This window comes from Mytilus galloprovincialis, chromosome 4 (genome assembly GCF_965363235.1).
Source record: "Mytilus galloprovincialis chromosome 4, xbMytGall1.hap1.1, whole genome shotgun sequence".
Classification (NCBI taxonomy): domain Eukaryota; kingdom Metazoa; phylum Mollusca; class Bivalvia; order Mytilida; family Mytilidae; genus Mytilus; species Mytilus galloprovincialis.
Window position 1 is genome coordinate 79,867,751 of NC_134841.1, and position 213,013 is coordinate 80,080,763.

General features: G+C 32.5%; 5 protein-coding genes and 2 long non-coding RNA genes across 8 annotated transcripts; 2 read left to right on the forward strand and 5 right to left on the reverse strand.

The window, feature by feature from the left end:
• The first annotated feature begins 4,765 nt into the window (after positions 1-4,765).
• LOC143073756 (uncharacterized) lies at positions 4,766-29,783 on the forward strand. Its single transcript, XM_076249512.1, has 15 exons — positions 4,766-4,822; positions 7,635-7,705; positions 8,245-9,342; positions 10,561-10,735; positions 11,818-11,921; positions 19,850-20,035; positions 20,836-20,961; positions 22,021-22,206; positions 23,007-23,132; positions 24,193-24,378; positions 25,179-25,304; positions 26,365-26,550; positions 27,351-27,476; positions 28,534-28,719; positions 29,520-29,783. The coding sequence occupies exons 1-15, from the start codon at positions 4,812-4,814 to the stop codon at positions 29,672-29,674; spliced, it is 3,048 nt and encodes a 1,015-aa protein (XP_076105627.1). The 5' UTR covers positions 4,766-4,811; the 3' UTR covers positions 29,675-29,783.
• Positions 29,784-50,751: 20,968 nt separating this feature from the next.
• On the forward strand, positions 50,752-56,423 carry LOC143070776 (uncharacterized). Its single transcript, XR_012976693.1, has 3 exons — positions 50,752-52,006; positions 53,048-53,233; positions 56,334-56,423. It is a non-coding gene; the product is annotated as an uncharacterized LOC143070776 (long non-coding RNA).
• Positions 56,424-66,224: 9,801 nt separating this feature from the next.
• LOC143073071 (protein mono-ADP-ribosyltransferase PARP14-like) lies at positions 66,225-191,634 on the reverse strand. Of its 2 annotated transcripts, none has more exons than XM_076248322.1 (22): positions 191,413-191,634; positions 187,344-187,450; positions 185,237-186,227; positions 184,738-184,923; positions 183,914-184,216; positions 182,726-182,977; positions 181,151-181,387; positions 178,897-180,642; positions 176,336-176,824; positions 172,474-172,580; positions 171,789-172,016; positions 169,568-169,789; positions 168,332-168,422; positions 166,682-166,846; positions 165,786-165,857; positions 164,169-164,345; positions 73,445-73,663; positions 72,125-72,318; positions 70,657-71,071; positions 68,338-68,489; positions 67,315-67,492; positions 66,225-67,040 (listed from the first exon to the last, which is right to left on the reverse strand). In XM_076248322.1, exons 1-22 carry the CDS (start codon positions 191,591-191,593, stop codon positions 66,751-66,753), a joined length of 7,002 nt encoding a protein of 2,333 aa, XP_076104437.1. In that variant the 5' UTR covers positions 191,594-191,634; the 3' UTR covers positions 66,225-66,750. The 2 variants fall into 2 exon arrangements, with proteins under 2 accessions (XP_076104437.1, XP_076104436.1); XM_076248321.1 differs by lacking the exons at positions 66,225-67,040; positions 67,315-67,492; positions 68,338-68,489; ... (1 more) ...; positions 72,125-72,318; positions 73,445-73,663 and adding exons at positions 138,260-139,075; positions 139,350-139,527; positions 140,374-140,525; ... (1 more) ...; positions 161,820-162,013; positions 163,109-163,327.
• On the reverse strand, positions 113,722-131,557 carry LOC143073072 (protein mono-ADP-ribosyltransferase PARP15-like). The gene is made up of 3 exons (XM_076248323.1): positions 131,410-131,557; positions 115,105-115,282; positions 113,722-114,832 (listed from the first exon to the last, which is right to left on the reverse strand). The coding sequence occupies exons 1-3, from the start codon at positions 131,545-131,547 to the stop codon at positions 114,543-114,545; spliced, it is 606 nt and encodes a 201-aa protein (XP_076104438.1). The 5' UTR covers positions 131,548-131,557; the 3' UTR covers positions 113,722-114,542.
• Positions 116,573-126,112, reverse strand: LOC143070937 (protein mono-ADP-ribosyltransferase PARP14-like). The gene is made up of 5 exons (XM_076245038.1): positions 125,861-126,112; positions 120,165-120,350; positions 117,747-118,161; positions 116,906-117,065; positions 116,573-116,585 (listed from the first exon to the last, which is right to left on the reverse strand). The coding sequence occupies exons 1-5, from the start codon at positions 126,110-126,112 to the stop codon at positions 116,573-116,575; spliced, it is 1,026 nt and encodes a 341-aa protein (XP_076101153.1).
• Positions 132,098-134,775, reverse strand: LOC143073073 (uncharacterized). The gene is made up of 2 exons (XM_076248325.1): positions 134,597-134,775; positions 132,098-132,500 (listed from the first exon to the last, which is right to left on the reverse strand). The coding sequence occupies exons 1-2, from the start codon at positions 134,744-134,746 to the stop codon at positions 132,309-132,311; spliced, it is 342 nt and encodes a 113-aa protein (XP_076104440.1). The 5' UTR covers positions 134,747-134,775; the 3' UTR covers positions 132,098-132,308.
• On the reverse strand, positions 156,272-159,124 carry LOC143073074 (uncharacterized). Its single transcript, XR_012977386.1, has 2 exons — positions 158,735-159,124; positions 156,272-157,236 (listed from the first exon to the last, which is right to left on the reverse strand). It is a non-coding gene; the product is annotated as an uncharacterized LOC143073074 (long non-coding RNA).
• Positions 191,635-213,013: the final 21,379 nt, after the last annotated feature.

A 213,013-nucleotide genomic window follows, 5' to 3' on the forward strand; every position in this document is an offset into this window, starting at 1 on the left:
ATTAATGATATCAAAGCTTTCTTTCACTAACATACCACTAAATTGAATAGCGATGGTTGATACATTTTTGTTACTCCTGTAAAATCTCACCAGATTCCCTCGCCTAAAATTGAGCACCAAACCTTAATAAGAATATAAAGAACATTTTAGAACAAAAGACTCCTACAAAGAAAATTGTTTAGGAAAGCAGGGTCAATCTAAAAAAAGCGCTTAAACTGTACGACACTATATAAAAAATATCTAAGCGACATATTTCAAAACCACAAAAAACACAAGAACAAATGCAAGAACCATTTTTACCGAAGAAAATAAATTTTAGATCAGAACAAAAGCAAAAGATGTTTTAACGGAAAATTTGAAAGACTTAATTAAATTCACGATGGATTCCAGGATTAATATCTTGTACGCTAATTTGGATATAATAGGGACAAATCAAGTACAAGGTAGAATAGCATTTACATGAAGTTCAACCAAAAATGTGGAACTGGATCTTCCACCACTGTATTAGATACCTAAACTAAAGTGTACTTACAAACAACGATATATTGCTGTGTCTTCCAAGTGCTCCAAAAAACCTCTTTCTAAATTATGAACATCCATTTTATCAGCAATCAAAGACGGACTTTAAAGTTATTGTAAAACTGCCCATTCTAGAGGTGGCGTGAATCAGATGTGGATACTAAAAAAAGGATCTTCCAGAGTACATACAATCTAAAGCTCTTTCATCTTTCAACAGTATTAAAACATTTGACTTTTCTACACTTTACACAAATATTCCACATTCCAAACTAAAAGACAAATTGAAAGAGTTGGTATTGCTTTGTTTCATAAAAAATAATGGCCAACGTAGATACAAGTATCTTAATTAGGCCTTAATTGCCTTCACACTTATAAAGAAGAGATTTTCTTTGTGATTTGTGTTTTGTATTTTGGTTATAATTTTGTTTATAAAGGAGTTGGTTCGATAAGACCCTTTTTGGCCCCAAAATATAGCAGTTTTACAAAACTTTCATCTTTTAGCTATTTATTAACAAGTAGAATGCTTCTGCTACATGCATATAGGCCACTTTCATTTTTGCCAAAAACCATCTGAAAAGTGACGTTTGTTTGCATATTTGAGAGATTTTTCATATTTAAGCTTGAATCAGGGCGTTTTTAATGACTAAATCAGTCAAAATCTTTCACAAAAACTAATCAAATCAATTGAAATAGATTCTTAAGTGTGGAACAAGTGTCCAAAATCTTTCGTTAGATGAACCTGAAATTTGTGGCCAAAATCGGCTCTTACCGGACCTACTCCTTTGTTTATAAATTAGTTCACTATATATTATATTTATCATGTTTCAAATCAGTTCATTATCTATATGAAAGAAAAGTATTTGATTTGATTTGTTATTAAAAAACTCAACAAAGAAACCCTTGATTAAAATTTATCACACCAGACGTACATTTTATCTACAGAAGATATCAGCTACGCTCAATAAATTTCAAAAAGGCGAAATTCTGAGAGGTTTTACCAAATAAAGCTAAGGTAATCTATTAGTTGGATAGAAATTTTGCAGTAATTCAAGTTTTGCCAACATTTGATATATATTTTGACTATACCAACGAGAATTTAGTAACACTTGTCGCAATGGACTAATTGTGAGCAGCAACCCTCTCTTAAGATTCATCATAACATGTTGACTTATATGGCCGTATTTACACCACAAATGTTATTCTGAGTACAGATAAACCTATGCACCTGCAAAAGTTTTAAGGGAAGGCAGGAACTAGATATATCAATTTTATTTGATTTTTTTCCGTTCCTGCAGAAGGTGTCAAAATAAACTAAATTAGGAAACTCGAGTGTTTGTTTATTTTGTTGTCTTCTGCAGACTTGAAAAAAATGGACATCAAAATCCAGGTAAGTTTTAATTTTCTGAAACGTATACTTAATATAACGTTTATATATATAGTTCCTGTCATGCCTTAAAACTTTCCTAGATGTACCAGTTTGTCTGTACTCATAGTAAATTTTGAGGTGTAAATACGGCCATATTTTTCAATTCCTTATGATGAACATTAAGGTCATCAGGATACGAGCTTCTAATCCAGAAACCAACTGTTCCGGTGTCTAGCCCTGAATATCATATTAGCTACAAAATATATATTAATCTATGTGCAGGGATTAATTAAGTGTTGATTACCAGTCTCATTTATGAAACACATGTGCATGAAGAATACTTTGCAATTAATACAAGTCAAGTTTTCTTATTCTTTTGCACACATCACTTAGTTTGTATTTGTTTTGACTGATATTAACCATGGACAACACACATATTTATCACATCTGTATCTAGGTGGAATACTTTGACTATTTGTTTTTGTTCACTTCAAAGCAGAATTCCAAGAAAAAAACCCTGTCTTTCTTCATAACAATTGTAAAATAGGACGTCGTAACGTTGAAAATTATATTTTCTTCATTTATTTTTTGCAAAACATTCTTTGTTTGAAAATAGAAAAAATTGAGAATGGAAATGGAGAATGTGTCCGAGAGACAACAACCCGACCAAAGAGCAGAAAATAGTCGAAGGCCACCAATGGGTCTTCAACACAGCAAGAAAAGTTTGCAACCGCAGGGGGGCTTCAGGTGGCCTCTATACAAAAATGTGTACTAGGTCAGTGCAAATGGACGTCAAACTAAACATATTTTTGAACTAAAATTACTAATTAAGTCAGAGGCCAGAGGCCTTAATCGTTTTTATATATTCATGTCATGAATTTGTTAAAACAGTCACAAAAGAAACCCCGAACAGCACTACCGAATGTCGAAAATATAAATTTTTTCCTCTTATAGTTGATTTGTTTCCCTCAATTTTAGTTTGTAACCCGGTTTTGTTTTTGTCTAAATCTATTTATGACTTTCGAACAGCAGTATACAACTGATGCCTTTATTTGTATACCAGGATTGATCGCGACATTTTCATGATCTCGGTCATTTATTAAGATATTTGTCTATAAATTTGATTTTACCAGAATCACTTAGACAAAAAGTCCTAATGGTTCCAAGATTTCAAGCTCGTAAAGTAACCCATGTTTGTGAACAATTACAATGAACGTTCAGCAAAAGTAGTAAGGTAATTTCCTCGTAAAGGGGAAACAATGATAATACATGCAGTGTTCAATAAACGTTGTTCATGTTATATATCACATATAATAGTTTTAATAACAATTGTAAAATGTTATTAACATAACGATAATCAACACTGTGTTGTGACAAAGTTACATTAAATATTTCAAAAATTGGCCTATAAAATTATAGAGCTATATTAATTGAGATAGGTAGAATATGGCAATCATAGTTTGGATATTTATTAAGGATATATATGGTATGTTTGCCAATAATACACTAATCTAAAAGTTCAAAAAGAGCAAACTTACCAATTGAATTAGTTTACATTTTTTTAAATATTGGTGCCAGCAAACTATACGGTATGTTTTTGTTTCGTCATTGAATCCCTATTTTAGTTTACAAACACAAAAGAGACATTGTACAGAATTGAGATTTCTTGCGATCATTGAAAGGTTGTTCAAAGCAAACGATAACTAACATGCTGTATCTAAGACGTGATATCAATCAGTACAAGAACCTGTCGTTCATATATGACTCTTTACATACTTAAACTAACATTCTTACACTAAATCCAGAGAAGGGTTCAGAGCGCACAAATCTATAAATTGTAGTTAATTTTTTTTATCACTCGATAGCGACGCTGGTGTTCTCTCGTTGATATCATCAGTTTGATAGTCAGTGTTACCGTATGGATATGAGTTTTAACTTACAATTCTTGAAATCTCCGTGAATAAATACAACTAAAACTAGAGGTTTTCATAATCCTTTGTCGCTCACATGTACCTACTTTGCTTTTGGAAATCATGTAAACTAGAGTTAAAATCATAAAAAAAAAACATTAGATACCCTAAGTATGAGTATTTTTGCACAGTAGTTTAATTAGAAGCAGAATATTTTTGATTTTTTTTTAACATAAATTACTAAAAATAAGTACAGAAAATGACTTTAAAGGACTATAACTCCAAGTGGAAAGTAATTGAAAATATTGGTCATTTTTCCCTTTTTATAGACCGTACTTTTTGCGACTTGCGTACTAAATAACAATAATCTTCCCTTTGATAACTGTTGCTGACCCTTATCCCTGATTACAGTTTATCTCTATCTATGATAATATTCAAAATAATAACAAAAAATTGCAAAAACACTCAGCGGAGTTGGTCTTTTTATCACATTCTTTTTTTCACATTTGTAGCTGAACCTCTCGTCATTACCTGAACATACAGATATTCTACACCTGCGGTAAATAAAATGTTCGCATTCATATCAATCTCAATGAGGTCGAACTATTGTCTTGCATAAGTAAAGTGTTGGTTCCTATTTTACCATTTTGTACCAAACTGTATTCTTATAAACTTATTTTTAAAATAATTCTCGGTTTTGTTTATGTTCTAAAAGATGTATCATGCTTTAGAAACGTATATTATGCCCCTTAAAACATATTGTATGTATTGATTTTGTCACTGACTGACAAATGGAAAGATTAAATCTAACAAAATATCTCTTGAAAATAGAGGCAGAATATTAATATGAAACAATATTATATTTTGTATTAAAGTCAATCTGAACCTCGGAGTTGATAGAACAGATATCGTTTATCCAAACACGACACAAAATTATCTCAAACTAATAAGATATAAAACAACATTGTCAACAAAATTCTTTATTAATTATCTCCCTTTAATTGCATGTACGATATATGGTAAAAACGTGAGTATTGTTGAATTTTGAATGTTTAAAGTACTGTTTTAGTTATCGGGTTATCTGTTTTGTTCTTACATTTTTTGTATATTTTTTAACTGTCAGAAGAACACTGACCACAGTAACTATTGAAAACGGAGATAATAATAGTTTTACAAAATGTACTTTCGTTTTAGGTATATCACCAATCAAAGTTTTTGCTTATCCTTTGACTCTTCATTTCATAATTAATCAATATACATCACAGTGAAACAATTGATAAATATTGATATATGTAGGGTGTGGTGAGTTGCAACAAGAAGATGGTATTGTTGCTGTCTACTCTTGAGACTCAATTTATGGGAATTAAGAATAATTTAAGGTTCACATTGGGAATATTGTAATGATGTTTGAAATTTAACATCATCATGTTCTTTTTTGGCAACCTTAACTAAACATAAATTTTTACACAAAAAATAAACTCGTCACATATAACAGGCCTGAAATTTTGTATTTGCGCCAGATTCGTGTTTCGATTACAAAAGACTCATCAGTGACGCTCGAATTAGAAAATTGATAAGGCTAAACACAATACGAAGTTGAAGAGCATTGAGGACCAAACATTCCTAAACGTTTGCCAAATATAGATGAGGTAATAAATTCCTGAGGTAGAAAAACCTTAGTAATTAAAAAATTCAAAGATTTTGTAAAAACAGTTAGTTTATAATTATGAGAATATATCAATGATAATTCATTTCAAAACAGAAGTGCTGATTACTGGGTTGGTGATATCCTCAGGGAATTAAAACTCTATCAGTAGTGACAACTAGTAATTAGGTAAATAAACTCATGCACAATGTACAGTGCATCATAAGCCTATTTGGCTGGCTGAAAATTACTTGTATATATGAATTTAATTGTTTGTTATAATTCAGGTTGCACTTTAATATTAAAATATTCTATTCTATTCTATTCTATTCTATTCATAGATACCAGGTATGAAATTTTGTATTTCAGCGCTTTCGTATACAAAAGACTAATCAGTGACGCTCGTATATATATCAAAAAAGTTCTTAGGTACGAAGTTGAAGAGCATTGAGTACCGAAAATTCCTGAACATAATGCCAAATACAGCTAATGAAATTTACACCTGAGGTAGAAAAGCCTTACAATTTCAAAAGTTTTGTAAACAGTTGATTTATATAAATGATAATTAAAATCAACACATAAGTGCTGACTAGTCTACCTAGCGAGTGATACCCTCGGCGAATTAAAACTCCACCAGCAGTGACAACGATCCATTGGTTGTAAATAAACTCATCATAGATACCAGGATCAAAATTTTGTAATTGCGCTGAGGTAAAAAGCCTTAAGTCACACATCACAAAACTAAACCGAGGAAAACACATCAACTATAAGAGGAAAACAACAGTTTAACATTATGAAATTGAGGAGTTTAACATGGTTATATGTTTGCATATTTACCACAAACATTCGATGACAAAAAAACCAAAGAATCATTTGAAATTTTCATGTTTTTTATTGACTTTGTAAGATTCATAAGTTCTATTATACAACTGATATTGCATCATTTTTGGCACTTTGCCAAATGGGGTCATTTGATATATCAAATTGAGGATCTAAATAATCTCTACTCTAAACATAAATATCAAACCCCATTTTCATCGCAATGTGGAGGGTGGGGTCAATTAGTGCAAAAAAAATCTAACTTTTAGTTTGTCGCATATCTATAATACTAAAATAACGAGGTCCAATTTGTCAGCCGTCATCACGTAAAAACGATGAATCAAAGAATTCAACTTTATATATAACTAATATAGTATAATGGTGTTGATTAAAAATTACACCACCCCAGGCCCCTTTGTTTTCCACGTAATTAATGTTGCCAATAATTAAGAAGTTCCGGATCGAGTCCGACACCGATACCAATAGTATATTCACCTGTTACCTATTACCTTATCTGTACGTTCCGCATCTGACAGGCACACCACCAAGCGGTGTATTTAGACTTTTGCTGTATACTGTTGAGTCAAACATACTCCATTCCAGGGCCTTTTGTTTTCCAAATTACTGATATTACCAAAAATTGATAGGTTCCAGGTCGACGGGTTAAAACAGAAAGATTTTGAAAGCAGGGAAAACTGTGCATCTTATAATCGGCATGACTTTATCAAATGACAATACCAATACTAAAATAAGGCATACGCATAGTTATATATGGAGTAACCGTTTCACAAATTATATCGGATATGTTCCTTACGTCATAACTACAATCCCCTTCCCTTTCATGAATGTGACCTACCGAATTAGACTATTTACCGGATTTGTAATCACATAAGCAACACGACGGGTGCCACATGTGAAGCAGGATCTGCTTACCCTTCCGGAGCACCTGAGATGTGTCATGTGTACTATTGTTTTTCTGTTTGTCTTTTTCATTTTTAGCCATGGCGTTGTCAGTTTGTTTTAGATTTATGAGTTTGACTGTCCCTTTGGTATCTTTCGTCCCTCTTTTAATTCAGTCACGGACCCGCGATATCACGGGTATGTTCTAGTTAAATGAAAGATCATTATGCCTATATTACATGTATCATACTTCCGATCTTGAAAATGAAGGCGGATGGGCTCATTGAGGGTAAAAAGCTGAAAGTTACTGAAGGTGTGCTTGTCGTGTATCATATGAAAGGTCGTACAAATAACATTACAAAAACATCATTTTTACTGGAAAGACCCTTCAATTGTTGTATAATTGAAATACTCGTCTGTAACTGTTATCATATTAAAACATTTACTTTATGATTTATTTTTTTCTTCATAAAAGTATAATGTCAGGATCTGTCACCGACAGTGATGCATGTGGCACGGATTGGGAAAAATGGATTCCCCAGATAGGTAAGATAATATCTTAATCTCTTGTTCAGTATTAATGTAAGTACAATACATTTGAGACTAGTATTTAATAATCAGATAATCGAGAGTGCTTCTGTATAGAAGAGGTATCTCAACATGTAAAAATTCCGAACTATAATCTATGAATACTGTAAAATATGCGTCTTTATATTTATATATCATTAATAAAGAAAAACATCATATAAGTATATCTGCATTTTCAGACTTGCTGATAATAATATTTGAAACAGTCCTACATTTGAACGATAGACAAAAAATATACATAAGTCGTCCTAAAATACTGATTTATGACTTTTTACCTTATGGTTTAAGATAAAGTTCTATAATTTTGACAATTTACTAATACTCTAATGCATGACTGAAGAACAAAATCAGGATCAACAAATGATTTTATTAAAGCTAAAAATTGAAAGTAAAATTTGTTAATCAGGTAAAAACAAATTATATATGAAAATGAAAATACTTGTTTATAAATGCCATAAGTTATTTATAAAACCTTATCAATATTTTGAATATTATAGATTCTGCAAAAGGGGAGTGTAATTTTTCTTGGAGACCTCCATGGAAAAACTTCCGTATCAAGTTATGCTCCAAAGACAACAAAGTTTTGGATAATACTTCAGGATACCTTGTTCCATTAAAAATGCAATTTCTAATGACACACCATTTGGCAACTATACAGAAAATTATTAGGAATTTGGAGAGTTCTACAGTTGAAAGTATAAATGCGACAGAAGAACTTTTAGAAATAAAGGTTTCAAAGTCACTGGAATGTGAAGATATTTTTACTGAAATTGACAGAGTATTAGCTAGAGAAATTGATGACATTGTTATGAAACCTATTCAAAGACTCGAGTTTACATCAAACTTAGTAGAGGAGCTATTTGACCAGGAATTAAAGGAGAAAAGCATTGACCTTATGCGAGACGAAACCAATATATTCATTGTAGGGTTTGAAAAAATGAAGTCTTTCATCACTAAAAATATAGACGAGATCAATCGTATTACTGTCAGTAAAGTTGTAAAACTGGGAGATAAGTGGAAAATTGAAGCTGTCAGGTGTTTTGAAATTGTTGAAACACTCAGTAGAACATTTACTGATGTCGTTGTTCGTCTTCAAGAAGACAGTCACTGTGTTTATTTGAAAGGAAGAGATGTCACGATAAGCAAAGCAGAAAAAGAAATACACAAGTTGTTCTCAGATTTATTTAACGAGAAATTACGAGTTGACCCACTAATCCTCAAACTTTTAATCTGCAAGGAGGCGTCCGCACTTTTTAAAGAAGTTCTTCAAAAGGATAATCTCCAAGTCGTTTGGACAGTTGATCAAAGTCATCTTTATTTCGTCAGCAAAACAAAAATTGACACAGATGCATTAAAAGCAGTTGTCTACAAAACTTTTTTGACGACAGGGTTTTGCAAATCATCTCAATATTCAAATCAGTTTTGTGATAGCAATGTTTTTACGAAAATAACAAAGCAGCATAATGATAAGCTGCTATTTCTTGAAACAACTAAGACAGGTGTTAACATTGCAGGAACTAAGAGTCTTATATTTCGTCTTCTTCATCAAGAAAATTTATTCTACAACAATGTAAAAAACACGAAAGAAATTCAGGGTATGTCGTTTTCTATACGAACATAAAAATGAAGTTGTTGCATGTATTATATGTATTTTTTTTTATTGTCAAACAGTTATTAAGTAGGATACATGTACTATACGTGATACTATTTCAGGTTAAATATTACAATGGCGTAGACGTTGACACGGATAAGTAAAGTAGATTAGTGATGTCCGAATGGCATCAGTCGATTGTGAAGACACAAACAAAGTTAACAAACAAAAACTGAGGGAATAGCATTAACTCGGTGAGCACCTGAAGTATGTGAATTGACAGCGTACGTGTCTTCTGCTATGTATGCACCGACCGGATTGCGAACCACACTCAGTCAAAATGTCTCATTAAGTGAAAGGACTCAATCTGTAAAATTTCGGACTATACGACTACTTTTGTATCTTAATATCAAAAACCGCGAAAACATGTCGCGAATGAATTTAAAAGACATTGACCAATTGTATTGAACAAAACCATTTCATGATTGTGACTGTAAGTATTATCGATTTGTGCTTTTCTTTAACTCCGTTTGAGCAGCAAACCCCTGTTAATGCAGTCCGTATATTGTGATCATGCATGAGTGTTTTGGACTATAGCAAACTGTCAAATAAAAGGTATAATTGTTTAATTGAAAATATATATTCAAAATAGAAAAAGAAAAAAAAAGAAAAAATGCTTTAAAATATAAATATCAAGCTTAGCTTTGTTGACATTTGTGCCTATCAGCTGACAGAATTATAAAGCCTTTCCCATTGGTGGCATCGACCCTTTGGACGGGTTGTTGTCTCTGTGATATATTCCACATTTTAATTCTCAACTTTATTTCTCTAAAATTCCACACTCATCAATGATTCTTAAACTTAATGTTAAAATGCTTTGCAATGAATTTGCAGAAATCGGGGGAATTTGTCTTCAGTGTAGTTCAGTATAATACTATAACAAAAAAGTCATAAATAGGAAAATTTGACGATTTTGTCGAACCTCAATAAAAAGTTTCCGTACAGTTAAACAACAAGCAGCATATATCTATCTAAATATTTCTATGAGTAAATCTGCAATACACCGACACAATAATCCGCCGAAAAGAGCCGTTAAAAAGACTTTTCCCAAATAAAAACAGTTGTGACGAATAACTACATCAAAAATACTTCATACTTCCGACCGTCTATACATGCCATCTAATACTGTTTTCCCATTGTGTTTTTATTTTATTTATTTCAGTCGACACATTGAGTTACGAGGTAGCAGCAATTAAAAACGAGAAAATGAAAGTTAATTTGCTAAAGAGAGAACTTGAGGTAAAATTGGCCATAGAAACTCAGAAAAATAAGAAGGCAAACGATCAATACGAGTCTTTAGTAAGAAAATGCAAGGAAGAGGAAGACAGGTTTAAAAGGTTTGATTTTATCAGATATAGGAGCCTTCCAAATAAAATACATAATCGAATGACATCAATTTAAAAAAAAACATTATATATGTCGTTTGAAGAAATAATTAAAAAAAAATTTTAACACTGTTTTCGAAAACATTTATATGATATTATTTCTTGCAACTAAATCATTATTGCTAATTCTGAGGTTAATTCTAAGATTTCAATGCAGAGTTCGAACAACGGTATACTACTGTTGCCTTTAGTTATGTAACATTGCAATATTTTTGGTTGGCTGAAGTGAGAGATACTTTTACCATAGCTTTAAACACCGTCGAATATGATCGCCAAGGCGCGGGATCGAAACTAGTTTTAGGACTTGATAATTACTAAAGTAATACATGTTATTTGAAGAGGGGCCAAATGGGCCAGAGGGACATTCAATCTTTTAGATCGAACATAAACTGACAATGTCATGTCTAAAAAGAAATAGACAAACAGACAAATAATAGTACACAAGACACACCATAGAAAATCAGAGACTAAGCAAAACTGGGGGTGATCTCAGGTGCTCTGGAAGGGTAAGCAGATCTTACTCCACATGTGAAGGAGTTTATTGACGTTTTTAGTAGAATGGATGAAATCCAAAGACCTTAATGCTAAATTTTTGAGCGGAGGCCTCTCAATAATGTTCATGTTAACTGATTTCTTCTCGTGATGTTGTGAAACTGGCTTATGCATGTATGCACGTTTTTGTAGTCAAAAATTTTTTCAATGAAAATTAATTTACCCACGCCACATATTCATATATACGTGTGTCGGGAACATAATCAGTGATTGTCTTCAGTCATATTTCTTTCCAGAACATTGACATTTAATTATCAAGAGCCTCTTTACACTCCGACGATTCGGAGAAATTTACATGTTTATAGACACTTAACGCTTGTTTCTATTTCTATAATTCAAATTTATGGCGGATTAAAGTACGATGAAAACTAATATGCATTATTCAGACTATATAAATTCACTGGGTTGTATTCATGACATTACATTTCCCGTTTGTTGTTGTTGGTCTGAATCAAAATGTGTTTTATGAATCAATGTTTTAGAATTATTCATGAGAAAGAGTTGTTACTGAACGAAAGTAAAGAAAAAAAAGGAAATCTTACTAATCAGTTGACAGAAAATATTACAGAAGAAAAAATCCTTTCAGGTAAACTTAAAAAAAAGAACATGTGGTATGATTGCCAATGGGGCAACTCTCCACTAGAAACCAAATGACACAGAAATTAACAACTGTTGGTCACCATACGTGGACAAGTACCCGGCCACGTCCACTTGTATTTTTGTCTATCTGATGAGTTAAGCCTTTTTCAACTGATTTTTATATTCGTTCTTATGTTGTACTGTTAGACCACTGTCCCAGGTTAGGGTGAGAGTTGGGATCCCGCTAACATATTTAATCCCGCCACATTATGTATGTATGTGCCTGTCCCAAGTCAGGAGCCTGTAATTCAGTGGTTGTTTTTTGTTTATGTGTTACATATTTGTGTTTCGTTCATTTTCTGTACATAAATAATGCCGTTAGTTTTCTCGTTTGAATTGTTTTACATTGTCATTTCGGGGCCTTTTATAGCTGACTATGCGGTATGGGCTTTGCTCATTGTTGAAGAACGGATGGTGACCTATAGTTGTTAATTTCTGTCATTTTGATCTCTTGTGGAGAGTTGTCTAATTGGCAATCATACCACATCTTCTTTTTTCATATATAACACATAAACAAACGACAAAAACTAAATTGCAGGCTGTTGACTTATGACAGGCACATACATACAGAATGTGGCGGGGTTAAACATATTGGCGGGATCCCAACCCTCCCCTAACCTGGGACAGTGGTATAACAGTACAATATTAGAACGAACTATAAAAATCAGTTGAAAAGGGCTTAACTCATCAGATGGAAAAAATACTAATACAAGTGGACGTGGCCGTGTACTTGAACAACACAACAACAAAAATACATGAATAGGTACATATTTAATAGAACTCGCAGTTACCTACATCTATTTCAAAGCCACCAACAACTTATTAAAAGAATCATGCATTTAAGACTAAATGATCAATCAGTACACATCAAACATCCAATTGATTTAGGTAAAAGACTTCATAAACAGTCAAAGAAAAACCTGACCTTGTGCAATGCCAAGATACAGGCATCGACAGATTGTAGATCAATGAATATGCTTATGTTTAAAGAATAATAGTAATGTTTAGTTTGCTTTTAATTTACCATTCATATTTATTCATATAAAGGTCATATTTCTATAGATTTGTTTATAACGTTTTATAATTACAAATCATTACCCATTTACTAGTGTTTATTTGTTTTTATTGAATAAAATTGCAAGAAAAACATTCATGTATAACTTGTCTCTGTGATTCTTGTCGATCAGATTTCACAAACTATAGTCATTTCATACCCTAACCTTTTCGTACAACTCATTATGTATCCTACCACAAAACCATTTCGTTCCTTTACCTTTTTCGTACCTCCTGAAATATATTTATATGCATGTATTTGTAATTCGTACCTCATGGTACATATACATTCATGTAATTTTGTATCTCATAGAATATTTATATGGATATCATTTGCACCTCATGTAATATTTCTACGGATGCCTTTTCATACCTCATAGGATATTTTTTATTTGTATGTAATTTCGTACCTTACGGTTAATTTATATGTTTCCATTTCGTACTTCTCGAAAGATTTATATGTATACTATTTCGTATCTCTCGAAAGATTTACATGTATATATATGCCATTTTATACAATTTTCTCAATTGAAAAGTCATACGATGTCTTTGATTGGTTGCATAAGATGCAAATTTGTTATGCTAATATTTTTATTCGTGGTTTTCGTCTTGAGAGAATATCTCATTAAAGTTTATTTCACGACAAATCAACTGTTGATTACTATAAAAACAGTAGCAGGCAATTATATCATTGTTGCAAGTTAATAAACCTCAATTTTTTACAGTTGAAAACTGACCAAAGGCTAAACACTGAAAACGAAAAAGCGTAAATAAAACTATTAAAGTTTTCATGTATTGCTCAATTCTACCAATAATAGGTCTTTAAAAATTGCCACTGCTGGAAGCATTTTATTTTTTGTTGTACTCTATTGTTTTTAAAAAATTTAAATTATATCAAAAGATAACTTATTTTACCTTTTTATTAATAAGAATAATCACAATTTTAAATATTTTATGTAAAGGGAACAGAAAACATTAAATATTAAACTGCAACGGGACAGACTAAAGAATCTTTTGTGAATTATACGTCTTGTTTTACAAAATACCGATGTTTGTACAAAACTTCAATGATTTACAAATACATATGATAAGAAAAGTAAAAATATTTAGTCTATGAGGTACGAAATGGTCAATGCAGTTGGTCCATAGGGTACGAAATTGATTACGAAGTACGAAATTGATTCGATCATGGTTACGAAGTACGAAATGGTTTTTATCATGGATAAGAAATTGTGAATGTTGGGTACGAATGATTAATTTGGTACTAAATGGCCTAGCTACAAAGTTAGTTGCTATCGATTTGACAAACCCTTCCCAACTTATTCATAAAGTTTTTTTCTTATGTGTTGAAATCGTTTAATAACGATATCTAAATTGTGAAAGGTCTCAATTAATGTATCGAATCCAATCGATTTTCTAACAATATGTTTCCCATGTCAAAAATTACTTTTACTTTGTTTTTTATTTGTATTATTTAATCACAGATTAATACAACATGACATTAACAGTTTTCCAGTTAATGAAAAAATAGCAGAGACATGAATTTATGTTTAGATTATTTCTATTATAAATTTATATATGGAGTGATTTGCAATTTCTTTTTTATATATATATGTTGCAAGTAATTTTCTGAAAAAAAAACACTTACGGTTCTCAACGCTTTTAGTTAGTTCCAAAGCAAATAAAAACTGCACATATAGCGGAATGAAAATTTTTATATCTAGCTTATTTGATTCTACTATAATATCATATCAGTGACATCAGCAAAGCACCAAAACACTGTCTAATACCATCAACATCTTGCTCTTCGCCATCTAAGCCAACAAAGTAAAATTGATCACATATCTCACAAATGAGTTTACAGTCATCAATTTCAAGAGCACAAAGAAGAAAAGTGCTAAGGTATCCTAGTATCATCATGGGCATGGAAACATGGTTTGGGCCGTCAATATGCCTACTAAATTATGAGTTCATTCTCAACGATAGAAAAGATAAGTACGGTTGAGTCCCTTTTGCAAAAAGAAAGACAACATCACTACATCACTGCATGACTCCATATAAATCAAAACATCATCTGAGGCAGTCTTTGCTAAACTAAACCTTGGCAAAAATATGTCACTCATTATTGTATGTGTATATAGAACCCATCAAGCGACACCAACTATATGGATGAGCTTTGCGAAACCATTGAAAAATCATTTTTATTGATAAGGGTAGATTAAAACCTTCATTACATTAACTGGAACACATCATCAACCAAGGAAATAAAGTAAATAGGGTATCAACAAACGATTTCTAGACAGACCCTGCAGGCTTATTCCTAATAACCCGTCCTGATATGATCAATAGATGCACTCATTTACCTGGTTTATCAAACCATGGCACAGTCTATCTTAAATCACCAGCAGAAGCAAACCGAGGTAATCAAGGCAAACAAAAATAAATTTACTCCTATGTTAAAGAGCAGATACTAAAAAGATTAAAAAAAATAAAATTCCAATAATTCCTAGACAAATGCACAATTCAGCCCTGTATAGAAGAAATAAGTTTAGACTTCAGTACTGCACTAATTCAAATCATAGATTATCCAGTACGATCAAAGATGCTTAGTTTCCGCTTTTAACCAACCTTGGATCACAAAAGAGATTAAAAATACTACCGGTAAAATAGCCGTATCAGGGTCAGATCCTCAAATAAATCAAGGGAAAAAAACAACAAATACCAGTAACTTAAATCTGCAACAAAAACAGCATGCAAGGAAGCTTATAATGATTATTCACCAACATAATGACACCACATTGCACCACAAATACGGAACGCTACTGGAGCTTTATCAACAGCAAAAATAAGGAAACCATTGGAGTGGCAACACTTAAAGCAAGAACTATTCTTTACCGACTGCAAACGCTAAAATGTTTAACAACCAATCCTCATGCGTGTTTAATTACAATGAAACAGAAGACAATATCAAAACAATTGGGGAATCGACATTCTCGAATATGCTAAACATAATCATGACAGAAACCACCTTAGTATTTAGAATGACGATTATTTTCACTTCTGCACTCGTACTATGTACGACAAATCAATTAATTTAGTAAAACATATTTCCATACTCCATGTACTCCTTACAACAAAATAATTATATTTACCTGTGTATGTTGTTTTATTTAACGCTATTTTGTCGAAGGTTATAGTTGTCTTTCGGGTATTGTTTTACGTTTTACACCTTTTTTTATTTATATTGTATTTTCATTGTGTCATTCGTTCAGTGTATGTTTAATTGTTTTTGTTATTATTTCTTTTGATTGAGTTAAGTTATTTTGATTGGTATTTTATAGTGTGTCTTTCTATGGTGTAATGATATACTACTATTACAGGTTAGGGTTAGGGTTGACGCCTGTAAAAACGTTTAAACCCACTGCATTGGTTTTCACCTGTCCTTAGTCATGAACCTCTTTTTCAGTTGTTATCGATTTTTGATGTGGTTCGTAAGTGATTCTCGTTTTCTCGTTTTTCATATAGTTAAGATCGTCAGTTTTCCTGCTTGAATTACTTTACACTAGTCATTTTGGTGCCCTTAATAACTTGTTGTTCTTTGTGAGCCAAAGTTCCGTACTTTGATCTATAATAGTTTACTCTTTACACATTGTGACTTGGATGGAGAGTTGTCTCATTACCACTCGTGCCACATCTTCTTATTACTAAACTGAAGTTTCAGCGATCCAAAACAGCGCCTGTCTTTAATTTTTTTCCCGGGTATCTATTCACCAAGGAGCTATCTTAAAGATATGGAAGAAAGTATATGTAGTATCTATATTTTAAAACGTTTATCATAACCTCCCAGAAAACAAGAGACCAGTCACACTAAAACCCATCACCTGTAAAATGCTGGAATGTATCACCACGGGCGGCATCATGAGACACACTTAGAAAAAAAAACATTCTAACAGACACACTTTATGGCATTCATAAACACCGATCCTGTGAATCACAATTGATCACCGTTGTGCAGGATCTTGCCAAAACAGTCGATAACCGGACAAACAGATGTCATGTTTTTTTGGACTTCTCCATAGCATTCGACAAGGTACCACATAGAAGACTTATGCACAAATTGCATCACTATAGAAACGGGGTTTCACAGCTGGATTGAAGATTCTTTTTATACAAGAGTATTCAGCATGTATTCCTCTAAAATGGACAATCCAACACTGCACTGATCCAATCTGGAGTTCAGGACCTGGGTCCCACTCTTTTTCTACATTAACAACCTACCAAATTATGTTGTTGAAACATGACTTGTTAACCTTGTGTCTTCATATTTAAAACTGAACAAATTCCTACAATCCAATACCAACCTGGGTTTGCACGATTTGTTAAAAGCAACTGTGAAAGGATTAACTATACAAGGTGTTTCCTTTCCCTCTGAAATACAAAATTTTGAAAGTAAAGTTTCAATTTCTGTTTTAACAAAACTTTCAAAATCAAGAGATAATGTGTTTTTATAAAGAAAATTGTGTTCTGGTCCGGTTTTGAAATTTATATTATACCCGTTTTGTAAAACATCGAATAAAATGATCAACTTCAAATATTGTAAAATAATGTTTTAAATGCTCCAATTATTGTAACCATAAGTCCGTCATCTTTTACTCGATTGTAAAATCATTAATGAGACTTATCACCCGAATTATACTTTGATGAACAACAAAAAGGTTGTCACATGTGGAACAGGAACGGCTTACGCTTCCGTAGCACTTGCGCTCATCCTCGGGTTTTGATAGCGTTCGGGTTGGTAAGATTTTATTTTTTTCTGTAATATTAAAGGATCTTTGGGAACTTGTTCGTGTAATCGCTTTTTCTATGGCTTTATAATTTTTTCATCGACTTTACGTTTTTATGGTACCTATGGTATCTTCCGCCTTTTTTAAAATTCCGACTAACTGTTGTCTCTCTTTCATTGTGGTTGGTAAATAAGCTGGTGTAATGGATCTTTAGATGATAAAAACTGTATAATTGCATAAAATATCTGTTGGAATTGAAGTAGGTATCATCGAACTAAACCGAATGCACTTTTTTTTAAATGAAAATAAGAAATATCCGAAGGCTTTCATTTTTACATCGCGATGACCGTGAGGGCATGCCAATGTATTGTTGCCACAGAGATTTCTACTTACGTAACTTTCGTTTTTGACTGGTAACCGATCTATAAATACGCAGACATTGTCGACTACAAAATTACATTCCTTATCGCTTGTTGTAAAAATTTTTCTTCAATGAATACTCATAAAAATATTTGTGCTAAAAACATAAATTAATATTATGAAAATGTTTTGTCGTTAGAAATATATATATAAGTAAAAAATCATTAATATTATCTATGCACACGAACAGAAAAATTGTGTTAACGCATGTGGTAGAACATCTCAAGAACATTTTGCGGGAAAATATGAATGCCTACTCAAATCCAATCTATTAGAAAAATCGAATTATTACAGAAGAGTGTCCACCATGCACTTGCACTGTATTATTATTAGAATAGTAGAATAGAATGATATACAAATGGATGAAAATTATGTAGACATGTAACTGTTATATACTTATAGATTATTACATGGCATTTTCCATATGGCCCTGGTATCAGCCCTAGACTCCCATATCAAGCCAGAGGGCTTTAGCCCGAGGGCTTGATATGGGTCGTGGGCTGATACCACGGACCATATGGAAAATGACATGTCATAATCTATTTATCACATATTTTCAAGCAGGAGAAAACAAATAGCTTACACCTAATTATGTTTGATATTTCATCAAAAATCAAAAAGATATTTAACAAAAAAAAAAAAGATAAATGTATCACTGTGAGTTAAAAAAAAGTTCGTATCACAGTAGGTTAACAACGTTTTGTGAAAAGTTTCAGAAATAATTAACAATAAATATACTAATTCTAAGAATTGCAAATATTAAACGACTTTAAAGTGTTACATTACAAATGTTAAAAAATGCTTAGGAAGAATCCTATATCGCTACTCATTCCAATGTGGTGTCATATATTTTCTAAATTCCTCATGACGTCAAAATTTTACGGGAACTTTTGTGATTTTCACTGTTGATTTCTACTTTTTTCTTCTACAGCACATTTGTAACTTTTTAAATTTCTTTTCATTGTGTTCAACTTGTTTACAAATAGCCTTTGATTGACAGGTTACCGGAAGTTAAACTCGGGGGCTTGATATGGATTTCGAGGGCTGATATCGATATCGGCCCTGAGGGCTGATAACCAACCTTGACTTCCGGCTATTATTGGCCATGCAAAAACGTACATATCAGTACAAAATATGTGATAAAAATATTTATATGATATATAACAACAAACCAGAGTATACTGATTTGTAGCACTACACTATAATAGTTATCACGGTGAGGTTGAATTTCCTGTCGTCTTTTACCCATCATCTACGCACGAACTTGTTTCAGAAAAAATATATCTCTGTACATTAACCTCACTTTCAGGTATAGAAATGTGATTTTTTTTCGGAGACAAGTGCTTTTGACTATCCACAAGAACTTGCGGTCATCCGTTGTTCCTTACTTCAGTACTCTGATTTTAATTATGATATTAACCTTTAAGACATAAAAGAATAATTAGAAGTGTGATTTATTTCCCTGAGTTTAATTTCCACATTTTCAGTTCTGGAGGTTTTACTTCTGTGTTTTTGGAGTACCTTTAAATTCGAAATTCATAAAAGTGAACATAATATGCATTTAATCATATTTAATAATGTACATTTCCTAGTTCCTACAGTAAAACTATCCTTACAGATACTGTTGATGATGTTGAACAGAGCATCAAGATGATAAAAGTATCTAACATACCTACTGGTTCCTCAGAAGATTCCATCAGATTCTTCTTTGAAAACAGACGAAAGTCAGGAGGTGGTGACATTGAGGATCTTGATTATGATGAAGACAGTCATTCTGCTATTATTACATTTGAGGAGGAGGATGGTTAGTAAATATGTGTTTACAGATGATTAAAATGAGGCCTTGAGGCAAAGAATTATATTAAAAAAGCTTTTTAAATTATGGGTGTCGACTGCCAAAATTGAAAATTGCATTTTCATGAAGGAAGTATTTTTCAAAAGAAAATGTGCAATGCTATTTATCAAAATGATGGACACACAAGATGCTTGTTTTTGATACATAGCCATTTGAAAAACTAGAACTTTATGTGAGAAAACAATGTCTCTGGATTTTTCGTTTGCAATTTATAATCAGAAATGGTTGTTATATTGAGTGAAAAGTGTTTAGAATATCAATTAGATGAGCCCTATTTTTAAAATGCTAGTTCACAAGGTAACTGTCGATACACATACATGTCTTCCTACCAGGACTTAATAATCAGACTTAGAGCAAATCAACCCTTGCTTTTTCTCCTAGATATCAAAATAATACAGTAATTGAAATTGTGAGAAGAGAACAACATTCTACACATTTTGTTTTCAATTCCATTTTGTAAAATTGTATGAATAAAAAATAAATGGAGTTAAATCTTTCATAAGAAGACAATACATGACCTCTAGATGTAATCATGTTGCTCTCTGATTAACATAAATTGCACAATTTGTTTGAAGATGTACTGTATTATCAATCCACGAGTGGTTCTTAATTTTCTAATAAAACAACACTAAAAGACACTGATTTTTACCCCTTTCAATTAAGGCACTTTCTAAATAAAACATAGTATCAAATGCATGTATTTTTATAAACCCACATATATGTAATATAAACATTTGTAAAATTTCTAGTTGTTGAACGTGTTATAAGCAGAATACCATTGCTGTTTGAGAAATTGAAGATTGATGTTGAGGTATTTTCACCACGTCAACCCACACCTGACGTAGAGGAAGATGGACATCAAAATCAAACAAAAGGTGGACAGCATCCATATCAATCTCTCTGAAATTGACTTTTTCTGTAAAAGTTTTAGGAATCAAAACATAACAATAGCAATGATGGTGCTAAATTTCTTGTGACATCAAACAAAATAAAATGCATTACAAGGTTTTCAATACTGAATTGGTGTCATTACAATTGAGTGACCTTAGAATAATAATGATATTTATTAGCTTCCATCTTCTGACTAAAGAATCTTTCATAGAAAATAACAATATTTCGAATTTTGCATTTTTACTTAATACAATCAGACTAAAATATTTTAGTAAGTGATCAGTGTTACCAAACGGTTCTTAGTGATGTAATTCAGTGTTTACACTACATGTACATCTCTTGTTTTGTTAATTCATATTCAATAAAGTTATCAGTAGAACAGTGATAGAATAAAGCTTACAATAAATATAGGAAGATGTGGTGTGAGTGCTAATGAGACACCTCTCCATCCAAAAAAAAATTTAAAAAAAGAAAACCATTATATGTCAATGTACGGCCTTCAACACGGAGCCTTGGCTCACACCGAACAACAAGCTATAAAGGGCCCCAAAATTACTAGTGTAAGACCATTCAAACGGGAAAATCAACGGCCAATCTATATAAAATTTAAAAAAAAAGGAGAAACGAGAAACACGTATAAATTACATAAACAAACGACAACTACTGTACATCAGGTTCCTGATTTAGGACAGGTGCAAACATTTGCAGCGGGATTTAACGTTTTAATGCATCCAAACATTCTCCCTTTTTCTGAAACAATAGCATAACATCACAACATAGAAAAACATACAATAAAATATCAATTGGCAGGCTTAACTCAATCAAAAAACGTAATGTCTATTATCTGTGCATTGGAATGAATTATGATATCTAAGTCACTAGTGAAATACAAGGTGAGGAGGGTAAGGAATTAACTAACTTTTTCTTGTTCCTGCTTTTGATTATACATTATTATAGTTGAAATTAATGTGAGGGACAGTATTTGCATTTTATCTTTTCAAATCATGAAATCTCCTATTTAAAAGTAAACAATATTCTTGTAGATACTGTCGAGGAGAGTCAACAGAGCATCAAGATGATAAAAGTCTCTAACATACCCCCTGATTCCTCCGAAAATGCCATCAGATTTTTCTTTGAAAACAAACGAAAGTCAGGAGGTGGTGACATTGAGGATCTTGATTATGATGAAGACAGTCATTCTGCTATTATTACATTTGAAGAGGAGGATGGTTAGTAAATATGTGTTTACAGATGATTAAAATGAGGCCTTGAGGCAAAGAATTATATTAAAAAAGCTTTGTAAATTATGGGTGTCGACTGCCAAAATTGAAAATTGCATTTTCATGAAGGAAGTATTTTTCAAAAGAAAATGTGCAATGCTATTTATCAAAATGATGGACACACAAGATGCTTGTTTTTGATACATAGCCATTTGAAAAACTAGAACTTTATGTGAGAAAACAATGTCTCTGGATTTTTCGTTTGCAATTTATAATCAGAAATGGTTGTTATATTGAGTGAAAAGTGTTTAGAATATCAATTAGATGAGCCCTATTTTTAAAATGCTAGTTCACAAGGTAACTGTCGATACACATACATGTCTTCCTACCAGGACTTAATAATCAGACTTAGAGCAAATCAACCCTTGCTTTTTCACCTAGATATCAAAATAATACAGTAATTGAAATTGTGAGAAGAGAACAACATTCTACACATTTTGTTTTCAATTCCATTTTGTAAAATTGTATGAATAAAAAATAAATGGAGTTAAATCTTTCATAAGAAGACAATACATGACCTCTAGATGTAATCATGTTGCTCTCTGATTAACATAAATTGCACAATTTGTTTGAAGATGTACTGTATTATCAATCCACGAGTGGTTCTTAATTTTCTAATAAAACAACACTAAAAGACACTGATTTTTACCCCTTTCAATTAAGGCACTTTCTAAATAAAACATAGTATCAAATGCATGTATTTTTATAAACCCACATATATGTAATATAAACATTTGTAAAATTTCTAGTTGTTGAACGTGTTATAAGCAGAATACCATTGCTGTTTGAGAAATTGAAGATTGATGTTGAGGTATTTTCACCACGTCAACCCACACCTGACGTAGAGGAAGATGGACATCAAAATCAAACAAAAGGTGGACAGCATCCATATCAATCTCTCTGAAATTGACTTTTTCTGTAAAAGTTTTAGGAATCAAAACATAACAATAGCAATGATGGTGCTAAATTTCTTGTGACATCAAACAAAATAAAATGCATTACAAGGTTTTCAATACTGAATTGGTGTCATTACAATTGAGTGACCTTAGAATAATAATGATATTTATTAGCTTCCATCTTCTGACTAAAGAATCTTTCATAGAAAATAACAATATTTCGAATTTTGCATTTTTACTTAATACAATCAGACTAAAATATTTTAGTAAGTGATCAGTGTTACCAAACGGTTCTTAGTGATGTAATTCAGTGTTTACACTACATGTACATCTCTTGTTTTGTTAATTCATATTCAATAAAGTTATCAGTAGAACAGTGATAGAATAAAGCTTACAATAAATATAGGAAGATGTGGTGTGAGTGCTAATGAGACACCTCTCCATCCAAAAAAAAATTTAAAAAAAGAAAACCATTATATGTCAATGTACGGCCTTCAACACGGAGCCTTGGCTCACACCGAACAACAAGCTATAAAGGGCCCCAAAATTACTAGTGTAAGACCATTCAAACGGGAAAATCAACGGCCAATCTATATAAAATTTAAAAAAAAAAGGAGAAACGAGAAACACGTATAAATTACATAAACAAACGATAACTACTGTACATCAGGTTCCTGATTTAGGACAGGTGCAAACATTTGCAGCGGGATTTAACGTTTTAATGCATCCAAACATTCTCCCTTTTTCTGAAACAATAGCATAACATCACAACATAGAAAAACATACAATAAAATATCAATTGGCAGGCTTAACTCAATCAAAAAACGTAATGTCTATTATCTGTGCATTGGAATGAATTATGATATCTAAGTCACTAGTGAAATACAAGGTGAGGAGGGTAAGGAATTAACTAACTTTTTCTTGTTCCTGCTTTTGATTATACATTATTATAGTTGAAATTAATGTGAGGGACAGTATTTGCATTTTATCTTTTCAAATCATGAAATCTCCTATTTAAAAGTAAACAATATTCTTGTAGATACTGTCGAGGAGAGTCAACAGAGCATCAAGATGATAAAAGTCTCTAACATACCCCCTGATTCCTCCGAAAATGCCATCAGATTTTTCTTTGAAAACAAACGAAAGTCAGGAGGTGGTGACATTGAGGATCTTGATTATGATGAAGACAGTCATTCTGCTATTATTACATTTGAGGAGGAGGATGGTTAGTAAATATGTGTTTACAGATGATTAAAATGAGGCCTTGAGGCAAAGAATTATATTAAAAAAGCTTTGTAAATTATGGGTGTCGACTGCCAAAATTGAAAATTGCATTTTCATGAAGGAAGTATTTTTCAAAAGAAAATGTGCAATGCTATTTATCAAAATGATGGACACACAAGATGCTTGTTTTTGATACATAGCCATTTGAAAAACTAGAACTTTATGTGAGAAAACAATGTCTCTGGATTTTTCGTTTGCAATTTATAATCAGAAATGGTTGTTATATTGAGTGAAAAGTGTTTAGAATATCAATTAGATGAGCCCTATTTTTAAAATGCTAGTTCACAAGGTAACTGTCGATACACATACATGTCTTCCTACCAGGACTTAATAATCAGACTTAGAGCAAATCAACCCTTGCTTTTTCACCTAGATATCAAAATAATACAGTAATTGAAATTGTGAGAAGAGAACAACATTCTACACATTTTGTTTTCAATTCCATTTTGTAAAATTGTATGAATAAAAAATAAATGGAGTTAAATCTTTCATAAGAAGACAATACATGACCTCTAGATGTAATCATGTTGCTCTCTGATTAACATAAATTGCACAATTTGTTTGAAGATGTACTGTATTATCAATCCAAGAGTGGTTCTTAATTTTCTAATAAAACAACACTAAAAGACACTGATTTTTACCCCTTTTAATTAAGGCACTTTCTAAATAAAACATAGTATCAAATGCATGTATTTTTATAAACCCACATATATGTAATATAAACATTTGTAAAATTTCTAGTTGTTGAACGTGTTATAAGCAGAATACCATTGCTGTTTGAGAAAAAGAAGATTGATGTTGAGGTATTTTCACCACGTCAACCCACACCTGACGTAGAGGAAGATGGACATCAAAATCAAACAAAAGGTGGACAGCATCCATATCAATCTCTCTGAAATAGACTTTTTCTGTAAAAGTTTTAGGAATCAAAACATAACAATAGCAATGATGGTGCTAAATTTCTTGTGACATCAAACAAAATAAAATGCATTACAAGGTTTTCAATACTGAATTGGTGTCATTACAATTGAGTGACCTTAGAATAATAATGATATTTATTAGCTTCCATCTTCTGACTAAAGAATCTTTCATAGAAAATAACAATATTTCGAATTTTGCATTTTTACTTAATACAATCAGACTAAAATCTTTTAGTAAGTGATCAGTGTTACCAAACGGTTCTTAGTGATGTAACTCAGTGTTTACACTACATGTACATCTCTTGTTTTGTTAATTCATATTCAATTAAGTTATCAGTAGAACAGTGATAGAATAAAGCTTACAATAAATATAGGAAGATGTGGTGTAAGTGCCAATGAGACAACTCTCCATCCAAATAATAATTTAAAAAAAGAAAACCATTATATGTCAATGTACGGCCTTCAACACGAAGCCTTGGCTCACACCGAACAACAAGCTATAAAGGGCCCCAAAATTACTAGTGTAAGACCATTCAAACGGGAAAATCAACGGCCAATCTATATAAAATTTAAAAAAAAAAGGAGAAACGAGAAACACGTATAAATTACATAAACAAACGACAACTACTGTACATCAGGTTCCTGATTTAGGACAGGTGCAAACATTTGCAGCGGGATTTAACGTTTTAATGCATCCAAACATTCTCCCTTTTTCTGAAACAATAGCATAACATCACAACATAGAAAAACATACAATAAAATATCAATTGGCAGGCTTAACTCAATCAAAAAACGTAATGTCTATTATCTGTGCATTGGAATGAATTATGATATCTAAGTCACTAGTGAAATACAAGGTGAGGAGGGTAAGGAATTAACTAACTTTTTCTTGTTCCTGCTTTTGATTATACATTATTATAGTTGAAATTAATGTGAGGGACAGTATTTGCATTTTATCTTTTCAAATCATGAAATCTCCTATTTAAAAGTAAACAATATTCTTGTAGATACTGTCGAGGAGAGTCAACAGAGCATCAAGATGATAAAAGTCTCTAACATACCCCCTGATTCCTCCGAAAATGCCATCAGATTTTTCTTTGAAAACAAACGAAAGTCAGGAGGTGGTGACATTGAGGATCTTGATTATGATGAAGACAGTCATTCTGCTATTATTACATTTGAGGAGGAGGATGGTTAGTAAATATGTTTTTACAGATGATTAAAATGAGGCCTTGAGGCAAAGAATTATATTAAAAAAGCTTTGTAAATTATGGGTGTCGACTGCCAAAATTGAAAATTGCATTTTCATGAAGGAAGTATTTTTCAAAAGAAAATGTGCAATGCTATTTATCAAAATGATGGACACACAAGATGCTCGTTTTTGATACATAGCCATTTGAAAAACTAGAACTTTATGTGAGAAAACAATGTCTCTGGATTTTTCGTTTGCAATTTATAATCAGAAATGGTTGTTATATTGAGTGAAAAGTGTTTAGAATATCAATTAGATGAGCCCTATTTTTAAAATGCTAGTTCACAAGGTAACTGTCGATACACATACATGTCTTCCTACCAGGACTTAATAATCAGACTTAGAGCAAATCAACCCTTGCTTTTTCACCTAGATATCAAAATAATACAGTAATTGAAATTGTGAGAAGAGAACAACATTCTACACATTTTGTTTTCAATTCCATTTTGTAAAATTGTATGAATAAAAAATAAATGGAGTTAAATCTTTCATAAGAAGACAATACATGACCTCTAGATGTAATCATGTTGCTCTCTGATTAACATAAATTGCACAATTTGTTTGAAGATGTACTGTATTATCAATCCAAGAGTGGTTCTTAATTTTCTAATAAAACAACACTAAAAGACACTGATTTTTACCCCTTTTAATTAAGACACTTTCTAAATAAAACATAGTATCAAATGCATGTATTTTTATAAACCCACATATATGTAATATAAACATTTGTAAAATTTCTAGTTGTTGAACGTGTTATAAGCAGAATACCATTGCTGTTTGAGAAAAAGAAGATTGATGTTGAGGTATTTTCACCACGTCAACCCACACCTGACGTAGAGGAAGATGGACATCAAAATCAAACAAAAGGTGGACAGCATCCATATCAATCTCTCTGAAATTGACTTTTTCTGTAAAAGTTTTAGGAATCAAAACATAACAATAGCAATGATGGTGCTAAATTTCTTGTGACATCAAACAAAATAAAATGCATTACAAGGTTTTCAATACTGAATTGGTGTCATTACAATTGAGTGACCTTAGAATAATAATGATATTTATTAGCTTCCATCTTCTGACTAAAGAATCTTTCATAGAAAATAACAATATTTCGAATTTTGCATTTTTACTTAATACAATCAGACTAAAATATTTTAGTAAGTGATCAGTGTTACCAAACGGTTCTTAGTGATGTAATTCAGTGTTTACACTACATGTACATCTCTTGTTTTGTTAATTCATATTCAATAAAGTTATCAGTAGAACAGTGATAGAATAAAGCTTACAATAAATATAGGAAGATGTGATGTGAGTGCTAATGAGACACCTCTCCATCCAAAAAAAAATTTAAAAAAAGAAAACCATTATATGTCAATGTACGGCCTTCAACACGGAGCCTTGGCTCACACCGAACAACAAGCTATAAAGGGCCCCAAAATTACTAGTGTAAGACCATTCAAACGGGAAAATCAACGGCCAATCTATATAAAATTTAAAAAAAAGGAGAAACGAGAAACACGTATAAATTACATAAACAAACGACAACTACTGTACATCAGGTTCCTGATTTAGGACAGGTGCAAACATTTGCAGCGGGATTTAACGTTTTAATGCATCCAAACATTCTCCCTTTTTCTGAAACAATAGCATAACATCACAACATAGAAAAACATACAATAAAATATCAATTGGCAGGCTTAACTCAATCAAAAAACGTAATGTCTATTATCTGTGCATTGGAATGAATTATGATATCTAAGTCACTAGTGAAATACAAGGTGAGGAGGTAAGGAATTAACTAACTTTTTCTTGTTCCTGCTTTTGATTATACATTATTATAGTTGAAATTAATGTGAGGGACAGTATTTGCATTTTATCTTTTCAAATCATGAAATCTCCTATTTAAAAGTAAACAATATTCTTGTAGATACTGTCGAGGAGAGTCAACAGAGCATCAAGATGATAAAAGTCTCTAACATACCCCCTGGTTCCTCCGAAAATGCCATCAGATTTTTCTTTGAAAACAAACGAAAGTCAGGAGGTGGTGACATTGAGGATCTTGATTATGATGAAGACAGTCATTCTGCTATTATTACATTTGAGGAGGAGGATGGTTAGTAAATATGTGTTTACAGATGATTAAAATGAGGCCTTGAGGCAAAGAATTATATTAAAAAAGCTTTGTAAATTATGGGTGTCGACTGCCAAAATTGAAAATTGCATTTTCATGAAGGAAGTATTTTTCAAAAGAAAATGTGCAATGCTATTTATCAAAATGATGGACACACAAGATGCTTGTTTTTGATACATAGCCATTTGAAAAACTAGAACTTTATGTGAGAAAACAATGTCTCTGGATTTTTCGTTTGCAATTTATAATCAGAAATGGTTGTTATATTGAGTGAAAAGTGTTTAGAATATCAATTAGATGAGCCCTATTTTTAAAATGCTAGTTCACAAGGTAACTGTCGATACACATACATGTCTTCCTACCAGGACTTAATAATCAGACTTAGAGCAAATCAACCCTTGCTTTTTCACCTAGATATCAAAATAATATAGTAATTGAAATTGTGAGAAGAGAACAACATTCTACACATTTTGTTTTCAATTCCATTTTGTAAAATTGTATGAATAAAAAATAAATGGAGTTAAATCTTTCATAAGAAGACAATACATGACCTCTAGATGTAATCATGTTGCTCTCTGATTAACATAAATTGCACAATTTGTTTGAAGATGTACTGTATTATCAATCCAAGAGTGGTTCTTAATTTTCTAATAAAACAACACTAAAAGACACTGATTTTTACCCCTTTTAATTAAGGCACTTTCTAAATAAAACATAGTATCAAATGCATGTATTTTTATAAACCCACATATATGTAATATAAACATTTGTAAAATTTCTAGTTGTTGAACGTGTTATAAGCAGAATACCATTGCTGTTTGAGAAAAAGAAGATTGATGTTGAGGTATTTTCACCACGTCAACCCACACCTGACGTAGAGGAAGATGGACATCAAAATCAAACAAAAGGTGGACAGCATCCATATCAATCTCTCTGAAATTGACTTTTTCTGTAAAAGTTTTAGGAATCAAAACATAACAATAGCAATGATGGTGCTAAATTTCTTGTGACATCAAACAAAATAAAATGCATTACAAGGTTTTCAATACTGAATTGGTGTCATTACAATTGAGTGACCTTAGAATAATAATGATATTTATTAGCTTCCATCTTCTGACTAAAGAATCTTTCATAGAAAATAACAATATTTCGAATTTTGCATTTTTACTTAATACAATCAGACTAAAATCTTTTAGTAAGTAATCAGTGTTACCAAACGGTTCTTAGTGATGTAATTCAGTGTTTACACTACATGTACATCTCTTGTTTTGTTAATTCATATTCAATTAAGTTATCAGTAGAACAGTGATAGAATAAAGCTTACAATAAATATAGGAAGATGTGGTGTAAGTGCCAATGAGACAACTCTCCATCCAAATAATAATTTTAAAAAAGAAAACCATTATATGTCAATGTACGGCCTTCAACACGGAGCCTTGGCTCACACCGAACAACAAGCTATAAAGGGCCCCAAAATTACTAGTGTAAGACCATTCAAACGGGAAAATCAACGGTCTAATCTATATAAAATTTAAAAAAAGAGAAACGAGAAACACGTATAAATTATATAAACAAACGACAACTACTGTACATCAGATTCCTGATTTAGGACAGGTGCATACATTTGGAGCGGGATTAAAAGAGGAACGAAAGATACCAAAGGGACAGTCAAACTCATAAATCTAAAACAAACTGACAACGCCATGGCTAAAAATGAAAAAAGACAAACAGAAAAACAATAGTACACATGACACAACATAACTGAAAACTAAAGAATAAACAACACGAACTCCACCAAAAACTAGGGGTGATCTCAGGTGCTCCGGAAGGGTAAGCAGATCCTGCTCCACATGTGGCACGCGTCGTGTTGCTTATGTGATAACAAATCCGGTAAATTGTATAATTCGGTAGGTCACATTCATGAAAGGGAAGGGGATTGTAGTTACGACGTAAGGAAGATATCCGATATCATTTGTGAAACGGTTATTTCATAACGGTCAACCAACTCGTGATGGCGTCCGTAAAATTTACGAAAGGATGATTTCAACTTCACCATTTGGAACACTTGGTTTAATAGCTTCCTTGTGAGCAGCAACCCTCTATCTAGAAAATCATATAGTAAATGCAAGCACGGGAATATCGTATTAATTAGGAGATATATACCCCGTATTAGGTGCTGCTGGAATATTCACAAATGGAAAGTTCACAATTGGAAAGATGAAATCATCTCTTTTGTCGTAAGGTTTTGTTTTCAACCGACCCTCATTGTCAATTTCTAGATGTAATTCAAGATATGAGGCCGACTTAACTGTAGTATCCTTTATCTCTAGATGGGATAGATGCGTTCCACATAGTCACCAAATTTTAAATTATTGTGTGAAAAAACATCATCTATATAGCGGAAAGTAGAGTTAAAGGATATTGGTAACTTCTTGTCTTTCTTCTTAAGAAGTTCCAGCATGAAGTCAGCCTCATAATAATAAAGAAACAAGTTGGCAAGTAGAGGGGCACAGTCTGTTACCATTGGAATGTCGACAGTCTGTTGAAAAACACGTCCTCCGAACGTAACAAATATGTTGTCAATCAAGAAATCAAGCATCTTGATAATATCAGTTTCAGAGAATTTTTTGTTTGAATCAGAGTGATCCTTTACAAAGTAGGATTTATCCCTCCCTAAGACAAGATATTTGTATCTACGTTGGCCATTCTTTTTTATGAAGCAAAGCAATACGAACTCTTTCAATTTGTCTTTTAGTTTGGAATGTGGAATAGTTGTGTAAAGAGTAGAAAAGTCAAATGTTTTAATACTGTTACAAGATGAAAGAGAGTTAGATTGTATGTACTCTAAAAGATCTTTGGAATTTTTTAGTATCCACATCTGATTCACGCCACCTCTAGAATAGGCAGTTTCACAATAACTATGAAGCCCGTCTTTGATTGCTGATAAAATAGATGTTAATAATTTAGAAAGAGGTTTCGTGGAGCACTTGGAAGACCCAGCAATATACCGTTGTTTGTAAGGACACTTATGTAGTTTAGGTATCCAATACAGTGATGGAAGATCCAGTTCTTCATCTTTGGTTGAAATTCCAGAGGAACATAGAACAGACCTATGATTATCCAGGATTTCCTCTTTGGTAAGTGATATATGTTGAGTTTCCAAGTGAATTGTCAATACCTAATTCGTTTATCAAGCAGTTAATGTAATGAGTTTTACACACGAAAACGATGTTGTTGGGCCTTTATCTGCGGGGACAACAACATATTTTTCATGGAGGTAGGATATGTGTTATGCAACATTTGGGTCTTTAAAGATTGACGTAGCATGGGTTTTGATAGACCAATTCAGTTTCTTAATTTTTATTTGTATCAACGACCTCACTGCCTTAATCCATTCGGAAAGAGTGTCTACGTCTTCCTTCTCGCGTTAAGTAAACTCGGAACATGTAAGCAGCCATGATGCTTTGTTTAGAAAAAAATGGAGATGGCAAACCATGGCACAGTGGTAGGAAATGTGCTTTATAAACTCCTCCAGCGATATACTTCATGAATTTATAATTAACTGTTTTGCTATTCTCGGTTGAAAAACGAACGTAGATTATATATTGTAAATATTTAAATAGAAACTTGGAAGACAGTCAGATTTGAACAGTGTGTTTATTCATTAAATGTAGAGTTCCTTCTTGTACATGCATTAAGTCATCCTTAATTTCTTGATGTTTCGTTTATCCGTTTATCATACGATTTGATGATTTTGTATTACATTTCAAATACGCATTCATACTACATACCACTTTAGCGGATAGTTTAGCAATGTTATGCAAAGCTCTATTCTTACGGTATGAAATTAAAAGATAAATGTTCATCCAATTAAAATCGAAAACAGTACATTTATATTGTTCCTTATAAACTACGACATTTCTCAAAAGTCTTTATTTTTCATTTAGTTCCACACATGCAAAAGTAATAATCTTCGCCGATGTAACCTTGTCAGGATAAGAACCTAGCGTCAGTATGAAAGAAATTAAAGCGGCACATGTATTTTATTTTATCCTTATATTTTTAATAAGCGATACATTCTTTTTTACCAAAGACTTGTAAACTATTTACCAGCAATTTAGAAATATTTCTTATGTGTTAATCAATTTTTGTATGGACTACTTGTTGAGCGTGTTGTCAGTCGGATGCCATTGCTGTTTGAGAAGACAGCATTGATGTTGAGATATATTTGCTACGTTCACCAACACCAGATGTAAAGGATGGTGGACAAGCCGTAGGGAACGAAGACACAGGAGACATGCCCACTGAGTTTGTAATAGAAGTGAGGGGAATGAAACCAACGACAGATGAATATACCATAAGATTTTTATTTTGAAAGCTGCAAAGTTGCAAACGCTGAAATTGTAAAGATGAAATTTATTGAGGAAAAAGGAATGTACTTGATTTGGTTTGAAGAGGAAAGTGGTATGTTATACATTGGTTTTAAGATACAAAATTTCTGTGAACGACAAATAATTCGTTCTGTGCATACTTCAATAACGAAAATAAAGACGTCAATAATATTGAAATCTCACTTTGTCGATTATAAAGAAAATCTAACAAAGACACCCTACTGCTTTCAGAAGATAAGAAGATTTTTCTTGTGTTGACTGTTGTCAAAACACTTACCTAGTACACTATACAATGTAAACTATAATTTTGATTTATAATGCTTTGTAACTGATGATGCTCATTATTTTGAGCTGCATCTACGTTTTATTTTGTTACATTTCCTTATCACAAACTGTATAACAAATAAGACACGATGAAATACAAACTATCTTCAATTTTACATTTTAGCCATTGAAACAGTAATGAGAAAAAGCCTTCGAGTTAATGGAAGTACACTGAATGTAAAACGTTACATCCAACCTCCTCCACCAACATATGTTCATAAATATGACAATAAAGGATTTATTACTTACCACAACCACTCCTACAACCACTAAAGCTTGACTGAAAAACTTTCTTCAATTTAAATCTAAATGTATTCCAGAAGAGATTAAATTTGGGGAGGCAGAAGGTACAGCATTAGTTACATTTGAACAGCCACCAGGTAACGTTAATGTAAAGCAATACTATTTCATAGTATGATAATGTTAGCCTGATTTGACGACACAAAATGGCATCGCAATCTTTATAATATTGAAAATTTACACTTACTGTACAAGTAAATCATTAGAATGAAATGAATTGTTCCTTTGGTTTTTATAGTTTATTTGGACGAAGGATAATTATATTTGCATATACAGCGGCGCAAAAAAAAAATAGTGGTTTGAAAAAATAAATATGTTTAAAGGAACAGATTTTTACAATTAAAAGCAGTTTAAATTTTGGACTTTTATTGCATGAATAAAGGTGACAGTAGTATACCGGTGTTCAAAGGTCATAAATCGATTGAGAGAAAACAATCCGGGTGACAAACAAAAAACGAGGGAAACACGTCAACTATAAGAGGAAATCAAAGAAACAACAGGAACACTTAAGTGCAACAAAAACAAACGCCACCATATAAAGAAACGAACTATTTAATAACTGTCATATTCCGGACTTGGTACAGACATTTTGAGAACACAATAGTGAAGCAAGACAACAGAACACATTTCTGCTTTTGATTAATCACATCATAAATCAGATATATTGAATAGTTGCAGTTTTAAACGTATAACCACAAATATTACATACATTATCAGGACAAGAAGATATTAATGCAACAAAAATATTACCTGCATAGTACAGATCCACATACTATGTCCAATTTTAGATACTAGTTCAGAAGTTAAAATTCAACAGAAAAACCAATAATCATAATAAGTATAAGGCATATTAAGTATAAGGCATATTATTCTGACTTTGAGACAACAAGCCTTAAACGTTTGCTTATACACCTCAATACTAAGTTTTCTTGAATCAGATAACCAAATACCAATTTAAAAATAGACACTGATTTTAGTTTAAAATTGAATTTTTGTCCTTATATCGCTCGAACAGACCACACTTTTCATGCGTCTGTTTTCAGACACCATTTATAAAGAAATATTTTGTATTTTAACTGCTTTTGATTGATTGATTGTTGGTGTTTTAACGCCATTTTTAGCGCCATTTTTGGGCTATTTCGTGGCGGTTAGTTGGTATGGGCGGAGGAAGCCGAATTGCCCTGAGAAAACCACCGACCTTCGATAGGAAAACTGACAATCCTAATCATTTAAGATTGAAGTCGAGTGCACGCACGAGCGGGGTTCGAACTAACAACCTCAGTGTTTACTGGTTATTGATTACAGTATTTTTATTCTTCTCTAGAACTACTTAGACCACTTGGCCACCGTGGCCCCTATCTGCTTTTGAATACGTATTAAAGATATATAGAAGTTATCGTGTTTTAAAAATCGTTATAGATATGGCGAAATTACGGAAATTTTGTTTGAGGAGACTTTTGGATGGCAGCCATCTAAGTATACATAGAGTCCCGATAACAGACTTATTGTTGTCACTGGATACAAAGATAATACACCAGCAGACTCCATGGAGTTCTACTTTGACAATAAAAGGCGATTAGGGGTTGAATGTGTAAGAGATGTGATTTTAGATGAAGACGAAGAGAAATTTCTGGTGTACTTCACTGATCCTGACAGTAAGTGTGTTGTTTTAAAGTAAATAAAAAAGGCAACAGTAGTACACCGGTGTTCAAAAGTCATAAATCGATTGAGAGAAAACAAATCCGGGTTACAAACTAAAAACAAGGGAAACACATCAACTATAAGAGAAAAACAAAGGAACAACAGGAACACTGAAGTGCAGCAAAAACTTACGCCAACATACATTGAAACGAACTATTTGTAACAACTTCCATATTACTGACTTGGTACAGGACATTTTAAGAAAATATGGTAGGTTGAACCTGGTTTAATGGCCAGCCAAACCTCAAGCTTTATGACAATGTTAAAATATATCGACTACGTAGCATAAATACAACAAAAACACACGCAAGAACATTCATTACAGAGAAACACACAAACGAATAATATAATAGTCGATACAACATGCAAACCTTTCAATTAGGTCCAATGCTTAAAATAGGAGGATTGTTTATTTTTTCAATACTCAAGTTATTCACCACATACAAGGTTATTTATAAAGTACCTTCTTTTATAAAAAAAAATTGAAGGATATGGTAGTCTACGTGGAATTTCACTATTTTATCTTTATTTCTAGACTTTAAAAAAAAAACAATTTGCCGAAGATAAAACCAAAACATGTAGTGTAAAACTAATCTAAAATTATATTAAAAGCAAAGTTAGTACTTTCAACGTTTATTTGTTCCTCACCGAAGCTCCTCTTGAATTTTTGTTAAATATAAAGAAAGCTGTATCTGTTCGTGTTTGAACAAATATTCTGTACACTTAATTCCGTTTGAAAAAATACTGTTAAATTTCTTGAAGTATAAATAATTATGCAAAATATTACTGCCATTCGTAACCATAAAGAACTGATATTCCATGATAGCACAATATAGAAACGGAATTGATACATTAATGAACAAATTCATGAAAGGCATATATATATGTTGGAACTTTTTACGGCCATGGCCATGTAAAAATGACTACACATCTATTGTTTTCCCGATAAAGTTATTCTTTCAATACACTTTATGTTTATCTATATAATTCTCAACCCACACATTGAATTTTTTCAATGGCTATTGACATGAATTATCATTGATATTGTTATATTTATAAATTAACTGTTTACAAAATTTAGAATTTTTTGAAATTCTAAGGCTTTTCTACCTTAGACATAGATTACCTTAGCTGAATTTGGCAAAACTTTTAGGAATTTTGGTCCTCAATGCTTTTCAACTTCGTACTTTATTTGGCCTTTTTAACTTTTTTGGATTCGAGCGTCACTGATGAGTCTTTTGTAGACGAAACGCGCGTCTGGCGTATATATAAAATTTAGTCCTGGTATCTATGATGAGTTTATTTATAGTCAAATTGTCATGTTATAACTATGACGTGAACCGCCATATTGACTTGTTTTTTGTTTTTGTTTTAGGTGCAATTCGGGCATGTAACAGAGAACACAAACTTGAAGGTCGAATTCTTAAAGTACAGATGTACTATGAATGTCTTGATCATGATACATAGATGATGATTAGCTAGAACTCATATCCCTTAAACCATCTGCGATACAAATTATAAAGCCAAGAACAGTTTATTTCCTTCTTAATTCTGACACAAACGAAATTGCATTTGAGAAATACTCTTTCAAGTCACTATGCAGAAGTTTATTTGCCAAATATAATAGACAAAAAGATTAACTGTACTTTAACAGAGAATACAGACAATTTGCGAAGACCTTGGTTAAAACAACGGGAGCTGAGAGATTTTTCAACTGGTTGACTGAATGAAATTCAAACTTTGCAAGTAGCTTGTGAGGATGTATTAAAACATTTAAGATAAATCAACATGTCCAATACTGAAAGTGTTACCACCAGAGTTGTCAAAAAGGACTGTAAGATAGTAATCGTAGGTAATAATATGCCCGTTAATGAGATAGCAGACAAAGTTGACATTATCATCAAATTTGTTGCTGTGGAGCATGATAGAAGCAAACTTCATGTTACGGACAAAAGTCAGTCGTAAACACTTTTAGCTTATTGTATTACTGTTTTACATGTTTTTTTTTTCAAAAATGAAAAAAGAATTTGAAGTTAGAAAAAGTGGTTGATGTCTTTGGTCGTTATATAAGTTCATAGAAAACAAAGAAGTTCATTCGAAATTGAAGTAGTTAAGAAAACATAACTGTTGGAAAGACTGGCAGAGTTTGTCATCAAGAGACGACGACTGCTATATATTAAATTTCGGAGGGAGAAATTTTGGGAGAGAGATATAATAGGCAAAACAAATAAATCAGAATAGTCATTAAATATGCTACAAAAAAGGAAATGTGCAAATTTATTTCTATGTAATCTTATAAATTTTTTAATTTTATTTATCAAGTATTATTTATTCTGACACTGAAATCGTTGTATCTATAGGACTTCCAGTATCTTACTTCAAAAAGTCACATCTGATTTTGAACATTTCAATTGAATACGAAATTAATCCGTTGTTGGGACGTTTACTGATATACGGAGACTCCGCAAATATATTGGAAGACAAAATCCATTTCTTCCTAAATTACAGAAAAAGAGAAAATTTAGAAACCTACGAAGGAGTACAGAACAACCTAGAGGATTTTAAAATCAGCTGAACGTTTAAACAAATAATATCAGTGAAGAGAAATCAACTTCTCAATGATCATATTGGTATTTGCCAAACTGCTATATATCCAATGAAATCATTCCTGTAAATTGTCTTGTTCAAATTTCTTGATTTTTTTATGTTTTTTTTTGACAGGCAAAAGTAAATATTTCGTCAAATTTAATGAAAATTTAAGAAGCAAATCTTTTAAAGTAAAAGTTTTGGGTACCCCCTTAATATGATATAAATGATAAACAATGATTTCCTAAATTTTGTAATATAAATGAATCACAAGTAAAATTATTGCTTAACCTGACATCTCAAAGGCAAATAAAAACAACAGTTTCTTTAATAAAACAGTGTACGTGTACGTGTAAGTGTTATTTTATTTTATTTTATTGGATTGTTTGTAACAAACATTGTAATAGTTGGTATTGCTGAGTCCAAAAATATATGGTTTCTATATACTTTTGCCTGAAATAAGAATATATTTACTTCTTCCGGTTTAGAAAATGTCACTTCCGAATTCATATGATAGCTTTATTTACATGGATTCCTTTAAAAAAAAGCGTTTGTTTATACTTTGTCTGAAATTAGGGAGAACATTTCCAACTTCCGGTTTATGAAATGTCAAGTCGCATATGATTGCTGTATTTACACTAATTCCATTATATACTTTTGCCTATGAAGGAGATTGTAAGCTTCCTTCAGTTTTTAAAAGGTCACTTCCGGTCTATAATAACAGTAACAAGTATTTGGTTTCTGCGTACTTTTTCTTAAATAAAGTGCAAACATAGCTACTTCTTGTTTGCACAGGGTATATTCCTGTTAATATTTTCAAAGGTCATACATGATCATACATCATCATATCCTTTGCAAAAAAACATGGCTTTATTATGTATTATTATGAAGTAATAATTGATTAACCTAAAATTTAACCATTTCAGCATCAATAACTCGTATAAGATGTCATCAGATAGCTTTGGAAAAAATATACCATTTCTTTCTCTCTACAACCCAAAAGTTCCGCATCAGTTCTGCTGTATCTAGCTTTCATAGTTTTAGAGGAAATGCACAGACTAACAAAAAGGGCAAATTTTAGAATATGAACTTGACCTTTGACTTTGACCTCGTTTTCCATGTTATGGCTTAATGATCTCAAATCAAAAGATTAATGTTTAATGTTTGTGATCATCACATGATAAATTTTACCTTTGTAGTACAACATAAAAATTCACCAATTGAAAAAAAAATGAAATTGTAAGTGTATTGTACTATGTTGTTTACTGTAAAATATAATTCCTTTACATGGATTATTCTGAATTAACAGACTAATTAGAAATATATATTTTGCTTTTCTATGCTCTAAATGATTAAGTATTTTCCTTTATTTCCTGTTCTATTTTATAAAATCTTTCTAAATACTTCAAGTTGACAATGGTTTTCATTAGAATCACAAGAGGTATATTTTGTAACAAGTATCTTTAACTGAAATAAAACTCATTTCATGTTCTGATTTCTTCTTTTCACAGTCTTTTTGTTATAATGATTTACTGCTGCAGACACGTATTTCCTCTTTTTATTCATAGAAGATGTTTCACTCTGTCAATTTTCCCTGCTAACATAAGAAAAGTAGTAAGAACAAAGAAATTGTAAAAATAGCTTATTAATTTTGTCATTGAATTCTACTGGTACTGAACATGCTCTAAATAGAAGATATTCTTTAATCGCAAAACTAAGTCATATAAATGTTTTAGTTTATGATTATTTTATTCGATAGGATCAGACACAAGTTTTACTTCTGTATACAACAGGATAATAATATTACATTAAATTGAGTATGCATACATAAAAAAATTATTTAATTCTAACATGAGTATATGATCACCAATTAAGAAAATAAAATGCCAGACTCAGATTGATATGACTGACTGCAGAGGATAAAACCCCGAAGTTGGAACAAGAATGGACACAACATTCAAGCTTGATACAAACAATGACAGATCTGAATAAGGATTGTAATGAAATATACGACACAGCATAGGTTTTGGACAGTGATAATTTATGTGGTTTAACCAATAAAAAGTTTGAAATTGGATATTTATGGTAACCTATTATGGTCCAATTCCCAAAATCTAAATAGAGATTACATTTACATTACATTCAGCATATCAAAAGAATCAAAAGAATACATGTTTTTTTTTTAATCAGTCAAAGTTTAATTTTGGACCCTCTGGACCTCAGTATGGACCAATCTGATAACGAGGTCAAAAATCTAAATACACAGTTAGATTCAGCATATGAACATGATGAAAGAATCCCAATAAAGCAATTTTTGTTGAAATCAAAAAGTTTAATTTTGGACCTTTCGAACCTGATATAGACCAATTTGAAAATGGGGCCGAAAATCAGAAATCTAAGTAAACGATTAGATTCAGCATATCAAAGAACCGCAAAAATTTGATTTTTGTTGAAATCAAACAAAGTTTACTTTTGGACCCTTTGGATCTAAATGGGGACCAATTTAAAAAAGCGGAACACAATTAAAATTCCAACTTAACAGTTAGATATGTGATATCATAACATCAATAAATAATTAAATTTTATATGTCTTCAGACGACAACGTTTACCCTAGGGACCTCAATGTTGACCTACTTTAAAAAGGAGGTCAAAATTTATATACAAGGTTTGATTGAAAAAATAAAATAAAAACTTCGAATTAAACACAATTGAAATCGGTCAAGAAAAAAGAAGTTTATACATGTACATAGCATAAAAAAGTGTTATTGTTGGCCCCTTAAGTCTAAACTGTTAACATAATTAAAGGCCATAACCCCCAAAATCAATCCCAACCTTCCTTTTGAGGTATGGAACCTTGTGGTGTCATGCAGATCCATAAACTTGTACTTAAGTTATTGCCTGGAAATAACATATCTTAAGATGACGACGCTATACCATTATACAGCAGCAACAATTTGCGACTGTATAAATATATCATGTATATTATAAAAATAAAGGCTATATTTATGGGATTTGAAGGGAGAAGTGATGAAAAAGTTTTAATTGAAGTTTTGGGGGTTGAATCCAAGATATTTACCGTACCCAATGAAATAAGAAACTGCTTAGATATCTATATATTCAAATATATATGTACAATGACAAGACTCAATACATGCCTGATACAAAGTTTACAGTAACACTCAAGAGAATTTTGTGATGGTCAGATTGACAGGACAAAAACAATAATACTAGTACTCTTGGGTCTCCTTAGATAATGAGGCTGTATGGACAAGTTAATATATAGCCGTTATTTATATCTTGAAACCTTTAGTTCATTCAAGGATTTCTGCTAAAGACAGATCTTTGGTAATCTGAAATACATGTATATACTGTAAATTCAGAAATTATGGCGTGCATTTATTATTTCGATTTTTGAAGAATGGACAAAAATGCGAGATTAATTATTGCGATTTCAGGAAAATCTGCATACAGATATATGTATCAGATATCAAAATGCGAGTTTTTATTATTGCGATACTCACACAGTCGCTTTATTCGCATTAATAAAAAAGACTCGCAATAATTTCTAAATTTACAGTAATATTCACGAGTAGAGACGATCAAATTTGAATTGTTTTACATTTGTCATTTAGTAGTTTTTATAGCTGACTATGCAGTATAGGTTTTGCTCATTGTTGAAGGTCATACAGTGACCTATAGTTGTTAATGTCTGTATCATTTGGTCTCTTGGGGAGAGTGTCTCATTGGCAATCATACCACATCCTCTTTTCTTTTCTTTTTACATTTGTATTGACACTTATATTGAAGTCTTTGTTTTAACCAAATAAATTCATCATAGATACCGGGACTGAAATTTTATATTTACGCCAGAAGCGCGTTTCGTCTACAAAAGACAACGTCATGGCTAAAAATGAAAAAGACAACCAGACAAACAATAGTACACATGACCCAATATAGAAAACTAAAGAATAAACAATTGAACACCACCAAAAACATGGGATGATCTCAGGTACAATATGCACCTTTAAAGTCAAGGCCAAATACAGACAAACAAATAAATATCTAATATGTTCTATTACAAAATCACATAAATCACAGTATACATCAAATGATCTCAATGTTATTATGCGCACTTATTCTCGACTAGAGTTGAATGACACTGATTTAAGAAAGAAATAGTCAAAATAATATTATTACAAAATGTTCCTGCTAATAGCAAAGCGCACTGAACTGTCATTACACTGCTTCTAAATATTTCTATCTATTCCTGAGGTTTCGTCTTTCCGGTCCCCAAGGGTGACTGGGGTATAGAAATATGGTCACTTGGTCTTCTCCCGACCGGCAGTAAAACGCTTGCTGAAGTAGGGAGTCCGTTTGGCTGTGCGGGATGTATCAAGTTCGCAGTCACGTCCGTCAGAAGGGGACGTTAAATCCGATACCTCGTGTAAAGAGAGTGCCACGCTCTATGCACGTTAAGAATCCTTGCAACGACTCTTTGAGGGGTCCGTAGGTGGCCTGTTGCAAGGCAAAATTTCTGTCCCTATCCAATATACCCTCATTTTTCAGTGGCAGTCCAAATTTCCCCGACCATCATCCTAGATGGCCTCTATTACAACAACCTACCTATTGTATTTATTGTGAACTTGTTCTCGTCCTGAATATGCATGAAATATTTGCCACTGGACATTAAGCAACCATCAATCAATCAGTCAATCGTCTTTCCGGTTACAAGTCCTAGTCGGATCCATTGGTGGATCTTTCCGTGGATCACTTGGGCTCCGACTTAATCAGACGTCACAGGAGGGAGATGTGAATAAACTCATCATAGAAACCAGGATTAAAATTTTGTATTTGCTCAAGACACGCGTTTCGTCTATAAAAGACCTATCAGTAACGCTAGAATCAAAAAGAATTTAAAAAGTAAAAAAAAAGTACGGTGTTGAACAGCATTAAGATCCAAATTCTAAAGGTTTTGTCTAATAAGCTAAGGTAAACTATTCTTAAGGGTTAGTATTTCAAAAAATTCAAAGCTGTAAACAGTAAATTTATCATATGACCGTATCAATGATAATTCATGTCAACACAGAAGTGATGACTACTGGGCTGGGGATACACTCGGGGAATAAAAATTTCAAGAGCTGTGGCATCCATTAACGGGAAGGATTGTGCCTAATGTTCATATGATGAAATCATAATCTTTCAGTCAGTTTAATTTAAGTCTGGAGCTGGCATGTCAGTTAACTGCTAGTAGTCTGTTGTTATTTATGTATTATTGTCATTTTGTTTATTTTCTTTGGTTACATCTTCTGACATCAGACTCGGACTTCTCTAGAACTGAATTATAATGCGTATTGTTTTGCGTTTACTTTTCTACATTGGCTAGAGGTATAGGGGGAGGGTTTAGATCTCACAAACATGTATAACCCCGCCGCATTTTTGCGCCTGTCCCAAGTCAGGAGCCTCTGGCCTTTGCTAGTCTTGTATTATTTAAATTTTAGTTTCTTGTGTACAATTTGGAAATTAGTATGGCGTTCATTATCACTGAACTAGTATATATTTGTTTAGGGGCCAATTGAAGGACGCCTCCGGGTGCGGGAATTTCTCGCTACACTGAAGACCTGTTGGTGACCTTCTGCTGTTGTTTTTTTTTTCTATGGTCGGGTTGTTGTCTCTTTGGCACATTCCCCATTTCCATTCTCAATTTTATTATCAAAGATACCATGTTAGAAATTTTACATAATTATGCAAGATGCGCGTTTCGTCTACACAAGACTCATCGGTGACTGTTTCTGTTAAATTCATTAATTTTTTATACAATAGACGGTTAACTGAAAGATCGGTTTATGATAAAGCTATTTTTATTATTTATTGAGGACTGTATTTTGACAAATGTATGTCTTTTGATTAATTGTAGCATTGAATTGCTATTTCGATGACGTACGTAAATATTACTTTTATTCCTTCTTCAAAATGTATTTTATTCTCAGGTGCAAAGCCAATTGAATGAAGTGTAATACAAAAAACAATCATTGCAAAGCAAGACATTTGATTGTCAAAGAGTTCAAAAATCATCTATCTAGTGGAAATTTATAAAAGGTTAAGTTAAAAAAAAGTTGTATTATTTGAAGGAATTAATCAGTTATTTAAATTTACTGTAGTAAGGTATATTTATTTTGGTTACATGTTTTTAAATCATCGTATATTTCACAACATATGAGATCAGAAAGTTAGTTACTTGATAATCATCACAAAATATTATTACTTTATTTTAGGCACAATAGTTTGTTGCTAGCCATGGCAATTCAAATCATTGATATCCGTAATCATGTTTCTAACTTTACTGAAATAATATTATAGTTTTGAAGAGGTCTAAATATAAATGTCCTCTTACCACATAATGGATTGATGATACATTATGAGTCAGTTTTGGGTAGAATTTGTTTATAAAGATCTATTTTGTTGGTTACTTCGTTTAGTTGATATTTTAATGTGTGTTGGAATTGACACGTACAGAACTTTGAAGATGGCAAAGTAAGTATGATATAAAACAATTTGTTTAAGCTGCTATCACTTCATCAAATAAACGATATACCCATGTTTAATTATTTGTTCTTGCAAATACTTTCTTTGAATGAATTCTGAGGAGAATTATCTAGACTATTCAGTTTATAATGACAGTTTACGTTTTATTCTTGACCAAGTTCTAATCCATTCGGGTAAGTTTTGTTTTCGTTATCCTTACTTATAAAATAACCCATTTGTAATATCAGTCATCATTTTTATCCAGTCGCATGACGTAAATACAAAATTTAATCTTGGTACCTGTGATGAGTTTATTGATGTGTCGAATTAGAATATAACTGTTCAAATTCGAAAGACGTTTTCATTTTACAATACAGTCATTGAAATATTTACTAGTAACTCAATTTCAGTTTGAATTATCAAAACACTTATGAATTGATAGGATAGTTTAGCTGGTTGCATAATTGAAAGGCTGTCAGTGTGAAGTAAGTGCATAGCGAACATAGATTTATTCTCAAAATCCTGCTATTGAATCAGTTTTGACAAAAGTAATGGGTACTTGTTGGAACATAGTTTCGAGGAACACTACCTTCATTGTAAATTTACATAAATTGTATATGACATAAAGATAACTTATTATTGGTCCTGCTAAACATTATTCATATAATAAAATAGCTTCCATTGCTTATCACAACGTTTACAACCACAATAACTGATAACATTTGTTGTTAAACAATAAAACACTCATTCGTTATATTGACAAAAGTCGTAAACGAACAAATTAGATACATAATAGTTTTATTCTGACTAGCAATCAAACTTAACTGATATATCCATGTGTATATTTAGGACAGTAACCGTTTGCATTTAAACCGGCAATCTGGACCAAACATACCTGCCTACTTCTACCTTTAATTGTGATAATCATATTTTTTTATTAAAAACTATCAATCAATCATCATAATTTAAAGACTTCTTGTCTTTTTTATATACTAGTAGTACTTCATGCTATATATATTTAATTTTTGATTTCGTTATGTAAGCTCGATAATTAAAAAAACAATGATTGCACTGTGAATGAAATTATGAAGACAGATTTTTGTTTAATTTTATCTTTTACTTCCAATTTTAATTAACAAAACACAAACATTTTTATCTAAATTCTCATAATCGGTTCTGAAAAGTATAACATATGTCTTTGAATGACAATCAACGATCTATAGTCAATTATTGACCATGAACATTGTAAATATTTAAATTCATGTTTTTTTAATTTTGGTTTGAGGTCTTCTTTAACTTCAAATTAAACAAAAAGTTTAATGGGTTTTAAATACTTGAATGGCTAAGTTTTACCATATAACTATATAACAAGTGCACGTAAACTTGCCTGTAAAGAAAAATCCTTTATATTATTTAAATTCATGGTTTTTTTTTTAATTTTGGGCTGAGGTCATCTTAAACTTCAAATTAAAAAACAACGTTGAATGGGTGATACGGTGCTTTTTGTTCACAATTTGCCTTTTGTCCGCTTTTGCTTTTTGTCCGATAATTTTGCTTTTTGTCCGAAACTTTTGCTTTTTGTCCGTTGCTTTTTGTCCGTTTCGCTTTTTGTCCGATAATTTTGCTTTTTGTCCGAAACTTTTGCTTTTTGTCCGATGCCTTTTGTCCGTTTCGCTTTTTGTCCGATAATTTTGCTTTTTGTCCGACACTTTTGCTTTTTGTCCGTTGCTTTTTGTCCGTTTTGCTGGTTTAGCTCACCTGGACCAATGGGTATTAAATACTTGAATGGCTAAGTTTTACTATATAACAACTTTCCCTTTATATTATCGAATCGTTCAAAATATACTTCTGTTGAAATATTGTGTCCTTATACACTTATTATCAGATATTATAAGTTAGATGGTGTGCTAGCTACCGCATACAATATACCTTGAGTTGGTAAATTCCATAGGAAATAAGAGTAAGCTCGAATCCCGTATAGAATTTATTGACCCCATACATATCGTATTCGGTCACTAGCACACTGTGTCAATAACTTATCTTAATGACTGTCACAACATGTGTCATTAGACTAGTGGCCTATCGAATGATCAAGTCTTCAATATAAAGAAACGAATTCAATCTGTCTTTACAAAAACAAGTGCCAACAAATGCAATTTTTTTTACCTTTTAATGAGTTTTCTGCATTCATTTTAATCGTTCATCATCAATTAACCTTTCAGATTTTTCCAAGCTGTTTTACAAATGTTTTACAAACAACCCTGAACACAATATTATAATATTTAAAAATACCACGTATACAAACCACACATGCAATATATACGTAAATGTAAAAGTACTTATTATCCACATGCTCCAGATGCTGTATGTTTATTGTTTATTAATGTCACGAACCGGTCAAGTTCTGTGATAAACTCGAAAAATAATAACTAGCCTGCGATGAACAATGAACGAATAAAATATCATTTGTGGATGATACGTTACAGATTGCTAATACACATATAAAATAAACGTACATACAGGATCTAATTTAGTATATATATGCTTGGATTGGTTTAACAATTTCGACAATATTAAGATTACAAGAAACTCGTTTCATATGACTGTAAATTAATATACAATTGGTGTATTGCAGGCGTTTTCAGTTTGTTACATACTTGTTTTACATGTTTATTAAATACTCTGACCTCATTCAATGGTTAAAATATCTTGATATCGGTCATAAAATTGCCGACAACGTTTTGGAATTCTTTCATCTTTTATACAATTCGTAGCTTGCAAATATTCGACAGGAACTGTACTTTTCAGTTTATTTACCCCTCACCTTAACAGCTTAATATTGGTTTATCGAGAAAAATGATGGAGTAGGATGGAGTCAGGATGGTGTAGTGTTCCAACAGGGTCATGAAAAACAAAGGAATAATTGGTCCTCAATCCTCTTGAAGTTCGTATTTTTGAATTTGCGCTTTGCTGATGAGGCTTTTGTAGTCTGGTAAACATACAAAAGGAGGAGGTCCGGTAAGGACCTATTTTGGCCTCAAATTTCAGGTTCATCTGACGAAAGAGTTCGACCACTTTTTAAACACTTAAGATTCTATTTCAATTGATTCAATTAGTTTATGTGAAAGATGTTAACTGATTTAGTCATTAAAACAATCCGATTCAAGCTCAAATAGGAAAAATCTACCAAATATGCCGAAAAAAATCATTTTCAGATTGTTTTTGTCAAAAATGAAAGTGGCCGCATCCGTTTTCATCCTCAACCTTTATACATGTTATGTATTATCAGCAAATACAACTTACGTTTCAATATTCAGGATGAACCCGAATGCGGCCACTTTCGTTTTACACGGAAACCGTATAAAATTTAACAAAAATGCTAGAATTGTGACGATTTCAGTAATTTAGCATGACTAAATGGTGCTAGTACCCGATATATATTCATTGTATTTTCAAAAACAGCCCATATGTATGTAGGAGAAGAATTCTACTGTCCAATAAATAACTAAAAGTTCTCATTTTAACAATTTTGTAAAACTGCTATAGTTTGGGACCAAAAACTGGTCTTACTGGACCTACTCCTTTTAATCTTTAATTCTGATGTTGTTGTTTTTTTTCAGAGAAGACACATGCTTATATATAAGAAGTTACCTTTTGATTCTTATTTCGAATAGAAGAAATTGTCTGTATAGGGGTGTTTAAACCCTTGGTTTTACTTTTTACAGTTTGTCTTTTTTTTTTAATTATGATTTTTTTTATTATTCTTTTGTTGTCATCTGCAAGTTTTATCTTGACTTTGACGTCACCTTCGACGTTATAGACTGAGAATATCCTGTAACACATTGTGGATTTAAATGACTTATGGAAACACCACACCAATTCGGCTTATTGGAATAGTTATGGAGAAATATGATTGGTAAGACATCAAAAATATAAAGAACAAATTGATAAGTCATCTTGTCGTTTATTTATCTCAGATTCTGTTATATTTGTTATTTTATTATTTTTCCAATGGGGATAGGTGCTGTTATATTTTCGAGTATGTCTTTATAACAGATTGATTGAAATAAACGGTAGCACCATATGTAAATTTTGCAAGGAAAACCAGAGACCATAGAACATCTTTTTTAGCCGTCCTATGGTCTCAAGTCTATGGTATGCACTTAACACCTTGGTTTTTAAAATAAAAAATATTGAACTGCCTTGGAATATCAAAGTCATTCTATAAATTACAAAAATGTTAAAATTAATTTTGTTAAAAAGTAAGAATGTTCTGCTTACAAATACTATATTCACTAAACAAAATTACAAGAAATATGGCAAAAAATTACTTCTTTAAAGTGTTTTAAATTGAAGAAACAAATTAACTTAGAGAAATACTTTTCATCTAAAAACGTGTCAGTAAACGAATATAACTAACTATGGAGCACCTGATCTCCGTTACAGAATAATTAATACATAAATTAGACCGTTAGTTTTCTCGTTTGAATTGTTTTACATTGTCATTTCGGGTCTTTTATAACTGACTATGCGGTATGGGCTTCGCTCATTGTTGAAGGCTATACGGTGACCTATACGTGTTAATTTCTGTGTCATTTGGTCTCTTGTGGGGAGTTGTCTCATTGTCAATCATACCACATCTTCTTTTTTTATATGTCGGATTTTGGTTTATTGATAATAATTGATTTTCAACCAAATGTAGCATTATTGTATATTTAATTGTTGTTTTTTATTTTAAACTTCTTCATGTGAATATTCCATTCTGTATACCTTTGATCACACATGTTGTACTATCTATTTGTTACAATATCACAAATGCATTATAAAAAAGAAATTACCGGAATGTAAAAAAGAGACGAAGTGTATCACACTTATGTGTCAAAAACCAACCGACAAAACAACAGATAAGAGACGAAAGTCGACAAAAATACAAACGAATGTTCACAAAACGCCACATAGAAAACTAAAGACTCAAACAACAAAAACAGGAATGATATCATGTGTATTGCAAGGGTAAGCATATCCTACTCCACATGAGACATCTGTCGTGTTACTCATTTAAAGTACGTTGATAAGTAACGTATATCATATGTTATATCAAGTGACATCACACAGTAGCGGGTTGTCGATTGCCTCGCATGTTAACCTGAAAAATCGCATAATTAATCATCGGTAAATTAGATATTCCCACCCTTGAACTTGACCGATTTGGAAAATATGTAACAGGGACTTAAGTTTCAATACTAAGGAAAGGATGGAAGAAGCTGTTACAGGAATTAACTACAAAACCAGTGAAAAATTAAAGTTACAAAATGAACGATACGTTTATAATATGTAAGCAAGAGCAACATGGACCCCTTTTAAACAAAATTATGATTTAAAAATTTAGTTTCACAGAAAAGGTGAAATAAACACACATTACACAAAAAATACAGGCAACAATAAGTAATAAGTTCGATATATGTGTTTGAAAAAAGTAACGAGAAAGCATAACAGTCTGGTTTTTTTTCTATTTTTTACAACGTTTCAAAGTTGTTTAAAACATAGCAAATATCCCCAAATGTCTCTGTGCAAAGTATTTAAGTAAGTAATATATTAGTTCAACTAAACAAAGTACAGCTAGTTGACTTCCTGTACTTTCATGAAACATCTGTTTGCTGCATCAAGAGTATTAAATTATCGTTCTGTTTATTCGTTGAGCAGTCCGTCTGCATATTAGATCCCCCACCCTAAAAAAATAAAACCCACAAGTGATTGAATTTCAGATAATTCATCAAGTTATCTTTATAATTTAATTACAATATTTGCTTTACCTTTGATTAAATGTTTTTGGTTTTTTTTCTAAATTTGAAAAATGAACCGTAACTTAACTACGTATACAAAAGTTTGTTTTAGCTTAAACATATTTATTTATGGTAGATTAAGAAACAAGTTATTGCAACGAATTAATCACTATCCACTTTGCGGATGCGAGTACTGCCTTGCAACGGCATTAGCCTACTCTTTTACGAAATCCACAAGGGTGTCTTTTACGTGCAACAGTTATGGGTCTCTCTTAACACAGCCAGCAATTTACCTTCCCTCTCCGACGGACTATCATCGTTTTCTCTAGACCATACACGCAAATGGTTTCAAGGGAGAGCCGGAAATTCTGTCCCTGAAATTTTCTCCCCGAAGCGGGGATCGAACCAGGAACCTTTGTGTTAGTAGTCCGATGCACTAACCACTTAAAAGTTTGTTCATCTGTAAGTATCGTATACCATTAAATTTACGTTAACGTCTTATTCTTAAGTGAATCTTTCTCAACATCTATATTATAGTATGGCGTTTTCCTTTTTATAAATAATGTTTTCCTATATGTGGTAAAACGAAAGAATTTGGTGCAAGCTTCAACTCTTTGATTCTAACTGCAGAAATTTAAAAAGGACCTAGTGTCATCTAATTTTCTATACAAACAAGGAAATCAGGGTATGTATGAATGAGCCTTGTTTTAATTTTTCATATTGGATTTGTGTAAACCCCAATGAGAATACACGATAATGACGAAGGTACAAACAATTAAATGACTTCTAGATATCACGGAGAAGGGCGAAATATACGAGAGGGACAGTGAAACTCATAAATCGAAACGTCATCGCTAAAAAAGAAAAAGACAAACAAACAAATAATAGCACACATGACACAACATAGAAAACTAAAGACTTAGCAACACAAACCCCAGCGGGGTGATCTCAGGTGCTCCGGAAGGGTAAACAGATCCTGCTCAACATGTAGCACCCGTATGTATACTATGAATATTATGTCATTATTTCCTTTATTGTCCTTGTTTTTGTGATGTATTTGTTTTCTCGTTTTGATTTTGTATTTACTTTTATTTGTAGGCAATGCCAGACACTATGATATTTTGATACATGTATATGCTTAACTTCACAAACACTAATTAATCACAAGTTAGTTTGTGTATAAAAATGGAATAATTGTGCTGTTACATAATCTTAAAAACGAATTTTAGTATTCATGATTTTCTATGCTTAACCTTAATATCAGCCTGGTAAGAAAATAAAGTGAACATATAGCTATATGATCATAGAAGTTGTGGATACAAAGCGCAGTCAGATAAACGTTTAGCCTTTTATAATGAGTAGGCACACAATTTGTATCTATTTTACCATTGTACAAATATTTCATATATCTTCGTTTTGCCCTTATTTCAGTCTTTATTTTGATTTTAAATTCATAATTGTCATTTGTTATAGATGCCACATTGAACGAATAAATGTTGATTCAACTTATAATGATAAGATATTGATAACGGTATGAATCAATAAAATAAAAGATAGTCTTGATCAATATTTAGATTTTCAAAAACAGATCAAACAATTAGCAAAGAAAACTGTGTTTGGAAAGAGTGGTGTTGCATAAGAAATGTACGCAGAATCAAAAGGTTATTATTCTTTTATTTTTTATTCCATTTTAAAGAATACATGTGTTTTTTCGATTTCGTTTTTTTTAATAACTGATTGATAATCAGTTTTATTTCTGCTCAAACTTGAAATATATCTTTTGCAGATTTTTTTTTTAAATATGTCGATGTTTACGTTTATCTTTCATTTCATTCATGGATTATTGAAAAAAACATGCATGAATCTTTTGCTTAATTTGATGGCCTTCCTTATTCGTGATTGTAATAAATTCGTAAAACGACTTCGAAAAATTTCATTTTTTTAAATGTTTTCTTGTTACAGAAAGTTGATATCATTTTGTTTTTCTCCAGGACGTTTAAGTTAAGCTGATTTCAAACTATTGGGCTACAATGTTCACCAATCATTTCCAATTGAAGAAATCAACTTCAAAATTAAGGATTTTCATTTTTATTTTTTATTTGACGAACACTTCTGCAATATATTAAGAAGTTTGTGGCCAAATGAATTAAATGTTTACCTTTGTTTACTAGTTAATTTTGCTTATCATATTAGATTACAGCGTTAAAACCAGTTTTAGTCAGAAATATCTCAACTTTTCAACTCGTTTCGATGATTTTGTCAGTTTTACTCCATTCGAATTTACCTAGAAGTTCGGTATTTTTGTTATAGTTATATATATATATTTTTGTAAATCATTCATATGTTGATAATGAACAACATATATAGGTTAAAGAAATATTTCTGTAAATTTTCTATACATTGTGTTACATCTATCTTTATTTTTAAATGACAGCACAAATCAGATCTAAAATAGTTACTTGTTTTACATTTAACTGGGCTCGTGTTTCGGAATACAAAAAGACTCATAAGTGACGCACTAATCAACAGGTTAAAAATACCAAATAAATTACAAAATAAAAGACCATAGATTATCCAAAAAATCTATATAATTACTCAATGTAGAGAAGGTAAAAAGTCAAACTATGCAGCAATTCTTAATAAAAGACAAACAATTAACAAAAATAGATAAAAATACATTTAATTGTGTACATATTTGATAGATAAAAAGCTGGGTGGTGTCTCAGTAAGCGACTGTGTTATCGTAAGTGCTTTTAGTCATAAAACTACAGCTGATACCCTAGAATTGTACTTCGACAACAAGAAACGATGCGGAGCAGAAGGTGTAAGGGATGTGAAAATGGATAGACAACTAGGAAAATGTTGGATTTATTTTGAAGATCCTAAATGTAAGAATCCTACTATCTTGTATATTTAGTATTCAACTAAGCTCAAATATCGCAAGGCGGATGTATATCGATTGTCTATTAGTTTTGTAAGAAAAAAAGCAGTTTCATACTTACATAAGGATTATATTTGAATTATATTTCTTTTAATTACCAATAGAAAGCAAAGCATACTTACGATTAATGCAGTAGATCAATTAAGTTAAATAGTCATAGAAACAAAGTCGTGTTGATATTGTTATTGGTACCTTTTTTTCCCGATCACAATCAAAGTTTGAAATGTTAAATCATTTGAAGATTTTTTACTTACCTGTAAACTAAGGTCAATTAGTGTATTGAATTAATGTCATAACATTAGACTTACTAGAACAGATGCATAATAATAAAAACAGGGCAATTATTTTTCGATGCAACCACGAATAGAATGTTCCTCATTACGTGACATGGAATTAAACAATTACTGACTTGTTTCAGTAGATAGAATGAAATTCAAAACAGTGTGGCTGTGGCCATTGATTGACACATTAAATTCATCCATTGACTGGGACAATTTAGGTGAACGTTTGTATGTAACGACCACTGCTCACTATGTACTTTTCAAAGACACTTAAACTATGGGGTCACCAAAGGTTCTCAACACCTTAATAAAGTAATTCGAAAAATTAATCAGAAATAACACGATGCATGTTTGATTTATACCAATTATATAAATCAAAACATAAAGGTTATTCCTGATTAATTTTTAGAATTATTTTATAATGAAAGGCGTTAAGAAACCTTTGGTGACCCCACAGTTTAAATGTCTATCGTAGGTACGTCGTTAACAGTGGTCGTTACAGACAAACGTTCACGTAAATTGTCCCACTCAATGGATGAATTTAATGTGTCAATCAATGGCCATAGCCACACTGTTTTGAATTTCATTCTATGTATACTGCAAGTGACTTTTGAAATACTGATACAATAATTAAATTGAGAATGGAAATGGTGAATATGTCATAGAGAACCCAACCCGACCATAGAGCAGACAACAGTTTATCAAAAAGTAAAATCACAAAAATACTGAACTCAAAGGAAAATTCAAAAAGGAAAGTCCCCAATCAAATGGCAAAATCAAAAGTTCAAACGCATCAAACGAATGGATAACAACTGTCATATTCCTGACTTGGTACAGGCATTTTTTTATATAGAAAATGGTGGATTGAACCTGGTTTTATAGCTAGCTAATCTTCTCACTTGTACCAAAAGTCAATAAAACCTCATAAGATCTAATCAAAAACAGTAATTGTATATTATATTATGCTAATCAATATATGGGAACCATAACACTTATCTGATAAGATTGCTGTTAATATTTCTTTAATTTTTCGAGTGCAAACCTCCTGAATTCCAAATAGAACCAGAAGAAAATTATTCCCTTTAAAGAGTCATCGAAACAATTCTAATCCTTAAGGAATTTCCCATAATTGTAGCAAGTAAAGGGAAAAGAAAATAATGGTATTTTATATACAATGTTCTTATTCATGATTAACCGCTTTGCCAAGTGATGCAATAAAGAACAGCCAACGTTTTTGAACATCAGCAATCTATTGTAGATTGTTTCGTTGAAAATGAAAATAAAAGTTATTGCCTTCCGGGACTGGGTTGCACACATATCATTATGGTTATACAAAAATGAACGTTATTTAGAAGATAAATGATATTTAGTTTCTTAGACATTGATAAGTTAAACAACACAGCGAGTGAGTGTATTTTCTGTGTAATTTATAAAACTCTCTCCATCTATCATATTTTGTTTTTAAACTAAACAAATTAAGTAAATAACTGGACACTGCAATAATAGAGTAGATATAGCAAATCAACGATTTGCACATTAAGCTTTCCTTTCAATCGATGTCGCATACTTTTTAAAGTGCAGTAAGAATGTTTGATTCATGTCAGACGAACAAGATTTTATTGCTGAACAAAATGGATGACTTCCAACCTGGTCCTTGGAAAAATACCTTATATCGTTCAAATTTGCAAGTGTTGATAATAAACTATAATCTTTAAAAAATTAAAGCATAATGGATTTTTAAGAATTTTAACACATGTATTTTTAATTGGAATTTTTACAATTACTGGGAATTCTATGATTCTTCTTGGTATGGATGTTATACTCATTCTTATGTTGTTGCGTGTATTTGCCCCCATTACTGTTGCATTTTTGTGGGAGCTGGTCAAGGGTTTGAGCAGGTGGTTAACGATGCCCCACACTTTTATATAGTTAGTCCCATATTTGCCCAATAGGATTCCGGTTCAGGTGCTGGGAAGGGGAGGTCAAGTTAGCACATTGCTGTTAATCTGCTCAAGGCAGTCCATTGTTTAATTGTAACATGCAATGTTGTCGCAGTTGATTGCTGATTCTTCTCAATCCAAATTGCCGTGTTATTTGCAGCAACGGTTCGATTTCGTCTATGAAATACCCGGATGTAGCGTTCTTGTCAAAGACTCTTTAGACAGCCTGTTCTAAAATCGCAATTGTGCTCCGGTTAACATTTTCAGTTCTCGCTGCTTCTACTTGTGACAATCAGGCCAGTATACGGACAATATCCGATATTCGAATATCAGGGTTCGATCTTGGCATGGCTTCGTTTTAATGTTGGAATATTAAATCTTCAAACTTGGTTCTTATATGATCAAAAGTGTAACAGTTGAGTTAACCACTAAACTTTAGCAAAATTACTCCGCGATAAAGTTCAAATACACTTTAAGCGGGACGCAAATTGCATGTGGCAGCGAGCCAAATCAATTAAGCGGGAATTTAGTTTGAAACTTACCTGTAAAAATTGGAAGATATAATTGCATTTGAAAAATTCATCCGAGCTTTGCGTTTCTTTTTTTAACGGTACATGTATATTCATTAATTGTTTTTAACTTTAAGTATCGATTATTCCTAGTCCTATATTCAAAATATAGAGATACGCAATAGTATTGCAATCCACGGGCTCACTTGGAAAATGCATTTTTTTTCTAACGTCTAAAGGATTTGTCAGTTACATTGTTCGTAATATTAATACCTCATAACATGAAAATAGTAACTCAAGTTCATTTCTTTTTACAGCTGCTGTGGAAGTTTGCAGGCGTTCACATGTAGTTGATAGTCATGAGTTATGTGTTCTTATGCATCACAAAACATATCAGGGTAACAATCGTAAGCTTTATTGTCACTGTAGAGAATAAGCGGGATAAAATTGTTTAAGCACAAACAACTATGTTGCAGTTTCCTGAATTAATCACAAAAGGAGAAAAAATCTACTGTGTAATTATAGGCCTCACCTTCAAAGCCAAATAAACGAAAAGCTTGCACTACGTATTCTGTAATAAAAGCAGTTAGATTAAGTGCAAAGTTTTCTTTAAGCAATCTTTAAATCGCAAAAATTCATAAAAAAAGATTCAAGTCAAGTGAAATAACAAAAAATGAAGTATCAAATGAACTTCAAAAAAAATCTTTCTAGACAATCGGTTGAAATATCGTTCTTTATAAGGATTTTTGTGAAATTAAGATATCATGTATAAAGACAGAAAATGTGTATCGTCATCTCTAATGATAAATCAGAAGTAGAGAAGAATGAAACGTTCGAAAATCTTTCGTCGTTCGTCATTAATGTAGGGATTTTTTTTTATGAATCCAAGATTTTCAATAGCATTTATTTTGTTTATCAATACAAGTTATAGTGAGGGAAAAGGCCGGCCTGCGAGTGATTTGGCATCGGATTGTAACGAAATTTTGTTCAGAAGACGTATGCTATTGTTTTTATTTGAGTACAGTTGATTGAGTTTTCTTAACAAATCTTACAAAAAATACAATGAAAACGTTTATTGAAATGTTTTATCAGTAGAGTCGGTATCTGAGAAAAATTAGATGTAAAACGTTCATTGGTTTTTTATTCTAGAAAATCCATACTTTTCATCAACATTTAAAGAATTTTACAAAACGTAAACAATATTTTATTTTGTCCAGTTATGAATGGCAGAATTGTTTTTACGTTGGACACAATCCCATTCGATATTATTACGTCTCCTTGCAGTAGAGCTTTTACCACCAAGACGCATGACAAACTAACTTGTTTTTTGACTTATTGGTCATCAACTGCTGTAGTGTTTCTACAGTCATTAATTTTATTAAGGCAAAGCTATGCCGTAATATATCAAGGCACCACTATTACAATGATATGGTCAGAAAATAACATTTTACTTCCTGCATTATATCATGTTTCTAGCATGTCTTTAATTTATCCACAAATTTGACAATAAATCATCGAAAAGGGGATGTTAATTACATTGTTTGATTATTTTAGACTTTTAATAGTTTGGATAAATGTTTTACATTGTTATAAATCATTTAAAAGAATTTGATTAAAATCGGTAAACATCAATTTGACAGATAGTGCCCCTTAAATCCAAAAAGTACATTTATCTAATTAAAAAAGCTTTTTAAAACAGCTTAAAGATACATTTGTCTTTTTATATACAACTAGAACATAAGGCTCGTTATTATGCTAACTGAGAGGTCTAGCTAGCTATAAATTCAAGTTTAATCTCCCATTTTCTATATAAAAAAAACATCTGAGTGTTCCAATTCAGGAATATGACAGTTGTATTCTATTTGGTTGATGTGTCTAAGCTTTAGATTTTACCATTCGATTACTGAACTTCAATTTTGAATTGTCCTCAGAGTTCTCTTCATTTTTTTTTAAATTTTAAATTGTATTTTGTACGATTATTGTCATTAACCGTCAATTTTTATTTCATTTTCAAAAGAGACATGTCGTCCATAAACTTATAAATAGAAACAAGGCTTCATGTACATGAAATACCCTTTCAATCACGTTGTAGTAATAACCAATGAATAATTTTTTTTATAAATTTACTGTATGAAAATTATGAATTATTCGAAAGATTTAGGATTTGACATAAATTACCTAAGCTGTAAATGTTTGGCCTTCAATGCTCTTCAACTTTATACTAGTTTGGCTTTTTAAACATTTTAATCTGAGCGTCACTGATGAGTCTTAAGCAGACGAAACGCGCGTCTGGCGGATCAACTTATAAGCCTGGTACCTTTGATAACTATTTACATCATACGTAATATTTGCAATGATTTCCAATAATTTGAAATTTTTGCAATGCATATTTTCTAGTCCATAATCGACTCCATGGGAAAGAAAATGAATCTAACGAATATACAACCACCGAAGCACAGGTGGCTGTGGAAAAATTTCGTAATCCTGAGTCTGTTAAAATTTAGTCGATCGATCACAGGAAATTAGAGTTCTTAATGAACTTACCAACAGAAAAAGCAGTCTTTGAAAATGATTTACTTTCTAATCATGCTCGTGTGAAATGGCCAGTAGAAATTAAAATTAACTGTACAGTTGAAATCATCAGTGCTTTAACAAAACATACGGAGAACTGTTTTAGTTTATCAAAAATATGGGTAACAGCTATAACAAAACAAACTGAAAAATTCTTTGATAAGTTATGCGTCCATGAGTTGGATATTTCACAGGTTGTCTGGGACAAGGTAATGACATATTTACAAACTGAAAGGAAGCAGGTAATTGTCAAAGCAGACAAGAAGTTGCGCAAAGTATTTATCGTTGGTCAAAAAATCTCAGCAAATGAAATGACAAAGATAATTGAAGATATTATCGAAACAGACTTTCAGAAAAGAAAATACCACTGTATTGAAAAATTTAATATCAAGGATGTCCATACAAGTGTGTGCGTCTCTTGTGGAGCGTTTTCTGATCAATTTATACAATATATTTCAATGCCGGAAGTTAGCAATTTTGTTGAAAATAAGTTCGAAAAAAAAAATATTTTTGGCGTTTGGGAATTTCACGAAGGCAATGTCATTAAGATGTACTCTCATTCCGAAGATAAAGCCAAGTTGGCTGAAGATATATTAAGAAAATCGATATTCAATAGAGAAATTAACATTTCTGGAAGTAATTATTTTGCTCTTGAAAGCAAGCAGTGGTTGGAAGAACTTAAAGCCATTCAAAGGAACTATCAGAAAGCAATAATTACAGTTTTTACAGTTCACGAGATTTCTACTAAAAAAGTCTTCGTTTATTCTATTTCGTCGGAGGCAGTGAGTCACGTTCATCGTGAAATCAATAGGTTTCTTTCAAAATCTGATATCAGTCAACCTCCGTGTATAATTGAAGAAATGTTTAAGATAAAGAAAAGGCACATGAGAACAAATAAATGGATAGCACTGACAGGTCAGTCTATTTATACACGTATTGGAGACATTACATGATTAGATGTGGATGCCATTGTTAATCCTGTAAACAAAGAACTTCAACTAAGAAGAGGATTATCAAAAACTATACGTGATAAAGGTAAACTATATATTTAATGTAATGTCTTTTTACAGAATGATTTAAAAAAAAATGTCCTTATCAATATATCGGCCTAATTTGCTGAATGCTACATAAAATTGATTGATGTAATATACCTACATATTTTCAACTCTCCCTGGTCAAAAATCAGTAAAAAGTAATATCACAAAAATACTCAACTCAGAGCAGTTTTTAGTTTTAAAGTCTGTCGTTCGTTTCGGAAAACCTCGAAAATTATTCACTCATCTAAACTATCCCGGTAAATTGATGACTATATTTGTCACATTAGATGCGTACGTAGTACGTATTTGAACAAACTTATATATCATTTAGTTGCACTCAATTTACAACAAAGCTGTAGTTACTTTGACTAATTTAGAACTACACTCAAACTGCTGATGAAAACCTTATTGGCTAGTAATATATATATATATGAAAAAAATATTTTCTTAGAAGAAAAGATCTACACTGAATCTCTTAGGACATTAACAACTTTTGCCAATAACAAAAATAACAATTTATGTACCTAAGGATAATATTAATCCGTAAACATCCAATGGATTTAAGGCAGCCAAAGTCAACATGACCTTGAGCAATGACAACATAAAAATCGCAATACATACTCAGTTAAAATTTTAATTCATTGTAAGAACGTTACTGCTTGCACCGATAAAAAATAATCAATTACAACGTTAAATGCATTACCTTTGAGAATAAGTTATTTCGAAGAGTCGATGAATTTGCATGGATCGTATCTAATTTACGGGCTCTATGAATAACATCACCGTAAAATCTAGGATGCTAAAATACCACTAATAATACGTTTAGTACAGATAAAACCAAAACGTTAAGTCCTTAATCAAAAGCCCAAACACACAAAACGAATGGATAACAACTGCCATATTTATGACTTGGTACTGACATTTTCATAAGTAGAAAATGTTGGATCAAACCTGGTTTTATAGCTACCTAAACCTCTCACTTGTATGACACTCGTATCAAATTCCATTATATTGACAACGATGTTTGAACAAAACAAACAGACATAATAGGTAGGCATTTCAAAAATAGGGGTACAGCCTACGAAAACAAGCAAACATGCAACAGAGAAGCACAAAAATACAGACAGACAAAGCACAGTAATATTATTTGCTTTATTCAAAACTACCTCATACCTTTTTTATTGGGAAAATATGCGTTATTTTTATCAAATTGAGAAACTTAGAATAAACCTTGAATTTGGCTGAAACTTCAATTTGCAGACCCCCTTTCAAGGAACAAACCCTTCTTTGAAATAAGACCCCTTATCGTCAGTGATGATACATAGATAGCTCATCTAATCTACACATATAGTCATTTTAGTTTTCAAAAAATGTATAAATGAGTGTTTTTCATTTTGAATTCATGCACAATTGCTACTGAGACTGCACTGTTCGGGAAAAAAGTTGTCATTTGGGGAATAATTTTAAGCCAATTTTATTCAAATTGGGATTTTTCTCCAGGGCAAAATGTCTTTTCTCTCCGGCAATTTAAGGCAAACTATATCAGTGAAGCACAAAGCAAAAATGAAAGACAAGAATACGAAAATTTACAATAGCACAATAACACAATAAGAGGAACAATGCAGTGTTGTACTTTATTGTATCATATGTCAGAAAGAGCAGGAGTTAAAGAAATGTAAATCATTTATACCCTTTCCAAGTATATGAACAAACTAATTATATAAACGCATTTAACTCTTTGGTGGTCCAATAGTCCTGTTTCGTTTCGAAGTAAATATTTGAATACGAAACAAGTGTGTTACTTCACCAGGCGATATATCTTTATCTTTAGGAGACGAGAAAAAATACAGTTAATAGTAGAGAGTAATGAGTAGAGAGATATGAAGGAAGTTTGCTGCTCAGTTTCAAAATAAATAGCTTTCCATAACACTAGTATATATTAAAAGGGGGTTAGTTGATGAATGATGAATCAAAAAAGAAAAAAAAATAATTAAGGGATCAATGTGCTTGTTTTCGAGATATTAGCCATTGGAATTTTGGCGTGAAAATGTTCTCTCTTGATTTTTCATAGCTTTATCATTGACCAGTTAAAGTTCTCAAAAACTATACTTTAAAAATAAATAAGATTTTATGACTCTTACAAATGGCTTATAATATATATGTAAAAGATTTATCAAAAGAAAAATTGGGGTCCATAGGCAAATTTTTTTAAGGCATTCAAATGGATAAAACCAGAGGATTTCGAAAATCTGACAAACATTCCAAAACATGACAAGCATCCTTATAACTTCTTAAAATTGAGTTATCCATGTCCTTAACTTCAGGAGGAAATATACCAAGATCGCACAGTCCATACTATTAATTGGTAGATGACCGAGTTTTGGGGCCACCACAATAACAAAGTTCATAATTTATATCTTGTATATCAGTTGAAACACACGTGTCTGTAAATGATTGTTAAAAATCATACCTCCTGATAGAATTTAACTTGTCTCGTTGCATTTCAGGTGGTAAAAGTACTGAGAAGGAGTTTTATGATTTGACCAAACAACAAAGAATGTTACAAGAGGGAGATGTATTGTACACAACTGCAGGAAATCTTCCATGTAAATGGATAGTTCACGCTATACGTCCTCAATGGACGGAAGGAGATAATAAAATCATAAATCTTTATAAGTGTGTTAATAGGTCCTTTCAGACAGCAAACCGGCTAAAATGTGCTTCAATTGCGATCCCAGCACTAAGTGCTGGTATTTCTAGTTTTCCAGCAAACTTGTCAACAAAGACCATTGTAAATTCCATACGTGACTATATAAAAGAGAAAGGACGCGATTCTTCAATTCAACACGTGTATCTCTGTGACATAAACAATGATACTGTTGGTTACTTTGAGTCTGCTTTATATGCTTACTTTCCCCAACCAAGGCAGCATCTTAGACAGTTTGTAGAATTTTAAGCCTATCGTCATTCGAAAAGTAATCGATGAATTGTTCTAAAAAAACAGTAGTAGATGTGCGTTGAAGCTTTAGCTAACTCGGGTGTGTGTTTTTTGTTTGTGATGGATTATGTTGGTTTATGTAATGTAAAATGATAAACATAGATAAATATCTAGAAGCGATAAATATTAGTTGGGTAAAAAAACTCATCGATAATGAAGATCTATCACCCAATTGGAAAGTCTTACCAAAATTTTATTTTGATAAATTTGGACAAGAATTCCTTAGATTTAAAATGAATTTCAACAATATTAATTTGGTCTATAAACTGAAAGAACTAATTCCACAATTTTACTTAAGAATAATCATACCATGGATAAATTCAAAATCTGAAAAAAAATCAGATCATCTATCATATAAACAAATTAGACAGCAGCTTATATGGGGCAATACAAATATCAAATTAAACGGTAAATGTCTCATTTTCAAAAACTGGATAAACAGTAAAATTCTTTTTTTAAATGACATTATTGATAATAAAGGAAAATTTAATCAAAACATGATCTTAGATGAACTTTCCTGTCATGCTAACTGGTTTTCAGAATATTCTAAATTAATGAAAGCAATACCAAAACAGTGGTTACAAGAGCTAACTAAAGAAGAATCAATAAAAACAAAAGTTGCCATTGACTCCGAATATAAATTTAAAGATAAAAAAGGGAAAATGGTATCACTTAAAAACATTTCCTCTAAAGACATTTACATCTCCCTCTTAAATAGATATTATGAAAAACCAATAGGATTTCAAAAATGGGACAACATATTTATCTTGGAAAACAACACAAACAAAAGACAACAAATGCTAAATTATATCTTTTATTATTTACAAGATAATAAATTCAAAATGTTAAGATGAAAATTTCTGCACTACATTTTACCAACCAAACAATTACTTTTCTCTTGGAAAATAACTAAAACTCCGCTATGTAATATTTGTGATGTCATCGAAGATTATGAGCACTACTTTTTAACATGCAAATTTCTGAAATCATTTTGGGATCAAATAAAACTATTACTTGATAAACTTAAAATAGGACATCATATCATATCAATTAAATCACTTTTGTACGGATACAAAATAAACGATACAAGTTATTACAGTATTAATGATTTAATAACAATTATTCTTTTTACTGTATACAAAGGATACTATATATCCGAACAAAAAACAAAACAAATTAATATGTTTGAAATTTTCAAAAAAGAATTTCTCCAATATCACGAAATATTGATAAATAAATAAAAGCAAATATGAAAAATTCCATAATCTGGTTGCAGCAAAAATTAAATTAATTTCATAAATTAGAATTTATAATACATTATGTTATCATATTTCTATTCCGTTACATATATGTCATTATTACTATATATATATATTGTGCACTAACAAGTACTAACTTATCAATGAAATGCTATGTACTAACGTTAACGAGGCCGGGATAAGGTACCGGTACTTCATGTATCTCTAACAAATGTAAAATTCAAATAAAACATTATAATTTCAAAAAAAAAAAAAAATATATATCAAAGATAGTTTTTTAAGCTAACTAAAGCAGACAACTTAATATCAGAAGATGCTTTCTAATTCAAAGTCAGTGGACAATGACCTACGGGAAAGTAATGCAGGTTTAAGAATATTGGTTTGTTCAAACAGAAGTAGCAGTTATCAAATTCAAAATCACTGGACCACGACCGAGGGGACAGGGCCTCTAACAAAAATGAACAGATTGTTAAGCAGATAGTTCTTGTGGTTTTTAATTTGTAAATTTAACTGTATTTCGTAACGTAGAGTTGTCGTTTTAGTGGTTATTTTAACATTGCATTATGAATTAAAGGTTCATAAAAACAAATTCAATCCAACATTTTGTCTTAAAATGGCCTTTACCAGGTTAGGAATATGACAGCTGTAATTTGCAGTCGGTTTCTTTGTTTGTTGGTGTTTCCTTTCGTTGTAGTTTAGTGTTTCTGTTGTTCTGTTATTTTCCGACGTTACCCAAATGATTTTGTTGCTTAATATAATAATGACTATTGCAGCGGTATTCTAATGCTGCCTATGTTGGTAGCGTAGGTGTAAAATCAAGTTGTTCGGTGCTTATTTGTCATTCGGTTTGCGTGCCAGTTTATGAAATAAAGTTGACTTTAACATTTAACACATTTGGAGATTTATTTCCCCGAGGATATCACAAGCCCGGTAGTCAGCACTTCTGTGTTGACTTGAGTTAGCATTGATATGTTCATAATTATTGATTTACTGTTCACAAAACTTTGAATTTGTGCAATACTAAGTCTATTCTACCTAGGGAATAGATTACCTTAGCTGTATTAGGCAAAACGTTCAGGAATTTTTGTTCCTCAATGCTCTTCAAATTCGTACTTTATTTGACCTTTTAACATTTTTTTATTCTAGCGTCACTGATGAGTCTATTGTAGACGAAACGCACGTCTGGTGTAAATATAAAATTTTAATCCTGGTATCTATGATGATAGATTTACAACCACAGGGGCGATGCTACTGCTAGTGGAGATTTATTCCCCCGAGAGTATCACAAGCCCGGGAGTCAGCACTTTGTGTTGACTTCAGTTATCATTGATATGTTCATAATTATGAATTAACTGTTCACATAATTTAGAATTTTTAAAATACTAAGGCTTTTTTATCTCAAGAATAGATAACCTTAGCTGTATTTGGCAAAACGTGGTATCTATGATTGAGTTTATTTCTATAGTTCATTGAGAACGTTTTGTTTTGAGAATAAGCAATTGTTTTGAGTTATTGTTACCTGTTAACTTTGGGTATAATATTGAAAACAACACGTTTAATAATTTCTTGCGTCCGAATCGCTTTTCTGGATTTACATGTACCTTCACCAGGAACGCTCAAAGCCAAACATTAGAAATCCAAAGATGTACAAAAATAGATGTTTATGAAAACACATGTACAGTGACTTGTTTTGTAAAGACCAGAGTTTCTCTGGCCCTATAATACCTCCTTGTGTTCCTGACATACTGGAGCATTTTTATGATAACAGAAAATACAAAGGCTTATACCATTAACATAGTAACCTAGAATATGACATCCATACAGATTTCTGCTGCATTTCACAATTTTTTTTTGTAAATTATCTCCTAAAAGAACAATAAAGTACCAGAGAGATCTTTACACTTACACACAAGTTATTGTCCAGAAGCTACAAAAATGCTAGTTTCGGTCCCTAAGCCTAAACTGTTAATACCATAACCCCCAAAATCAATCCCAACCTTCCTTTTGTGGTCTTAAACCTGGTGTTCAAATTTCATAGATTTCTATCTACTTATACTAAAGTTATTGTCCGGAAACCAAATGTCTTTGGACGACACTTATGACTCTGACAATGTGATACCAATATATGACTAAAATGTTTTGCAGTTGTATAAAAAAACATTTGGAAAGAGTTTATTGGCCATGAATTGCTAGATTGACTCCCTGTCGTAAATACAGCTCAGCTGGGGCAGCTCTTAATATATCTGGATGGTAATATGAGATATAATATATGTTTGGTGCAATCAGGACTTATGCTGGATTGGGGCAAATGGGATGGGTTGGTTAATCAGTTTAAAGTTGGTGTTAAGATCAACATATTTTTATTTGAATAATTTCTTTCAAACAATGGCACATTAATGTTTCTTATACAAAATATGGTTGTTCACAGAAATAACATGGGACCTAGATAAAGCACATTAAAGTTACTTAAACAAATAATTTTTGCAAAGAAATTTCATGGAACCTAAATAATGAAATTACAACAGTCTTCATTGCATATCACAATCATGGCTATTGTCTAAATAATTAATGCATAAAAATCAAGAGAAAATCAGAAGTTATTATACATAATGACAATTTCATACTGTAGAGGGAAAGTCTATTTGAGTGCATGGAGGATAAGATTTGATCGTTTATATTATTTAGTTTTGTCAAGTTTTACCAACTTGTGATAAAACTTTAATGAAATTTCTAATACCTTATTAATGCAATTATCAAAATGTCAAAACTTCTTACAATTCGATTTCATCTAACTATAGTAAGCATCGAAATTTTGCTTTTGAATTCCAATATAATTTATGGAATTGGGCTTACACATAGTAATGCTGTATCATTTAAACACAATGAGATATTCAGGATAAGCCTGTGTATCATGGAATATAACGACGATACCAGGACTCTGAGGATTGTCAACGACACTGTCATATAAAATATGGCCACCAGCAGCTCCTGGTTTAGGTGGTGGTACTTTCATGCCACCCTGTCCTTTTGTGTATTCTCCTACAAGAACTTTACACATATACATCCTCTTGTTACCATTAGGGTCAGGACGAGCATATTGGGCTTGAGCAGAATATGTTGGATTGACAGCAAAGTATACGCCATTACCATATGCAACCGCTGAAAAAAAGTAATAAATTCTTTCACATTGTGGTTACTAATCTTATTGTATGTAGATTTGATATATGTATCTATTGTAGAGCATTTGAAAATAAATCAAACAAGGTAATGAGTGTTGAATATATACAAGAATGTTCATTGCAGATATTGATACAAAAAATTACAAAGAAATTTAGTTGAATAAATCAATAATAAATTAAAGAGAGAAAAATCACAATGCAATATGAAAAATTCAATTAAAAGATATTAATTTTCTTTTAATGTTTTTAATTACCATTCTTTCCACAATAACTTCTGTTGAATCCATATGTATTAATGCTATCAACTGCCTCCATGGCTGTACCATGCCAAAGTTTTAGTTCGTTATTATTCCCTTTAGCATTTGTAGAATCCATTGACTTTTTCTTAGCTACATATTGTTGCTGTAAAGTTCTGTTCTGTATTTTCTCCATCTAAATAGATAAAATACAATCTTAAATTTATCTCCATATTAAGGTAAATCAAAATTACAGATTCTTAAGAAAAAATACATGCAATGGGTCCAGTAAAATACCTTTCTAATAAGTAATAACAACAGAGTAGGTGAATTTGAATAACCAATTTTTACTGAAAGTACTCCACTTGATGATTTTTTTGTGCATTACTTCAGAAAATTAAATTTAATGTGCGTTATCTTGGATAATAAGTCATCAACCTCTGAGAATATTCAATCTGCCTTTCAACAAAATATTATATTTTAGTTTGTTATTTTTAGAACTTTTAAAAATCCCCCTTGACCACCAATCAGACAATAGTTTTAAGGATGTTTGCTATTCAATGTTTTTTAACCTTTTTGTAAGATATTTGGACTCTAGTTTAACCTATGTAGTGCCAATTAGAATTTTTCTTGCTAAAACTCCTACTTTTCTTTTTTTAATTTCCTTACAGCTAGTTTAAATAGCCATTTTTTCCCCAACAAATGTATACTTGACTTTATTTCAAATCACGTACCTGTCACTTTTATTTATTTTTAAGTTCCATAATCTTAAACTTTTAATTAATAACAGTCTTTTAAAAAGCTTGTTATTTTGAGGCAAAAAATCAAAGATCCTTTCTGTGACAACATTTCGATACATTTGTCTTTTAAAATGCAACTGTTCTATAACGATTTTAATGATAAAATGTAGATAAATGTATTGATTTAAAGAGAAAAAGTGACAATGCATCACTACAATAGCTTTCATTTTCACAATTGGAAAAAAAAAGTTAGCATAAAGGGGAGATAATTTGTAAAAACATAGTATCCTAACTGTATTACCTTAACAATGCTGTTATAGTTTCCTGCCATATTAGTCTTGAAATCTTTAACAACATCTTGGTATTCTTTATCAGCAGGTTGTAATGTAACAATCTTTATATTTTCATTTTGATCCATGGCTGCCCAGTTAGATGGCATATCAAAAGCAGAATCTGCAATCATACACAATAAAATTGAGAATGGAAATGGGGAATGTGCCAAAGAGACAACAACCCGACCATAGAAAAAAACAACAGCAGAAGGTCACCAACAAGACTTGTTATACACATTACTTTAAGTAATTATGTTTTTTGTTCACTTTAGAAAAATAATATATTTTTCATTTGATTCTTTAAATTTACTCCAAGGTCTTTGAAAGATAACTTAATTCATTCACAATTAGCAATGCTAAATGTTCATCTAGAAAATGAATGTGTTGTCATGGTTAGCATACCCTGACTTGTACATTAAAGTATTAGAAACAGGATGTAGGTGACTTAGATTCAAAAAGCCCTCCCACACCATAAATTGTCACTGTCAAGCTGCTGAACAAGACAATTCTTATTAGTAGAAATGTAGAAAAGCGTGACAAAAACAATTGTTTTTTTATTTAAAAAATTGATACCCCTGCCGCAAGTGGATAATTGTAAAATTGTAAAAATATGCTAATGTTCGGTAAACAAGAAGTTGTTGAGTGATGAATCTGAAAACACATCACACGGTATAGCTGACTTGTATAAATCCTGAAACCAAATTTCAGAAATCCTTGTATTGTAGTTCCTGAGAAAAATGGGAGAAATTTTTCAACTTGGCTATCATTTGTAAAATCATACAAGTGTTAGGTAAAAAGGAAGCTGTCAAGTGATGAATCTGAAAACGCATCACACAGTATAGCAGACGTATATAAACCTTGAAACTAAATTTCAAAAATCCTTGTATAGTAATTCCTGAGAAAAATGTGACAAAAATATTCATGGGACAGACGGATGGACTGACGGAAGGATGGATGGACAGACAGAGGTAAAACAGTATACCCCCCTTTTTCAAAGCAGGGGTATAACAAGTGAAACTGCAAGCTACTGCTCACTTATTTTATGATACCCTGCCTTTTTCAAAGCAGGGTATAATTAAAAATTTAAGTATACAGAAAGTACGTACTGAATATTTATAGGTTTCATAACGAGTGAGAATTAGATATCGATTGATATCAACTCGAGTTATTTAATTTCAATAATAATAAACGAGCCTATGTCGAGTTTATTATTATTGAAATTAAATAACGAGAGTTGATATCAAGCGATATCTAATTCTCACAAGTTGTTAAACCTATTTCTCTTATGGCAAAAAGATGTATGTGCGTGGACTATTTGTTGCGAGTTGTGTTGCTACGGCCGTTTTTCTTGGCAACGCGTACTGATCTTTCTCTTATGGTTGGGGCCTGTTATCTAATTTGTAACAAGTGTATTGACACGTTTTTCTACAATAATTAACAAATAACTCACTTGTTGGGCCTTAAAATCTTCTTTTTATCAAATTTTATTACATTCTGAAGCGGCACAGAATCCAGAAAACGCCCGGTGTTTATGTATGACACCGGAAGCATAACTATGACGTCACGTAGTGCAGGGACCAAAGAAGATAACATCTTTTCGCGGAATTTTCTTTAATGAAGATTTTTCACTGAAATTGTGATTGAAATTTAATTATGAACTTGTTTTGCATTAGAATAGAGATACAAATGTAACTGTATTGTATTTGAAGCTTTGCGGACGTCCATCGGTAAAGCAGACGAAAATCGCGAAAACCGGTATAAACAATCAGTTGTCAAGAAAAAAAGTAGTCCCGGCATGACCTTTTCCAGTGAATAATGACCTGATCAACGGCCAATGAAAATATTGGAAATTTACGAGATAAGCCAATCAAATTAACGTAATGTTGATATCACTTTTTCATATCACACTCCGTACGGTGTGATACGAAAAATATCTATTCACGTGGGAGTTAGATAACAGGCCCCAACCATAAGAGAATAATATATATAATTATTGTGTGCATTTATTTTTGAAAAATTGATAAAATTTTAGATCTATTATTTTAGATAAATCTGCATACAGATATATGTAACAGACATCAAAATACAAGTCCTTATTATTGCGATATTCATGCAGTCGCATTATTTGCATTTATAAAAACTACAAGAGGAAAATAGGATGGAAAGAGTAATTGCAGTATGGTTCTGAGACCTCACTCCTATAGATGGGACATAATAATCAATAGCAGTGTATAGAATATGCATCTATCCCCACATATACTCAAATATATACTGGAAACCATGTTTACCTGTCATTTTAGACTTTCTGAGGACAGCCACAGTATCAGATGGATCATCCTCAGGATATTCCTCATAATCAGTAAAATCCACAATATACTTATTTCCACTGTTATCCAGGAAGAATGCCTTTGGTTCATTGTTTTTTAATGCTTGTTCTAAAAGTAGATTAACTTCTGCCGGATACTCCTCCAGTTTTTGCCCAGTATCTTCTACCGAAATAAAATACCACTGCACCATGTCTGCTACTAATTTTGCATGTTGTTGTTTCTGTCTTTGTCTGTCAAAGTCTCGTAAAATTTTGTGGACATCATCCATAGCCTCGGAGAGATTTTCTATCAAACCTCTGACTTTGATACGACCTATTCTCCTGTTAAATTCTATCTCTACTTCACATGTTTCTTCTAACTTCATAATTTTAGCTTCCTATAAAAGAAAAGATTAAATATCTAAGTCCAATCCAAGTCCAAGTCCAAGCTTATCATACTCCATTTTTCATCAATTCTTTTACTGTGAATTCAGTGTTTTTCATGGGTACAAGTTTTCATGTTTTTTTTAATGTGGGTCTCATTGGAGTCTAAGCGTGACGCGGGATTACCGATTTTTTGTAAGCGTGACACTTGAAAGTCAAGTTATTGTGACGTGAAAACGGGAAATGAAGTCCAGCGGGACACGGAAAATTACAAAAAAATGAGAACCGCTTACGTACAAAGCATAAGCGGGATCGGGGATCAGAACCCCCCAATGAGACCCCCTTGAATGGTTTCAGCAAAGTCTACATACATTTCTTTTAAAGAAAGGAGTAAGCCCAGTAAGACCACTTTTTGGCCCCAAAATATAGCAGTTTTACAAAATTGTTAAAATGTAAACTTTAAGCCAGAATACTTTTGTTACATAAATATGGGCTGTTTTTACAATACAATGCACTTGTATTGGGTACTAGCATTATTAAGTCATGCTAATTACTGAAATCAACAAAATTTTAGCATTTTGATTAATTTTTAGATGGTTTCTGTCTGAAATGGAAATGTTTGCATATGTGTTCATTCTGAATATTTAAATGCAAGTTGTATTTGATGATAATACATAACATATATAAAGTTTGAGAATGAACACGCATGTAGCCACTTTCATTTTTGACAAAAAAACATCAGAAAGTGACATATTATGGCATATTTGATATGATTTTTCATATAAAGGCTTGAATTTGATCTTGGATAACTAAATCCATTCAATCTTTCTGATGAAGTAATTGAATCGACTGAAGTTGACACTTAAGTGTTTTAAAAGTGTCCAAAATCTTTCATCAGATGAACCTGAATTTTGAGGCCAAAATCGGCACTTACCAGACCTACTCAATGAGTTAAACATTTAAATTTTTGGTTCCCTTGTACCCATAAAATCCATGGAAATTGGTATTCAATTAATATTAATGATTCAACCTTTAACTAAGCCAGGTTCTTAATTAATAATCCTCACTTGTTCTTTAGTTAGATCTTTAACTACAGTATCCTCAATAAGTTTTTCTTTATAATCATTGATCAAGCTCTCTTCTAACGATCGTAGCGCTGAATCTGCATCATTCTGTTTCTTGGCATAAACAACAAGATTAAGAACAGAGCTTGGCATCTTACTGACTGTCCATTGCTTTGTTGATACTGCTTTCTTCTCTCCTAAAACACAAAGTTGAATGTTTGCCTTGGGTTTAGATTTGATATGGGCTATTTCAGGGAAGATGTAAGGGGATTAGACAACATTCTTTTTATCCTCTCTCTCCCCCCCCTTCCCCAATTTGTTTTTATTTTCATTCATTATAGAATTGTACTAACTTCTACCCCTATCACCCAAAGAAAAAATATCAAGTGATGTCCAAGCCTCCAATTTTTTTAAATAAGCCCTTATTTAAGTGCTTTAAAATAAGCACACTAGAAACCTTCTTTTCTTAGATAAATATGATAACAAAACTGAGTTTTGAGTTCTTATTGCTGAAGGCTGTAGGGGTGCCTATTTTTACTTACATTTAAGGTACTTCATTTAAACTCTTGTAGACACTTATCTCAATTGCAATCATACCCCATCTCCTTATATTTCATATTAGAAAAAGACATGAAGCACTGTAACCTTTGGTAAATCTCTATATATAAAAAGAGAAAATCGACAAGACTCTCTGTGAAATTCTGAAGGAGAATGATATTTGATCAGTAGTTTACATTGTGGCTCATTGGCACTCATTACACATCTTCTTATATCTATGGTAACCTGGTTCAGGCAGGTCTTGAGGTGCAATTCTGACACAGGTGGTTTTAACAGTGTTGTTTCCATTTTGTTTACATTGTATTTATACTTCACTAAATTCAAACTTTATTGAGAATATTTATACCATATACAGTAGGTACCATCTACTACAAAAACTTTTTTTATCAGCATCTTTGTCAAAATACAATATTTATGCAATCAACTACAAAACTAGTATGTTCCCCTCTTTGTTAATTTTTTTACCACCTACAACAACAGTTTTTTTGTTTGCATCTTTGTTAGATTTCTTTTTATAATTTTTAGATCTTTTCAGTCAGTTGTACATATTGCATGTCTGAAGAATTTTTACAATGTTTTGGCTTTTGGATAACAATTCATATCACATTAATCTACATGTATTATGTCTGTTTGGGTTGCTCACCCAATTTTGTTATGAACCATAAACAGCTATCATACAAGTGAGAGGTTAAGCAAATTCATACTTTTTTTTTACTAAAATGGGTTTTAAAATTTTTAAACTACATAACAGAGAATTGACATTACCATATCCAAGCATTCCTTTAAATCTACTGAACAGTCCTTGTGATTGGTTACTCTGTGACTGTATGCAGTTCTGCATGGCTGCTAGGAATTGAGATATTTTCTCCTTCTCATAAATTACTACATGAACTTCAGAAACATCTGTCTTCTTCTTCTGAAAACTTATCAAAGCTTCAAACAGACTCTCTGCAACCTTGTCTATGGCATAGCTTATTCCTGCTCCTATAAATCATCAACAAAAATTAATTTAGAAAACACTGAACCCCAAGACATTTAAAAAATCAAAATTCTTTACCTCACAATCTCTATTTATAAAGTATTCCAAACTGCAGTCTATATTCCTTCAACATAATGTTCACCCTTCATTGGATTCAATCTAATTTAAAAGCAATTATCCAGGTAGTCAATTAGTTGAACTAATTCTGGCTATGGTGGTAGAGGCTACTGTTTTCAGTGAACTGAAGGAACTGGAGTTCATAAACCAATTACATTTATTTAACCAAAGTTGAGCAACTAGTTCTTCCCTCCCATAATTTTCCAATTACCAGTTCTATTGAACATCTTATCCGTTAAAAAAAAATGGAAGTCATGCTTTATGGGACCATCAACCATCAATTATTTTGAATAAAAGAAGATTGTGTCTAAGTGACACTGATGAGCAAGCTTGTAAACATGCAAAAGAAGCAATAGCTGTTATAAAACATTTGACAACAATCATGCCTACCCATTATTAAATGAGCCGGGGCATGACATGAAAGAATCATTTCTTAAATATAAGAGAAAGGACAATAATATACAATTATGTCCTGTTGAAAGGTCAATATCCAAAATTGTCAATTTTCCGACAATGTACAGATATAGTATACCTCATCAAACTAAAAATAAAAATAATGAGATTTTAACTATTAATAACAGCACTAATGACATTAATTATAATTATTAGACTGATTTGTAATTATTTTATTGTTTGAATCAGAAAATTAATAAAATTTGAATATTTAATCTTGTCCTTGATACTCAAATAATTTTTTAAATTTGGTTTAAAGAAAAAAAAACTTTTATGAACATCTATCTCAATCTAATAAAATTCTAATTTATTTGTTAGAATATTTGCAATTTCATATTAATTACGTATTCCGTATGGAATTCTCTGACATTGGTGTCCATTCAAAAAACTTCCTGTTTACCGATAAACTTCCTGTTTGTCGATTTTGGAGCCGAAACTTTTCCGAAATGTCTAGGAGTATTATACAACCAATAAACTTTTTTTTCTTTCGTTTCTTGGACCATAAAGGGGTATGCACTATACATACCAAAAGACGGTATTTGTCATGCATGTGAGGTATAATAATAATACATATATACCAGTAACAACATCCCCTGTCCATCAAATCAAATTGGCCAAAAAATTTGAAGAAGCACTGAGTAAGTGAATTAATTATGCATTATGAAATTTACACATCTGCAATATTGAGATAACAAATTACTAATAGGGTTGATATCTTTAATGTCAATTACATTTTAATTGTGTTTCATTGTCTTCACCATGATAAAATAAAAGACTTTTGTGATAAGAGGACAACTCAGAAGTCGTATTATTGGTCACTATGCTTTATGCAGTTCAGTAACTACTAAATTTGTGGTTGCATGTTATCTTTTGGTAACTCCAGATTAATACTTTACCTAAAGCTGGTAATGCTACTGATTTCTTGTTCAATTCATCAACTTTTTCCAGGACAGTTTTAAATTTATCCTTTAAGTCCACATGACTGTCTTCCATATTGATATGTATGATAAAGTCACAAGAGAAATTTCTTCCCGCTGTTGTTGTGGCCACACCTTCCCGCTTCATTTCTTTCTCTGAAAAAGGAATAAAAAGCTAAATTATTGAAAAATAATTACACCATAAGCATTATTACACTTCGTAGTAATGGATTTCTGACTATACATATGTTGCTTCTGAAACAACTGAATAATGTCAAACAAAACAAAGCACCAGTGGAAATTGTTTAATACTTGGGCATCTGTCAAAGAATTAATTAGGTGATCAGATAATTTATCAAATATTCCGAAAATGAAAGAAGTAATATTTGTTCCAGGCTCAGTGTAACAGACTTAATATGCAATCCTGAACATATCTGGGCATAAAACGACTAGAAAGTATAATTTTCCATTGGTATAGTTGTAAGTTCTCTGAGAGGCAACTGAATTGTAACCAGTCTTAAGTTTATACCACACATATAAACAAAAAATTCAGATATCAAAGACCAATAACTTACTAGCTGCTGGTACTAACAATAGCTGTGATAGTTCATGTCCTCCTTTCTTGAGAATAGCTTGAGACACACCACCTATAAGATATGAAAATGGTCTTTTAAGGATGAAACATAAATATCATTTACCATTCTAAGCAGGCACTATATTTAGTCTTATTTTTAGTACTTTCTTGGTTACATACATATTCATAGTCTATGATTGCTTTAACATGTTGACAGCCTTTTAAAAGGATTCTCTGGGAATGTGGGATCATTTTTCCTATTGGAAAATTGGTCTATTTTGAAACAGAGAGTGGTTGCCACCAGTCTGAATCAGCAGTTTCTATGTTTTCTACAAGGAGTTTTCTCTATTCACAGGTTTCAAGCAAAGCCTGCTGAATTTACTAATGCATGTACAGAACAAGAATGTGTACCTAGTACATGGATGTTCAATGGACCTTGAAAATCTCTTATTTGGCATTAAAATTAGAAAGATCATATCATAAGGAACATGTGTACTAAGTTTCAAGTTGATAGGACTTCAACTTCATTAAAAACTACCTCGAACAAAAACTTTAACCTGAAGCAGGACAGACAAACTTAAGAAAAAACGAAGGGACGAACGAATGAACGGACACAATGACCAGAAAACATAATACCCATAAATGGGGCATAAAAAGCAGTTGATGATATGATTAGATTATTCATTCACTTTGTTGTACAGTAAATTCTCAAATTTGGCTTAAAATAAATTACAACTAATTTAACATCACACCAAATAAAAATTGCAAATTTGAAAAAAACACAAAGTAATGAATATCAATATGTATGTAGCATCATCAACATAGTTGAGAAGTTAAAAAATAATAAAAACAACAATATATAATGATTTTTTAAAGGCTAAAGATTCACCTCTTGTCAAGTCTAGGTCTCTGTTAGTCCCATTAACAATAACATCAACAGTGGCCTCAGTTAAGTCCCCTTGGTAAACTTTCAAGGTCAAATCTCCAATGTCAACACTAGCTTGTCTATTGTCAGCTAAAGCTCTCTGATGCCACCCACCTGGTGCTCCTTGATCTATAAATAGACATTAATGAAATGTTAAAAAAAGAGCTTATGACATATAGGGTTCACAAATAAATAAATCGTGTTTATATTTCAATAAAGTTTTGCTCGCTTTGAAAATGGTTGACAGACTATTCCAAGAACCTTTGTCTTTAGGATAAGGATAACTTTTGTAAAATCATTAAACAAATTATCGAAAAATTGTTTAATCATTTACTACCTTGATCTGTTGTGCCATCAGGACCAAGATTTCTTGTCTGTCTACTGACATATTCTCCACTCTGTCTTTTTCTTTGTTCTTCCTCAAATGCCTTTAAAAACAAAATAAATACTGAGAAATGGATAAAATGAGTAGGTTCGATAAGGCCCTAAAATGGCCCCCTTTTTAACCTGAATTAGCATTTATTGACCAATATAACAGTGAATCAAAGCTAATAAGGTGGAAATTTACGTTCCTGTCTTTTATTTATGACATCACAAATAGTACTCATTTTAATTTCCTTGAAAAAAATCAATAAAAATTGGTATATTTCTATTGGTAATTTGACAGGAAACATAGAGAAAATACATCCACAAAAAAGATCCTTGAAAATAATCTTTGTAATGACATTTTACATGTCTAACTTGAATATTTAGTTTGTTGATGCCTATGCTCTATGTTTCCTGAAAACTGGCAGATTTTGTCAAATTTCACCAAAATCTCTTATTTAGACCTATTTGGGATGTAAAAATCAAAGCTTCCTGAACGCATTTTCTTTGTTCCATTTTCAAAGTTTTCTTTTGAATCCAAAATTATTTATGGGTGTAATCCACTCAATGCAAGTGACAGCAATTAAAATTTATATGTTCATAAGTTAAGAATAACCTATGGATACTTAACACATACCTTGATAGTAGGGTAATCCTTTTCGTATACAACAAATCTAACATCACAAACAGATGATGTAGGATGATTGCTGGAGAATCTGTCTACACAGGAGAACATATTCTTAGCCACTTGGTTTTTAGGATATCCAAGATTTCCTGTTCCCAATGCAGGGAATGCAACAGAAACAAATCCATTGTCATCAGCAGTCTGTAAGCAAGTCTTCATAAAGGTTTCCATAATCTAAGGGTTAGAAAAAAATGCAATAAAAATAATGTTGGCAATAATAAGGAACAATACCACGCATTCTTTTCTTGACATACTGCGGATTCATTATTATTCGTTGGATACAAATTTTTTGGTTTTCGTTGGTATAGATATGAATCTCAACAGCAAGGATACATGAGAGTAAGTGCACTGCAAACTGTCCGTAAATGTTTTCATACTGACTGCAATCCTGGCTAACCAAGCTTAAAATATCAATGCACTATATAAGGGTTGCGATAGGGTTCTTTAACTCTTTATTCTTTATATTTAAAGACCGTTTTTCATTTATAGCTGGAATGTGGTGTACTAAGTGACTAAACAGATTGAAATATGGAAAAACCATTAAAAAAACATCCTTTTAAACGATTTTCCATTGTTGCAAAGCAATAAAAAGTTTGAACCTATAAAGTTCAGTGAAGCAAGATTCTGTAGTAGACATTGGGGTAAGAAAGCACAGACACATTTACTTCCGGATATCATTTACAACCACACATATCTGCACAATGTACAATACATTGTGTATTTACCTTCATAGCTGTTGCACCATTATATCCAGGCAGGGCACCATGACAGATCATTTTACACTCTATTTTCCCCCCTGAAGTTTCAGCTACATCTCCAGGCTGTATGCCAGTGGGATATTTCTGGCTGCACTCTGCCTGTATTCCTGTACCACCCATTTTCAGTAGGGACTGTGACACGGCACCTTGGTTCAATTGAAGACTTGTGGATGTTGTGTTAACTATTACGTCAACCTGATGGGAAATGCAAAAGTGTCATACAGCCAAAAAGATATCTTTTTACTATTAGCATTAGAATGCCAAACAAAATGTATTTTAACTGTTGCATTTAATTTTTAAATACTTTATCAATAAAAAATACTTTAAAAGAAATTTTATACTATACCATGCTATAATGCCATTGTTAGTCTTGAATTATTTTTAATTTTAGTTTCTTGTGTATAATTTGGAGTTTAGTATGATGTCCATTATTACTGAACTAGTATACATTTTTTTAAGGGGCCAGCTGAAGGACACCTCCCGGTGCGGTAGTTTCTCGCTACATTGAAGACCCATTGGTGGCCTTCAGCTGTTGTCTGCTCTACGGTCGGGTTGTTGTCACTTTGACACATTCCCCATTTCCTTTCCCAACTTTATTGAGGTAAGACAGACACTTTAACATTACTTCTCCATGTCATACTTTATTAATACCCTATATCTGGGAGGGTGATATAGTAAATTGCTTCTTCTTTAAAAAAAATATCAATAGAGATAAAGGCAATATTTTGTATCATACTCTTAAGAATTGAATCTAAATCCTGATCAAATTATTTACATTTCTGACTAAATCTGTCCAAGTGGCTTGTTGCTGTTTAATTAACATTTACTCTACATTTCTTTCAATTCATGGGTCAAAAAGAAAAGTGGGTCATTTAAAAGCTATATATAAACATGACAGATAAATTAGTTTAAAAGCTTATTGTGGTCTGTATATTTGTTGTGACCTGTACACGAGTTATGATCTGTATATACATAATTTGTGATCTGTACATTGGTCGGGTTGTTGTCTCTTTGACACATTCCCCATTTCCATTCTCAATTTTATTTTTTACAGAGTTTGTCTTTAGTGCCGTGTGGAGGCAGTAGAGTGCCTCCCCGTGCTTCAGGTTTATGCTCTTATAATATACTAGATTATGGAGTGTGTGTCCGAGCGAGAACTGCTTTAGTTCATTACTTTAGGAATATTTATCAAAAAGCAGTATTTCAATATTCAGCCCCATTCAACTATTTAGTCAGCCATCAGTCCTACCCTGATATACACTATCTTTTTCGGGTAATTTATACTGATAGCGTTTGACATTTTCAGCTAACAAATTTATCAATTTTACATAACTTAAATTATTGTATGCTGGTTCATATTCTGGACGCCAATCTTTGCTCCTTTATTATGTAATTCACTAACAAAACAATTATGAAGCTTAGAAATGGAAAAATACTAAATACTAAACTTGTTCAAAGGGTATCTACACGTCTCAATCTTCAAAATCGGTTATCTAAAAATACTACCATCGCTAACATTTTTAACAATAAAAATCGTGGCTACCCTTCTATTGATAAGTGTCATTCCAACAAATGACTTACATGTCCCCGTCTTTCCACCAACAATACGGTAAGGTCCACGTTTAATGGTCGCACATTTTCTTTAAATTTTGAAACTGATATAACTTGAAAAACAAACAGTATTATTTATTTACTCACATGAAACAAACCGGGGTGTGGTATTCAGTACGTAGGAGAAACTGGACGATATTTATCTAAACGCACTCAAGAACATCTGTATCGTTTTAAAAGACCAAATAATTTCAAAAGTATCATTTATCAACACCTTAAGAAGCACAACCATCCTTTTAAATATTTAGCAGTTCAACCTTTAGAAGTAGTAAATAAGCAGCCTGGTGAATCGCATTCAAAGTTTGTACGATCACGGAAAATAATTGAATTAAATTGGATTAAGAAATTACAGACAGTTTACCCTCTCGGTCTAAATGATAATATCATGGGAATTGGTAATATATCTAGAACCAATTCCGTTAACATTTTGGATATAGTTTCTAAAACTGTTCGTAAAAACCGTTCTCACGGTCGTAGAACAAATCGCAATCAAAGAAAATTTCGGGCCAATCATACCAATATTTCGGACCTAATTTCTATTTCAAAAAACAACGGCAGACATTATCTGTAAACAAAACTCTAATCTTTACCGGTTAATAAGTTAAATAAAATTTTGGAGGATTGCAACACAATTTCATATAGCAGTCCTAAGTATGAAATTGTTCAAATTATTATGGCATATTGTTATTCTAAATTATTTCCCAAAATTGATCGCCCTGAAGATCATAAAAAGCATTTTATTAAAATTAAGTATGTCAATAAAGGCTTTGATTTTGTAAATATTGCCGGTATATTTAACGACCATTCTGTTAAAGAACAAATTCCTGGATATATTGACAATACTGAGCTACCTCTTATTTGTTATATTTACAAGAAATCTACCCGGAAATTTGTGTTTAATTATAGTCAATTGTGTAAAGATGTTAATATCAGTGAAAATACACCTACTTCATGTAATTGCAGTAATTCCGAATATATTTATGGACCCATTTCCCATGTTATAACAGGAGATCTTAACATCGTTCAAGACCGAGAGTTAAAATCATTCCTCAGTAAAGGACCTAAATATCGTCCCCCGTCAATTATTAATTGGAATGAGTGTCGTAATATCATCCACGACTCACTCCATACTTACTGTATAAAATGGATAAAACGGGAAAAAGCTGACAAAAAATCTTTGGACTCTTTTTTTAATTCAGTAATGAAGATAGTTGATATACGTATTCAACATTTTAAAGAACATTTTACTATTAACAATAACCAAAATAAACCTATTTCTCGTATCAAACATAAACTAAAAGAATTAGCCAAGGAATTTGTTTTTGTCCCGGCCGATAAAGCTGCTAATAATATTATTATTGTTTGACGTAAATTTTACATTGAGGTTCTGAAAAAGGAAATCACCAATTCACCAACATTCCAACTGACTCCATTTTCAGAAAACGAAATCTGTAACAAACATAAACTTTTAGCCACCGCTTTACAAGCAGAGCCAAATACAATGAAAGTCCCAACAATGTATTGGCTTCCGAAGCTACACAAAACCCCTTACAAATATAGATTTATTTCGTCTTCAAGCCATTGTTCAACTACTAAATTGTCTATTCTTCTTACCAGCACACTTGGTACAATTAAAAACCTTATAATAAATTGTTCAAATAAGGCCTTCGAAAATAGTGGAATAAATTACTTTTGGAGTGTCAAGAACTCGTTGGAAGTACTTGATAAATTGCATGCTTATATTGGTGATTTTGAATCTATTCAAAGTTTTGATTTTTCTACCCTGTATACCACATTGCCTCACATTCTCATTAAGAAAAAATTCACACACCTAATTAAATGGGCATTCAAAAAATCAGAATGTGAATATATATGTTCAAACTCTTTTAGGTCATTTTTTAGTAGCAATAAACAAAAAAACTATGTTAATTGGACATGCTTTGATACTATATATGCCCTTGAATTTTTACTAGATAACATTTTTGTTCGCTTTGGGGATTCCGTATATCGTCAGATTATCGGAATTCCAATGGGGACTAACTGTGCACCACTTATTGCGGACCTCTTTTTGCATTGTTATGAGTTACAATTTATGACAAAAATAAGCAAAGACCCATCAAAACAACATCTGATAAACAAATTTAATAATACTTTTAGATATTTGGATGATATTTTGGCTCTCAATAATGACGACTTCAGTATGTATATTAATGAAATTTATCCTGCTGAACTTACTTTAAATAAAGCTAATACTATCAATGACCACTGCCCTTTCCTCGATCTTGATATCTATATCACTAACGGAAAGCTGAATACTAAAATTTATGATAAAAGGGATGATTTTTCATTTCCTATCGTTAATTATCCGTTTTTAGATGGTGACGTTCCCTTGTCACCATCTTACGGTGTTTATATATCTCAACTTGTACGATTCGCTCGTGTATGTAACAATGTTTTAGATTTTAACGAGAGAAATTTATGTATTACTGAAAAATTATTACACCAGGGTTTTCGATATCACAAACTAGTCAAAACATTTACTAAATTTTATCATCGGTATAAAGACATCATTCGTAAATATAGCTCAACATGCAGACTTCTTATACGTTCAGGTATTTCACATCCAATTTTTTATGGAAATATTCTTTATAAAGCACAAAGGTGTCAGTATTCATCTCAGAAACTTAAAAAACCTTTGAATAGACTTATTAAGAAGGGATATAATTACGATACTGTTGTCAAGTCATTAAAGATTGCATATTTTGGCGTTAATATTGAGTCACTGATAAGGTCTTTGCGTCGGAACTAAACACATTTATTCTAAAAACAGTTGTTGGCATGACACGGGTTATGTTCTTCTCATATATGTTATGATGGTATGATACTAAACCCCTAACGGGAAGGATTGTGCCTGATGTACATATGATGAAATCATAATCTTTCAGTCAGTTTAATTGAAGTCTGGAGCTGGCATGTCAGTTAACTGCTAGTAGTCTGTTGTTATTTATGTATTATTGTCATTTTGTTTATTTTCTTTGGTTACATCTTCTGACATCAGACTCGGACTTCTCTTGAACTGAATTTTAATGTGTGTATTGTTATGCGTTTACTTTTCTACATTGGTTAGAGGTATAGGGGGAGGGTTGAGATCTCACAAACATGTTTAACCCCGCCGCATTTTTGCGCCTGTCCCAAGTCAGGAGCCTCTGGCCTTTGTTAGTCTTGTATTATTTTAATTTTAGTTTCTTGCGTACAATTTGGAAATTAGTATGGCGTTCATTATCACTGAACTAGTATATATATTTGTTTAGGGGCCAGCTGAAGGACGCCTCCGGGTGCGGGAATTTCTCGCTACATTGAAGACCTGTTGGTGACCTTCTGCTGTTGTTTTTTATTTGGTCGGGCTGTTGTCTCTTTGACACATTCCCCATTTCCATTCTCAATTTTATAAGTTGAAATATGTATATGTGTTGTGATCTGTACTGATCAGCACATATAAAGTACATTGACCTATAATGGTTTACTTTTATAAATTGTTATTTGGATGGAGAGTTGTCTCATTGACACTCACACCACATCTTCCTAGATCTACATATGAAGTAATCAGTATATATGTTGTGATCTGTACATGAGTTGTAATCAGTACATGGGTTGTGATCTGCATATGTGTTGTGATCTGAACATATGTTGTGATCTGTTTATGTATTGTCTACTATACATGTGTTGTAATCAGTACATGTATTGTGATCTGTACATGTGTTGTGATGTGTACTGATCAGCACATACATTGTGATCTGTACTGTTCTGTACACATGTTGTGATCTGTACATGAGGTGTAATCAGTAAGAGTGTTGTGATCTGTTTATGTGTTGTCTACTATACATGTGTTGTGATCTGTACATGTATTGTAATCAGTACATGTGTTGTGATCTGTACATGTGATTTAATCAGTATAAGTGTTGTGATCTATTTATGTGTTGTCTACTATAGATGTGTTGTGATCTGTACATGTATTGTTATCAGTACATGAGGTGATCTGTAATTAGTTGTAATCAGTACATAAATTGTGATCTGTACATGTGTTGTCTACTATACATATATTATGAAATGTACATGTGTTGTGACCTTGTGCTCTGTTGTCACAGATAATTATTAAATCTAGACACTAGACAACATTAAACAGAACATGTACCAGAACAGGACATTATCATTTATCTGTTAATCTCTGTTTTTAATTATCAGCCAGAATGTTAATTATTGACATTACCTCCTGAGTAGCAATCTGGCCTTTGATGAGTGTGACTGATATATGACTGTCTGCACTAGACGGTCTCCTTGGTGATGGACTTGGTCCATAATCACTAGATCCTAAAAAGAAAAGACAAATCTTAAAAAATAAATTTTGTAATTTATTGTTCACTTATTTAGTGCAAGTAGTAAAGGATATATAATTAAGGGTTACAAATCTTGGGACTATTATCTAGTTTTACGTACATCAGTCAATGCACCACCAAAGGTAAAATGTGTATAAATGTGTTCCCATTTTGTAGAAATTTTGCAGAGCATGTACTTGAGTATTGTTCTTTAAATAATATGATTTATATAAAACCAAGATTTGGACGTCAATTAAATTATTGTTGCAAAAAAAAAAGTAGTGTGCATGTTAAGGTATCTGAGGGGTAAAAGTCATTAAGTTTTACAACTGTTATTTATCAAATAAACACATCTCTCAAATTAAGTCTCAATAATTTATTAATAAACAGTTGCGCCATGAGTGCATGATATGCATGTTGCATTTTTTACAAATAAAGTTCATTAACTTCTCAATGAAATTTGTGAAAAAGAAAAAGAAGATTATCTTTATTGATATAAACCAGTCACCAAAGTTTAATGAAAACTGATCAAAGCACTTTGAAGGTATTATCCCGAAAACTAGAAAATCCACCCTATTTTTAGAATAAAATCCCACAACTGGGAAGTGCAAAATCTAAAATTTATAAAAACTGAATGGGGGCTTACATCAATAGATATAAACAATTCTCCAAAGTTTCATGAGAACTGCTGAAAGTATTTTTGAATAATTGTCCGAAAATTGAAAAATACCTTTTTTTTAATGAATAAAACTCCATAACTCGGAAAAAATGAAATCTAAATATTTTACAAAAAACAAAAGGGGGCTCACATCAATAGATATGAACAATTCACCAAATTTTTATGCAAATTTGATGAAGCGCTTTTGAGTTAATGTCGGACATGTTGATGACGTACAGACAAACGGACAACAGTATACCATAATAGGTTTCATAAAAGGGCGTATAAAATTGCTACCTAGAAAAAATTAACTAAATGCCATACCATGTCTTGATCGAACTGGTGGACTACTAACAAAGCCAGATCTGCCTCTCTGCTTATTAACATTAGCTTTATCAAAAAATCTCTCCACAGCAGATTCAAAATGGTCAACAAGATCTTCTTTGACATCACATAAGTAGATCTGGTGTACTGATGATGAAGCTCCATTCTCTTTCATATAATCACGGATAGCCTCTACAATAACTTTTGTTGCTTTATTTGCAGGATAGCCAAAACAACCAGTACATAAAGCTGGAATTGCTATACTTCTATATTTCCTATCTTCCATTCTCTCTAAAGATTCCCGTATGCATTCACTTAAATATTCATCTTCTGAAGAGTGACCATTCTGCCAAAAAGGTACAACTGCATGTACAATCATTTTGCAGTTGAGGTTACCAGGAGCACTACAGAATATTTCTCCGTCATACATTTTCCTGGCTCTGTTTTTTGAACGAAGATAATCATCACATTCTTTCTGTATGCTTTTTCCACCTGGAAATATTTTTGATTGATATTCGAAATGCTTTTTTGTTCAGATGTCAATAATAATTCAAACCATAGTGTTTTTTGGAATTTCTGTTTAACCGTAGTTATTGTGTGAAACTTGCAGAAAGTGGAAAAAAAGATTTGCCAGTGAAATAAAACACTAAGACTACAAGGATTATTAAGTTCTCATCGGTCATGTTTGCAAATCTTGTATAGCTGATGATGTACATACTAAAATTTTGCTGATTTTATTGCCTCATCAGTTTTTTCCTTTGTAATGTAGATTTTGGGTTAATATGCAAAAACAGGAAGGTTTGCCAAAAATTATCATTTAAGGGTAATAACTCCTGAAGGAATCATTTGTTAATTTAGATGCAAACTTAAAGTATGAAGACAAGTGATTGACATTCTGAGGACTAACGCCGTATTGAGATTGTCTTATCTATTATGGTTCTGAACATGAAAGACAATTTATAGATTTTACCTTTATGTTCTTTATTTAAGCATAGTGCCCGTATTTGTTGCTGATAAGGCAGACTTTATATAACATACCACAAGGATCATCCACCCAATGTTTGGCTGACATTGATGCAGTAGCTTTAGAGGAGACAAGTTTTGAAATTGTTTACGACGGTGACAAATGACAACGGTGGCCGCACAACCTTTTAATGCGCTAAAAAGATATCAGACTGATAATATCAAGACGAGATTTATGTTTTCCTTGTCCGTAGTGCTGGATAGTTGGAAGTCAACAGAAATTCTTACTAGAGGGGCTCTCAAGAGCCTGTGTCGCTCACCTGTATTTAATTTTGTTTTGGAAATAATGTAGAATAAAGTAACAATCATAAATAGTACGAGATACAATAGATTATTAGATATTAACCAAAAACTGCATTTGCTCTAAATGCTTTAGTTTCAGATATATAAACCAACCAGATGCTCCACAGGGCGCATCTTTATACGACCGCAGAGGTCGAACCCTGAACAGTTTGGGCAAGTATGGACACATCGTTTAAGCTTGATACAGCTCTGAATTTAGATTGTGATTAAATAGTTGACACAACATAGGTTTCTGGCACAGAATGAATGTGGTCTAAGAACTTAAACTTAAAAACTTAAAATTTTTAAATTGGACACTTACCTATTATGGTCCAATATCCAAAACCTAAATACATGGTTAGATTCAGCATATCATGACATAGAACCCCAAGAATTCAATTTTTGATGAAATCAAACAAAGTTTAATTTTTGAACCTTTAGACCTTAATGTAGACCAATTTGAAAACGGGACAATACTGTGCAATTGAATATTTCTTGCTATTGCGCAATACTGTGCAATTGAAAATTTCTTGCTTTTGCGCAATATTGTGCAATTAGATATTTTTGCTATTGCGCAATACTGTGCAATTGAAGAATTCTTGCTATTGCACAATACTGTGCAATTAAAGATTTCTTGCTATTGCGCATAACTGTGCAATTGAAAATTTCTTGCTTTTGCGCAATATTGTGCAATTAGATATTTCTTGCTATTGCGCAATACTGTGCAATTAAAGATTTCTTGCTATGGCGCAATACTGTGCAATTGAAAATTTCTTGCTATTGCACAATACTGTGCAATTGAAGATTTCTTGCTATTGTGGAATACTGTGCAATTGAAAATTTCTTGCTATTGCACATTACTTAATATAATAATTTTGGACCCCGATTTGAACCAACTTGAAAACTGGGCCCCTAATCAAAAATCTAAGTACATGTTTATATTCAGCATATCAAAGAACCTCAAGAATTCAATTTTTGTTAAAATCAAGCTAAGTTTAATTTTGGACCCTTTGAATCTTAATGTAGACCAATTTGAAAACAGGACCAAAAAATAAGAATCTGAATACACGGTTAGATTTGGCATATCAAAGAACCCCAATAATTCATTTTTTGATGAAATGGACGTCGGACGCCAAGTGATGACAAAAGCTAACTCAGCGATCGAGCCAGGTGAGCTTAAAAACAGGGAAGGCCTTTAATAACAAAAAGGCAAACTACAGCCCAACGCACTAGATAGAAAATAATTAATTTGACACAGATGTCTAATTTTGACTGTATATGATTTGATAGTAAAATGCAAATGCTGAAATTAAAATAGCAAAACTTTAAAATGTGAGATATGTAAAATATTCGAAGTCAATAAATCATGACTGATAGTACAGAGGGGGTGGGCAAACTAACCTCATATGAAAAAGATTTGCTAATAATAAATGCTTATACAACTGCGTACCTTAGACTTACTTGATCACAAAATGAATTCATATTCAGATCGCATACAAGATAGTCCATAGAAAGCATAACGGACGCATGAAGTGTTGTTTTCAATATTTTCACGTCCTAAATATACATCTTACTTAGCACGTAACGTTAAACACCCATCCACTCATCATTATCATCATTCAATAAAAAAAGTTTTTTTTACAAAATGTTATTGTGATAGACGAAATGCTGAAGAGCTAAATACATCGTCATTTAAAGAGAGTTTCAATATTACTTTTGTAAATCTCATGCATTGCTTTTCAATTTCGCTCTTTACATGATACTTCTATTTTTGATGTATTCCAAGTAAAAAGGACAAAATCTAATTTTACAGTCAATATAGTTTTACGGCATAAATCCTGTTAGAAATCGTTTGACAATTTTGGCACACAAAGCTAGAAAGATTGATTTTTAAGATATGAGAACAATAACTCTTGCTTACATTAAGGTTTGTCTCCTTGTTATAAAGACCGTGTTCATTGATAAACAGGAATAAAACAAACAAACATAATTCATACAAAGTTTTATTTGAAGCGGTTCCGTATTTCAAAAGAACGATATCTTTGAAAAAAATGTACATGCCTGTCATTAGTAAGGAGCCTGTAATTCAGTTAGTGTCGTTTTTTACTGTATATAATTTTTTTTTTCGTGTTTATCAATTTATACATAAATCCCTCCATGGGTTTTCTCGTTTGAATTGCTATACATTCCGTAATTTAGAACATTTATGTTATTGGTTATGGCGTTTGCTTATTACATTTTGTTCTGTGACAGTTAGCAATATCCTTTAACTCTACTTTCCGCTATATAGATGACGTTCTTTCACTAAACAATTCAAAATTTGGTGACTATGTGGAATGCATCTATCCCATCGAATTGGAGATAAAGGATACTACAGATACAGTTAAGTCAGCTTCATATCTTGACTTACATCTAGAAATTGACAATGAGGGTCGGTTGAAGACAAAACTTTACGACAAAAGAGATGATTTCAGCTTTCCAATTGTGAACTTTCCATTTCTAAGTAGCAACATTCCAGCAGCACCTGCATACGGGGTATATATCTCTCAAATGATACGATATTCCCGTGCTTGCATTTCCTATCATGATTTTCTTGATAGAGGGTTACTGCTCACAAGGAAGCTATTAAATCAAGAGTTCCAAATGGTGAAGTTGAAATCATCCCTTCGTAAATTTTACGGACGCCATCACGAGTTGGTTGACCGTTATGGAATAACCATTTCACAAATGATATCGGATATGTTCCTCACGTCGTAACTACAATCCCCTTCCCTTTCATGAATTTGACCTACCGAATTAGACTATTTACCGGATTTGTAATCACATAAGCAACACGACGGGTGCCGCATGTGGAGCAGGATCTGCTTACCCTTCCGGAGCACCTGAGATCACCCCTAGTTTTTGGTGGGGTTCGTGTTGTTTATTCTTTAGTTTTCTATGTTGTGTCATGTGTACTATTGTTTTTCTGTTTGTCTTTTTCATTTTTAGCCATGGCGTTGTCAGTTTGTTTTAGATTTATGAGTTTGACTGTCCCTTTGGTATCTTTCGTCCCTCTTTTAGTATCTTACATTTTCGCCGTTTTGTGGATGGTTTTCTCATGAGCATATATACAACATCTTGCGTTTTTAAATAAATGACAGACGGACTAAAAAATCATAGTTTTGATCAAATACGATAAACGGGAAGGTAAACTCAAAGAATAATTGAAGGCTATCTTACTGTAAAACAAATCCCTGCTACGGTATTTAAAAGTATTACCTTTGTCAACAATAACTTTAGCCAGTCCTGCCACATGTTGCAGATCTTCATTGGCATCATTAACAATAACATCGACTTCAAGTTCTGTAATATCACCCACAACAGTAATAATGGTCTGCCCTGAAGGTGTGGTACACATAGCTGTCTCTGTGTATGTTTTTCTTGGTGAGATCGGCTGGGCTCTATCATCACTATCATCACCAGTTTGTAATTGTACTACAACTTTGTTCTTTCTTTCCACTTCACTGATTTTGGTTTGTACCTGTTTACATGTCATATGTCTCACAATGCCAACTTTTTTCAAGGTGTATTTCTTTTTATAAATAGATCTGACAATACTACCCATTTTCTTCTTTGCATCTTGGACTCCATCTAAATGTCCTTGAATTAAAACACGGATATTATTAATGTTTATTGTCACATGATTTTTTGAACACTGTTGTTGAAGTGTACTTATTTCTGTTTGGTACTGTTCTTGTAACAATCTCAACTCTGATCTTGGCAGCTGTATCTTTTCTTCATAACCTGCATGGCGATAAAAGATGTCACTGACGTTTTCTTCCACTTTTCCTCCGTCTTCTGCTGAAGTTTGATAAATGACAACAGTTTGTTTTAAATCAGCTTTATAATTACAGAAATACAAAATTGGTCTATGACTTCTTATAATATGTAATTGTCCAAGTTATAAAGACACATAATTCTAGAACAGTAAATGACGAACTGATAAATCAAACTCTGTCCCTCCGTGTTGCAGGTTTTTAGCTTTGTGAAGGAGATTGTCAAAATTTAGATGTAGCAAAATCGAGTAAGAGTGTGGAAATGAAAAGCTCTAGAACAGTAAGTGATTTGCTGACCAAATTCGAACTCTGTCTGCAAGTTTTGGTTCTTTACATTTGGCTATTAGTTTTAAAAGTTGGCATCAGGCAAAATGCAGTAAGAGAGCAGCAACAAACATGTGCTGGACGAGAAAACAGAATGAAAGATAGTCGCAAGCACGAAAGGGTGGATGGAAGAACGGACAAACCGAAAGACGGACAATCAAGGGTAACGCTTAACGCGCCTTGTTGCCTACGACAGGGCATTAAAATTGTGGAAATCTGACATTTTCGAAAAATTTCCTATCATATGATCCCAACTTCGATTAGACGGGTGCAAATAATGCTTTGAGAACAAAGGGGGAAATTGTAGTCCTCGTATTGGTCTGATATAGAGCAATTGTGACTATATTTTAATCTGTTGAACGAACGATTAATTTTGCAAGTTGCTTTACATTGAAAAGTCACTATTTTGATCAGAAATCCTTGCAGTCCGTAACAAACCATCGTCAAAGATATATCTCTATTAAAAAAAATATCAGAAAAGACATGGAGAACTTATACTCAAGTTAGTACTCGCAATACCATAGCTTGTAATGTTCTACACATATAAACTGCTGACGAAAAAATGTCATATCAAATTCAATCTTGCTTCTGAAGTTTATCTAACCAATCTATTAAACCACATTAAATCACTTCAATCAAAGGGTTTTTACTTAAGGTAGATCATAAGTAAAGGTTTTTTGAGACAGAATTTTCTTATAATTTGACAAAATGAAGATTTTCCTATGCTTTTTTCAAAAATATAATAAAAAGTATGGGTCACCGTGCTATTTTTCAAGCTATGAGTCGTTGAAAATTGCCTAAATTTGGTTAGTTTGTTCATGAAAAAACACATAACAGTGCATAAATAAAATTCTATGAGATAGAATTTTGAAATAAATTGTGAGAAGATAGGTTTTATAATATGTTTGAAGAAAGTAAAAAGAAAACATGGTGTCACCGAACTTGTTTTCTTGCCACAAGTAAAAATAAAAAATTTCCCTATTAGCTCAGTATAAATTTTGTGCTAAAAGAGTTATCTCCCCTTAAATGGCTCATTTGAAAAAATGATTTTAAAAACCAAAAAGGTTGATATTTGTTAAAATATTTTGAATAATACAATAGATTAGCAAGTTTAACCGTTAAATTGCAAATCTGTTTCAAAATTTGCTGATTTGGGCAAATAACTAGACCGATTTTGTACTGTGATTGTACAATCCAAGATGGCGGTATACCATGAATCTACCTTAAAGTGTTTTCAAAAAACATAAGAAATTTTTATTTACACGAAGACGCCCGCGATATTGCGGTAAAACTGGGCAAGTGTTGAAAGAAAGAGTGTGGACACAATAATAAGATAGACACAGTAAGGATTTGGACACGTTTAATGCATTTAGTTCTATTTCTTTTTTGAGATGAAAAGAAGGAAAATAATGCTAACATGATAATTCATCTCGGTTGAAATATAAAAGTATTAAATACCCTACGAAAAGAGTGGCAAAGAGATTTTCGGTAGGTTTTTACCCTTTAACTCAATAACCGTATGAGTTACGTAAAATCCGTTGAAATTAAAGGACAGGATTAAAACGTTTAACACGATAAAAAAATCCATATTTTTTGTTGTATTTTGTGTTGCAAAGCCTTTGGATTTTATATATTGTTTTATGGACTTTTTATCTTGTTTCTATCATAATTTGCCGGTTTGACCATGGGGTGATACTAATATGAGTCGTTTTCTCTAGGATTAACTTTGCTAAACTTGAACATCCATTGTCACCTATGGTGCAAAGATTTTTCAACTAGTTACGGCAGTCTGCTATTTACCATTCCAGGTCTCGTCATTCGATAGGAACGGTGCCCGCTATTAAATACAAATGGATGCAAATATACACGGACCGTTTACATTGGCAATTTTTACTATCAAAGACTATGAATCAAGGAAGGAAGACATTATACATTATAAAACGATAAATAATTAAAATTAAATACAGAACTCTTCTTAAGTGAAATCAAAACACTTTTGATTTTCATTTTGGTTTGAGAGAAATCCAAAATAAAAAATAAAAACAATTTCGTTTTCCGTTTTGGTATAGGAGAAATCAAAAACACAAAATGAAAACACTTTCGTTTTCCGTTTTGGTTTTAGAAAAACGAAAATGGAAAGCACTCTCGTTTTTTGCTTTTTGCTTTTACTATTTCAAAATGAAAAACGAATGGACGCAAGTATACACGAACTCTGTTGACAACTTGACACATCGATAGAGTAGAAGACCACACTTAACATTTTCTTTGTTTCAAATATGTCAAAACTGATATAAATTCTCTTACCTCCAAATACTACCAGTTTCAAAATGTACATTACATTATTTTGAATTACAGATAAATTCGTAGAAATGTTGTGATTAGAATAAACTACAATTTCAAGAGAAGTAAATAAACCAATTATAACGATATACGCACATAAATTGTTACTACTGTTCTGGTTGCAAAAATTAAAAGAAAAACAAGTAACTACAAAAAAAAATACAGTTTTTGTATAGCTTTGACCTTACGGTATCTTTTTATCCTCCTTTATAATAGCTTTTAATTGGTTAAGATTCTTGGTCAGTAAAGATACATTTTACCATATATAATAATGAGTTTAAGTCAAGAAACAAACAAAACAGTTTACAAATTTAAGCACTTAATCAGAGGTGTGTTCATACTAAGAAACTATAAAAACTAATAGTCAAATGCATCTACGGTCAATATTGCTTGAGGGAGTTACAAATGTCGAATCTCACTTCATTTTCCCTCTATAATTTTATCATACAACTTGAACAAAAAACTATTGCCGAAGAAGAAAATTATATAAAAGGATAGACAAGGACACATGATGTGTAGTTATGAATAAATGGTAAAAAAAATTACAAATAAAATTGAGAATGGAAATGGGGAATGTGTCAAAGAGACAACAACCCGGCCAAATAAAAAACAACAGCAGAGTACAAAACATTGTACAAAACATTGTACCTTTTTGGATTGTATCAAAATACCTGGACTGTTTTCTTATTGTTATTGGTGATGAGAATAAAGGTGAATCTACTATGAACACGACCTTAAATTTAACCTGTCATCTTACTTGCATTTAGAAAATCTGGCTGTTGACATCCGCATAGTTGTGTTCGGCGTGATTGGCAAATTATTCTTGGATTGGGAATAATCCTTGTATCAGAAAAAGCCATCAACTTTGGTTTCTGTAAAACAAATTAAAAACCGTGAAAAATGTGGGTGTTACATATCAATGGTCATAACGTTAAGTTACGGTTAGCTGAAAAAAGGGAGACAACTCTAGGGATAAGTTTTTCTTTTCCGATTTTCGTGCAGTAAAAGGTTCATTTGAGCCAAACCGCTTGTCTCCAACACACTAATCGTGAGTGCGTTGATATTAAAACCAAATTTGATACACAAAAACATTCCAATTTTCGTTAAAAAGTCATTAAAAAATTCGAGCTTGATGGTCGTAACATTTAATGTGTGTTGGTCGTAACTTCAACTATAGTATTTTGGATGATGGTCGTAACCGACACAATATGGTCGTAACTTTTGAAAGATGATCGTAACTCGAGTACTTAGACGAACTGTTATCAAATAATTTTAAACGAACTGTGCACATATAACCATGTTAATAAACTCAGATGTCATTTATGGTTTACTACAAACAATATTATTCGTTACTCTGATAACGATTTCCAGTAATTAAAAATTATAAAACACAGTTCTGATGTATTCTAAACGCCTATCATTTAGGAGTAACAGTGAAAACTGTTCCACTCGCAGTAAGCGAAATAGTTTGTTAGGGTTGAGTATTAATTTATTTTTTATTGTACGTTCAGACATACAATTGTTCAATACATGTGCATTCCCTCGTATTTGTTTTTAGATATTTGTTTTATTTACGACTTTTAATTATCTGCAATCATGTCGGCAGATGAAATATTTTAACGTACAATTTCTTAACTTTTAATCAACTATTATAATTGTAGTTCTTATAAACCATTGGCCTTCAACTATTCGGCTTTTGGTCGTTCCTGATGAAGGTAGATCTACAAATGCGCTTCGGAGTGCTCAAGGTCTTTACGTGTTGTTTATATGAGCGTCACTGGTGAGTCTTATGTAGACGAAACGCGCGTCTGGCATACTAAACTATAATCCTGGTACCTTTGATAACTATTATCGATTGCATGACGATCATTTATTACGGTACATCATTGATATCAGATCTAAATGTTCTAAGTATCGGTACAGAATGAACCCATGGTGTGGTAATGAACATTAATTGTGTTAACCTCGAAAGTAGGAATATTGTTGATATATATTTTATACTGCTATAGGCTCTGAATTTAGGAGTAAGATCAAATACTTGTAGCTTGTACATAGCCAGGATAATATTACAAGGTAGAACTTTTAATATACTGCGGCAAATATCACATACATATGCAGGTTAAAAATAATGTGTATGTTATATGTTTTAAAAGCATTAAAAGACCAGCACGCTGAGTTGAAGCATAAAGTTCTATCTTTTAAAATTATTCTGGGTAAGAGTTACTCATACATGTATTTGATTGTATTCTTAAGTTCAACCTCCTACGACCGAAGCTAATACAACGTTCTTTGCAACCCCATGGATTCAGTTTTCTCGCTCAAAACTACTGCGGACCTCCTACGGCACTCATCAATATTAAACAATTGATTTCATTCAACAAATAAATTTATAACCTGCATGTACGTGTCGCTAAAACACGGCTATGATATCAATCATCTGTGGTATTTGCTCCATAGGATGTTTGCATAATTTCAACGGAGGCAATTGATATAGTACTAATAAACTCATCATAGATACCAGGATTGAAATTTTATATTTACGCCAGACGCGCGTTTCGTCTACAAAAGACTCATCAGTGACGCTCGAAAAAAAAACACGTTAAAAAGGACAAATAAAGTACAAAGTTGAAGAGCATTGAGGACCACAAATTTCAAAATATTTTGCCAAATACAGCTAAGGGTAATTTATTCCTGAGGAAGAAAAACCATAGTATTTCAAAAATTCTAAGTTTTTTTTAGCAGTAAAGAGACGTATAGATTTGCTTTAACCACGGGTAATAATCATACTTGAACTTCGTCATTGTACAGGGGATAACTGTACCTTATAATCAGATTGACCTTACAAATTGACAAATACGATTTCTACAAATCTAGGCTAAAAATAAGGAGTATGTTCTTTGAATCAGTTAAGGACCCGCGATGTCACCGGTATTGGTCTAGTCTCGATAACGAACTCCATAACCTATCAATATGTTTAGCTTATTTGATTCCCTTCTTATGCTCTGTCGACTTAAAGTGTCAATTTTAAATTGCTTTTTTTTTTTTAATTTCACCTACTAAGTACATCCTCAAATAGTTTTTAAAAAGTGCATCTTTTCAATTAATGCAAAATTTAAAATAAGAAAACAGAATGCTGTTATTTCATGTAATGTTCAATAGATTTAAAACGCCTTTTTTAAAATCATTTATTTTGTACATTTTTGGTAAAAAATAGTTTGATACATTTCGTGCTTTTTTATTCCTAACAAAGAATGATAATAACCATAGCTGTGTTTTGTTCGATTCGTTCCACTTTTCTTCTGTTTAGCACTTTACAGATACCCTTTTTATCATTTGATGAAAATTTCAAAACATTAAAAAAATTTGGAATTTTGATATTTCAAAACTTAAATCAAAATTACAGAAAGCTTAAATTAAAAAAAAATAAATTTAGAGTTGATAAGTGTTAAACGGACCGAAATTGCTATATTATACGTTATATACTTCACAAATGTATCATATTCATATAATAAAAGACACATTTAAATATCTTGACTTGCCTTATTTGGTACTATTTATTAAAGAGTCACAACCATCACAGTTACGTTACGACAATCCTCAACATTTTTTTTTAGTAAGAACCATCATTCTCGAATTGTGGAATGAATATTTTACGAAAATTGGAATGTTTTTATGTATCATTTTTTTTTTAAAAATATCAACACACTGACGATTCGTATGTATGAGACAAGCAGTTTGGATCAAATAAACCTCTTACTGCACGAAAATTGGAAAAGAGAGGCTGAAATCCGGTGTTGTCTCCCATTTTCGTATATCCATAAATTTACGATACGACCATCCACTTACCACAAGTGCACATGAATCTTTAAAAAGATACGAAATTAAATTAAGCAAGCTGCCAGTAAATTAAACTTTATAAAATCTTATACAGAACCTCTCCTTAAACTAAATATTATTTTAAGCTTTTGATTCACTCCGTTTCTCCTCAATTTTTTCAGCTCACCTTATTTATATTATGATAAAGTATTAAGACTAACGTTGATACTTTAATGTCATACTTCTTTCTGCTTTAGTATATCAGATATCTATCAAATATAACTGTCTTGAGATTTGATCTGAAAGTCTATGTTTCATGTATTTCTCCTGTTACATATTTTACATCGATTTCTGACTTCTTAAGAACTGTGTTTGACTATGTGTTTTGTTGGGTGTTTGTTTAATGTACATTGGTTAGAGGTGTAGTTGAAGGAAAGAGATCTCACAATAAATATGTTTAAAATCGCTTGGCTCTTGTTCCAATAAATTCTACCCTTTGTTGGTCATGTGTGTTGTTTTTAAATTTTCATTTATTCATATGGTTTCGGATAACGTCCAATGCTTAGTTCGTTTCTGTGTGTGTTACATTTTAATGTTGTGTCGTTGTTCTCCTCTTATATCTAATATGCGTTTCCCTCAGTTTTAGTTTGTAACACGGATTTGTTGGGTTTTTTTTTTTCTATCGATTTATGAGTTTGAATAGCGGTATACTACTGTTACCTTTATTTAGCGTCGCTTAGATTTCAATAAACTAGTATACACGAAAGATATAATATCACAGAAGACACTTCCGCATGGAAACGTTTGTCGTTATATTGTCGTGAGTTAAAAAAAAATCAAATGTAGATTTATGACATTACTACAAAATCATGCAACCCTCTATATAAAACAAAGATAAATCACAATGTCATCAATCTCTTCAACTGTATGTGGTCCAGATATAATGAGTAATGGAATGTAATTGCCTTTTGGGTAGCAGTATAAATGAACACTTCGTCCCATGATTAAATGAGGATGGGCTAATCAATTTGTATTGTACGTAAAATTTAAATTTGCAATTGTTTGACATCTTTTTCAAGTTATCTTTCTAAATATAATTTCATATTTAATTTTCGTGGCAATACAACCGAGATATATTCTAAACTCCGCCTTGACTGGGGTCATTGTGGTCACATTAACTTGTATAGAAGAGTTAACAATCTTCTTCTACTATGGGTATTATAAAAAAAAACTATAACCATCATTTGGTCACTTTAAGCCATAAAAACACGAAATTTTATCTAAAAACTCACCTAGTTTTTTTCTTTAACAAATGAAAAATGTCGCATTTTAAAAAGTAAATTTGTATAATCAATGAATATAAGAATATAATTTGAAACATATATGGCACATGACTGATTTTTATTTTAAAGTTAAGTTAATTGAGCAAAATTGACATAACTTCCTTTCAATATTTGTTCCTAATATGAAGAAATTATAGGTACCTGTTTTTCATTCAGTTTTTTTAATTCTTCTAATTGTGTAATAAGTTTCACCTCTTTACTTCTGCTTTCCCTCAGTAATAACTCTTTCACAAAGGTAATTCTGAAATCAATTGATAACATTAATTATTATATCCTTACGTATGATTTGAAAGAAAAACAATAATCAATCAAAATTAAGTTTCTGGAAGATACTGAAACAAGTTAAGGTTAAAAGACTAGTCATAGAGAGGCAAAATGTACACACAAAAATCAATCAAAACTCATAAGTCGCAGATTGACCGACAAAATCATGGCAAATAACGAACCACAAGTTGTTAAAAGACAAACAAGTCCAAAAACCACTTCATGAAAAATTGGGACATTCTGATAATTAATGTTCTAGATCGTCAATGGAAATGATTACTGACTTGCTTCATTTTTTGTGTAATACAGGATGATAAAATAAATTCCTTTTAAAAATGTTCTATATATATTTTTTCAAAATTGGTGACTATGTTGATCGCATCTACCCTATCAAACTTGAAATAAAGTGTTTCACAGATACTTTTTATTGCTATTCAACATTCCAGCAGCGCCTGCAAATGTAGTGAATATTTCTCAGTTGATAAGTTGTTTCAATTATTTCATGATTTTTTTATTCAGATTTGCTGCTTACAAGGAAGATATTAAACAAAGAGTTCCAAATATTTAAGTTAAAATAATCTTTTCGAAAACTTTACGGACGCCTTCACGTGTTAATTGACCGTTACAAAAAAAAACTATCTCAGAGATGACGACGGACATGTTCCAATCGTCGTTACCCCAATTCTGCTCTCTTTTCCATCCAAATGTGACCTATCGAAATAGACTTAGACGGATACCACATACTCGGTGTTTTGGTAAGGTTTGTGTTGTTGAGTTATTTATTTTTCATGTTGTGTTTTTCATATACTGTCATTTGTCATTTTGGTCTTTTTCTCGTGTTGCTATGGCGTTGTAAGTTTATTTTCTACTGATGAGTTTAAATGCCTATTTGGTATCTTTCGCCTCTCTTTTGAATGTCTTTATACGATAAGTTTTCAGAATCGATTTATTTCAAATTTTTGAGTGATAATCACAAACCTTTTGAGCTTTTCTTCCCCTTCCTTGCATTTTCTTTCTAATTCATTAAATTTCACCTCAAGTTCTCTCTTACCACAATCAATTTTCATTTTCTCATCTGTAATGCTAGCTACCTCGAAGCTTAATGTGTCAACTAAGATTAAAGGAAAATATATATACATACATTTATATCAGAAAACTTATAAAGGGAGCCACTGTTACTTTCGGAATTTTGGGTCCTTAATCCTTTTGAATTTCCAACAGACAGAATTGTATCTTATTCGGCCTTTTTAAAATCATTTTAGTCAATCGTCCCTGATTTACCTTTTAAAGACGAAAAGCGCGTCTAACGCTCATGAATATAATCCTAGTATCTATGATTTTATTTACTTATATGCATAAGTATTTATTGTCAAAATATAATAGTTTTATTTATACTTTTATTCAAAATACAAAACAATTTGCAAATGAATGTGATGATATAAGTTTAATGATTTCGGTCTAGGATTAGAAGGTGGTGCGATAAATTTTTATGGGTATTTATGGGTATTCAAATCGCATATTCATTTGAATTTCTTTATGAATATAAAGCGACTAAATATCACATCTTTATTTTGTAGGCATTTTTTTTTGAAGGCACAAACATACATTTTATGCTTTTGATTTTTTTTTTTTTGCAATCTAACCCTTTCATGTTGTCACCCTTACACTGGCAAAACCGTGTAATTTATAAAGTTTTTCAATATTTTGAAGTTGATACGACTTCTTCTATATCCCTGATAAGGTTCCCCCCATATATTCTAGTTGAACCGAAATTGGTGCATAGGTTTCATCATGTTTATTAGTTGCAGCGTTCAAAACTTAAGACTGACTTTAAGTCAATAAACGACATAAATGTAAAAAAATAATGGGAAGGTATTTTCGTACAGAAAACACATACCCTGTATTTCTTTTGTGTTTCTAACATCGTTGTAGAATAACTTCTCTTGATGGAGAAGATAAAATATCAGGTTCTTTGTTCCAGCAATATTTACACTTGTCTTGGTTGTCTCAAGAAAAAGCAACTTATTGTTTTGTTTCTTTGTTATTTCATTAAAGACGTAACTGTCGCAAAACTGATTTCCATGATGGGGTGATTTAGAAAACCCTGCTGTCAAAAAGTTTTCGTAGACAATTGCTTTTAATGTTTCTGTGTCGATTGTTGTTTTACTAAAGAAATAGAAATGAGTACTGTCCACTGTCCAGACTACTGGTAGATGTTCCTTCTGAAGAATTTCGTTGAAAAATTCGGAAGTCTCTTTAGAGATCAACAGTTTTAGAGTCAGTGGATCAAAGAGTAATTTCTCGTTGAACAAATCTGATAACAACTTGTGTACTTCTTTTTCGGCTTTGTTTATCGTGACATCTCTCCCCTTTAAATACAAACTGGAAGTTTCTTCTTGCAGACGAACGACAACATCAGAGAATGTTTTACTGAGTGTTTCAATTATGCCAAAACACTTGACAGCTTTAATTTTCCACTTATCTCCTAGTTTCACAACTTTGGTGGAAGTAAGACGATTGATCTCGTCAATATGTTTAGTGATCAAAGACTTCATGTGTTCAAATCCTACTATGAATATATTGGTTTCGTCTCGCATAAGGTCAATGCATTTTTCTTTTAATTCCTTTTTGAAAAGCTCCTCTACTAAGCTTGATGTAAACTTTAATCTTTGAATAGGTTTCATAACAATATCATCAGTTTTCCTAGCTAAAGCTCTCTCAATTTCAGTAAATATATGGTCATTTTCTAGTGACTTTACCTTTATTTCTAGAAGTTCTTCGGTCGAGTTTATGCTTTCAACTATTGAACTCTCCAAATTACGAATTATTTTCTGTACTGTTGACAAATGATGTGTAATTAAAAACTGCATTTTTAATGGAATAAGGAATCCTGAAGTGTTGTCCAAAACTTTGTTGTTGGAACATATTTTGATACGAAAGTTCTTCCATGGAGATTTCCAAGTAAAGTAATACTTATCATCTGTGGAATCTATACAAATAAAGAATCTCGATAAAGTATTCAATGAAAGTCATGCAGAATTTTTTTGAAGTCATTGTTGTAAAAACAAAAGGAGGAGCTACCTACCTTATAAGAAAATAAGAACTTTTGTAAAGATAAATGAGTAAGTATTTCCTTTTATTTCATTATCTACTGTTCTGTTTTATTCTGATGATATTTATAGTGTCTTTGTAAACAATAAAGCGTTTAGTACCGAATCGTTTACTGTAACGATAAGCGAAATAACAACCTTTTTGTATAAATGTCGTGCGTCCGATGCGCTATTCACAGAATTAACTTTATCACAAACGCCCAAAATCTAAACATTTGATTTCCAGGGATTTGTAAATACGAAGCAAAATCGTGAGATTTTAAATTATTATGTTTGATAATGCACATATTGCCGTATAGCGGATAATTTTGACGGTGTAAAATCTACGCGATTTACCTTGAATAAGGTATCCGATATATTTAGCGGTTATTATTTTGGCGGATTGAAAACTTTTAACAATACCTTTGCATGTACACTTTTGAATTGGCGGAATTTATTTTGGAGATTTTATTCTATCCGCAAAAATAAGCGAAAATTAACACCCCGCGAAAATTACCCGCTATATGATATTGATATTTTTATCAATATACAGTTCTGTAAGGGCATACCTTTTACATTAGTGCATGGAATTTAAATCGGGTGAGCCACTTGTTTTTTTCTTTATTAATTCAGGTGACCAGGAACTTTATATCCCTGAAACATTTATATAATTTCTAAAAATAAAAATCACCTTTTATGATACCGATCTGAGGGATCCATGTTTCCCAATCTGTGCCACATGCATCATTGTCGGTGACAGATCCTGACATTATCTTTGTATGATTGTACTATGTTAAAAGAAAAATAAAGAATCTAATTATTCATAAACTTTTTGGAATTTTCTGTCCTCGATGCTCTTCACCTTTGTACTTGTTTGGCTTTATAACCATTTTGATCTGAGAGTCACTGATGAGTCTTATGTAAACGAAACGCGCGTCTGGCGTATTAAATTATAATCCTGGTACCTTTGATAACTCTTACACTAATTCAGTTATTGTATTTATCAGCTTGTTGTACTTAAATTCTTACAATTAAGTGTGTGCATGTTGGAAATATATGCTCGTCGTCACCCAATGCACGTAATTTGTTTAAATATTAGACTATTTACCGGATTTGTAATAACATAAGCAACACAACGGGCGCCACATCAGGATCTGTTTAACCTTCCGGAGCACCTGAGATCAACCCAGTTTTTGGTGGGGTTCGTGTTGCTTAGTCTTTAGTTTTCTATGTTTTGTCTTTTGTACTATTATGTGTCTGTTTGTCTTTTTATTTTTAGTTATGGTGTTGTCAGCTTATTTTCTATCTATGAGTTTGACACTCCCTCTGGTATATTTCGTTCCTCTTGTATAAAAAAAGTTTCCAATATAACCAATCCATCAAGAATAAGGACCATTTTTCCACTATACCTTTTATTCATATGGTCAAAATCATAAAGATATTAAAATCTTTCATAATTAGAATCGTAAATTGTCTGTAAATGATACTTCATGTGCATTGCTGTTTCAGCATATTTCCAAATATGTTTTCAAGTTTAGACATCAATCTTTTGAAACAATTTTTTAATGCAACAATTCAAGTGAAATGTGTGGTCTGTTGTACTAAAAGCATTATAATAAAATTATTCTAGTTATACACATTAGCGTCACTGGTGAGTCTTATGTAGACAAAACGCGCGTCTGGAGTACTAAATCATAATCTTTGTACCTTATGATTTATGGTGAACTTGGTATTTATCCCATGTCTTTATATATACAGCTGCGTATGGTTAATTTTTGGTCGAAAATGGTTAATGGGGATGATAACAGGATTGCTAAAATACTATACAAATACGTGTTCTTGAAAAATTCGGACAACCAATTTAGGTCAGATTGGTTGAAATGCATTAAAGATATATTAGATAAATGTGGATACAGCAATATATGGTTGTCACAAGGAAATTTTAATTCTAAGTGGTTGGGTATTAGTTTAAAACAAAAGTTATTTGATCAGTTTCAACAGAAATGGAGAGCTGATATTGACTGTTCGTCAAAAGATTTGGCCTACAAATTGTATAAACAAAATTTTGAATTTGAGGAATATCTGAATATTTTAAATGATAAAGATAGAATAACATATTGTAGATTTCGTACGGGTAACCATAAGTTACCCATCGAAACTGGTAGATGGAATAAGATTGAGCGAAACCTTAGATATTGTAACTTATGTCATTGTAACGAGATTGGTGATTAATTTCATTACACTTTGCAGTGTAGTTCTTTGGCACAATATTTGGATACTTTTTTCTTGCACAGATGTAACATACTAAAATTTGAAAAACTATTTCAGTTAAAAATTAAAAATAAGTTGAAAAAGCTGTGCAAATTTATCAGGGTTATAACTTTTCAAGTGAGTCTTCTTGGTTAATCACCACTCTTCTTTACTATACTGTTTATCATGTATTATTTGATATTTTCATCTCATCTTGTCATGTGTGTTTGTGTTATGTTATATGACTTTTGATGAACTTCTTTGTACCATTGTATCTTTATGGTGTTTAAGAAATAAAGAATCTTGAATCTTGATAACTAATTACAAAAAAAACTTACATTATTACACACGCTAAAATGAAAATATTCAAATATATTTTAATAGTACCGGAAGCGCATATGTCTGTGTTGTGTTACAACATGATTAACACAGGTTGCTGATATCATGGTTGCCAAACTGATTTTTTATTGTTTGTCGCAATGCAGGTATTCTATAAAATTGAGAATGGACATGGGGAATGTGTTAAACAGACAATAACCCGACCAATAGCAGAAAACAGCCGTTTACTTGGGGATAGTATCGTGATATCGTGATTATCGTGCATAGTCTTATTATAAATAAAAAATATTAAAATCACATGTCATTCTATTAATTGGTTTACTAAGTAGCAAACGTGTTGATTCATTATACATGTAACCCATGTTTTGTTTTTCATGGAGGAAAAATTCCGATATGGACTTTAGTGAAATGTTTGTGACATACAATTTTTTGAAATAGGAAGACTTTAAAGGAAAATGATGATATGATATAGTTTGATGTAAGAGGATATTATTTGAATAAATAATGTATTAAGGTGGGCTACCCAATAGGAGAGCCCAAGTTATTAAAATGCATATGTGTTGCATTTTCTTGACTAAAACATTATGTTTGGTTAAATTTGACAAATTAGAACATAATGTTTAGAAATAACAAACGAAATTACAATTATATTCCCCACTGTGTACCCAAAATTATTAAAAATTCCCATATCTAAAATGTAGCCGGCAACAAGTTTCGTCATCTTCATATTGTAACTCATCTCACTCTACATATATCAACATTTATCGATTGTTTAACTGGGATGTCCATTGATTAATTATGAAAGCATAACCCAAAAAAAACTATGTATGGTGATAAACGGTTTTATTCTCTTCGTCCTCAATAGTTACTGTGGTCAATGTGTTTTTGATAGTTACAAAAATATATAATGAAATACTAGAAAAACAAAATAACTAAAACAATACTTTTAGTACTTAAAATTCAATAGTGCAAACGTTACTTTATTTACCTTATATCGTACATGTCATTAAATGGTGATAATAAATATAGAGTTTTGCTTACAATCTAGTTTTGTTATCTTATCGGTTTAAGATAGATTTTGTGTCATGGGTTTCTTTTCTTTTTAGTATAAATTTTTGTTTGACTTTCATTAAACAAACTATTGTTTTTATCAACTTATTTGCTTCTATTTTAAAGAGATTTTTGGTTAGATGTAATCTTTATATTTGTCAGTCAATGACAATAACAAGATATATATCATTATTTTAAGGGGCATTATATACGATTCGAAAGCATGATGTATGTGTATCTAGTATAGAATACAAGAACCGAAAATTTAAAAATAAAAAATTCGCTATAAGCATTCAAAATGGTTAAAATAGGCACCAACTGTTTACTCATGTAAGACAATAGTTCGACCTTATTTAGATTCAAATGAGTTCGAGCGTATAATATACCTCAGTTGAAGATTAACTGTATGTTCATGTAATGACAAAAGGGTCAGCTGAAAATGTGAAACAAGGAATTGTGATAAAAAGACCGACGCCACTGAGATTTTTGCAGTTTTTGTTTATTATATTGTATATTATTATAGATAGATTTAAACTGTAAACAGGAATAATGTTCAGCAAAGCCAAATCTACAAATAAGTCAAACAGGACTAACATTTTCAATTACCTTCTAATTGGAGTTATTATCCTTTAAAGACATTTTCTGCACTTTTTTAGTAATCTATGTTAATTTTATTAAAAATCGTCTGTTTTTTTTAAATTAAACTAAAAAGCAAAATTAAACCAAACTTATACTTTGAATATCTAATGCTATTATATTATGATTTTCAAAAAACACAGTAGATACAGATTAGCGAGAGTCTCTAGTTTTATTTGTATATATCCACAGATATTTCAAGAATTGTAAGAAGTTAAAACTCATATCCATACGAAAACACTGACTATCAAACTGCTGATATGAACGGGATAACATCAGCAGCGGTAGCGTCCGAGTGGATTTAATGTCAGAATATTGTTTTAAATATGTGAAGAATCATATGAACCACAGGTTCTTGTAGTGAGTGATGTTACGTCTTAAATACAGCATGTTAGTTGCTGTTTGCTTTGAACAACCTTTCAGTGATTGCAAGAATTCTAAATTCTGTATAATGTCTTTTTTGCGTTGTAAACAGTTATAGGGTTTCAATGACGAAAAAAACATACTGTATAGCTGGTTTGCACCGAAATTTAAAAAATGTGAATTAATTCAATTGGTTAGTTTTTTTTATTTAAGTTATTGTCCATGATTGTCTTTTTCCTACAAAGATTCGAGAGATTGATATCCCGGGTGTTTTTGTTAAAGGATTATTCCCTAGGTGAGATCAGTAAACAAACTTGCTATAACAGGGTAAAAAGGCGTATATTGTCAAACAAAAAATGCAAAGTACTCGTGTGCACACAGTTCAAATACTATTTGGTGAAGCATAACAGTTTGAATGAAATACATTAAGCGAGATTCGCAAATGGGGGAAAATCCCCAAAACACCCACCCCTAATTCATACCAAAAATCCCCTCACACCCATTCCCTAATAGTAATATTATGGAAGTTACCTAATGACAATGGAAGGAATTAAAAACAAGTGTTAGTAGTTAATTCTAAATTTATTACTATTGATTTCACGTACTATAGTGTTTGGATTGACCTGCGGAACATTGTCAGTGACATTTGATTATCGACTTGTATTTTTTGTTCTTTTGTATTGAACGATTAAAAGAATAACTAGAGAATTCAATGATTAAGTTGTATTATAAATAAATTAGAGTATGTATTTAATAGTTTTAAAACAATTTACAACTTTTTCAATTTATGGTTATTTGTGAAAAGTTTATACCCACGGTTAGGGGTGTGTTTGTCATCAGCACACATATTTAAGCCAGCCAGATTTTTGACCTGCCTCTCCAAAGTTAGGAGTCTGTATTCAGTGGTTGTCGTTTGTTGTAGTGGTGAACATAAATCGGTACGTTAGTTTTTTTTTTAATTGTTTTATATTTGTCATTTCGAAGTTTTTGATAGCTTACAATGCGGTATTGGTTTGGCTCATTGGTGTAGGTCACATGGTGACTATATCATTAGGTGTCTGGTGGAGAGATGTCTCCTTGGCAATCATATCACATCTTCGTATTTTTACATTGTTTGTGATAATGTTTCCTCTTTTATAGAATAAATCAATATTGCTGCTCTCATAGAGTATTATCAAATGGAAATTGTATGATTTTCGTTTCAAATTGACATATTCTCAACATCAAAGTAAAACGATGCATTTGTTTTGACCTTTTATAATACGACATAGGACAGATACTATCCAATAAGCACACATTTGTTCAAATTTATGATAATTTTGTAGTTGATATTCTTTCTGAAATGTATTGACTCGGGTGCAACTGGTGATTCTTATAAAGACAATACGTGAGTATGGTGTACTGAATTATAAGCCTGTTATCTTTGAAGATTTTATACAGCAATTGATACACGACTGTTTTCTGTCAATTGGAAAATTGCTATTCACTAAATGTTGAAACGATTCGAAACTTTGCCTCTTATTTGAACATCTATAGTTATTATTTACAAAACATTTGAACTTAGACTTAGACTTGCCAGCTGTTATGATTTGAGCAAGACTGAATAGTTTTTGGTGCATGATAAACTTGTCATGAGTACTGAATTGTAAGCCTAGTATACAAGGTGAGATATTGCATGATCAACGTCTATTAAGTTTGTAAGGGTGATGGAACACTTTATGCATTATAGTTGCTCCCCTTTTACAAGGGAATTACCAAACTACTTTTGCTAAACGTTTATTATAATATTTTACTAAAATGGCTTACTTTGAGAGCTGACTTACTTTGAGAGCTGACAAACTTGCAGATAAGGGAAATATTTCAAAGTCTTTTAAGACTTAGATAATTAAGAATTAAATGGTTTTTTTTTTCTGTTTCAGAACATTACACTTTCCTAATAATTGTTGGGTGTTTTTCGTTGCAATAGAAAAAAATAATAAACCAACAATAGTTGAGATGTGTAGCTATGGTGACAAATATATTGTACTGAATTGGTTGATATGGACAATATGCAGATTTGAGTTCATTCGAGGTCAAAAGATGAAACTATATTCTCATTTTATTGAATATAAACTTATTAATAAAAAAAGATGTTTTAAAAGGACAAGTACAAATGTAAATAAATTGATTGATTGTTTTTTGGTGTTGAACGTCACTTTAAGAACTTTTAACTATTTCGCACGGGCCATTTATATATTGGTGTAGGAAGCTGGAAGAATTGTTTTATTAAACTTTGTGGAAGTAATGCACCTTGTCGTATTGCTTATTATATAATTAACGTATTTTATTGCATGTCATATACTGTATTTGTTGAATTTCTCACATAGTAATAATATGATTTATGAACTTCCATTATGGTTTTTTATTATTACTTCCTTCACCGGAGGCCAATAAAAGTAACAACGAGTATCCTGACAAGAAAACCCCGGAACTTTACAATATAAACCAAAACCACTGAACCATGAAAATGAGGTCAAGGTCAGATGACACCTGCCAGCTAGACATATACACCTTACAATCATTCCAAACACTAAATATAGTAGATCTACTGTATACAGTATAAGAATAAATTGCTTCGATGAGCGCAGCTGGATACGATCCCAGATGTTCAACCCTGACACAATATTCGCGCTTGATACATGTCTGAATTTGGATTGTAATTTTAAAAATATTTGACACATAACAAGTTTCGGACACAATACCTACCTTAAATACAGTGTATCCACTGCTCAGCTGGTTCTATCATCAGGTGGATGCTCGCCTCGACTGGTTCGGTGCTGTCCACGACAATCGCAAGGAGTGCGCCGACTGAGTTGATCAGTCTCAGCCAGGAACCAGCTAGCTCTTCCACTGCTTTTCTCTCTTCCTCCATACTCAACCAGAGGCTTCCTCTGCCTGTTTCCCAACTTTTCCAACCAAGCTGCTTCTTACTGGTCCAGTTAGTCCTAGGGATCCCAAGGTTCTTCACGATGTTTGAGAAACAAAGCCCTCTACAGCCTACCTCCACTTGAAAATACCGTGTCCTCCAATTCTTCTCTTGGATGTCTGTTACCAATTCCTGGTACTAGGCAAGCTTTCTCTCATGGGCTCCTTCCAGTCTTATTTCCCATAGCACTGTCAGCTCTACAAGAATGACATGTCTGCTGATTCTAGACCACAGCGCAAAGTTTAATCGGAGGGTTGTTGTTATAATCTCTCTTGGGAAGGTGGTCTTTCCCGCAACGTCGGCTTGCATCTCCCAGTCATTTGCTGTTGCTAGAATACCACTGGCTTTGCTGTATGTGTTTTTTGATGACTCCGCTTCCTTTGATGAAGTTGATGAACTTTGGCCCTTCTCAATCTTAGTTTTCTTCCTTCTCTGTGTGTCCAAGACTGCTGCTATTTCTCGAAGTACTTGATCATGACGTCATGTGTATCTACCATCCTTCAAAGCTGTCCTATAAGACGACAAAACATGTTCTGGGTTTGTTGGCTTACCGCACAACTTACAACTAGGGTTTTCACTCAGTTTCCACATTGTAAGGTTTGTGGGTGTTGGTAGTACGTCGTATACTGATCTTAGTAAGAAGCTTCTATTCTGGCCGTCCATTCTCCACATCTCATGCCAACTGATCTTTCTTTTTTACCTTGCCATTTCCCATTTCATATATTGCCCTTGTTGTTTCATACTGACGGCTTTTACTTGTAGATCTTCTTCTTTTCCACGACGAACTTCTTGCTGAACAAGTTCCCTTCTATGTCTTGTATCTGCTGACTGCCATAATGGTTGATGAATGTTGCCAAAACCAAGTCGCCCTGATGTTACCACTCCCACTATGTCTCTATGTTTTAATAAACTCTCTGCATCTTCAACGGCGCTCTTGGCCACCCATTTCCTTCCTGTTCTCACATCAACATTTGCCTCTTTCACCTTGTCATCTTTACTCTCTCTTAACAATATAACTCGTCTGGTTTCGGTGACTTTAAACGTCCTCTGTAATAGAAGACATTGGTAGTGGTAGTTGAAGTTTTGAACTGGTGCTGTACAAACCAATGCTGCTTAAACTCTTTGGAACCCCAAGCCATTTGCGTAAGTGTCTGTTGAACATCCTTTCTAAACTTTCAACCTTGGTTAGAGGTACTTCGTACATCAACAGAGGCCATGTTATCCTTGGTAATATTCCATGCTGGTAGCACCACGCTTTGTACTTCCCAGGTAAACAAAACTTGTCAATAATGTCCATCCAGTTTCCTGCCTGTGATACCATCTCATCTACGCTTTCTCTGTCGTTCAAATAGTCTCAAAACCAATTGCCCAAGCGTTTGACCGGTTTCTCCATGATTGTTGCAATGATGTCACCTCCAATCCCGATCTTTCCGTCTTGCACATTTCCTTTCTTTAATACCAGACTCCTTGACTTTGGTGGCTTGCACTTCATACGGTGCCCAGTCTATAAGCTCACCTAGATCTTGTAGCATCCACTTGCATTTCAGAACTGACTTTGCTGTTATTGTCATGTCATCAATTAATGTTCGTTTGCTCATCTTATCTGCTGATTTTGTTTGGCATATTCATTGCTGCTGAGAATAAAACTACTGATATGGTACATCCTGTAACGATTCCAACTTTAAGCCTTTGCCATGCTGTTGTGTAGTCTGCAACTGTAAACCTCATTATAAAGTTGTTAAAATAGTGCCGAAACATTTCTCTAATCTTGCCAGGTATGTGGTATTTCTCCAAGGTTAAGTCTACTAGCTTGTGTGGTATATGACAACGACGTGTTACCAATAAACATATAAAACAGACCAAAACTTAACTAGAAGCAATGACCCTTTAAAATGAGGTCAAGGTAAGTTGCACCTGCCAGTTGGACATGTTCACCTTACAGTCCTTCCATACACCGAATATACTAGACCTATTGCTTATAGTATCTGAGATATGGACTTGACCACCAAAACGGATCAAGTGAAAACTGTCTGACAGACATGAGAATCTTGTAAGGTATGCACATACCAAATCTAGTTATCCTTTTACTCATTATAAGAGAGAAATTAACATTACATAAAATCTTAACTTTTTTTCAAGTAGTCACTGAACCATGAAAATGAGGTCAAGGACAATAGACATGTGACAGAAGGAAACTTCGTAAAATGAGGAATCTATATACAAAGTATGTAGCTTCCAGGTCTTCCACCTTCTTAAATATAAAGCTTTTAAGAAGTAAGCTAATGCCGCTCCTGGACCACTATCCCTATGTCGTGCTTTTGTGCCAAAAATCATAATGGAAAATAATCTACCTTCTGCAAGGTCCTCCAGGAAACATTACTTTTGTTTTACTGTAACTGATGCTGATGTATAAAATTAATTATCGAGATTAAGCAACGGATGGCAAAGGGGATGTATGCTGAGATGCAGTGGCTGGTACACACACACCCAAGCAGAAAAATTAGTATTTTCAGTCTTTTTTTGTTTATTTTATTTGATTCATTTTCTTGCTCACAAATTATTAATGTCAGGCCAGGATTGCAAAAGCACAGTATCCTAATTTTTCAGACCTGAATTTATCTGGCAATATAATACCTCCTTGTGTTCCTGACCTACCTATGCATTTTTAGGATTATAAAAAATAAATTGGGCCTATAACATTAACGAACCACCCACTAAATGACAAATATCTAAGTTAGATTTCTATTACTTTTCACAGTTCTTTCATATTATTTCCTAAAAGAGCAATAAAGTTGTTATAATTTCTTAAAAACACATCTGGAAAAAGTTATTGGCCATGAATTGCTAGATTGAATTCACTGAGGTAAACACAGCTCAGATGGGGCAGTTTTTTAAAAAGTCCAGGTGCTAATATTAGATATAAAAATATGGTTGGTGCAATCGCGATTTCGGGCAGGATTGGGGCAAATGGGTTGGTTAATCAGTTTAAAGTTGGTGTAAAGATACACAGTTTTTGTATTGTATTGAAATAATTTATTGCAAAGAATGGCACATTTAAGTTTCTTATACATAAATATGGTTGTTCACAGAAACAAAATGGAAACTTAATGAGGCACAATAAAGTTACTCCCATACATTGCATTTTGCAAAGAAATTTCATTGAACCTAAATAATTCAGTTAAAACAGTCTTCCTTACATATCACAGTCATTTATAATGGCTATTGTCTGAATTATCTAAGCATAAACATCAAGAGAAAATCAGAAATAATTATACATCATGACAATTTCAAACTGTAGAAGGAAAGTCTATCTGTCTGCATAGAGCATACAATTAGATCGTTTAGACTTAGCTAGTTTTGTCTTATTTTACCAAGAAAAAAAATATCTATAATAATTATTGAATTTATAGATTACATTAAAATAATATAACTGTCAAAAAAGGAGTTTTTATTAAATCTAAAATCTAGGTACATGTTAAGTTTCAGCATATCAAAGAACCCCAAGAATTCAATTCTTGTTGAAATCAAAAAAAGTTTAATTTTGGACCCCGATTTGGACCAACTTGAAAACTGGGCCCATAATCAAAAATCTAAGTACATGTTTAGATTCAGCATATCAAAGAACACCAAGAATTCAATTTTTGTTAAAATCAAACTAAGTTTAACTTTGGACCCTTTGGACCTTAACAATATACACCAATTTGAAAACGGGACCAAAAATTAAGAATCTTCATACACAGTTAGATTCGATTCGGCATATCAAAGGACCCCAATAATTCAATTTTTGATGAAATCAAACAAAGTTTAATTTTGGACCCATGGGGGCCACTAATTCTTAAACTAATGGGACCAAAACTCCTAAAATCAATCCAAACCTTCCTTTTATGGTCATAAACCTTGTGTTAAATTTCATAGATTTCTATTTACTTAAACTAAAATTATGGTGCGAAAACCAAGAAAACTGCTTATTTGGGCCCTTTTTGGCCCCTAATTCCTAAACTGTTGGGACCTCAACTCCCAAAATCACTTCTAACTTTCCTTTTGTGTTCATAAACCTTTGTATTTTAATTTCATAGATTTCTATTTACTTATACTAAAGTTATTATGCGAAAACCAAGAAAAATGCTTATTTGGGCCCTTTTTTTGGCCCCTTATTCCTAAACTGTTGGGACCAAAACTCCCAAAATCAATCCCAACCTTCCTTTTGTGGTCATAAACCTTGTGTTTAAATTTCATAGATTTCTATTAACTTAAACTAAAGTTATAGTGTGAAAACCAATGTGTCTTGGGACAATGACGACAACAATGACGACAACGACGCCGACGTCATACCAATATACTGGACCTGTAAAATATTTTACTGAATGGTAAAATACACCTGAAAAAAATCACTGTATCATATGTTTACAACATACTTTTTATTGACTGAAAGGTAATTATTACAAATAAATATGAGTTTAACCACAAATTAAAATACACATAATTCATAGAAATTTCAAAGAAAGTAAAATTTTGTACATTGTTCCATGCTACAAATTTTAATGCAAACTGTCAGGGCTCTGACACCAATTAATAGATTGTCTATAATTAATATTTTTTACACACTTTTAACAGTGGAAAGAGTTCTGTTGTTGAAAGCTATGATTTGTTTGATTAGCCATTCAATTATAATGAAATTAGATAAGTATGAAACTGTCTTTGAATATACAGCAAATTAACACATTTCTTTAGCTGCTGCAAAAACTTAAAAAGTATAAATCAAGTACACCTAAACACAAAACCGAAATATGTTACTAGTTACAGAAGTAAGAACTGGTACATTTCATAGAGTAGAAAACATGATTTTAGTAAGGAAAGCAGCTTAAAAATGTACAAATATACAATCTGACCCTCTGCTGTTGTTTTTTATTTGGTCGGGTTGTTGTCTCTTTGACACATTCCCCATTTCCATTCTCAATTTTAATCACATGAGTACTGGTTAAATATTTCCACAAAAAATAAAGCAAATGCATGCATGATGATAAAGCTTTTATGAAATTGATGAAATTATCAAAATGTCAAAACTTCATTACAAATGGAATTCATCCAATTATAGCTATACAGTAAACATTCTTTAATGAAATTTCAAAAGGGTCCAATTATAGTAAATATAAACTTCATGAAATTTTGCTTTATACTTTCAAATATAATTTATGGAATTGGGCTTACACATAGTAACTCTATATCATTTAAACACAATGAGATATTCAGGATAAGCCTGTGTATCATGGAATATAACAAAGATGCCAGGACTCTGAGGATTGTCAACGACACTGTCATATAAAATATGGCCACCAGCAGCTCCTGGTTTAGGTGGTGGTACTTTCATGCCACCCTGTCCTTTGGTGAATTCTCCCACTAAAACTTTACACATGTACATCCTCCTGTTACCATTGGGATCTGGACGAGCATACTGGGCTTGTGCAGAATACGTTGGATTGACAGCAAAGTAAACGCCATTACCATATGCCACAGCTAAAAAAAAGTGATAAATTCTTTCATTTTACGTTATTTTAGCAATTGCAATGCAGGTAGATTTTTTAGTAGTAACAACTGTGGATCATTTGAAAACAAATTAAAAAAAAGTGCTGAGTATGAAAAAGGTAGATATTGGAACAAAAAAACCTATAATATTTCATTTGAATAAATCCAAAACAAATTTAAAGAGGAAATGCAGCAACAACAAAAAATAATTCAAAAGATTTGGATCTCTTCATGTAAATTTGCTTTTTGTTGTTTTTTATTACCATTCTTTCCACAATAGCTTCTGTTAAATCCATAAGTGTTGATGCTATCGACTGCTTCCATGGCTGTACCATGCCAAAGATTACGTTCATTATTAGTTCCTGTAGTATTTGTAGAATCCATCGACTTTTTCTTAGCTACATATTGTTGCTGTAAAGTTCTATTCTGTATTTTCTCCATCTAAAAAGATGTAATAAAATCTTACACTTATCTCCATAAGACAAATAAACATTCATTATTATTTGTTGATATTTAACTGCCTTTACTAGTTTATGTTAAAGGTTACTGTACATGTTTCAATAATATAAAGCTATATATGCCTTTATTTACATTTAATTAAATTGTATGTACGTTTCAGTTGAATCCTTATTTTTTATTGGCTGACATATATATGCATCAATCGCAAGACTTCATATTCGTACTTTATTTATGTATCAAATACACAGCTTTTACCACCATATAATTATAAAAAGAAACATTCAATTCTTATAATTTAATTTGTATGCCACATCAATGAAATTAAAAGTTATAATAAGCTTTTTGTTTGTTTTTCAAAGCATTCATAGCTGTTGTATTTTATACAGAAACATGAATATTGAATGCCTTGCAGTTGCTATTAGCCAAAAATTAACACAGAGGTATGTCTTGATTTTTTTTTAATTTCGATAATACAAATGACCATGACGGAGGGGACGGGTCCAAATAATGTCCATGGAAATGAAATGTCCCAATGCTAATACAACTGCATACTAAACATCATTGACCTACCACTAGTGGTTTCCCATAAACCAACCTAATCACAAACTAATACATGAAAACTTAAGCAAAAGTTTCAAAGTCAATAGACCATAACTGAGGGGATGGGTCCAAAAAATGTCCATGGAAATGAGATATGCCAATGCATGCTAATACAACTGCATACCAACTATCATTAACTTACCACTAGTGGTTCCCCATAAACTGACCTAATCACAAACTAATACGTGAAAACTAAGCAAAAGTTTCAAAGTCAATAGACTATAACTGAGGTTCAAGGGCCAAATAATGTCCACAGTAATGAGATGTGCCATACTAATACAACTACATCCCAAATATGTTTCACCATAAACTAGACCTTATCACAAACTAATACATTGTTGACACCACCATTTCAGCCACCGCCAGAAACAACATACCTATGTCTCACTTTTTGACTCCGTCAAACGAGATAAAAATTACAGATTCTAATCAATGAAACAATGGGTCAAGTAAAAACCTTTCTGATGAGTACTAGTGGTTACAACAGAGAAGGCGAAAATTAAATTTTTATTTTTTACTAAAAGCACTTGTGGATATTTTTGTGCATAACTTCAGATATTATTTTTTTGTGTGTGCTATCTAGGTTTATTAGTCAACCTCTGAAAATTTGTAGTCTACTCATCCACAAAATATTTAATTAAGATTTTTTGGTTATTTTTTGAACTTTGAAAATCACCCTTGACAACTTATCAGACAATAGTTAAAAGGATGTAAGCTGCTATTGTTTTAAACTTTTTATCAGATTTTTAACCATGTAGTGCCAATAAGAATTTTGCAATTTAGCCCACTTTCCCCTATTTTTCATTAAAAATTGTATTGCACTTTTAATAGGTGAAAAAGGCCTACAAGTACATTAAATAATGCTAGTAGATACATTTGTCATAAAATACAACTGTTATAGATTAAAATTGACATTGCGTCATCTCTGCAATGATTTTCTTTTTTCAAGATGAAAAAATTAGTTGGTATAAAGGGGAGATAATTTTGAAGATGTAGTATCCTAACAGTAATAACTTAACAATGCTGTTATAGTTTCCTGCCATATTAGTTTGGAAATCTTTTACCACATCTTGGTATTCTTTATCAGCAGGTTGTAATGTAACAATCTTTATATTCTCATTTTGATCCATGGCTGCCCAGTTAGATGGCATATCAAAACCAGAACCTGCAATCATACATAAAACTTATTACATGCAATACTTTTAATTATTCTGCTTTTACCTGTAAAATGATTTTGTTTTCTTTAATGTTTATTTTGAAAGAAAAAAAATAGTTCACTAGATTTTTTTTAATTTACCCTAAATTTGAAATATTTCTTCATTCATTCACAATACGCAATGCTAATATTAGTCAAGTGTTGAAAGAGGTATCATGGCAAGCCTACCACTACTTGTACTTCAATTACAGAAACAAGATGTAGGGGACTCAGATTTGAAAATCCCTGCCACATTATGAATTCTTGACGTCAAGCAGCTGAACAAATAGACATTCTTATGACAGTAGAAATGAAGAAAAGTGTAACAAAAATAATACATTTTTTTATTATTTAAATATTGAAAAATTAAAATTGTCAGTATACAGAAAGTAAGTATCTGACAAATCATAAGAGTACCATGTTATAAGTCACCAATTCCAAACTACTGACAAAACTGAAGAAGCCATTCTGTTCAATTGTTCCTAAGAACATTGTGTATGAAATATTTGTTGAACAAAAGGAAAACAGGATGGACAGAGTAATTGCAATATGGTCCTCACTCCTGAAGGTTGGTTAAATAATTATTAAAAGTGTACAGAATATGCATTTATCTCAATAAATTCCCATGTTTAAACTGATATCCATATTTACCTGTCATTTTAGACTTTCTGAGGACAGCCACAGTATCAGATGGATCATCCTCAAGATATTCCTCATAATTAGTAAAATCCACAATATACTTATTTCCACTGTTATCCAGGAAAAATGCCTGTGGTTCATTGTTTTTTAATGCTTGTTCTAAAAGTAGATTAACTTCTGGGGGATACTCCTCCAGTTTTTGCCCAGTATCTTCTACAGAAATAAAATACCACTGCACCATGTCTTTTACTAACTTAGCATGTTGTTGTTTCTGTTTCTGTCTTTCAATGTCACGTAAGATTTTGTGGACCTCATCCATTGCCTCTGACAGATTTTCTATTAAACCTCTGACTTTGATAAGACCTATTCTCTTATTAATATCTATCTCTACTTCACATGTTTCTTCTAACTTCATAATTTTAGCTTCCTACATATAAGAAAACATTACATATTTAAGTTTGATATTATACCACAGTGACAGTATTAGAAGGCTGTTTCAGAGTTAAGAGAAAATGGGGTTAGGAGGTCTTTCTTTTTTAACTTGAATGAAATGAGTATTCATGGATACATTCTACAAAATAAATGAATAATAAAAGGTAATGAAGATTTTCTTTATTTGAAAATTTTACAAAAAAATAAAAACAATTTTTAAATGGGTGCATGAACTTGAAATTTTTTTTCTATCATGCTTTGATTTAATCCACCATTTTCTACATAAGAAAATGCCTGTACCAAGTCAAGTATGGCAGTTGTTATCCTTTCGTTTGATATGTTTAAGTTTTTGATTCTGCCATTTGAATAGGGACTTTCTGTTTTGTATTTCCCTCCAAGATCAATCTTTTTTTATTTTACTTTTTTCGTATATAACCAATGTAAGTCACCAACTAGTTGGACAGATCAGATAAAGGATGAGATTAAAGATGTAATGCAATATAATTTGATGTAGAGAATTTTAAAACCATTTTTTCAAATCAAATAACATGACTGTGTTGATAAGTCTTTAGTTTTTTATGTTGTGTCTTGTGTACTATTATTAGTCTGTTTGTCTTTTTATTTTTTAGCCATGGCTCTGTCATTTTATTTTTTATCTATGAGTTTGACTCTCCTTCTTGTATCTTTTGTCCCTCTTATGCAACTATCATATGTATTTTGTCTAAGAGATATATGATCCAAAAACATTAGCCGAGTATATATATCATCAATTTACTGCATCAGCAAAATAGGCATGCAAAATTACATCTATCTTTTTAAAGTCTTGTATATTTATGACACTTAAAAACAGATAATTCTAAATAAATACTTTATAAGAATTAAAATTATTAAACTTTGTGAGTTTTAAAAATTAGTTTTTCAACAGAATTTAATTTGCTAATTTCTACATCTTTTCTCCTCTGCTGGAAAGTTGTCTCATTGGCAATCAAACCATATCTTCTTAATTGATTGTTAAGGCGGGAGTCAAAATCTCTCGCTTTTTAGACCCCTTCCGTCCCTCCCGTTAAAATTTGAAATCTTCCGCGTTTTGAAAATATCAACCTCGAAAAGTTTTCAGTAGAAATTTTTGTTTACAAAATTGATACTGACAGAGAAAAAGTCTGAGAAACTCGAAATTGATATTGGAAAAATTCAAGAAAAACGGAAGTTTCCTGTAACTGTTTTTGATGTCAAAAGGTAAATAGCCACGAGTTATCTATGAAGGGGTTAAGGATTAGACTGTATATATACAGCAATAAAAGAGTATTGGCAATCACCTGGTGATCAACTAGCAAGTTTAAGACACATGCCTGGATGATTAAAAGTGAAATACTGACAATGTATTAACTTATGTTGTACAAACAACGACTTCAATTTGATGCTGTTAAAAACATTGAACAGTTATATTACTTAACCTCAAAGACAAATGTCTTAATGAACTTAAATATGATATGTATGCCTACTACACTTGTTGCAAAGCTGACTATGGTGACCCTAATGACTTGACCAAACATATTTAGATAGCAAACCCACCAAAAAGCTCACAACTCTATCAATTCAACACCACTGTTCAGTAGTGGTACCAAAATTGACAATGTAGCTTAAGCAGAGATACTTTTTAACAACTATATATGATGGCTGATCACTTTATCTTGAACTTTATATATAATAAATAAATATTTGAAAACCCCTTATCTTCCATTTCTATCAAGTAAAAATGGCTATGGAGTTATAGAATCATTAACAAAAAAGGAAAAATATGCAGTTTAAACACCAAAAATCATTGTGTACGTCGATAAAAGTTCTCCAGTTATGAGGCACAAACTCCAGCTGAAATTTTTCAAATCTCCAGTTGTGGCTTGACAACTCTGTCACATGTCTGTAATTTTATATTTATCAAATTTGGTAAGCCTTAAGAAAATCTTGTACAAAGCCATTGTCCTAATTAATAAACCTCACCTGATCTTTTGAGAGATCTTTAATAACTGGATCATCTATAACTTTTTCTTTATAATCATCGATCAAGCTCTCTTCTAACGATCGTAGCGCTGAATCTGCATCATTCTGTTTCTTGGCATAAACAACAAGATTCAGAACAGACTTACTGACTTTCCATTGCTTTGTAGATACTGCTTTTTTTTTCTCCTAAAAAACATGTTTGTACTTGCTTAACCTTGATATAGGTTATTAAAGGGGAAAATGTAAGGGGTTTAACACTTTTTTTTATGCCCTACCTACCAATTTTTTTTTAGTTTGGAACAGAATTGTACTTGCTTTCACCCTTGTTAATCACAAATCAAAATATAATGTGGTGTCCAACCCTCCTATACATTTTTTATATATAAGCCCTAAAGTATTTTTAAACCAGCTCACTGGAAACCATCTTTTCTTACATGAACTTGTGAATTATAGCAGTTGATGGTTCTAAAATGAACCTTTGGTAACTCTTTTTATATGAAAGCATTTCCACAAGACTTTCTGTTAATTTTCTGGAGGTCACCAATACTAAATCAGTACTAAATTCATTCATAGAAGACCTGTGTCAGTACAATATTCATTCATAGAAGACCTGTGTCAGTACAATATTCATTCATAGAAGACCTGTGTCAGTACCATATTCATTCATAGAAGACCTGTGTCAGTACAATATTCATTCATAGAAGACCTGTGTCAGTACAATATTCATTCATAGAAGACCTGTGTCAGTACCATATTCATTCATAGAAGACCTGTGTCAATATTCATTCATAGAAGACCTGTGTCAGTACAATATTCATTCATAGAAGACCCGTGTCAGTACCATATTCATTCATAGAAGACCTGTGTCAGTACAATATTCATTCATAAAAGACCTGTGTAAATACAATATTCATTCATAGAAGACCTGTGTCAGTACAATATTCATTCATAGAAGACCTGTGTCAGTACCATATTCATTCAAAGACGACATGTGTCAGTACAAAATTCATTCATAGAAGACCTGTGTCAGTACCATATTCATTCATAGAAGACCTGTGTCAGTACAATACTCATTCATCGAAGACCTGTGTCAGTACAATATTCAGTCATAGAAGACCTGTGTCAGTATAATATTCATTCATAGAAGACCTGTGTCAGTACCATATTCATTCATAGAAGACCTGTGTCAGTACAATATTCATTCATAGAAGACCTGTGTCAGTACAATATTCATTCATAGAAGACATGTGTCAGTACAATATTCATTCATAGAAGACCTGTGTCAGTACAATATTCATTCATAGAAGACCCGTGTCAGTACCATATTCATTCATAGAAGACCTGTGTCAGTATAATATTCATTCATAGAAAACCCGTGTCAGTACCATATTCATTCATAGAAGACCTGTGTCAGTACAATATTCATTCATAAAAGACCTGTGTAAATACAATATTCATTCATAGAAGACCTGTGTCAGTACAATATTCATTCATAGAAGACCTGTGTCAGTACCATATTCATTCAAAGACGACATGTGTCAGTACAAAATTCATTCATAGAAGACCTGTGTCAGTACCATATTCATTCATAGAAGACCTGTGTCAGTACAATACTCATTCATCGAAGACCTGTGTCAGTACAATATTCAGTCATAGAAGACCTGTGTCAGTATAATATTCATTCATAGAAGACCTGTGTCAGTACCATATTCATTCATAGAAGACCTGTGTCAGTACAATATTCATTCATAGAAGACCTGTGTCAGTACAATATTCATTCATAGAAGACATGTGTCAGTACAATATTCATTCATAGAAGACCTGTGTCAGTACAATATTCATTCATAGAAGACCCGTGTCAGTACCATATTCATTCATAGAAGACCTGTGTCAGTATAATATTCATTCATAGAAAACCCGTGTCAGTACCATATTCATTCATAGAAGACCTGTGTCAGTACAATATTCATTCATAAAAGACCTGTGTAAATACAATATTCATTCATAGAAGACCTGTGTCAGTACAATATTCATTCATAGAAGACCTGTGTCAGTACCATATTCATTCAAAGACGACATGTGTCAGTACAAAATTCATTCATAGAAGACCTGTGTCAGTACCATATTCATTCATAGAAGACCTGTGTCAGTACAATATTCATTCATCGAAGACCTGTGTCAGTACAATATTCAGTCATAGAAGACCTGTGTCAGTTTAATATTCATTCATAGAAGACCTGTGTCAGTACCATATTCATTCATAGAAGACCTGTGTCAGTACAATATTCATTCATAGAAGACCTGTGTCAGTACAATATTCATTCATAGAAGACATGTGTCAGTACAATATTCATTCATAGAAGACCTGTGTCAGTACAATATTCATTCATAGAAGACCCGTGTCAGTACCATATTCATTCATAGAAGACCTGTGTCAGTATAATATTCATTCATAGAAGACCTGTGTCAGTACAATATTCATTCATAGAAGACCCGTGTCAGTACCATATTCATTCATAGAAGACCTGTATCAGTACAATATTCATTCATAAAAGACCTGTGTCAATACAATATTCATTCATAGAAGACCTGTGTCAGTACAATATTCATTCATAGAAGACCTGTGTCAGTACCATATTCATTCAAAGACGACATGTGTCAGTACAAAATTTATTCATAGAAGACCTGTGTCAGTACCATATTCATTCATAGAAGACCTGTGTCAATACAATATTCATTCATAGAAGACCTGTGTCAGTACAATATTCAGTCATAGAAGACCTGTGTCAGTATAATATTCATTCATAGAAGACCTGTGTCAGTACCATATTCATTCATAGAAGACCTGTGTCAGTACAATATTCATTCATAGAAGACCTGTGTCAGTACAATATTCATTCATAGAAGACCTGTGTCAGTACAATATTCATTCATAGAAGACCCGTGTCAGTACCATATTCATTCATAGAAGACCTGTGTCAGTATAATATTCATTCATAGAAGACCTGTGTCAGTTGAGATGTGTAGCTATGGTGACAAATATATTGTACTGAATTGGTTGATATGGACAATATGCAGATTCGAGTTCATTCGAGGTCAAAAGATGAAACTATATTCTCATTTTATTGAATATAAACTTATTAATAAAAAAGATGTTTTAAAAGGACAAGCACAAATGTAAATGAATTGATTGATTGTTTTTTGGTGTTGAACGTCACTTTAAGAACTTTTAACTATTTCGCACGGGCCATTTATATATTGGCGTAGGAAGCTGGAAGAATTGTTTTATTAAACTTTGTGGAAGTAATGCACCTTGTCGTATTGCTTATTATATAATTAACGTATTTTATTGCATGTCATATACTGTATTTGTTGAATTTCTCACATAGTAATAATATGATTTATGAACTTCCATTATGGTTTTTTATTATTACTTCCTTCACCGGAGGCCAACAAAAGTAACAACGGATATCCTGACAAGAAAACCCCGGAACTTTACAATATAAACCCAAACCACTGAACCATGAAAATGAGGTCAAGGTCAGACGACACCTGCCAGCTAGACATTACTGAAAAATTATTACACCAGGGTTTTCGATATCACAAACTGGTCAAAACATTTACTAAATTTTATCACCGGTATAAGGAAATAATTCGTAAATATAACTCAACATGCAGACATCTTATACGTTCAGGTATTTCACATCCAAAATTTTATGGAAATATTCTTTATAAAGCACAAAAATGTCAGTATTCTCCTCAGAAACTAACAAAACCTTTAAATAGACTTATTAAAAGGGGATATAGTTACGATACTGTTGTCAGGTCATTAAAGATTGCATATTTTGGATTTAACATTGATTCACTGATAGGGTCTTTGCATCGGAACTAAACACATTTATTTCTAAAAAAACAGTTGTTGGCATGACACGGGTTATGTTCTTATCATATATTTTATGATAGTATGATACTAAACCCCTAACGGGAGGGATTGTACCTGATATTCATATGATGAAGACATAATCTTTCAATCAGTTTAATTGAGGTCTGGAGCTGGCATGTCAGTTAACTGCTAGTAGTCTGTTGTTATTTATGTATTATTGTCATTTTATTTATTTTCTTTTGTTACATCTTTTGACATCAGACTCGGACTTCTCTTGAACTGAATTTTAATGTGCGTATTGTTATTCTTTTACTTTTCTACATTGGCTAGAGGTATAGGGGGAGGGTTGAGATCTCATAAACATGTTTAACCCCGCCGCAATTTTGCGCCTGTCCCAAGTCAGGAGCCTCTGGCCTTTGTTAGTCTTGTATGATTTTAAATTTTAGTTTCTTGTGTATAATTCGGAGTTTAGTATGACGTCCATTATCACTGTACTATTATGCATATTTTAGGGGCCAGCTGAAGGACACCTACGCTCTCGCTACATTGAAGACCCATTGGTTGCCTTCGGCTGTTGTTTGCTCTATGGTCGGGTGGTTGTCGCTTTGACATACTCACCATTTCCTTTCTCAATTTTATATACACCTTACAATCATTCCAAACACTAAATATAGTAGATCTACTGTATACAGTATAAGAATAAATTGCTTCGATGAGCGCAGCTGGATACGATCCCAGATGTTCAACCCTGACACAATATTCGCGCTTGATACATGTCTGAATTTGGATTGTAATTTTAAAAATATTTGACACATAACAAGTTTCTGACACAATACCTACCTTAAATACAGTGTATCCACTGCTCAGCTGGTTCTATCATCAGGTGGATGCTCGCCTCGACTGGTACGGTGCTGTCCACGACAATTTCAAGGGGTGCGCCGACTGAGTTGATCAGTCTCAGCCAGGAACCAGCTAGCTCTTCCACTGCTTTTCTCTCTTCCTCAATACTCAACATGAGGCTTCCTCTGCCTGTTTCCCAACTTTTCCAACCAATCTGCTTCTTACTGGTCCAGATAGTCCTAGGGATCCCAAGGTTCTTCACATTGTTTGAGAAACAAAGCCCTCTACAGCCTACCTCCACTTGAAAATACCGTGTCCTCCAATTCTTCTCTTGGATGTCTGTTACCAATTCCTGGTACTAGGCAAGCTTTCTCTCTTGGCTTCTTCCGGTCTTGTTTCCCATGGCATTGTCAGCTCTACAAGAATGACATGTCTGCTGATTCTAGACCACAGCGCAAAGTTTAATCGGAGGGTTGTTGTTATAATCTCTCTTGGGAAGGTGGTCTTTCCCGCAACGTCGGCTTGCATCTCCCAGTCATTTGCTGTTGCTAGAATACCACTGGCTTTGCTGTGTGTGTTTTTTTATGACTCCGCTTCCTTTGATGAAGTTGATGAACTTTGGCCCCTTCTCAATCTTAGTTTTCTTCCTTTTCTGTGTGTCCAAGACTGCTGCTATTTCTCGAAGTACCTGATCATGACGTCATGTGTATCTACCATCCTTCAGAGCTGTCCTGTAAGACGACAAAACATGTTCTGGGTTTGTTGGCTTACCGCACAACTTACAACTAGGGTCTTCACTCAGTTTCCACATTGTAAGGTTTGTGGGTGGTGGTAGTACGTCGTATACTGATCTTAGTAAGAAGCTTCTCTTCTGGCCGTCCATTCTCCACATCTCATGCCAACTGATCTTTCTTTGTCTTGCCATTTCCCATTTCATATATTGCCCTTGTTGTTTCGTACTGACGGCTTTTACTTGTAGATCTTCTTTTCCACGACGAACTTCTTGCTGAACAAGTTCCCTTGTATGTCTTGTATCTGCTGACTGCCATAATGGTTGATGAATGTTGCCAAAACCAAGTCGCCCTGATGTTACCACTCCCACTATGTCTCTATGTCTTAATAAACTCTCTGCATCTTCAACGGCGCTCTTGGCCACCCATTTCCTTCCTGTTCTCACATCAACATTTGCCTCTTTCACCTTGTCATCTTTACTCTCTCTTAGCATTATAACTCGTCTAGTTTCGGTGACTTTAAACGTCCTCTGTAATAGAGGACACTGGTAGTGGTAGATGAAGTTTTGAACTGGTGCTGTACAAACCAATGCTGCTTAAACTCTTTGGGACCCCAAGCCATTTGCGTAAGTGTCTGTTGAACATCCTTTCTAAACTTTCAACCTTGGTTGGAGGTACTTCGTACATCAACAGAGGCCATGTTATCCTTGGTAATATTCCATGCTGGTAGCACCACGCTTTGTACTTCCCAGGTAAACAAGACTTTTCAATAATGTCCATCCAGTTTCCTGCCTGTGATACCATCTCATCTACGCTTTCTCTGTCGTTCAAATAGTCTCTAAACCACTTGCCCAAGCGTTTGACCGGTTTCTCCATGATTGTTGCAATGATGTCTCCTCCAATCCCGATCTTTCCGTCCTGCACATTTCCTTTCTTTAATACCAGACTCCTTGACTTTGGTGGCTAACACTTCATACGGTGCCCAGTCTATAAGCTCACCTAGATCTTGCAGCATCCACTTTTGCCATGCTGTTGTGTAGTCTGCAACTGTAAACCTCATTATAAAGTTGTTAAAATAGTGCCGAAGCATTTCTCTAATCTTGCCAGGTATGTTGTATTTCTCCAAGGTTAAGTCTACTAGCTTGTGTGGTATATGACAACGACGTGTTACCAATATACATATAAAACAGACCAAAACTTAACTATAAGCAATGACCCTTTAAAATTAGGTCAAGGTAAGATGCACCTGCCAGTTGGACATGTTCACCTTACAGTCCTTCCATACACCGAATATACTGGACCTATTGCTTATAGTATCTGAGATATGGACTTGACCACCAAAACGGATCAATTGAAAACTGTCTGACAGACATGAGAATCTTGTAAGATATGCACATACCAAATCTAGTTATCCTTTTACTTATTATAAGAGAGAAATTAACATTACATAAAATCTTAACTTTTTTCAAGAAGTCACTGAACCATAAAAATGAGGGCAAGGACAATGGACATGTGACAGAAGGAAACTTCGTAAAATGAGGAATCTATATACAAAGTATGTAGCTTTCAGGTCTTCCACCTTCTTAAATATAAAGCTTTTAAGAAGTAAGCTAATGCCGCCCCTGGACCACTATCCCTATGTCGTGCTTTTGCGCCAAAAATCATCATGGAAAATAATCTACCTTCTGCAAGGTCCTCCAGGAAACATTACTTTTGTCTTACTGTAACTAATGCTGATGTATAAAATTAATTATCGAGATTAAGCAACGGATGGCAATGGGGATGTATGCTGAGATGCAGTGGCTGGTACACACACACCCAAGCAGAAAAATTAGTATTTTCAGTCTATTTTTGTTTATTTTATTGGATTCATTTTCTTGCTTACAAATTATTAATGTCAGGCCAGGATTGCAAAAGCACAGTAACCTAATTTCTCAGACCTGAATTTATCTGGCAATATAATACCTCCTTGTGTTCCTGACCTACCTATGCATTTTTAGGATTATAAAAAATAAATTGGGCCTATAACATTAACGAACCACCCACTAAATGACAAATATCTAAGTTAGATTTCTATTACTTTTCACAGTTCTTTCATATTATTTCCTAAAAGAGCAATAAAGTTGTTATAATTTCTTAAAAACACATCTGGAAAAAGTTATTGGCCATGAATTGCTAGATTGAATTCACTGAGGTAAACACAGCTCAGATGGGGCAGTTTTTTAAAAAGTCCAGGTGCAAATATGGGATATAAAAATATGGTTGGTGCAATCGCGATTTCGGGCAGGATTTGGGCAAATGGGTTGGTTAATCAGTTTAAAGTTGGTGTAAAGATACACAGTTTTTGTATTGTATTGAAATAATTTATTTCAAAGAATGGCACATTTAAGTTTATTATACAAAAATATGGTTGTTCACAGAAACAAAATGGAAACTTAATGAGGCACAATAAAGTTACTCCCATACATTGCATTTTGCAAAGAAATTTCATTGAACCTAAATAATCCAGTTACAACAGTCTTCCTTACATATCACAGTCATTTATAATGGCTATTGTCTGAATTATCTAAGCATAAACATCAAGAGAAAATCAGAAATAATTATACATCATGACAATTTCAAACTGTAGAAGGAAAGTCTATCTGTCTGCATGGAGCATACAATTGTATCTTTTAGACTTAGCTAGTTTTGTCTTATTACCAAGAAAAAAAAATATCTATAATAATTATTGAATTTATAGATTACATTAAAATAATATAACTGTCAAAAAAGGAGTTTTTATCAAATCTAAAATCTAAGTACATGTTAAGTTTCAGCATATCAAAGAACCCCAAGAATTCAATTCTTGTTGAAATCAAACAAAGTTTAATTTTGGACCCCGATTTGGACCAACTTGAAAACTGGGCCCATAATCAAAAATCTAAGTGCATGTTTAGATTCAGCAAATCAAAGAACACCAAGAATTCAATTTTTGTTAAAATCAAACTAAGTTTAACTTTGGACCCTTTGGACCTTAATAATGTACACCAATTTGAAAACGGGACCAAAAATTAAGAATCTTCATACACAGTTAGATTCGGCATATCAAAGGACCCCAATAATTCAATGTTTGATGAAATCAAACAAAGTTTAATTTTGGACCCATTGGGCCACTAATTCTTAAACTAATGGGACTAAAACTCCCAAAATCAATCCAAACCTTCCTTTTATGGTCATAAACCTTGTGTTTAAATTTCATAGATTTCTATTGACTTAAACTAGAGTTATGGTGCGAAAACCAAGAAAAATGCTTATTTGGGCCCTTTTTTGGCCCCTAATTCCTAAACTGTTGGGACCTCAACTCCCAAAATCACTTCTAACCTTCCTTTTGTGTTCATAAACCTTTGTATTTAAATTTTATAGATTTCTATTTACTTATACTAAAGTTATTATGCGAAAACCAAAAAAAATGCTTATTTGGGCCCTTTTTTGGCCCCTTATTCCTAAACTGTTAGGACCAAAACTCCCAAAATCAATCCCAACCTTCCTTTTGTGGTCATAAACCTTGTGTTTAAATTTCATAGATTTCTATTAACTTAAACTAAAGGTATAGTGTGAAAACCAATGTGTCTTGGGACAATGACAACAACAACGACGACAACGACGCCGACGTCATACCAATATACGACCACAAAAAAATTTTGTGGTCGTATAAAAACCAACGCCTTACATCAATTTGTGTGTCAGTTTTCGTTTAGCTATTTGATGATAGGGACATGATAAACTGGACCGGTAAAATATTTTACTGAATGGTAAAATACACCTGAAAAAATCACTGTATCATATGTTTACAACATACTTTTTATTGACTGAAAGGTAATTATTACAAATAAATATGAGTTTAACCACAAATTAAAATACAGATAATTCATAGAAATTTCAAAGAAAATAAAATTTTGTACATTGTTCCATGCTACAAATTTTAATGCAAACTGTCAGGGCTCTGACACCAATTAATAGATCGTCTATAATTAATATTTTTTACACACTTTTAACAGTGGAAAGAGTTCTGTTGTTGAAAGCTATGATTTGTTTGATTAGCCATTTAATTATAATGAAATTAGATAAGTATGAAACTGTCTATGAATATACAGCAAATTAACACATTTCTTTAGCTGCTGCAAAAACTTAAAAAGTATAAATCAAGTACACCTAAACACAAAACCGAAATATGTTACTAGTTACAGAAGTAAGAACTGGTACATTTCATAGAGTAGAAAACATGATTTTAGTAAGGAAAGCAGCTTAAAAATGTACAAATATACAATCATATGAGTACTGGTTAAATATTTCCACAAAAAATAAAGCAAATGCATGCATGATGATAAAGATTTTATGAAATTGATGAAATTATCAAAATGTCAAAAAAATGTCATTACAAATGGAATTCATCCAATTATAGCTATATAGTAAACATTCTTTAATGAAATTTCAAAAGGGTCCAATTATAGTAAATATAAACTTCATGAAATTTTGCTTTATACTTTCAAATATAATTTATGGAATTGGGCTTACACATAGTAACTCTGTATCATTTAAACACAATGAGATATTCAGGATAAGCCTGTGTATCATGGAATATAACAAAGATGCCAGGACTCTGAGGATTGTCAACGACACTGTCATATAAAATATGGCCACCAGCAGCTCCTGGTTTAGGTGGTGGTACTTTCATGCCACCCTGTCCTTTGGTGAATTCTCCCACTAAAACTTTACACATGTACATCCTCCTGTTACCATTGGGATCTGGACGAGCATACTGGGCTTGTGCAGAATACGTTGGATTGACAGCAAAGTAAACGCCATTACCATATGCCACAGCTAAAAAAAAGTGATAAATTCTTTCACTTTACATTATTTTAGCAATTGCAATGCAGGTAGATTTATTAGTAGTAACTACTGTGGATCATTTGAAAACAGATTAAAAAAAAATGCTGAGTATGAAAAAGGTAGATATTGGCACATAAAAACCTATAATATTTCATTTGAATAAATCCAAAACAAATTTAAAGAGGAAATACAGCAACAACAAAAAATAGGACAAATTCAAAATTCAAAAGATTTGGATCTCTTCATGTAAATTTGCTTTTTGTTGTTTTTTAATTACCATTTTTTCCACAATAGCTTCTGTTAAATCCATAAGTGTTGATGCTATCGACTGCCTCCAAGGAGGTGCCGTGCCAAAGATTACGTTCATTATTAGTTCCTGTAGTATTTGTAGAATCCATGGACTTTTTCTTAGCTACATATTGTTGCTGTAAAGTTCTGTTTTGTATTTTCTCCATCTGAAAAGATTAAATAAAATCTTATATGTATCTCCATTAGATAAATCAAAATTACAGCGTTCACAGACAGTCATAACAACTGAGTAGATGAATTTGAATCACCATTTTTTCTTAAAAGACTTCACTTGTTGATCTTTTTTGTGCATGCATGTAAATTCAGAAAAATGATTTTTTTATGGATAATTATTCATCAACTTCTGAAAATATCTTCCCTTTCACAAAATATCTAATTAGATTTTGTTTTGGTGTTCTTAGAATTTTTGAAAATGCATTAGTAGATATATTTGTCTTTAAAAAAAAACTGTTATATAAGGATCTAAATGATGCTATGAAGATTAATTTAAAGATTTTAAACATTAAAATTGACAGTGCATCATCTATACAATGGCTTTTATTTTCACAATTGAAAACAAAAGTTGGCATAATGGGGAGATAATTTTTAAGACGTAGAATCCTAACTGTAATACCTTAACAATGCTGTTATAGTTTCCTGCCATATTTGTCTGAAAATCTTCAACCACATCTTGGTATTCTTTATCAGCAGGTTGTAATGTAACAATCTTTATATTCTCATTTTGATCCATGGCTGCCAAGTTAGATGGCATATCAAAACCAGAACCTACAATCATACATACAACTTATTACAATGCTATATATATATTAGTCAAGAGTTGAATGTATTATCATGGCAAGCCTACCACTACTCATACTTCAGTTACAGAAACAGGATGTAGGTGACTCAGATTTGAAAAGCCCTCCCACATTATAAATAGTTGATGCTAAGCAGCTGAACAAATAAACATTCTTATCAGTATAAATGAAGAATAGTGTGATTTTTTTTTTGTTTTTATTATTTAAATATTGAAAAATAAAAAATATCAGTATACAGTTTATGACAGATCTTAGGAGTACCATGTTACAAGTCACCAAATCCAAACTACAGACAAAACCGAAAAAAACATTCTGTTCAATTGTTTCTAAGAACAGCGTGTATGAAATATTTGTTGAAGAAGAGGAAAATAGGATGGACAGAGTAATGGAAATATGGTCCTCACTCCTGAAGGTTGGTTAAATAATTATTAAAAGTGTACAGAATATGTATCTATCCCCATGAATTCCCAGGTTTAAACTGGTATCCATATTTACCTGATTTTAGACTTTCTGAGGACAGCCACAGTATCCGATGGATCGTCCTCAGGATATTCCTCATAATTAATAAAATCCACAATATACTTATTTCCACTGTTATCCAGGAAGAATGCCTGTGGTTCATTGTTTTTAATGCTTGTTCTAAAAGTGGATTAACTTCTGCGGGATAATCCTCCAGTTTTTGCCCAGTATCTTCTACAGAAATAAAATACCACTGCTACATGTCTGCTACTAACTTAGCATGTTGTTGTTTCTGTTTCTGTCTGTCAATGTCACGTAGGATTTTGTGGACCTCATCCATTGCCTCTGACAGATTTTCTATTAAACCTCCGACTTTGATACGACCTATTCTCTTATTAATATCTATCTCTACTTCACATGTTTCTTCTAACTTCATAATTTTAGCTTCCTACATATAAGAAAACATTACATATTTAAGTTTGATATTATACCACAGTGACAGTATTAGAAGGCTGTGACAGAATTAAGAAAAAAGGGGGTTAGATGGTCTTTCTTTTTTAACTTGAATGAATGAGCAGTCATGGATACATTCTACAAAATAAATGAATAATAAAAGGTAATGAAGATTTTCTTTATTTGAAAATTTTACAAAAAAATAAAAACAATTCTGAAATGGTTGCATGAACTTGATTTTTTTTTTTTTTTTTTATTATGCCATTTGATTAGGGACTTTCTGGTTTGTATTTTCCTCGAAGAACAAATTTTTTATTTTACTTTTTTCGTATATAACCAATGTAAGTCACCAACTAGTTGGACAGATCAGATAAAGGATGAGATTAAAGATGTAATGCAATATAATTTGATGTAAATCTAATAGAGTATTTTCAAATCATTTTTTCAAATCAAATAACATGACTGTGTTGATAAGTCTTTAGTTTTTTATGTTGTGTCTTGTGTACTATTATTTGTCTGTTTGTCTTTTTAATTTTAGCCATGGCTCTGTCAGTTTATTTCCAATCTATGAGTTTGACTCTCCCTCTGGTATCTTTTGCCCCTCTTATGCAACTATCATATGTATTTTGTCTAAGTGATATATGATCCAAAAACATTAGGTGAACATATATATCATTAATTTACTGCATCAGCAATAAGCAAAATGCATGTCCTATACTAGTTATGCAAAATTACATCTATCTTTTTTTAAGTCTTGTATATTTATGACACTTAAAAAACAGATGATTCTAAATAAATGCTTTATAAGAATTAAAATTATTAAACTTTGTGAGTTTTAAAACTGGGGTTTTCAAACAGAATTTAATTTGCTAATTTCTGCATCATTTCTCCTCTGCTAGAAAGTTATCTCATTGGCAATCAAACCACATCTTCTTAATTTCATACATGTGATTCTTCCAGCAGGAGTCACAATCACCCGCTTTTGAGACCCTCTTCTGTCCCTCCCCTTAAAATTTGAAACCTTCCGCCTTTTGAAAATAAACTCATCCTAGATACCAGGACTAAATTTTGTATATACGCCAGACGCGCGTTTCGTCTACAAAAGACTCATCAGTGACGCTCGAATCCAAAAAAGTTAAAAAGGCCAAATAAAGTACGAAGTTGAAGAGCATTGAGGACCAAAATTGAAAATATCAACCTCAGAAAATTTTCAGTAGAAATTTTTGTTTACAAAATTGATACTGACAGAGAAAAAGTCTGAGAAACTAGAAATTGATATTGGAAAAGTTCGAGAAAAACGGAAGTTTCCTGGAACTGTTTTTGATGTCAAAAGGTAAATAGCCTCGAGTTATCTATGAAGGTTTTCAGGATTAGACTGTATATACAGCAATAAAAGAGTATTGCCAATCATCTGGTGATCAACTAGCAAGTTTAAGACACATGCCTGGATGATTAAAAGTGAAATACTGACAATGGATTAATTTAAGTTGTACAAACAACGACTTTAATTTGAAGCTGTTAAAAACATTGAACAGTTATATTACTTAACCTGAAAGACAAATGTCTTAATGAACTCAAATATGATATGTATGCCTACTACACTTTTTGCAAAGCTGACTATGGTGACCCTAATTACTTGACCAAACATTTAGACAGCGAACCCACCAGAAAGCTCAAAACTCTATCAATTCAACACCACTGTTCAGTAGTGGTACCAAACTTGACAATGTAGCTTAAGCAGAGATTCTTTTTACCAACTATATATGATGGCTAATCCCTTTATCTTGAACTTTATATATAATCAATAAATATTTGAAAAACCCTTATCTTCTATTTCTATCAAGTAAAAATGGCTATGGAGTTATAGAATCATTAACAAAAGAAAGAAAATGTGCAGTTTAAACACCAAAAATCATTGAGTACGTCAATAAAAATGTCGATAAAAAATCTCCAGTTATGAGGCCCAAGCTCCAGCTGAAATTTTCCAAACTCCAATTGTGGCTTGACAATTCTATAATTTTATATTTATTAAATTTGGTAAACCTTAAGAAAATCATGTACAAAGCCATTGTCCTAATTAATAAACCTCACCTGATCTTTTGAGAGATCTTTAATAACTGGATCCTCTATAACTTTTTCTTTATAATCATTGATCAAGCTCTCTTCTAACGATCGTAGCACTGAATCTGCATCATTCTGTTTCTTGGCATAAACAACCAGATTAAGAACAGAGCTTGGCATCTTCCTGACTTTCCATTGCTTTGTAGATACTGCTTAAATCCACAGAGGCAAATTGTTTTGTATATATGAGTGCTTGTTTTATTCGGATGTAGCGTCGTTATATTGTGTAATTAGAGACAATTATTATAACAGTCTTAGTTTTTATAAATTTGTCGACACAGAAATATGTCGCCTATCGACGGAACTCAGACAAAAATAAACTGATGGATAGTAACATTGCAAATTAATAAGTTTTTGGACTATGACCCATAGCGCTGGGCCTAATGATGGTCAACAAAATGAGATGTGGTGATATTAATGGAATTTTAAAGTGTAAAATTTTCTATCAAAAGAAGTTCTTATTAAACAAACTTATGCAGAAAACTTTAAAAAAAAAATGTCATTGATATATCACAGATAGTTTTTAAGCTAACTAAAGCAGACAACTTAATATCAGAAGATGCTTTCTAATTCAAAGTCAGTGGACCATGACCTACGGGAAAGTAATGCAGGTTTAAGGACATTGTTTGTTCGAACACAAGTAGCAGTTATCAATTTCAAAATCACTTGACCACGACCGAAGGGACAGGGCCTCAAACAAAAATGAACAGATAGTTAAGCAGATAGTTCTTGCGGTTTTTAATTTGTAAATTTTACTGTATTTCGTAACGTAGAGTTGTCGTTTTAGTGGTTATTTTAACATTGCATTATAAATTAAAGGTTCATAAAACCAAATTCAATCCAACATTTTGTCTTAAAATGGCCTTTACCAGGTTAGGAATATGACAGCTGTAATCTGCAGTCAGTTTCTTTGTTTGCTGGTGTTTCCTTTCGTTGAAGTTTAGTATTTCTGTTATTTTCCGACGTTACCCGAATGATTTTGTTGCTTAATATAATTATGACTATATTGCAGCGGTATTCTAATGCTGCCTTTGTTGGTAGCGTAGGTGTAAAATCAAGTTGTTCGGTGCTTATTTGTCATTCGGTTTGCGTGCCAGTTTACGAAATAAAGTTGACTTAAACACATTTGGAGATTTATTTCCCCCGAGGGTATCACAAGCCCGGTAGTCAGCACTTCTGTGTTGACTTGAGTTATCATTGATATGTTCATAATTATTATTTACTGTTCACAAAACTTTGAATTTGTGAAATACTAAGACTTTTCTACCTATGGAATAGATTACCTTAGCTGTATTTGGCAAAACGTTCAGGAATTTTTGTTCCTCAATGCGCTTCAAATTCGTACTTTATTTTAACATTTTTTTATTCTAGCGTCACTGATGAGTCTTTTGTAGACGAAACGCACGTCTGGCGTAAATATGAAATTTTAATCCTGGTATCCATGGATTTATGAGTTTTGAACAGCGGTATACTACTGTTGCCTTTATCTATGATGATAGATTTACAACCACAGGGGCGATGCTACTGCTTGTGGAGATTTATTCCTCCGAGAGTATCACAAGCCCGGTAGTCAGCACTTATGTGTTGACTTCAGTTATCATTGATATGTTCATAATTATGAATTAACTGTTCACATAATTTAGAATTTTTAAAATACTAAGGCTTTTTTACCTCAAGAATAGATAACCTTAGCTGTATTTGGCAAAACGTGGTATCTATGATGAGTTTATTTCTATAATTCATTGAGAACGTTTTGTTTTGAGAATAAGCAATTGTTTTGAGTTACTGTTACCAGGTAACTTTGAGTATAATATCGAAAACAACACATTTAATAATTTCTTGCGTCAGAATTGCTTTTCTGGATTTACCTTCATCAGGAATGCTCAAAGCCAAACATTAGAAATCCAAAGACGTACAAAAAATAGATGTTTATGAAAACACATGTACAGTGACTTGTTTTTTAAAGAGTTTCTCTGGCCCTATAGTACCTCCTCTTGTTCCTGACATTCTGGAGCATTTTTAGGATAACAGAAAATTCAAAGGCTTATACCATTAACAAAGTAATCTATATGATACTGACATCCATACAGATTTCTGCCGCATTTCACAATTTTTGTTTGTAAATTATCTTCTAAAAGAACAATAAAGGACGAGAGAGATCTTTACACTTACACACAAGTTATTGTCCAGAAGCTACAAAAATGCTAGTTTTGTCCCCTTAGCCTAAACTGTTAATACCATAACCCCCAACCTTCCTTTTGTGGTTTTAAACCTGGTGTTCAAATTTCATAGATTTCTATTTACTTATACTAAAGTTATTGTCCGGAAACCAAATGTCTTTGGACGACACTTACGACTCTTGACAATGTGATACCAATATATGACTGTAAAATGTTTTGCAGTTGTATAAAAAATCATTTGGAAAGAGTTTATTGGCCATGAATTGCTAGATTGACTCCCTGTTATAAATACAGCTCAGCTGGGGCAGCTCTTAATATATCTGGATGGTAATATGAGATATAATATATGTTTGGTGCAATCAGGACTTAGGCTGGATTGGGGCAAATGGGATGGGTTGGTCAGACCTGCCAACTTTTGAAAATCTCCATGGGGGATTTAGCGCACGACCAGATTTTTAAGGGTAACAATTTTAGCGACGTTTCTGTGTGCATTGTTTTTTACTCCTAAAATAGTCTAAGTTCTCTTCTTTTTTCTTTTGGTATACTTATGATGAGCTTGTAGGCCTTGATTTCTTTTATTTGCATGATTCTTGTACTATTAAATTATAAAATTGACAAAATAACTGAAGAATAGAGAAAAATGGCATTAAAAATAAAGGATTCAAAGTAGACCCCCCTTTTCCCCCTCCAAAGACCTTCTTATCTATGAACCTTGACTCAAAAGACCTAAAACTACATGTCCTAAAATTAGAAGGATGAAGACAGATTTTGATTTAGTCTTACTTATCACTTATGGTCTTATCAGTATCAATGAAAAAATGGATATCATTTGAGTTATCTTTCTTTGTATTCAGAGGTGCTCTTACCGGCGGAGGCTTATACAGTAACACAGTAGAAGTGAATACAAAATGGCGTCGATTTTAAATAAACAGACACACAACGTCTGGTTTCAAAAATTAAACGGATTTCAAGATAAACGATGTTTTCTTGAGAGTTCATTACAGTTCTCATCTTTCAATTAATTATGATTTTGTTGTAGAACTACGGCAAATGTTGCAAGTTGCGCTTGTATGATAAATTGATTAAAATTGAAAGGCTGTTTGACCAAATTTGTGTATACAAATTAATTTTGAGGACTGTTACGACCCATTAGGTAATCTGATTACATACAACCACTAATTATGACACCTGTTGTGACTGTTGATTAGCGGAGGGTCGTTAACTTGTCATAATATGTCCCCAGGTAAAATTATAGATTTTTTTTAAATTGATCAAATAAAACTTCAAAATCGGTAAACAATAATTTTTTCGGGTATATTTGGTGAAAATCGGGATTTTGACTAGTTTTACGATCCCGATATCGGGATTCAGGTTGAGGGATAAAAATCGGGATGATACCGCGAAAATCGGGATAGTTGGCAGGTCTGGTTGGTTGATCAGTTTAAAGTTGGTGTTAAGATCAAGATATTTTTATTAGAATAATTTATTTAAAACAATGGCACATTAATGTTTCTTATACAAAATATGGTTGTTCACAGAAATAACATGGGACCTAGATAAAGCACATTAAAGTTACTTAAACAAATAATTTTGGCAAAGAAATTTCATGGAACCTTAATAATGAAATTACAACAGTCTTCATAACATATCACAATCATGGCTATTGTCTAAATAATTAAAGCATAAAAATCAAGAGAAAATCAGAAGTTATCATACATAATGTCAATTTCATACTGTAGAGGGAAAGCCTATTTGAGTGCATGGAGGATAAGATTTGATCATTTAGATTATCTAGTATTGTCAAGTTTTACCAACTTGTGATAAAACTTTAATGAAATTTCTAATCCATTATTAATGAAATTATCAAAATGTCAAAACTTCTTACAATTCGAATTCATCTAACTATAGTAAGCATCGAAATTTTGCTTTTGAATTCCAATATAATTTATAGAATTGGGCTTACACATAGTAATGCTGTATCATTTAAACACAATGAGATATTCAGGATAAGCCTGTGTATCATGGAATATAACGACGATACCAGGACTCTGAGGATTGTCAACGACACTGTCATATAAAATATGGCCACCAGCAGCTCCTGGTTTAGGTGGTGGTACTTTCATGCCACCCTGTCCTTTTGTGTATTCTCCTACAAGAACTTTACACATATACATCCTCTTGTTACCATTAGGGTCAGGACGAGCATACTGGGCTTGAGCAGAATACGTTGGATTGACAGCAAAGTATACGCCATTACCATATGCAACCGCTGAAAAAAGTAATAAATTCTTTCACATTGTGGTTACTAACCTTATTGTATGTAGATTTGATATATGTATCTATCGTAGATCACTTGAAAATAAATCAAACAAGGTAATGACTGTTGAATATATACAAGAATGTTCACTGTAGATATTGATACAAAAAATTACAAAGAAATTTTGTTGAATAAATCAACAATAAAATAAAAGAGAGAAAAATCACAATGCAATATGAAAAATTCAATTAAAAGATATTAATTTTCTTTTAATGTTTTTAATTACCATTCTTTCCACAATAACTTCTGTTGAATCCATATGTATTAATGCTATCAACTGCCTCCATGGCTGTACCATGCCAAAGTTTTAGTTCGTTATTATTCCCTTTAGCATTTGTAGAATCCATGGACTTTTTCTTAGCTGCATATTGTTGCTGTAAAGTTCTGTTCTGTATTTTCTCCATCTAAATAGATAAAAATACAATCTTAAATTTATCTCCATATTAAGGTAAATCAAAATTACAGATGCTTAGAAAAAAAAACATGCAATGGGTCCAGTAAAATACCTTTCTAATAAGTAATAACAACAGAGTAGGTGAATTTGAATAACCAATTTTTACTTAAAGTACTCCACTTGATGATTTTTTTTGTGCATTACTTCAGAAAATTAAATTTAATGTGCGTTATCTTGGATAATAAGTCATCAACCTCTGAAAATATTCAATCTGCCTTTCAACAAAATATTATATTTTAGTTGTTATATTTAGAACTTTTAAAAATCCCCCTTGACCACCAATCAGACAATAGTTTTAAGGATGTTTGCTATTCAATGTTTTTTAACCTTTTTGTAAGATATTTGGACTCTAGTTTAACCTATGTAGTGCCAATTAGAATTTTTCTTGCTAAAACTCCTACTTTTCTTTTTTTAATTTCCTTACAGCTAGTTTAAGTAGCCATTTTTTCCCCAACAAATGTATACTTGACTTTATTTCAAATCACGTACCTGTCACTTTTATTTATTTTTAAGTTCCTTAATCTTAAACTTTTAATTTATAACAGTCTTTTAAAAAGCTTGTTATTTTGAAACAAAAAATCAAAGATCCTTTCTGTGACAACATTTCGATACATTTGTCTTTTAAAATACAACTGTTCTATAACGATTTTAATGATAAAATGTAGATAAATGTATTGATTTAAAGAGAAAAAGTGACAATGCATCATCTCTACAATAGCTTTCATTTTCACAATTGGAAAAAAAGTTAGCATAAGGGGAGATAATTTGTAAAGACATATAATCCAAACTGTATTACCTTAACAATGCTGTTATAGTTTCCTGCCATATTAGTCTGGAAATCTTTCACCACATCTTGGTATTCTTTATCAGCAGGTTGTAATGTAACAATCTTTATATTCTCATTTTGATCCATGGCTGTCCAGTTAGATGGCATATCAAAAGCAGAATCTGAAATACATAAAACTTGTTTATACACAATACTTTTAGTTATTCTGCTTTTATCTCATGACTTGATTTTGTTTGATCTAATGTTCATTTTGAAAACATTATCATAGTTCACTAGATTCTTTTAAATTTACTCCAAGGTCTTTGAAAGATAAATTTATTCATTCACAATTAAAGAACCTTAGTGAGCGCGCTCAAATACCCCACGTACCCACATTGTCATTGGAGAAATTAAATAAATAAGTGTTAAGAAAAAAAAAATTATATAAGAAAAAAAAATGAATCATAATTTCCTGTCAATATGCACATCTACATAGTATGTCCATATTATCTACAAAATTTCATGAAATTCTGTTGTGTGGATTCAGAGGAGTTGAGATGACAAACTGTTGCAGAAGTACATTGAAGCAAATAAGTTCAAAGGGGAGTAACTCCTAGAAAGAAAAAAATTGAATTGTAATTTTCTGTCGATATGCATATCTACATAGTATGTTCTTACTATCACTAGTAGCACGATTTCAGTCTGAAACGGTCATTTTGGTCTGATCACATCTTGATTGACTGGATTTACCGCTAGAAAAAATCGTCAAGATATTTAAGATAGTTAAGTCGCCGTTCAGATCGATAACCTCATCAGGTAAATCAGTTCGTTAAGGCGTGTCAAGACGGAAAAGACTGAATCGTCTAGCGGGTTGTTTAGACCCGTTAAGACCGTGTCAGACCAAAACAGACCATGGATACAAAAGAACGTTCAAAATTTTCAGACCCTGTTTTGATCCGTTCAGTATACCGGTTTGATACCACGAGTTGCGCCCCTTCTACTCGATAATGCATTTTAGATTAATACATGTATATATGTATTTTATTATTAGAATTTGAAGTATATTTTGATTAATTAAAAAAAAAAGATTAAATCTTGTGTTAATTCTTTATTTCTTTTCTTGTTTTGTTGAGTAACTAATAAATTATTCGTCTATATATATGTTGTTTATTTTTTAATAAATGTTAGTTTATATAAATATATATTGATAATTAAATGCAAGGACGTACGTTAATTGTATACACACCAGAATGTATGCCATAAATTTAACCTTGAAATGTTGTGAACACCGGTAAAAATGTTTTTTGTATTTGAAGATTAGTAACGGAAAATCCTAAACGTAACCTAAAAAAGTTAAGGAGATGTGGTATGATTGCCAATGAGACAATCCACAGAAATGCAGCGGAGGCAAATTAACACAGTCATGCATATTTTTGTTTTATGCATGACAGTTTCTGTAATTCGTTTTCTGTTGATATATGTCCTAGTTTACCGTTGAAGCTGTTGCTTTTTTGGTATGTTTATTTTTTTTTCGTGCGAGTTACTCTATTAAAGTTGGAAAAAAATATTCCCGACATTCGGAAATTCGAAAAAAGACTTCCCGGATCCCGAAACCTGATCATATACTGCATTCAGTCTCTGTCGGGACGGTGTTAAAGTATCACCGTATAAAAATTTTCATTCAAACAATATATCCTTATAATATTTATTTTCTTATCCATATAATATGTATATAGTACTTTGTATATACTTTGTATATATATATATATATATATATGGTGTTGATTTAAAATAAAATCTGTTTTAGTTAAAACGGTCGAGTTCAATGGCACGTGCTAGTAATCAACCGGGTCAACAGGTAACAAAATCAATGATCCATAACGTAAGAAAGTACATGCCTATTATATTTTACAATTACTCTCATCATCATTCTTGATAAAAAGTTCTAAACTTTAATAAAGAATGAATGAACACGTATTAGTGATGTCTGACCTTCAGTTTTTAATATAAATTAATGCTTATGTTTTTTTTTATATTGAGCAAAGTAACGAATGTGAATCTATTATACGTTAAAGGTTCTTACAATATCATATATGTCTAAACACTATACCAAAAGACCATGCAAAATATTTGAGCGCCGCATGTAAAACCATTAAAAAAACATGTACTGTTAGGAAGTTTGTTTAGTATTCAAAAGAAACGTTTCGCTTCTCTATATAGTTTAGAGAGTATTCCTTTAAATTGTGTCAGTTATATAAAGTAGTGTGTATTTGTATTCTATTTATTCATCTAAATGTATCATTATAATATACATTTTGTATTTCACAACTATATATACTATAAGTTGTAGTGTGATTGATTGTTGTTTAAAGTCCAGTGGCAAATACTTCATGCATGTTCAGGACCAGCTGTAAGTTTATGACATGTATGGAACTCACCGGTGTAGTTTTCACGTGTTATAATAGATAAAAGAATAATTAATTTTTAAGATATCGAAACATAAAGGAGGCAAGGCGCATGGATTACCCGCACTTATCAGTTCTTTTCTCTTTTTTGTCTTAAAAAAAAAAATCGATTTTTTTTTTTATATGTTTATATAATTTACGATAACTGTGGTGTATACGTGCTGTCAGACGAAAGATACATATGTGCCCTCTAAATATCTTTTTTTACTATGGATTGTTTGCTTTCGTATTGACGTTTAAAACACAACTTTAATTACTGACTGTGATGTATGTAGAAATTCAAACGTACTGGAGAATGAAGGATGCAAATCCAAGTTTTGAATTAAAATGGTCATTAAATTTGCCACACAAATAAAAGAACAAGTGTAAGTGTTGGAATGACATATACAATATATCAACATGTGCATTGTCGGAGAATTTAATTTTGATTTTACTTTGGTAACTGGACAAAATTGAAGAGAGGCAGCCCAATCTTTTCTCCTTTTTGTTACGAGTACAAATAGATTTTATTTGCTTTATAGACATCGAATAGAATTCAGGGCATAACATTACGGAATATGATCTTCAAAATATACAATTTAATACCAATAACATGTAACAAATACATTGTTTTTTTATATATATATATAAAAGTAATTTTTTGATCATCAGTGCAAGCAGTAGCGTTTGTTTGATTTTAAAACACGAATCGATCTATACTATTTAAAATTACAATACGCAAGCTGAAACCGTACCAAGTGAATATTATTTTTGCACACGACATCTAGGCTGTCGTCCCACCTCTAACAGTAGACGGTTCTCTTGGTGGGGATATTGTGCATTCAACCGTGGATATGATAAAATATCTGTAATAAACAAAATTGTAATGTTTTGATTGTGTAATGTCTTAAGTACAGCTCTTTGTAAGAACCAGGCAGAGTGCGATACATGAAGTTTTCAGATTTTTTCTATAATTGGTCTAGTAGAAGCAATAAATGAAAAATGGTCAAAAAATAATTTTGAGTGGGAAAATATGATTGGTTACCATGGTAACGGACACTCTATTTTTTGGTTGTTAAGCATGGTAAAATCTTTCAAAAATCAGCAAAATCACCACAATTCAGAGCCTGATTATGAATCAAATCGTGCATTTTTCATTAATTTTCATATGTAACATTGATAGAACTTGGTTCAAGCTTCATTTTAGTGAAAATTGCATGTCAACCAAATTTGTAATTTTTTTGTAAAATTTTGTGAAAAAATGCATATTTTCAACTTTTCTGAAATTGGGATTTTTGCTAAATTACCACATTTTCTCTGGTGTTTTTCAGAAAAGTGCAAATGTGTACAGAATAGTTACCACTGTAGTTATGAAGTTTGGATACTACTTTACCAAATTTGATAGAAAAATGTGTGGGATTTTTTTTAGTTTTATCACCATAGCAACCGATTTTTTCCTTGGAAACGGAGTTTTCATTTGCAGAATATTGCAGTTTAAGAGCTTAAATGTCCTGAATTTTTCATAACTGATAAGAAAAATACATAAAAGCTAACGCAAACTTTAAATTACAATTGTCAAGTGTTGTTGACTTCAATTGCTACCACGGAAACACATATTATCCTTAGCAACATCCACTCTGAAATTGCATAAATAGAAACTTATGTAAAAAAATACATAAATAGAGGGTGTTTATTTTCTAATTTGAATATGAATGCTTTGCTTCACTTACAGTCTATTCTGTTTATTTCATAAGGTTTAACAAATGTAATATATAATGTAATATTATGGTTGGAAGGTTAAAAAAAGGGGGGTGGTAGGTTTATTTCTTAAGGATATCATACATGTAGATTCTTGAAAAGATTATGTTTCGTCGAAGAGCCTGATTATAAATAGAATCATTTTTTTCTTCAGAAATTTTATATATATAAGATCGATAATCTATAACTTGGGTTTAGCTTCAGAGGTTAGTTAAGGTACATTGCAGTTCTATTGCCATGTTTTTGATTTTTTGTCAGATTTTCGGAAACCTCAGGTTTTATTCATTTGAATGGCTTAAAAAAATGGCATTGAGCCCCATTTATCTTTTTATAAATCTTTTCCATGTATAATGATAAGCAATCTGTAAAAGTTTTATAAAATTCAAATTATTTTTTGATAGTTTTGAGAATGTAAACTTGTCAATGAAATAGTTGTGAAACTTCAAGTCAAATGGACAAATTAATCTTTCTGCTTTAAAATGAATTTTTAATAAGGAAACATTCTTTTTTTTTAAATCTCAGAATATGATCAAGATTCTTTGATAGAAAGTCATTGAATTTTCATTTCGATATAATGAAGTATTTTTAAGATGCTTGGAAAGCAATTCAAATAGAGAGAACATAATTTTATTAATAAAACATCTTCATTCTATATAGATTTCTTGCCAACCTACTTTACACAAACGAGAGCTTACTTTGTAGTATATTTATATTCGGTTATAGCTATATAAGCAGGGATTCCGTATAACCGCAATTTACTCAATTTTCTTTGTAATATATATATACTAGTAGTAACAAGGATATCGTTTCTGGGGGGGGGGGGGGGGGGGCTTTATAGTTTGTTGTTCATGCAGTGTAAGCTAATGCTCCGTGTTGAAAACCGTATTTGCCTATGATGGTTTACTTTTAGGAATAGTGACTTAGATAAAGAGTTTTCTTATTGGCATTCATACCACATTTTCTTATATTATTCTGCTCATTTTTGAAGTCAATGATATGATCTAATAAATCAAGGATTTTACTTTGCAATGACTACAATAGTTATACATTTTAATATTTACAGCCTCTTCTTTTAATAACAACTGTTTCCTTTGAATCTTAAATAAGAAATAAGATAAAAACAAAGGTTTGCATTGTAACGCAAACACTCGAAGAAAAATTAAAAAAAATATGTGACGCTAATACGCTTCCGTAGATTTTAAGATAGGTAGTGCATATGTTAGTTAAGAATCAGTGCTCACCCATTACATTAAGAATTGAAAAATCGTAATGTACAGCTGATAGAGATGAGGAAGGTGTCATTTTTCAATCGAATGCTCACTTTATAACAATTTGAGGGAGGAACTCTTTCAGCACATTTCTAGCACATCTCGATGTTAACACAAGAAAACTTGACTATTATAGGGGATACTGACGATTGTATTGTTAAAAAAATAGTTCTTTTGAATTATGTAGTAAATGTCTTGATACTGACTGTTATTTGATAAATATAGTTGGTTTTTTATCTATTTTGTTTTGGCTCCGATTGTGACTGAGGCTTATGGTGCTATAAAGATAATTATATCATATTATTATTGTTATACAGTCTTTATGTTGTTCCAATAATTATACCGCCGCTTCAAAAAAGTGGGGTATACTGTTTTGCCTCTGTCTGTCTGTCCGTCCTTCCAACCGTCCAGTTCATCCCTCCGTCCCATGAATATTTTCGTTGAATATTTTCATGAACTACATCACAAGGATTTCTCAAAGGTTTATTGAAGTCGGCTATATCGTGTGATAAGTTTTCAGATTTATCACTAAACCACTTCCTGTTTACCGAACACTTTTCACATGACAGCCAAGTTAAAAAAAAATCGTCATATTTTTCTGAGGAACTACAATCAAATACAATGATTTCTGAAAATTGGTTTCGGGGTTTATTAGTCAGCTATACTGTGTGATGCTTTTTTCAGATTCAAAACTCAACAACGAAATATTTGGGCGAGTTTTCATCAGTAGTTTGCACCATCACTGGTTGTTTATATGCTCTTTATAGATCCTTGAATTTGGAAAAATTAAATATTCTGTTCTGTTTTATTCTATACTAGAACACACCCGAGATATCGCGGGTCCGTGACTGAATTAAAGTATATAACTATGCGCAAGCCTTATTTTAGTATTAGTATTGTCATCTGATAAAGTCATGCCGATTATAAGATACACAGTTTTCTCTGCTTTCAAATCTTTCTGTTTGAACCCGTCGAACTGGAACTTATCAATTATTGGTAATATTAATTATTTGGAAAACAAAAGGTCCTGGAATGGAGTATTTTTTAATCAACAGCATTGTCCTATATTAGTTATAAATAAAGTTGAATTCTTTGAATCGCGGTTTTACGTCATGCCCGCTAACAAATTGAAAACTGTTCCTATACGCCTTATTTTTAGTCCAGATTTTTAGTATTCGTATTGTTATCTTAGAAAGTCTTACTGATTAAAATACTACAATAGGTAACAATTTGACAATTTAGTAGTGTCAACCCTGTGATTATGACCCGTGTATATAGCATATTAATCCTGAATACACTGTTTGTTGGTGCGCCTGTCAGATGCGGAACGTACAGATAAGGTAATAGGTAACAGGTATCGGTATCGGACTCGACCCGGAACTTCTTAATTATTGGCAATATTAATTACGTGGAAAACAAAGGGGCCTGGAGTGGTGTAATTTTTAATCTACACCTTTGTACTATATTAGTTATATATAAAGTTGAATTCTTTGATTCGTCGTTTTTACGTGATGACGGCTGACAAATTGGACCTCGTAATTTTAGTATTATAGATTAATCCTGAATACACCGTTTGTTGGTGCGCCTGTCAGATGCGGAACGTACAGATAAGGTAATAGGTAACAGGTGAATATATTATTGGTATCGGTATCGGACTCGACCCGGAACTTATTAATTATTGGCAATATTAATTACGTGGAAAACAAAGGGGCCTGGAGTGGTGTAATTTTTAATCTACACCTTTGTACTATATTAGTTATATATAAAGTTGAATTCTTTGATTCGTCGTTTTTACTTGATGACGGCTGACAAATTGGACCTCGTAATTTTAGTATTATAGATTAATCCTGAATACACCGTTTGTTGGTGCGCCTGTCAGATGCGGAACGTACAGATAAGGTAATAGGTAACAGGTGAATATATTATTGGTATCGGTATCGGACTCGACCCGGAACTTATTAATTATTGGCAATATTAATTACGTGGAAAACAAAGGGGCCTGGAGTGGTGTAATTTTTAATCTACACCTTTGTACTATATTAGTTATATATAAAGTTGAATTCTTTGATTCGTCGTTTTTACTTGATGACGGCTGACAAATTGGACCTCGTAATTTTAGTATTATAGATACAGATTTCGAATTGAGTATATAGAAAGTATTCGAACTACCTAAGCCTGATGTTATATATACGGAATTATTTCTTTAAAAACATATTTTTATATCTAAACGTAATAATACAGACAGACAATTTTTTGTATCCTGTTACCCTTATATATGCTTGACTTGATAAGTGTTGGACTTATGGATTGTCGGAGTATTGGGCTGTCGGAGCAATGGATTGTCGGACTATTGGGTTGTTGTACTAATGGGTTGTCAGACTAATTGGCTGTCGGACTTTTGTGCTGTCTGACCAATAGGTTTTCGGACTAATGGGTTGTCCGACCAAAGGGCTGTCGGACTAATGGACTGTCGGACCAATGGACTGTCGGAATAATAGCATGTAACCTATATGGCCTGGTTAACTAAAGAAGTTTCTAAAAGTTACCATTTAGGAGAACCTTTCTGGAGCCCTCTTTTCGTCATACATACGCTATTATTTTTTTCAACTTTCATGTAGATTTTTTTTATCTTTTCTGTTAATTTAAAAAAGAAGATGTGGTATAATTGTTAATGAGACCATTACATGCCATTATTCCAAAAAGATAAAAAAAAATCTACATGAAAGTCGAAAAATATAGTAGTGTATGTATGACGAAAAGAGGGCTCCAGAAAGGTTCTCCTAAGATCAAATGGTAACTTTTAGAAATTTCTTAAGTTAACCAGCCCATATAAGGCAAATTATACAGTTAACAGTGACACCAATAAAATTCAAACTTGATCTCTGTGTATACATGTATCATAAGATTTGATTGAGGCAAACAAAAATTATAAAATAGAAACCAACTTTGTGACAACTAATGTACTGACGAACATGGGTCAAACCTACTACAACTCCCCCCCCCCCCCCCCCCCATCCCCCAAAAAATTAAAAATTGCGGCACGAAAGTGTTTATTTTAGTTTTTGCCCTTGAACCTTGAATCGATCAAACGTGTGCACAAAGAGTGGGACATTGGAAATTTACTTTTTTTATTCCACATGGGACACTGAAGTCTTGTATTCATGAATGTTTACAACTTGTTTGGACTAGAAAACATTGATAATTACAAAGAAAAATAAGATTGGTATGAACTGCGCTGTTTCTAGTGTTCGGCAGTTAATTGAATGTGTGGAATTTGTATTCAAATTATTACTGTTATTAATTTTGTATTTATGCAGACATTTTCAGCTAAGTGGTTCCATTCCAAATCTCGGGATTAATGCAGTCTTTTGTAAATGTTACAGCTATAGAGACAGATACAGAAAATAAGGGCGTAATTCCTGTAAAGGTTAAAAAAAAACGTTGAGACTAGCAAAACCGTGATTTTTTTTTTAAGATTCATCCTAAAAAAATTTACCTCTATTTACCGGTTTATTTTCTTAAGAGGAGGGGGATTTCAGAAGGATAAGAAGTGTGCTTCAGCTGAATCCCCCTCCCGAAAACACACACACACAACAAGATATTACGTTATCGGAATCTAGAACTTGTGAGATATATGTAGAATGACGCATAGTAAGGAATGATTCCTTATTGATACAATTATATTGCTTGATAATTCTGATTTGATAGTTTTGCCGGTAATAGCATAATTATTTTACAGGGATTAGCACAATTCCAACTTAGCAGATGTATCCTATTTGTCTATGTATTCTATTTGTCTATCTCGGAGATCCTGTATTTCAATTGCGGGATAGTAGTACAACAAAGCAGTTATTAATGATATGTTAATAGCTACATGTATATATTAAGAGGATTCGATTATACTGGACTTCCGATATTAGCTATCACTCATTGCCTATTATTATTTTTAAAATCACCACCAACTTAAAATGTGTTCAATTTGCCTGTCCGTCTATATCCACCCGTCCATCACACTTCAGTTTCAGTTTAGAAATGCTTTGACCAAATGATTCTATTATTGGTTTGTTAATATTATGTTACGGATCAATTTTGTGATTTATGCTGGTGGAATAACATCTCAGACGGATGTGTGCCATACGAAATTACGAATTTTGCTTACATTTGTTAGGGCCATATATATCTTGCCTTTCCATAAGTCAGGTTGACCCGGCTATTGCAACCCCATGAAGTTCATCATCTGTCAACCTTAAACCAGATGCTCCACAGGGCACAGCTTTATACGACCGCAGAGTTCGAACCCTGAACAGTTGGGCACGTATGGACACAACATTCAAGCTTGATTCAGCTCTGAATTTGGATTGCGATTAAATAGTTGACACAACATAGTTTTCTGACACAAAATGAATGTGGTCCAAGAACTTGAACTTAAAAACTTAAAAAATGGACATTTACCTATTATGGTCCAATATCCAAAATCTAAATACATGGTTAGATTCAGCATATCAAAGAACCCCCAAGAATTCATTTTTTGTTAAAATCAAACTAAGCTTAATTTTGGACCCTTTGGACCTTATTGTAGACCAATTTGAAAACGGGACCAAAAACTAAGAATCTACATTCACAGTTAAGATTCGGCATATTAAAGAACCCCAATTATTCAATTTTTGATGAAATCAAACAAAGTTTAATTTTGACCCTTTTGGTCCCTAACTACTAAACTGTTGGGACCAAAACTCCCAAAATCAATCCTAACCTTCATTTATGGTCATAAACCTTGTGTTAAAATTTCATAGATATCTATTTACTTACACTAAATTTATGGTGCGAAAACCAAGAAAAATGCTTAATTGGCCCCTTTTTGGTCCCTAATTCCTAAACGTTTGGGAACAAAACTCCCGAAATCAATCCCAACCTTTCTTTTGTGTTCTTAAACATTGTGTTTGAATTTTATAGATTTCTATTTACTTATACTGAAGTTATTGTGTGAAAATCAAGAAAAATGTCTAGAGGGACCCTTTTTTGGCCCCTAATTCTAAACTATAGTGACCAAAACTCTCAAAATCAATCTCAACCTTCTTTTTCTGGTAAATAACCGTGTGTTTAAATTTCATAGATTTCTATAAACTTACACTAAAGTTAAAGTGCGAAAACCAATGTTTCTTCGGACGGCGAAACGCAATTATCTTTTCAAGTATCTACTTGTATGCTAACTTTAAAAAAATCAACTTACCCCTTCCCCCTTTTTCCAAGCCCCCCCCCCCCCCTTTATGTGTCATGACATATAACATTTATTGAACAATCTGAAGAAATAATCCCAGACAAGACTGTGAGTGAAGCAAAGAATGAAGTCATATTCCAATTTGAACCCTTTATTTATATACTTTTTTAAAATATATTTCTATTTATGCAGTTTTTTAGTGGATGTTGCTATGGATAATATGTCTTTCCATGGTAACAATTGAAGTCAACAACACTTAACGATTGTAGTTTAAAGTTTGAGTTAGCTTTTATGTATTTTTCTTATTGGTTATAAAAAATTCAGGACATCAAAGCTCTTAAACTGCAATTTTCTGCAAATGAAAACTCCGTTTCCAAGGAAAAAATCGGTTGCTATGGTGATAAAACTAAAAAAAATCCCACACATTTTTCTATTAAATTTGGTAGAGTAGTATCCAAACCTCATAACTACAGTGGTAACTATTCTGTACACATTTGCACTTTTCTGAAAAACACCAGAGAAAATGTGGTAATTCAGCAAAAATCCCAATTTCAGAAAAGTTGAAAATATGCATTTTTTCACAAAATTTTACAAAAAAATTACAAATTTGGTTGACATGCAATCTTCACTAAAATGAAGCTTGAACCAAGTTCTATCAATGTTACATATGAAAATTAATGAAAAAATGCATTATTCTATTCATAATCAGGCTCTAAACTGTGGTGATTTAGCTGATTTTTGAAAGATTTTACAACGCTTAACAACCAAAAAATTGTGTGTCCGTTACCATGGCAACCACTCATATTTTCCCAATCAAAATTATTTTTTGAGCATTTTTCATTTATTGCTTCTACTAGGCCAATTATAGATAAAATCTGAAACCCCCCATGTATCACATGTATATGGCACACTGCCTGGTTCTTATAAAGAGCTGTACTTAATTTTTAAGGTTACGCGGGTTCGGTATTGTAAGCGTGGATGGTTAGAGATTTATTTGTGTATTCGATATTTGAAAAATAAGTTAGATAGTCACTATTCGTTTTCCCTTTTTTCAGCTTAACAAAAAGGTATTTAAATAGAAGCGCACCACATGTAACAGAGATTTACAAGCATTTAATATAACGACTTGTGTTTTCCGGAACGTCCTATTTTCAATTATTCACAGACTTTTGCAATAATATTAAACCTTTATTTTTTACCTTCAAAAACTGCTCAAACTTTTATTCTCAGACTAGACAGCATGAAAGACATAAACACTTTTATAAGTCAGTGTACACACGGTGTTTTCCAAACTTGGTAATTTCCTCGCCCAGGGATATGAATTTGACATTAAAAGTCCCTCAAAGCTTTACAATACCCGGTCGTGTCATTTCCGTATATTGTAGATGGAACGAGTGATATATATACACCAGACATACATGTTCCCTTACAGGTAAATTTTACCTTTTTGGAGGACTCCTAAGTGGGGATGCGTTGCATGTGTGCTAATCTAAAAAAAATCCAATCTTTTATTTTTCTAAACTGCGTTACATGCAAATGCGAAATAATTAGTGTTGTTTGTTCAGTCCAATTTATTTATAAATATTAATTTATTCTTTTGAATAAAAAAAACTACGCATGTAAACTTCAATGAATACAATAGTATTTAATACTAGTAGCCTAAATGTAAAACAATTGCAGCAAGATTTGAGGTTGAAGCGGCTCGATCAAAACGTGAATAGATGAGAAATTGTCATAATTAGATGATAAGTAAAAAATCGCGGAATTTCCCTTTAATTACAAAGTATTTTGTGAGAACAAATACTTATATTTTAGTGATGGTGATTCATTGTTGTTTGCCTCAGTCACCTCCAGTGGCAAATATTTCATTCGTGTTCATAACGAGAACACAAGTTTTAAATATAATAGGAAGCACTTCAAATAGTCGTTCGACAATAAGATTAAAAGTAAACTTGAAATACCACTGAATAATGAGAGAAGATTTAATAAGGATAGAAATTTAGCCTTGCAACAGCTCGCTACAGTGGGACCACTAACATCATTGAGGAAGAGTTTTCAATTTGCAGAGAGCGATGGTCCTCTCAATCTACTCTGATGTCGGCCATCTCTATTCATACGTGTAGATACCAACATCACATAACGGTATCTAATTTAGATAAGATCATGACTTTAAAATCGCATTAGTAACGGTGATAATTCTGTTAAACTGTATTGTTTATTATGCTCGAGTTTTTGGTATGACTATGCGACCTCTCTCCTGGTTGGTCTCGTGAGAATAAGTTCACCTCGACAGCGAGAGGACTTTAGTCCGAATCCCAAACGGGTCTGACAAAGAGTTTTTTTCTTTCTTTCGAACTGTTAGCTTGTGAACTTACACGTTAAAAATCCATCTCAGTGTGTCGGTCTAGTACAAAGCAGGCTTAATTTTCATATTATATTTCCATATTATAGTTTTGTCCTAAATCTACTGATTTATATCACACCTGCTATAATTTTCAACGATCGAAATAAAAAAAATGGTACGTGAAATATTTCTACGGAACACTTGCATTTTTGTCTAAAAAAAATCACTGCTCCCGTATTATTTAGTCTTGTTGCGGTTTAGGCTTTTTATTCTGTATAGGTTTCTTTCTATAACAAAAATCTGTGTGTTGACTCTTAATGTTTTGATTGATATGTGTCGTTGGGTTGATGTCGTATTAATGTATACCTTTAAAATTGTTTTCAAAACCAAATGATTGATTGGGTATAGAAATATTCTCCCGTTCGACAGTATATCTTTGCTAAAATTGGGTGCGGACGTTTGGTTGTTCGGTTGTATAAATAAGCAGCCGCATTTGGTCGGAAAAAAAAATAGTCTATGCATGGTGTAGTGAGAGTTTCGCGCTATCTATACGTTAAAAAAAATTGAATAAATCGTTGAAGGGATATACGAACTTTGATTGAAATTTCTAAAAAACGAAAAAGGTCACCTGAATCTCCAAGTAAGCCAGTCGCATGGTTGAATTTAACACTTTAGAAGAAACGAAACGGCCAAAATAAGTTTAGTCTTATTATAAATTGTTGCCAACTTTTTCGTCCGTTTTTGCTTTTATGACAACTTTACCAGATATATATATATAAAGATTTGACAGTAATTGTTTCACCAAAACGAGCTCAACTACATGTCGTTGTTTTACGCTTCAACATAAATGCATATGTATGTATACAATGGAGACTGTTTTCTGTTCTACTGCCCTGGTCCTAGATTGGCTGTATACAATCTAACCCCTGACATGGACTACTTTATTAAATGTTTACAAACAAATAAATGCAAAGAGAAAGATTCGGAAAGAAATTCTAAAATTTACGCTAAAAAATAAAATATACAAAAATGGAAACAGTTTTAGACAATTATCATTTGAGAACTATATATAATTAGCATGCATCACTAAATGAAACTGATAAATTGATTGCTCCCTTAATGTCCAGTGGCAATTATATCACGCATATTCATGACGAGATGCAAAATGGATCGACCTGAAGCAAATGATTGATACATCACCAAGACAGTGAGTTCGCTGAGGTAAAACGTATGCCGTACTAGAATGCTGTATGGATTTTGCTCATTGTTAAAGGCCGTACAGTGACCTTTGAACGACTTTGACCCCCCCCCCCCTTGCAGAGCTATAGAAAAACAGTACATTAAGGGGTGTTACACAGACTCTTTTTCGATGATACACAGACTCTTCTTAATTGTTACACGGACACTTTTTATGAATAGAATCACTCGTGCATGATCAGTGAGTTCATGGGCACTTTAATTTTCAATTAGATTTGAACTTTTTGGTTCACCGACTTATTTCCTGTCTTTTTATTGGATAAAATATTTACGTTAGCATCAATATCTATTTTCCAAAACATTTCCAGTAAAATACTATTCATATCAGTACACCAATGGATTAGACATTAAACTTCAAGGGAGGGTATGGTATAATAAATCAAATTGTCATCACTGTTGGGTTTCTCGTCTGAATATTTTACATTAACTGTGTCAGATGCCTCATTACAGGCTGAACCTTTTATAGGGTGCTCATTATAAAGTTTTAGTTTTTGGTCATTGTTGAAGGGTGTGCAGTGACCTATTATATAGTGACTAACAAGTAAATCACTTGGTCTACATGGTTTAAATGGTTGATAGTCGTCTCACCATATCTCCTTAGGCCAAAATAAAAATTGTTTGTTTCCCCTCCCCACACCCAGGTAAAAAATAAGCCCCCTGGGATGGGAAACAGACATTCTTTTAAATGTGGCCTTATTCATGATCTTTTTATTGAAATTCTGTAATAAGAAGATTTTACTAGTCTATAAGTATCACATAAACTTTACATTATCAATAATCCATTAAAATGAAGTCCAGTCAAAATAACCATGCCAGACAGATATATGACAGATAATTTCATGAATTTCATGAATTTTTGAATTTCACAGTTCTTCCATACCCCAAATTTATGGTTAAACGTTTATAGTAACCATAGAAACAGAGAGAAAGACTAAACATAAAAACCATGAAAATGGTGTCATTGTCAGATGAAATAAGCCATTCAAAAATGTCAAACATGTACAACTTACATTTATTCCATAATTATGCCAAAAGTAGTGATCCTATACATGTACAATGTAGCTTATAGCTTATGAGAAACATTGATGACCTTCGGCTATTGTCTGCTCTGTAGTTGGGTTGTTGTCTTTTTTGGCACATTCCCAATTTCCAGTGTCAATTTTATTAGGAAGTATAAACTGAGAAACAAACCTAACCATGTTAACATTGTATCAAACTGAAATAACCTTAATCACTTAAATTATCCATGAAGGTCAAGGTCAGGTCAACCCAACCTGATAGACAAGTAGATCTTTCAAGATACTCATATACAATAAAATGTATCCAATTACATATATAAAATATACAGTATAAAAGAGCATTTCATTGATTAAGTAACAGTATATTTTACATGCAGTCATTGAACCATGAAAATGGGGTCAGGTGCAATGTACATATAATGGCAAACTGAAACATCATAACATATTAATTAGCTACTAGCATCTGAATACAAGACAAGAAACATCCAGCTCTTTTAGCTTTTAAAATGTAAAGCTCTATAAAATAGCTTACATCATCACCCCAAGACTGCAATACAAATTTCTTGTATACAACCAACTTTCATGACTTTTGTGTAAGGCGAGACAAAATAAAATGATACTTTGAAGTACATGTATTGTTTAATATGTTTGACTACTATTATAAAATGCCAGTTTCAGAATGAACAGTAATTTAGAAGATTATTAAAATACATGTAGATACATTCAGACTATAATAACTATACAGCAAGCTGTCATTCGACTCTAACCAACAACCATGCCAGGGCTGTAAAGCTTGTCTAGGTTGGTAAAAACTTCCATCATCATGCATATATATGACACTAACCAATAGTGATGGACCGTGACAGACCCTCATGGAAAGTAAAGGAGGTTTAACACTCCCAGGTGGTACATGTAGCCAACAATAGCAATGGCAGCATAGAAACTCTTATTATATCCAAATTCTTATTTCAAATGAATAATTATCCAAGGTGAATCAGATGATGTATGATCATGATGCTGCACTTTTAGTATTGACAATGATTGATATTCACTGAAGCTAGAAATTTCCATTATTCCAATTTTCTATTCTTAATGATATAACTATCCAAGATAATCATGGAATTAAGATATGATGCACTACTAATATTCCTAGAAAACTTTAAATTCTCTTTATTTCAAATTGTTAATATTACTTATTTCAAATATATATATATATATATATATCAAAGGTATGCTCTGTCACCAAGTAATGTAGTACATTGTATTTCCTACATTTTTTCTATGAATTGTAAGTTTGCTATTTGTTCAATTCACAATTCTCTTTTTGTCCAATCAGATCATCCCATCAACTGTACATCATGACATAATGCTGTTAGCTCTATCAACGTTATTTCCAAACCAATAAGTAACACAAAATTATGAATGAATCCACCATTTCACAATTTATAGCTACAGGTACAAATGAGGTTCCATATGAGAGTAACTTAGTGACACTATATATTTCCTATATATACATTGATATACATGATATATGCTGCTTCATAATCTGGCTGGGAATCATGCTCAAACCAATGTGATATCTTATCTACAAAAAAAATATACATTAAGAATAAAGTATTTATTATATATAAACTTGTATTTATTTACAAGAAAAACTAGCAATCATAATTTGCTTGACAACAAAGTTTAATGATGTAAAGAAATGAATTTATGACTTATACAATTTAATTGATAAGTCCCTTATGAGAAGAAGAATAAAACCCTTTTTTGAGGTTCTATTTCTAAAACAAAATGTTCTCTCTTTCTACATCAATGTTTTCTTAGGTGTATACTTCATTGAAGGGTTACTGTCTAATAGAGGCTATAGCACTATACTTGTTGTGATCAATTTATAATACTTTTTTATTTAAATAGAATTTGTTGAATATTACTACCAACGTGACATGGTGACAAAGCAAATAGTATTTATAAGATTCTTCTTCTTCTTCTTTATAATCCATCAACATACTGATGATAACGTGTCGGGCACTTATTTAACTATGCCGCGCATGCGTGGGATCTAATTTTTATTTACATGTAGTCATGACAGTCATGACAGTGAATAATATACAAAAGATAAAAATAAAAATTTCAACATAATTTCTTTTTCTTGTTATAACATATATTTAAGTTCTACAAAATTTAGAGCATAACAAATCATTTATAACAAAATAATGAATCATACCCGGTAAAATCTTAAATTTCTTATCACAAAAGATGAAAAGTGTTAAAAATTGTTGTTAAGGACGCAATGCCGTCTCATCATTTGGAATCAGGCATGTCAGGGCACAATATCAATATACTCTTTTTTTTGCCCCGGGCAATTTTGAGGTTATTGCATATATACAAACCCAAGCCTTGAACATGTTGAAGGTATTCATAACACATATGTGACAAATTATAATTATTGTACATCACCCACCAGTGGCTATATAAATAGGTATATCATCGTCGTAACTAGTCCGAGATTACTCTGACATCCAAACGGCTGTTTTGCCAGACAAGCTTGTCTAGGACTATATCGTAACATGTGAAGATTGGTTGGTTATTGGTTAATAAAAAAAAGTGACAAATATTTCATGCAAATTTAGGACGTGACAGTTATCAATACATTAACATACAATATGTAGGATTACTCGATCAGGGGTTTAGGTCTTGTAACTGTTGTATAGGCCATCCCCCACAACCATACCATTGTGAATACCCCACGTCAATGCATGTCAGGCAATAAACAGGGGTGGATCCAGCCATTTTTAAAAGGGGGTTTAAACCATACTAGTTTATATGTAACTTTTTAAATCATGCATTGATCTTCCAAAAAAACATGAAAAAGGGGGGGGGGGGTCCAATCACAGGAACAATTTTTTAACAAGCCCAAATTCTTACTTTGGCTTTGAACAGGCTACTATCCAAGAGTGTGGAGTATTGGAACGTCGATTCATACCTGTATGCACAAATTTAACAAATGTGAAAACTCTTGGGTGATGATCCATGATCAATGATTATTCTGATAGACATGTATTAAAATATTCATTTCTACTCACCAATTGCAATTTCCAGCTCAGCTTATATTGTACTATAGTTTCCTTCTACCATGTCAACGATTTTTGTGTAAAATAAGTTAGCTATTAGAAGCGCTGACACTGCCGACACACATGCGACATGAATGCAACAAAAATAAAGAGGGTACGGTAACGTTAAATCGTTTACGGGCGAAGAATTATTTTCCGTTTTTAATTAAACTTGTCAGATTTGATTAATTATCGTCGAAAAATGTCCCTAATGGATAGTCATTCAAATTAAACCAGCTTTATTATGCTGTATGCATGTAATATATATGTAACCTGGTCTTTAAATGTACTTTAAGTACAGTGTCTGACGTATTTATAAACATTTTCTTGATTATTTATCCTATTTCAAATATAAATTTGAATGAATTTATAAGCCTTTTTCTGCTATATTAATATTCAAACTTTATTTTTTAACGAAGTCTTCTGGTATGTAGTTTTTTTTACAAAAGGCTCTCGAATTATAGACACATTAAAAAATAAAGATGGAAAGTCAAACGCATATGAGTCTGGCAAAAATAAAGTTAACGGACAATGTCATGACAATAAACGGAAAACGATAAAAGACAGAGTTATATCTATATATTTTTTTCCCTGCCTCAAATTTACTCAAATGCAATTTATATAGGTAACATAAAAAGATAAATGATAATGCATTCATTTACAATATTTAAAAATAGTTACATCTTAAATTTAATTTAACATATTAAGATCACGTTTTCAAGTGTTCACGGCCGACATCCGTTATTATTAAATAAGGGTGTAAAAATGAATGACAAATTCTTCACCACGTACGACAGTCTGTAATTGCATATAAAACGTATTGCAATCACTTGTAAACCATTAAATATAAAGGTTCAGGTGCTTATATTCAATAATCAAATATTATTTCAGCAATTTGTTGATTTTTTTTAGTCAATTCGCGGCGATTTGTGCAGCAGTATGACTTTGAGCTACTTTTTTTTATTTATATAATTATAAAACAGTGTTAAATAATTAAATAGGAAGAAGTTAGAATTCAAATTGAATATTTGTTTTATTTAAATAACATGATTAAGGGGACGTGGTAGACTTTCAGTTAAAAAAATCGTCTTCTTTCACAGTTTTATTTTATTCTTGAAAGGGGAGCAACCCCTGATAAATAATGGGAAAGTTTCACTCGTTTTGTGTCCAAATTATTAAAATTTGAACACGACTGGACACGGTCTGACAACATCTTGACGTCAGTTTGTATCCATGGTCTGTTTTGGTCTGACACGGTCTTAACGGATCTAAACAGCTCGCTAGAAGATACAGTCTTAAATATCTTGACATGCCTTAACGGGACTAATTTACCTAATGAGACTATCGATCCGAATGGAGACTTAACGATCTGACAAATCTTGACGTTTTCCTCTAGCGGTAAATCCAGTCAATTAAGATACGATCAGACCAAAATGACCGTTTCAGACTGAAATCGTGCTACTAGTGTATCTACAAAATTTCATGAAATTTTGTTGTGTCATTTCAGAGAAGTCGAGATGACAAACTGTTGCAATAGTATATTGAAGCAAATAAGTTCAAAGGGGCATAACTCCTAGAAAGGAAAAAAATTAATTGTAATTTCCTGTCAATATGCACAACTACATAGTATGTCCTTATTATCTAAAAAAGTTTCGTGAAATTTTGTTATGTGGTTTGAGAGGAGTTGCGATGACAAGAAACAGGACAGACAGACTGACAGACGGACGGACGGACAGACGGACAGACGGTACGACGAACAGAAGGACGGACACACGGACGGCCAGGGCAAAAACATTATACCCTCGGCAACTTCGTAGGTAACTTAGATTCAAAAAGCCCTCCCACCTGATAAATTGTAACTATCAAGCTGCTGAATTCTTATTAGTAGAAATGTCGAAAAAGTGTGACAAGAAAAATTGTTTTTTTATTTGAAATATTGAAAATTAAAAATTTAAGTATACAGAAATTATACAAAATACAAGTCCATATTATTGCGAAACTACAAGAGGAAAAAAGGATGTAAAGAGTAATTGCAATATGGTCCTGAGACCTCACTCCTACAGGTGGGACATAATAACCAATAGCAGTGTATAGAATTTGCATCTATCCCCATAAATTCCCATGTTTAAACTGGTATTCATATTTACCTGTCATTTTAGACTTTCTGAGGACAGCCACAGTATCAGATGGATCGTCCTCAGGATATTCCTCATAAGTATTAAAATCCACAATATACTTATTTCCACTATTATCAAGGAAAAATGCCTGTGGTTCATTGTTTTTTAATGCTTGTTCTAAAAGTAGATTAACTTCTGCCGGATACTCCTCCAGTTTTTGCCCAGTATCTTCTACAGAAATAAAATACCACTGCACCATGTCTGCTACTAATTTAGCATGTTGTTGTTTCTGTCTTTGTCTGTCAAAGTCTCGTAAGATTTTGTGGACCTCATCCATAGCCTCAGACAGATTTTCTATCAAACCTCTGACTTTGATACGACCTATTCTTTTATTAAACTCTATCTCAACTTCACACGTTTCTTCTAACTTCAAAATCTTAGCTTCCTACATGAGAAAACATTAAATATTTAAGTCTGATACCGTAAATTCAGATATTATTGCAATATTTTAACTATTGTGAAAAATTCAGGGTTATAATTGCAATAATTTAAACTTGCATTCTGAATTTTTTTAAACAAATTAATCAAGATTTTTCTCAATATCGCCAAAAATATAATCGCATTTTAGTCTAAAATTTCAAAATCGCAATAATAAATGCACGCAATAATAAATGCACGCAATAATTAATGCACGCAATAATTTCTGAATTTACAGTATCATACTACAATGACAGTTAAGACTGTTTCAGAGTTAAATGAAAAGGGGTTGGAAGGTGTTTCTTTTTTTAACATGAAAAAATTTGAAGAGCCACAGAACCATTCTACAAAAAAATGAATAATAAAAGGTAATGAGGGTGTTTTGGTTGAAAATTTTGAAGAGAGCATTTCTGTTTCTGAAGAAAATCTTTTACTAAGCCAGTGTCTTAATTAATAAACCTCACCTGATCTTTGGATAGCTCTCTAATAACTGTATCCTCTATTACTTTTTCTTTATAATCATTGATCAAGCTCTCTTCTAACGATCGTAGCGCTGAATCTGCATCATTCTGTTTCTTGGCATAAACAACAAGATTAAGAACAGAGCTTGGCATCTTACTAACTGTCCATTGCTTTGTTGATACTGCTTTCTTCTCTCCTAAAACACAAAGTTGAATGTTTGTACATGTCCTTGGTTTATAATTTAATATGGGCTATACTACTCATTTTACTACAATCAACCATTGTTGTAGGTTTCATTTAGGACAAAGTTTAAGGTACAAAAATTATTTTTCTCTAAAAAGTAATAAATTATTTTTTCCAGAATCGTTACTATTTTCACTGAAAAGCAAGGTAATTATTTCCAGAAATGTAGACTTTTTTTGGCGGAAACGTCATCTTTTTTTCCCAGGAAAGTAATGCCAATTGGTGGAAACATAAAACGCTGAGTTTAGGCACCAATACAGCAATGAAGGCTGTATTGGTGCCTATAATTGCTTACATTTACTTTGTTTAAGCTCTTGTGGACACTTGTCTTATTTGCAATCATACCCCATTTCCTAACTTTCCTTATGTTTGAAGAAGACATGAAGCACTGAAGCCTTTGGTAAATCTATATATATATATGAGAAGAGAACAACAAGAAGATTTTCTGTGAAATTCCAATGGAGAATGATATTTGACCAGCAGTTTACATTGTGACTTGGATGAAGAGTTGTCTCATTGGCACTCATACCACATCTTCTTATATCTATGGTAACCTGGTACAGGTAGGTTTTGGGGTGCAATTCTGACACAGTTTTTACGATGTTGTTCCCATTTTCTTCACATTGTATTTATGATTTACGTAATTCGAAATTTATTGAGAAAGTGTATACTATATACAGTATATATACTATCAACTACAAAAAGTTTTAAATCAGCATCTTTGCAATTGCAATCAACTATAAAAACTTTTTTGTTGGCTACTATACCTAAGTTTATTTGGCATCTTTTTTAGATTTATTCATATATTTTTTTAATTATTTAGTCAGTTGTGTTACTTGCCTGTGATGAATGTTAACAATATTTTAGCTGCTGGATTCCAATTCTAATCACATTAGCCTATATGTTTTAAATCCGTTTAGGTTGCTCACCAACTTTTGTCAGTATAAAGGAACTATACACCACTGTCATACAAGTGAGAGGTTAAGCTACTTGGCTGAAAAAGTGTTTTTAAATTTCTATAAACTACATATCAAAGATTTGACATTACCATATCCAAACATTCCTTTTACTTTACTAATCAGTCCTTGTGATTGGTTACTCTGTGATTGTAAGCAGTTCTGCATGGCTGCCAGGAATTGAGACACTTTCTCCTTCTCAAAAATTACTACATGAACTTCAGAAACATCTGTGTTCTTCTTCTGAAAACTGATCAAAGCTTCAAACAGACTCTCTGCAACCTTGTCTATGGCATAGCTAATTCCTGCACCTATAAATTATCAACAAAATTAGACAGATTTTAAAAATAGAAAAAAATTTAGCACACAAGTAACTAGAATTTCTACAAACATTATTTTCCAATTCATAACTCCGAAACAGTGAAAGCGACCCCACTTTAATCGAACTTGATTTCTTTATTGAGAAAGAAGATATTGTGTTTAAGAGTTGTACCCTTTGGTAGAAGCAAGAAACTTCAAATTTGCTGATTTTCCATTTAAAAATGGATATAACTCAAAATTAGTTATTGTGACACCACCTTAATTCTAGATTTTCATATTTAAAAAAAATAACTATTCAACCTGGCTATTGCTTGTTACAAAACATTTGACAACAATCATGCCTACCCATTTTAAAATGAGCATGGGGCATGGCATGAAGGATCATTTCTTAAACATAAATATATAAATATAAGAGAAAGGACAATAATTATAAACAATTATGGCCTGTTGAAAGTTGAAAAATTGTCAAGCCTGAAATGTTTATTTCTCTGAATTATTCCCAGTTACCTGATTATTTGGGACAAAATAGAATAATTTATTAAATATTTGAGCTCTAATAGTACATAAATATATCAGTAACATGAAATCGGCAAAAAAAACTTTGAAGAGAGACTGAGTAAGTGGATTAAGTATGCAGTAGGAAAATTTACACATCTGCAATATTGAGAACACAAATTACAAGTGTTCATCAATGGGAATGATAGGAAAATATTTTTTTATAAAAAAGAGACTACTCAAAAGTCAAATTATTGGTCTCTATGCTTAATACCGTTCAGTGCGTAGCTACTAGATACATAGATGCATGTAATCTATTGTTAACTCCTAAATTACCTAAAGCTGGCAATGCTACTGATTTCTTGTTCAATTCATCAACTTTTTCCAGGACAGTTTTGAATTTATCCTTTAAGTCCACATGACTGTCTTCCATATTGATATGTATGATAAAGTCACAAGAGAAATTTCTTCCCGCTGTTGTTGTGGCCACACCTTCCCTCTTCATTTCTTTCTCTAAATAAAGATATAAAATACTAAATTATTACAAATACTCAGAAAATAAAAGAAGTAATATTTGTCCAGGCTCAGTGTAACACACCGCCTTCATTTATCAGATTTGATTTCGTTCAAAGTAATCAGTACGATATTTTACGTTTGAAGTTAGATTCATAACAAACCTGACATAGTTTTATAATATAGTTAATTGCTACCTCAGTTTTATATTAATAAGAATTAAAATGTGCTTTGTTATTAAATGCAATATCAGTATTTAGTTCAAATATATAATCTTAAATTAATCCTAATTCTAATGACGTCATTTTTTCGTCATTTTTCATTTTTTGATGCTCTGTTTTACTAATTCTAATGACGTCATTTTTTCGTCATGTTTCAGTTTCAAATAGGACGTCACTTGGCGTAGAGGTTTATACGTATTCGGATGTGTCTACTTTTGTGTTTCAAATGTCTGGTTATGTAAATGTATTTCAGTTGTTTCCTGTAATTAGTTAATACTTCAGCTTTATCATGTACATCTTTTGAATATTCATTTTATTAAATTTACTGTTTGCAAAAGTATAAATTACTCTAAATTATAGGGATTTTCTGGTAACTTAACGGAAAACCCTTGCCGTTTTTGGCACAACCTTTTTGATCTTTTGGTCCTCGATGCTGTTCAACTTTGTACTCGTTTCGGCTTTCAAACTTTTGTATCTGTGCGTCACACATAGGTCTTGTGTGGACAAAATACACTTCTGGCGTATTAAAATTTTGAACTTGTTGCCTTTTGTTGGCTGTTGTTTGTGTGATTCTTTGTCTATTGTGTTCTCCAATTTATTTATATTGTAGTCCTGTGTTGTCATTTTGATGTTATATTTCACATGGCCATAAAAGTGCGAGGTTTGGCATGCCACAAAACCAGGTTCAACCCACCATTTTTTCCTTTAAAAATGCCCTGTACCAAGTCAGGAATATGGTCATTGTTATATTATAGTTCGTTTCTGTGTGTATTACATTATAACGTTGTGTCGTTTGTTTTCTCTTATTTTTGAGTGTAAATTCACATTGCGATAAGACGTGTCACGGTACTTGTCTATCCCAAATTCATGTATTTGGTTTTGATGTTATATATATATGTTATATTTGTTATTCTCGTGGGATTTTGTCTATATGTGTTACATTTTAGTGTTATGTCGTTGTTCTCCTCTTATATTTAATGCGTTTCCCTCGGTTTTAGTTTGTTATCCCGATTTTGTTTTTTGTCCATGGATTTATGAGTTTTGAACAGCGGTATACTACTGTTGCCTTTATTTAATATGCAATCCTGAACATATCTGGGCATAAAACGACTTGAAAGTATTTTTTTACATTGGTAAAGTTGTAAGTTCTCTGAGAGGCAACTGAATTGTAACCACACATATAAACAAAAAAGTCAGATATCAAAGACCAATAACTTACTAGGTGCTGGTACTGATAATAGTTGTGACAGTTCATGTCCTCCTTTCTTGAGAATAGCTTGAGACACACCACCTATAAGATATGAAAATGGTCTTTTAAGAATGAAACATAAATATCATTTACCATTCTAAGCAGGCACTATATTTAGTCTTATTTTTAGTACTTTCTTGGTTACATACATCTACATAGTCTATGATTGCATTGGCATGTTGACAGCCTTTTTTAAGGATTCTCTGGGGATGTGGGATATTTTGAAACAGAGAGGGGTTGCCACCAGTCTGAATCAGCAGTTTCTATGTTTTCTACAAGGAGTTTTCTCTATTATCACAGGTTTCAAGCAATTCCCATTAAAGCCTGCTGAATTTACTAATGTATGTACAGAACAAGAATGTGTATCTAGTACATGGATGTTCAATGGACCTTGAAAATAGTTGAAAATCTCTTATTTGGCATTAAAATTAGAAAGATCATATCATAAGGAACATGTGAACTAAGTTTCAAGTTGATAGGACTTAAACTTCATTAAAAACTACCTCGAACAAAAAGATTAACCTGAAGCAGGACAGACGAACTAAAGAAAAAACAAATGGACAAACGAATGAACGGACACACTGACCAGAAAACATAATACCCATAAATGGGGCATAAAAAGCAGTTGATGATATGATTAGATTATACATTTACTTTGTTATACAGTTAAGAATTCAATAAATTTTCAAATTTGACTTAAAATAAATTACAACTAATTTAACATCACACCAAATAAAAATTGCAAATTTGAAAAAAACACAAAGTAATGAATATCAATATGTATCTAGCATCATCAACATAGTTGAGAAGTTAAAAAATAATAAAAACAACAATATATAATGATTTTTTAAAGGCTAAAGATTCACCTCTTGTCAAGTCTAGATCTCTGTTAGTCCCATTAACAATAACATCAACAGTGGCCTCAGTTAAGTCCCCTTGGTAAACTTTCAAGGTCAAATCTCCAATGTCAACACTAGCTTGTCTATTGTCAGCTAAAGCTCTCTGATGCCACCCACCTGACGCTCCTTGGTCTATAAATAGACATTAACGACATAAAACTAGAGGCTCTAAAGAGCCTGTGTCGCTCACCTTGGTCTATGTGAATATTAAACAAAGGAAGCAGATGGATTCATGACAAAATTGTGTTTTGTTGATCATGATGTGTTTGTACGTCTTACTTTACTGAACATTCTTGCTGCTTACAGTTATCTCTATCTATAATGAACTTGGGCCAGTAGTTTCAGTGGAAAATGTTAGTAAAAATTTACAAATTTTATAAAAATTGTTAAAAATTGACTATAAAGGACAATAACTCCTTAGGGGGTCAATTGACAATTTCAGTCATGTTGACTTATTTGTAAATCTTACTTTGCTGTACATTATTGCTGTTTAAAGTTTATCTCTATCTATAATAATATTCAAGATAATAACCAAAAACAGTAAAATTTCCATAAAATTACCAATTTAGGGGCAGCAACCCAACAACAGGTTGTCTGATTCATCTGAAAATTTCAGGGCAGATAGATTTTGACCTGATAAACAATATTACCCATATCAGATTTGCTCTAAATGCTTTGGTTTTTTGAGTTATAAGCCAAAAACTGCATTTTACCCCTATGTTCTATTTTTAGCCATGGCGGCCATCTTGGTTGGTTGTCCGGGTCACGCCACACATTTTTTAAACTCGATACTCCAAAGATGATTGTGGCCAAGTTTGGATTAATTTGGCCCAGTAGTTTCAGAGGAGAAGATTTTTGTAAAAGATTACTAAGATTTACGAAAAATGGTAAAAAATTGACTATAAAGGGCAATAACTCCTAATGGGGTCAACTGACCATTTCGGTCATGTTGACTTATTTGTAGATCTAACTTTGCTGAACATTATTGCTGTTTACAGTTTATCTCTATCTATAATATTCAAGATAATAACCAAAAACAGCAAAAATTCCCTAAAATTACCAATTCAGGGGCAGCAACCCAACAACAGGTTTGTCGGATTCATCTGAAAATTTTAGGGCAGATAGATCTTGACCTGATAAACAATTTTACCCTGTCAGATTTGCTCTAAATGCTTTGGTTTCAGAGTTATAAGCCAAAAACTGCATTTTACCCTTTTGTTCTATTTTTAGCCATGGTGGCCATCTTGGTTGGTTGTCTGGGTCACGCCACACATTTTTTTAAACTAGATACCCCAATGATGATTGTGGTCAAGTTTGGTTAAATTTGGCCCAGTAGTTTCAGAGGAGAAGATTTTTGTAAAAGTTAACGACGACGGACAACGACGCCGGACGCAAAGTGATGGGAAAAGCTCACTTGGCCCTCCGGGCCAGGTGAGCTAAAAAGAGCTTATGACATATATAGGGTTCACAAATAAATAAATTGTGTTTATATTTCCAAAAAGTTTTGCTCATATTGAAAAATAGTTGACATACTATTCCAAGAACCTTAAATGTCTTTAGGATAAGGATAACTTTTGTAAAATCAAATTATCAAAAATTTGTTTAAACATTTACTACCTTGATCTGTTGTGCCATCAGGACCAAGATTTCTTGTCTGTCTACTGACATATTCTCCACTCTGTCTTTTCCTTTGTTCTTCCTCAAATGCCTTTAAAAACAAAATAAATACTGATAAATGGATAAAATGAGTAGGTTTCGATAAGGCCCTAAAATGGCCCCCTTTTTAAGCTTAAATTTCAAATTAGAATTTATTGACCAATATTACAGTGAATCAAAGCTAATACAGTGGAAATGTACGTTCCTTTCCTGTATTTATGACATCACAAATAGTACTCATTTTGATTTTCCTTGAAAAATCAATGAAAATTGGTATATTTCTATCAATAATTTGACAGGAAACAATAGGGCACATACATCCACAAAAAAAGTCTTTGAAAATAATCTTTGTAATAACATTTTAAATGTCTAACTTGAATATTTAGTTTGTTGATGCTTATGCTCTATGTTTCCTGAAAACTGGCAGATTTTGTCAAATTTCACAAAAATCTCTTATTTAGCCCTATTCTGGATGTAAAAATCAAAGCTTAAGAATAAAACATTGACAGAAATAGTCCTATTTAACTTTCTCACATGTCTTTGAGTCAACTTAAAACTTTTTTTATCTTGTAACATTGAACTTTATAATCGGGGTCAAATATGACTCATGCCAAACTTACACCTTTGTAACTAAGACATCAAAGATTTATTCCTACCAACAATAAAACAAAATGTGTGTAATTCACTAAATGCAAGTGACAGCAATTAAAATTTATATATAAAAAAGAAGATGTGGTATGATTGCCAATGAGACAACTATCCACAAAAGACCAAAATGACAAAGACATTAACAACTACAGGTCACCGTACGGCCTTCAACAATGAGCAAAGCCCATACCACATAGTCAGCTATAAAAGGCCCTAATAAGACAATGTAAAACAATGAGAAAACTAACGGCCTTATTTATGTAAAAAAATGAACGAAAAACAAATATGTAACACATAAACAAACGACAACCACTGAATTACAGGCTCCTGACTTGGGACAGGCACATACATAAATAATGTGGCAGGGTTAAACATGTTAGCGGGATCCCAACCCTCCCCCTAACCATGGACAGTGGTATAACAGTACAACATAAGAACGAACTATAAAGATTAGTTGAAAAAGGCTTAACTCATGAGATGGACAAAAATACAAGTAGATATATTCATTAATAAAGAAGAATCTTCAGTATCAATACTTTTAACACTAACCTTGATAGTAGGGTAATCTTTGTCATATACTACAAATCTAACATCACAAACAGATGATGTAGGATGATTGCAGGAGAATCGGTCAACACAGGAAAACATATTCTTAGCCACTTGGTTTTTAGGATATCCAAGATTTCCTGTTCCCAATGCAGGGAAGGCAACAGAAACAAATCCATTGTCATCAGCAGTCTGTAAGCAAGTCTTCATAAAGGTCTCCATAATCTAGGGGTTTGATAAAATATAGTTATTAAAAGATCAGTGACAATACAGAAAGAATTACATGCAGTTAGAAAAAGTGGATAAAATTAAAATCTAAAATCAAAGACAAAATTCTATGTAGTGCAACTATTTTGAAATAAAAATTTCAGCTGTTGTCTGCTCTTTGGTCAGGTTATTGTCTCTGACACATTCCCCATTTCCATTCTCAATTTTATTTGGAAAGAGGTCTTAGTCATATTACTTTATTATCCTAAAAATCTATATGACCAGGGGATCATTCAAAAAATATCTTACATCAAAAATTATCGTTAGTTATTCTGAAATGTTCTTTTTTAAATACCTTCTTATAATATCTTTGTAAATTTCCCAAGTTTCTATTTTTTTTTCTGACTGCAAAGAAAGTCAAATTTAATTCAATAGTAAGTGAATAATTTGGACCAGGATTCATAAGGATCACATATTGTTATGTGCATTAATATTGGAAAGTTTATAGTAAAACATTTAAATTTTATAAGTAATAAATGTTCAATGCTGAGTATGTCATTTTTTAGGTTTTGGAATCAGACATAGTGCTATTAATTTCAAACATCAGTAAGGCCAGGATTTTTTAATTTGTTGGTTTACGGATCCGCCGACCCGATTTTGCCGATTCCTAGAATAAAAATAAAATTGACTTTTCATGCTTTTTTATTCCCGCCGACCCAAACAAATACATTATCCCTGAAAAATAATTAAATGATTCTTTTTTTTTATGAAATGAAATGCATGAATCACTAACAAAATTGATAACACTCTCTGTTGTGAAAAAATAAAACTTCCAGTTTACGTTTCTAAAAATAGACAAATCAATTATAACTGACCTTGAAATGTCGTTTACGCAAATAATTTTGCGGAACGAAATCTGTGTTTAAAACCCATTACACAATAAGTTCGTTTCCCTTATTTGTCATCAGTCTGTAAGATGCATAATCTCATAGAAATAGACTTGTCCAAATGTGGACAGGTGGAAAGCACCTCGGAAGTAAAAGTTCTGAATATCAACAAGTCATTTAGAATTTTCTTGTTTCATGGATAATAAAAAAAAAATATCGTCCATTTGGATAAAAAACGGGAATGCATGACACTAGATTATAAACCCGATATTCTCGTTTTTTCCGTGGACGAGTCGATTACGTTTTTGACACGTGTGTTGAAACTTATTTTCGTACGACGTTTTTTACATTTTTTTCTTTATCAGTTTTCGTTTTTGAAGATCATTACTCACCAAGTTTTCTGGAATTGATTAAGAGCTACGCGAATTTGTTTTTCTTGTTTGTGAAAAGACGATTTAATTTCGTCTTTGTCTGTGAATACCCCCCTTTTTTTACGGCAAATCATTAGACAATGTCATGTGATATTTATGACAGCTCAGCAAGAATATTTCATCGAACTAAAATTTGAAATGATGACAAAATAGCATAAAAAACATTTTGTTAGAATGGTGAAATGTATATTTATTTTGCATTTTTTTTTCTGTCTTGAAAGATATTTTATTTTCTTTTTTTTCCCGACCGACCGACCCGACTTTTTCATGGGGAAAATCCGTAAACCAACAAATTAAAAAACAGTGGCCTAACATCAAAAATCTGTTTAGTAGTTGTCTTTTTTCATATAATTTTGCTTAAAGTCATTGGACAATTTGGTGTAGATGGCAGATTTATAATAGTCTCAGTTTAATATTTTCACAGCTTAATCAAATTTAAATTTAAAATTTTGGATTTGACAAGAAGTTGCATGTATTATCATGATCAGCATACTCCCACTTGTAATTCAAAGTATCCGCAGACTTTCGTGTGTGACAGATCAAAAGAGCATTCAAAATTAACAACACATCACTTACAAGATGCTGATCAATAGGAAGTCATTACAATATAGCCCTAAAAAATATAGTGGAGGTATAACCAATTCATCTCCTAACCTTGCACTTTATGTTATGAAAAGTTACAATATTATTTATTTTAACCTTCATAGCTGTTGCACCATTAAATCCAGGCAGGGCACCATGACAGATCATTTTACACTCCAACTTTCCCCCTGAAGTTTCAGCCACCTCTCCAGGCTGTATACCACTTGGATATTTCTGGCTGCACTCTGTCTGTATTCCTGGACCACCCATTTTCAGTAGGGATTGTGACACAGCACCTTGATTCAACTGGAGACTTGTGGATGTTGTGTTAACTATTACATCAACCTGAATGAAATGTCTGGTGTTTTTTTGTTTTTTTTTTTAAATGCATAGCATAAAATTACAACCAATGTGTCTATACTTGAATCTGATCTGTTAACATACAGTGTCTAGTAAGTCTTTATATGCTGGGTATTGATCCTATTTTATGATGTTATGTATTTTTATATAGATAAGTATGTGACACATTAATAAACTTTATTTATCTTATCTTATCATATATGGTTTACAGCATTAACTTTCATCCACATGATGTAATTTACATACAAAATATAAATAAATCAATGCTTCCTCCTACAGCAGTGCTTTTATTTAACACTTAGACATAATTTACAGCATGTCATTTTATTCTTTTTGCTAGTACATATACATTCATGAAACTGTTAGCCCAAAAAAAAATTCTGACAACTGCAATAGGTTAAAAAGGTAACAACTTTGAAATCTATTTCTTCAGAAAACTAACCTCTTGTGTAGCAATCTGGCCTTTGACTAGTGTTACTGATATACGGCTGGCTGGACTAGCTGGTGACTGTCTCCTGTCAGAAGGACCTGCCCTATACTCTTCAGATACTGTGAAAATATCAAAGTGACTAATTTATAATTTTGTGATGTTTTTTTAGACTGAGACTAAATCTGTTGATCATATGTACTGTATATATTTATAGCTTAATTTTATGTAACATTGTTTAATGACACACCTTGTATCAAACAATACTATATAATACCACTACCATCACAAATTTGCTCTTTTTACTGTACTTTATCAATGGGGCTTGGCCTTTCACATTACCAAACCTTTTTTTTTAAACTGCAGCAAAACAATATTTAAATACTGATTGAAACCATGTTTATTTACTTGATACATATTTCAAATTGGATATTTCATAATTGGATGATAAGCTTTCCAACTTTTCCAAATAGGAGTTAAGTAAGTTGTGAGACATCCCATACAGGTCCTAATCTTCGTACATGCAAATAAAATGCCTCTACCAATTGTCTGACATTTTTACCAGTTGGTCAATTTGATGAAAAGAAAATCTTAAGGTTCATCATAACAAATGGACAAATATGGCTGTATTTTCACCTCAAAAACTACTCTGTGTACAGACTTACCTGTGCTGTTTGGAAAGTTTTAATGTCTAGCATCCACTAGATATATAAAAGTTAAATGCATTTTGTGTTTAAGAAAGATAAAATCTTTTTTGGTTTTTGCTTGGCATTTTTTTTCCTTTCTGCAGAAGGTTTAAAAATAAACAAACACCTGAATTACTTTGATACTGTCCACTCACTGACTCAGATGAACTCTTTAACTCACCTGTAGTTGTGAAGATACCTCTTGTCCATGTCAATTAAGGACAATCAAAACAATACAAACCGGTTTTTTACCTGAGAGAGCATCTCATAGTTCAACTTAGTTAATTTTCAGACCTTTTGCATGAAGGAAAAAAATGCCCATCAAAATCCAAAAGAGATTTTATCTTTCTGAAACACAAAAATGCATTTAACTTTATTATATCTAGTGGATGCCAGGCATTAAAACTTTTCCAACTTCACAGGTAAGTCTGTACTCAGAGTAATTTTTGGCATGTAAATACAGCCATATTTGTCCATTTGTTATGATGAACCTTAAGAATTGAGCAGAATCCTGTTTCTTGACTCCCATTGCTGTATAATGGTGACACCCAAAACATAAGCCAACTTATCAGTAATTTAAGGGAAAATACAAAAAAACTAAATTGTTTCTTCAACAAAGCCAAAATCTTGAAAATAAAGATATTTTTGTCAAAGTGTCGTAATATTCCATGAAGGTTAACAAAATTATTGATGTCTAAAGAATTTAAAAACCCTATACTGAATGTCAATGTTAACTGCATAACACTAGTCCATCTTTCAATATAAATAATGAAAAATGACATTGTGCATAGTGAACAGATTGCTAAATGGATGTCATCTCTGAATCAGAAAAATGTTCCCAACTATGTACTGGCTTCCGAAGCTGCACAAAAAACCTTACAAATATAGATTTATTTCATCTTCCAGCCATTGTTCAACCACTAAATTGTCTGTTTTACTTACTAGTACACTTGGTACAATAAAAAACCTGATAATAAATTGTTCAAATAAGGCCTTTGAAAATAGTGGAATTAATTACTTTTGGAGTGTCAAAAACTCGTTGGAAGTACTTGATAAATTGCATGCATATATTGGTGATTTTGAATCTGTTCAAAGTTTTGATTTTTCTACCCTATATACCACTTTGCCTCATATTCTTATTAAGAAAAAATTCACATCCCTAATTAACTGGGCATTTAAAAAGTCGGAATGCGAGTACATATGTTCAAACTCTTTTAGATCATTTTTTAGTAGCAATAAACAAAAGAACTATGTCAATTGGACATGCTTTGATACTATTTATGCACTTGAATTTTTACTTGATAACATTTTTGTTCGCTTTGGATATTCCGTATATCGTCAAGTTATTGGAATTCCAATGGGGACTAACTGTGCACCACTTATTGCGGACCTGTTTTTGTATTGTTATGAGTTACAATTTATGACTAAAATTAGCAAAGACCCATCAAAACAACATTTGATACAAAAATTTAACAATACTTTTAGATATTTGGATGATATATTGGCTCTAAATAATGACGACTTCAGTATGTATACTAAAGAAATTTATCCTGTAGAACTTACTTTAAATAAAGCTAATGATAACAATGACCACTGCCCTTTCCTCGATCTTGATATCTATATCATAAACGGGAAGCTTAATACAAAAATTTATGATAAAAGAGATGATTTTTCATTTCCTATTGTTAATTATCCATTTTTAGATGGTGACGTTCCCTTGTCACCATCTTATGGTGTTTATATATCTCAACTTGTACGATTCGCTCGTGTATGTAACAATGTATTAGATTTTAGCGAGAGAAATTTATGTATTACTGAAAAATTATTACACCAGGGTTTTCGATATCACAAACTGGTCAAAACATTTACTAAATTTTATCACCGGTATAAGGAAATAATTCGTAAATATAACTGAACATGCAGACATCTTATACGTTCAGGTATTTCACATCCAAAATTTTATGGAAATATTCTTTATAAAGCACAAAAATGTCAGTATTCTCCTCAGAAACTAACAAAACCTTTAAATAGACTTATTAAAAGGGGATATAGTTACGATACTGTTGTCAGGTCATTAAAGATTGCTTATTTTGGCTTTAACATTGATTCACTGATAGGGTCTTTGCATCGGAACTAAACACATTTATTTCTAAAAAAACAGTTGTTGGCATGACACGGGTTATGTTCTTCTCATATATTTTATGATAGTATGATACTAAACCCCTAACGGGAGGGATTGTACCTGATATTCATATGATGAAGACATAATCTTTCAATCAGTTTAATTGAGGTCTGGAGCTGGCATGTCAGTTAACTGCTAGTAGTCTGTTGTTATTTATGTATTATTGTCATTTTATTTATTTTCTTTTGTTACATCTTTTGACATCAGACTCGGACTTCTCTTGAACTGAATTTTAATGTGCGTATTGTTATTCTTTTACTTTTCTACATTGGCTAGAGGTATAGGGGGAGGGTTGAGATCTCATAAACATGTTTAACCCCGCCGCAATTTTGCGCCTGTCCCAAGTCAGGAGCCTCTGGCCTTTGTTAGTCTTGTATGATTTTAAATTTTAGTTTCTTGTGTATAATTCGGAGTTCAGTATGACGTCCATTATCACTGTACTATTATGCATATTTTAGGGGCCAGCTGAAGGACACCTACGGGTGCGGGAATTCTCGCTACATTGAAGACCCATTGGTTGCCTTCGGCTGTTGTTTGCTCTATGGTCGGGTGGTTGTCGCTTTGACATATTCACCATTTCCTTTCTCAATTTTATTCAATTAAAGTTTCAGCAAAAGTTTTTTAATATTGTCTTTAAACCATAAAGAAGGTTGTCCATGTTTTATAAAATTCAATGAAAGATTGACGCAGTTATTGATGTATACAAAAACTTTAATCACAGACTAAACATTATGGTTTTGTGAAATAGCAAAGTGTCTCATATAAGCCAGTAATGCAAATGTTCTTGCAATCCGTCAAGTTAATTAAAATTTTCCTATGAAGTTATTTATAGAGTTGATCGTTGTTGAGATCTTAAATTAGCTGTTTCACTAAAATTTACAACTTATATTACGAGTCAGGTTATACAAAGATGAACAGAAGTGGGAACTTAGAAAAGGATCTACACAATAAGGTGCAGCCATTTTCCAATTATAAGTACCAACATCACAAGAAAAATAATCATTCATACCATGTCTCCTCCTTTGTGGACTACTAACAACTCCAGATCTGCCTCTCTGCTTCTGAACACTATCTGCTCCATAGAATCTCTCTAATGCAGATATAAAGTCAGCAACTGTATCCTCCTTCACATCACATACATATATTCTTTGAATAACAGTGTCGCTTGCATTTGCCCTGATATAATCTCTAATACTTTCTATAATTACTTTTGTAGCTTTCTTCACTGGGTATCCAAACACCCCAGCACACAAAGCTGGAAAGGCTATACTTTTGTATTTTTTTTCCTCTGTTTTTTCTAATGATGCTTGTATGCATTCACCAAGAAATTCCTCTTCCCTATGATTACCTCCTTGCCATACAGGTCCAACCGCATGAGAAATCATCTTGCAGTTTAATTTACCAGGGGAACTACAGAAGATTTCTCCTTCATACATTTTCTTGTTCCTGTTTTTAGCGCTAACATAATCATCACATTCCTTCTGAATGCTTTTACCACCTGTTGGATTAAGAAATTATTAATTATTAAAGAAGTAGAAATACTAAACTAAATCAATGCCAGTAATAAGAACTCTTTTTGTAGGATTAAATGGTCACAGACTTTTTATAAATGTCTCACAAAGACAAACAGTATACCTCAGACAGAGAGTTACTAGCAAGATAATTGAAATGAGTGGTAAAATTATAAAAATTTGCATTGGTTTTGACTAAAAAAGAAGATATTTGGAATTTTTTTGGATACAAGTTTATATGTTTATCAAACAAGACATTGTAATAATAGTTTCAGGTTTATTAATGTTACCACTGTGTAGCTGTGTTTATAAATGTTCCTGAACTTCCAATGTGTGTGCAAACAAGCACTGTATATTATATTATTTTGAAAGCACAGATAACCAGATGCTCTGCAGGGTGCAGCTTGATATGACTGCAGAGGTCGAACCCTGAACAGTTGAGGCAAGTATGGACACAACATTCAAGCTTGATACAGCTCTGAATTGTGATTAAATAGTTCACACAGAATAGGTTTCTGAACAGAATGAATGTGGTCTAAGTACTTAAAAAATTTAAATTGGACATTTACCTATTATGGTTTAACTTTAATATCCAAAATCTAAATACATGATTAGATTCAGCATATAAGAACCCCAAGAATTCTATTTTTGATGAAATCAAATAAAGTTTAATATGGACCCTTTAGAACTCAATGTGTACCAATATGATAAAGGGGCTGGAATGTCAAAAATCGAAATACATGAGGACATTCAACATATCAAAGAACCCCATTTATTCAATTTTTGTTCACATCAAACAAAGTTTAATTTTGGACCCCAATTTGGGCCAACTTGAAAACTGGGCACATAATCACAAATCTAAGTACATGTTTAGATTCAAGTAATTGTGCAAAAACCAGGAAAAATGCTTATTTGTGCCCCTTTTGGTCCCTAATTCCTAAACTGTTGGGACCAAAACCACTAAAATCAATCCCAACCTTCCTTTAGTGGTTATAAACCTTGTGTTAAAATTCTATTGATTTCTATTGACTTATACTAATGTTATATTATCCTGAAATCATCCGTCTTAGGATGACGATGACAACGACGAGGTGAAACCAATATACGACCAAAAATTTTTGTTTCCAATTAGCTAGTAACTCCAAAAGACATAGTGCACCCAAGGTGAACCATAGTAATATTTTTAGTACTCAATAACATTTTAATTGCAGATATTGGCAGAGAACTATGGCACCAGTACCTTTCTTTTACTGTTTCCAATTTTCAACCCAATATAGTTAAATCTGTGTTTTGAAAGAACCTATGTATCTCTACAGAAATTACATGCATATATATATTTCTCTAATTCTATGGAAATTTATCCCTTTCCGAACCCATTGTATAAAAAAATTAATCAACATGTGGTTGCCAGTGATCTCAAAAGTTCATTGGATGATTTTATTAGGGTCATAACCTTTTTAGCTAACTGGATGAATCAAAATATGCTAACAGGTGTTAATAAAATTGACAACTTCGTGGAATGTGAAAGGCACTTGAAGGGGATCTTCGTTAAAACAAAAAAAGAAAATTATTTTTTCAATCATTAGTAAATAGATTCTTACATAGTCACTCGTGGATTATCGGATTTATCCAATCTCAATAGTTAAATTATAAATGTTAAGGCCTGGACTTTCAAATTGATAATTTAACTATCTAGATTGGATAAATCCAATAATCCACTAGTATTGGTATCAATCTAAGAATCTATATATACTATTTACCCTCATTTGATCAATTTGGTACTATTGCTACCAAGTGCAATTTCAAACAAGAAATTGCATGCAATGTTGTTCAAAAAATGCTTCCACTTTTTTTGTAAATTGTTTTAAAAATTTCATGTATGCAATCTATGCAATAGATAGTAAATGCAAACACAGTTAAATTATGCATATAGCATGTATAGCGGCATTTGATCTGCTGTTGTCTATGCATATAGCATGTATAGCGGCATTTGATCTGCTGTTGTCAAGTCCAACATTTTTACAGAATATATTTATGTCTATCAATAGATGTACATTACCTTTGTCAACAATAACTTTAGCCAGTCCTCCTACATGTTGCAGTTCTTTATTAGCAGCATTAACAATAACATCAACATCAAGTTCTGTAATATCCCCCACAACAGTGATAATGGTCTGCCCTGAAGGTGTTGTACACATAGCTGTCTCTGTGTATGTTTTCCTAGGTGAGATAGGCTGAGCTTGATCTCTATGATCCTCATCATCACTATCCTCACAAGTCTGAAGATGTACAACAACTTTGTTCCTTTTCTCCACTTGACTAATTTTGATTTTTCCCTGTTCGCTTGTCATATGTTTCACAATGCCAGCATTTTTCATGGTGTATTTCTTTCTACAGAAAGATCTGACGATACCATCAATCTTCTGCTTGGCATCTTTCACACCGTTTAGATTTCCCTGAATTAAAACACGGATATTATCAATGTTTAGCGTCACACGATCCTTTGAACACTGTTCTTTAAGAGTACTTATTTCTGTTTGATACTGTTCTTGTAACAATCTCAACTCTGAACTTGGAAGCTGCATCTTTTCTTCAGATGTTGCGTGGCGGTAAAAGATGTCTGTTACTTTTTCTTTCATGATTCCTTCATCTTCGGCTGACGTCTGATAAATAACAACAGTTTTTGAATCAGCCACAACAATTTTAACCAAAGCTTTCTGGTATTCCAATTCTACAGTCTTCACTTCATCATTCCATATTTCAGTCCCCAACAAAGCACTCTGTTTGACCTCAAGTGTTATTGGAGCTTCAATGACTGATTTCTTAAGAACATCACAAGCAGTCACAGCACCCTCATCTGACAAAGAATACATCATAATAATATTCCCTTCTTGAACATTCCAAACCCCTAAAACTCCCTCCTGCTTAAATTGCTGACCTACATATGTCTTCACCTCAGGTATTTTCAAAAATTCTATATATCCATCAGAAAACTTCCCAGCAGTTACACCAGTTATTTCCTGAATCTGTTCAAACATCTTAACCTTAGCCGCATTAACATGACTTGACATTCCTGTGAAGATCATAATATGCTTTTTCATATTAACGAATACAGAAAGTCCTTCAAATTCCTTTTTCATCTTATCCAAAAAATGTAAATACAGCAATACAAGAAGTTGAAAGTGTTTAAGAGTAACTTCTTCTGTAACTTGAAGTTTTTTCCTGTCGTGCTCAGCAGCAACATCTTTCATGATAATCTCAACTTTTTCTGCTACTTCATCAACAGGCATCTTATGGCCTACAATAACTATCTTACAGTCCTCTTTGACAACTTTGATGGCTACACTTTCAGGATTAGAAATACTGAGTTCTCTTAGATGTTTCATCACATCATCCCAAGATTCCTGCAAGGTTTGGATTTCTTTCACAGTCAACATGCTGAAAAATTTCTCAGCTTCTGTTTTCACAGTTTTAGCCCAGGTCTTGGCCAATTTTCTGCAATCCTTTACTTCTTCAGTTAAAGTACAGTTGACCTCAAGCTTGTCCTCTATCTTTTTACTATCTGGCCATTCAACAACTGCATAGTGTCGTGAAATCTGTTTCTCAAAAGCCACTTTATTTGTTTCGGAATTAAGGAGGAATTCAATCATCTTTGGATCTATTTTGGGTATCACAGTGGGTTTAAGGGATTTAAACTTTGGCCCATCATCATCTATAGAGGCCTGACCTAGACATTCATAATACACTTGTACTTTCAGTATTTGACCTTCAACTTTGTGATCTCTCTTACACACCGTAAGTGCACCTAAATCAAAAACAACAATTTGTAAAAGTCATAAAACAATGTTCTAACAAGGTTGATTTCATATTTTGCTGAAAGAACCTAGAAATCAAATGTAAAGAATCAAAACTATCATATACCAGCAAGGTCAAATATATAATACATGTGTTTCCACTAATGTGCTGATTTTTTTTAAGGGTAGATAGGTAGGCAATATCAATTTATTTCACAAACATTTTTTAGCTGGTTACTACGTATATATTCTAGGTTATCAGTCTGACTTTAACAGAGCTTGTTCCAAAATGCCATAAAAAGAGTAGGCACTAAAATTGGGGTAGGTAGGTTTATTGGAAACACATGTAATTTTTTTTTTTTTTTTGGCCTAAAGCATTGAACACTTGAAACTTTAATACAAAATTAGCTTTTTTGTGATTTATATCTACGGTGCTGAAATTATCTACATTAACTGCATCCTCTTATGAAATTGAATTTAACAAAAGGGGTTATTTACGACAACTTGTAACAAACTTACTCTCAGGATCAAGGAAGTACACCAGAAATTTCCCTTCATCTTCAACTAACTTCACTTCCCTTACACCTTCGACTCCTGAACGCCTTTTATTGTCAAAGTAGTATTCCATTGTGTCTGATGATGTATTGTCTTTGTATCCAGTGACAACAATACAGTCTGTTATAGGTACTGTGTGTATGCTAAGATGGCTGCCATCCAATTGTCTCATCATACATGCTGTCTGTAATTTCTCCATATCTATAATATAGTTTTACAATCACTATAACAGGGTTTCCCCTGGGTTAATTATTTTTTTCGCCACCTCTTTCGCCAAAAAAATATATTTTTCGCCACTTTATTATTTTTTTCGCCAAGTAACACAAATATATTTTTCTTTTAAAATTTTCCGTCCCCCCCTCCAAAACAAAAAGTGGTTTTTACAACAAAACAACACATTTTACCACTTGAAATTTATCCCTCGTGTAAGGTGTAGTCATTACATTGAAGTGTTACTGTCATGCCAACCTAACCTTTTGAATAGATTTCTTCCATAACGACAGTTTTCTTTTCTAGACCATCGTAATGCTTGAAACATTGAAAAACGGGTGTCACTGAAACGACTTTAAAGTACCCACTCAAATCAATTATCTATATCAAAGTTAAATGATAAAGTTTTAAATCAGAGACCTTCTTGCTTTTGAAGACTTTTCGTCATAACAACAGTTTTCTTTTCTTGACTATCATTAAAAGAAGGATGGAAGCGTCAACATTTTGCTTCAACACGTGCGTCGCAAAGTGGCAAAATCCCGTTTGTGACATGTAACGGAGGCCATTTAACCATACCATATCAATTTGTTATATAATACAATCAACACCTTTATTAATTAGTCCTTTGATGTCGATAGCTATAAATGCAATCAGCTGATTATTGATTTTCTATCAAAATCTTAACGAGTTCAAGGTGAATTCCGAGTATTGTCTGATCGGGTAAAGTCCGAGAAACCCGAAAAAAAGTAAATAAACAAGATGGCTGAAAATAAATCGTTATATATATTTCTTTCGCCAAATTCTTTCGCCAATGACGAATTTTAATCGCCACAATTATTATTTTTTCGCAAATTGCGAAAATGGCGACCGCCAGCGGAAACCCTGCACTATAAATATACCAGTGAAAAGTTACATTTGTATGTGACTGATATTAAAGTAATAATTAACCTGAGTGATAAAATTGAGAATGGAAATGGGGAATGTGTCAAAGAGGAATGTGTCAAAGAGGCAACAATCCGAATTTTTAGCTTCAATTTCATAACAGCAATTTATTGCAATTTCATAATAAAAATTTAGTAGAAATAGAGTCTTGTAGGATTTTAACTAATGTAACTTTTTCTTATCACCTTGCACTTTGACTTGACTGTGTTTTTTTACAGCATTTGGTTAACATTTCTGACCAGTTGAATAGTTGGATAAAACAAATTGCAACTTAATCAGATTTTCAATATACTGCAATAAGAGGAGAGCAACACTTACGGTCAAGTCACAGTAAAACTTCATAATATAAAGCTTATGTAAAACCATATTGCTTTTAATCATTTTTACCTGGTGGTTGTTCAAATGTAACTAATGCTGTGCCTTCTGCCTCTCCAAATATAATCTCTTCTGGAATACCTTTAGATTTAGCTTCAAGAAAATTCTCCAGCCCATCTTTAGTGGTTGTAGGACTGATATTTGTAATGAAAACTTTATTGTCATACTTTGGAACTGGTTTTGGTGGAGGTGGTGGGACATATCGTTTTGCATTCAGTGTCTGACCATCAACTCGAAGACTTTTACTCATTACTGCTTCAATGGCTAAAATGTAAAAGAAAATGGCACTGTTTATCATAAAATTAAAAATTATGTTTGAAACAAATCAAGATGCAATTCTCCATCAAGACACATTCAGTCCATTACTACTGTTCATGTACTCAATTCCATGAGGTTTATCTGTCATTTGCTAAAAAACAACCATGTTGTATAAAAATGTTAATGCTGTTAATGGGCGCCCACTAACATATTTAACCCTGCCATATTCTGTATGTGCCTGTTCCAAGTATGGGCAGTATGGGCTTTGCTCATTGTTGAAGGCTGTACAGTGACCTAGTTGTTGATTTCTGTGTCATTTTGATCACTTCTGGAGAGTTGTCTTATTGGCAATAATACTGCATTTTTGTCATAAATGGTAATCATATTTCCAACCTTAATCTTTAGCAGCCATTTTTGTAAAGGACACACACATCCAACTTTCTTGTACTGGAATTTGGTAGGTGTATGAATAGTGCAAAAATGTCATACTTCAAGGCAAATTTTAGATTTTAGTTTAAGAATTTGACTAAAAAGACCAAAAAAGCAACTCAATGATTCATAAAACTAAACATTATATAGCTAATCACTGCTTTTTGTACAGGTATGTGTTGCTAAAGTCTTTAGAATATCTTTGTACTGATCTCTACAGACTGTTGTTTCCTTTTTTTTTTTTTTATTGTCATTAACTTTTAGGTTTCTCTTCCAGGTATATATATAAGTTTTTTTTTAACAGAAATAATTAAAGTTCTGCACTTTGGGTTAAATGATAACTAATCAAATTTAAACAGATTTGCTCTTCATTGTTTAATCATTAATCTGTGAAAATCGAAATTAAAGTTGCCAAGACTGGCCTGTATGAATAGAATAAGAAAAATCAGGGGACAACAGTAAATATCCCTCTCTAAAAGAAGACTTAATAAAGAGATAACAGTATGAACATACCACTTTCCTCCTCAAACCAGACCATGTACATTTCTTTCTCTTCAATAAATTCCATCTTTAAAACTTCAGCATTTGCAACTTTGCGGCTTTCAAAATAGTATCTTATGGTATCTTCAGAAGTGGTTGGTTTCATTCCCCTAACTTCTATAACAAACTCAGTGGACATGTCTGTCGTATCTTCACCCCCTGATGCTTGTGCACCTTCCTCTATGTCTGGTGTTGGTGGACGTGGTTGAAATATTTCAACATCAATCTTCTTCTTCTCAAACAGCAATGGCATTCGGCTTATAACACGTTCAGCAACTACCAATATTACAAATGTTTATAGTACATATGTAAGATTAATAAAAATATATATGCATTTGAAACTATACATATTATCTTTGGAAAATATCTGAATTAAAAGGAGAAAAACCCAGTGTCTTATAAGTGTTGTTCTTGTGAATAAAGAATCACTCATGGATTGATAATAACTGACATCTTCAAACAAATTTGAATATGGGAAAGAATCTATTCAAATATCTTTTATCACATAATTTATGAGTATGTCCATATAATCATTAACATCAGGAGAAGTTGAATATAATATGTCAGTGAGAAAACAACATAATGACCAATTAGATCACATCTAGAAGTCACACATTGTATATATTGACCCATCAATGTTTTTCCATCATTTTGATTAATACATTGTACATTTTCTTTTGAAAAAGACCATTCATGAAAATGTCATTTTTATTTTTAGCAGTGGACATACAAAGCTTCAAATACAATATTTTCCTAAAGGTGTCATTTTTATGATCTTTAAACACAGATATACTAACCATCCTCCTCCTCAAATGTAATAATAGCAGTATGCGTGTCTTCATCATAATCCAGATCCTCAATGTCACCTCCTCCAGACTTTCGCTTGTTTTCAAAGAAAAATCTGATGGAATCTTCTGAGGAACCAGTAGGTATGTTAGAGACTTTTATCATCTTGATGCTCTGTTGGCTCTCCTCAACAGTTTCTGTAAGGACAATTTAAATGTAAGAAGTGGGAAATTTTCACATTTTGAAACAATGAAATTATTATATTATTTCAATGACACTGATGTGGATAATAGCAAGCAAGCTTTTCCTAACTCTTGATTAAAGTACAAAACCCAATTACAAATAGAAATCCTTTGATCAATGCTTTTTTAAATAAAAACATATACTCACAATTTGTTATACATGTTATAAGACTAAATGAAAAACTTGGAACAGAAATTATGTTTTCTTAGTGAAATGCACAACATTTTACCTGATGATTGCTTTCAATTATAAAGAAGGTTATGTTACCTTTTTTCTCCTTTGTATTGGTAGGTGAAGTCTCCTGATAATATTCAGTTACTCTGTCAGATTCCACTAAGTCAAAGACTCTCCCCTCATCCTTGTTAGATCTAACTGATTTAAATGATTCATCAGAGTTATACTCATCAGTCTTTTCTGGATTCTCTTCTTGTGTAGTCACTGGTTTATGAATTGGGCTTTTAACATTAGTATGGTCTGGTTCTACTGGTGGTCCACCTGGAGGATACTGTCCTCCTTGTCCAGGTTGTGGCATTCCCATGTGACCCTGATTTTGATATGGATTATTTGGTCCCATTGGCCTATTGTGTGGTCCCATGTGAGGTTGTGGATGCTGTTGGCCTTTTGTTTGATACTGATGTCCATCATCTTGTGGATAAGGATAATGTGGATGGACTGGATATCCATGATAACCTTGAAAGAACTGTGGATAATAAGGATAAGGCTGAACTGAGGGACCTGGAACATCATCTGGACCTTTTTTCTCACTTAGATTTTGTTCATGGGGTCCATAATATTGATATGGCCAATCCCCAGGTGGCATGTAGGCTCCAGGTGGCATGTATGCTCCAATTTCATGATTGTATTCTCCTGGTACTTGTGGATTGTGGACTCCAGGTCCATGTGGATATTCTATTTTGGGCATTTTTTCACCAGGTGGTGGTCTATTTATCTCATTCTCAGATTGTGGTCTTTTCAAATCTGGATGAGAAGGTGGTCTATATATATCTGGTTGTGGTGCGTGTCCTCCATATGGTGGAAGCTGATGTGGATGATTGTAAGGATATCCTGGTCCTGGTCCTGGGTATGGTCCATATAGCTGCTGACCTTGGTCACCCTGGGGTTGCTGTTGAAAAGTTGGTCCTGGTATTGGCATACTTTCTGTAGGATATATGTCATCATAATTTGGTGGTTTGTTTGTTGCTTCTTCTGGTTGGTTTGTTGCTCCTGTTATGTCAAAAGAGTCCCCTGAACTTTCTTCCTGTTAAATAAAATTATAATGGTATAAATAAAATGTGAAGGTTTTCATGATTGTACTTGAACATGTATGTTTTTTTAATCTTTTGTCGGGTTGTTGTCTTTTTGACACATTCCCCATTTTCATACTCAATTTCAAATGTGCAGAAATTATTAAAAGATACAAAATCAGTCATAACTTCCTAGAGAAAGAGATGATAGAACATATACCCTGTGGAAATAAAGCACTTTTTGAAAATGACATTTTTTAGAAGTTTCAAGCTTCAAAATAACCCATCAATAGACATGGAAATAAAAATGTTGTTGGTGGATATATTAAACAGTTCTTATAACATTTTTATTTGTAGAACTAGTATTTCAAATAGAAATTTTTAAACATTACAAATTAAAATTGTTCAGCAAGATAACAGAATTCAATAAGACCAAATAACTAGATGCTCTCAAGAGCCTGTATCGCTCACCTGACTCTACTTGGGTTTTTTGAAATCATATAAGTCCTCCACCCCAACCACTAGGGGGAGGGTTGCAATCTAACAAAACATGTTTCTGTCCCAAATCAGGAGCCTCTGGGCTTTGTTGGTCTTGTATGTTTTTCATTTATTTTAGTTCATTTATAGGTTTTGGTGTTGAGTATGACATCCATTTTCACTGAACTAGTTCACAGGTCAGCTCTGGGTGCAAGTTTTTTACTGCTGCATTGGAGACCCACTTTATGGCTGTTATCTGCTCTTTGGTCTAGTTGTTGCCTCTTTTACATATTCCCCATTTCCATTCTCAATTTTATGTCCGGAAACCATTATTTTGGGCATTTCCAACAATCAAGTACAATAACTTGAAAAGTTGATGCAAAAATCTAATTAAAGCTGTCTTATGATGTCCAAAGTTTACTCCAAAAAGTAGTTCTCTTTTTATATCTTGAAACATGTAACAGTAGTGTGACAGGGGCAAGTATAAGCACATGGGGATTTCTATAAACATGTAACCAAGTATGTGTCTACTGGGGATATACAAAACTTTAAAAGAAAGTTTTCAAATTAAACTAACATTTTAACAATGCACTTTACTCAACACTGTGCTTCAGTCATTTTCAGCTGTATTAATTGCTGTTTAGAGCTCCTACCTGAAACCAGTCATGTGGAATATCACATGGTCTCTGACATTGGTGTATCATAAGATAATAGCCATCTTCAACCTTTTGTCTTTTCTTTTTAACAACATCCTCAGCCTCTGTAAAGATATTAAATGTCACTTTACAATGCTTAAGGCAATTAAAGTTGATTAGGGTTAGTAAAACATTTTGAATACCAACTTTGTGGCATTCTGTTAATTTCTTAAAGCAATATCACAAGTAGTTTGTCCAAATGAGTACTATGGTAACTAATTCATGTCTTTTTCATGACTATTGAAGACATCATTTTAAAAATATTAGGCCGTTAGTTTATTTGATGCAACATATAACTGATTAGAACCAAGTGGGTACATAACATGGATATTTAAAATACAAGTAGTTTTCTCTGAGAATGACAATTGGTGCCTATGATGAAAACAATTATAATAATACACTAAAATTGATAACAATTTAATTTTTCTGTTTTTCTTGGTTTCATGTTCAAATTGTTTCTTGAATGCATCTGAATATGATTGTCTTCTTCGCATTATGAAAAAATACCGTTTTTATATTAATTCATTATTTTTCCGTACTGAGCATTAGCAAATATGAGAATATATATATTTATATAATTGAATGACACAGTCGAAGGAACTGAATAATATATATAAAGAACTACTGCAATGTTGCAATGATTTACAATCACCTGGATACAATTGTACAATCTTGAAATGCAATTGAAATCCCACTGAATCTAAAGGCTTGCAAACTCGAGAAAATTATAGATAAGATGTCATATCCTGCCATATTTAAACCAGTCAACTGTCCCAACTTAAGAAAAAGAGTCTAAATCTGCTAAATTTCCGACTTACATGACTTATAAACAGGAGTATAATTGCAATGAATGAAAGGTCTGCCAACTCATCCCACTTATGTACATGATGTAATTGTATTAATTGAGAATGATTTTATTTTTCAATCAGTTTGAAAAATTAACAAAAACAGTATGCCGTCATCTAAAGCAAGCTTACTTATAAGTTATAAAATAAGAACAAGGATGGTAAAGAAACCAGTTAGTAATATAATGATGTGATATACAAATGTATTGTCATAATAATTGCATTGTAACTTCTTTTAATTAATGGGGCAAGACGACATCATGACAGTCTTTATTCACCCTCATTTAACTCCTTTTCACAAGTGGGGCTATTGGTAGGTTTCATTAGTTGGCAGAGTTGGATAACATGAGTGGGGTGTGTTAGTAGAAATTGGGGCAAGTTGGTATGGGATAATTCGCCAATTGGGGAGAGTTGTCATAGATTCAAGACAATAATTTTAGTTTTCCGAGTGGGGTGTGTTAGTAGAAATTGGGGCAAGTTGGTATGGGATAATTCGCCAATTGGGGAGAGTTGTCATAGATTCAAGACAATAATTTTAGTTTTCCCAATGTTCAAGTTATGTGTTGCATCTTTCCAAATAGCAATCAGGAAACTTGTCTGATTTTTTGTAGGCAGTGTCTGCGCTTACCCGCATGCGGGTACGAATAGTCTAATTGCCATTGGTAGGCTACGCGTACCTACATCCGGATTTTTAAAAAAAAAGTCATCGAATCGATATGAAACGTGAAATATAAATGGAAATTATTATATTGGGAATTCGTGTAGAAAGAGTGAAGAGTAAGAAAAATGATATTTTCATATTTATTTAATAATGATACATATATATAATAATCATTGCAAATTAAATGTACATTAATGGAAAATTAAACTGTACTGTCCTTGTAAAAAGAAAAACATGATAATAATTAATACTATTATAAAATGTAAATGCAAATTTAAAGAATTAAATTTTACTAAATTTGAAAAATACCCATTTCAGATTTAAAATAATCTTTTAGTAAAATGTAAAAACAGAAGATGATCAAATAAACATTTTGCTTCCCTCGCAATCAGGTTTTGTCCATCTTTAGTAGGGGGAGTCGGAGGCCGGTCCTGATCCCGCAAATTCCGGGCTTAAAAACATGAAATCCCGAGGTCCCGAATTTAAGAAATTTAAATCCTGACATCCCGAAATTCGAAAAAAGATCTCCTGGATCGCGAAAGGATCAATCCTGAAATCTCGAGCTTAAAAACACCTGATCCGGACATCCCGAAAAAAGGCCCTGTCCCCTCATTAGTCACGCCAAGTTTAGAGTGGAAAGGACAATCCATTTGAAATGTACTAAAAGTAGGCATGTCCTTTATATTAAGAACGGTTTTAAATAGTAAACTAGATCTAGTTTTGAAGTATTCTACATAAAAAAAAACTTGACCTGAGACTAGTAGTCTCAGACTTGACTAATGAATGAAATGCAGCAAATTCAATTTACTACTACACTTATACCTTGCCGTATTAGCCCTTTTCCTTATCGATTTTGTTTGAAATTTTTTTGCCTCCATGAATACATGAAAAATGTATTCTGTTAAACTTTAATCATATAAAATTAATCGACTGTTTTAATTCATGTTACATATGAAATGTCTTCCCCACATGTATATCTCTTTTCCATTTTAAGAATATTTATTAACTGAAATAAAAACTTTTCACTTTAAAATACATATATATATAAATATTTATCATTGAAAACTTCTGAGTAGTTTTAATCAAATTAGTTACTAATTGGGACAAATTCTGTATATATTTCACGTTTTATACCCGATCCGATGGCATTTTATTATAAAACCTGATGTGGGTACGCCTAGCCTACAAACGACAATTTTGCTATTCATACCCGCATGCGGGTACGCGCAGACACTGCCTTTTTTGTTTCTGTGTATGTTATATTAAAGTACAAAGATATATTCATTTCCAGAGATGCTTGGATAGCATATGTCTAGTTCTGCAAATGCTAGGTCAAAACTAGTGAGATTACTCTGACGTTCAACGGCTCTTTTGCCAGACAAAAGCTGGGGCCGTGGTACGTCAGAGCTCGTCCAATATCAAAAAGTGGATATTTGCCCACCCAAAATAGATGCGCTGCTTCGTCGCTTCTGGTGCCGACTGATGGCCTTGGAATTATATAAATCGTGCATCAATCTGTTCATTTTTCATTTATCTCTTCATTTATGTAAGTTTCACCTACCTGCCAACCTTTATTTTTCCATATTTTAACAGTTTTCACAGAGACCCATCGATTTCTGCATTTTGACTTTCACTTTCAAATGGACGTCAAGTTACGAGAGAGTTCGTGGCCTCGAGACTCAAATATGCAAATATTTATATTTTTCACCTCCTTTATAGGAGATCAATGTTTAACATTTAGAAGCCAACCACGATTTTTCACCTCCTTTACAGGAGATTGGTATTAAGCATTTAGTTCCGACCATGATAACAAGCAGAAGTTCTCGGACATTTAGATAACTTGCATCGTAAATTAAACGAGGTGTTACATTATGGTCATTTGCATAAATCATCACTGTTTTCTCGTGGTCACGTGATAATCTTTGAAAATGAAAGGCAAAATGCAGAAATCGATGGGTCACTGTGAAAACTGTCTAATTATGAGAATATAAAGGTTGGCAGGTAGGTGAAACTTACATAAATGAAGAGATAAATGAAAAATGAACAGATTGATGCCCGATTTATATAATTCCAAGGCCCTCAGTCGGCACCAGAAGCGACGAAGCAGCGCATCTATTTTGGGTGGGCAAATATCCACTTTTTGATATGGGACAAGCTCTGACGTCCCACGGCCCCAGCTTGTCTGGCAAAACAGCCGTTGGACTAATCTCGGACTAGGTCAAAACTAGTCCAAATAATTGTGATGTATTGAAATGTTAATCATCACACACAAAAAAATACCCTTACAAGAGGACAAAATTAATTGGACTTGGGTCAAAAAGGAAAAGTGAAAGTATAAGTTTACTTTTCAAAAGTGTATTAGAAATGTCAACCTCTTTGTGATTATCAAAGAAATCATACATTAGTCAGTGTGTTTAAAAGGACATGTATTTAGCAATATATACCAATTTATACTTGAACAAACTTATTCTGCGTTTTAGGTGAATTAAACTGCTAAACTGTTAAAATAACTATCGATTACCCTCTTCAGAAGCAAACAGTAACAACCAATGTATTGTTGAGTCGTCCTCATTTGGTGACGGACTTTTAATCGTACAAATTTGTTTGGCCGATGGAAAATATTTTCTCATATCATCCTGATTCAATTTTTCATTCGGTTCTTCAATATATACACATCTTTTAGTTAAAGTAGATCGTTCCATCTTTCTTCCCTCTGAAAATGTTAAGGTGAAAGGTATACCGGAAGTCACTTTTCATTGGTTATCTTAAAATAAACCTGGATTTTCCCTAGCATTTCTTAAAAATGAAAGTAATTTTATTCCAAATTTCGTTTCTCGGAAATTCAAATGTTTCAAATCGTAATTTCAGTTATCGTTTGATTTTCCTTGTTATCATTATTGCAAACTAAATTGTACAAGAGGGATGAAAGATACCAAAGGGACAGTCAAACTCATATACATCTACAATAAACTGACAACGCATTGGCTATTAATAATGAAAAAGACAAACAGACAAACAATAGTACACACGACACAACATAGAAAACTAAAAATTAAACAACACGAACCCCACCAAAAACTAGGGGTGATCTCAGGTGCTCCGGAAGGATAAGTGTAACAGTAAATTTGGTCCGGTAGTAAAATCTGCATGTCCGCCAGACTTTTTTCCCTAGGAAATCAAGTCCATATAATCATTATTTTACTAGGAACGTAAGTCCCAGGACAAATTTTCCTAGAAAAATAAGTCCATAGGTAGTAAAATATGTCTGGAACTTATTTTCCAAGGTAAAATTGTCCTAAGACGTTATACTAGTAATTTTTATCATATTATAACAATTATTGAAAATAAAAACAGATCATATTTTTAGTTCAGATTTGAAAGTTTCATTATTTTTTTCCCTTTTAAAATAAAGGAAAGTGGCGTTATAACCTAGGAATGCTAATGACATGGACATGATGTCCTAGGAAAATAAGTGTGGGGATATAGATTTTAATAAAACATTAATACACAACTCTATTATAACCGAATATTGAAACATAACATTCATATTGATCTTTTAAAATAAAGGTCATGGACAATTTTACCTAGGAAAATTATTGACATGGACACGATTTTCCTAGGAAAATTAGTCTTTGGACATCAATTATATTGATATATCACAACACAACTCTAAAACTGAATATTGAAACATAACATTTATATTTATCTTTTAAAATAAAGGTCTGACATTTTACTTAGTAATATTATTGACATGGACATGATTTCCTAGGAAAATTAGTCTGGGGACATACATTTCATTTAATTTTTAATGCCCGAGCTCTTGATCCGAACAATATCTAAAAACATAAAAATTGCATTTCCATGTAAATAATTTGTTTCATTACCTTTAAGAATACAGGACATGGACGAATTTACCTAGAAATATTAATCCATCATGGACAAAATTTCCTGGGAAAATTAGTCTGGGAACATAAACTTTATTAAAAGAATTGATACACAACTCTTTATAACAATATCAAAATATAACATTTTTATTTACCTTTAAAAACAAAAGGGCATGGACGATTTTACCTAGGAATATTAATGACTTGGACATGATTTCCAAGGAAAATTAGTCTGGGGACATACATTTTATCAAAAATATAAATACAAAACTCATAATTTTCAATTGTTTAAACGTCAATGATTTGATTCATTAATATTTTTCTATAAAGAGGACATGGACGTTTTTTTACCTAGGAATATTAATGACATGGACTAGAATTCCTAGGAAATTTATTCTGAGGACATAAATTACTAACATCGGACAAAAAATACTAGTAAATTTTGTAACCATGGACTTTTTCTACTAGTTATATGTGTCCGCCCAGACATATTTTACCAGGACAAATTTATCTCTTACATAAGCAGATCCTGCTCCACATGTGTCACCCGTCGTGTTAATTGCTTATGTGATATAACAAACCCGGTAAATAGTCTAATTCGGTAGGTCACATTCATGAAAGGGAAGGGGACTGTAGTTACGACGTAAGGAACATATCCGATATCATTTATGAAACGGTTATTCCATAACGGTCAACCAACTCGTGATGGCGTCTATGGCAATCCGTTCTCGTCAAAACTATGTTTAAACCATTTTTCGAAAAATTTACACACTGAGAATTACAACAAAGCACACTGAGATTTAAAAACTTCAAAACGCACACTGAGAATTGAAAATTACACACTGAGAATTGAAAATTACACACTGAGAATTGAAAATTACACACTGAGAATTAAAAGTTACATACTGAGATTTCATAAAGACGCACTGAGATTACAAAAATGAAAAACGCACACTGAGAATTGAAAATTACACACTGAGAATTGAATTATGTAATTTTCAATTCTCAGTGTGTAATTTTCAATTCTCAGTGTGCGTTTTGAAGTTTTTAAATCTCAGTGTGCTTTGTTGTAATTCTCAGTGTGTAAATTTTTCGAAAAATGGTTTAAACATAGTTTTGACGAGAACGGCTTGCCATAATATGAAGTAACCATTATTTAGAAAGGGTCTTAGAATAAATTCCGAAGTTAAGATTGGTGTTGGTGTGTTTTGTAAAACTGTTAGTTTGTGTAATATAGGCAGTCTATCCTGCATAGCATATGGGTAATAATAAGGACCATCTTAACGATTGTATAAATTACAGTCGTAGGCTTTAAAGATTAAACTTTATGGTGATAATACAGACCCTCTATTTTTGAGAATCTGTTTACTCAATACAAAATAATGTGCTAAATCCGTAGAAAAAAAGAAGAAGAAAAAACAACAAGAAAGAAATGTCGAGAAGTGATCGACATCGGACATTAACTAACAACGATTGAGTGTTTTCCTGCAGAAGGCCAATATGGGGTATGGTTCTCTCCGGTACTCGTGTTTTCTACCAATAAAAACTTGCCACCATGTCATGATGATATAGCCAAAAGTAACTGAAAAAGGTGCTTAACCATCAACAAACACACACTTAACTGATTTGTTTTGTTGTACTGTTTCTCCCTGGCGGTCCGTTTGGTATCCTGTAATTTATATTATTTACACAAATGATCAGTTTTACCGAATTTTTGTACTAAAAATAACCTTGGCAAAGGAAGCTATGTAGTCCATTCTTTTTTTATAATATTATCTGTCACATTCACAGAATTAATTTTTAAACCATCAGTATTTATTTTCAGATGCAGTTAGGCATTGTCTCAGTTATTATTGGGTTCGCTGTTGCAGTATGTAACGGACAGTTAGATCCTTCAGGTAACAATTAAAAAGATTTGACCAAAAATAAAGCTGACCCGTGTGACATGGAATATTAGAGATGGGCAATAGCTATTTATCAGTATCCAAATATTAAAAAAGACATGTAGAGCATACACACCAAAGGAGAAAAGCAAACTGAGGGATAAAGAAATGAGACCGCATACGTAGACTTGTTGATTGTATTAAGCTATGCATGTACCTCAACAATGTACATCCATAGTCCATTGACACAATCGGTTTATAGATCAGATGATACACTTAGTACTTTTTTGTTAAGAAGCCAGCTGTTCACCTCCGGGTGCGGGATTTTTTCGCTGTATTCAAGACCCATTTTTTACCTTCAGTTGTTTTCAGCTCTGTGGTCGGATTGTTATCTCTTTGACACATTCCCCGTGTCTAGCCAATGCCACCAATAGGTTTTCGACACAGCGGGAAAACCATGCCAGGGGGTGAACAAACATTTAGATTATGGACGTAACACAAAACTCCGAAATATATAAATGAACTGAAACTTAAAATAATACAAGACTAAAAAAGGCCAGAGGCTCCTGACTCGAGACAGGCGCAAAAATGGGTTAAATATGTTTTATGAGATCTCACCCTCTTTATACCTCCTTTCAATGTAGAAAAAACAAACACACAGCAATACGCACAGTAAATCTCAGTTTAAAAGAAGCCCGAGTCCGATGTCAGAATAGATAACAAAAGAAACTAAACAAAATGACAATGATACATACATTAACAAAGGACTACTAGCAGTTACTATGCCAGAATCAGCCCTCAAATAAACTGATTGAAAGATTATGTCTTCATCATATGAATATCAAGCACAATCCCTCCCGTTAGAGGTTTAGTATCATACCATCATAAAATAACACGTATGCTAACAACTGGTTTTAGAATAAATGTGTTCATTTCCGATTCAAAGACCCTTTGATTAAGTGAATCAATATTTAAGCCAAACTATGAAATCTTTTATGACATGACAACAGTTTCGGAACTATATCCCTTCGTAATAAATAAGTCTGTTTAAAGGTTAAGTTAGCTTTTGAGGCGAATGTCGACATTTTTGTACATTTAATAATAATAACAATACCATAAATGATTGGACGTTAAATACTTGAACGTATAAGATGTCTGCATGTTGATTTATAACTACGAATGATGTCCTTGTACCGATGATAAAATTTGAGTAAATGTTTCATCAAGTAATGTTTTTGTTTTGTTTTTGTTTTTTGCCCGGAATTTTGAAATCTACAAGTAACAAACTGACAATTTACCGATTAAGAATGTCGAAACTACAAAGGTACAAGTTACAAATTGACAAATTTACGAATTTTAAGTAGTATGAATTTCACAGTAACAAGTTACAAATTAACAATTTACGAATTAACAATTTAGAAATTACACAGTTACAAGTTACGAATTAACAAGTTACGAATTAAGAATTTTGACCCCTTTGGCTTTCCATAAAGCACAGGGTTTCACGGAATCCTTTACGATTTTTTCTTAAATTATTCTTATGGAACACTTTGTTATGCGTTCCCCCCCAAAAAAAAATCTGTTTTATTTTTCTTGTAGGGGGCTTTGTTGCCAAGTGTTCTAAGTTGTCGAACTACTGTATCACTAGCCAGTCAACACTGAGCCGGGTTGTGAGTTCGAATCCCGCACGGAGCAGGTGCTCTCGACTCCAATCTTAATTGACTAGGATTGTCAGTTTTCCTACAGAAGGTCTGTGGTTTTTCGGTAGGCACTCCGGCTTTCTCAACCAATAAAATCTGATCGCCAAAAAATAGCACAATAGTGTTGAAAGTGGTGTTAAATATCAATCAATCAATCAATCAATCAATTAATATTCTTCTTGCATAGCACAATTTTTATTCCAGATATACATGTGTCCTCTAGTGTCTGAATAATTCTTTTAGTTTGGATTAAAAAAAAAAACAATAATTTATAATAATTGATGAAGGGTTAAATAGTAAACATATAAATATAAATTACAGTTATATACATTTAAATAGGAAACATAGAACACACGAGTTAAGTTAAAAAAAAAAGAGGCGAAGGACACCAAAGGGGAAAACTCACAAGTCGAAAATAAAAAGACAACCGTTACTCTATGGCTAAAAAAGAAAGAAAAAAGAGACACAGCCAAACAAAATACATAGAAAATCCAAGACTGAGCAACACGATCGAACCAAACTAAAACTAAAGGAATCAAGTGATATAATTGATATGTATTATTGCAACAATTGTATTTAAACCAAGATATCATTATTTGAAACTTTTTATCTTACATCGATAACATAAGCTGATAAGGTCGCTTTGCTGAAGAGCCCCTCCTAAATTATTGAAATCTATCGTTTTGCAATAACCTTATTATATATTGTTGTAAGTAAGTAGGTGATCACAAATTCAAAACATGTGTCAAAATGTATTTAGAATGACAAAATGAAGCTGCCATAATTAGTTCTTTTTATTAATTAGTCTGATCCATTTTCGGGGGCATATTGAAAAACATGGTATGGTACAGTGGTATGATATATGGTATTGTAACGTCAATATAATGGTTATAAGGTACAAATCCAATCGTAACATGTATACACAAATGATATGGTACAAATACCACCGTGCATTTGTTAAGTTATCTGTGCACCATATTAAGGGCACATAATATGTTATTTATTAGCTTCATTGGAACCCTTGTGAATCATGAATATATACGGTAGTATACCGAATTCAACACTTATCAGGGGCGGGTCCAGCCATTTAAAAAAAGATGGGGGTCCCAACCCAGGGCAAAAAAGGAGGGGTTCCAACTATATGTCCCCCTTCAAATGCATTGATCGGCCAAACAAAAAGGGGGGTTCCAACTCCCCGAACCTCTGGGAGTTGGAACCCCCCCCCTTTTTGATCCGCCACTGTTTATTACCATTCCGATGTTCGATTTTGTTTAACAGGGAATATGAGTTCAACAAGATATTATCAAGTTCAATCGCTGCTATCAATATTATGGAGATGTGAAATGAGTTTAGTTTATTACTAAAACTTTCTTATTACACAATTTTTAATTAACTATGGTATTGTAGTATATTCCTTATGACCATGCCATACCACGATACCATCGTTACATCGCACGTCATGGTAACATTTGTACCATACCGCATACCCTATCATCTTACCATATCAGGTTTTACGGTATGCCGTTGTTTCTTTTTGTTTCGTTTTTTGTGTGTGGTTTTTATGGGAGGGGACTTGTTAACAAAAATGAAAACAAATCATATATCATTCTCGACACACAATATTTTAAAACATTCATTAATAGAAACACTTATACAAGCTATTGAAGTAGTCAAATCAATATTTTTGTTCCGTATTTTGTTATAGAAAACAATTATTCAAAATACAAATACTTATTTTGTTGTGTCTTAAATGTTTTATGACAGTTTTTATCCAAATCTTAATGAAATAATACAGAATGATAGCTGGGTTAACGAGTGCTGGCCAGGTTAAAAATGTTCATTATCTTGCCGTCTCTTAGTGTTTGTGAAAAATACCTGCAGTCTATAATTAGCCTGATAATGTTTGATTTGGATTGAAAGATACTATGCCAGACTTCAGCTGTTGTATGTTGAGTAACATAGGCCTTGATTGGTTCAAAGTAAGAAATTCTAGTATTTGATAATAGTGGACACTCCAGCGCAAGTAGGAGTACCAACAAAAATATTTCCAGTATTTAAACCTAAAGAGTTTCTTTCTAGTTCTAAGAGTAGATCTTGTACATATATTTTGTAGAAATGAGTAGACAAAATCCCACCTTGTCGTACACCTTGGTGGACCGAAAATTTTTCACTAAGATAGCATTGCCATTGCACTTTTGTTGTCAGATTAGAATATAGATCTTTAATTACCAGCCATAGGAAAGAAGGAATATTTGAGTCTAGTAATTTGTCTAATATAATGTCATGCTGTACCACGTTAAAGGCTGATTTGACATCTAAGAAACCCATATAAAATTCACTGTTTTTCCTTGTTTGATTATATTTTGATTGAGATATAATGAAGCTAGAGATAAGTGGATTTAGGCCTTTAGTGAAGCCAAATTGTAAGTCCGTAATGTTTTGCAGATTGAGTTTAGGTAAAATGCAGTATTCGAAAACTTTTCCAAGGACTGGGGTTACTGTGATACCCCGGTAACTGTTGACATCAGAAGGATCCTTGTCCTTTTTTAATACATTAAAGAGAATGCCAGTTTTGAATGTGCCTGGAGTCTTTAGAGTTTCTATTATATTGTTGAAAAGTTTTTTTAGATAAGGAGCTATTTCATTTTTGGAGAATTTGAGATGTTCAGCACATAATCCAAATTCGTCAGCACTTTTATTCATATTTAATTCTTCAATAGCTTTGATTATATCAGCTGATGTAAAATAGTTAGATGGTATTTCCTGGTCTTCGAATGTTTTCATCATTTCTTTTTGGCGAATTTTGCATAAATTTACATATAGATCATCGTATTGTTCAGGTTTTGGGGCACTCAAGTCTTCATTATAGCTTGCAAAAGCTTTCCTTTGGTCTTTAGCCAGAAAAAGATATTCATTTTCATCAGTTTTTATACAATTTATTGCAGATTGAGAATTGTCACCCAAATTTCTTCTGATGAGTCTGTGAAACATTTGTGAGCTAGAAGTGTTCATAATTTGAATATGGATGGTATTTCTGTCAATGGCTTGTTCCATTCGCTGGCTTTGTCGTAGCTTTTTTTTTATGGGTTTTTAATTCAAGAGATAATGGATGTCCAATTAGTTTGCCTAAATCTGCCCATTTGTTGTAAAGAACTTTACACATCCTGAGTAAGACTGTAACTTCAGGGGTAACTTTCCATTTAGGGCCTTTCAGCTGTGTGATTTTGGACGGAATAGACTGTTGTTGAGCGTTAAGAAGAGAATTTGAGATAATATCTATTTGCTGATCAATTTCCAATGTTGGAAGATCCTTTTGAAGCAACTCATTTAGGATTGTTTCCCTGTATTTCTCTTCATCCCTTCGCTCCCATAAGACTTTCGTTTTAGTGATTTTCTTTTGACTTGTATTGCGGACAAGAAGAGGAATGCTGATATTTTTTTGTAAAAGGACTGCACAATGTGCCGAAGTGTTGGCATAGGATTTGTCTAGAATAGAGTACCTTTTAGATAAATTATTGTTGGAAAGAATATAATCAATCTGTCAGGATCCATGGTGAGCATGATGAAATGGTAGGTTGATTGCCTATATCGGGTCGAAAAAGAGAAACTTCCTGGACAAACTCCTTCAAAAGTTTATCATGGTTGTTTGTTCTAGACTGAAGAGGGGTCCCATTAAGATCGCCAGCCAGAATTATAACATATTTTGATTGATGTTTTTCAATGATGTCGAAAATTATATCCAGGCATTCAGAATATTGCGTTTCAGAGTTAATATTTATTGTAGGCATATATGCATTGATAATACAGAGCATAGGTTCCCTTGCTGTAGTTATAGCAATGATTCGTTCATTTCCTACCTCCAATTTCTTAATTTTGCTTGACCATTGTTTGGGTCACAAGATTGAGACACCAGCTTGTCCTCTTGGTGCTTTAAAATTTGAAATAGGTTCTCTGATATCATGGCATCTAGTAAAATTTTCCAGTGATGGTATTAACTTTGACATAGTTTGTTTTTGAAATTCCCAAAGAAAGTGTTCTTCGAGGCACACAATTGCATTGTGTAGATCCAGTGTATGTAAGTATTGATGATTTGACTTGATGCCTTCAATTTTACAAGAAAGAATACTTATAGTCTGGTAGACCTCATTATTACCCTTTGATCTGGAGGATGTTTGAGAAGGCGGGTTTGATTTGACGAAAAGGATGAGCAAAATTCCCTTTAGTATTGCCATTTGAATTTGCTTGAACATTTGAGTCAAGAGAGGGCTCATTTGAGTTGTTGACATCTAAATTTAGTGAGACTGACGAATCCTGTGAGATGTTTATATAGGAGTGACAGACTGTTTTATCATGAGTTGTATTTGTGTCTAAGTCTATGGAATCTGAGAGCAGTTGTAAAGATGTTCTGTTTCCTGTACTTGGTGTAGGGAGGAATGCAGGACTACACGTCGTGGATAATTCCACTATTGGTTGTCCTGACTTCCCTAACCTGTCCCTTGGAGGGAATTGTGTAGTTGTACATAGTTATTCAGACTTTTGATGAGCATTATGCCGAAATTGGTTACTTTGGTGATCAGTCCTTTTGTTTTGAGAATGAGAGTCCATTATGTGAGAATTAGTTGGCAAATGAGAAGGCTTCTTTTGTGAAGATTGTGAAAGTGATTGTTGTTGGGAATTATTCACATGAGCTCTAGGTTGTCTTGTTTGAGTTTCAGAGTGTGAAACCGGAAATTGTCTAATAGGTGGCCCATGTTGTGGATAGTTGTGCTGTTGAGGGCGTTGTACCCGATCATGCAGACCACTAGTGTCCATATGGTTAGTTGATGGATGAGCCATATGGATGTTGCTTGGATGAGGTCCATTTGAATAGTTATTTATAAGCTGGTGGTTGAAATTGTGGAACAAATTGATGATATGTGATATGGTATGTGGCTAGGATAAAAATGACTAAATGTTGAAACTGGATATTGGAAATGGTTAAATGGTGGTGGGCCACAATGCATATTTGGAGGATGTGCCGACATTGGGTAGGTTGGTCTTGTTTGCATTGCAAGCTGCGTTGTTAGTGCTGTATTGATACACATATTTTGAACCATTTGAGTTTCGAGCATTCTGATCCTTTGATCCATTAGTTCATCTCTAATCTTTTGTTGGCAACACGAATTTTGGTTGTGTTAGCTTTCGTTTTGACCGTGAACGTTAAGGTTTGAGGAGTTAAAGCCAGACTATTCACTACATTTTTAAGCTGATTTATTTCGTTTTCTAAAGTGAGAATTCTTGTCTTTTGGTTAATAATGATATCTTCTTTTTCATCTTTTGTTTTATAAGCTCTTTTTGTTGTTTTAGGTTTATTTACCTCTGCATTAATTGGAATGTTCACCTGGTTTTCATACTGCGAAACAACAGTGGCAGAAGCTGATGTCAAAGGGAAGTCAGGACAACTCGTCGTGGATGATCCCACTGTTGGCTGACCCAACTCCCCTTTAGCATCATTAGAAGAAGAGTTTATTGCTGAAGAATTTGAAATCAACTGTTTATGATCAGTATTGAAAGACGGGTCGATTACGTTTACATTTATCAATATAGAATCTGAATGTATATCCTCATTATATATCTTGAACGATTTGACAGAGAGTCTCATTTGTGTTTCGGTCTTCATATAAGAGATCATTGTTACAGAGCATGCAGATGAAATCCCCCCCCCCCCCTGGGTGCTATTTAGGTTTGCTTTGTCTTTGTTTATGCCTGTGCATTCGAAATGGAGCCAGAAGTTACATTTGTCACACGATATACTCTCCTCAACAACAAACTCTGAACACATAGGGAAAATTTCAGTTGAAGGCTTAGCTATAGATGAGTCTAACAGAATATATTTTGGAGAGCCGGAAGAGATGTCCAAGACTTGTGGAGATGATGAAGGGGACAGTGCAAGGCAACACGTCGTGGATGTTCCCACTGTTGGTTGCCTTGACTTCCCTTTCAGGATGGATGAAGCAGAATTTCCCAAATTTTGATCTTTATCTTTATAATTAGTACTTATGTCCTCCAGGTAATTGGCTATTTCATTATTTAAAATGTCGAAAGAATCAAAATGTTTGGATAGGTAGCACAGAGATCTTTGAAAATGCCATTTACAAATAATTCAACTCTACTGCCATTGACGTTGATCAGGCTAGTTGTATTGTATACATTAACTACATATTTCAGTTGTGAGCCAATTTGTCCGTTATTCTTGCGGTTGTAAATTCTGTAAGAGTGATCTACAGTAATGTGTGTTGCATCAAGATTATTCTGTTCTTTCACTGCCAAATTGCTGTTGAATTTTTCAGAAGTGAAATGAGATAATAAAAAGTTTGTTGTTGCTTCAAAAGCTGCTGTAGAGAATTCAATTACAAAGTTTTTGCCAGGTTTCATTTCATATTGAATATGTTGTTTTTGACATGTATCCTGTTTTTTGTCCAAGGCTTTTGAGCGATTGAGGGAATATTTGTACTTCTAGTAGATATATTGTCTAAAATTGAATCTTTGGAGTTGCTTAAGTGATGTGATCCTTTTAGCGAGCCTGTAGACTTTGATTTTGATAATGTTGAAATCATATCCATATTTAAAGATGCAGAAATAAGCAAATCAAGTATATAATTGTTACTTTATAAATGATGTGTTTGATGACGGAGTAAATTAACCTGTCTTGTATGATTCCACTATCAATTTGTATTTTAAGGTTGCCAACAGTCTTTGATAATCAGATTCGAATGTTTTCTAAGCCAAACTTTTGCCAGATTAGTGCTGGGATGGATGCCGTCTTTATAGAGAGTAAAGTTGTAGTTTTGCCTTGTAAGATGCTTCTTGGATTTTGAATTTTTAGACTGATTATGGGAAATATCTACTGAGAACATAGGCGAAGGATTTGTATAGCAAGTTGAGTGTTTAGTTCTTTAATGTAGCAATTTAGTTTTTCTAGTTGAGATATCAGTAGCTCGTCTTGAGGAGTAAAAGAAGATGGTTGCTGATGTTTATGATATTTATTCCATTGGTAAAGCTAATGAGATGAAAGGACGCGTGTATGATGTAAGGTCACAGGTGCCTAGCCAGACATATACATGTACGCTATCCAGACGACCAGTAAGACGTTGAATATTAGATTCAAGCCAAGAATATCCTGCGATAGTGGATCTACCCCGTTCACAGTACCATCTGATTTCGTGGTCAATTTCAGTTTCAATATGAGTTTTTAAATAATTTCCTTTGCTATCAGAAATAAGGATTGGAGTACTTGATTTTTCAGAGGTTATCTCAGGTAATGTCCTTTTTTAGATATTTTTCTAATTTTCTCTCGGACATTGATTTCTGCTGGTTGTTAAAAGTTATATGTTGATAAAATGTTATATATATGTCACTAAAAATTAATTACGGTTTAAGCACACAGCTAAACATAAAATATATACGAAAGCTTAAAGTTAATATGCAAATGTTAAAAGGTAAAAATGATGAATGGTGATGAAAGAATCTCCGTAATTCGTCGGATGGCAAGAATAGTTTATATATAATAATATAATATATCTAGATAGGTAGATGATGTTGATTCACAAATATGATTGTATATTGGAGTTGAAGGAATATTTGTTGAGGGGTTTTTTTCCGGCAAGCAAAGATGGCGGAATGGTTGACGGTCAATGTGAAAAATGTTATGTGAAAAACACCATAGTTTAACACGTTTTCAGGAATAATTGTTGGATGAGTTTTGTGTATATACAATGTGTAAATGTTTTTGCACTAGAAGAATAATGACTTGTGGTGTGGTGACGACGAATAAAATCTAAAATTTCTTTCGAATCTTCCTCTCAAACTTTTCTTGCGACCATGCTCTTTCATTCACAACGAGGCTTCTTGAAAAAAAGGTGGGTGCCTAACATCATTTATTGCGGAAAATTTAAAATTTCTCCATATTATATTTATTTTATTACATAGGACATGATTCCCTTCGTCGTGTGTGCAAGATGTCATGCACATCTATTCCATTTTCTTTGATATGATATATTATTTTAATATTCCAAAAAATGACTTGAAATCAATTTGGTTCACCAGTTGTGTCCTAATTTTTTCCAGCTACTAACAAACATTGGAATTTCAAGTGCATTAGATCAATTTTAAGGGAGACAACGATTTATACTTTTCAGCCACTTCTAAGCGACTAAGAGTTATCTCCATTGAAATGTGGTTTGGAATCGATACACATGTTTCTGTAAAGATTTTTCGACGTAATACTAGCATTCAAAGCACAACACACAGAATGTTTCTGTTAAGGAAAAATGTAAGTCTTCACATGAAATTAGTTTTAAGATTGTTGGAATGACCAGTTTGTCCAAACTTCAATTGTTAGTTAGAAATTTCGTAGGAAAATCATAAATTTTGTAAAATAACAAAATTCGACTTTAAAACAAATGTTTCTGCATATGTAAAAATGATTACCGTATGTACTTGGTGTCATGGTAAGACACGTCGAAATTTACGAAACAGCCGTTTAATCGTATATTACAAATATTCGTAATATAAAAAAGACTATATATATATTACGGATTACAAATGTGTCGAGGTTTGTGATTGGATAACAACACAGAGATGTCAGTATATATTCAGGAAACTGCCGGGGTATATACGACGTTTTTATCCCCAATTGGAACCTCAAAAACGTCATCATAACACCAGTTACTATGTGACGTAGTCAAAGGCTATCAGACTGTCTGAGGCTCACAGAGGGAAAATAATGACGTGCTTCAGTCAATAATACATTTTTGATACAAAATCACGCATTTTACACTTTTAATACTTAAATTTAATGTTAAAAGTGTTATTATAAATTATTACATACACGATAAAATTATGTTCACAGCAAATTAGAAAATCCTTCACGTATGGCGAACATATCAGGTTGGGTTTTTCAATATATATGTGTTGTCAACAAATACCTGCACTGGAAAATAAAATTAAGTCAAGGGTAATCCGTAATATATGTGTAATTCAGGTCTCAGAAAGGGTATATACTGTGACATTCCCGGCTTAGGGCTTATATCCCCTTCGCCTTCGGCTCAGGGGATATAAACTCTAAGCCGGGAATGTCACAGTATATACCCTGTCTGAGACCTGAATAACATATAATATTACAGATATTAGTAATATTGCTTATTACGCTTTTTTGTAATATATAGGCCTTATATTACACCAAGCTGTAATGTTACTATTTGTCGTAATATTACAAGTTTGAGGAATATTACTGTTAAAAGGCTAATTTTAGTATTATTTGTGTAATAGACATTACAAGAACTTTAACTGTGACACCTGTTAACCGTTAAAAAGTAATATTTTCTTAGCATCTGAATGAACTCTCTAGAACAGTCGCAATTAATTAGTGCTATTTATCTATGGCCATAAAGTTGCCACTGAAGGACATTTAAAGTTTCTGGTTATTCTAATGTGTTTAACATTCAAAGATAAAGACAGAGTGAATGTATTTTCTGGTCAGTTTTAAGGTTGTTGCTCGATGTGAAAAGTTGGTTACATGTTTGCAATATATAAATATTGTATAAGAACTCGATGTTGTCTTTTTAATTCATATTGAGGTGTAACATAAATGGTGGCAGCGGAAATGGGATTAATTAATTTAAGTTATTAATTATTCTGTAGTGGATTATAAGCGTAATTTTCCTAAAGGATATATGTGCTATTGTAGGATTATTGCTTATGTAGCTGATGTGATTTATCAGTGTTTTATTTTTTTTGCCGTTAACCTGGCGTATATCCAGCTGTGTAATTCAGCGATTTATTGGATATAGTATATCCAGCTGTGTGATTCAGCGATTGATTGGATATGAAACTTTTGTTTAGTTTATTGGATATTGATTCCGTATATTGGAATATATCCGGCTGTTGATTCAGCGTTGACTTTGAATTATCGAGCGTAGCCTTAAACTCACTTTTTTGTTATATTTCCATTAATCACAGGATTAATTGTAGTTATTGATACTATCCGTAATGGCAGAAGAAGGTGTACTAGAAGGAGGTAGCATAGCAAAAAATCGACCAAGAAGAAATATAAATTTAATGCAATTTACAGATGCCGAATATGCAGATGAAAGCGACGTGCCAGTTGAGGAAGAAGTTTTTCAAAGACCGAAAACTCCGCCGCCGAAAAAAGCAACAAGAAAGACAAATAAACATGAGTTAGATATCGAAAGGGAAAAGCTTGTCATCGAACGGGAAAAACTCGAAATCGAAAAAGAGAAATTAGAAATCGAAAGAGAAAGAATTCGTTTACAGGGATTAAACTGTTTAAATACTGATAAGTATCAGTCACTACCATTTAAAGTAAAATTACAACCATTTGATCCGAAACTCGATGACATCTTAACATTTTTATCGGAATTCGATGCAGTAAGTGGTCAGGCAAATTGGTCTAATGACATTAGGATTTTACAATTAAGAACATTGTTGACAGGTGAAGCAAGACAGGTTTCTTCACAAGCGTCCACTTCGTACGACGATCTGAAACGTGCGCTAATCGATCGATATGGAAAGAGACCCCATGAATATTTTGTTGACTTAGTTAATGTTAGAAAAGCTGACAATGAAACTTACAGAGCTTTAATGGCGCGGATTATACAAAATCTCAACCGATGTACCAAGGACAAAGATCCGATCAAAAGTTTACAAGAGGAATTTTTTCTGAAGGCTCTTTCACCAGTTCAAGCGCAATGGGTAAGAAGAAATAAAGGCAGCGCGTCCGTAGTAGAAGCAGCAGAAGACTATATAGTACCGACAAAGAATGACAATGTACAAAATGATGAAAATAGAACTGACAATAACCGTTGTTTTAAATGTAAAGCTATTGGACATTATGCACGTGATTGTGAAAAAAAGGACAAGACAACAGGAAATCTTGCATCTTATTTAGTTAAACCGCTTGTGGGGCATAGACTTATTTATGTTTCAGGAGAAGTAAACGGGAAGCAAGTAAGCTTTGTGAAAGACACTGGTACCGACATGACATTAATTCGTGAAGACCTTGTGGATAGAAAGAACATTTTACAAGGACAAAATGTAACTCTACAATCTGCTATTGGACAACCGTTTTGTGCTAAGCTTGCTGTTGTTAACATAGACACACCGTATTATACAGGTATCGCTAAAGTTGGACTCGTACCGAAATTGGCCGCCGAAGCACTTTTGGGAATGGATATACTAGAGCGAACTAGTAACACATTTGTTCTAAGCAGAGAACAAGCCAAGCGCGCCAAAGATGAGATCGAATCTGACAATGATACACATGAAAGTAAAGTTGAAAATGCCATGGAAATTACGAAAATATATGAAGATGATGAGATTGTTATTGGTAACATTTCGTCTGGAAATATTGAATGTACAACGTCTACATACAGACCGCAGTCGAAGGGTAGATGTGAGCGATTAAATGGTTCTTTGAAATTCATGCTCAAGAAGTTGTGCACTGTCGACGAATGGGATGAATTGGTTCCTTATGCGTTAAGCGAGTATCATGAAGTTCTGCATGAAGAAACGGGCTTTTCAGCGCCGTTTCAGTTGTTGTATGGCTGGCCTGTGAGAGGTCCGATGGCTATACTTCGTGGATTGTCTACTGGAGAGGATGAGAAACACCGTTCAGTTATTGAACATGGAATTACTATACGTAATTGTTTGGCAGCTATGCCAGAAATTGTTAAAGAAAAGATCAAGGCTTGGTACGACAAGCATACAATGTTCAGAGAATTTGAACCTGGGGGCGAAGTGCTATTATTTTTACCGTCCGAGGCATTAAAGAACAATGCCGATGCTTTATCAGGAATATAACAAAGATTGACTGTAAGCGTTATGCTTTATTGTTTTTGTTACATCTATGTAAATTGGAGCAACGCCTTTTATTTGATTTTTAAAGTTAATTTTCGAAAACAGTGTTTTCTCTTGAAAAGGGAGATGTTAAAAGGCTAATTTTAGTATTATTTGTGTAATAGACATTACAAGAACTTTAACTGTGACACCTGTTAACCGTTAAATAGTAATATTTTCTTAGCATCTGAATGAACTCTCTAGAACAGTCGCAATTAATTAGTGCTATTTATCTATGGCCATAAAGTTGCCACTGAAGGACATTTAAAGTTTCTGGTTATTCTAATGTGTTTAACATTCAAAGATAAAGACAGAGTGAATGTATTTTCTGGTCAGTTTTAAGGTTGTTGCTCGATGTGAAAAGTTGGTTACATGTTTGCAATATATAAATATTGTATAAGAACTCGATGTTGTCTTTTTAATTCATATTGAGGTGTAACAATTACGAATAACAATAATCGCCTGGACTGTTTCTTTTGATAATGGTATTGACTTGTCATTTATTACTCTACACATAAAATTAAGAGTATAAAATTGTATATTAAAGAACTGTTATTTTTCATTCCATGTATGCAACTCAGAATATTTGCTATTTAAACCTTTTTTTCATTTCATTTTTATTTTAAGCTCATGATATCGGGTTAATTGTATGCTGTATATATTTCTAGGGCATGGAGTATGTGCATGAAAAGTTATCTACAAATCTATGTAATACAGGACGGGATCCAATGTAAGTTAGATGATAGAAAGAAATTTGTATTCAAGAAACTTTTTTTTTAATTGATATTTATAATTAATGTTTATCCTATCTGTCTTTTTTACATTTATTTTACTTTTATATTATATGGTACATAGACTCAGTTCTTTTCAAAGCAGAACCAAATACATTGTACAATGAAAAATCCCACCATGTACTGGGTTCGGAAGCTGCACATAACTCATTACAAACAAAGATTTATTTCGTGTTCAAGCCATTGTTCCCCTACTAAACTATGTATTCTATTTACAAGTAGACTTGGTACAATCAAAAACTTGATAAAAAATTGTTCAAATAAGGCCTTTGAAAATAGTGGAATAAATTACTTTTGGAGTGTCAAAATTGGTTCGAGGTACTTGATAAATTGCATGCTTATAATTGGTGCTTTTGATTTTTCTACCCTATATATAACTTTGCCTCATAGTCTTATTCAGAAAAATTCACACACCTAATTAAATGGGCATTTAAAAAAGTCAGAATGCGAATATATATATTCAAACTCTTTTAGGTCATTTTTTAGTATCAACAAACACAAGAACTATGACCTGATTTGATACCATAACTGCCATTGAATTTTTACTTGTCTCTTTGACACATTCCTCATTTCCATTCTCAATTTTATTTAATATTACACACTATTTAAATTACAAGCATGTGTGAGTTTCTATAAATGTACAAAAATAAATGCTGAAAAGAGTATTATATAACAAATAACTTGAACAGCTACGCCATGAGTGTATGATACGCCCGTCACCTTTTTGAAATATTCGATAACTTCTCAAAGTCATAACAGATATTTATAAAAATCAGTGAATATATATCATGTATATAAACAATACATCAAAGTTTCATGAGAACTGCTGAAAACATTTTTGAGTTATTGTCCGAAAACTGGAAAATACCATCTTTTTTAATGGAGAAACCCCTTAACTGAATAACATAAAATCGAAAATTAATAAAAAAAATCGAAAGGGCGCTTACAACAAAAGATATAAACAATTCAGCAAAGTTTCATGAGAACTGCTGAAAACGTTTTTGTGTTAATTACGAAAACTAGAAAATCCCCCCTTTTTAATTAATAAACCCCTTAACTCGGAAACGTAAAATCTAAAATTTATAAAAATTGAAAGGAGCTCATGTCCATAGATATAAACAATTCACAAAAATTCCTTGCAAATTTGTGAAAGGATTTTTGAGATATTATCAGAAAACTGAAAAAAAAACCATTCTTATTGATTTAATCAAATAAAACCCCATTACTTAGAAACTTAGAATCTAAAATTAAAAAAAAAAAAACGATAGGGAGCTCACGTCAATAGATATAAACAATTTCCCAAAGTTTTATGTAAATTGGTTAAAAGGTGTTTTAGTTAAAATGTCTGACATGTTGACGACAGACGGACAAGAATATACCAAATACATATCTAGATACATAATTCTAAAAACCATGTTCATAGAAAATGGAATTCATTACAAAGGATTATACCCGTAATATGAAATACTGGATTTGTCAAGGTCCCCACTTATTTTAATATTTCATTTACTGTTATCTGTTTTTTGTCCATTTTAATTCCTTGTTATCTGTTATAAGACAAATCAATTTGCTGTTTTGCTGTTATGCGGACCCCCTTTGCCCCTCCTCTGAAACCTTCACCCTATCCACACAAACACATACAGACATAGTCGATGCCTAACAAAATTCAAGAAATTCGTATTTCTTTATATTCTCTACTGTAAAAACCTACCTGCTTAGGAATTTTGAATAATCATGGCAAATACACGCAGATTTGAGAGTACTCAAAATTACTGGAAGTCAGTTGATCGATTGATTTTTTTACAACCAGTGTCAAATATTTATGCAAGTTCAGGACCGTTGATTTTTTTTTTACAATAACTACAACTTGGAGCTAGGTCCTATAATAGGTGTCGTCCAGGACGAAGGTATGGACATTTAAAAATGCCATGCATTGGAAAATGAGGGATTATTGGATAGGAGCAGAAATTTTGCCTTTCAGTAGACCAACTACGAACTCCTCAAAGAGTTGCATTCTCTCTACAACTAGGCATTGGATTTAGTCCCCAATCTGACCAGACGTGATCGACTGCGTATTTATACATCCTGCACAGCCAAACGGACGACCAACATTGGCAAGTCGGGTGAAGACAAAGTGGAAACAGGGGCGTAGCTTGCGTTGAGGCAACGGTAAAAAAAATATTTTCCTTCACTGTATTTTCTTTTAAATGATTATTGCAGCAAACTGGCTACTAAACAATAATATAGCAACTTGTTATGTCTTGTTGGCGCGGTTATTGATTCATACGCTTTACGAATTATTCAAGACTTATGGGAACATTTGAATTAGTTTTCCCTCCTCTACTTGGAAATACCCTTTACGGTAGATTTCTGTAATTCAAGTTTGTCAGAGTAAAAGGAAATCGGACAACAGATTTATTTTGTCCTACCCCATTGCAAGCGAAAAAAGCCAGTAGAATAGATGAGGATGCAACTCACGAGTCACCGATCAAATCACTTTACCATTGAATTAGGTCAGTTAGTTAATTTTGTGTCAGAATAATTTCTAGTATATGAGGGCCTGGGTGAGGTTTTAAGAAAACAGAAAAATCGGCCCTGAAATTAATCTAAATTTAAAAGAATATGGATTTAAAATGGTGCTAGATTATAAAATAAAGGAAAATCAAATTATGAGCGACAATGATTAAAAAATAAATATTTGATAATCCCATTCTAAGCATTCAAACCATGAGGCTCATTTATAACCGTTGACATGTTCCCCTACGACTATGTTCATTGACTTTGGTACTAAACAAAACAAAATATGCATCTATATATTATAGTGCACAGAAAATAATTTATATGTTGTGGTTCTCAAGTTTTATTCTCGCTATTTTAAATTCATAGTACGTTTTCACAAGCAAGGAATTTAAAATATTTAAAGGAATCACTAATTCCAGAGAAATACCGGTATGTCTGTTACTAACTAAGTTAGTTAATACATAATGTCAGTTTATATTAAAAAAAATATCAACCAAATACTGTTCATTTATAATGAAGACTTCACAATAAAGTAAATGTTAGTTATTCGCCGGTTGTCATGTTCATCGTTAATGAAAAAAAGTTAAAAATCATTCAATATGTAATTTCAAGACCTTCGAAGGAATACACCACTAAAAACAAGTGCCGTGCTACACTTTACATGATGATGTAGCATATGTTTTTCTCCTAGTTTATCCTGAAATTCGTTTGTTCAATCCAGCTGTCATTTTTTGGTGATTATCTATAACAGAGGCGGATTTAGAGGGGGCCCAGGGGGCCCGGGCCCCCCCTTTTTGGGAAAAAATTTGGTTGCTTATATAGGGAATCATTGAAGCGTGACTGGAGCGGGCCCCCTCTTAGGTCAGTCAGTGGGCCCCACTTATGAAAATTTCTGGATCCGCCACTGTATAATTCGTTGATTGGTGACCTACGACCAAATAAATGATCATCACAAAACTTTTTACAAATAAACCTTAATATTTGCGTTTGGTTTTTTTTCTGTATTGAACATTTTGTACAGGTTTCTTCTATCCACCGAGCAAGGTCATGATTTCTTGTGATATGACGTGTGAGGTACAGCCAACTATATTAGAGTGTACTACGGCTTGGGAATATATTGGGAGCCATTAAGCATTTGAGCTGGCTTTCTGCTGGGAACAGTATGTCAATATATATATATATATATGTTCCTGCTTTCTGTAACTGCTGGTTGTCTAATGTGATACCTTCAGGTATTTTTTTTTTTTTTTTTATATAGCTTTGAGTATAGATAGTAAGGCATATAATTAACATTATTATGATGAAATAACATTGAACAGCAACTATTTTTAACGATTTTTTCTTGTTCAATTTGTAAAAACCTCTATAGCTTCATGGGGGCTGCGGCCCCCTGACCCCCTGCCTCGGTATAAACAGAAGGCAAGCTACGCCACTGGGAAAGATGGTTGA

Bases quoted from the DNA above. Each gene is read 5' to 3' on its own strand.
- LOC143073756 (XM_076249512.1), top strand. The intron at 11,922-19,849 runs GTAAACTTAAAA...CTATCCTTACAG, and splicing joins AGAAGAAAAAATCCTTTCAG to ATACTGTTGATGATGTTGAA. The intron at 23,133-24,192 runs GTGGACAGCATC...ATATTCTTGTAG, and splicing joins ACATCAAAATCAAACAAAAG to ATACTGTCGAGGAGAGTCAA.
- LOC143070937 (XM_076245038.1), bottom strand. From the start codon at position 126,112: ATGCTAAGAGAGAGTAAAGATGACAAGGTGAAAGAGGCAAATGTTGAT. The intron at 120,351-125,860 runs GTAAAAGCCGTC...CATGTTTTTTAG, and splicing joins GTGGAAAAGAAGATCTACAA to GAGAAAAAAAAAGCAGTATC. The intron at 118,162-120,164 runs GTGAGGTTTATT...TCTTATATGTAG, and splicing joins AAGATCTCTCAAAAGATCAG to GAAGCTAAAATTATGAAGTT.
- LOC143073072 (XM_076248323.1), bottom strand. From the start codon at position 131,547: ATGCCATCTAACTTGGCAGCCATGGATCAAAATGAGAATATAAAGATT. The intron at 115,283-131,409 runs GTATTACAGTTA...ACATCTTTTTAG, and splicing joins ACTATAACAGCATTGTTAAG to ATGGAGAAAATACAGAATAG. The intron at 114,833-115,104 runs GTAATAAAAAAC...ACTTTTTTTTAG, and splicing joins AAGCTATTGTGGAAAGAATG to CTGTGGCATATGGTAATGGC.
- LOC143073073 (XM_076248325.1), bottom strand. From the start codon at position 134,746: ATGCCAAGCTCTGTTCTTAATCTGGTTGTTTATGCCAAGAAACAGAAT. The intron at 132,501-134,596 runs GTGAGGTTTATT...TCTTATATGTAG, and splicing joins AAGATCTCTCAAAAGATCAG to GAAGCTAAAATTATGAAGTT.
- LOC143073071 (XM_076248322.1), bottom strand. From the start codon at position 191,593: ATGGAACGATCTACTTTAACTAAAAGATGTGTATATATTGAAGAACCG. The intron at 181,388-182,725 runs GTAAAAATGATT...ACTATATTATAG, and splicing joins TACATTTGAACAACCACCAG to ATATGGAGAAATTACAGACA. The intron at 168,423-169,567 runs GTTAGTGTTAAA...TTGTTTTTAAAG, and splicing joins AAGATTACCCTACTATCAAG to GCATTTGAGGAAGAACAAAG.